Raw genomic sequence first — 286,269 nt, forward strand, 5'->3', positions numbered from 1 at the left:
CGAGGACTCCATCCTGTCGGACATCGATCTGGCCACGGCCTCCCCCGCGGAGGTCCTGGATCTGGTGGCTACCGTGCTGCGGAAGTGCGTCCCTGGGGTGCACAAGGTGCAGGCGGTGAGCTCGGCGCGGTGCCCCGTCGTCAAGTTCACCCATCGAGACCTGGGGCTGCAGGGAGACATCTCCATCAACAACAGGTCAGCTGGAGGGCTTGGACTCACCCTGAGGTGGGCCCAGGATAACAGCATCGTGGGAGACGGCGCTATGTTAAACGTTGCAATATTAATACATTGTCTTTGAGTGATCATTGGGATGTGCTGTCTTTGCTCAGAAGTGCCACTGTCCTGAAGTTTAATAGGTGACTTAAATCCCTCATAGGTAAAAGATCTGGAGGAAAGCCTGTTCATTGGTGACCTAATTGACCAATTAAGTCTATTATTGATTAAATTAAGTTGTTAGGAGATCAGGCTGTGCCAGTGCCAGAAGACCTGATGGCTCTGCATTAACAACAGAGAAGACCCAGCTGTTCAACGTTGGTACCTGACTATCATTGACGATGGTCCAGTCCGTGGCAGCAGTACTCTTTATTTTTTCTTCTGAAGCACTCATCTCAGTTTCATTCTTGGCACCGTCCAGAATTTCTCCAGAAGGGCCAAGAAACCTACATCACCATCATGTCTGCCAGGAACAGCATTTTATTCAAGGCCTGCACCTCTTAATCCTTAAACGTAAAAGGATCTTTCAGAAACGTGCAGTCCTTGAACAAGTGACTTATCTGTCATCTCTTGTTGTGATATTGTGAGCAACTTTCCATACAAGTCATGGAATGCATCTGGTCCTCAAACTGCATAAACATACCATCGTTAGAGTGATGCTCTTAACAGTATCTTGGTTGATTCAAATGAATCACTTTCCACTTTTCCTATGCATTTCTTCTCTTAATGTGCATGCCTAAAGCCTTCCAGACATGCTCAGCAGTAGCAGCTGTATTTCTGGGTCTTCTGCCTGTGTCCTGGCTTGTTTAATGGGCATGTGTTTAATTGGTCCTAATAGCTCTGGGCATTTCTGGCTGCTTCAAGAAGACACAGTACATTATGAGGTTTTGTAGCTCTGCAGTAAGAGCTAAAAATAGCAGACTGGACAAAACCTGGGGCTGTGTGACATCTCCTCTTCGCTGTTCTCTCCCTCAGGCTGGCTGTCAGAAACACCCGATTCCTCCAGCTGTGCTGCTCACTGGACAAGAGGCTCAGGCCCCTGGTGTACACCATCAGGTACTGGGCAAAGCAGAAGCAGCTGGCAGGTAAGGCGCTGGCTGGTGCTTTTGTTTTTAGGCATGACAGTGACATCATCATGATGTTTCCTGCAAAAGGAAATAAATAACCTAAAAAAAGCCTGGTGGGATTTTGCAGAGGTAGTGCGAAGAGCAGTAGGTGAAATCATTCTAAGTGTTTTAAGTGCTGACAACATAAATAATGCATGGACCTTTTTTTGCAGTTTGTAAACAAGATCATAAATGTTCTTTGCAGTTGCTCGAGAGGTTGCTTTGTGGATTATGCTGTTTCCTTTAAAATAGTGGAATTTTTTAACTTTTCAGTTTTCATTGAAAGTTAGATGGAGCCACATGTATAGGAGTGTTTGGTCAGTGTGCCCTGCTTTCATCCAGAAGTACTGTACCTGTCTGCAGCAGGACAACTGTGATCTCCTGTAAGCTTCCAGTCTGTTAGTCAAATCGACCAGCAGGGGGAGACAGATCATTTTGATTCCCTTCGCTTTGTGGTTTATAAAACCTGCCCAGGAGTTGGTGAGCACGCTTTTTTGCTTCTATATATTATTTTTTTGGACACACTACCTGATAAAATTAGCTTCATTACCATCTTATCTCACCAATGCCCAGTCAGGCTCTTTGGTTCCATTTGGCAGAATCGTGCAGAGAATAGAGCAAATCTTAAATCATCAGCTGCTTATTGGCGTAATGGAACCAGCTGAACAGCTTCTCCCAGCTCTTCAGAAGCTGACTTGAAGGGCCAGGAAGCCTGCAGAGATACCAGCCCTCCAGGACCTGGGCTGCCCTATATGAATGTTTTTCAAATATCCATGGGATGCCGTGGTATTTTAGTTTTTGTGAATGTTGTTGCAGTTTGATTAGCAGTTATTGATGACCTCAAACTTTTTTTTTTGCTCATTACTCCTTATTTAATCATTTCTGAACTCCAGAAGTCTGAAGAATTTGACTAGGAGGTTTGCGACTTTCCAGAGAACCCAGAGCAGGCGTGGACGTCCAGTGAGGTGAATAATGAAGTGGGTCAGGGCTGAGGTTTTCCCAGGTCCATCAACTGCTGCTTCTCACTCCAACCCGGCTCCGTTACTTCACTGAAGACTTGCAGTCAAGAGCAAGTGGCCTGATTGGAATACGTGCCACTATCTGGCATAGGTTTAAGATTTGAACTTACTCGTGCAATACAGCAGTTAAACGGCTCCCTCCCAACACGCGAGAGAGCCGAAAGCGGTCCGACTGTTCAAACGAATCAATTATTAAACCGACGAAGGGGTTCGCCTTTCTAAGCGAGAGCTCGGCTGGAGCTCAGAGCAGCCGGTGTGTGGTCCGGCAGGCCCAGGACGGCGATCCCCCTGGATCAGAGAGTTGCAACCGGATCCATTTCCTGTGTCATCCCCGGATTTCTTGTTGTGTCCTTCTGCAGGAAACCCTTTCGGTGGAGGGCCCCTGCTCAATAACTACGCCCTGACCCTGCTGGTGATGTTCTTCCTTCAGAACCGGGATCCTCCCGTTCTCCCGGCTGTCCGTCTCCTGAGCGCAGCCGCCGGTACGTCCAGGCTGACCCCCGGCCATTCTTCTTACCTGCTCCGGACAGGGGCTCTGTGAGACGCTGGTGCCATTAATACCAGCTCTGGTAAAGACCCAGGCTGACCCTGGCACCTGTGGTATGACTGGCGGTCTGTGTGGGTCCTAATGCCCAAGTATAGTGATGGGGACACTATACTGTGAAAGGGCGCCGTCCTTCAGATGAGACAAAACCGAGGTCCTGACTCTGGTCATTAAAAATCCCAGGGCGTTTCTCGAAAAGAGTAGAGGTGTTACCCTGGCATCCTGGCCAAATTTCCCATTGGCCCTTACCACTCACGGCCTCCTAATAATCCCCATCTCTGAACTGGCTTCATCACTCTGCTCTCCTCCCCACTGATAGTTCAGAAGTGAAAGGAGTGTAAGTGTAAGGGAATATTATTGTGGATGGATGTCCTGTATTTTTCCTTTGAATGAACTGTTTAAGGTCTTACAGGTATTTCCGTTGTGTTACCGTGCTCATGTGGGCTCCCCTCGATGTGCTGTTTGAAAGCTTGTGGTCTCTGCTCGACTCGTTTCCTTTCAGTCCCTTGATTGTCGCTGGTGTAGTGGCTGATGTGAATGCTAGTCTGCTGATCCCTCTTCATCGTTTCTAACTTTCCTAGGCGAGGCTGACAAATGCATCACCGAAGGCTGGGATTGTACTTTTCCTAATGACCCCTCCATGCTGCCTCCTAGCGAAAACACAGAGGATCTCTGTAAGTGGAAGATTTTGCAGTTTGGCTTCCGCTAAATATCAGGTCTATCCTAGACCTGATTTATTGGCCTTAAGCATTATAACCAGTGATGGACAGCTATACGTGTGTCTTAATCTGATCATTTGAGCTTTCCAATGCTTATGATCTCATTTGAGCAAAATGAACTCTCCATTGCAGGTTCCCTGTTGGCTTGCTTCTTCAACTTCTACAGCCAGTTTGACTTTGCTGGTTCCGTCATCTCCCTGCGTGAAGGCCGGGCTCTCCCAATCACGGGCTTCCTCAGTGCGGAGGAGGAAGCAGAGGGCTCTGCTGCCAGGGCTGGCCCCAGACTGGGGCCCATGACCGTGCTGGACCCCTTTGAGCTTTCCCACAACGTCGCGGGCAACCTGAACGAGCGCACCGAGAGGAGCTTCCGCCAGGAGTGCCAGGAGGCGGCCAAGTACTGCCGCAGCCTGCAGTACCAGCGCAAGTCCGCCAAGGGCAAGGTGTGGGGCGTGGTCCGGCTCTTCACGCCCCGCGGAGCTTCCGAAGGGGCCCCGGCGGGCGGCGGGGGCGCCGGGAAGGACCTCGTCATCAGCATCCCCTTCCGACCGGCCTCGCTGCCCGAGGCTCTCCGCAACCAGCTGCAGGACGCCGGCGACCGCTTCCGCCATCTGTGGTTCGGCAAAGTGTGCCAGGCTGTTGGGCGCGTGTTTGAGGGCGTGCTCGCGTGCGGCGTGCTCCGTTCCGGCGCGGAGGGAGCCAGGGGGGAAGAGGGGCCTACCGGGGTGGGGGGCAGAAACGAAATGGGTGAGCAGGTTAGTGACCCCGAGGTGGTAAAGCAGGACGCCCCCGCTGTCTGCAAAGAGGAAGAGGAGGGGGGGGAGGCGAGGGAGGGGGCCGCGAATGGAACGGAGATGAACAACAACAACAACGGCTGCGGAGAGACTTGTGTTTCTCCCCCCGGTAGCGACAGCAGCCCCCACGCCAAATGCCAACAGGGCACCAAACGGCCACTCCTTTCCCAGGAGGGCTCGCCGCCCCCGGGCACTGCCAAGAGGCCGCGCTGGGACCCTGCGGACGCGTTGGCGGTGCTGAACTGGCGCTGCCAGGTGTGGCACAAGGTCTGGGCCAGGCGCAGGAAAGTGCGGCGAGAGCTGCTGAAGAGCGCGCCGGCGGACGGGCAGCCAGAGGGGGGCGGCGTGGAGCTGGAGACCCAGGTGACGGAGCGCATCGCGCAGGAGGAGGGGGGCGGGGCGCGGGGGGCGGCGGCGGCAGCGCTGCTGGAGTTCGGGGTGGAGGTGGGGCTGCTGGGGGGCACGGAAGATACGAGGGCTGTCCTCCGGTTCACCCCCGAGGAGGACGCCAGTGGCCTGTTCCAGGACTTGTTCCACTTCCTAGAGTCCTTCCTGCCCAGGATGACGGAGAAGCTCCTGGAAAGGGCTGAGTAGAGGAAGGGAGGAGAGTGGAGATGCGGCTAAGGTACGCCCCCTGGTGGAGAGGCATGGGGGTGGGCATTTTTGGCTGCAGGGGAACCAGATGTCCCTGTACCAAAGATTTCACTGTTTGTAGGAGAAATGGCATTTTCTTCTGACTCTCCTTTTCCATCCGTGAAAGAGATACGATTAGAGTCCATCTTTGTTCTCAATAATATTTCTAAAAACTGGAGTGGGAAAAACTGAGCAGCTCTTGCTGATACATTGGAGGGTGTGGTTTAGAACTTGTCTAGCTGAGCCTTTTCACCTTGCAGTCATGGTTTTTGTAATTCCTTGTTTTTAGTGTTTTTAGAGGTGGTGTTTTTGTATGCTTTAGTCCCAAAGCATGCATTTTTATCCCAATTCATTTTTCGTAAATAGGAATATTTGGCAATTTCGTGCTGGTCTAGGGTTTTGCTGTCTATTGATCCAAAGACCGCTTAAACACTTCTGTTGATCTCTACAAATCGATCTCCAGCATGTGCCAAGGTAGTTTGTGAAGAGGTTACTTCTTTCTCTGTCCCCAACACCTGTACCTGCCTTTATCCCAGATGTTACCTCTAGCACTGTTATGCTCTCTGTGCAGAGCCTCAGCAAGGATCTAGGATTGTTAAGGTTTTTTTTCCTTCTGATCTTTAGGATTCTTCTTTAACTCTGCCATCTTGCATAAAACATTTTTGTAACTTGATTGAAATCTATTTTTACATGAAGCTGTCAATAAATGGCACCAGTGTGTCTCGGGTTCTAAAAAAAAGGGTGTAATTGTCTCCTTTCTTGCATGAAAATTGTTGATTAATTTGTGCCTGAGTGATCTATATTTGCAGGTATCTCAGAATTGATAAGAATAAGGGTCGTGTGAGTTTACAGTTTGGAGGTATAACAACCTATTCAACAGAATCCTGAATCTCAGAGTCCTGGAAATCTGGGGTTCATTACCCCGGCCTTTTCCTTTTTGATCAAATGGAAAGCGTTACACGGTGTCTTGTTAATTGCCTCACTTCAGATTTCGAATGTCTGTGTGTAAGGAAGGAAAATAGCAGAAAAGGCGTTCTGCGCGAATGAATTGGAAAAATGACCATCTGCATCTGCAGTCTGATTTGATTGGCAAGCTCCCTTTTCCTGCAGACCATACCAGCATGCATATACAGTACAACATTACTCTCCATACAGGAAACCGACTGGGTCTGCAAGTCGTCTCTTTTCCAGCTCTGCTCAGAAAAGAGGAAATCCATTGTAAGGGAAAACGTAAGAAGACTACAAGTATTGCAACTCTGCGTAGCTGTGAAATCGTGACTTAAGGAGCCGCAACATAGGAGTAGGTGATCTTTATTGTAGATCCTATGAGCCGGTTCAGTGAGACGCTGACATTTATTACCTCTCGGCACACTAGCAGCCTTTTTCAGATTTCACATAGGTCTGGTCTCAGGGGGCCAGTCTTCAAAAACCAGGGCTTTGCCCATTTCTGCACTCTTCTCTGTGACGTGGAGCTTGAGGACTGATGGCCATTGAGCACCTCTGAGGGACGGCACTACCACAGTTATGCTAGTGCACATATGTAATTGCACAATGCCCACAGGCCCCATTATTTGTTGACTTAAACTGAGGTTTGCCATTTGTGCTATATGACAAGGTACTTAATGGCTCATTATTTTCCTCTAGATTATCTCACAGGTGCTGGTGCTGGAGGAAAGGGAGATGGGTCGTTCAGGTTTTGCGTACTTAAGTGCATTAGCATGGGCTCAAATAGACTGCTGTCTTACCCGCCCCGCTAATTTGCAAGATAGTGGCAGTGGAACATTTGTCAAATGCACTCAAAGAGCATCCTACACACAAACACTTGACGGCCGGCTTTATTTGAACCTCTGCTGGTGGCGAGAATATAAAAAAGGCAATAAATGTGGAGCCCACGGTAGGCAACGGCCAGGCTGAAACATGAGTTGCACATCAGTTATCAACTGAATTATAAATAAGGTAAAACACAAAGGTTACGCAAGTCTGGAGAAATGAGCCCCTATTCATTTTGTTGTCCAATTACTAAATCTTGTGGGTTTAATTAAGAAATCGAACAGGCTCAGTAAGTTTAGAGGGAATGGGAAAAAGAAAACGATTCTAGCCCTTTTTTTCTATGGTGTAAGGGATTTGATTAAAGCGTTTTCATCACAATGCCATATAGATGCATTGAGGTTGCTTGCAAGCGTGAGGGGCTCCCGTTGATGTGTTGATCGGCAGTGCATCAGAAGGGATTGTGTCTTGTCCCATCAGCTTTCCCTCCTTTCCTGCTTTCTCCTGGTGTCGTTTGGGCTGTATAGCCAACACAAGAAATGGAACTGGCTCAGCAGAGAGAGGGGAGCAGAGCTCGAAAAGGAACAGAAAACTCTCGAGTGCGTTGTCAGAGCCCGGGCCGATTCTGGCGCCCGTCACCTACAAGATGGATACTTCACTGTGACAATTCATAATTGCCTGGAATCACTGCAGGTGACAGGAGGCGAGCCGAGTGTGAAATGTACCGGAGCTCCAGCAGTTTCCCCGGATCGCCGGGGGCCTCCAGCTCGCGCCTGGGTTTGTGTGCGTTTCATCCGTCTAATCTGGTTTGAATTATGCGGTCTGTCAGCGAGAAATCATTCCTCATCGCAGGCTCAGGACGGGCTAAATTGCTGCGGTAATGACGCCCCGCACCCCGCTGTACTGGCAGCGAGGTCAGGGCTGCAGCAGATCCATGCTTTCGAGTTCTGTCCTGCTTTTGAGGTAGTGTGGCCGTTCTCGGACGTCTCTGTGCAACACAGTTTCCAGTGGGTTCCGATACTAGAACCTGGCTAGTCCTGATGTTCCTTGAAGACAATCTTCTCTGGGCTGATCACAGACCTCTGACTCGGAGACAAACTTACTGGAGAAGCAGTAATCCTTTACACTTAATAATCAGTTTATTTTACACTTTACACTCTCTTTCTAGGTCCTAGGATATGGATGTCCAGTCTGGGGCACCCCTGGCCAGTTCAGCAACATGGTATTTCACCCAGATTGTGCCCAGTTAGTTAAAACCCCACTGATCGCAGTAATAAGGAGGTAACTTTTTTCCCCAGCTTTTCCAGCTGTTCCTTGCAACAGACTTAAAACTCATAAAAGCCCCATTAAACTTCATGCATACTTTCACGATGTGACAGAAGGCAAAACCCGATTGATCCAAACCCAGACTCATAATCGCTTGCCAGTTACTCATTTAGCTCCTGCGCGTTTGTATGCCTTTCACTCGGGGGGGAAATAAAAAAGAAACATAAATCAGAATAAATAAACCAAGGATCGCGCTACCATCTCACGGGCTGTCTGTGGGTACCGTTGATGATTTTTTTTATCTTTGTTTCCAGTCGAGAGCAAATAGGTGTCACTAGGGGAGAGCTACCAGATGTGGGGCCATTAAGGAGCAAAACCCAATTAGTGAACTGGAGCGATAAAAATGAGCCTGTAATAGAGACGGCTTCCATCAGCCATGAGCTGTACAATGGGAAGCAGGGGGTTCTGATTGAATTTGTTCTGCCTACTGGGAGCAGGAGCCGAAGAGCACACAGTGGGCGGCTCAGGAGCGTGAAAGCCCACTACCCTCCTTTCCCTGGGGCTGTTTGCTGCTTGAGGGCACGAGGGGCACAGAGCAAGGCTGGTGGTTCTCTCCCTGCCTTCCTGTTGCTGTGCTCATCCACATGGATCAGCGATGTACAGTCCCAGTGGTTCCACAAGGTCACAGCCTAGCATCTCCAAACAGGGTAGCTCATTACATTTGCATCTATCTGGTAATCAAAGAACAGCGAGCAGAAGCTGGAAGGCTCAGTGACTATGAGGTATTGGGCCCTTCCCCACACACAGTTAGCTGGCAGCTGTACAGCAGGTGGGTCCTAGCAGCCAGGTGGGTGTTTTAATCAACATTAAAGGGTGCTTGTGTTGCCCTAAAACAACCCTGGTGAAGAAATTGTATCATGTATTTATATAGGGGAGTTCATCATGCCAACCTAATAGATTGGGACTATAAAGGGAGATGCAGAATGTCGGAACACACATGCATTGGTATGTAAGCTGGAGAAACTGTGTGGACACAGAGGAATCGAGGATAATGGACGAGGAGAGAAAGCCTCTCTTCTGCGTCTCCACTTTGTACTGGCATAGGCTATCCTTTACTTCACAGGCATCGTGAGCTGCAAATTGATCAGCTTCCACAGGCAGATAGGCGGCAGGACTACCACTCAGCCCAGCGCGGTGCCAGTCAGTGCCAAAAGTGAGCAGTGGCGTGGAAAAGCAGTCAGGGTCCTGAATTTGTAGCTGGAAGGCTGTGGCTTCAAATGCTGTTGCACCCTTGAGCAGGGCACCTCAGCTGAAGAGCTCCACAACATTCCCAGGTTTGGTAATGTAAGTTGTTTCAGATAAAAGTATCAGCTAAAAGATTAACTGTGTTAGTTCAGAAATTCACCCGGAAAACATACGTTTTAGTGGTTTTACAGCTACAGATAATAAATTTATAATGCGGATACACCTGTCCTTTATTCATTATATTTTCATTATGCCCAACCCTACACAAAACACCTCATCCCTTAACACTAACCCTGGCTTTAACATGTTCCCAGGATGCCCAGTCCTAACTCATGCTGCAGTCTAACCTAAAAGACTGTAGACCCGGCCCAGTCTCTCTCTACAGTGTCTTCAGGCCCACAGCCTCACTGCAACAGGTGCCTCCTGAGAAGCTGGAGTTGTTTCCTGTCAGATCTCACATGCTTTACTCCCACACGACACCTCGCACATCGACACGGAGGGGCTTGAGCCGAGCAATGAGCTTCCCCTACAGCTCCCAGCCGCTCCAGTGAAGCAGTGTCACGACTGTGGGTGTGTGGTCTAGAAGATCCATTGTTACCTTTTACAGATAGAGTGAATAATAGCAAAGGGAATAAAGAATGTTGGACTATACAGTTCTTTCATGGTGAAGAAAGACTGCACATTTTCTGTTTCTTATTATTAAATAACATTGTTCTAGGAAACAATGTTCTTCTGTCCACTGAAAGCTAGAGTGCAGATATTCTTTCTTGCTCCTTGTACAGTATTATCCAACACACATAAGACTCGCTCACAGACCTACCAGGAGAGCAACATCTTTCCTTCCTAAATGAATCCCTAAAGGGTCTTGTGTCTGTTGTGACTGAGTGAGAGTGTTGTCCCAAGTCTTTTCTTTTTGAGACTGAGATTCTTCTAACACACGTGATGGGTAATTGGGGTGTTATGTGGCTTGGACCAAGTCATGGGAGGGACAGCATCGTCAAACTTCCATCTTCCTCTGTCTGTCTGCTGTGTGGGTGTCATGGTGACTAGAGCTTGAGGTTCTGCCTCACAGCTCTGGGGGCTTGGGTGGGATTCCAGCTCGGTGTGCCTGTCTGGGTGGAGTTTGCATGTCCCTACTTCACATTGGCTTTTGTCAGGTGCTCTAGTTTCCCACCACTACCCAGAGGCATGTGGGATAGGGGGGCGGGGCCAGGGGTGTTTCATACTTGGGAAGAGGAGGGGTATATTCTCAGTACAAATATTGCTGGCTGTGGAGCAGTAGAGAAACAGAATAAAACAGAGTGTGATGGGCTCTTGTTTCAGATAGATTTTCTTTCTGCTGTGTTGCTCAGGTAGGTAGCCTGCCTGTCTGCCCTGACTGTTGCCCTTTAGAGGTGAGACACAGGTGTTAAATACAAGGGCTGGATCGAAGACCAAAATGAGCTTTATTGATCTACAACTTCTCCTATTATTGACTGAACAAGAAAGATGATAAAAGTGGAGTGCTTGGCAACAGAGAGTGCACCACTGGGCTTTGACAGCTGAACATGGGAGCTGTCAGCTTTAAACAGGGGAGAAGCATGAAACCTTTATCTACCCCCTTTTTACCAGTTCTACCGCAAACAGTGCTGAATTGTGGGCAATGAGTCATGAAACACAGAGCACATGAAATGAATCAAGACGTGAAAAGAGTGAAGAACTTTCAAGAGGGTCAGTGAGGATTAGTAAAAACGGGGATGTTTAGAAAAAATAAACGAAAAGGCTCTCTTTTAGGACTTAATTGGATTAGTGTAAATATATCCTTACTGATTTTCACTTGTGATTTCTCTAAGCCTGTAAAATGAGAAGGCAAGTGGGTCTCAGAAACTTGCTAAGGCTGATGTGAACTCTTTCCAACTGTTCTCAACAGGTGTTTCAGTCTGCCTGGGTTGAACAGTTTTGCTGGTTTGTCAGTATCAGTTTACTTGAAGAAGGTGTGTGTACACAATTGTCATGTTCCAAAGGAAGTCTCACTCAAACACCTGCTGAAACCCAGTGTCTCCAGTATCAGTTATTTTATGGGTCAGTGGCTTAAATGACCAGAGCTAATCATGGCATTACAGTCATGTTAATGTCTGATTAATACCTGAAGGCCAAGTGATCTCCTATCCCTGGGTACCCACACACCTGCTCACGTGTTCCACCTGAGCACTCAATTAAATCAAACCCTTCATAATCCTAATAAAAGTTTTAATTGGAACAATTTATTTTCAGTCCCTAAATGTGGGGAAAGTTGTCTTTCAATTATTCTTTTTCTTAGGTAATTTGCAAGCCTTGCAAGCAAGAAATTTGTCAGCCCAATTAAGCATTCATTTCAGTAAAGTGCTCAGCTGCAAAGATAACTAGCAGCTGTGTGGGAATCTCTGTTCTAAACAAAGCTTGAAGACCTCTGATGCCGATGAGCAGTAAGCACATGAACCATTTTCTAATTGAAATAATGTTTATGTGTTCATTGGATTTAGAATTGTAATATTTAACACGAGATACATGCTTTTTCAAAGCCTGTAAGTCAGAATGATTTTGTTGTACAAAAAACTGCTTCTATTTTTGTCAGCTGGGGAATTTATTTTGCATTCCTGTGTTGCTAGAGAGGAAAATTACACCATTTAACCTGAAGTGTTCGTGATTTTGGCCCAACAAAGGCCCTGGAGATAAAAAGGGTTAATTATTAATCAAGGAAACGCTTTGTTACCCAATGTGAAGTAAAAAAAACACACACAAAGTTGCTTTTTTCATAGATTCTCTTTGTTCCTTTCAATGAAGTTTAATCTGTCTTTCCTGTGGAATCCCATAGGGATCAATGGAACCTAATTTATTCAGTCTTCTGAAACAGGCAGGCTCAATTGAGTGAAGGAAATAGCCCATTGATTCAGTTCAGTTTTTCAATATATAATTAACGTGGTGGAGCCAGGCGGGACACAGGTGGATGAGATGGGCTCATTAAGGGTTGAGCTCTGAAGAGGTGTCAAACAGCGCTCACTCTGTTAAAAGAAATTAAGAGGTGCTCACAAATGTCGGGGTCTGCCCACTGTTCCAAATGGGGAGCTGCTATTGTTTAGTCACGCACAGCAGCGGTATGAGCACATGCACAGCTAAGGTGACAGTCAGCATGCTGTATAATTGGTCCACCCAGTCTATAATTGCAGGGTGGTTTGAGATTTTTTTAACTTTGTTAACGGAGGGGAATTTTCTTATCCAGCGCTCACTGTTGAGGACTGGGTTGATTTACACGCTGGAGGCTCCCCCAGTGTTTGTGCCAAAGGCTGGAGGAGTGATGCAGCTTTCCCTGACCACACTGCCCGGAGAGTTGCTGGTCTGGCTGTTGGGAACTAGCATAAGGTGTCCCCGACTGACTCAAGTCCATCCATCCCTGTCTACCAGCCTTCTGAGAAACCAGGTACTAATCAGACAGGTGTTGAAAGCTGCCTTTGAACCAGAAGACATCATACCCATTGCATAGAGTCGGCAGTCTTTATCACATCTGATATGGGTGTGAGAAATAAATGTGGACAACCCAATAATTTAGTCAGCCTGGTGCAGAGTTTCAAAAATGAGAATGAGTTGTTCATTCTTTATGGTTATTGCGCTTATCCGTATCTGAAACCACGATTTGTCTCCTGTCTGTCATGAGACATTCTAGTTTGATTACTGTCAGCTGCTCCTAATTTTGTACTGGGTCTCGAAGACAGTCCACGAACCACCAGAAACACATTTTCTGGGGAATTTTCAGCCTAGTTCTAGCAGAGTGTAAAATCATTACTCACTCTATCACTAATTAAGCTGGATATATTGAGCAGAAATATATCTTTCAATATTTGATGGTTATTAGTGTAGCGAACACACCTTTGCGCATAACAGGGAGGTTGGCCAGTCGGGCTGAGGAAGGTCTTCTTTAGCTCAGCCGGTAAGACCCCCCGTTGAGCGACGCTGGAGACCTGGGTTCGAGCCCATTTGGTGAGGGACGGACTGGAGCGGGAGAGGCGAGGACACAAGCCCAAGAACCCGAATCTGTTACAATAGTAATGACAATGAGATAATTGCATTAGGTAAAACTCTGTGACCCAATGCATCCATCCACAAGTAGCAGGTGTTGAGATATAACTTGAAGAAGGTTATGTCTATCCCTATCCCAGCAAGCAAGGGGCACACCCTGGGGTACACCCTGAATGGGACACCTGTCCATTGCAGTGCACACACAGACACACTATCACACCAAGGTCAATATCCCCAGAAGGCAATTAACCTACCAGTATGTCTGTGGGTCATGGGAGGAAACCCATGCAAACAAGGGGACCATGCAGACTCCACACACATAGTACCCCATGTCTAGAATGAGCCCAGGGGCTCAGGCAGCCATACTAACCACTGTGCCACGGCGCCACCCTCCTCCTTGCATCCCGATGATGCGAGCAATTGTTTTCGTTTTCTAGCTCTGGTTTCTTCACTTCTTTGCTTGAATGCTTAATGGTTTTGGCCGTTTTAAGCACGGCGGGCCTGTGGATGAGTGATGCAAGAGGATGTGAACTTTACTTTTAACAAATTCCACTCCTCCACATCAGGCACTGTGGCAGGTGTCTGCGGAGCAGAATCCCTTCCTTTCGGGCGATTATTATTAAAGATTCTCGCCTTGATAAAGTAAATGAGGGTGCCTAGGGATCTTGAAGCCAGAAATTGATCTTTGTTTTTTAATTCAGAGTGTGGTTACCAACTTCACCACCTGAATTATTTAAATGAAGTTAAATGACTTTCCTGGGGCTGTTGGAGCTGTGACGACGAGATCTGAATAAGATTTTGTGACTGGTCCTGGGCAGTATCTGGTACTTGCAGGGTTCCTGCCTTTTGCCGCAGGCTGCTCCAGGGGGAAACACCTCTCTAATTCATCACTGCTGTCTCAAAAGTCAACCCAGCAGATTTCTTCTGGATAAAAAGTAAAGAAAAACCCCAAAACAACCAAACAAAATGAGAAAAGGAGGCACGTCTTAACCCAAAGGGTTGTAGGAGTGTGGAACAAGCTACCCTGCCATGTTGTTAAAGCTGATCCTCTGCTTTCTTTCACGAAACAACTGGATGAGACTCTAGAATCAATTAGCTACTAATGGCCAAATGGGTTAGATGCCATTAGATTAGAATGGCTCCTCTCCTTTGTAACCCTTGTCATGTACTACAGTGATTTCTCCATGGGGAAAGGAAGGAGTCAAGTCTTTTGCAGGAAGATAATTGTGCAGCTATAGGTTTTTCTATAATGACCCTCCACCCATCACCTACAGATCCCCAGTTCCAAACCTAGATCTTAAACATTTATTATTGTCCTTCCAAGACGATGACCTGCCTTTTGTTTGCACAGATCAGTTGGATGTATGTCGTTCCAGCCGATCGTATTCTGCAGTTCACAGAACCTCAAGGAATTTCATTCAAGGACAAGGAACATCCCACTCTTTGCCTGTAAGTAGAAGAGTGGTACAGGACAGGGGCTGTTTGACGTACCCAGCTTTTTAATTTCCTCTGAGTTTAGTTCTCCTAGTCACTGACCCATGTGACCTCAATACATTCGTGTGAATCAGTGTCCACAAGCTGTGGAAGTGTTCCTGGACATGTGGAGAAGAGTGAGTTCTCAGTTCCTTGCCCGTCAGCCTGCTCTGGGAGCTTGAACTTGTCAGTCATGCCTCCTCTTCGTTCCAGGAAGATATACTCTTATATCTGAACACCTCACTGTGCTTCTTAAGAGCATTTTTTCTACAAGCTCCCTAAACTTAGACTGACTCTGTTTTTTGTATCACCCATTGGATGAAGATTTGTCTGGAAGAGCTGTGCTGCATGGGGAACAGGAGAGGACCTATGGTACATATTTGCCCATCCACTGAGGGGCATTCAGCTTCTGATATACGTGGTGCCCACTGGCATGTCTCTCATTGATGTCACTGAGTGCCTGCAATTGCCTGGCAAGGCACAGGAACGTCTGCTTTTACGCAGGCTGGAAAACAAAAATGCCCACCCTTCCCAAGGTGTTTGGCTCTGCTGGTGATGTAACCCAGGCAGGAGTCGGTGATGCTTGTACTCTGAGTGTTAACGCCAGATTACTGCTGCCACCTCTGTGCCAGTGCAGGTGACTGTACACAGTGTACGATGTGGCTATCTGCCATAGTTTTTAGTGCTTTATTTGTTTGCATTGGGTTTTTTGAGTGACAGATGACACTATCTCTCATCCCTTTTAGGTAGGCAAACATGGGAAGCTAAGCAAATGGGTCCTGTGGAAAGCAATCTGGCCGCATTAGTGGAAGGTCTGGGATGGAGATAGCAGTGATAACCTTGAACCACTTCCCTCCTGCAGTGCTCAATACCCCCCTAATCAGTAGGAAGCCCAGAGCCCTGAGCGGCCATAAAAATCACAGAGGTGTGCTTCCCCTTTCAGGACGGCAGATGCCACATGGCAGGAGCGGACACATGACTTGGAAGTTAACAACCAATGCATGATGAAGAAAGAGCAAATGGCCATGTCATTGCTGTTGACCAGGGCAGAAGTAAGCTAATTGCAAATGTCCAATCCTCAAGATTGCAAACTGGGGTGGCACGGTGGTGATCACTGCAGCTTCACAGCACTCGGGTCCCGTGTTCAATCCTAGCCCTGGGATGCTATCTGCACAGAGTTTGTATGTTCTGCACATGTGTGACTGGGGTTTTCTCACACAGTCCCAGAACATCCAAGTAGGTTAATTGGCTCCTGGGAGGATTGGCTCTGTGTGACGGTGTCCGTCTGCCTTGCAATGGATTGGCGTCCCATCCGAGGTGTAACCTGCCTTGTGCCTGCTGCTTTCCGCCCCTCCCCTGCGACTCTGAGTTGGGAGAATGAGATGAAAATGGATGGATGGACTTTTGCAAACTTCTCCTGATTTTCTGAGGTTGTCTCTTTCCTTTGCATTTAAGAGAGATGAACACCACGTTAATGCTGTCTCCCAGGCTTTAAAGGGACAGCGGCTTTGACAGATATGTTTATAGAAACTGAGCTGCAAAATGTATTGCATTTATAAAATGTATAATAAATTTGTTCATTATCAAGTAGAAGGGTGATTTGATTGGTGTTTATTGGGGAAAAAATAAGTTTCTCATTTTAAGCTTGAACGTCTTAATGATGATGCCAAATATTGTTTTGCCATTAGTGCTGTTTTTTTCAACTTGTCAAGAGTTGTTACACATTGTTGTGTGAGATGGGTGTTCTGGCAGAAAGTGCACCTTTGTCTTGTAAGGTAGAAACTCCCAGCTGTGCAATTTAAATGCACCATCTACCTCCGATTTCACTTCTGCTTTCAGAAAAAATGCTTTCTTGCTGACCAGTACAAAATCCGTTCATTTGCTGGCTATCCCCTATGCCCAAGCATGATTGTCTTCCTTGGCCCCGCAGGGAGCTGATCAGTTGCACTCAGACATATGGAAGAATATGGACCACCTGGAAAAAACACAATTATCGTTTTGGCAGATAACGATGACAGGAGAATGAGCCATTCCATTGTGTTTCCCTCCATGGTGTTGGATGAAGTTGCGTTCTGTTCACTACGCTGTGTGAAATGAATACGGATTCATAACTGTTCTATCCAGAAAGCAGCTGCAGGGCAGCTGATGTCTATATTTCAGGCTTTACTGCGGTTGAAGAGTGATACTGCAATGAGGAACGACCATCAATAGCTGCTGGTAATTAACCAGTGTTTTAATTAACAGCTTCTCTCTTCCAAATAGGTCATTTCCATTTCCAGAGAAATTAATTGAGTAATGAACTAGAGTTTTTTCCTGAAAACAAAAAAGCAAGTGAAGTTTCAGAGAGGGGAGAAGAAACTTTTTTTTAAAGGAATAGCCTTTTGAATTGTTCCTAAACAGCACGATATAGTTCTGTGTGATTTAAACGAATGGTTTTGTAGTTGCCTTTTTGTCATTTTGAAATCCAATGTAAGAAAAACTCTTCATACAATGTTATAAATACTACAACACTAGTGTCAATGTGTTTGTTAAAAAGCTGGCAGTTTCAGTGAACCCAGGACTTCAAGATCCTTTTCTTATTCTAGTGATGTGATATTTGAAGTCTGATCTTGATTAAAGTATCTCAGGTCCTGAATACAGTGGACAGTGCTGCTCTATAGCTAGTATGGACTCGGAGAGAATGCCCTCTCCAGCAGGACAGCCCACCTCTCATATATAATACATGGTAAAGAAAACACTCCAAGGCTCTCCAGCTAATGGCCACTTAACCATCTCACAAAGAGAAAAGGTTGAATGACGACACTGGTCTCTGAAGATGTGACCTAAACGTTTCACAACGGAAATGATCAAGAGGAAAAAGAACTGCATTTTTCATTTAATTTTTTAACTCCTCGCACTTGGGTCTTTCTGTGTTGGAGAGCATACTGTTTTCTGTAAAGGCATAAAAAAAATTAGCCAGACAGACAGGAGTGGGGGCTGTGCTGTCTGCACTAGAGCTGGGAGCAGGGGGTGCGTGGTATCTCTTTTGAGAAGCTTACAGTGGTAAGAGCACGGTGAGATCATGCTAAAATCCTGGTTAGCAAGGAGAGAGGTGGTAAAGCGTCATAAGAAGTAAAGTCAGAGCCTGGAATTAATGTTAAAGTCCCAGGAGCACTGAGAAAATGCCTGGCACATTCGCTGTGGTTACCCTTTACAGGGGCTCCACATCTCATGTGATGTTATAGGGTCCCTGTTTCTGCAGAGGTGGCAGTCTGGCAGTGATGATAACTGCTCTGCAAAAACCACCTGTGAAAGGTGTCACAGCTCCTCTGTTCTGAGACCTCTGGGTAATGAACCTCCCATTCTGGTCTTCCTTGGTGCTTCACTGAACAGTGCAGCTCTGTTACCCATCTGGTTCCTTTCCTCTCCCTCTACCCAGTTTCATAACACTGATATTGCTTTGTTTAGCAAGTGCAAAAGGAGACCCAGGTGACACAGTGGTGAGGGCAATGGATTTCTTCCAAGCCCCTTCCTGGTCCAAGCCCAGGATGTGCTACTGACTTGAATAACTAACTGAACCTCCTGGAGCACCGTCCTGTATTGGAAACTGAGGTCCTGCAGTAAGAGCACTCAAAACGGTTCACTCAGCAAGTTGTAATAAAAGCTAAGGGATTTATAATTATCTTTCATTCAAATAAACTAGCTCCTTCAGCAGTGATGGAGGAAAAAGGTCACTATCAGCCAAGCTTATTGGCATGTGTCTTTTTAACTTTCGACTAAGGGGTATCGACTGTATGTTGTTTTTTTGGTCCAGAGCAGCACAGGAAATAAATCAACCCAAGACAGTGATGGAAATTGGCTCTGTTCAGTGCAGTGCTGCCACCTGTCTTGTGGAGGTTAGAACTGCAGGCTTTGGACATGTTGTTTCAGCAGTTTCTGTCCTTCTGTTTCCTGATAAAGCCGGAGGGGAGACAGCGCGGAAAAGGCGCAGGCTCCGATCTGTCTGGCTTGTCTTTACACAGACCCAAGCCTGGTTTCCGACAGCGGATCTCCCCCGCTGGTCGTTTTGTTGTCCTAACCTCCTCCTCCTCCCCAAACGCCATTCTGAAGGACGCCAGCCCCCCCACCTCAAGTCTGTGGCCGAACGGGCGAACCTCCCTGTGCCATTAGGGTCCTTTTCAGCTGGAGCGTGGGAGGCAGGAGGGACGCGGGCCCTTGTGTTTGCTCTGCTGTCAGCCCCGAGCCGAGTTCTGGAGAAAAAATCAATACCTCAGCCCTTTCAAATGACAGCATCATGTTTCGGTTTTCTCCATTTACCAGTTATTTTTTTTACTTCTGCCCCCTCCCCTCTTCTCCTCACCCCAAATCAGTTTTATATGCGCTGCAAAAAAATGTCTTTGCACCCATATGGAGTTTTCATAATTTCCCTTAATAGTTTTTCATTTGGATTACCCAGGGAGTCTAAATGCAATAATGAGAAATTCCGAGCATCAGTTTGCCACTGGCGTTATTTATTACTCCTGTACATCACTTCCTAGCACAGGCCTGAAAGCGTTTTCACAGCCAGACTGATTGATCTTTCATTTCACTTTATCTCGTGTGTCTTCGTGTGGATGAAGACTGAAAGGCTATGTGGCGAGATGCTGAGAGATGCATCAGCTCTCTTCGAAAAGCAGGTCTGGTGTCCCCCTCTGCCAATAACATCTCGGTGTGTCTCTCCTCTGTGGAAGGCATGACAACTTTTCACCTGTTTTTTTTTAGTTAACTGCAGATTCATGATAACTTGCAATTGCATCCAGGGATGACAAATTCTAGTTTTCTAATTTATATTGCAATGTTTGCATGCACATAACAGAACAGAGACCTTTGGACAATTGCAGAATGCTCAACTGATCAGCTCATCTGTCCTCCGTACAGTAGCAGAGACGGAAGTATCTACTTGCAGAGAAAATCATTCCTAATCATGTTATTCTCCAGATAACCCCACATGATTTGCAGAGGTTTTTTGGTTGTAATACCAATGAGGCCCAGATCTCCTCTTTTCTGGGGTGGCAGGTTAGTTAGGGTGGGAAGGAGACGGTCACCCAGTCTTCCCAAGCTATTTTGGCATCAGGTGGTGAGGGTGCCCTCAGGCTCACGGGAGGCATCAGGGCCTGTCAGCTCTCATCAGGGAACTGTGCCAAAGCCTGGGCAGGTCAGGCTAGCAGGCAGCAGCTGGTAAGATGAGCCAGGCTGAGTGAGACTCTGATATGAATAAGCTTCTCTGTCATCAAGGCAAGAGCAGGTGGCTGTGATGTCTGCATTGCATGTGCAAAAATCATTCCTCTTTCCTTGTAGCGAGTTATTGTATTATATTTTATATATATATACAGTGTCACCTTTATCAGCAGATGAAAAATTGCCTTCTTTGACACAAGGGAACAGATTCAAGTGCAGTTCTCTGGATGTCTTTTGCCCACTGCAGTTATTCTGAATAGACTTTGTCACTTTCTGTTCCACCTTCACCTTGTCACTGAACTGTTATTGTATTGTTACATTTTATTTTTGTTTTTGAAGGACTGGATAGGCTTTACCCATCAATGCATGTTATATACTGTACCATCAGTTAAACCGATCTATAGTCACAGATACACTTCATTATTTTCCAGCATCATTGTGCTTTATATAGCTATCATTTCAGGTGCACTGGATAATTTTCTGTATAAAAATGATAACAATGGTATCAAATCATATGAATAACAAAAGATCAGTAGGAACAGTACTTTCACTCCAGCGGGTATGTTCAGACATAGACAGTTAATTGAACTGGTAATAATGTTGCTGTAGACATGTCCGATATTCTTTGTTTGCAGACGCAATGCAGTCTCACAGATGCTGCATTTGGTTGGAAATGGTGGTTCTCTCCAGCACGTGGACAGACAGGATGAGGGGATTGCTAGACGTACATAAATTAGAAGAAAGGTCCAAGCTACAGGAGACCACGTCCCCCAAGTGATTTGAAGATATTATCTAGTCAGTCCTTGAAGTATCACAGGTTCTCAGCTTTGACAGCACGCTTGGGTGGCTTGTTCCAGACCTCCACAACTCTTTGTGTAAAGCACTGCCTCCTGTTCTCTGTTTTAAAAGCACTTCCGTTTGTCCTCTGCTTTGTGTTTCACTGTTCATCGGGAAAAAGCCCATTGGGTTGACTTTGTCCAAATTTTGAGAACTTGAAGCATGGATGTCCATCTGGATCTACTTTCACCGGAGATCTCGGTTCTTTAAGGCCTCCTGCTTCTTGATAAACCAGAGGTAATGACATAAGGGCTGTGCAGTTTATTGGAGTCGGCTTTGTGTATTATTTTGGGTGTGTCGGGAGATGTGATCCTCAACCTCTTATAAACAGGTAGTTTTCATTGCCCGTGAGTAAATGAAGATCTTCAATCTTCATATCTAGGTATGCTTCACTTCTGATTCTTAAATGCAAGCTCATTTCATCTGGAGGCTCACCTTCCATAAAACATTCTTTAGCCCCTTAAAGAGGAAAGCAGTCAAAGTAGATGTTGCTATTTCAAGTCAATTTCTTGTTATAGCTTAGCAGGGGGGCACGGTGGTTAGCACTTCATCACTGGAGCCCTGGGTTCAATTCTGGACCTACTGTAGGATGCTTGTGGAGTTTGTATGTTCTCCCCGTGTTTGCATGAGTTTCCTCTGGGCGCTCTGGTTTCCTCTCACAGTCCAATAATGGTCTGTTAATTGACTTCCAGGGGAATTGGACTCGGTGTGAGTGTCTGTGTGTGCAAGATGGACTAGCGTCCCATCCAGGGTGTATCCTGCCTTGCACCCATTGCTTGCTGGGATAGACTCCGGCTCCCCTGCAGCCCTGAATTGGATAAAGTGGTTAGAAAATCAATGGACAGATGAATGCCTGGCTGAAGGGACTGATTCTGAAATGCAGACTGTAGCACCATGCTTACAGCTATTTACTTCCATGCTTAAAGAAAGAAAAAAAAAGCGAAGCTGCAAGTGAACAGTGCTCCATACATATGTCAAACTTTTATTTCAGGTGATCCTTGCAGGAGGTTGAACAATGTTTCTATTTAAATACGCGTAGTTTCCTAGTTTTCTTTCCATAGAATTGGGTGGTAGAAAGACGATTTATCAGCTATGTCCATAGACCATAATGGAGTGTAACGAGTGGGACTGTGTTGTGCGTGTGTGGGGGGGGTCTAATCCATTTGACATCTGGAGATCAGGCTTTGGAATTGATGAAGTGCTGAGTGTGTCAGCAATCATTAAGTAGGATTTGTTTTTCATCCTTGACAAACCCCACTGGTGCCCTGAAACATTTACACAGCGCGTGACCCTCGCCTGCGACTGGCAGCTCCTCACCCACCACGTCCTAATTGCGCTCTGGAAGCGCATTATCACGGGCGGCTTTATTTGTCCGGACGGCCCGGGCCCGAAACCTTATCTCGACCGCTTTTCGCTGATCTGGCTGCAGGTTTTCCTTTTTATGATCATTTATTTGTATTTCTTCTGTCGAAGTAGCACCGTTATCTTAGAAAAGGTTGTTTTCTTCTTCTCATTGACTTTTATTGTCTTGAGCCTGGTGGTGAGGAGCGATTAGGGCGCCTCTGTGACACAGAGATAAGATCCAGTGGAGAGCCTTCCTAGTTCCCCCACCAGTACCTGTGAAGCTGGGAGGGAAATGAGAGGCAATCACGAACCAGCGTCACTGATTGCTCATGTACGGTGCCAGGGGAACAGACGTCAGGGCCCTGCAAATGCCAGCCCTGCCATGCAAATCCAGGTGCTGCTGGTGGCACAGGCGTCAGTGCCGTCAGACTGACGGCATGCAGTGAGACAGCGACCGCAGTGGAGGTGGCAGGGAGGACACACTGTAGATGTCAGCATACGGTGACTAAAAAAAATTCCTAATCCTGCCAGCAGTGTGAGGTGCTTCTCAGCAGACCGGTTTATTGGATGGGCATCAACTTGCAGGGAAACGACAGTGCAGGAACTAGAAAAACTATTGTCCCTGTTAGGGCAGATCTCCCAGAATTGACCACTCTGGATGGAGTGCAAATTGCATGCAGGCAATAGCAGGCCCAATATTTTTGCCACTGTTTTAGAAAATTGGCCTAAAGGTTAAATTGCTTTCCAGCGCTCACTCCTGCATGGGTATTCTGATCAAGGGGTTGCTGTTTTAGGTGCATCTCCGCTGAAGTGTCATGCTCTCGTCCTTCAGAGTCATGAACAGCCCACAACTTTGTTCACTAATAACTGCCCAGGCAGGTAGAGTGTCCCAAGATCAAAACCCATCGATCCCTCTGCCCACACGTAGTTAGCTGCTAATGACAGGTGAGGATGTAGCGCTCTCCTAATGATTTCAGTGGGACGCTGTTTTTTTTCCTCATCTATTCTCTCCCGGGGGAAGGGAGCCGGACAGGCAGGGTCCTGTGGCGAGAGCCCTGTCTTCACAAAGCAATAAAGACTAAAAGGGCAGTCTTGCCGAGTGCCAGGAGGAGCTGTCAGTCACTGCTCTGTGTCCTTTCTCCTGTCTGCTGCCGGCTCCTCTGTGCTTTCCTCTTCTTTAGCACCAACCCCCTCCAAGCTGCAATATGGGGATACGTCTCAAGCCATCAGAGGCAGCAGTCAATGAAAGCAGCTGATTACATGTAAAACCCTGAGAGTGGCTCTTTTCTCTGGCTCTTTGCTCTGTTAGATCTACAGAAGGTGGAAAAAGGGGAAGACATTCTCACCCAACCATTCTTCTCTGACTGCTCTCAGGATCACAGGGGAGCCAGAGCCTATCCCAGCATGCACTGGGCACAACGCACGTTCCACCCTGGACTCCCAGTGCAGGGCAGACAGACACAAACACAGGCAGGCCCAGACTCATTCCACTTCTCGTCCATCTTCTAAAAGCTTTATCCTAGTGCCTATCCAGGCAAGCAACGGGCACAAGGCGGGGTACACCCTGGACAGGACGCCAGTCCATTGCAGGGCACACACACACTCCTGCTTCTTCATATGGTGGCTATAAAAAATGCCTGTGTGTGGGTGATTTTTTTTGGCAGTAATTTCTGGGTGCGTTTATCATGTACGTTTTGGATGTTGAAATCATTGCAAGTATTGTGTAACAACAGCCAAGTGTAGCACAAAGACCAAGAGCTTGAATGCTACGGCACCCATTGTTTTCTAAATAGGCACAATACTTCAAATAAAATGAAACAATAAGCTTATACTGTAGTTGCAAGTAATTTCAAAGAAGAGTGCAGTACAGAAAAAAGCAGGAACAGTGCAGGTTTGCTCATGCAAAGTGATGAGGTCTATTTTTCAGTGTACTTCTTAGGACAGGTATTTCTCCTGTCCTCTGTTGCTCTTTCAGGTTTTTTCCCCACTGACAAACACAGCTGGGTTCCCCTATTCGCTTTGCGGTAAACTCCTGCCAGGTCTTCTGAGACAGGACAGGACACATGCGGCGCCTTGTCATCTGCCTGTCCGATCGGCAGCGGGTCTCCGATGACCTGGCCTGGTGACGCACGGTCTTTCACACACCCCTGTGTCCACTCCGGCTGACGGGACAAATCCCAAGGCCAAATGTCAGAGAGACAGCGAAGCTGGAAAACCAGCTATCCTGACGACACAGACCAGGAAGGGGGGTGGAGAGCTCTCTGCACAATAGATGAAGGCAGTTATCTGCAAGTAATACCCTTTTTGGCTTTCTCGACACACTCCCACAGCAACTCCTGTAACTGCATCACTGAGTCCCTATGCATGGATTTAGTTCACTGGAGGATGAGGAGCAAATTCATTTATTATTTTTGTCCTTGGGCCAAGTACGTGCAATTTAAGAAAACTGAATGTATCATGTGAACTGTTAATAATATTTTATACAGGCTCCATTGGGTACGATGGTCGTACAGTGTATGGGAATATATGCCCCTCTTAATGTCAAGTGTCAAATATGTAGAGGACTCTTTCGAATAATCTTCAGCGCACAGAAAAAATAAATTGTTCTGGTCACTTCGCGAAAGGAGTTTTATCGGTTCTTCCAACAGATGATAGGTGTTTTTTTTTCTTCAGCCTTCGTGGAGTTTTAAACAAATCTCGTCCAGTTCTGCCTCCTGAGTTATAAATATCGCGTTTCTTGTTGATGTGTGTGTGTGAAGCTAGCTTTTTGCTTAACTTCAGTCGACCCCAAACGAGCCGGGGAGAGGGTGGGGAGTTCTCAGCCCCGGGGCTAAACGAAATTACCCCAATAAGACTCACGGTTGAAATCCACCCACTGCTCCGCTTTGAACGGGGTTTAGCCGAACTACTGAGACATGGGACAGGCATGACTTGCAAATTTGACATTGCACTCGTGTTTCTGCCAGTTTTACATCTTTGGGCGTGTGAGAGATTTTTTTTTCCCGCAGCGCTTTCCGTGCGCGTTTTGGTTGTCGAAAGCGTTGCAGGTATCGTGTGACAACGGCAAAATGTGGCACAAAGACCCGAAATACCGCTGGGTTGAATACAGCGAAATTGTTCCACAATAAAGATCCTTACTTGAACTTCCCCCCTTTGTTTTGGAGAATGTGTGGTAATTAGTGAACTTGATGCCTGTCGCTCAATGTGTGCTTTGCTTCTAGGTCTTGAACATTCGTATAAATCGCACATGTGCTCTAAAACACATGCTCTACTACTCAGAGGTGTTACTACTCAGATGGCCGTAATCCAACGCGCGATTAAGCCTGCCCAACTCTGGGGGACATGAAGGACGCAGTGAAAAATGCCCCCACTCCGGTGCTGTGGATGCCTTCACTCAATTTCCGTGGGCGCAGCGCTGCATTGTTTAATAAAGCTCCTGGAAACAGATTGCGATGCGTGCGCTGAATTTTCCCGCCGCCGACTCTAATAACCATTTAATTTATTTATCGATCGCGTGTGAATGATCGTTTAAGCCTCATTTTCTGTTATGGCTGGAAGCAGAGAGCGGCTTTCAGCATAGCGCAGTCGAGACTGTGATAACATTACCCTTCGTGGGCAGGCCCCAGTGCCGACAGCGCCATTACCGCCCATGATCATTTCATATCGCTACAGCGATGATGTATGGCGCTATCACCCGTGCGCTGGCATCAATCCGCGAGCAATCGATGGGTGATGCTGGGGGAGATTTGATTTTATTTGAGGGGTACTAAAGGGATCAGTGACTGCCAGATTGAATTGTGGATTTATTTTAAATGGTTTTTCAATAAATCTACCTCAATCTGGAAACAAACGTTTAAAGGGGTTATTTGTCACATTTCTTATTGGCTCCTAATAAAGGACGAGCTTTCCAGATCGATTTATGAGGACCCTAAAGGGAGAGCGATATAACGCACACACTGCTGTTCAGACATCTTACACACAATTTGGAGTTACTATATACTGTACATTATATATAAATGTTATGAGCAATCAACAATTACGCGAAGCCTCCTTTAGTTTCTTTTACTATTATTATAATAACCAGACAGCTTAGTTTGGGTGCAAAGAAACCAAGATCGCTGTTTAGAAAACTTTAAAACTTTAATTCCTATTAATCCTAACCTTGATAAAGTTTAGCAAGGCAACTGCAGGTAAACTATACACGAGCAGGCAATATGAATTGCTGTCAAATCTAATCCACACCATTTGTCAGTCACATCCAATGGACTAAGTGTCAGGTGTTTCTTGTCATTAACACCACGTGTTCCTCTCTACAACGTCGTAAAGCTACTGTAAAAGCTTGCTTTCTGTGCTGCAAATACAGATCAAGAATCACTGTTACCTTAAAATGGCTACACTTTCAGATGGCTGATTTGCGTATAATTGCATATAGAATTGCAATTATATTTTGTGCATAAAAAGAAATGAAACCACCACCAGTGTGCAGCCCCACCTGGATGATGCACCAGTACACTAACCACACACACCTGCTCTCAGTGGGGAGGAGAGCAGAGTGATGAAGCCAGTTCAGAGATGGGGAAAGATACATGTCCTTTAATCCAATAGAATTATTGCTCAAGACGGTTTTGCAGAAAAACACTACTTACTTGTGAACTCTGGCTGCAGATCATGTTGGAACATTTCTGCTGTGAAACGTCTGCTGCACAACCTGTACTAATTCACTCGTACATCACACGACATGAGTCATTACAGTGACTAGTGAGCAGGAAGGGCCGCATCACGTAACAGTTGACGGGAACTCTCGCTCTCTCCCGAGGTGCGACCAGGGGCTTGCGACAAAATGGGCACCATACAGTACTTTCACAAAATTCACCCTTTTGTGTTTAATTCAGTTTGTCGAATTTTGCGATGCTGTCAAGTATTTTATTTTGTTACCGATATTTAATAACAGGTCTGAGAAATCAGGACTGCCGTTCCCCTTTAATGCTGCAGATACTAGGATGAGCTCTGCCACAGAGGTGTGGGCTTTTATGCTCTCTCTATGCAGTTTTTATTTGTGCCCACATACTGCTGATATGAAACAAGGGAAAACCCTGAGTTTGTGGTGACCTGGATCTTGAGTGGTGAATACAAACTCACAATGTAACCCTTATGTTCAAGCGGCTTGCACGAACATGATCAGCACAGTCAACGTGGATAATTTTTGCTCTTGTATATCATGACATTAGCACAGTGCATGACAATGCAACCTATTGAAAAACTGCAAATACCAAAGTCCTTTGCCATAGTAAACTTTCAGAAGAGGCACTTTAAGAATGAATTGAGACAGAGCTTTAAATTGTGCCCAATGAAAGATGAGTAAGATAAATATAATATACTGGGTAGAGAGCACCATCATAACTCAGGCTGTTTTATTTAGCTTTCCTGTGAAATAAAGGAATCCTTTAACAACTTCTTAAGGCCTACAGCCAGCAGTTCAGTTGTCTTGTATCGACAGCAATCAATGAGCCATGTCTAGAGGCTCTGGCCTCTTGTGATAAATGCGTTTTGGCTGCTGCTCAGAGGACAGGGGGTGCAGGGGTGCTTTCTGCCTGATCGAAGGAGTTGGGGCGCGTGCGGTAAGACGCTGCCCTCCTGATTAACGTGGGACATGACATGACCCTCAGCGTGCGTCACACTTTGATTTTGGATTTAGAGGGATGTGTAAGAGATTGCCTCTGCACATTGAAGGACCACAGCTACAGAGCTCTGAGGAGATGAACTTGCCCGTTGATAAATAAATTCCTGCTGTTGGCAGGGAGCTGTGGAACGATGGTGTACAAGCTAAAGATGGCTGTTGCCTCTGCAGAAGCGGGGAATGTCTGTAGCTTATGACCTCTATAGATGTGCATAAGATACAATGCAAACTGTGGTACACATTGATAATGCAATGAAAACATACGGTACATGCATGTTAATATTGTGGTAATACTTGGATGGGTAGACACTTTGCATTCAACATACTCAAAGAGTGCAAGCCTAGCAATGTTGTGCACACAACAAAACTGGGGAAAAAAGGGCAAAGAAAAATGCCAACAGCTCAACAGAGGTAGGACAGCTGACTGCAGTGTGTTACGGTTGACATCTCTCCCCTAGAGGGCGCTCCATTTACTCCTGTCAATAGCCCCCTGTGATTGCTGTTCCAGGTGCGCCTTGTTGTGTCTCCCCCTATTTAAGCCCAGCGCCTCCAGTGCTCAGGGCTCAGCATTAGGGTATGGATGTCGTGAGGTCCACCAAGCGCCAGGATACCCTACATCCGTCTCCTGAGGGCATAGGCCTCGCCCCCGAGACCTCTCGTCTTCTGAGCCCGTGGTCTGGAGGACCTCGCCCCGTCATCCCAGGACCTCCATGTTTTTCGTGTGTTCGTGTTTTCCCCCTTCTCTGGGATTTTAACCTTGTTGCGTCCCAGGATGGATCTACTGTTGATGGACTCAGGGACTGTGCCCTTACCTGCCTTTGGACCTGCTCGGATGTGGAAGCCTCTCTTTGTCTCCCCGTTCACCGTCTCACCAACTATCACTGTTACTTTACTGCGCCATTAAACCCCTGTGTGTCTTCCCACACTCCGCCTCCTGTCTCCTTCAGCTCTTACCGCTTCTCACGGGGTCTAACATAACACCCGACACGGACTACAGAGCCTTTCGTAACACAGTGCAAATGGAGAGAACCCTTCATTCCTGGGCTTGAAAGATTCCCTGCACTTAACAACTCCAGACACACAGCAGCTGCACAGACAGCCTCTGTCCTAGTCTTCCTCAACACTGAAAAAACTCTTAGCAGGAGAATATTGACTAATGGGATTGCTCCCGCTTGCCTGAAAGAGGGGAACATTGAGAAGGACATGACTTCAGAAGGTGAAAGTTCACCAAGACATGGTGGCAATAATTTGCCCTATGAACTTACTTTAAAGAAAAACATCTGACAATATTCTTGTTTAGTTTTTGTCTTGGAATAGTTATTCAGCTGGCCTAAACGACTTAAAATGTCACACTTTGTGCCTAATCATGATGTAGATCAGATGGGCAACCATGAAATGAAAAGCAGGTAACTGGATGATGAAAAACGCAGTTCCCTTTAGACTTTCCAAAGGGCATTTATTGTCAGGTGACTTGGGATGTAGGGACATGTTTGAAAAGGAATAATGAATGGTGTTTTAGGGGGAATGTCACTTGTCTGGAATTGGAGTTGAAGGGGGGGGGAGTTTTTGTTCAGTTGGGGATTTTCTCCAGAGGCCTGTGATGATTGAGGTTTCAATTTGCTGTTGTGTGTGTTGGCTTTGTGGTTCTCTCCTGGCTGTTTAGACAAGGGAAATACATCAACGCATCTGACTGTGTCTCAGGCTGCTGTTGAGAGGTTCAGTCTACTGGGGATCAAAGCTGAGTTGCAGGGCCCTCCAGGCCCATGTTCAATTCACTATGAGAGGAGAGAAACGCGTACAGAATTGATCTCCATTGCTTTCGTCATCTCCTAAACCTGGCTACTCCGACCCCCGATGTTATTGAAGGTGGCAACAATTAGACACATCTTTTGGGGTTTTTTTTATTGGATGACGTGTTGAACTGTTGATGTAGCTGCAAGTCCGAGAGCCTTGCTCTGGAAGCTGCTTTCGTTTCAAATTTCTTTTGAGCGCACTCTCTGCTCTTCAAAAACCTACAAGCTCTGGTAGCTTTTTGTCTTCTTGTCCCGTCCTCACTTTGTCTGTCGGTGTTGCAGCACTGCTGAATGTTATTCATGGCTAAACAAAAGACGAAACTATGAAGACGATGGCCTGTGCCAAAATCAGCTGTCCAAAGGAGGCGCGGGACAGATCTTTTTTTGCCTTCCTTTTGCTATAAAACGTTTAGAAAAAGAGGGTCTACCAAACAGGTTCAGTTTCTGCCATAGATTATATTTGATTTTTCCAATTAATTAGTGCTTCACAGAACAGGAGCGGAATTCAATGTTTTAAATCTGATTAGTCATGAGCAACCACAATTAGAATGCTATTAAGAAAACCTTTAATTAACATTAACCCCTGTCCCCCTGTGAGATGTGTCTCTAATTGCTTTCCCTTGTACCCTTCTACAGCACCTAAGACAGAGCTCTTCCTTTCCTGACAAGGTCTGCCCATGCTCACGGTACAGAGTGTCGTGCGATTAATTCCTCTTTTGTCGTCTCTCGGAGCTGGCGAACCATCACGACGCAGGAGAGGGACACAAAACAGACCGTGCCAAAGGCACCAGAAGAGCATTTTGCATCGAAATTGAGACAGTTCTCTGCACAACATGATTGCTTATCAAATAGCTTTAATCTCGCAGTAACAGTCTGGCCTGCACTCATAGCTTCAAGGTTGCCGCACAGAGCAGCAGCAGAGCTCTCGAAGCGAGAGAAGACAGGATGTTTTGTACAAACAGAGGAGATGGTCTTGAGAGCCCCGTCATCCTGCTCAAAGGAAAGAAGCATTTTCCATTCAGCCAATGATCCATACATCTGCCACTTTTTTCCATCTCAGTTTCTGTCATTTACTTAACCGGTCAGCCTTCTAGAGAGCTGGGAATAGACCTGCACACTTCAAATCAAAACTGAAAAGGTCAGATGATTTGACTTTACCGGTGTGTCAGCCCCATCCCCTCTGTGTGAATACAGGAATATGAATCAGCTCTGATTCTGGGTTAATTTATTTTTCCTTGTGAAGAGTGGAAAGTGTGATAAACGTGCTGGATTGGGTCATGGCTAATCCTCAGACAGCCCGGGGGCTCTGGGAAGGTTCTGATGGGGGGTAAGAAGACTCTTCAGGAACCAGAGGCATCCACCACTATTTGCGTCCATGTGTTTTTCTTCAGAGTGTCTATGGGTGCAGTTTGCTCCTTGTGATGCCAATAATTACAAGCAACATTATAACAGTGTGAAAGGAGAAGCTCAAAATTAGCAATTCACCTCAGGCGGCGCAGTAGTTAGCATAGCTTCCTTGCAATGCTGGGGCCCTGGGTTCAAATCCAGACCTGGAGTACTGTCTGTGTGGAGTTTGCGTGTTGTCCCTTGGTTTGTGTGGGTTTCCTTTAGGTGCTATAGTTTCCCCCCATGGTCCAAAGACATGCTGGTAATTGGCTTCTAGGAAAATGAACCTAGCAGTTAGAATAGGGGAAATCTGTGTGAGTGTGTGTTCGTGTCTCTGTGTCAGTCCTGCGATGGAATGGCATCAGTCAGGGGTGTATCCTGGCAGTTGGAAAAATGGCCGGATGGATTCACTTCACAAAATTCCTTATGAGTCGTTAAGAGAGAAAGAATGGGTACAACAGACAATTCATACTTTACCTTTTTTTCCTTACTCCTCAAGACCTTGATTTCTCCCTTTCCTGCCCCACTGAGAGCCCCTGAGTCCTGTCACCTGCTGTCGCTCACTGGGGGAGAAGCTCAGCCCTGGGGATGAGGGATCAGGCTGTCAAGGAGGAGGGTGGAAGAGACCAGACAGGCAAGGGCAGAGAGGAAGTGGGCAACAATGGGATCAATGGGGAGAGAAAAGATCGCTCTCTGGGAACACAGGGGTAAGAACTGGATCGAACAGTTGCCCTGTCAGCTTGATCTTGTATAGTGAGTTCTGGCTTAGAGATTTTCTCTCCGGCATAAAAAATAGTCTGGGATACATCACCCAGGCAGAGCACTAGCCTGAGAAGAGGGACGGCCGATAACATGTCTTGATGAAATACAAGGACTGCGCCTGTTGAATATCGGTGGGCTTTGTTTTGAGAACCAGTTCATTTTGACGCAATATGAATACAGACACATTTTTCTACTTCAAGGTTACAATACTGAAAAGAAAACCACCTTACTACATATTGCATCATCGCTAAGGGCATGAGAAACCACATTATGGCTGGGTCATAACTGGGGTAAATGGGATGTTTTTCTTCAATCGATTTATCTTGTTAAATGAAGGCTCATCATCATTGTTATTAAAAGCAGTCTTTTGGGAAAAAAAGTGCTCTAGATTTGAAATAATGACTGTTGTGATGTGATTAATTACCCATCTGAAAGGTTATGCATAGCTTCTTCTCACCTCCCCCCAAAAAACTCAATGACAGTTATGCGCCCAGTCTGATGACTGTAGCTGTTCATTTCAGTAGGCGCTGAAGTTCTTGCAAGGCTAATGTGGCTCGCGTCGCCATCTAGTGGCTCTGCCTGCTAATTGCAGCATATCTGAACCGTCGTTGAGGGTTGTTCTGAGTAATTTGCTCAATAGTTTGTAAAAATGGCTGTATCGGTTACACTGCCTGCAATATAGCCATGTGCATATACTGCTACTATAACTACTCGTATTGTTGCATATTGTAGCCTGATATTGTAATTATAATAACAGTACAGTTTAAAATTCAAATAATTGTAATACTTTCAGTACGATTAAAAATGCCCTTGAAGCCTTATTCTATTCGACACTATAGTAGCATTAATGATGATATTAATAATAGCATTTTATAGTGGGGTTTTTTCATTCCATAAAATGTTTTACCGTCTCTTCTGAAGGTTGACGCCGTGTCAGCAGCCACTATACTGGGCTGTTTGTTTAGAAATTTTGGCCCAGCCGGAAGGGCGCCACCTGCTGGTCGACTATCAGCAATTACAGTAGAAGCTGATGAGGCTGCTGGCGAATCCACAGCTGTTGATACAAAATCACGGGGCAGAACAGAATTCTACAGCATACGGATTAGTAATTTAGCTGATGATTGCTTGCAACTTGTGATCGGTGTTTTGATAGTGCCTTGGCATCAAAGCGCGATGCCAGACTGACAAATACGAAACAATCACTGAGTGATCGCAGACTTGTAATAAATAGCCTCTATCTTCCGCTGCAATACTTTGTTGTGACGCGCAGTTGAAATGTTATTTTGTGATGTGTTGGAAAGCTTCAGATTGTCATACAGTAGGTGTGTGTCAAACGCCACTGTTGACATTTCACGAGGCTGGGACTGGTGGTGAATACAGAACTTGAAAGCTATTCTAATGAGCAGATCTGATTGCTCGGTAATAATGGTAACTAAAGAAGTAATTTTACAGTTACATCAAACGTTCCCTTAAGGAAGTCATGATGAGTTTGCAGATAGCGTCCTAATGTGGGAATGATATTTATTTTGCTCGAATGCGAAAGTGTCAAGTGTCTACACGTCATTCATGAACACTTTCTGCCCCTTCCTTTCATGAAAGCGAAAATAGCTCAAGTGTCCGAGATGTCTGAATTAAGGAGCCACAGGAAAGTCTGTGATACAAAAGATCAATACAATTGATTGAATTATTATCTTCCGGTGAAGAAGCGATTGCACATTTGCGCGGGAACACGACTGAGCTGTATTACGTAATAAAGATTCTGACTCGGTAGCGTCTAGCACTGGCAGATCCAAGTAGACGAAACCAGTACAAGCGCCAGACGTGTGTGTTGCTGCAGTACTGGTACAGTATGTAAGATTTTGCTCGGATGCGAGGATACTTACCAGTATGTAAGATGATAACAATAATGGAAAAAACACCACAACTATAGGCGCCACAGCGTCATCAAGCCTTCCTGCTACCCTGCATGGTCCGTTGTGTTTTGTGAATATCGTTCCAGAAATATTATCATTGTAAAAGCAAGACTTCTGTATGGACCAGAATTTCTAGACTAGATAAGATCACTTTATTGGCCATATACAATATCTTGTATTAGGAATTTGTCTTTTCACATACCCCACTTGCTCTCCATGAGACACACAGACAGGGAGAGAAGCTTGGGGTCAGAGTGCAGGGTCAGCCATTGTACAGCACCCCTGGAGCAGCTGGGGTTAAGGGCCTTGTTCAGGGGCCCAACAGAGTAGGATTCCTCTGCCGGCTGCGGGATACGAACCAGCAACCTCCCAGCCACAGGTGCAGATCCTTAGCCACAGAGCCACCACACCCCCACTATGGTGACTGGAGACACTGTCCTGTAGGAGGTGCTGTCCTCCTGATAAGATTTTAAACTGTGCGTCTCCCCAGATGGGGCCACTGGTGCAGAATAAACACTGTGAGTCTCCCAGGTGGGGCCGCTGGTGCAGAATGAACACTGTGTGTCTCCCAGGAGGGGCCGCTGGTGCAGAATGAACACTGTGTGTCTCCCAGGAGGGGCCGCTGGTGCAGAATGAACACTGTGTGTCTCCCAGGAGGGGCCGCTGGTGCAGAATGAACACTGTGTGTCTCCCAAGTGGGGCCGCTGGTGCAGAATGAACACTGTGTGTCTCCCAGGAGGGGCCGCTGGTGCAGAATGAACACTGTGTGTCTCCCAGGAGGGGCCGGGCCGCTGGTGCAGAATGAACACTGTGTGTCTCCCAGGAGGGCCGCGCTGGTGCAGAATGAACACTGTGTGTCTCCCAGGTGGGGCCGCTGGTGCAGAATGAACACTGTGTGTCTCCCAGGTGGGGCCGCTGGTGCAGAATGAACACTGTGTGTCTCCCAGGTGGGGCCGCTGGTGCAGAATGAACACTGTGTGTCTCCCAGGTGGGGCCGCTGGTGCAGAATGAACACTGTGTGTCTCCAGGAGGGGCCGCTGGTGCAGAATGAACACTGTGTGTCTCCCAGGTGGGGCCGCTGGTGCAGAATGAACACTGTGTGTCTCCCAGGAGGGGCCGCTGGTGCAGAATGAACACTGTGTGTCTCCCAGGAGGGGCCGCTGGTGCAGAATGAACACTGTGTGTCTCCCAGGAGGGGCCGCTGGTGCAGAATGAACACTGTGTGTCTCCCAGGTGGGGCCGCTGGTGCAGAATGAACACTGTGTGTCTCCCAGGTGGGGCCGCTGGTGCAGAATGAACACTGTGTGTCTCCCAGGTGGGGCCGCTGGTGCAGAATGAACACTGTGTGTCTCCCAGGAGGGGCCGCTGGTGCAGAATGAACACTGTGTGTCTCCCAGGAGGGGCCGCTGGTGCAGAATGAACACTGTGTGTCTCCCAGGTGGGGCCGCTGGTGCAGAATGAACACTGTGTGTCTCCCAGGAGGGGCCGCTGGTGCAGAATGAACACTGTGTGTCTCCCAGGTGGGGCCGCTGGTGCAGAATGAACACTGTGTGTCTCCCAGGGGGGCCGCTGGTGCAGAATGAACACTGTGTGTCTCCCAGGAGGGGCCGCTGGTGCAGAATGAACACTGTGTGTCTCCCAGGTGGGGCCGCTGGTGCAGAATGAACACTGTGTGTCTCCCAGGAGGGGCCGCTGGTGCAGAATGAACACTGTGTGTCTCCCAGGTGGGGCCGCTGGTGCAGAATGAACACTGTGTGTCTCCCAGGTGGGGCCGCTGGTGCAGAATGAACACTGTGTGTCTCCCAGGAGGGGCCGCTGGTGCAGAATGAACACTGTGTGTCTCCCAGGAGGGGCCGCTGGTGCAGAATGAACACTGTGTGTCTCCCAGGTGGGGCCGCTGGTGCAGAATGAACACTGTGTGTCTCCCAGGAGGGGCCGCTGGTGCAGAATGAACACTGTGTGTCTCCCAGGTGGGGCCGCTGGTGCAGAATGAACACTGTGTGTCTCCCAGGATGGGGCCGCTGGGTGCAGAATGAACACTGTGTGTCTCCCAGGTGGGGCCTCTGGTGCAGAATGAACACTGTGTGTCTCCCAGGTGGGGCCGCTGGTGCAGAATGAACACTGTGTGTCTCCCAGGAGGGGCCGCTGGTGCAGAATGAACACTGTGTGTCTCCCAGGAGGGCCGCTGGTGCAGAATGAACACTGTGTGTCTCCCAGGTGGGGCCGCTGGTGCAGAATGAACACTGTGTGTCTCCCAGGAGGGGCCGCTGGTGCAGAATGAACACTGTGTGTCTCCCAGGTGGGGCCGCTGGTGCAGAATGAACACTGTGTGTCTCCCAGGTGGGGCCGCTGGTGCAGAATGAACACTGTGTGTCTCCCAGGAGGGGCCGCTGGTGCAGAATGAACACTGTGTGTCTCCCAGGAGGGGCCGCTGGTGCAGAATGAACACTGTGTGTCTCCCAGGTGGGGCCGCTGGTGCAGAATGAACACTGTGTGTCTCCCAGGAGGGGCCGCTGGTGCAGAATGAACACTGTGTGTCTCCCAGGTGGGGCCGCTGGTGCAGAATGAACACTGTGTGTCTCCCAGGAGGGGCCGCTGGTGCAGAATGAACACTGTGTGTCTCCCAGGTGGGGCCGCTGGTGCAGAATGAACACTGTGTGTCTCCCAGGTGGGGCCGCTGGTGCAGAATGAACACTGTGTGTCTCCCAGGAGGGCCGCTGGTGCAGAATGAACACTGTGTGTCTCCCAGGTGGGGCCTCTGTGCAGAATGAACACTGTGTCTCCCAGGAGGGCCGCTGGTGCAGAATGACACTGTGTGTCTCCAGGAGGGGCCGCTGGTTGCAGAAGTGAACACTGTGTGTCTTCCCAGGTGGGGCGCTGGTGCAAGAATGAACACTGTGTGTCTCCCAGAGGGGGCCGCTGCGCTTAGCAGAGAAGGCCCACTCACGTGGGGATTGCACTTCAATGAAATGATGAAGTGGGTTTGTAATTCTCTAACTGACCCGGATGAGAGCACTCTCCACATGCCTTTGGTTCGCCATTAGTGGTCCAACTGCTGCTGAAGTGGAAAGTCCGTGTTTACTGATTTGTAAGCCCCTGCCTCATTCTGTTTCAAACCTGGCAGATGAGCTCATCTGTCGCGAATACGCGGCTGTCATGCGACATCTCAGCCCGTACACCTCGACACGGGCGCAGGCGTCCTGCCTCTGTTCTGCTCGAGTCCGTTTCATCTGTCTCACACACACCTGCTGGGAGAGGCTGAGGAAAACATAACGTTCACTGCACCTCTCTGGAGTTTTGCGACCCGCCAGTATAGTCCAGTCGAACCCATTTTCAGAGCGCTGTTGAAGACGCGCCTGGACTATGAAAGGTATCTCGGCATGCCCAGAATAATGGGCCTATTCCCCCCTGGTGAAATCGTCATTCTAGAATCTCAACATCGTGACCTTATGACCCCCCAAAACACAGGACAGTTAAATATTCCTTGGCCATAGTTTCACAGAATGATGAATTGAGGGGGTTTTGGAGCTTTCTTTGTATTGTAATATCCCAAGAAACACGGGTGGCGAACGTTAACACCTCTGTCCTGACTGGAGTGTTGGGCAGGATAAAGACAAGTCACATCGTGGAAACAATGTACTTATATGCATATTTTAGGGAAAGATTTTTTCCTTTTTATTCAAATTTTTATCTCAGGCTTTTTAAACATCAAACTATACCCCTCACCCATTAGGTCCGACCACGATTTCGGGCGATGCATTTCGGGTTTACAGGAACGGAACCGTGCATCCAAGACCCGCCATCCTCTCCCGAACTTTGTGGAAAACGATCCTTTAAAAGGAAAACAACCGCCGCGCACGGCACCGTGCAGATACAGATCAGAGGGGGGCACTGACATCTCATGCTCGCCCTGCGTCAGCACAGCCTCGGAGGAGCAATAGAAAGGAGATTTATGACGGCCTGTACTGACGAGGCCAAAAGATGAACTCGCAAACAAGACGAAAAATAATAAAAACCGCGACAACAACTTAGTCATTAAAAATAGACGACATCAATATTGTGGAAATGATATATGTGCGATTGTTTCTTTTCTTGGGAGGGAGGGGGGGAGGCGGTGTGAGTCTTCAATGGCTCTGCGGAGGGAGTCTCTGGTTTATGGTCCTACTATAGTGCGCAGTGGTAATGTGGTAACCAGCGGGCGATGAGTTATTCTAATAATTTCCCTGGAGGAGGGGGCCGACCCCCCCTCCTCTGCACTCCTTGTGTGTCTTGCACACAGCGGCAGGTATATAAATCACCCGGTCTGCAGGAGAGTAGCAGGAGATCGGCGCTTGCAGAAAGCACAATAAACAGGTGCAAAGACGAATTCAGCTGCTTCGCGTATTCGAAGAGAAGGCTTCGACTTCGGCACAGACATCCTTACCAGCCACCTGTAGCGCCCAGCCTTTTCTCACAGTAAGTACACCCGCCGACTCTCACTGCGGTTTATTTAGTTTGAGGTTTTTCACTTTTCAATGCATTTTTTTTTGGCTGAAATAAGCTTGTAACGACGCCCCAAGGGTGAAAGAAAGCCTGTTCTGACCGATTGTTCCGCGAAGTGTGGTCCAAGTTGTTTTAGCGAAAATACAAAAAAGATGATAAAAATAATTGGAGGTAAGGTCACGCTTCGTTCGATTTTCTTCCGTGTGTCTTTAAAACCTTGTCTACCGTGAATTGGTGGGCAGTTTTCATAAGGAAACTGCACGGAGGAAAACTTCACCAACTTCATTAGAACGGTCAATTCATTAGTAATTAATAGGGAGGACTACTGGTTGAATCTCGGCTTGAAAACAACCTTGTTGCGGTGAAGATTCTCGTCTTCATCGCGATAAATCGGGGCGCGATGGCTTTCAGGACCACGGACAGCTCTCGGGCTCTCCAAAGTATGTCGTCAACTGGGCTGTTAAAACAGCCTCTTCTGAGTCTGTATTTCGTTGCTCATACCGCGATTATCTGCAGCAGACAAGTAGTGCAGTATGCAAACACTGGACACGTCTCGGGAAACTCAAGAGATGTCGCATTCACAATCTCCTGGGCTTCTCTCAGTGCCATATATCGATCCTATCGTTCTCCAACAACGAGCCCGTGTCTTTCTCTTAATCTTCTTTTAACTTGGTTTTTTATTTTGGATTCGGGTTATAGCCCCCACGTGGACACACACGGGGACGTGATTTAGGTGTTAAAAGGCGGTGAACTTGTAGCAAAAACAATATTAAAGATGAGTGCACTAACAAAACTCATCTAATCTGTGCTAATTAATTCAGAAAATAGGTAAATAGATTACACTGCAAATCACCGTTGTTATAGATCAATTGAGGCATTCTGTATTACTGTGCCAGTAATATTAATGCGAGTGTAACTGTGTTCTGTAGATACTTACTGATGACAAATATATAACATGAAAAATTACCTAGTGAAATTTTCCCGTTAGGAAATTCGATACCTTTCGACAACAAACAATAAATTAATAGAAACCTCTGCAATAAATACGGCGGTCAGTTCATACATCGCTTAAGGTATCACTCCTCTCGCCCGAATCACTGAATTCGGTTGGAAAAGTTGAACAAGATCCTATGCTAAATACAAAATAAAACGCTATAACGTTTTCCATGAATTTCAACGTTTTTTTAAACAGGAAAAAATGTATATATTTAGACGCTTATTTTGTTGAATGAAATACCATGTGGGCGGGCATTTAATCCATTTTCAATTCACTTGTCCTGAATTGAATAAGAGTTGCGCCGTACAAATTTTTTACCCCGGCTTTTTCTGAGTTCCGTAATACATTGTTTTCTTAGACAGCGCCCGTGAAGTCTTTGGATCCCAGATCATTTTGCAAAAAATAAAGGCAAAGTCCCCAGACCAATTAGTTACAGCTGGTTGTAAAAAGAAAACAAACTAAAGAGATCAATCTTCCGATTGCGGCTGAAACAGGCTAATCTCCTAGTTTCTTATATGAATTGTGTGTGAGCTGTAAAAACAGCAGATGAGAGCCGTGCGTCCAATCGTCCTCGGAAAATGAATATCAAAACTCTAACCCGTCGTCGACCTGCTTGGTGCGCCTATTTCTCTGCACAGTAGAAAGTTGCTTTCGCACCGCCGGCACGGAGCTTTCCAGAGCCCGCAGCGATTACTGACGGGGAGAGCTCGGTCCGACTCTCAGGGCTGTGTCTGGGTTCTGAAACGCAGATGGTCGCCGTCCTGAAGCCCTGGAGCGCTATGATCGCGCTGGTCCTCTGCGTGCTGGTGTGCCTCGGCGCCTTCGTGGACGCCTACCCGCCCAAACCCGAGAACCCGGGGGAGGACGCGCCCCCCGAGGAGCTGGCCAAATACTACTCCGCGCTCAGACACTACATCAACCTGATTACAAGACAGAGGTGAGTACGCCTTCCTTATAGCCTGGTTCTTGGTTCCAGGTTGCTATTCGGCGTCGGTGCGCCCTATTAAACACTAATTTCTTCTGCACTGCGAGCGCTGTCGCCTGCACAAACGTTGCTTGTTATTAGCATGTAGCGGACCTCGTCTGAGACTTGTCTTGTCGTCACCAAGTCGTGGCTTTCACTCCTGAACTGCAGATTGTTGCTTTATTTTTCTTTATAACCTTCTTAACCTTAACATGCCCGTTTACTGCCACGGAGTCCAGACCCTCGGGTTCGGTCAACGTCGGTAACTTTGGGAAACGATGTTGTGAAACGGAATGGGACGACACATAACTACAGTCCCCCGGTACTTCAGTTTTGGACTGCCTATGAACTTGAGAGGCGGAAGTCGGACGGTCTCCGCTTCTCTCCGTTGTGGACGAGAGTTTGTCAGCGACAAAATACCACATGGGTTCGTTTGTGCAGCTACTGTACGTCGACGGTAACGAGGTTTTGAATCGTTAAGAAAAAATAGTTGTAAAACCAACAGAAAACACAAACTTCTGTTACTACAGTCCTAGTTATATAACGATTTTATGTATGAGGATAAACTACTGTCAGGAATAGGTCCACCTGAGCAAACAAGATCGTTGTAACGCTGACACTCAGTAACGCAGACACTGTGTAACAGGTGCCGCTCCCGGACGGATGGCCCTCTTGCACATCAAACAGTCCGATGTAGTAACTGTGAATTCGAGGTTTGTGTATTTGTAGTTCTGACCATTGAGTACAACTATTCTTTAGGGCGCAAGTTAAGTAAGCGAAAGTGTTAAAAAAAAAGTTTTGTCCAAAACTGAGGGTGCGGGACAGTTCAGTGAAGTGGCGCTGGGTCTGGTAATATATATTTACAGCTGTGATGCGGAGGCTTTAGTAACCCGATTGTAACAGATAACAGTAGGTTAATGCAACAGTGTTGGCTCTCTTTACAAGACTCGCACTGATGCAAGCTGGAAGGTATGCGCGAAACTGCATACCGTTTGAGAGCGGTTGTGCTAGCTGTGCTTCTCCTGATTTAAGACTTTGCAGTGTGACATGACCGCGGGTTAAGTTCACTCTCGTGGCGGACACGGATTAGTCCCCTGCCTGCTGTCCAGCTGCTTGTCGGCGCTCAAGAGGGCTGCAGCGCTCGGATCTCCCCGATCTTGCGCCGGATGACTAAAACCGGGCTGCTTTTTAAAGCAGCGTCCCCAGCCCTGTGAAAGATGCAGCAGGACGAAAATGAAAGGAGATGCAAATAGCTGTGAAAACGGGTTGACTCGCGTTACTGACACGTGCGAAATATAGTTTTTTAAACGTCCCTGAGAAATCTGTGGCTCTGTGCGGAGCAAGCTGTTCGCTCACAGCAAACAGAAAAAAAGGTGTATTTTATTTTATTTCCTCTTTTAGAGATTTTTTTTTAATTAACGGAAGGTAATAACTTACCCTTTTAAATGAAAGCTTCCAGCTCTATAATTTACTCCATTAAATGCATCAAATATACTATGTAAACTAGACGTGCTTCTGATAGGACATACAACCTAGATGCTTTTAATATTTAGGATTTTCGTAAATATTTCCTGGATATTCCCTCAGGACCCATTTTTATTGGCCATTCTGTTTTTAATCTTTCTTGCAGAAGAGCAATAATGTGATATAACCAAATGCACTCACTGGAACCAGAAAGCAATTTATGGAACTTATTTGCTTAGGAATGGATGCAGGGAGAGACACACATTCTTCTTATTCATACTGTTTTGTTTGGTGATTTTGAAAGTGTGGGTGGCCCAGTGGCACAGTGGTTAGCATTGCTGCCCTGTAGCACTGGGTCCCTGGGTTCACATACAGTCCTGGGGTGCTATCTGTGTGGAGTTTGTGTATTCTGCCTATGCTTGTGTGGGTTTCCTCCCACAGTCTGAAGACATGCTGGTAGGTAAACTGGCTTCTGGGGAAACTGGCCCTGGTGTGAGTGTGTGTGTTTATGTCTGAGTGTGCCCTGCAATGGGTTGGCATCCCATCCAGTTTGTGCCCTTCTTTCTACCTGCTGCTTGCCAGGATGGGCTCTGGCACCCCCTGTGATCCTGAAATGAAAGATGGATGGATTTTAAAGTGCCTCGTTCAGGTTACAAGGGTGGCCTGGGATTACTGCACAGCAAAACGTGGGAAAAACGTGTTTGCGTCAACAAGAACCTACCCATGGCTAGGCCCACTGATTACATTCCAGATTAGATTCCTCTGGTGCTGGTGCAGCACAGCAACATGTTTTTCTATTGATATTTTATAATACTGCACAAGAGCATGAAACGGCAGTGTGCCATTGTTGTACTCTGACATATACAGTAGCTGGTAGGGTGTAGCTTGAGGACTTGCTGCTTCACACAGACAAAACATCTGGGCTTGCAAATGAAAGATCCGGTGTAGGGGATGCCACAGGAAGAAGGTTGGTGAGCTTCTGGTTGGCTCTAAATCACGGGACGGGTTTGCACCCGAGTTTGAAGTCTTTAATCCAGGCAATGCCTGTCCAGACCTGGGATTCCTTAATCACAATCCTTGCCTAAAATTCCAAACTCTGCCACTCATCTGGCTGAGCCTCTCAGGGGCTGGAGGGAGTTGAACCAGCCTGGGTTCCCCTGCTTTTCCAAGGTCCAGAGACCCCCTGTGATACTCAGGGTGCTAATGATTCAGGCACTAAGGCCCTGCAGGTCCTTCGGTGTGGGGAAAAATGAGAGATGGCAGCAATTGTGCTTGGATCCTTCCTGGAAAATGCAGTTGAATTAAGAACTGGGCAGTGCCAACGTGGTGGGTAGGAACACAGAAAGATCTTTCTATGTGACAAAAAATGGAATGAGGAGGCACGCCGAATCAGAAACGCCCATTGAAAATGTCTAAAGAGTGTTATCCAAAAGGCTCAGAATGACTTACTTACTGTAAATGTCAGCATCAGAATTCATTTTTTGATGTTTCTTGTCATAAACTTGAAACCACTTTGAAATTGTAGCCAGCTACTCATCTTATAGGTTACAGCTGATAGACATTGAGACTACCAAGGTGCTTTATTACAAGTGGGAGAGCCTGTTTCAGATCATCAAGCCCTATTAAACAGGCAATCACAAGTCTGCCTCACAGCCCAGGAAGGGAAAACAAGGTTGGCAAGTCAGAGAAGGTGACATTTCGCTCAGTAGTCATTAAAACTAATTGCCCCAACAAAGAGCTCTGTTGTCTGAAATTACTTCCCAGCTTGACGGGAGCAGGTCAGCCCCGATCGGAGACTTCACTGCCGACAGCAGCACTTGAGGGAATTGAGATCAGTAATGGAGACCAGTAACTCCACAGATGAGTCACAGAATCATTCTCCTGGCGTGACAGTGGACGGGCGTTTCAGACGGACCAGTGACATTCGAGTTTATCTTCCTTTACATTTTCTGACGCTGAGTGCTATCTATTTCCGATACCGGAGAAAGAAGGGGGTTTCATGCTCAGAACCACTGCGGTCTTTTGAAACACTTTGTGAGCTGGCCTGTTGTTTCTGCTGGCATGTGGGCTGGGATGGAGCAGTGAGTGAACAGCCTGGGGCAAACCTGAGCAGAGATCCCCCTTATAAATAGAATTTTAGCCTGTTGAAATTGTCGAAGTACTTGAGACTTGTAATTGACAAAAACCTAAAATGGGACAAATGTTGTGACACGATCTATAAAGAAGGCCAACAGAGACTCTTCTTTCCTAGAAAACTCAGCTACTTTAAGGTAGATAAAAACAATCCTTACACTTTTCCACAAATCATTCATTGAAAGTGTCTTCACATACTGCTTCACTTGTTGGTTTGGCAACAGAAGTACCGGTAACTGTAACAGGCTGGTAAATTAGGGAATATAAGTGGCAAAATAATCAGGAATAATCAAGTCATTTACAAACAGAGGGTGACTAAGAAAGCCAAAAGCATCAAGGAGTGTGTGTCTCACCCCCTCCATTGTGAAGTCACACTTCTCCCATCTGGGAGACGCCTCTGTGCCCCCAGGTGTAAAACCAACAGACTCAGGAAATCTTTCATCCCCACTGCAATCACACTCTTGAACAACACAGAGTCACTACCTTGTCTCTTGTTTCTTCTCTCCTGTAACACTACTGTATTCTCTTCCCTTTTGATGATGTCTATTTGTCATTGTGTTGTGTTTAACTGTGCTGTAAGACAAATTTCCCCTAGAGAATAATAAAGCTTGAATTGAATTGAATAGAAACCGCCTCCTGCACGCTGGCCAGCTTTCATCAGTAATAACAACAAGAGCAGGTCCGACATGTTTACATGGCCCAGTTGTCCATCTCTCTTAATATCCCTCGTTATGTGAAGCGTTGAGCCAAGATTTGCCTTGGCTATTATCTGGCATTTATCAAAGAGCAATTCACCAACAGCCTCACAGTACCTCACTGGAAACAAGTGAATTAAACGCCATTCAGGCAGGCCCTGGCAGTGAAATGTTTGTCACACTGAGGAGATAAAAGCACAGTGAGGCTCCATTAGGAGCAGGACAGGGGGAAAAAGATACCCAGAGATGTTTAATGTCATTATATCCAGGCCAGGGCTTTTTTTTCCCACTGGGACTCCATTGCTGGGTTTCTAATTACTCTTGTCTGGCAGTTTTAGTCTCCTCTTTGGAGAAGTGACAGGGTGCTGTGCGCTGGCAATGGGAGTGGAGGCAGGAAGACGGCCATTAGACACTCCGTCTGCGCGGAGAGGTTCATTAGGGGGCTGTTTCTGTCAGACTGGCTGGATGTGAGTCAGGGTCTGCGTGTGTATGGGTAGGGTGGGTGTGGGGGTGTCACGCTACTGAGATTGTGTTTCGGTGGGTCTGAGTTAGTCAGCTTTTGTGGAGCAAGGTACAAGAAATCTATACCTTTCCCTGCCTCCTGATATTTTTACTGTACATAACCATCTAAAAATCAGTTACTCATTATATGTACAAAATGCACATTGGCTGAGCGGCCTGTTCTAACATCAGTGAATCCTTCTGTATCTGCCACACAGCTTGTTTGTCTTGCCAGTACTTCTCAAAGCTTGTACAGTATGATGGATTAACACATCTGTCCATGCTTTTCCACTCTCCCTCTATGCTGTGCTGTGTTGTACTGCACTCTTACCACAGTAAAGCCTTATGTGGTTAGGTAGATAGGGGTGAAGTGACATGATGCTTCTTCTGGGGAATTCAAAAAGAGTGTTTGGCTTCTGGCCAGTGATGTGTTGTTTCTCAAGGCAGAGAGTATTTCTAAATGCAAGCGACAGTGAAAAGGAATATCCCTGTCAGTTTTGACAACGTGCATAAGAAGCAAAACCTTATGTGCAGAACTGCTGTCTGATTTCACCAAGATGTAGGAGTTGTTTGACATTCTGATGGAATTCTAATATCAGAGCGTGTTGTGTTGACATTCTGCTCTGTTAATTAACTCGAGAACTGCACTCTCTACTGTGTAAGACTCCGCTGTTACTCAAGACTGAGTGGTCCAGATCGACTTCCCTCATTTCATTTGCTTCCAATTCCCCTCCATGTCTGATTTTAGGAGCATTATTCCCTCATTTTTCACTAAACATTTCTTCCCCGCTTTTGCAAAACATCATTCCCAGGCCTGATGCATTCCTGCCTGAATATGGACGGGGGTTTGTAGGTTATAATCTCTTGAAGAATCCCAGATGGTCTGCTTCATTTGTGAGGCTGGGCTGCATGTTCCAGACACCCACAACTCTTGGTGTAAAGTAACGCGTCTTTTTTCTTTCATTGCAAACCCTGTAACTTTCCTCCTGTGCTCTAGATACGGCAAGCGGTCCACCCCCGAGGCGCTGGTGTCAGAGCTGCTGTTTGGTGACAACTCAGAGCACAACCAGCGATCAAGGTGAGGCACAGCACGCTGTCTCTATGCCAAGCCAGCTGTAGGCTATACTGAGGGAAGCAATTCACTGCATCTTGACAATACGTCTCCATAACATTCAGAAAGCAAAGGACGCTGGGGTAGATCAGGCAGTATCTGCAGACTCGCGACTGCAGAACAATGATTTTTCCAGCCACTTGTTTTTGTAAACTAAGAAGCCGCAGTGCAGCTGCTTTTGTGCTGCACAATCCGAAGGAAGAAAAGAGAACCAGCATAAAAATAGCCAGAAGCCTGTATTTCCACACTAGATCTTCTGTGCCTGAAGATAGCCTCAGATCTTTGAATCACACCTGCTGCCCCAGGGGACAGAAATATATATATGTGATTCAGGCCTTAGAAAGAGGGGCAGTGCACTTTCATTTCAGTATGATTCTGGTGAGATCAAATGATGAAATATTTTTATTGTCAGACTGTTGAAACAAAATTAAAACAAGGATGGAATATGATTAATCTGATATCAAACATTCGTATTACTCCTTTCACTTTAAATGGTACATTCCATTTAGTTTCACTATAGGATGCACATGCTACACATAGGCCCAAAGCACTGTCGTGGACGGCTCTTTATTTGATGTGTTTTATATATTTTGGGCACTCATGAATCAGGATTTTCAATTCCCAATCTGTTTTTGTACTCATCCCTCAAAGGGCCGCAGATATGATGCTGTAATAGCTGTCAGTGTGAGGACGCATTCGTTTTTAACACCTGGGACTGATCTGTGATGGCTGTGATTTACAGCATTAGAAAAGGAGTCTGTTCTCCTGAATCATTTTCAAGCGCAGTGAGATGACATCCTCTCAGCTGCGTACTGTATGAAGTACCCCCGCTGTGTAAAATCAGCCTCCTGCGGCTGTGAGGAAATGGTGAAATGTTTGGTCTCTCTATGAACATAATAATAATAATTAATAATCATTCCTTACACTTGTATAGTACACTGGACACTCCACTCAAAGGCCTGTACAGGCCTCCACCAGCACCAGTGTGCAGCCCCACCTGGATGATGCTCCAGTACACTCCACACATCTGCTCTCAGTGGGGAGGAGAGCAGAGTGATGAAGCCAGTTCAGAGATTATTAGGAGGCCATGATTGCTAAAGGCCAGGGGGAGATTTGGCCATGAGACTACTCTTGTCTAAAAGCAGGTGTCTTTTTACAGTATTGTGTCCCCGTCACTATACAGGGCCTTTAAGACCACACAGTCCGCAGGGTGAGCGCCCCCTACTGGCCCCACTAACACCACTTCCAGCAGCAACCTTAGTTTTTCCCAGGAGGTCTCCCATGCAGGTACTGACCAGGCTTCCGTGGGGCTGCCAGCTGTGACTCTTCAATTTGGTCAACGAAGTGTTTGGTTGAGTAACTCAGAGCTGAGAGAACCTGGACACTTGAAGTTCATGAGGACCCAACTCAGGCCAATTTCGGCAGGAAGGGCCTGGACTCACTTCCTGTCCTTTGTCTTCCAGGCTCGACGACTCCTACATGTGGTGATTCCTGCCTCTTCCTCCTCCTCCTCTTCCTCCTGTGCCCCTCTCCTTGTGTCCACCACGCTGAGGGAACCCAACCCCGCCACAGAGGCCCGCCCTGTGACGGACGAGTGAACGCCACCAAACTCCAGCCCAGCTGTCTCCGCATGTTCCTCTCTCTTCCTCCCCTCTCCTCTTCCTCCCTTCCTCCTGGCTCTCTCCCTCTCCCACCTGGCTTCTTACTACACAAAGACAATTGTACATAATTTATTAATGAATAACAATAGAAAATTTAAAAAAAAATCTTCAGCCATTTGGCGCTATATCTTTAAAGAGAATATTCTTTTTGTTTGTATTGTATAAATGCTTATGTGCAATTAAAAGTTTAATGAATGATTCAGATAAGACGTCATGTGCTTGATTATTTCACAGCAGCTGAACGGTGCTGTTTCTTCTGCTGGGGTGCTGGAATCATGTCTCTTATTGACTAAAACAGTGTTATGCCCAGATGGAAGCAAATTTACTGCCAGTTTTTGAACGGCAGACGCCTTGGTATTTTGGAAGGGAACAGCTTGGAACCCAGCCTATGGAATGGTTCATAACACGAGGTGTCCTGACATCAAGACCCCCCATCTATGTGGGCTTTCAGGGTTGGGGGGGGGGAGATGTTGAATATCCATTGTTCCACATACAAGCTGGGATTCAGGAATGTGCACATGCCTTTAGGATTCTCCCAGAGACCTGTTATATCTGTGTGAGGTACAGTACATATTCAACCTGCAAATAAGGAAAACTAAACCAGAATTTCTCTCTTGATTGGCTGCCAAAGATTCGCTCTGTGCGAGAACAGCAAACAGTATTCTTAGCCGACAATGACGGGCGAGAGCCTCTATTTGTACCTACTGCTGAGCCAGCTTGACTATGTAAATCAGCAGTATTCCATGGGCGTGGGGCGATATTTACTGTACAGCCACAGCAGGTCGGCATCGATCCAGCATTGTTAGCTTATCAAGGCCAGTTCTTCGAGAAGGTGAGTTTTCCACAGGAGCAGAGCGGAAAGACGAACTTGCATCGTCTTAACGAGATAAACGGCGGGTCTCACTGGAAACGAAACTCGCTAAGAGTAACTGCCTTCAACAAGCTGCGCGTCGGGATCGAAGAGCTTTCTCTTGAGCCGAAGCACTTAAATTCGCATTTGAAGCGAAAAAAACCCCCACAAAACAACTTTTAACTTATTGATTTACAAAGCCCGACTTGAACTGTTAGCTCGTTATCGCTTTGCTCTGACTCTTGGACTGGGAGAAACAATTCCGAAAGGGTGCATTTAAGAACCTGACGAGATGTAATTAATTCAGGGGGGGGAGCTGCGTCAGCATGCGTGGGCTGCAAAGGAACAAGTAATAGGTTTATTCCACGCTGAAAAGAGAAGAAAGAAAACACACCTGAAGAAGGCTCCACGGCCGAAACGCTGTTTTCTTTCTTTTTTTTCAGCGTGGAATAAACCTATGAGATGTAATTAATGGCGAGCCGAGACCTGACGATGAGATCTGCTAGTGTTCGAGGTTAGGGTTTTAAACGGTAAGGAGAAGATCATGAATACTTTATCTGGTCTCAGTTCATACTATGCAAACTGTTCGATTAACAGCTGCGTGAAAACAAAAATTTGAATTAAAGATCGGCGCCTGAACGCGTATTCGCCCAATTGTACTGCACCGGACTCGCATTTAGTAAAGGGTCTCGGTTTTTTATTAGCGTAAAGATGCAAATATAAATGAAAAGAGGGTTATTTCACTCCTCTGTTATATATATATATCATAACTTCGAGTGTATATGAATCTATGAAAAAATAATAGTTATAAAATGGTAATGGCGCTGTAATCTGCAGTAAATATTTGTTTTATACCTTCTTGTTTTATTCTGTAATAATAAAGTTTTATCGCTTAGTGTTCCAAATGGCAGCTTTTATCTTTGGCAATTTTACAATGACCACTTTTGCGTGTTACTATCCGTTCATAATAATGATAATAACCATTATAATGACTATTTTTGTTTGACTAAGGGTCATGAATGCTCAGATCGACCCAGGCCATTACAATAAAGACAGAACAGGGGGATCAATATCTGCCGCTTAATGAGGAAATGAAATGTATTTTCGATTTATTTCGCCGGGTATCGTCTTGGAAAATGACTTCCCAGATTTTCTGCCGTAGCTTGAGAATGAAGCTACAAGCTTGATGACAAACTTGCAGCAAAGGGAAGTTATAGCAGAATTCGCGAGGAAAATCTACAAAACTACTAAGGCAAAATCTGATTATAATATTGTTTCTAGATATGGAACTGCTAACTAATATTTCCTAGAAAATAGTTCTTCTACCCCATGGAAAAGAAGAACTGGGGCACCTTTAATCTTATTAATATTTGATTTACATGCCGTCGCATATGGTGGAGGGGAGTCCCCATTACCTGTAAAGCACTTTGAGTGGAGTGTCCAGAAAATGCTCTATATAACTGTAAGCAAGTATTAATTATTATTATTATTATTATTCCTTACTCTGAAAAAACATTGATCAAAATAACAGGTGACGGCTATGTGCGCCCTCGTGTGGTTGGTTACAGTGCTGCAGTAAGAATAAAAATCGCGCTGCTTTAACTTGAGAGCTATGCGCTCGACACAGCTTTTTGCGTTAACAACCGACAAGAGCTGTCGATGTTTTTGTTCTGTGTCTATTCATGGAATTTAGATAAAGCCATGTAAAAGACTATGGTCCCGTGTTTTATACTTCTACTTTTTCAGAATACTAGGGAGAGCTGTGTCATCTGAAGAGCTGCTTTGCAAACACTTCAATTAGTATTAACGAGCTTTATTAATCTTTGCATCACGGCCAGCAAAACTAGCAGCACAAATGTCTTCTCCTGCCTGTCCTGATGTCTGTATTGTAGAAGTGGTTTAGCAGCAGGCTGATCTCCTCCAGCCCCACCCAACACCCACACTGTCCCCGGGCTCAGCCTGGCAGCCTGGGCAAAGCAACTGCAATCCAGCCCAGAGACACAGGTGAAGCATTGAGCAGTGACCGTCACTCCTGCTCCTGGAGGGCTATTCCGCTCCAGGTTATTAAGATGACTTATAATCCTCATGAACTTGAACTTTGAACTTTATTGCCATATGAAACCGGTACATGTACTGGTAAAATGGAGTTCTTCCTTACAGAAAGTCTCTCGATTGTTACGATATGCAAACAAACAGTAGACAATGTACAAGTAAACAAGTAAACAGTTCAAATGTAAACAATGCAGACATGTAAACAATGCAGTAAAGAGCTAGAAACAGTGGTTATAAAAACTAAGTAAGTGAACAGTTGATTGATGTAAAGTCATTGCTAGTCCTGGGGGAATGAGTATTTCTTGACTGGGACTGAAGATCAGTGATATAGAGATTGAGGCTGAGTGTGTGGTGACAGAGAGGATACAACAGGTCCCAATCCTACTGGGAGAGGGAGGAGGGAACTGGCAGCCCAGTATGTGATCTCCTGTCCCAGCCTGAGGAACAGTGAGTCTGTCTCCCAATAATGCTCCATCTGTCTACACTATATGTAAATATTTTATGATATGTCTTTGTTATAAATGTCTGTATTATGTCTGTAGATTTTATTTTACTTTAATTTTCTGTTTTGTTTCATGTGAATTTTTCTTTGCTTTGGCAACACTGATTGTACCCGTCGGTCATGCTAATAAAACACCATGAATTGAATTGAATTGGATAGATCCTGAAGAGCTCCACCCAGGCGTATTGAAAGTTGGCTGTACAAGTCAGACAACTGCATCGCGAAACCTGCGTAGAAATGAAATTCTGGAGAGGAAAGGAAACGTTTCTGCGGGAAAAAGGATGTATGCTGAAGAGCACGCCGGCACCTCTGTTGTCCACCAGAGGGCGCATCGAGACAAGTAAACTTATAAGCGTCTGTACCTGAAGAGTCTTGTAGGTACATTACTTTTCTATTTCTTACATTAACGCCTGTGCCAACTTGGGAGAGAGAAGTGGATTTTGGAGAACTTGCTGCCTTCCTCATTCCTGACTGGATTTTAATGCTTAGACTTTTTGCACCAATAGATTCCTCTGTATGACTGGTAATATCATGCACTGTGGTAGAATTATCTGCTGTAAGAAGGATGATTGTAATTCTTAAAAAAAAAAGCCACCCCATCTTCTTAAGATATTTAGGAAATGAAAAATGCTGCATAATAGGGTATGATTGCTTAAATTGTTTACAGATGTGTATGCCTGTTTGATCTTCATGCCATATTTAGGGTCTGTAGACTAAATCATGCTGACATTCTAGCAGTGTGCTGCGGAGGCAGTATCACCAGGCTGTATGAAGAATATTTAACATTCACTTTCCTGCTGAAGGGACCAGAGCTCTGTCAAGCACAGCTAATTAGCCATTAACTGAGTTTTGAGTCTTCAGCCCGGAGATAATTGAAAGAGTTTGATTGCTGTGTGCCTTTCAGTAAAACTCATTGTCTAAGCCTGGATGTACGTCTTTTTCATGTCCATAAGCTATGCATCTCCCTGGTGAATATGGTTTTATTGTTTTTATTTTGTTATGTTTTGGCACTTTCTTCCATTGGCTCGGTTATCAATGACATCTGTCGGGTGTATTTTGAAATGAAGGCTATGCACAAATTCACTACGTCTTAATCCAAGTTAATTAAATACTCAGATACCACTGTAGTTACATCATGTAACATTATGTGTCACACAGTAGGGGTACCTCAGCAAATCGTATTGCTTTTACACCATTCAAATGAATTGCTCCTGCCCCTAATCTGTAACTTCGACTTCAGGCTTGAGAAATAAAGCCTTTTGAAAGAGATTGTGATTTCTGTTTTGACTCCGGTTTACCACAATCACAGACAATTCCAGCATAGCCAGATGCTGAAAAGAGTTCTAAAGGGTGAATATGAGAGCCCCCTGTTCTGCAGGCTTCAGTGCGACAGTGTTTATTCCGTGACCTCGGAGACACCATCAGGAATCTGGAAAAGTGTTGATGAACTGGACCGGAGCCTGCAAGCTTGGACTTGTTCTCTGCGAGATCTCTGATTTCTTTCAGTCGGAGACCTTACAACAAATCCTACACTGAACTACAGAATAAAAAACACAATGTTCCTGGATTTCACAGCCAAACCTCCAGCAAAAGGTTAACGTTTTCTTTGAGGTTGCTGTTGAATCTTACAGGGTCAGTCAAGAAGCCCCAGTCCAGTTGTGTTATTAAGGTCACCCCAAAGCACCTGTTGCCTTAAGACTAACAACACTTGGAAGTTATCGATCAATTAAGGCAGGGGTTTACTCAATTAAGTGAACTGTGGTCCTCAAGAGCCTGAGAATCTTCTGCTTTTCTGTGTTGAATAATTGATAAATTGCTTTTTTTGAAAAAGTAAAATCACCCATTTAATTGATCACAGTTGAATTGTTCCAGGTCTTTAGAAATTGATGACTAAATGCCTACCTATAAAATCTGCTTCACAGGGAATCACTATTAGCGGGTAACCATACATAACCACTGGGCTATCTATTACCATACATTACCACACATAACCACTGGGCTATCTATTGCTATACAGTACATAACCACACATAACCACTGGGCTATCTATTACCATACTTATTAAACGGCGGCTGGTTGTGGCTGTCCGAGACTGGGTGAGACGGAGACTGTCCTCGGCCATGCTGAGCGCTACCGGCTGTGGCATAGCTGCTCGGGTACCAGCGCCAGGAGACGAGATAAGAACTAATGGAAGAAGCGCAGAAGAGCAGGCTAATCGTCTGCAATGGGTGCCTAGGCTACATGTCTATTCCAGCGCAAACGTTAAATTGCACGACGGCAGCAGCGATCTTGTCCAGTACGAAAACTGCTCTTCTGACACTTCATACTCCGAGCTACTCCCCTCTCTGGAGCTCAGACCCCCGAATATACAGTACGTGTGGAATTAATGTGAAAAAAAATTCACAAAACAATTATGAAATTAAGATCGCTTACAAAGCTCATTTGCATGTGCGTTACATTATAAAGACAAACCAAACAAACTTTTGTTTTTTTACAAAAACGTAACTATTAGTTAGTCCGAGTCATATTAAACAGCTGAGCTAGATGATAGTATTGGTGTAATTTGAGGAGCTCAGGTTGCTGTGAATTCGTACCGGCAGCTAACGCGAGGGCTTTTAATCTCTTGCAGCACGTAAACTGTGATGCGTTTTTGGTTATATACGTAGGGAAAGGGGGGACTCTCGTGTATTTTAAATTAAATTGTCTTCTACAGGATTCCGGTTAAGGCCTGTGTTGGTTAAGGATGTGATACCTTACCGGGAACGCCTTGGGCTTAATTTGTCAAAAGAAACAAAAGACCTAAGCATACCGTTTCATTTAAAAGGTCAGCCAACAGATGGTGTTTCAAGATCTGAGGTTTATTTCTTTTTTTGAACAAACATTTCCACGAGATGCATTCTACACAATAGGTCCGTATGATGCTCAGGCTCTCACTGTTGCTGTGCGAGATGGCACCTTAATGACACTGTTTCCTTAAAGAGGAACCAACGTTGAGTTTAGGGTTATGGTCCACGTCCCAGTCACTGTCGCTGCAGCGTGAATACTTTCATACTGAAAACCAGCTGGGGTCGGGTTGGGAAAATAAAACCAACGCGTCTCCTTCAAGAAAACGTGCTTGTTTATCGCCAAGGTGACACCGCTTGAAGCGCAACCCGCGCAGGCACTGCTCGCACACGCGTGCTCGGTGGGGTCCGCGCAGAGCTGTGTGCAGCGTTGCCCCTTTAAGATCCGCAGTGACTGGACCGTGATTTGACATTTCGACAGCGATACAGACCCCGGGTTTTTCCACCGAAACACCTCCGACAGGGACGCGGGCTACAGCAGGTTAGTGGTCGTGCAACTGATGCGCCCTTTAAGGTGCCGGCGCGGCGGAAGACCGCTCCGCTAGCCTGTGTGCGATTTCGGTTGCGTCGGTTTGCTCGTCGTGATCACTGGCGGCTCTGGCGCTGAAGGCTGTTTTACTACTCCTGTCCTGATTGGGTCTCGGCAGGATTCTCTGATGCGGGTCGTTATGGGACGGAGAAACAATGCATTTGCCCCTTGGTAATTTCCTATTGTCTTTTCGCCAGACGTTGCGTTCATTTGAGTGTGAAGCTCAGTTGTGTGTATTATCGGTCAGCAGCTCGCTGCGCGATATGAACAGAAAGCTTGTTGATCGTCCGTGGTGCGGTCTTGACGCTCGGACAGCGTTGATAGTTGCTCCATTAAACCCTCTTGTTTTAAGGCAACGGCTTTTAGCATGCCTCTCGACTTTTTAGTGCCAACACAGCCGTAACATTAAGGGAAAATAGAGTTACTATGCCTAGACGATAGAATAATGTATTGAGCTAACGTGAATACAGGTTTTTTTTCAAAAGTCTCAGCAAGCGTTCGTGATGGAACAAATCCAGAGGCTACACGGTAGGCTTGAAGCTCGCCAGTCGTGCGACAGCCGCAGTACATCACCGGTTGACACCGTCTGAGGGCTTTTGGAGCTTTTATTTGCGGTCGGGGGGCGGGGGGGGGGAGAGGTTGATCTGGTAACTGGTTGTTGTGATTTCATTCCTCATGCTGTATCCCGCGACCCTCGTACCCCACAGCCCTTAGCAGAGGGTAGGGCCTGTGAGCGGGTCAGCAGGGCTGGAAGATCTGTCCGTAAGGAGCATCACCCCGATGAGCGTCTTCCCCACCTCATTTTCTCTCCTTTTTATCCATCCATCCACTGTCCAGAAAAGGGTGCTGTCTGTGTGGAGTCTGTATGTTCTCCCTGTGCTCGTGTGACCTACACAGACACACTGGGAGGTTAATTGGCTTCTGGGAAAACTGGCCCTAGCCTGTGTGACTGTCTGCCCTGCGATGGACTGGTGTCCCATCCAGGGTTTCCCTGACCTTGCGCCCGGTGCTTGCTGGGATAGGCACCTGCTCCCCTGTGACCCTGCGCTGGAGGAACTGTAGCACCTAGAGTTGGAACAGAACATGCAAGCTCCACACAGAAGGAGCTATAATTTGGCTTAGACTCCAGGACCCTAGAGCTGTGTCACATCAGCCCTAAACCGGTAGTCACCATGATGTCCTGCTCCTGTTTGAATTCTCCTTAAAGTATGGAAATCATTTCCCCAGCAGTATTCTCATCGCATTTGACCCTTAACTCTGCGTCTTTGACACTATATTGCAGTCATGACCTCTATCTTTTATACTACATGAGCATTTTGCAAATGTGTCCAGAATAATAACAGACAGCTGTGAATGTTTTGTACTTCATTTCTGTGTGCTGTGAGCCCTCATCTGCCCCACCCCCAACCACAAATCCAGAGTGATCATTCTGCCTTGCTCCTGCAGACCTGTGCATGAGTATGCAGAGCACCACCTACAGTATATGACAGGGAGACCTCTCATCCAAATGTGCAGGATGTTTTGTTCTCTCCAGAGCAACCATCTTTCATAGGTAATACAAAAAGTCATTCAGAAGGGCAGGTCTGTGTTGCAGGAATGTATTGTTTACAGTTTCTGAGTACATACAAACTGGCACCACTTTTTTGATGATGGAAATTCTCTGGGCATCACAATAAGCTAGGCTCAGTTCCGATGCGTTCTGGGTTTGATTGCAATGGATGGGAGGGGGGCGAGTTGGCCTTGCGGCTGTAAGTTGTTCAGAACCAAGCAGAGAGCAGGTGATGTGCTTAGGAGTGTGATGTCACCAGGCAGGTGACAGGCTACGGGGTGTGATGTCATGAGGCAGGTGACAGGCTACGGGGTGTGATGTCATGAGGCAGGTGATGTGCTTAGGGCTGTGATGTCATGAGTCATGTCACTGAGTTGAAAGCTCAGGTGTGTATCAGGTGTGAAGGTGTGGAAGTGGCAATTAGTTAAAATGGTTATGTTAGTGCTCGGAGATTGCTGATTTTCTTTTCAGTAATATTTTAGTGTAAGACTTGTTTCCCACATGCATTCTCAAGATCTGCAAGGAGCAGTGCCTGATTTTTCAACCGATCACAGGTACATTCAAGAGTGCTGCAAGAGGACTTGTTGGAGCTGGAAGGGTTGCTAAAAGGAATCAAGCGAGCCATTCCATTCTGCAGGAGCAGCGATTTTTTTTCTTTTTGACTGTGGTTTTTTTTCTACAGCAGGAGCTCCGGCACTTAGACAGTTTTGTGATGTCAAAGGATCAGAGAGGAGTAACAGTGAGCTCAGGCTTGTGGAACCGCTGTGAAAGCATTTAAACTTTTAGCTCTTCCACAATGATAAAGCCCCCTCCCCCCCCCCCACCCCACCTTTATACCTTACAGGAGAAAAACATCTTTAATTGATTTTGAGAGCTGTAAAATCTGTTTTTTTATGCAGACTGTATGTATCTTGAAGGAGTTTTCAAGCATCTTAAGATTTCTTCCGTTAAAACCCCACAGAGGCACAGAAGGAAACCTGCCTTGTTCTTCTAATTGGTCCTGAGAAAGCAGGCAGCGAGCGTTTGTGTACTGACATGCCACTCAGTCAGGACTCCTGTCATATGCAAAGATAAAATGATTTCAGGTCTGTGATCGGTATAGTACTCCTTCTCCAGCCTTTCACGCAGAGCCTAAATGATGCGTGGGTGAATGACTACAACAGCTACAAACGAAAGGGGACCGCTCAGCTCACCTAGCTAGTTTGGTTGTTACTACCTAATTGGCCCAAAGATCTCATCCACCTGGTTCATTTAAGAAACCACGGTATCAGCTTCAACAAATGTGGCCGTGTAACTTGTTCTCTACCCCCACAACTCTTTGTGTGAAGTGATAATTCTGGGATTTAAATGCACTTTTGTCCTGGTGTGTTTCACTTTTATTCTGACGTCCACTGGGTTTTCTTAATTGAATACATATCTGATGGTTTCAGCAATTTACAGGTAATGCTGGTGCTAATTTTTAGAAACCAGATTATAAAGCCAGCTGGATTTGGGTCCAGGTCTGGACACTCCTACTCTTCACTCTTACACTCAGTTGCTGATAATATTGTAAGCCTGTTTCTCAGCTTACCCTTCCATACCATTGTCACCATGATTTAACTGGGCTGGGTGGTTCTTCCAGCACAGGTGCACAAGCCAAGCTCTTAATCAGAAGGAAATTGATTTCTAGCTGTTTTAAAACTCTTTTGGATCTTAAAAAGGGTTTTGTGATGCTTAGGGGTGGATGTGGCACTGTCCACTCAGGTGATTCTGATTTAAGCAGAATAAAATGTTCATTGTGGGAGTGAGCAAAATGTTTTTACCTCCCTTTCTGTGTCTGTTCATCATGGATCGATCTCCTGTTAAGGGCTGTTTAGTTTGAAATAATGGAGCAAATTCTTAATCAGCAATTTCAGGAGAGACTGTATAAAAATCCTACAGGCTAAGGTTGATGGAAATAATATACATTAACTGGGGTGTTTTTAAAACCAAATGTATGAATTACACAAATCCATCACAGGCACCAGTCAGCACAGGTGTTTAATGGCCCAGCTGGAATGAAAATCATTATACCTAGGGATTCACCCAGGACCATGGTCTGAGAACTGCTGCTATAAGTCAGTGTTGCTATTCAACAGCCTTTGGAGTAGTTTAGTGAGTCTTGGCAGTTTCCTGTACAGGCCTCTGTGACTGCATTGCTTGATCCAAAGTGACACGCCACTCCTGGTGCTGCTTTTCAGCTACACTGTGGGGTAATTTGATCAAATTTGATCAAATGTTTATCACCAGAAGGAAAGGCAAAATATGAGTCAGCCAAAAGCCAAAACTAAACAAAATAAAATGCAGGAATGTAGACCTCAGTTGTGTGTTCACTAAAGAGTGAATGCTCAGTGTGTAGGAGCTAGCTGTACAGTCACATGAGTAGACCTTCATTCATAACCTTCTGTGCAATTAAGGAGCATGCAGCACCTAGTTTTGTTCAGATCGCTGATCGGCTGTTTAATGTAACTGCATATACTGTAGCTTTACACGTGCTTGTGGGGTTATTTTAAAATGTGAGGGCTGAGCCATGAAATGTCAATTTGATTCTTGACGAGCCCCTTGTTGCTGACTTGTGAATGAACTCCTGAGGTTGCAGACTTTGTCACACATGGGAGGCACGTTTGCCACAAATGCTCCTTGTTAGAAACCCAGCTTTCCTACAGGAGCTTCTCTATAGCCATCAGAATACTATACTTTAAAGGTGTGGGTAATCCCTAAAAGTGGTCATTTATTCTGGGATTTTTTGTAAAACAATAACCAAAAATATTAAATATTTGAACAGACAAAATACTGGGTCTTCATTTGATTGTTTATGCCTGTTGGTCTCAAATCTATTGAGAACTGCTATTTTCAGAACAGGCTCATTAAGGCAACATTATTACTGAATACACAAGCAGAGGTTCTGTGCATGGAACGTTACATTTTTTTAAATCTCTGCTACATTAATATTTATAAACAGGGACCAAAAGCAGTAATTCATGCCTATTGTACACTGTGAGCTGTAGCACTTTTGTTGAGCTATTCTCCAGCTTGCCTGTTAATTCACAGACGTCACGCTGAGAGACGAGCAGCTGGAAGAGATTGGAGAGTGTCTGGCTCTTCTCCTTTCCCAGTCCCTGCTGTATAAGTGTGTGCCCGATTTCCCATTTGTTTTACACTTGCATTTCCTACTCAGTTGCTGTTTCACATCAGACATTATGGAAAGGATTATGGATCAAACGTGTCCAGCGGTGATCTTGGATAATGGATGTCCAGGTGCTGTTTTTCTACTTAAGCAGGTATCTCCACATTCCAGAAAGAGCTGTGGGACTCTTAATCCTCTGCCTATAAACGTTATATCACTGTGCAACTCACAACTGGCAGCCGGGCCAGTACCCGGATGGGAGACCTCCTGGGAAAGCTTAGGTTGCTACTGGAAGAGGTGTCAGTGGGACCAGTAGGGGGTGCTTTCCTTGTGGTCTGTATGGTCCTAATACTCCAGTATGGTGACGGGGACACTATACTGTAAAAAGGCGCCATCCTTCAGATGAGAAGTAAAACTGAGGTCCTGACTCTCTGTGGTCTTTAAAAATCCCGGGGCGTTTCTCAAAAAGAGTAGGGGTGTAACCCCGGCATCCTGGCCAAATTACTCATTGGCCTTTAATAATTATGGCCTCCAAATAATATTGAATTTGGCTTCATCACTCTGTTCTCCTCCCCACTGAGAGCTGGTGTGTGGGGAGTGTACTGGCGCACTATGGCTGCCGTTGCATCATCCAGGTGGGGCTGCCCACTGGTGGTTGTGGTGGGGATCCCCATTACCTGTACAGCGCTTTGAGTGGAGTGTCCAGAAAAACGCTATATGAATGTAAGGAATTATTATAAAAGCTTGAAAGAATCATGAATTTTTGTTACATTCAGCAGGAAAGTCAGGAGTGGAGAATTCTGCAGGGAAACTTGTTTCCATCCCATTACGTCTCTAAATTCTTAACCAAATAACCAGTTCAAGAATTCCAATAATTAGGCCTATTATTCCACACCATAGATACTAATAATTCCTTAAACATTTTCAGTGATCTTTTCTACGAAACAGAACATACTGTAGGCTAGCATGAATGTGTGCAAGGGGTTGCACAAGTTTAGTTTGTGCACGACAACAAAATATTATTACCTTACTCGAAGAAAGATTGCTAATTGAGGATAAAGGCAAACATTTGTGATTTGAGTTACTTAGGGGAAATGTGTAAAAAGCTGCAGGAGGTGTGAAATGAATTAGTTCACACCTTGTTAAAGACGGGACCTGCTCATGAACTGGACAAACGAGTAAGCCATTCACAATCGCTAATTACCTCAGTGCTAAAAAAATCAGGGGAAATCAGATATGAGGAACTAAGGCATTTGAAATGATTGCTTTAACTTCTTCTTATGGCTGTGGTTTATTATCAATAAAATGAAAAGAAACGAGAAATACAAACTACTATTCTGTATCTACACACATACTGCCACCGTGTTCATACAGGAGGTGTGTTTGTGCTGGTCTGTGCCTGATCTGAAGGTCGTTGGCTGAGGTTGCAGATGAGTGTGCAGTGAGGTGCAGACTGACTTGTCTTTACAGCAGAGGCCCTTTCTGACATTCAAACCGTGGTGAACGTTTTCTTATCTTTAAGAGGCAAGCAATGGTTCACCAAACGAATAACATCCCTCCATATTCTATCTGCTTCATCCAATTCGCAGTTGCAGATGAGCAATAGGCGCAAGGCAGGGTACACCCTGGATGGGACGCCAGTCCATCACAGGGCACACACACATTCACACCTGGGTCAATTTTCTTGGAAGCCAGTCAGCCTACTAGTAAGGTTTTGTGAGGATACTGGAGCACCTGGAGGAAACCCACATGAACGTGGGAAGAGCTTACAAAGTCCACACTGATAGCACGCTAGGAACTGAACCCAGGACCCCAGCAATGAGAGGCAGCAAAGGTAACCATCGTTTCGCCCAGATGAACAACATGAACTTCAAATCTAGGAAGGTAATAAAATGTAAAATAGAAAGGTGTTACTTTGCTCTGCAGTATTAATATCTATATATGTGTACTTCTAAAGTGTTTGTTGAAGACAAATTATTTCAGCATACTGACAAGATTCTGAAGCGATACATTATTAGAGATCAAAGGTTTTCATAGAATTACTTGTATTTACGTGTGCACATATATATATATACATTAAGGGTACCCACAACCGTTCAGGAGTTGAAGTGAGCACTTAGAAGAAGTGTGTTATAATGATGCAGCATTTGCGAAACAAAACAGTTTAACCTCCATTTATTTTTTTAAGCTTATAGTGCGGGTTGTCATGGAAACACTGTTTAAAAGTAAAATGGAGCTGGTAGTTGTCGTGGATACGAAAGCTTCCCCCCCCCCCCCCCCCCCGAGTGGTAATGAGCCGTGCTGAACAGGCATGCTCGGCTGGGGGTTATTTTTAGTCGGAGCGGACGTCACACATGTAGAGGCTGGGGATTAATAGCCGAGTGTTTGTTATGAGTCGTGGGGCGGCAGCTCTTTGTCGCCGCTGGGAGGTGGAAATTTCTCAGAGGGGCTCGGCACAGCATCGGGAAGGCAGGCTCGCTTTCCCCGAAGCCCCGCAGTCCGTACTTTTTAAACTCGTCCGTGCGCTATTGTCAAGCGATATAATGTAGCCGGGGCGGAAGACAGCCTTTTGATTACTAATGCTCGGCTTCGATCTTCTGTCAAAGGTTATTTTTATTGACGCACAGCGCACAGCGGGGTCTGGAATGTGCTCGTTAGGCCCCTTTCCTTAAAAATAAGTTGCACTACCAAATTGCACTTACAGTAGGTGCTAAACTTCAGGTTATCAGCCGCGGCTGTATTGGACACAGTTCTGGTTCCCCATGTGGTCTGACCCATGTCCTATTTAGGCTACTCGTCTGTGGCCAGCTTCTGGGGGCTTGTACTCTACTCTCCTACTACAGAGTCCTGTTCTGTTCTTGAAGGTGTAATGTGAGGCAAGCTTATGCAGCAAGCCAGGATGAAAGCTGAGTGTAGTGAAGAAATCGTGCCCGAAAGAGTGGGAGAGGACAGATGAAGTGGTGTGGCTTACCGCAAAGCTAACTGGAAGGAAACTTATCATGCCCTGAGCTAAAGTTTTCTGAAACTGAACTAGAGGTTTCTAAAAGGTCTGCGTGACTCGCCACTGTTGTCCAAGAAGGAGCAGCTCGGCTTCACTGAGATCTGGATCTGCAGTCTTTCCCCAGGAAGCCTGCTCTTGCTGAATGTTTTGTAATGCACCGGAGTGACTGGGCTCTCGGTTCTTATAATTTCCTTTGCTGAAGATAAGCGAGATTCAATTCCTTTAACCTGTCGGAGCATGACATGTATTTCACAAAGTAAGTGCACTGAACTATGGTGTGTGCGTGCATGAGCAAGTGTGTGGTGGGGGTGTTTAAGTCTACCTCTTGGAACAAGAAAACTTTAAAAAGCATGCAATTGGGATTCCTTTGTTCTGTGATTACTGCTATACACAGGGCACTGGGCTTTAGTATTTCCTGGCAAACACTCATTGTTTCTGCCACAATTCCAATCCCCAGGGATCTTGATAAGCTAAAGCTTGTTTTTAATTTTAAATATGAATGCATTTAAAAGCACAGGATGCACAGGAATGAATTCCCATAGTTATCTCGGTGGCTCTTTCTTTATTTGATGGGGAATGACTAAATGAGCAAAGGGTTAGTGAATAACAGCACACAGTAGAGACGCACAGTTTTGACAGATGACAGGACTGCAGGCCAGCAAGGGTACTACAAATACTTTTCCAGGTCTCTGTCTCAAACAGAGACCCATGCTGTTGCATGCATTTCATCCACAGGACCAAACCCACAAGGCAACGTAATCACAGATTTTAAACCATTTGAAGTGGTTGCTTGATCTTAACATCATATACAAACACATCAAAAGTCTGTTGGTCAATACAGTACAACAGTAATTTGCTATCTTTTACCACAGAGCTCTGAAGATCAAAACTCCTGCATGTTCTTTAGCTCTATGTCTGTCAGAACTTCACCAGACTGTAGCAGACTGCACTGTGTTAGTGTACTAACAGTAAGTGGTCATTTAGAGAGGATGTTTGCTTTCACAGAAAGGACTGGAGGCATGCTGAGGTATATGGACATGATATAATTCAAGGGTTCATCATCCAGGTGGGGCTGCACATTGGTGTTGGTGGAGGGGAGTCCCCATTACCTGTAAAGCGCTTTGAGTGGAGTGTCCAGAAAAGCGCTATATAAGTGTAAGCAATTATTATAATTATTATTATTATTAAGGGTCAATTGTCCCTTTGAAACCAGAATACTTATTTCAGTAGTTATTCCCCTAAATTGAGCATTATCAGTTTAAACCTTCTCTCTCCTTCATTGTCTTTTCCCAGTCTGGTTGTCTTTTCTGTAGGCATGAGTTCATGACCCATTTCCTCAAGTTGGCATCATCCTTGTGCAAACAGTCTGTGTGCTGAAGCACTAAGGTAAGCCAGGGGACCATCGCTCAGTATGAAAAACAGATCCCGGCAAGGCAGAGTTCTGTTAAAAAAAACCCCAGCCGCAAATATCATTAAGAGCTTTACAGCTACTACATGAATTACATTTTCATAATTAAAAAATGTCCACTGCAAGTTTTTTTTTTTCCAGTAATCCCTTTGGCTGACCGTGCAAACATGCAGGGGAGCTGTTCTCTCTTTTTTTTTTGTGTGTGTGTGCATGGATCTTTTGCAAATTGGAAGGCAAGGCCTGTGTCCGCATTAGAGTGCAGCTAGGTTTCTGGCTGTCATTCCGTATCGCTGTAGATCACTTTGATTTGTGCTGGCAATTGCACAGCGCCGAGGTCCACCACACTACTGGCACTCTCTCGGAGATCTGTCTCCCGAAACCTGACCAGCAGCGCCAACCTCTGAGCCCCAGGCAGGGAGTGCGGATGAAACAACTTTCTTTGCCGACCCTCGAATGAACGAGAGTTAATGGCTACATGGACACACAGTTTTCACTGTATTCAACATAACTGCACTGCTTGTATATATTGCACACGCCATGGACACAGAGCAGCTCTACTCATATTGAGTTTTATTCAATTTCTATTATGTAACCTTATTTTCATAACCTCAGTTTTGTGATTTTTGTGATTCTTGTGATTTTTGTGAGCTCGCAGAAAAGACATTTCATTGTCAGCAACTACTGCTGCACTGTATTGTTGTGCATTTGATAAATAAACTTTGATTTGATTTGTTAATGTTATCTCTGCAGTGCCAGTTTGAGATTTAAGCTTTAATTTTTGGGTCCTGTGTACCTCTCTATTGTGCCCAATGTTGCATTATGGAAGCTGCTGGGCAGGGACTGGGGAGGTAGCCACAGGCATGCATTACTAAAAGCAGAAGTGCTGAAGGTGTGACTGGGTTAGTCAATGTTTCTGGTTCTCACGCAATGACAGCCTGCTGCTCTCAGTTCTCAGTATGGGATCTGGATCCAAATTATCTAGACTATCAATGCACTGGCTACCACATAGTGCCTGCAGCTGGGAATCTCACCATGCTGGAACCATCTTGACTGGAAACAACAAGGCTGTTGAGGTTTCTAGACGATTGCTTAGAAGAACTGCACTATCTGCTTACTACTGCTATAGGAAAAGAGCTGTAGCAACTGTTTAGGGTTGTAGGTGCAGTCTTTAGTCATCGCGTAATGATGGACTGTAGAAAGAAAATGTTAAAACCCAGGATCTCTTACAAAGTTATCAGTACATACATTTGTGAAGTCAGGGTTTGGCAAAACTTGAAATGCTTTTTTTTTCTCCATTCTGTGGGGGACTGTAGATTGCCCAGTGCTGTCGTGATCTCTTTAAATCCCAGCTCTCTGTGGTTCAGTCTCTTGAAAAACAGCCCGTTCATGTGAGAAGGCAGAATTGAGCCTGTTTGCTTGGCAGATTTCTGCTTCCAATTACCAAAAGGACAAAGTAATCCCATCAAAGGAAACTGTTCCCAACTAACTGATCTGGATCTGTTTTACCCAGCTTTGACTCCTCTTGTCTGTAGCGGAGAGCCTTTAGAGATTTATGAGTCAGTGTACTTCATTTGGACGTGTAGGTGAAAGAAGCGTTTTATGTTGATGTGCAAAATGTACGTCTCGTGCTCACTCGAAATGTGGAAAAAGAACTTACTGTCATTGCCCACGGTCTTCTGTTGTGCAAAGTAGGTCAATCTACAGTGACAGCTGCTTCTTTTTAATGTTAGAATATTAGCAATGCTCAGTAAAAGACAGAAAAAGTACGCTAATTAGTCATAATAATCCAGTATTTGGTGATGAGAGGGTTGTGCAGTTTATAAAGACCTCTCACTGCATGACCTTTGACCTTTCCCCAAGCAGAGCTCAATGAAAACAAACCCATCAAGCAGTAAACAGTGTTGTGCTACCTGCATGGAGTTTTTGTATGTTCTCCCTGTGTTTGCGTGGGTTTCTTTCCACAGTCCAAAAAAACAAAAGGTTGATTAATTGACTTCTGAGGAAAATTGGCCCTGGTGTGAGTTGGTGCCCAGCAAGCATTGGCATCCCAAGCCCACTGCTTGCTGGGATAGGCTCTGGCTCCGCTATGACCCTAAATTAGATAAAGTGGTTAAAACATGGCTGGACGGATGCTGTCAATCTGTCTTTGGGTGTGCGCAGAGTGCAGATATCTTGCTGTTGTTGCTGTGGGCACTGTTCTTATTCACTGAAGTGGCATCACCTCGCTGTGGGACTGTGTTCCGTCTTCCCTGGAGGTTGTTAGGATGGCTCTTCCACCCTGATTTCTTTTCTTTACCTTTTAAGTGTTGCCGTGGCAACCAGGAATTAGGCATCCCTGATGAGATCACTTTATTGGCCATATACAATTTCTTGCATGAGGAATTTGTCTTTTCGCAGACCCCAGCTTGCTCTCCATGAGACACACAGACAGGGAGAGAAGCTGGGGGTCAGAGCGCAGGGTCAGCCATTTATACGGCGCCCCTGGAGCAGCTGGGGTTAAGGGCCTCGCTCAGGGGCCCAACAGAGTAGGATTCCTCTGCTGGCGGGATTTGAACTGGCAACCTTCCAGCCACAGGCGCAGATCCTGAGCTACAGAGCCACCGCTCCGCCCATGATGCCTCTATCTTTCTCCTGCCTCCCTCTCCCATTCCCTCTGCTATCCTTATCTTGTCTGGCAGTCTTTCTGTTCCCATAAAATCAAACTCAGTGCGAGTTACATTGAGGAGTTAGCAGAAGTCATATGTTCATTGCGGAAAACCACAATTGACTCAGACCACAATTGACAAGGTGTTGGATTCTGTAATCTTGTTTTGTTCAGACTGGTTTCAGGATTGTAGGTTCAGGAAGTAGAAGAATGTCGGTCAGAATGAAATACATGACCCGAGACTACAGGGATACATGCAGGGTACATTGCCTATGTACCGTAACAATGATGAGTTAACAAGTGGAATTTTCCATGCCTGTAATTTCAGTCCGGCTTTGAAATCTCTCAGTGGGTGTCACAGTGACCAGTGGGCTCCTAATTGTGACAGAAGGAAGGTATTTTAATTATAGTGTATTAAATGTTGGTTTACTGCAGTTACACTCCAATTAAACTGGGACTGCGTAGCTGCTGTTGAAGCTGGCTGTTTTAGATCTCATTAACGGGTGGCACTTGAGGGTGCTTTAGTATTAGCCTTTTGCACACACAAAAGCAATTCTAATCATGTTTATTCTCCATGAATAGTTCAGGGGATAGACATTTTCACTGATTATTTCTTGAGCAGCAGGTGAAACGGTGGAGCAGTGGTGAGCATTGCTGGGTTCAATTCCTGGGGTGCTATCTGTGGTCGCCTGGGTTTCCTCAACCAGCACAAAATAAAACTACTGGTTGGTTTGTCGGTGAGTTGACGAAAACCGGCCCTGGTGTGTGTATCCATGTTTGTGTGCCCTGCGACGGACTGGCATCCCATCCAGGGTGTATCCTGCCCCTTGCCCCCGTTGCTTGCTGGGATAGGCTCTGACTCCCCGGCAGCCCTGAACTGGAAGAAACAGTTAGGAAATGGATGGGTGGATTTCCTCCTGTATTTCTTACTATAAGGACCACAGCTGAATCGGATGTCTGTTCATTCACAGAGTTGTTCCTGGTAGAGTCCTCAAACGTCCTGCAGTAGTCCAAGGGTTGCAGCTGTAAGTCAATTTAGTCAGTATTGGCATTCCCAAGTGTTTTAAGAAAGAAAGAAGCTGTTTGTCATGAGCTTTGTTCTTTATTCCCCAGATGATCCTGTGTATTTTCTTTCTGTGCCTTATGGGAAACATGCTGAACGTCTTTTTAGGTGTGTTATTTGCACTTGTGTTTTCATTTTATACTCACCTTATGGATGTAAGGTGTTTCCCAGTGTCTCATAGCATAAGTGCTCCTCTGACCCCACCCACTCATCGGTTACTTCCCTGCTGATGGGCTGTGAGCTCCACCATGCCTGACTTACCCCACTGACATCACTGCTAGCCCGCAGGTACCTGAGAAGTCTCTGGAGCATGTTATGCTTTTCTGAAGGCCTCTGTGTTTAATAGCCCAATATAGCACCAGGATCCTTGAATTCTAGCTGTGCAGCTGCTGAATATGTCTACAAAATTCATTCAGTGCTCTATAAAATGGGAGAATATCTGCAGTGCATCTGTCTGGAAGCGAGACCTTGGATAAACTTTTTACTGAACTACGGTTTGCAGAGACTATTGCTGAACCCACAGAAGCTGCACACAAGAAAGCTTTCAGATGGGGGCTGCGTCATTATGATTGTCTGTGAAAACCTTGAATCACTGGAGGGTTAAGATAGGTGACCATGCTAACACAGTAGAAATCCTTCCACAATGACTGAGATTGTGGCCTTGAACACAAGAACAGAAGAAAGGCGACCAACATGCATGTGCATCTAACTTATTTGGTTACTGGCAGCTCACTGATCAGATTATCTCATCTAGCTATTTCTTAAAATATCAGGAGAAGCAACATGGCAAGGATGCCTGTCCCAGACACCTACCACCCTTTGTGTAAAGCTGTGCTTCCTATACTCAGTCCAAACACACTACTGTTGAATTTTGCCGATTATACTATAGTAGCCCATTGGATTAAGTGTGGTCGGTACCTTTTTGGGATTTAAGAATACTTCTGTCAAGTCTCCTAACATCTCCAGTTCAAGATTTAATAAATCAAGTTCTTTAAACCTGTCCATGTCTATTACATATTTTATAAAATATATTTATAGGAATTCTAGGGATTGTTCTCTAAACTACCCAAAGGGCCAAGCACTTGAAGACTTCCGCCCAACTTTCTTTGCTGTCTAATTTGCGCGGTGGGGGTGAGGCTGCTGAGGGCACAGCCGTCCGCGCCGAGCTGCTGATCCGTTCAGGCAGAAACATCCCCCGCTGGCACCCCGAGGTGAGCCGAGGCTGGGGCGGCCGGGATGAATGAGCTCCGGGAGCAGGAAGCCGGCAGTCTTCATTCCCGGCTCCTCCACCGCAGGGGTGCTCCGGGCATTGGGGGGGGGGGGGGGTGACGTCAACGCGCGAGGCACTTGGGAGGGGGGTTCCGGGGAGACGGCAGGTCGAGAAATACACGAAAGCCAGGGTGAAGGCATTTGCAGCTGGAGGAGAATTCAAAAAAAAAAAGACAAATTGTGTTAGCAGAGCTCCAGGCCCTGTCTCCCCCTCTTGTCACGTCCATCGTGCTCCCTGTCGTTCCCATCCCGTTTGACACATTCCTGTCTCCCGTGCTCCTGCTTTTCTCCTTGATGCTCGGTGATGGAGCTCTAGTATTCTGCGGGGTTTCCACGGTAGCACGTTACGAGATGATACTGTATATTGACTTCAAAAAAATAAAATTCTCATTCAGCTCCCTTTCACTGCACTCTGCTGTGGTTTTAGCTGCCGGGACCCTACACGGTGCAACCGTAGAATTGATGCATCGCGTTACTCTCTTTGTACAGTATGTAACCCTGCTGTCTCTCCCCACGCAGCTGCCTGGCGCTGTGAGTGCGGTGTGGAAGGTTTTGCACAGGACACAAGATTGAGATCATGCCCGTGGCATCGCCCAGCTCTGATTCTGGTAAGTGCAGGAGCTCGTTTCTGAGATGGTGTGCTGCAGAGGGGTGAGACATGAGCGGCTTTGATGTCAACTCGATTCCTCACTGATCCCAACCGAGGGCTGGGACCATTGCTGTCTTGAAGGTCCGATTAATCAACCCACCATTCAATTTATCGCGTAAAAAAGTGCACAACTGAAATTAAAATCTCACCACCTCCCTAAGAAAACAATATCATTTAACATTCCTATATAAGTACGTGTTTGAAAAATGTCCAAATATGAAAAAGAACAACAACTTGTAAAATACAAGTTATTACAATAATATTTCTACTAATATGCGTGAGAAAATCTGCGATCTCCCTTCGCTATGACAGTCCCTGGGTCGATGGAGTCCTACTTGATGGTGTGGACTGTGCATTGTATTTTCAGTCGTGTTTGGAGGGATGGTGCCTAACTGAGATACTCCTGTAAATTCGAGGTTTCCACTACAGCTCAATACGTTTTCGTAAAAGGTGCGTTCAGCCTCAGGGTTTGTGCCCAGTTTCCAAACTGCCAACCTATGGCATTGCTTTTTACGTTGAAGTTTCGGTTGGAAAATTTCTCTTCTAGGCGACGGGTAAAATCACGGCGAGGAAACACAGCGCGCATGTGCGAGGGGGCGTGTCTTAGTCCGCGCATGTGCGAGGGGGCGTGTCTTAGTCCGCGCATTCTTTGCAGGAAGCGCTGCAATGGCGGTTAATTTACGGTAGGTGGTGAATCTCGATGACGATTTTTCCTTCTAGCTCTCTGATGTGTTATTATGATTAGTTTAAATGTTCATACGCTTTTTATGTGACTCAGATAATCGATGGATCAATATATTGCCTGCTTTCTCGAGGTAACAACGGCGTGCTTGATTCTGTTTGTACTGACCAAGTTCTTCGCCATTAAAGATCGTGTGCTTTTATTAACTAACTGGAATGGACGAGCTCGTGGAAAAACACAGAAAAAGTGGATCGAGTTTCCCTTAGAGTTCAAGGTATCTAATCCTTTCCCTACTAAAGTCATAACAACAGACTTGAACACCGGGCAATACTGTGTTTGTCACTGTAATTTCCTCCTATTCATCGTTTTTGTCCGCATGTGCATGAGTAGATTCGAGTGCAGGTAGGAACATGTGGGTGACTTAAAATAACTTGGTACGCTTATGTTTATTTTTAGCAATAGACATGTCTTGAAAGTGCCAAAATAAATCTGTTACAAAATGGCTCAAAAATAAAGTTCTCAAAACAACAGCCAGAACCGTATAAAGGACCGTGATGATCAGCATTTGGTGTGGATAACGGGTTGAGAAAATGGCAGGAATGAGGCAGACAGAAGTGGCTGGCTGGGCCAGATTCTGGTGTTCATAGGCCCTCAGCACTTTCACTTCGAAATGTGCAAAAAGAGGGGTAAACGCCATTTGAGTGACGTCGATTGACGAGATGCACTTGAAACCCTTCTCATGCTTAACCACGTGATTGATGGAGCGGGCCGAGCGACCCTCACTTCGACACTTTCAGTCTCTAGAATAGCCGCTAGAGGGCGCATGACTATTGATTTGGAGCACCTCGCAAGCATGGTGTTTCAGCTCGTTTTTCGTCAGTCACAGTATTTCCCTCCTTCGTAGGCCCTAGTAGGGCTGCCGCGACTAATCGACACAAACCCAATAATCTGGACGTATTGGGGGTGGAGCGGCGGCTCTGTGGCCAAGGATCTGCGCCTGTGGCTGGAAGGTTGCTGGTTCAAATCCCGCGGCCGGCAGAGGAATCCTACTCCGTTGGGCCCCTGAGCAATGCCCTTAACCCCAGCTGCTCCAGGGGTGCTGTCCAATGGCTGACCCTGTGCTCTGACCCCAAGTTTCTCTCCCTGTCTGTGCCTCTCATGGAGAGCAAGCTGGGGTCTGTGAAAAAGACGAATTCCTAATGCAAGAAATTGTATATGGCCAATAAAGTGATCTGTCTCTTCTTAATCGACTAATCGCCCCCTCCTGCCCCATGTTGCACGCCTTTAATAGGATGCTCTGTACAGGTTTTGAGTAGGTTAATCATGGCGGCAGCTGCACCTCATTCTGCCGAGGAAGGTCCCTCCAAATATCGATAGAGAGGCTACATGGGATGACAGCAAAAACAAACAGGGGTAATTAAAAAAAAGATTGCTCTTTGTGCAGAGATTGCCTTCAGAACAGAGCGGTGCCAAAATTGACTGTTACAGAAGTATTTAACTTTTCATATATATATAATTATTTCAAACATCAAGGCTCCAAAGGTATAGTATGTTTGTTCCACTTCAGTCTCCTCTTCAAGAGATATGAGCTGCTGTCCCCCTGCTTCCCTGTGCTTCCAATTGGTATTATTTTATGCTTTACAAACAGAATGTAGCCTCTTTATGCCTGTTTAACAAGATATGTAGCCAAGCCATCCCCCTTGGATCCAGAAACATAATCTAGCAGCTGTATTCACGACGTCTATGAATAAGCGTGTATGTAACTCGCAGTTTAAGATAGAAAACATTCATATGCCTACTTGCATTCTTTGGACGAAATTAGTTGTTAGATTAAGCGATAAAAATAGTCGATAGATTTATCGTTTATAAAATAATCGTTAGGACCTCGACGCTGTGCCTACAGTGCCTAATGGGAAATCCAGCACTGGTGGTTGGGGATTTGTCAGCAGCTGAATTGCATATTATGGTCTCCAGCAGACTGTAGGAGCAGCAGTGGTCAACTTGTAACTAGAAGGCTGTACGCTTCTCCCGGACTGATGGAGTAACATACTCAGCTGTATAAATGGGTGCATTTGTAAAGCAGTCCATCCATTTTGTAGCGACTTCATCCAATAGCGGGTTGTGGGGGAGCTGGAGCCTTGCTCGGCAAACGACAGGCGCAAGGCAGGATACACTCTGCACTGGACACAGGTTACACTTACACCAGGGCCAGTTTTCCCCCAAACTGATTAACCTGCCAGTGTGTCTTTGGACTGTGGGTGGAAACTGCAGCACCTGGAGAACAGAGAAACTCCACACAGACAGCACCCCAGGCCCAGAATTGAGCCCAGGGCCCCAGTGCTGCAAGACAGCAATGCTAACCGCTGCACTGCCTTGCTGCACTCACAGCATCCACCTGATGAATTGTAAGTCACTAAAAAATAAATGCATCAGCCAAATAAAGATACTTAATAGAAGGCCTATCTGATTACCCTTAGGTTACCAGGCCTGGGGGCCAATTAATCAACGCCTGTATCAGGACGCAGTGCGTCTCCAACCCACTCCGAAGCAACAGGCAAACTTGCAATTGCAGATACAGACGCAGCAGCCCAGAGCTTAATAAATCAACAGAACGGTTTTGGAATGACAAAGCACGGCGCCGAGTCGAAATCACTGGGGGACTTTTGACATTATTTAAGAAAGAATTGCTATCCACTCCCCATCTATTTGAAAGTTTTCTGCTCTGAAATGGCCTGGGAAGAATGCCAGGCATAGGAAATTGAAAGAGTCGACACAGAGGGAGAAATAATGGGCTACAAATGTGAGGGCTTGCTGTGTGTTTACAGATAATTTGTGCTTGGTTATTCTAAGACGATCTGTAATATTTGGCTGTAGATGTTTTTTATTTTAGTATGCTGTCTTGTTAAGATGTGCCAGGCTCCGCGGTGTTTGTTTTAGCTGGGCAAGACCTTGCTGGTCAAGATGGATCTAAATAAAGCTGTTGGGAACTATAGAGTGAACAAAGGCTCTTAGCTGCAGCTGATATATGCCTGTTCGTTAAATTATTTTGTTGATTTGTCTGCCCAATGCGAAACTGCCGATTGCTTCTTTGTGTCTGGGCTCACAGTGACGACCCCTGTACCTGCACAGGGAGGATGAGGAAATGTGCTACAAGGCTCACCACGATGTACAGGAGGGTCAATGCTGATTGGAGGAGAGGTGTGTCCCGCGATGATGTCATCGCATGCCTCGAGATGCCCAGGAAGTTGCAGGGTGTTGCCGTTTTGTTGGCAGTTAAGCCGACTTCTTTGCATCACTGAGCCATTTGGCTGCCACTGTTTGGGCAGTCCCAGTTTTTGGCCGGCCAGTGTCATCTCTCTGGCTCAATCTCTTGACATCTGGATAACAGAACTCAGCTAAGTCTGGGTTGAATGCCTTTTGCTGGCTGAGCCTCTTAGAATCCCCGATACCCCCTTTTAAATTGTGTGACCTTAGCCCTGAGGAAGAGCATGATAAAGATTGGCATTGTGTCAGCTTGTTGCTGTGAGACAGGAACTGATGAGAGCAAGGTGACAGTGTTCATAATTTTTAATTTGTGCAAGAATGGGATGAGATGAAGACCTTTTCCTCCCAATATCCTTGCTTGAAGACGAGCGAGACTGATGCTGAAGAAATAAATAGTTTTGTCTCGCTCCATTTCTTCAGAAATGAACAATATGTGATTGTTTTGGAAAAAAAAGCCCAAAATGCCAGAGGCTGATTGGATTACTCATGAGATGGCTTATTACTGTTCAGTTGACCTTTATCATGTGTTTCATCCTGGTACATATTTCTGTAGTCTCCTCATCACTTAGTGGGAGCTGAAATGAAAGTACGTCTTTGCATAATTGCATAAGCAGCATTACAAATGAGAGGGTGGCATTCAGCCAGGCTTGATCACATGGTTACATGGTGCTTATTGATCAGAAAACTCCTCAGGAGAGGCCCCCTCAGGGGTTGTGGGGAATTGGTATTCATGGCATTGGGTAGTGTCATTGAAGAATATCCTATGCAGCAGGATATTCTTCAGTTACTGAAGCTGCAGTCAGCCTGCAAATACTGAATGTACTTTGTGCGTATATCCAAACAGCATTTTCACACTTCTGAAAATCAATTCTGTACAGAAGGTTGTGCAACACAGAAGATTGGAAATGTGTGTGATGTCCTGGAAACACCTGCACCTTCTGAGAGTCATGGAAACTAGAAAGAACTGTTAGTTCCCAGGTGTTTCATATAGCTACTTTTGCAGTGCAAACATTAAGTACGTGCATATGCTAATACAGTACCTAGATGTGCAGCTAGAAAAGCAAGAAATCCAATTGGTATTAACCAGACTGCAGCCAGCCGTTAGGAAATTCCTGTAGTGGGCTATACATGTTGTGGTACAAATTGCAAAGTTAACCGGAGGTCCTGACAGCAGTCCTGACTGGTGGTTAAAGATATTGGGGTGCTTTTCGAAAGAGCAAGGGCACAACCGACTGTGTTCCATTTTCACACCTGGAAAAAGGCAGTAAATCCTCAGATCCTCTCCTTTCCCCGTGATTTGCTTGTGTGGAGCATAGCTTGTGCAGAGGGAGTTGTGCTTCAGCTGTGTTTATCCTCTCATCTGTAAAACCCTGAAATCCAGCGGGTGAAAACGGCTGTCTATGTGCACAGTGCTGATACTATTCTTCATACGACGGATCAACCCACATTCACACTGGACAGGTCAGACAGCTGAAAATGCTATGTTTTATACAATCCTTTACTGTGAACTATATATATATTCTAGGTGACAAATAATGATAGCTCTGTGCTTTTAAAAACATCTTCCTTCCAGCAACTGGTATTCCACTGCCAGAGGAAAAATGCTTCTTGTTGTAGTCCCTGTCTGATCTCATTTAGTGTAATCCCTCTGCTGAGTTTCTGATTTTAGTGAGGAACTAGAAGCTGCTAAAATCATAAATACAGGAATATATTTTTATAATCGTTCTGGATAATCAGAGCCTTAAAGAATAATTAGGATAAAGGGAACATACAGCAATTTAGTTTAATGAAAATATAATGACCCAAAAGCTACAAATGAAACCATCTCAAAGAATGCAATGTTAGGCACCAGCAATATTCTCTTCAGGGTAGGATATGCAATATTGGAATGTGTGACACGTTCAGCTGAAAAACCCCCGATAGTGATCTGTTCCCTCACTTGCCTGTCGGGCACCTCCCTGTCCAGAAACACTGTTACATCTGTTTACGTGCATATTTTACAGCACTATCACGAGCGATGTAGAGATTCACTATACGAGCGAAGGATAACAGGGCTGTCAGGTCCCTGTTCTGTGCTCTGAATGCCAGATGGATGAGGGGAGCAAACAGGAGGTCAGAGATGTTCAGGTGGGGTTGAATTTAGCCAAACAAAGAGTTTAGGCCTCTTTATAACTCAGACAGGACCATTCCTCCTAGACTGGGTCTCCCAAACCAGGGTCTGTCCCTCCAGTGCCTTCTGAGTTTCAGTCCAGCATGCTCAGAGCTGAGCTCAGTAATCAGAGAGCAAACCCAACCAAGTATTAGTTGGATTAAATCATCAAGTGTGTAATACAGAGGTCATTTGGAACAAAAATCAGAAGATGGTCATGTATACTTCTCTGAATTAAAGGGCTCCTCATTCAAACCTAAATAGATCCGGAGGACCTGAATTTCTGTAGAGGTGCAAAAGTAGTCATTACTATGTCAGTGCAAGGTTTCGTTCCCCTTTTTCTTTGCCCTGTGGGTGCTGTGCAGAGCAGCGCTTAATAAGATCTCGGCTGAGACACTTGTTACGTAGAAAAAGGATTTTATTGATTAAAGGCAGAAGCGTGTTTGTCAGGGTGCAAGAAGCAGCAGAGCCTTTTCCAACGCAAAAGAAGCACGTAGCCCCCAGTTACATTTTAGGAGATGAAAACAACAAAGCATCCCGCCTCTTAATTGTTTTTCTGCCAGATCTGATCGGATATTGCGGTGTTTAGTGCCAAGGAACTGGGTGTACAGTATAGCTGCCACTTGTTATCAGTGTGGAGAAACAGGGGGGTGGGGCTGGAAACGGTGTGACGAGGTGATTGGACAGTGTGGGCAAATGAGGTCACTGTGGGTGGGGAGTAGAGGGAGGGGCCTTGTTTACTACACTTACTATTATTAACCATGCCTGCCAAGACGCAGCCAGTGCTTAGTTAACTCCTCCTCAGCCTCCCCACCCCTCCCTTTCCCTAAGACATTGTGGAAGATGTCAGTGTGAGTGCTCAGCCCCTTCCCTGCAGAAAGCTGGTAGAGAGAGGGTGCCCAGGCTCGTAAGGAAAACTCAGCCGAGCAGACAGGCTTGAGCTAAAGCCGAGCTCCAGCAAGAGATCGCTTGTTCTCCCTGTGTTTCCGCCCCCCCCGTCCCCGTCGAGCCGTGACATGGCCAGCAGCCTCTTGAGGAGATTATCCCTGGGGGAGATGGGCTCTTTAAACTCCTCGGAGGGCTCGGAGCTGAAGCTGAGCAGAGAAGGTAAAGTGTGGTGGGGAGGAGGAGGAGGAAGAGAGCTCTGGTGGAGGCAGCTTTTTTCCACTGGGTTGGAGGATTGAAAAAAGCACCGTGTTCCTGGAGTGCCAGTGTCTCGGGGCTGACTGGGGCTCAGAGCGAGGGATCAGAGCAGAAATTGCAGGATTAGCTCGAGCTCAGTTAGGGAAGTAGTTTCTTTCAAGTGTCAGGTCAGCGGGTTGAAAGTGTAGCGGCCCAGGTGAGCTCGCACAGAAGTAGTGAATTGAGGCAAGGAGATTCTCGGTTTAGACAGAATACCCCGGCCTCTGTCAGCTTGTTTTGTGCCTGAAATGGATTTCTGATGCATTAAGGCTCGTCAATTTCAAGATCTTATTTTTGTATTGATTTGTATTTCCCATGTGTGATTTGATGTGCCCCTGGCACTGTGGCATACCTGTTTTGTCAGGAGTGCTTGTGAGCTCTGATGTTTGTTTCGTATTGTGTGCTATGTTTAGCCTGGCGTCACACCACAGGGTCTCAGCTGCCGTGCAAGATCGGGAGGAGGTTTTCCCGGTAGTGGTTGTATGAGTGTGATCTGGCTCTGAACAGGCTTGATATTGTGAATGAAATCGCTTTGGTCCAGAGACTTGGTAAAAACGCACTTGCTAAGCTGCTGGCAAGTACATCAGGTTGTGATCTCTGTCTGTTGTGTGGAGGAGACATGGTGAAGTGTCTCAGGGAAGCCGAGACCGTTTGTATTTCTTTAAAATACGGCAGTGATGATTGTAAAATTCTGGGTGCATCTGGCACCTCCTGAAGCCAGATCTTCACTGGTTCTCAACCTTTTCTCTTGTTTTTCTGTTTTTTTGGAATGTTGTATTTGTAATATACGATTATAGAGCTAGGCAATTTTATGTTTCTTCCTGGCTAAACATCAGACTCTCAGGGCGTGATGAGCTCTTGTATAGTTGTAGCAAATGTGTCTCTCACAGTAGGTTCGGTATCCTTCCCAGGACTGTTTTGCAGGCCCATTCTGCCCTGAGCCCTGAGCCCTGAGCCCTGGTGCAGAGCTCAGAGGCTGTGTGTTTTCTCCTGAGCTCTGTACCACCTCTGACGTGGTTTAAACAGCGGTGTCTTCTGAACTTTTCACACTCTCACTGGAGCCTTCCTTGCTTCTGGCACTTTTCCATAATCCGTGGGAGGTTATAATCATTGACTGTATTGCACCTGTAGTATGTGCACTTCAGTACTGTTTAACCCTGGCAGCTTAATAGTGCAGACATCTTTCCTGAAAGCTCAGCGGTCTTTGGTTTGCAAGTGAAGTCAGAATTCCAAGCACTGAAAGATTGCTGGAAACATAAGAAGCCCCCTGTGGTGCCTGCTTGGAGATAGGCGACATTCCACTCTCCAAGTAACTAAGGGGCATCCTGGAGCCTGTACCCCTATAATTACAAGATAGATCTCTCCACAAGACTGTAATTCAGACCAGTCTGTGGATCATGCAGAAGAGAACACTGCTAATGCGTTAGGTTATGATGTATAAATAAATGGTTCCTAGATATTCTATTAATTTACTTAATATTAAGTTCTATAGAGGGCTTATAAAGCTGCTGTAGATACAGAGTGGTGTTCATCCTAATTGTAAAACAAATACCTAACCTTGATCTTACCTAAAGACTACTAAAATATCTGTGGATGTTTTAATAATCTACACAACTTCAATTCCTAGTAAACTGCAGTTAAATAGAAGGCCTAGTAAACCACAATTATAGAACTAATAACCGGTCTTATTATTTATAACTCTTCTAGACAGCCTCTGAGGTGTTTTATGAGTAACATTTTTTTACTAAAATGAAAGTTTTTAGTAATCCACTGTTAAAGACCCTATGAAGAGTCCTGCATATTTCATAAGGAAATAATTAGGATCATTGATTGAGTGCACGGGTTGGAACAATAAGCAGAAGAGGCGAGACCCTCCAGAAATTGAGGTTGAAAGAAAGGCTGACCAGTATACCTGGTGCTGCCTTTGAGCAGTACTGCTGTTAATAAGCAGCTACAGTACCTGCCATAATTGTAAATGTCCAATTCCAGCCCGTTGTGGTTTTGCAAGACACAGATACCCTAAAGGTGTCTTAAAAACATTAGAAAAGCATTGTAGAGTAGAGGACTTTATTGCCATATGTACATGTATATTGGGATTCTTACTGTTCTCTCAGGACATACGCAGTACAGCAGACAACACCACACAGTGTAGCCACTACATTACAAAACGGTTCATAATAAATAGTAACAACCACAATAATAAATGCGTTGTAAGAACAATCAATGTAGGGAAAAGTACAGTTCTGAGGAGTTGCACAGTTAGCTGTTAAGCATGTGTACTGACAGTAGGGTTTTGACATCTAGCAGCAAAGACAGACATAAAAAACACCAGTTCCACTTCTGCAAACTGCAGAGATGTGTGGCTGTGCAAGCAGGGGATGTCCAGTCTTTCAGAAGGCTGTGGACCGCAGAGACACACGCTGTGCGAAACGAAAGCAGATGGCAGAGCCTTGGGTATCCACAGGCCCACTGCAGATGCTCACTGCCGCTGGACTGTGAGCCTTGGCCAAAGAGGTTTGCTGTTTACTCTCCTGCGGAACGTCTTGCAAAACCTCACGCCTCGTCAATAGTTTGCTTCCCAGATGAGGGACTGCCCTTCTATACTGCTCAGACTGAGTCACGAGCAGCCCACGGACCTGTCAGAGAGAGCCCCTGCAGCCAAACCTTGAGGTGCGTAGAGGGATTTGCTAGCAGAACATGTGGAAGATGATCTCTTTAAGAGGCGGGCGGGGTTTGATGCTAGGTGCTGGTTTACAGAAGGAGCGAGCTGGCAGCCAGGTTCCCTACACAAAGATCCTGGTTTGAGTCTGCCTGTTCCTTCTTCTACGGCCTGAAATCAGTTCAAAAGCAATCGTCACAGACATCCGGTGCAGGTGTATACTAATGAGCCTTTGATGTTGATAACTCATGCAAAACTAAAGGTAAAAAAAAAGAAGCACATGCACTGTACAAAAAGAGAACAAGCAAAATACGCAAATGCTCCTATCTTTGCATGAGGGTTTTTAAGCAGAGATTTTGTGTAAATGTTCTGTATTGCTGCGTTTATCCTTAAATTATGAGGATTTGAATTTCACCTTCATTGGCCTTGGTTCACCTAGTCTGTAAAGGAAAGTGAACGTATTTGTCTTTGACGCTGTTAACGGGATGGGAGAGCTTGTCAGACATTTCACAGGCATCAGCGACGCTTAGCATGACTTGTGTTTGAAAATCGTGACCTTAGGCGTGAAGATTAGATTTTCCCAGCATGCGTTGCTCACTATTCCTGCTCTCTCGTTTCGAATTACCGTCACCATAGCAATACCACAGTAGAACACAGATCAGCTAAGCCTAAACTATACATTATCTTCTAAAACACAGGGATATCCTACAGCACTTAGTTAGATTTTATGCTTTTACTTCTCTATTCAAATTTGAAACACCAGTTGTGGGCACTTTGCTGGAAGGGCAGGGGGAAAGGCACACATTCAGAAAGAAGACAAGCTGGTTTACGGATGGTTTCAATGATCCTGAGGTTTTAATCACAGCATACAGGCTCTGGGTCTTCCTGGTAATCTGGGGGTGGAGTGGTGGCTCTGTGGCTAAGGATCTGTGCCTGTGACCGGAAGGTTGCCGGTTCAAATCCCAGCCGACAGAGGAATCCTACTCCGTTGGGCCCCTGAGCAAGGCCCTTAACCCCCACTGCTCCATGGGCGCTGTACAATGGCTGACCCTGCGCTCTGACCCCAAGCTTCTCTCCCTGTCTGTGTGTCTCATGGAGAGCAAGCAGGGGTATGCAAAAAGACGAATTCCTAATACAAGAAATTGTATAGGGCTAATAAAGTGATGTTATGTTATGGTCTTCTGTTAGCTCAGTCATGGCAATACGAAGAACTGAACTGACAAGGCATGTCCCAACAAATTGCAAGCAAAGTCTCGCTACTTGTTATGATAAAATGGATTCTCCCAAGTGGATACATGAAAATCTCATGTATTTTTCTTCTAAGTGTGCTTCCCATGCTGGCTAGTGCACAATGGGGCTTTGAGCAATTCTAAGCAAGGTGAAAAACCTCCTTCACCAATATAAAAACATCTGTTACTGTCTCCTTTATAGTGCTGCAGGTACATCTCTACAGGAGATGGCTAGTTCATGGCAAGTTGACCTACACGTAGGTTTTAAAGTCATGACGGCAGTAGCTTTTGTAGCTCCTACAAGTGATCATTTGGAAAAAAAACTTAATATTTTAGGAAAAACCCCTCGGCAATGACATAATTAACAGTCACATTAATATGAGATGGTGCTACATTAAAGGTGCTATATAAAATGAACCCTTTAAAGTATTCATTTCTGATAACATTACTCTTCAGCTGCTGTGCATTCACACAGTCTATTGAGTAAGCTCTTTGCTGAGAGAAACAGTCATTAAGCGTGTCCTATCACAGAACCCCAACAGGCTGTTATTGCCTGAACACTCCTCCTCGCATTGCAAGCTGCTAGCTCAAGCAGCTACCTGCACCTGGGATGTCATCTGATGCAGGTCCTGTCAGATTTTTCCAGCAGATTCTTAGCATTGGCTCTGATAATGCAAATAATGATTTAAGCCCTGTGAAGTTAGGAAAAGCCACATCTGCCTAGAATAACAAATAAGATCAGCTTCACTGGCAGTGCTGCTCCCACTGGAATCTAAAAGCTTGAGAGTGAAAGAAATGAAGTCATTTTAATTGTACACAAAAACAGAGCTGTCTCACGAGCAAATAACATATTTTCTAAGGTATGCTTGAGAGCAGATGTTCTGTATCTCTTTAGTGAAGGATGCTTGATTTTTGTGGTCATGCATCTAAAGGGGAACTTCGGTCTCAGTTACTCAGACTGGTTATTACTGTAAATGTCGGTAACAAAATATTATTTACATATCCTGAATTAAGCACAAAAATTGTGAAAGCACTGGACAGTTACCATGTTGTCGCTACCCCCTGGTCTCTCCATAGGCAAGAGATCGCATGAATTGCGACGTAATGTGGCCCTTCCTGCTCACTAGTCACTGTAATAACTGATGTAATGCAATGTAGAGGTTGTGCAGCAGACCATTCACAGCAGAAATGTTCCAACGTGATCTGCATGCAGAGTTAACAAGTAAGCTGTCTTTGTCTCGAAGTCAAGAGCAATATCTCTATTAGATTAAAAGAGATGTATTCACAAGCCTGCTTGTTTACAGTTTAATAGGGCTGCTTCATCTCACCGGAGGTTTTGCTGCCTGGTTTTGAATCGCAGAATATGGAGTTGCAGGTCTTGCATGTTACTGTGTATATTTTACTTTCATTGTGGTTTGAAATGCAGTCATCAATGCCAGTTTTTTCTATCCCCGAAATATAAAAATAGTGTTGCAGGTCCCCTTTAAAAGCCACACTTTAAGATGCATTTTACATGAAAGCACAGCATTGAGCTCTTTCTGAGTGGTCAAGGTCTCATTATCAATGATGGTCTTATGCACAGTGTGCTAAAACCAAATAGTCAATAATATTAAACCTCAAGTACTCCTGACTGGAAACTGGGAACAGTTTCATCTGTGTATTTGTAGATGCCTGGACTATTCCAGTTCACTTCATTGCTCTGTGGGACTTTGTTAGAGCAAGCAGATCAGTCCTGTAGGCATCAGTAAAACAATCAGAGGAGCTGGCCTGGAGCCCTGACCGGGGTTGATTACCTGTGGAGCAAGCTCTGAAAGGCAGGGCTTGAGGAAATGGAGCAGTGTCAGCTCAAAGCCTAACTGAATGATCCGATCTTTCCATAGCTGTCTTTCGGTATATATATAAAGGCAATTTCATTTACCAGCAGTATAACTTTGTAGGGAAGCTTTGGGTGTTCTGTAGACAAAAGCCAATAGATGTGGATCCTTATCATTCTAAATAAGAATCGCAGTCACTCACAGCATTGTCTTTCAAAATAGTAAGGACAGCAACTTCAGAAAATTCTCTTAGAAACTGGTCGTCAACAGCCAATTAGTATTTTGTGGTGCTGCTTATATTCCTGGTTTAATGATTAAATGTGTCGGTCATATTGGCTGGAATTGGAGGATGAGATCCATGCATGATTTTCTCCATTCTCCAGTTTTTCTCGCCGTGAGTCTCATAGACAGACAGCATTGATTAGGAGAGCTTTCTGGTTCTATGTCCCTGTATAACCAGTGTAATCCACTGCAATATGACACTGTCTTTTATCTATAGTTAGGCTGGGACAAGTACATGATAAATAGGGAAGTTTAAAATTAGTTTTAAATCATCAGTCATTCATTTGATTCTAATCAGAAAATTGGAACATCAGAAGGGCTACAGATTACAGGAGCCAGAACGATTTATACTGGGACAATCCCGCCCCTCACTCAGTAAAAGATGCTTTGTCTTAGGCTGCCTGTGTAAAAGCTAGCAATCCCAATCACTAGACCACTGTGCTTGTGTACAATAATGGCATTCAGATGGCAACTGCATTGCATTTGTAAGGGGATACAGAAATGGTTATTGCATGACCCCCTGTGTAGGTCATGCTTATTGGGTATACCTCATGCTCAAGCATGATTGTGTTCCTTGAACCCAAAGGGAACTGATCAGGCCAGTATGGGATCTGCACACTTGAGCAGGTGTTGTCTCTGGAGATACCAGGTCATGTGCTGCCCAGTCCAGTCATGGTGATCTCTTTTAGACACTCTTTATTTCCTCTTTCTGACATCCTTTGGTTTCAAAGCCCTGGGCTCTTTCCAGGATGATCTTCCTTCTTCTGGGTTCAGTTTAAGTGCCAGTCTCCCGGGGGTTCATATTGATCAATTTCTTCAAGTTTTCCTTCTGCCATGTCTTCGAAATAAATGACTTGTCTGGCTTCCCCTGGTGTGGTTGCCTTGCATGAGCTGAGAGATGTGAACTGTGAAGTGTTTAAAGTAATTGATTCATTCATTATCCCTCACAGTCAAGGATGACAGTCCTCTACGAAGCTGAAGGTGATTGATAAGGCCGGTGTCAGATCTGCAGACTGTCTGGCAGCTTGCGGAGGTGTCGTCTCAGAAGTCGTGGTCATGTACTGTGCAATCCACTCATGGCAGCTGGCTTTAGAGCTCTGCTTTCTCCTGGGTTCTCACTCTGACATCATTAAGTCTCAAAGTGCGTGTTTCCTTTCCAGATATTCTTGCTCCATCTGATGCGATCAAGACCCAGGGGCTGATATTTATGTTTCCTTTGACCGCCTCTTTGAAATGCTTCTTTTGGTATGGTTGCTTTGTTTAAGCTGGAAGAAGAGAACCTCCTTTGGGAGCCTGGATTTTGACATCTGGATGACCCAACCGACAGAAGTGCTGGATAACGATCGTATCTTCAATGTTTGTTGAAGCTATGCCCTCTTGGGACAGAATGTTGGTCTGCCTATTCTTAAAATGTTAACATGTTCTGCAAATAATGCTGGTGCCACAGCTCTAGTCCTTTTTACAGTCTCTTGTGTGTTGTCTGTGTTTTCTGCCTCAGTTACTGTAGTGCAGGAGTAATGATTACTGCATTTACCCAGTAGTTCTGTACTGAAGATTGAGTTAGACCATTAGTTTGGTGGCAGTTGTGTTTCAGTAGCCAGCCACAGGGGGGCACTGCTTCTGCAAGAGTCTGGGGCATCCTGACTGACAGTCCCACCCAAACTCTGTGATGCTCATCCACTTGCATGACACTGCTTTGGCTATCCTGGTCCCAGCGGGCTTAGGACATGGCCTGGACTAATTAACTAATTATCTGAGATCTGAGCTGTAGGGCTTAACTTGTACCGGGAACAAACTGAGATGCTCAAGAGTCCCATCCATCCGCAGTCTTTAAGAATTTTGCAGTGAAGAAGACTGAGTGTTTAACCAAAGGATGTATTAGTACAATTGACCCAGCTGTCAAGACTCCTTTTTAACTGAGCTGTACATTGGGACAGGTGACATTTTGTTTTTTCTTGAAAAGAAAAATCAAGTGGTTGCTTGTTTGGGCTGTGTGCCGTCAATCTTCCGTCGGCTTTGAATACCCCGTGAAAGAAGCTATACATTTCCTCAGTGCTCCAGCGATAGGAACGGCAGAAATAGGTTCTCCATGCTGTCAGCCCCCCCTGCGGCCCAGTTTCGGTGTTCCTTCTCTCAGCTGCTATTGTGTGTTGACAATGAAATGAAGCGTTTGGCCTAAGTGTGCATTGTTTTTGATTATTTTCACAGGATGGTGTAGAAATACAATAGTCAGGCAGTATTTTCTTTCCTTACGGTACCGGTAGGAATTCATTTGATTAATACAGGTGGAAGCCACACACAGCTTTGCCTTATTCAGGATTTCTGGCTATGGTAGAATTGCCCAGTTTTCCTATAACCCTGTTCACCTGTACAGATATCAGCCTTCTGTTTGTGCATCCACATGAGGCACTCCATAATGCAAAGAGCCACAATACTGTGATACTGTGCTTGTGCATTGTGTGCTTGGTGTTGTGATGTGCGTAGATCTGTTTCAAGGCAGCTCCCAATAATTAAGGAGGAGGGAAAAAAAATCCAGGATCCCTTGTTTCTGGAATGTTTCTTAATTAAGTGCTTATTGATCCTAAGATGTGATGTTCTGAGTTGAACTCCATCTTCCATCTTTTTGTATCTCAGTGGGGAATAAAGCTTATGCTGCCAAAGTTACTGACATTCTTTTCTTAGAGCTTTATTCCAAAGAAATCTGGTCTGCATCTTCCTCCACTCCACATTAATAAATATATAGTATAATATAGGATAGGATTAAAACTGTTAAGTACTATGTTAATAAAGATGATGATTTTTAAAATGGCTTATTTTGGTCAGTGATGCCCCCTCTGTGAGCTGTTCCTGCTGTCTAACATTGATCCATATGACCAGGACAACCCCAGCAGTGCCCCCCAAAAGGCAGGATGTCAGTGCAGTTAGTTTAAATGGAGAGCAATTCTGAAGTACACCAATGTCTGTAATCCTAGTGGAAAGCAGTTTAGAATTGTGTCACAACATCCTCCACACTGATCAAACACTAGGGCGAGCTCTTCAATGCGTTGGGCTGTTCTTCTGTGAATACCATTTCTCATATTTTTGATGCTTAAGTTGCACCCTGGCCACATCCTTAAAAAGCTGTTAGCATTTGAAGAAATTAGATCTTACGACCCACCTTTACTCATTCCAGGTAGGTTTTTGAAAATTGAGCATTATCTTTACAAACTCTTGCCAGGGGCAATGAAGTCTTTCTGTTCACAAAGCCGCTAACAGCTTGATTCAACTTACATTAACAATTCTGCTTTCACTAATGCACGTAGAAAGCCGCCTTTTTCTGTAATGAAGTGATTTTAACAATCTGAAAGAGTGTCAGTCATTTTCGTAGCACTGCCAAATGGAAAAAGAAGAGTCCTAATTTATTTTCTAATTCAGGTGTGTATAGAACTCTGCATGTACATCAGCAACTGTTTTTTTTCAGCTGCGGTAATGGCAGTGTTGTATAGTTTTTGTGAATCAAATTCTCTCTTGATTCTGTGTTGTGTTTTTACTCGGCTGGGCAGTTTTCATCAAACACTAAGTGTTATAACAAATACAAAGCGCGACAGCATCTTGTACACTTGTACTTGCAGAACATTTTGATTGCTCCCTTATTCCACCTACGTATTAGTGTGCTCATGCACAGTTGTGAGAAAACGTTTGTGAACCCTTAGATATTATCAGGATTTCTGCAGGAATGGCTCCTAAAATGTGATCTGATCTGTTCTTCATCTAAGTCATAATAATAAATAAAGACAGTCTTAATTACCAAACAACACACACAACATTTTACATTGCCATGTCTTTATTGAACAAATGGTGAACAAAACTCACCAAAAGGACCCGCCTTTTCACAAGTCTTTAATGTGTAACTAAGCATTTGTCTTGGTTTCGCTAGATCAATGTGCTGTACTTATTTTTTCACTCTTTTGTGTCGTACATGCGCTAGTTTACAGGGAAATGTGCGCCTAAAGCTGTAGATTCACGGTGCATGTTGCCATCTGCATGCCCACACAGCTTGCCCGCCAGTAGGTGGGAAAGTGAAAAGGATTAGAAAGAGCATTAAAATCTGTAAGTAATAGTCGAAGTTTAACTGTATCTCATTGGCACTAACGTGATTTCCTCTTCTGCATGGATCATTGCCTGTTAAGTGGCTTTTATGAAATCTGATTGCACGTCACAAGAGATGTGAGCTGAGTTTTATCCAGGATGTTTTTCCACGGGTTTTAGTGACGAATCAATAAATTAAGATACAAGTGACGGTGCTTCAGTTTTGATTGCCCTTTAATTTGTAAAGCACCTTTAGACCAGATAGCCATCCTATCGTGAGTAATTGGTGTTAAGGATGGGGTCCATAGCATGACATGTTGTCATTTTCCAAATAGATTTTAGGTCATGGCAAGTAGTTGGCATGTGTGATTTATAACTGCACTTAATGTTACTGTGTATCTCTATTCAGTTGCAAATCAGATCTCCCTGAAGGAGTTACTAGCCAGCCAGCCTTCAACAGCATCTTATAGGACCCATTCAGGGGAGCTGCTGGATAAAACTTCAAAGGAAGACTAATGGATCTGACAGGACTTTCCTTTGTACTTCACAGACATCTGAGCAGAGGCAGTTAATTTTCTGCAGTGAAAGGTTGTCCCCCCCCCCCTTCTTAAATTTAAGTCAGCCTAAAAAGATATGCTGCCTGCTTCTGCCCAGCGGTTAGGAGAAATATTAATTAACATCCTCGGTTAGGGCAAATGCTAGCCCAGCACAGCAGGAGGTACTGTACTGTGTTACTCTCCCAGGATACCCTGCCAGAGCACAGAAACCTTTTTATTAGCACACGGAAGCAGAAAAACATCCTTAGGGGGCTCTTTTAATTGGGGTCGTGTAGAGAATTAGGGTTGACTCCAGCACAACCAAGGTTTGCAGATTTGAAAAAGTCTTTACAGTGGAACGCAGGGTCTTCGCTTAAAACGGTGTGTGATTATTTCTAAAAAAGAGGTCCCCTGTACCCTGCAGGGGCTGTACAGCCAGGAAATAGCCGAAAATAGTCGTGTTTTTGTCATCCAGTGGCCCCTCAACAGTGGCTGCAGGTTTCGTGTTTGGTGCTCAGTGTGGCTCACTGTGTCAAAGCCTGTATGAAGGACCTGCTTGTGGAGCTGAGGAGTGCAGCAGGCCGTCTCAGCTCTCAGCCTTGCAGTCAGTCTGGTCTGGCCTGTTGGGCCTGGTGCTGGAGTTCTGTCCCCTCGTCGGATAGGCTGGTTCTGGTTTCTCCTGTCGGGCCTGGTACTCTGTTCTGTTCCCTCGTCAGACAGGGTGCTGGTTCTGGTCTCTCCTCTTGGGCCCGGTACTGGAGTTCTGTTCCTTCGTCAGACAGGGTGCTGGTTCTGGTCTCTCCTGGCGGGCCCGGTACTGGAGTTCTGTTCCCTCGTCAGACAGGGTGCTGGTTCTGGTCTCTCCTCTTGGGCCCGGTACTGGAGTTCTGTTCCCTTGTCAGGCAGGGTGCTGGTTCTGGTCTCTCCTGTCGAGCCCAGTGCTGGAGTTCTGTCCCCTCGTCAGACAGGGTGCTGGCTTCCTCCTGATGTTCCAGGTGGGGGGAAGAAGCAGAAGTTGCTTTGCTTGAAGGCTTTGATGTGTGGCTCCAGTCCACCTGCCTTCCCCTGGTCTTGCCAACACTAATCCCCTGATATTCAGTAATTAAGTCCCAGGAATTTTATATCCTTTACCTCCTTTTGTCCTTTTAATTTTTTGTTCTGGCTGGGTGAGTTGAAAACTTCATTTTAATTGTTCTGCCTTTTAGTAATGAAGTGCAGTCATGCTGTAAACATAGTCATGAGTGTTAGCAACACTCTTCTGACTTTGCCCCTGTTCATCGTATGACATCTGCATGTGGCCAGGTTTGCTGTAGTAAAAGTGAATTTTTGCCATCCAGCCTCTGTGTGATAGAGAAACACCACTGCTAAGTGCTGCACACATCTTCAATTTGACAAAACTCTTGCGAGAAGACAGTCCAACCTTAATTGCAGTTTGAGTTTAATAAAGTTTGTTTTTCCTACATCTCTCACTGTCTACATGAACACTCCTTTTTTAAGAGGGCAGTCTAGCTTGGAACAGAAGAGCTATTTCTGTTTTTTTCCAATGTTCCTGTTTAGTTTTTTGACAAAAAGAACAGCTGTCGGGTAGTGGAGATGACACTGGAGACTGAACACGCTGGATGAGATGCAAGAGAGATGGAGATAGCGAGGTGGAGAAGTTTTATTTAGTAGCAGTAATTACTGAGGGGATATGCACTTTCTGAAGATGCTGTAATTCTGTTCTGGCAGTTTCAGGGCGCGGTGGAGATGAAGAAAGCACTCCGAGCCTGTTCGTTTGTCATTAAAACGGGCTTTCTCTCCCTTTCTTTCAAGTAAAAAAACAACACTCCGTTTCGATTTAATCTGTCAGCGGGCAAACAGGATTTCACAGAAGAGAAAAGTCACTTTATGTTGAGAGCTCAATGGCCCAAATTCTACAGCAAGTAAACCTAAGACTTGTGATTCCATGACTTCAGTCTTAGGTTCTCTGCACCGGCTTCCAGTGGAGCTGAGAAATCTGAGGTCCTTCTCTTGACTTAAGGCAGGGGTTAACATCTGCTTACATCCGAGAACTTCTTTAGTCAGTCTCTTCCCATGCTCGGCATTCCACCTCTTCGCTCCAGACGAGTCCCGGGATCTATAGCTAAGTGACTTTCCTTTAGCCACTGAGTCTCCTCCTCTTGACCAGATTTTAAACCTGAATTGAATCTGTACTTTACCCTTGTCTTTTATGGCCTAGCAGTTCCTGTCTGTGCGTTAACACACTGCCCTGCCAGTTGATCCCCTTCTGCACATTCCAGCTTTTTATTTAATCATTCACATACCAGGAATAACCGTTGTCACATTGCCACTTCAGAACAATGGCAGGGCCGATGCAGTGCGGCCTCTAGTGGTTGTCTTAGGAATTGCAGTTTTACTGGGACACTATCGGTACTGAACCTCTTGCTCTATCTCTCAAGACACTCCTTGGTCCCCCAGCAGTGTGCCTGCTGGCACACAGCAACCATCAACCAGCTTGCTTGATGTTTCGCCTACTTTCTTTGCACTTAGCAATTTCTTTGCAATTGTGCTGCGAGTTGAGGAAGTGGAGAATGTGCAGGGTGGGAGGTCTGGGTTGATGCCAGTGCTGTAACTCGGAGGTCTTGCTGCGTGTTGAGATTTGCCGCAGCGCTGTTTAAGTACAGGGTGGGTCAGTGCGAGAAGGTTCACGCCTCTGTGATGCCAGTCATCCTGTGGGCAAAGCGCTGAGCCCGGGTGTGCTCACCGGCCAGCAGTCTTTGCGGAGCTGTAAGAAGGCTGGACGCGATGGGGGGGGTGCAGGGAGAAAGGTGAAAAAAGCTGCCCCCCAGATAATGGGACTTTTGGGCTACACAAAACAGGAGCTGAATTAGGGCCTTGGTAATTGGGGCTATCCAAACAGAGTCCTCCCCCCCCCCCCCCCCCACGTGAGGACTCGAGCCTTCAATTTGATTTGGTTGCGTCAGTGAAGGTGCCGCAGGGCTGCTTGTGGGGCCTCAGCTCATTAGAGCTCTTTAGGTAGATGCTGAGTCTTTCCTCCTCTTGCAGAATAGACGCTGGCCTGTGAGTGTTCCAGCGAAAATAAGACACATCCACCCTCATGCCTTCGACTTCTCTGAAGGATCCAGCTTAAGGTCTGTTAATGAGGTCTCGTCTCATTCAGAAGCCTTTCAAGTGAATGCCCCCTTTTCATATTTTTAACAAACAGTTGGCTATCAGCTTCACATAATGACCCTTCAGAGCTTTGACACCCCTCTCTCCACCGATTGCCGAAGGGTTGGGTAAGGATTCAGAAAGTGCAGAAAGAACTCCAAGCCCAAGAGATGCCAGACTCTCTTTTCTGCAGTGGCTCTTTCGCAGTGTGAGAATATGAAGATCCGGACGTTTCAGATGTGCCCGGTCGCGGTTGGCTGTTTGATTCTTGCTCTTGTTTCGAAACGGGCGCCATGTAGCCCCAGCTGCGCTTCGGAAAAGCCCCCTGAAAACCCTGACAAGCGCTTAGGAGCCAGGTGTCCTTCAAATCGTTTTAACCCCAGTTCCCAATCTGTAGCACTTTTTGTCTGTATCCCAAAATAGCCACCCAGTTTTCCAAAGCTGTGCTGAACAGAAAAGGAAAAGCTCACTTTTTTATAGATTTGTCGATCGGGACCCCCTGGAAGGATTAGGCTCCGGATTTACAAATTGTGTGTAAATATATAAAGGCACTTAATAGTGAGAGATGGGTAAGTGGCAGTGCCCACATTTCAGCTGCCGGGTCTGAGATTCTCCTCCTAGCAGAGTGTGGAACGCTCATGAATAACATAAAATCCATGCTGAAAATACAGTGTTTTTCACCCATGGCTTTCCCTTAATCAGCACTGTTATTTCCATCTGTGTAAAAAGAGTTGCTGTGCTTGGTTAGGAGTTGCTGAACTGATTGGCAAGCTACTGCAGTCGCTTTCTCGTTTGCAGGCATTTTCTCTTGCAGAGGTGCCTTTTAACTCCCTGCTCACAGATGTGCTCAGAATGCTTTTTAATATACAGCCACCTTCCCTCCCTGTTATCTGTGCCTTTTCCACTGGCAGCTGCTCTTTGTATTAAACTTGGCACGGTGCTGCCCTCATTGTCACCCTTTGCAGCTTCCCGTTCTGAGTAAACGTCTCCTGATGCTTTCTCAAAGGGCATGGCCTCAGCCTGGAGGTCTCAGCAGCTGTGCTGTGGGGAATCTGCTTAGAAGAACTGGTTCTTCCCAGACTGGCAGAGGGTGTGCTCGGGAGGCAAGCTCTAGAAGAAAGAAGAGGAAACAAAGGAACGCAGCTGAAAAGATTTTCCTCCTAAGCAGCCGTGTGCTGAAACTTGAACTTCCTGCATGGCGTGTCCTGAGTCCTGCACTGCCCTCTGAAACTGGCACTTGCAGTCAAAATTAAGACAACATCAGCCAGCAGCCATATCCCCCTGCTACTCACAGCTGGCAGCCCCACTGGAGCTCAGCAGGTGGGAGCCTGGTCTGTACCTCGATGGGAGACCTCCTGGGAAAAACTAAGGTTGCTGCTGGAAGTATTAGAGTGGCCAGTAGGGGGCGCTCACCCTGCGGTTTGTGTGGGTCCTAATGTCCCAGTATAGTGATGGGGACACTATTCCGTAAAAAAGGCACTATCCTTCGGATGAGTTGTAAAACCGAGGTCCTGACTCTTTGTGGTCATTAAAAATCCCTTTCTCGAAAAGAGTAGGGGTGTTACCCCGGCATCCTGTCCAGATTGGCCATTACCAGTCATGGCCTCCTAATAACCCCCATCTCTGAACTGGCTTCATCATCACTGAGAGCTGGTGTGTGGTAAGCCGACTGGTGCACTATGGCTGCCGTTGCATCATCCAGGTGGGGCTGCACACTGGTGATGGTGGAGAAGAGTCCCCATTACCTGTAAAGCGCTTTGAGTGGAGTGTCCAGAAAAATGCTATATAAGTGTAAGGAATTAGTGTGATTGTAACTGTAGGGTTTGTGTGATGATTTATTACAGAACAGCTGCACTTGCTGTACAAGTCCGCGTTCTCTCCCGCTCACTTCCTGATCTCCCAGATCTGTTCCCAGTCTCAGCACCAGTGCCTTCAATGCAAATAGACAGGTGGATAAATATCTTACAAGAAAATCTCTTCGGTTTGTGGTGTGTGTTCTGTCGCTATGAGTTATCTGCAGACTTTGACTTTATAAAGATGAAAGGAGGAATTAGATGGCTCTTTACATGGCTCTGCTACCTTCAGCATTGTGAACTCACAAGCGAATTGTCATTCATTCTCAAACTTCAGACTGGTTCCCTGCTCTTAACACTCACTGCGACACGGTATTCCCTCTGTACACCCGTGTGTATTCCTACATGCATACAGCTGTTTTACTGATCGCAGTTCTCTGTGTCATGCTGATGAATACTAATAAAGGTAAAGCAGCTGTTTGTGGTGTCTACATTCGACTTTGTATACAGAATTAGAAGTCTTTTTAGAGCTCTTACTCCCTTTAAATTCTGGGAACAGGATTAGTAGCTCCTTAGCATTGTGAAACTGCACAGGTTAATTAATACTCGTTTCCTAATTAGACAACTGAGGAAGTTTTTGTATTGTGAACAAGGTTAAATTGCTTAGAAAATCCTTTGTTTTTGGCTCAGAGTTTAATTAACTAGAAAGAGATGCGACCATCACCTTTTCTCACCAGCTGAGGAAGGACTAAAATGGCTTTTTTAAATTCATTTAACCCTTCTCCAAAGCATCAAAACTTCCGCAGTTCAGTCTAGTCTGGATAAATAGATAAAAGACAAAAATAACCTTTCTTTTTTCCCTTTTCAGCTATGCATCAAGGACTGGACACCCTCAGCGACTCTCCCAGCTCCACCACAGCCAACGACCTGGACCTTATATTCCTTAAGGGGATAATGGAGAGCCCAATAGTAAGACATTCATTTTTGTACAGCTACTGCAGTCTGTTTCCATCTAACCCCAGTCTGGGCTGGGTTAGGCACCATTCTTGTGCGGTCTGATCTTCCACCAGTTGGCCAGTTGACTGAGGACGGTCAATCCCCACAGCTTTCTGGGAAATTTGGTTCAGACAAGAACCAGCATCTTGTCTCTACCTACTGCCCTTCTACAAGGGCTTAAATTCCTAATTGATTTTGTGATTTGTTTCTGCTGAAGTTCCATATTGTAGGCTAGAAGTACATGTATCCTGGTTTACCCCATTGAGTAAGCCTAAGAGAAGTACTGCTATTTCAAATTCGGACATCACCGGTAAAGCTGAACTGAAAGACACAAAGTCTTTATGGAAATGTCTGCAAATTCTTTCAGGAATTTCACTGTCGTTAAATAATGGAGAGTGCAGCTGGTGACCAGGGGTCATGAGAGCTGTGAGACCTGAAATGAGTGAATTTGAAACGGGGACGCATAGTTGCCTACAGACCATTAGGAGAGCTGATATGAGGGGGACCCACCGTGTATATTTTTATTTATGGATGCATTGATTTATTGAAATATTATTGATTTTAAGGGGGTAAAACACAAGGTATCGGTATACACATGTAACACAACGCAGAAAAGTAACAGGATTTGCCTTTAAGATGCAAGCAATCATAAGCTCAAGTCCAAAGAGTCATTCATTTTTTAAAAAAATGCACATTTTTAATAACTGTCAAGTTTTTGTTGTGACGCAAAAGTTTGACACATTTAAAGATGACAAAATCAAGTGAGCCTGAAACTGGGATGGTTTTTTCAGCAGCTGATAGTACTGTGTGTTTTGAAAGCGATGATATGAAAATTGAGCTGTAATCTTGGTGTCATGGGGGGGGGGGGTGTGTGTGTGTGTGGCAGTGGTGAAGGGGGGGGTTAGATTTGATGCTGCTTGTGTCTGAGATCTGTTTTGAATCCACAGGGCTAAAGTCAAGCAGGCAGCAGTCTGAACTTCAGTGTGAGGTTACTAAAAGCGTCGTCACTTGAAAACCATGTCTGATAGGCTGCGCCTGTTATTCCTGGCTTTGTCTGCTTCCTGCAAGACAGAGACTAAGCTGTGGAATGCAGTGGCATGTGGACTTTACGTCCCGAGAGAACGAGAAAGTGGCTTTTCCAGGGAGAAGCGAGCTCTCTGGGGAGGAATCTATCAGAAAGCATTAACGTCAGAGCTGCTGGGATGGCAAAACCTCTTCTCTTTGTGCTTCTGTTTTTGCGTAGAACCTGACGATTGATTTGTCCGTCCCCTTTGTCCGAGGAACTCAGTGACAGGAGCTGCTGATCAAAGAAAGAGGAGGAAAGGACAGCAGTGCCCTTAGTTAACATCCCTGTGACTTTATTGCTGCTCTCCCTGTGATCCAAACAGAAGCAGAGACACAGGAATGCCCTCTGAACATTGAGATATGGGCAGACTGTTTAGGGCCCCTAATGCTAATGCTAATTTGCTCATTTTTAGTTCTAATTAATTATTTATAGTTAAATGAAAATGTTTTCATGCATGCTATTTAATATGGAGCTGAATTTGATTTGCCATGCCATTTGGACTGAGCAATTCATTCACGGACACCCGTAGCCCAGCTTATTGACTTGCGTGCTAAGATGGCAACACACGTTCCAGGTCATTTGTCAACACGGTGAGCTACAGTGAAAAACACACAGAGTATTTGCTCGCTGTGGGCCGCATCTAAAGCAATGACTCTTTCGGGAGCAGTGAAGCGCGCGGTTGAAAAAAGAAAAAAATCGTGCGACCCGCTGGTTGGATTAATCGAGAAGCCTTCATTATCGAAAAGCTCTCTGCCATCTGTGACTGTGCCTAATGACTGAACTGCAACGAAGAATCAGAGTAACAGAATGGGTTTTTGGAAACAATTTGCATGGCCGTAGATCTAGCTGTAGGACATTTAAAAAAGCACTTCGGTGTTCCCAGATGCAAGAACCACGTACAAGCCAGGCCAGGACACATGGGAATGTGAGAATATGAGGGATGTGACAAGCTAGAGGAGCCATTCAGTCCATTCTGGTCCATCCGTCCATTAGTGGTTAATTAATTCCAGGATCTCATCCTACTGTTTCTTGAAAAATCCAGAGTATCGGATTCAACAACATGGCTGCGTGGCTTGTTCCACACTCCCGCTACCCTTTGGGTAAAGAAGTGTCTCCTGTTTTGGGTTTTAAATGCACTTCAAAATTCAGCTTGTGCCTTCTGGTGGGTGTTCTGCGCTTCATCCTGATTTTGTTGACTTTGTCGAGGCCTTGGGGGTTTTTGTGTACTTGTATCAACTCCACTCGTAGCCTTTTCGTGTTCAAAACTAGAACATGTGTCGACACCTGCCTTTGAATGTTCACGGGCGGAGAGCTGTAGTTTTGTTGAAACCTGTGAAAATTGCCTCTGAACGACAGCAAAGGAGGGAAGCGAAACGCATTGGCTTCATTAGTGTCTGAGAAGTGCTTTACAGCGTCCTTGGATTTTGATGAAAATGAATTGACTTGAAAGAACTCTCTAGGAGAAAAGAAAGGTGCTTTCAAAGTGAGGGCACTCAATAATTCGATTTTTGTTTTGCATTTAATGCACAATTGAAGGTATTAGCTGTGTTTCCTCATTAATGCCTCTGCGAATTCAGTTCCACTCACAGTGACGGCGGGCTACACTATTGCTTGAGTGCTAAACTGGAAAAGGTACAAAAACTGTACTGCAGTCATATTCCATCAGCAATGGGAAATGAAAAATAATTTGAAAAATGTGGTGTTATTAGCTGATGAAGTTAACAGACTGGTGCTTACACATTTGTGAGGATTTAAAAAAATATTAGTGCTGCAGGGTGGGTGGCCAGCAAGTTTAATGTGGCCCGGCTTGTGAATTTCATTTATCACTATTGAGTACATGAAACCTTGTAGGGCAGAATGGTGGTGTAGGGGTGGAACAGTAGTTAGCTTTGCTGCCTCGAAGTGCTTGGGCCCTGGGTTAAATTCCGGCCCTGGTGGTGCTGTCTGTGTGGAGTTTGCATGTCCTCCCCGGGGTCACATGCGTTTCCTGGGGGCTTTGTCTGTGTGCCTGCCCTGCGATGGACGGGCGTCCTGTCCAGGTTGTACCCCTGCCTTGCGCCCTTTGCTTGCCCGGATAGACTCCGACTCCCCCGCATGCCCTACATGGGACGAAGCAGTTAGCAAAGGGTGGTGGTTGGGGCTGCAGACACGGCGCTTCATGGCCTTGAATTCCAGCGTGGGAGACGTTACAGCACTCTGGCATCTCGGATCGCGCAAGCATTAGCTCAGTGCCGTCTGATTTGAAAGAATATCCCCTAGGCGATTGTAGGGGTTGCTGTGTGACAGCACAGGGAATCCTAATGGCAGGCGTGGTATTAAGGCACTGTTGCTCTGAGGCTGGGAGGCTATCTGAGTGTTTGATTTACCTTGACTGGGTATTTAGCTGCAGGGTCTGCTGCAGTTATTGAGTGCTGCAGACATAGAATTTATTACGAACTGTGTTGTAAAAGACAGGCCCAGCAATCTTTTGCTTCCCCAGCCAGACTCTTTTCTCTTATTAACCTGTACCAGCCTTAGGATCACAGACACCGCGGGCAATGATATAGATCTGTCTGCTGTGCTTCAGACCGATAGAAACGACTCCGGAGTTTCCCGACGGGGTGGTAAACTGCCTCTGACGCTTCTCCTCAGCCTGTCTCAGTAGGAGGCGCTGCTTCGTCTGCTCTGTTGAGCCAGCTGTCAGTTGTAGGGTTGGCTTGTTAAAGAGGCCATCCCCGTGTAACAAATCATGAAAAAAAGGCAACATCCTCACATTTACTGGTTTTTAGTGCCCGCTCCATTCAAATTCCAGAATTGAACCATGACCCTGGGGGACCAGTGTTGCTGTTCCAATAGTGGTTAACAGCCCTATAGGATTAGTATTGGGATTCCTGACGTGTGCACAGAAAAATGTGCCTTAATGTCCTTGCGGATGGATTTTGGCATCTTTCTGTGCTATTGATTTGCTGTCAGCGGGCTCCACCGCCTGTGTGATTTTGAACACTTGTGTCCTAAACACAAGCTCCTGGTTAAGAGCTCTTCAGTCTCCTGGGAGGAGGGGGGCTGTTTTATAAGCGGTGGCTCTATTTTCTCCTGCCCCTGTCCCTCTGGCTGGCGCGGCGTGAGGCGGTGAGGGCCGGCGAGTACCCCCCCCCAGCAGCTGGACAGTGCCACAGGTCTGTCGCTGGCTGCCCACTGGCTGCCCACTGGCTCTCAGCCCTGCTGTTCCTGTTGGGACGCGCAGCTGTCGTCATGCTAGTGTTCCAGCTTGGCTACTTTCGGCCTTGTTTGTAGCCCCTGGCTGGACAAAGCGGGGGGGTGGGGGGGGGATTACAGGAAATTATATTCACCAAGGGGATCGCAGTTCTGTGCTGGCTTATGGACATCTGCTTAGAAATCTGTCGGTGTGTTTGGACAAATATTTTAACTTATTATACGCTGTCAGTGTCTCTGCACTAAAACGCCTTCATCCGGACCGGCCTTTTCTTGCCCAGACCTGGCCAGTGTGTGATAAATGGTTACGGATTAGAGAGTGCGTGTCCTACTATTTTATCACTCTTGACTGATTCTTGCTGGGCAGCATCTTATTAATTTCTATCTTTTTTGGAAATGTCATTTACCGACATTCTTGCTAATATTGGCTTCTGCTCCACAGACACTGCATCTAAAATGGACAGCATGCCATTTAACAGGGGTTGCCACAGCCATGCAGTGCAGTATTGTTCTAATCCGAATGAGCCAGTAGTCTGACCTTCTCCAGCACACTGAGGAGGCTGCAGACCTCCTGGCCAATGAGAGGTTGAAGCCTTTCCTCTAGGCAATAGGTCTGAAGAGTTACTAGCATCTGCGTTCACCATCGACCCTCAAAGGCATCAAGACAGCAGGCTTCTTCATAAGAAACAGTGAGATACGCTCCAAAAGACATACTGTAAGTGGAAAGGACAGGAAGTGCATTTAAAACCAAGAATGGGAGGTGCTTCTTTACATGAAGGCTTGTGGGAGCGTGGAACAAGCCACCCAGCCATGTTGCTGAAACCAATTCCTTAGCCTTATTTTCCTTATTTCCTTATTAACAGTTGTGGGAAATCTTTGAATCAGTTCGCTACTTAACTGGCTGACGGGGCCAGATGAGCTAAGTGGCTTTCTCTCATTTGTAACCATTCTTATTTTTTTTCTAAACTCCTCTGCTCCGAGATGAAATGAATAAGTTATGCAGCTAATAGGCACTTTCTCTCAGACAGTTTGTTTTAACAACAGTCTGTCCTGAGTGTCTGTGGAGTGGGCTCTTTTCTCAGCACACTCATAATTGAGCACTTGAAGAGCTGCCTCGCTTTAGGGTTTTGATGGAGGCAAGCTTAGAACAGATTTCTCTGTGACAGGCAGAGTATTTGGTGTCAACTGATGATTCCTTTGCGCATTCACTAATTCTCAAATGTACAGACTTGGCTGGAATTGTAATCTGAAATGATTTGATTCCCAGAGTGCAGTAGCTATTTTCTTTAAATCAACAAACGGCAAAATGCTGCCAGAGTTGAGGAGGCTAATAGCCTGGCTGAGCCTGTGAGGTTCTTTTGAATAAAGCTCTTCTCAATATCATGTCGACAGCAGAATAGTCCAGAATAGTCCAAATCTGAATGCAGAAAACTGTCAGCTGCCCCAGTAGATTCACAGTTCTGCACTCATGTGGAGTTTTTCTGCATTCTGAGATTTTGGATTATTTATAAAAATGAAAAATGCATTTTTCCCTAAAGAGGAGGAATTAATGATTTCCAGAAATTCCTTTTTTTGTGAATACAAAAAGTGAAATTTACTTTGATCTCCTTGTTCTGTTGGAACATTATGAAATCACCGAAACACCTTTAGAACTCTGAAAGAAAAACATTCCACTTTCATCGCTAGAGCTCTGACAGCTGTTCACATAAAATATTACATAAAATCTTATTTTTAGCTTTTTAAGTATCTGAAAATTTGTACAGCAGGATATCTTCTTACTGAATTTGTGCAAACAACCAATTACCAAACTAATATTTGTTATTAAATTATTGATATCTAGCAATTTACAGTTTCAGGTTTCTCAGTTTTGCTTTAAGATGTGGTCAGCAGCCATATTGCCCCGCAACTTGCAACTGGCAGCCCACTGAAGCTCAGCAGGTGTGAGCCTGGTCTGTACCTGGATGGGAGACCTCCTGGGATAGCTAAGGTTGCTGCTGGCAGAGGTGTTAGTGGGACCAGCAGGGGGCGCTCACCTTGTGGTCTGTGTGGGTCCTAATGCCCCAGTATAGTGTCGGGGACAGTAAAATGGAGCTCCTGACTCTCTGTGATCATTAAAAATTCCAGGGCGTTTCTCAAAAATAGTAGGGGTGTTATCCTGGAGTCCTGGCAAAATTTCCCCCTGGCCTTTACCAATCAAGTCCACCTAATAATCCCCATCTCTCTGAACTGGCTTCATCACTCTGCTCTCCTCCCCACTGAGAGCTGGTGTGTGGGGAGCGGACTGGTGCATCATCCAGGTGGGGTTACACACTGGTGGTGGTGGAGGGGAACCCCATTACCTGTAAAGCGCTTTGAGTGGAGTGTCCAGAAAAGCTCTATATAAGTGTAAGGACTTTTTCTTATTAAGTGGACAGGAAGGCTCTGGATGAGTGGTGGTCATTTAACCAGGCATGTTTCTTTGTCCAAGGATTCCATCCAGCTGTTTCTTGAAGGATTCCAGGCAGTTGGCTTCATCCTGTAGGTCTGGGGCTCTTCAGCTCCAGCGACGAGGGTCAGGTGCTTCAGGGTTCGCGCCAGCGGAGGGAGAACTGAGCTGGAGTGGTGGTGCATTTCCGGTGGCGTTGCTGATCATCTCCGCACTTCCCTTCTCCAGGCCCACGAGAAGCTGGAGGAGACCAAGCTGGAAGCAGTGCGGGACAATAACCTGGAGCTGGTCCAGGAGATCCTGCGGGACCTCTCTCCACTGGTGGACCAGAACTCCTCTGCTGCCGAGCTGGCCCGCATCCTTAAGGAGCCACACTTTCAGGTAGCCGTGCAAGGAAGCAATGAGCATTTGCGGTGGGCTTAATTGGGGATGAATAAGGCCGTTTCCAGAGATCTCTGGGGAAGACACACACAGGATTCATCCCTGACAGTGTCCTGATTTCTAGCAGTGTTAGAAATGCGTTATTACCATGCATGGGTGTTTTTGAGTGACCATTACCAAACGTATTGGAATCGTATAAAATATTTCCACCAGCGGCTGTTCCTGTTGATGTTCTTCCTGAGGCAGCAGGTGTCTGTTTTAAGATGCACTCAAACCAGGGCAGGAGTATCGACCCCAGGCCAGAGTCAGATTCCTATAGGCGTATATGGAAAGCCTCTGAAAATTAGGACATTTCCTGTCCGTGCTGGGATTTGATATCTCTGCATGCTGCTCTAAAGTTTTGTACACTTTAATCCTGGCTAGCAGGGATATCGGCTAGAACACGCAGTGTAAAGCAAAAAGCGGTATTGAAGAATTCGTATTTCTGCAAAGCAAAGCGCTGGCCTTCCCTTTTCCTTCCCTCCGCTCCCAAATATGTCAAAGCCGTTGAAATCGAGTGTCCCGTCTGCCGCTTGGCTTGGAGCCCACTTCCTGTTCTGACGCGGTGTCCCCGCCCTGTGCGCCCTGTGATTGGTTGACAGTCCCTCCTGGAGACGCACGATTCGGTGGCCTCCAAGAGCTTCGAGACGCCCCCTCCCAGCCCCTGTGCCTTCATGGACGCCGCCCTGAATAACCAGCCTGTGCCGCCCGATGCCGTGCGGATGGTGGGAATCCGGAAGGTTGCTGGCGAACATCTGGTAAGCAATTGGAGCGCCAAGGGAGATTGGGATTTTTTTGAAAGGATATACAGTATGTTGGATAAAGCCCACCCCCAATGCGCCTAGTTTCTCTGAATATTTAGAATAAATAATATTACAATGTTTAATATTAGAATAATATAATATACAAGGCAGTGATCTCCTACTTTATTACCCTTGATGGGTAAGATAACTCTTGGTGAGCGAACCTTTCCATAACGAGGCTGTAGATGACAAAAAACGTCCCAATGAAAATAAATAAAGCAGTGTCGTTCTCCTTTCTCCTGAAAAAATGCGCTCAGAAGATGGTGAAACGGCTGCACGTCTCTGTGAATTATGGCTTAATTGTGAATATGCTGTGAGCTAGAGATCTTTGATTGCATGCCTGGGATAATTGAAGTCACTACTTTAATTATTTTTTATGCGCTTAACGAATCTCTCTCTCTCCATCTTCTCCAGAGCGGTTGTTAATACTAGCAAAACTCTCTTGAGAAAAACTGCCCACAGAGATGCATGTACAGTATAATAAAAGCCGTTCAATATAGGAAATTTGATGGAATGACGCAAGAATTGCACAATGTCACGCCTGACTGTACAGTGCCCTGCTGTTAACGCGCTTGCTTTTGGGATGTTTTTTTCTGAAAAGAGCTGTGGTTAATATATCTTCACCTTACAGCTTAGCCCTTAAAGCTGACATATCAGAATATCAAAATAAATGAAGCAAAAGATCCCGGAAGTATTAACACAGCCGCACAGGTGTATCCCTCAAATTAGATTGTCCTGTCACCAGCACAGGGTTTGCTCCTTTTTCAATTTACTAAAATAATTTATTACTACTGATCGATAGCCTTTGGCCAAAAATAGCAGCACTTTTTCCTCGTCCTGCCCTCAATGCTATATGCTCTGCTATTGCCCTACAAGACTTGTAGGGGAGGGCACCATCTGTCTCTGAGCAGAGCTGGCAGAGGGAGTAAGGAAGCACTGGTAACTTGGCATTAAGGTCAGGACTCGGACCAGGGGGTAGGCCTGGCACTCTAGAGAGTAAGTGCTGAATGAAGTGGAAGCATGCCATAATTCTGCTTGTCATTCTGCACAGTGGTACGACATGGCTGAAGGAATCTGCACTTACAGATCCACAGCCCCTGCTACATATAACCTGGCCTATCGTTTCATATTCCTTTGTCTTCAGCAGTGGGGGTCCTCTGTGTTGATTCCTTTCACTTCATTTTCTTTACAAAATGTGATGGTTCAAATTTAAGATGTTATTTAGGGAAAAAAACACCCTTTGATAATCTAGCCTTGTTGGTTTGGAAATTCACTTGGTATAAAGAAAGAGTGAGTGTTGTCATAGGACTTCATGGGAAATGCATATCAATTCCTGCAGCTCTAGGGTGAAAGGGTTTCCTCCTTTCCTCCATCGCCTTTCCTCCAGTTTGTGCGGAGGATCTTCCTCTTCGTCGCAGCAGGGGTTGTAGACAGTCGAACGGTGATTGGCTCAGTGAGGGGGCAGGCCAGAGGAGCGTATCTGCACTTCCTCTTTCTTCACACAGGGGTGCCAGGGTCTTCACTGCGAGTCGAGATATGAAGCCCCAATTAGAGATTCCATGTTGGGTTGGTATATAATCTAAACATAGTTGTCATTTCTGATGTTTCAAAGGAAAAGGCTGTGTTAGTCTCAATGTGACCATTGGGTTTTGAGAAATACACTGTGGTGTTCCCATGGTCTAGTATCGTAAAACACAGTGAAGGCAGGCTAAGATCACAGTGAACCACAGCAAGGCCCTGTAAAAACCACAGCGGAAGTGAAAGACCAAATTTCCCCCTGGCCTTTACCACTCATGGCCTCCTAATAATCCCCATCTCTGAACTTGCTCCATCACTCTGTTCTCCTCCCCACTGAGAGCTGGTGTGTGGGGGGGGGAGTACTGGTGCATCATCCAGGTGGGGCTGCACACTGGTGGTGGTGGAGGGGATCCCCATTACCTGTAAAGCGCTTTGAGTGGAGTGTCCAGAAAAGTGCTATTTATGTGTAAGGAATTATTATTATTATTATTATTATTATTATTATTAAGTATATGTTTTGAGGTTGAGTCTTTCAGCAGGCACAGTTCATTGTTTTCTTGGAGTGTGATAAATATTGATTGTTGAAGTAGGTGCTCTGTCAAAGATGCCTCTCCTTCAGAGTCGATTGAATACTCATTAGCTCTAGAAAGATGATGTAACGACACAAGTGGTGCGTGGCAGGAAGTGATGCGTGTGCTTGGTCATCAGTGCCCCGGTGGTGGGGGGGGGTTTTGCTGCCGCGATGTGAGCGTGTGGTTTCCCCGTGGCAGGGCGTGACGTTCCGCGTGGAGAGCGGCGAGCTGGTGATCGCGCGGATTCTGCACGGAGGCATGATCGACCAGCAGGGCCTGCTGCACGTGGGCGACATCATCAAGGAGGTGAACGGCAAGGAGGTGGGCAACGACCCCAAGGTGCTGCAGGAGATGCTGAAGGAGGCCAGCGGCAGCGTGGTGCTCAAGATCCTGCCCAGCTACCAGGAGCCCCACCCGCCGCGCCAGGTCAGCCCGCAGTCTCAGGGGGGCGCCCCTCCGTGTGTACACACCCATACCGCCGTGCCCGCTGCTGGCACACACACACACACACACCGCCGTGCCCGCTGCCAGCACTCACACACACACCACCGTGCCCGCTGCTGGCACGCACGCATGCACGCGTGCGTGTGCGCGCACACGCACACACACACACACCGCCGTGCCCGCTGCTGGCACACACACACACACACACACACACACACCGCCGAGCCTGCTGATGGCACGCACGCATGCACGTACACACACACACGTACACACTGTCTGTTGTCTAAAAGGCTTTTTTAAATCGAACTATTGACTGAAGCCAGGGACAGTATAGGTGTGGAAAAAGACATAAAAGGAGTAGATTTGTGATTCAGAATTGGTGATGATTTTGTATTTAAATACAAGGCAAAGATTAAATCAAAACTCCTGCTCTCCCACAAATGACAAGCCTCTTTTATTTGGAATAACCCATTTCTTTTTGGCATCTGCCCACTGACCTAGCGGCAGCAGCTGTTCAAGACTTGGTCTGGACAAATCCCTTTTTCCAAAATGGGTGCTGTTGAGTCGAAATCGTCCAGGCTATTTCTCTCTAAAAGGAGAAGCCCAAGTCGCATCCCATGTTAATGATTTGAAATAAAATCCGCCGGACTGCCCTGTGATTGTGTGAAGGACATTGCGTGAAAATGGAACAGTTTGAAAACGGCCATCAGTGGCCTGTCAGATGCAGGTTTATAAAGTTGCTCTATTGGACCTTTAGCACTGAACTCCAGAAAGGATCAGTGCGTGTTTCATGTATTCTTATTTCTTAGTTCTGGCCTTTCAGCTGTCTGTCAGTTTAAAAGCTGTTGTGTGCCTTTCTTTTCACAAACACCACAGCTCTGCCTGAACAACTGGAAGAATCGAATGACGCTCACCAGTCTGTAATTGCAGGGTAGCTGATATCAGCCAATTTCTTCAGATCTCACTGTGCCGAGTGCTGTCATGCCATTTTAACCCTCCTTGCTACTACACATGGCAAGATGAGATTTATTTCACATGGGAGCTGATATTCTGGTACCTACGTCCCATCAGCTTAGGCCACTGGTAAACTAGAACGAGTCCAGATTTGGCAACTCTGGCAACAATTGTACCAGACACGACTGCAGAGGCTTCAATGAGATCTGAATTAGCAGCTGAAAAAATACAAACCTTATGAGTTTGAATCTAATCATCCGTGTTTGAAATGGACAGGAGACTAGACCTCTTTGATTATGAGGCTGTGATTGCAGGAAATGCCATTTGCCTAGAGACATCTGTGGCAGTCTTCAAAGCAGGTGCTCTTCACTGGCTAGGTTCTGCACATCATTCTGCTAGAGACGAAATTCGAAATTAATTTCAGAGTGCCAGGACCTGCATTATAGTTCTCTTAACCTGGAAAAAAAAAGACTGTTTTTTGAGAATAGCCCTGTAGACTTGTGTTTCAGGTTGTGCCTGAATCAGATATTGATTTCTTTCTTAAAAAAGATTTTCTGTGCTGTAGGTGCATCGCCCGGTTCCAATTTAAAGCACAAATTAAAGCTAAAAGGATCCTCAAATGTTTACTCTAATAAACCACTGTGTAACTGATCTTTTAGCTATATTATACTTGCACAATTGTTCCTTGTATTTCAACTTAGTGATTATTTTTTTAATATTGTAGGGCATCCTGGTTGAGATTATCTACTAAGAAAGCAAATGAAAAGTACAATAAGCACAGTGTAATCCTTGTAAAAGCATGACAAAGTTAAGTAAATGCAGGATTTAGGTATAGGAATACTACAAAAATAGAGGCAAAGCTTGCTATGCAAAATCTTCAAGAGAGTAGTCGGGTCTGTAAAGATAAAGCTATCTGGTGGACTGTGTGAGCCAGTGTTTTAAAGTTACAGCACACGTTTTCCCAACAGCTGTACAAAATTCCCCTTTAGAGACGCCCCAGTGAAAAGGGGCTTGGGGTAGATTTGTTAGCAGAGCCCTTCAGCTCCTGCTCTGCAGCTGAGGCAGGGGGATAGCTGTCAAGCTAATTACGCCCTCCACCGCACTCGGGCCTTGCCACAGGGCTCGTTAATTGGAACTGAGTTGCCTGTGACATTTACATTAGCTCCCAAACCTGCCATATCTGCCTGGGAAATGAATTGAAATGACTTGGAGCTGTAACTAGTAACTAGTTCTTGTCTTAAAACTGTGGCATTGATGCCTGCCAACAAGGGGTGGCTGCTGACCAGCAGGACTTCCACGACAGATGACTGGAGAGAGGAATCAATCCACCTCCTATCATCCCTTTAAGGCTGTTTAGACTTGAATGAAAGGATGACAGGGCCATAGAATAATTGAGAATGAGCCCATCATAGATTTTTCATTATACAGCCATTTCCCATTAGTGCTGTCATTCCTAGAAATATTATAAGGAGGGACCGGGGCTACAAGATGCTCATGATGTAATCGTGGCAGTTGTGGGAATTTCAAGGAAAAGACACGTTACCTTTTCAGCACGAGCACGCAGGCCGCTGTCTCCGAGCGATTGCTTTGGGGGGGGGATGCATGGAAACTGCCTGTTTAGTTCAGCCCACAGCTGTAGATCTTTCAGGGTGACAGCTGGGTGGTACAGTTCATGCCTTCACACACAGCCCCCTGCTCCTGGGTGTCACTTATTCTACTGCACAGAAATATGCAGGCTGCTTTTTTTTTTTTGCTGGAGCAATTAAATGCCTGGGGGAAATAATTTATTTGGTAATATCAAATAGACACATGCATGGAATTGCTAATGAGAGAAAAGAAATCAGAAAACAATATTAGGAAAGGTCCACACATTCAGAGCTAGAAGAATTGCCATGCGTGATCAATCTGTTTCTGTCCATATGGATTGTGAAAAACTCCTTCTTGTACCCCAGTGTCAGAGTACAGAAAGGGCACAGCATGTTAGCTTTGCCCTGGTGCAGTGGATCACATCTGCGCGTGTTAAGCTGCAGGAACGAGCTGTCAGCCGTGCCAGCTCAGCCGGTGTGGACAGGCTCAGTTGCCCGCTGCCTGGCAGAAGGCAAGGGGCCAGTGTGTGCGAGGTGCTCAGCTGTCATGCCAGCGCAAGGCTGCTCTTCTTCTGACTCGAGCACGGTGCCCTTCAGAGTGCAGCACGTTTCCTCTCCTTCAGAGTGTGATGCACAGCGCTGTCGTTGTCATGGATACCTTCCCCCAAGCTCGTTACTTCACGCTATTTTGCCCTTTGTTTTGTCAAATAAACATTGCCCAGATTCCTGCATGCCTGGGAGCACAAGGGCATCACATCCTAGGTTCTTAGCAAAGAGTCAGAGGTCAAGCTCCGAAAGAGGTCATATAATAATAAATAACATCACTTAATTAACCCTTTACAATTTCTTGCATCAGGAATTATCTTTTCACATACCCCAGCTTGCTCTCCATGAGACACACAGATAGGGAGAGAGCCTGGGGTCAGAGCGCAGGGTCTGCCATTGTACTGCCCCTGGAGCATTTGGGGTTAAGGGCCTTGCTCAGGGGCCCAACGGAGTAGGATTCCTCTGCCGGCTGCGGGATTTGAACCGGCAACCTTCCAGCCACAGGCACAGATCCTGAGCCACAGAGCCACCACTCCACCCCATTCATGGAGTTGAAGCCAGTGGCTGAGTGTGGATTGATGTCACCATCAAGCTGTCTGGAGCATAATAAGTGTGGAAATCCAGGACCTGGGAACTTTGGGATGCCTTTTAACAGGGTCCTCAAAAAATCTTAAGCCTGGTGTATTGAGTATTTCAATGTGAATGGAGAGGATAGCTAAACGCAAGGGGTCTTCTGTACAAAGCACAGAGCTTCAGTTCGACATGCATGAATATGCATGGGCTTTTATACCCTGTCCTGTCTCCTGGTAAAACATCCAGATGATCAGAGTAGGATTTTACGTTAGCCTTTTAGAGGGCATGAGGCTGTAAGAGGTGGCTTTGAGAGAAAAGAGGATTAAGAGAGAAGTGGGTTAAAATGAGAGTCACCTGTCTTAATTGGGTAATTGGCACCAAGAGAGAGTGAGATCCCACATGAGGGAGAGGAACGATTAGGATCAGCCCTTAAGTGTAATCGGCCTCTCGCCTGGGCCACTGGGTAGGCTTTTAAAAGGCTTCCAGTCTCTCTCAAAGCCCAGTCTTACTACCTCGTCATGGGCAGGGGATAGTGTAGAATTTGAAACCTAGCGCAAAGAACTGGAGAACTTTGACACGACTCCTGCAGGGCTCTAGCGACGAGGCCGTGGTCCCAGGAGTCTCCCAGTTGCAGTATTTGTTCTCCCAAAAGGAGACTTGCGTGCTTTATGCCAAACAAGTTATTTCGAATTCCTCACGTCTTTCATATTCTTGTGAAGTATTCAGACGCTGGCAGCCGGGTTTATAATTATTCAGTTTCAAGCCCCGTAGCGCTCAAGTGGAGTTAAAATATTAAACATGCATATAAATGTTACACCTAGCCGGGTTCTTTTTTTTTTCCGTGACAAATGCTGCCACACTCTTTGTTCAGCTTTCCACTTCAATTTGACGCTGTCATTCAAAGCCAGAAAGCATTTAAGTGCAATAAGGGCCTTAAGTTGGCGAGTTACGAGTCTGACTGCCGGTTGTTCGAAGTGAAAGTGAAGACTGTTGTTTCAGCTGATTTGTCATTTCCGTACTGGAAAGTAGTTCTGCAGGCCTGCTTTTTGTCTCTGGCAATTTTGGGCTGAATCCTGTTCCCAGACAGGCCGCCTCTGGTACACAGCATGGCCTTGGGGAAGAAACGGGTGACATTACCTTACCACTTCACCCGAAGGTCTCATAGTGATTCTATGTTGCAGCTCAGCTAAGTGTGACAACGTAAAGGCCTGCACTTCTGAGGTGTAATGGGCAACACCCAGTGAATACGAATTGAATATATTGGGACACCAGACACTAAATTCTTTGTTAAATGAGGAAGAATTTAAGGGATTAAAAAATGCAACAAGGCCTTTTCTTTCCATAATTTCAGTAAGGCCTGGTTTCACGTGGCACTCTGGAGACGGTTGCCTTGGTGACCCAGACCTGTGTTCCGCCTCCCTAGGTGTTTGTGAAATGTCACTTTGACTATGACCCCGCCCACGACAACCTGATTCCCTGCAAGGAGGCGGGGCTGAAGTTCGGCAGCGGCGACATCCTGCAGATCGTAAATCAGGAGGACCCCAACTGGTGGCAGGTAGGAACTGCAGCAGGAGCAGGGCACTCTTGTAAGAATAACCCATTCTCTCGCAAACCTCTGTGCAAAATATTCACAAACTAAATATCTAAATAAAAAGGAACACTTTTGTTTTAATAATAATAATATCCTAAAACTTATATAGTGCTTTACTGGTAATGGGGACTCTCCTCCACCACCACCAGTGTGCAGCCCTACCTGGATGATGCACCAGTGCGCTCACCACACACCAGCTATCAGTGGGGAGGAGAGCAGAGTGATGAAGCCAGTTCATAGATGGGGATCATTAGGAGGCCATGATTGGTAAGGGCCAATGGGGAAATTTGGCCAGGACGCCGGGGTAATACCCCTACTCTTTTTGGGAAACGACCTGGGATTTTTAATGACTATGGAGAGCCAGGACCTCAGTTTCAGGTCTCATCTGAAGAATGGTGCCTTTTTATTATCTAGTGTCCCTGTCACTATAGTGGGCCATTAGGACCCACACAGTCCACAGGTTGAGCGCCCCCTACTGGCCCCACTAACACCTCTTTCAGCAGCAACCTTTGTTTTTCCCAGGAGGTCTCCCATCCAGGTACTGAGCAGGCTCACACCACTGCTGAGGTTCAGTGGGTTGTCAACTATGATTTGCAGGGTGATGTGGCTGATGACATATTTTATAGATTTGTCCCGGCCATGAGAATTCCTGTGCTTTCTCTCCCCGGCCAGGCGTGCCATGTGGAAGGGGGAAGTGCAGGCCTCATTCCCAGCCAGCTCCTAGAGGAGAAGAGAAAGGCCTTCGTCAAGAGGGACCTGGAGCTGGCTGCAGCAGGTACGAGCCCTTGCCTGTTCCTCTGCTACCCCACCCTTGCATTTATACTGTGTTTGCATTAAAGCGGCCAAGCATCAGATATATCAATGTACTTATTGCAAGAAGTGGGCAAAACAATGAACATTTTGGCTTTCTAAGTGTAGCATCCATGTGGAAGAAGTACAATTCCAACTGCTTTTTGTGAGAATCAGGCTTTCTGCTGTTGTTAGGGTTTTGGTAATGGTTTTCCTAGGCTTACAGATGTACTGTAGCTTCTGAAATCCTAATCACTTCCCAGAACACTAATGTGCAGAGCTGTACGCTGTGTGATTGAAGGTGCACTGGTGAACTCTTGCAGGGTTATGTTTTTATCCCTGTCGGTAACCTTGCTGCCACCAGGACAAAGAAATCTCTTAAAATAATTAGACGGCAACACTCACTGCAGCTTTCTGTGATTGGGCATCTGGCAGTCCAAGCTACTTTATCCAAAAGGGGCTGTTCGTGTGTGCAGCAGAAGTCAAATCAACTCCAGAAATTCAGGAAACGTGTCGATCATTGCAGCTGTGTTCACTGAAATTCGGCGCCTCAGGTATTTTATTAACCTTATTTCTGTCCGCTTCAGGCACCTCTCACTGGAGTTCCCAACCAGTAGCTGATGCTTGCTGGAGGTCTTATTATTACCAGGTCTCAAAAATAAAGTGTTGCCCAAAATACTGGAGAAGCAGCCACGGCGTTCAAGTCAGGAGTCTGTTAGCCGGGGGCGGTTTCCGGTGTGCCATTGGTAACCAAATTCTGCACGAGCCGTCTTGTGTCTCCCACTGCATGACAGGAATGGAAGGTGCCTTGCCCATCTCGGAAACTGTCCACTTTGAATCAGCGTGGAGATTCCTTGTATGACCCAGAGCTTTCCGATCGGTCTTCCCTGTTCCCATTCACGCCGATTGAATGGATGGAAAGAAAGATTAGGGCACGTGTTTAAGTGAATATGGGGTCACGAATAAATCCTTGACCTTCGCTGCCTAACATTAGGGTTCATTAGGTGCCAATCAAAAGGGTAAATGACGTTCGGACCGCTATGTTGAAATATGTATTTTATATAGGAAATTAAAGCCTGCTGCTGTAGCTCCTACTTGTCTACCTGTTTGTTTTCACCCACCATTAAGTCTCCTTTCATGCTGATTGTTTTGAGACTTCAAACGGGTTTCTTCAAAGCCTTATCTTGTCTCGCACATTGGCGCAGCAGCTGGGCCTGTGGTGTGATGGGAATTTTCGGTTCCTTGTCTCTTCGTTGGCTGAAGCCCCAGAAAGATACTGCCATCTAGTGGCTGCCTTGACAAACTGAAAATTTTAATGGAGGAACCTGTCAACTACAACCCAAGAAGCAGCGTAAAGATCAAGATTCAAAGAAGAAGAATAAGAATATGTAAAACTTTTCAAATGTCAGATTTGTAATAGTATTTACTGGACAAGGAATGATTCAGCAGATGTTCTGGCCCAGTATGGCCTAGATGCTGATTTGCATCCGATTCCTGTCCTGTAAAACAAAAAGCACAGGCAAATTAAGATTAAGATCACTTTTTTGACCATATACAATTTCTTGTATTAGGAATTTGTCTTTTCACAGACCCCAGCTTGCTCTCCATGAGACACACAGACAGGGAGAGAAGCTTGGGGTCAGAGCGCAGGGGCGGCCATTTATACTGCACCCCTGGAGCAGTTGGGTTTAAGGGCCTTGCTCAGGGGCCCAGTGGAGTAGGATTCTTCTGTCGGCTGCGGGATACGAACCAGCAACCTTCCAGCCACAGGCACAGATCCTTAGCCTCAGAGCTAGTATGCAGGAGGAGGAATTAAGCTCTTAAGAGGATGAACGAGTCAGAGTACTGAGGCTGTAAGATGATGGAAGTACAGTGCTCATCAATCACTGGGTGTCTGGAAGTGGGTCAATTGAGAGCAGGGCCGGCCCCTGGCATACTGTAGGCGAACTAGGCACCTGCCTAGGGCCCCGAGACCACCAGGGGGCCCCCCTCAATGTGGAGCTTGGCATTTTTAATCTGCACCTTCAAACAACTGAGTGAAGAATTCACTGTAGCAGCTCTCTCTGTTGCTGCTGTGGATTATCCTAATGGAAGCCAGATCAAAACCTGACCATTCGTGATCGTGTACGTAATATTCTGAAGCGCAGGAAAGAAGAGCAGGGTAAGCAATGTCGCAGTGGAGGAAAGCCACTGAGAGTCACTGCAATAACGTTTGTATTCCATTTGGTAGATATTCGGTCGATAGGCCACATTTTCAGGCTGGACACGTAGCCTGCTGGAGGCGTTTTACTAGAAGTTATCACGTTTCCCGCAATTGTACCCATGCTGTGTGGGTCACCTGGCTGAAAACCTGGTTAATGCGTTTCCTAGTTCTATAGTTCATTGATTTAATTGTTCTAAATAAAATAAAATAAGGTTGTGCTGAGAACTGATAATAGTAGTGTATGAGCAAATCATGATCTGGAGGAACCCCTTCCCAAGATCTTGCCTAGTCCTCAGGAAACCAGGGCTGGCACCGATCGAAAGTGAGTTGAGAGCTGTGATCTGTGATCCGTCGTTCACCTGATACGTCCTCTGCGCAGCGCTGCCCGCTGGTGAGCTGTTGTCCAGGACTGTCCCAGTGCCAGCTTGTCTGTTTTGTCTCTTATTGAAGAGAGCGGGTTTGGGATGGGAGGGGGGTCTGTGCCTGCTGGTCTTTAACGTCTGACGTTGGCGTTTCTCTCGCGGTTTCTGCCCGAACAGGGGCGCTGTGCGGAGGGATCAGCGGGAAGAGGAAGAAGAAGATGATGTACCTGACGACGAAGAACGCAGGTAGAGTCGCGCTGTGCCTGCCGACACAGGCAGCAGTGCTGGAGGGGCACAGAGCGATCCCTTCTGTTCTTTTCTGTTCAGGACATGTCTATTAAAATAAGAAAAAACTACCATGGCAGATTAGATGATAACGGCAGTAAAATAAATTTTAACATAGTTTTCACTTTGCTGCATTTCACAGTTTCTAGCGATAAGGTTCTTTCACACAACGGAAAGCAGAAATATTTTATCAGACATCTTTTCATTCAGTATTGCAGCAACCCCACTGCAGCTGTTGCAAGCTTTGCAGGGTTATTCATTCCTGATGAAGGCTGTAGTGAATTTGTAAGCATTCAGGATGGTCTGTATCATGAAGTGCATGGCTTCTTTTTGTCTGTGAATGGAATTTCCCAGGTGTCTTGTCTTGACCTCTGACCCCTGGCCTCTGCAGAGTTCGATCGCCACGAGCTGCTCATCTACGAGGAGGTGGCCAAGGTGCCTCCCTTCCGCAGGAAGACGCTGGTTCTGATCGGGGCGCAGGGCGTGGGCCGCCGCAGTCTGAAGAACAAGCTGATGCTCTCGGACCCGGCACGCTACGGCACCACTATCCCCTGTGAGTACGGCGCAGTCGGGACCCAGGCTGTTCGGAGAGGCTGGGAGCAGCTGGAAAGCACTCTCTGAACAAGGGGATCGTCTCCTGTGTTCAGCCCTCACAGAGTGGGAGTGAAAGAAATACACTACCACAGTCGAGCATTTCCACATTAACAATACAATATCAGTGGACCCCTGTGATTTGTTTTTAAAGATCTGCAATTTTTTTAAAGATTAATCGTTTTAAGATTTTGCAAGGCAAACTATGAAGATCCGTACTGCATGAACCAGAGCAATGTGCAAGAGATATATGGTTTTCAGTTGTTCTATATTCCTAATTCCTGTAGGTTTTACCCATTAAAAAAGAGGGTTTAACACAGAGCACTAGTGCAACAACCCCTCTGCTTGTCAACAGTTTGCCTTGTGAATGGTATCAGACATGTGGTGTCTGCTGCTTACCACATTTCCTTGACGCAGTGCCCGAATTGGTACAGATGTGCACATCCAACCACAAATCAGTTCCAGCATGCGGGGCTGTGTGCCGATTCAGTCCGAACGAGATCTTAAGCTGCGCGGTTGTTTGTCCTGTGCAGTTTCAACACAGCAGGGGCTTCGAAGGGAGCGAAGTCAGTGTGTAATCGGCGCTGTACAATGTCCTTGAGCCATTGCTGTGTCCATCTGCAGCACAGATCCTTTAAGGAAGTCAGTTTGCATGGCGTGCACTTGACCTCAGTGAGCGAAGAGAGCTCTGTTACTGTGTGGCCAATATGGAGCTTTGCTGATAAGGGGAAAGCTGGGATAGCACGGCTGTTTGAGTAGAAACGGGAAGCGTGTCTTCGCTCAGAGTCATGGGTGTCCGGATCAGCATGGCCGGGGTCCCGGAGCGCCAGCGTCCCTTCGGCCTGGCGGTGACCTTGTCCCCCCCCACCCCCCCCCAGACACGTGCAGGAAGCCCAAGGAGGACGAGAAGGACGGCCAGATGTACTCATTTGTGGGGCGCGCGGAGATGGAGCAGGACATCAAGAGCGGGCGCTACCTGGAGCACGGCGAGTACGACGGCAACCTGTACGGCACCAAGATCAGCTCCATCCACGAGGTGATCGAGGCCGGCAAGGTCTGCGCCTTGGACGTCAACCCCCAGGTCTGCACCCACCCCCGCCCTCCGCCCTCCGCCTCCACACCCATCACCTCCCACCTTTCCGCTGACTGAGCTGGCAGGGCTGGCCAGGCCAGATGAACCCAAGGACGCATGGCGCTGTCTGTTAGGGCAGGGGCTCCCGGTCCTGCTGCTGCTGCTGCTGGGTTTTGTTCGAGCGGAGCTCTTGGTTGCACGATTGAAGATTTTATTCGTTCATTTAACAACAGGCCGAATTTGAATGGTTTAACAGCTCTTGAACACGCTAGGGGGCTTTCTGCCATTGCATTTTGCAAGTAAAATTAAAACTGAATTGAATTGAAAAAAAATCAAGCCACTTGTTAGTTCACATAAGGGTTTAATTTAGTAATGGTGCTGGGGTGGGATGCAAAACAGGAGGCATGTGGACCAGCAGGCCTGGGCCAGACCTCTCCAATTGTTCTCCCACAGATCCAATCCTGGCCTCCCAGCTGGCTTTGTTTGTTTTTTGTTTTACGAATGCAGCCCCACCAGAACCTACCCTCCCTTCACTGTGCCTGGCTTCTCCCGGTTTTATTCTGGGCTTTTCAGGAAGAAAGCATCATCCCCGCTGAAAGTGGCTTTCCCAGGTTTGGAAAGCATCGTTGAGCTGTTCTTGTGCGCCCTCTGCAGGCTCTGAAGGTGCTCAGGACGTCCGAGTTCCTGCCCTACGTGGTGTTCATCGAGGCGCCAGACTTTGAGGTCCTGCGAGCCATGAACAAGTCGGCCATTGAGGCCGGGGTGGCAACCAAACAGTTAACGGTAGGTCTTGGCGTCCCTCAGTCACAGCACTCTCTCTCTCTCTCCAGTACGAGCCTCATAGACAGTTTGGTTGGGCTTTTAGCAGCGCATACTAATTATTAATTAATCTATTCTCACAAACACTGAATTACATTACTCCAAGATGCGATAGCAGTGTAGTATTGGGGTAAGCTAACATTAATAATATCCTTACACTCATATAGCGCTTTACTGGACACTCCACTCAAAGCCCTGTACAGGTCATGGGGATCCCCTCCACCAACACCAGTGTGCAGCCCCACCTGGGTGATGCGCCAGTGCGCTCCCCACACACCAGCTCTCAGTGGGGAGGAGAACAGAGTGATGAAGCCAGTTCAGAGATGGGGATTATTAGGAGGCCATGACTGGTAAAGCCAAGGGCGAAATTTGGCCAGGACACCAGCCTTCCTAAACCCCCTCCCCCCTCCTTTTAAAAAACAATCCTATTTTAGTTACATGTGACTTGAGTAAGGGATTCGTTTTTAATTTAATGATCTTTGGAAAAACATTTTGAAGGGTCATTGGCAACAGTGTGTTTATATACAGTTGGTACTACAAACGATAATACATTACCTGTTCAAAGCAGTTACTCCCAACTAATTGTTGATTTCTAAAAGTAGTCCCGTCCACAGGTAACTGTAATGAATTACTTTTGAAGAGTAACTTTCCCATCACTATGAATAATATTTATTCTTAATACTGTTGACTTTTACAGCGGCTGTCAGATGACATGATGATTAAAACTGGTGCCTTACAGCTCTTGGGTTCTTTCACAAGGAGTTGGGCACCTTCTGTGTGGAGTTTGGAATTTTCCTGAATGCCCTGGTTTCCTCTTGCCTTCCAAACAGTCCTAGCCTGCTCAGTCCGTTTCTGGGATAGGCTTTGGAATGACACAGCCCTGTCTGGGATAAGTGATCTCCTGATGATGGATGGGCTTTTAAAACTGCACAGTTTTGCTCAATATCGCCATACACAGTAGCTAAAAAGGGCATAGTTGTTCATTAACTTCAACCCTTCAATGAGCATTAACCCATCAAGAACTGCCTGCAATTCTGAAACAAACAAAACAATTGTTTAATTAACTTAAATGTGATGCATGACTGGAAATTTGTAATAAAGTGGGCTAGATTTGATATTGGCTTTTATAGACTATTCTTATTGCAAGGAATACGGTAGGGTGGTTGCTTTAACTGCTACAGTCTTTGCCTTATTACTTATTATTACACCAAACTATGTTTCACTTTATGACGCCGTTAATGCCTTCATCCCAGGATGCTGCAGTTATTGCCAGGATGAATTATTATCCTGTTAATGCCTGATTTGTTAGCCATTACAGTTTTTTCACCCTTCATGGATGTCAGACTGCAGCGCTCTCCGGGATAACAAAAACCCTCTTTGTAACAACATGAGCATTCATGTCATATGCTCAATTATTTTGATTATCATTGCATGATTTTACTTATCTGCTCTGGATGAGTGTGACTTTGACATCATACACAAAAAAAAATCAAGCTAATATTAACCCTGGGCCCTTCTACCTAAGTGAGTCTTACAAGGAAGGTTATAAATGAGAGCAGGCTATGTGAAGCTATCAGTGCTTTGAAGTGCACGATAATTGTCTCGCAACACGTTCAGGTTATTACTAGCCTATTATCAGTGCTAGTGATGACAAAGTTACAAAAACAAGGTTAGTAAAAAGGGAATTTGGACAAAAGTGCTAGAAGCTCAGGCACAAGTAGATTTGACCTCCAGCCATTGGGGGGCAGTAGTCATTCTTGAGGTGTGTCCCAATGCCATAGTGAAATGGTACAGAAGTGTTGCTTTGCTGCTTTCCTGATTCTGTCTCTGCCCTCTGCTTCTAGGACGCTGAACTGAAGAGGACGGTTGATGAGAGTGGGAGGATTCAGCGGGCCTATGGGCACTACTTTGACCTCACCATTGTCAACGACAACCTGGAGGGCGCCTTCCGCAGCCTGCGGGCAGCGCTGGAGAGACTGAACACCGAGCGCCAGTGGGTCCCGGTCAGCTGGGTCTTCTAGGACAGCCGAGGGGTCTGCAAGAGTCGGGGAGGAAGGGGGGCAGAGTGGGGGCGAGGTGGGGCCAGTCCTGAAACAGGTTCTAAGCATGAAGTGGGGCGAAAAAAATAAAAAAGGACAAAAAATTATTCTTCCTTCGAAAGGGTGACCGGGGACAATGAACTTATAAGACAAGTGAACACTGGCCGAGAAGCTCCGTAAAATTCCTTCTTCAAGAGTTGCCAATTCTTCTGTCAGCGCGGTTCAGAAGTAAGCTGGGAACATTTAAGTTTTTTTTCTTTGTTTTCCCGGCCTCACACACCCTCAAGAATAACTACTGCCCCCCCTACTGGCCGGAGGTCAAATCTACTGGTCTCTGAGCTGCCTCCTCTTGACTTTTGTACACTTTTCCTTTTTAAGACCTCATTTCTATTGTATTTTTAACTTTTTCAACAGAACACAGAGTTCTCTATATCTGTATCTTTGTGGGAGATGTAACCAAAAGTAAGATGAGAAGAAGCGCGTGTATGTGCCCGCGTGTGTGTGTGCTCTGTCAATTATTTCCTCATTAGATTTCTGTGCTGGATATCTCCAAGTTAGCCCAACCCTGTCTTAGCCAAGACTCTTCTTTATAGTGGGAACGCCCTCTCTGTTTTTCTGTTTAACCTCCTTGCTCTAAATGTTTACTGTGCTCTGCAGTGGAACAAAAAAGTGCAATAAAATAGAGCAAAATCATGGTAAATAATTCATACTCTCGATACAGCATGATGCGAGGTGGAACCATGCAAAGCAGAAGCATGCTAAAGCCCCATGAAAATACCATACAAATCTTCCGCAATGAAAGGTGTATACTATTTGTAAGGACTTTGTTGCAATCCTTCATTTTACGAAGTAGTTAGAATGAATGAATTCAGATGAGACTGTGGCAATACCTAAGAATAGTTTGAGCTGTTGTTGTTCTCGGTGGTCACACCTACCTCAGAGACTGCTTTCTTTAGTGCCCGTGCTGTTGTTTAATGGCGGGTACGCCCAACGTTTTCCAGTCAAAGGATGTGTATCTGATCTGTGCAGTTTTACCATACGATTCCTATTGCTTGTACTGTGACAGGGCTGGAAAAAGCTGTAAATTTCGTTTACTGCTGTTCGTCATCTGTCGGTTTCACTAACAGAAGCTGAAATGCCTTTTCATTGCGGAATGTTTCCTTCACACATGCAAAACACGTCCTGCTGTTTCTATCTTTTTCTGGTTTGCCACTGTGACCTTTTCTGCTGGGAAAACAACTGACGTTTCCCGTGTTTTGATGACATAATTAGGAAGATGTCTTGCTGTAGAAACCTGAATGGCAGGGTGAGTGTTAGTTTGAAGATTGTGGGAGAGGCAGTGTGTGCTTATGTGTGTGTGTAGTAATAGCAACTCTTTACCTTCCATGCAGAGTTCAAGACCTGTGTAGTGAACAAATACTGACTCCTGTCACTGTTAGGTAGGTGCTCAAGTTGAAGATTTTTCTTAAGCCTCTGTAATTTCTTTCCAACAATCGTTTCCTGTCCGCCTATCCCACCTCCCATCTGGAATCGTCCATTCTTTATCGAGTCCCCTCTCTGCTGTGCGTGCCACCAGAGAGCGAACAGTCATGTTGTCACACTTTTCACACTGTGAGCCCTAAAGTGGACACAAGACTCCAGTGTGGCTCTCAGAGAGCACTGCCAGCTCAGAGGTCAAGAGGTCAAGCCCGCTGACATGCTGCCTCTCAAGCTAGCCGGGCCCCAGAGACACACAAATGGTCAGCTGAACCCATGTCGTGGTCAGCTAGGGACATAGACTAGAGTCGCGCCGGCAGTCTCTGAACTGCAGAGCTCTGGAAAAAGGCCTTTATTGGCCAAGTTGCTTGGAAGCCTAAGACATGAGATGTTCATAAGAAGCAGAGCTTTTGATGGAAGAACATAGGTGTATTCATTGTCTCCACATTTAAATTCAAGTGGTTTACTGAGGGAGTAATAGGTTTGGAGTGTGTTAAAGGACCTCCCCACTTTTAGCAGCTCTCTTTGTTAGATCTCTGTGTTTCTGAGGTTACAATACAAGTTCTCTGGTTTTCAAAAGGTCTCCTGGTCCTGTAGGTTAACAGATAAGCAGTTGGCTTGGTTTAATTCCCTGGTGTTCTTATCATCCAAGAAAAGGTCCTATTAGTGGATAATTAACAGTTAAGTATTATTGACACCGGTTCAACGCCAGTTGGTAAGTTAGATGGTCTATTGTGTGGAATGTGATTGTAGGGATTTTTGAAAACGGGGAAGCTGTGAGATAACTGCAGAAGCTAGAGTGGGCTTATTTCTCCTGTGTCAGCATTACAGTAATATATAATAGAATAAACATTAAAAGATAACCTCTCCATGGCTACATGGGCAGTGTTTATGATACCCATGGATTGGGTATAAGTGCTAACACACCTTAGCTTCATCAAATAATGAATAATGAACATGTATTGGTGGTGGTGGAGGGGAGTCCCCATTACCTGTAAAGCGCTTTGAGTGGAGTGTCCAGAAAAGCGCTATATAAGTGTAAGCAATTATTATTATTATTATTATGTAACTAGTGAATAAGATTGCTCAAGCAGTGAGCTTCAGCTCATAATATGGTATGCCTATCCAGTATTGCCATAACAGATCTGTTTATTTTAGTTGTGTTTATTGTATTAATCATACTAGTTCATTGTAATTTGAGTTCCAGGTGCCCCCTTTATAGCAACCAAAAGATCTCTATAACAACAGTCTTTAGTATGTGCACAAACTGCAGTAATTCAACACCTGGCCTTGTGATCTATATGGTTTCTTTTAAATTGCTCATTTAAACCTGGTAAATGAGTAGCTCATGTCAGTGGTTGATAATTCACAGTCTGTTTTTACCCTGCTAAAAACCAATACAGAAGCAGGCTCATGGTGCATCGTTCCTGTTTGAGTAAATACTTATTTGCAACCATGTCAGTTTTAGGGTTAAGAGAGCTAAGTGTGTGTAAAAAGCAGTTATCAAAATGAGACGAAACCACTGAATTTTAAAATGTTGAGGTTGTGGAAATCTGTGCAGGTGCAAAGATACAAGTCAAAACGGAGCCTGACTGGAAGATTAAGATACTTTTTAAAAGGTTTTTTTCCTCTCCAGATGATTCTTCTTCATCCTAGTTGTATGAACATATCTGTTGACCAGGGATTACTGAAACATGCTCTACATGATCTACAGCTGCAAATACTGCACATTTCCTGTAATCACTTACTCCTGTTACTTAACTTGTGTTACTTCACAATTTTGATTTTTTATTTCATTTTTTGTATTATTAGATTTTGTATGTTTTTAATGTAAAAAGAGTGTAGAATTAGAAGCAAGTATTGTTGTGGTGTTCTGATTGCAATAGCTCTGTGGTTCTAGGAAAGCAAAAACACTATGTACATTTTCTGATGTCGAAGAAAAGTATATTAAAAATGTAAAATTACCGATGATGCTTGCGGGCCTTTTCATTTTGCGTCTGTCTTGGTGAGAGTTTGGTGAGGCGCACTGGGTTATGGACCAAATCAAGGTGGGATGGTTGTTTACACCAAAGTTGCCCCAGCCTCTGGTTTCAGATCTTTATAGGTTTTACAGTTATACAGGTTACAGGTTACAGGAATCCAGTAGGGCGTAAGGCCCATACTACCTGGGGGTTTACGTGCATAGTTCCACCAACACCACATTAGGAGGTTTAGGGGGTCCTACCGTAGTCTGATTATGGGCAGCACAGGTGTTCCGTCTTCAGGCATGCCAAACAGGCTGGATCGGCTGAATGACCTCTCATTTTGTTCCCTTGCGTCTGTTCCCAAGTGCATGTCTGTTGTACTTGGATGACCAAATAAGACATTTTTCTGAACAATCAACATTATGAAAGATAAAACTATTTTTGCAGTTTGAGCAGAAACAGATTATATAAAGAGGCTTGGGCATTTAATTACCGATGTCCAGACTCTCTGTGAAGCTTGACCTGTAGCTGTTATAATACTATATTAAGGCTTAAGTCTTAGTCTTAATCAGGAGTCTTAGTCTCCTGATAATTGCTCACTGGAGCTGCTGGCGAGGTTGCTAGTAGCATATAGTCGCACAACAATTAGTCGTGGCTGTTTTTACTGGCAAAGGGAATTGATTGAGAAACTACACAGAACTATTTTAAAGACATTTCCATGGCTTATTTGTCAGCCCCTGCTGAACACTTATCTTATTTAAAGTGCAGATAGAGGAGCTGTGTTCTGACTTGTACACGTGCCCCAAGGTCTGCCCCTGGGAAAAAAACACTGGAGTTTTTGCATCTGGATGTGCTCATTTCCAATGATTAAGTCCGGGTTTTCCTCTCTTTGAAACTGTAAATTCCCTAATAGAGTGTGAAACCTCTGCTTACATGTGCTGGTAACTGCAGGGTGGAAAATATTTATGGAAGATGTGATCTGTCCTTAAAAAACTGTGCACAATGATTTTCTGTCTTGCCTGCTACCACAGAAAATAACATGATGCTGTTTATAGATTAAATCCTTCTTTTTCAAAAGGCTAAGTGGAGTTATTGTCAAAAAGTAAAGTTTTCCTAACGTGGTTATGTGGCCATTGGCAGATACTTTTTTGACTCACTAAAGTATTATTCACTGAATACATTTGCTTGTTTACTCTGTTTACTTAGCAGTATCTGGGCCCTGGTGTTATTCTACCTACTTTGAAGGTACTTCTGTAGGGATCTTCAGCCAGACCCCCTAAGAAGTATATATCCATTTAGTAACATAGTCAGGTAAACCTGCTTGTACAGCACTGAGCCACAGTTTGGGTTTGGGCTATGTATAGTGCTAGCATTCATGGCACTTCAGCTTGGCTTTTATTTTATTTTTTTGTGACAAGGTGTACCCCCAGACAGCACAGGTTGAGCATTCCTGGTATAGAGTATTTCTTAAGTTGGTATTCCTGGTGTAATCCAGACCAGGAAGGGTCTAATTCCAGTTCTGGAGGTCCTGGAGTGTCTGTAGGCTTTAAGATAGATAAGATAATTTTATTAGCCATATACAATTTCTTGCGTTAGGGATTTATCTTTATGCTTTGGGGACAGAGCACAGAGTCAGCCATTTATACAGCACCCCTGGAGCAGATGGGGTTAAGGAGGGGCCCAACGGAGTTGGATTCCTCTGCTGGCAGCGGGATTTGAACCGGCAACCTTCCAGCCACAGGCGCAGATCCAGAGCCACTGTTCCGCCCTAAACCAGTGTCGCAGAGCAGCTAGTAAACATGTCCAGCTAAGCCAGTTCCAGCCTGAAGCAGGGCATTAGTGATTTACTTGGACTGAACATCTGGATCCCTTCAAGCTTGGAGATGGGCCATCCTAGTCTGGACTGCAGCAGAATTGCTTATCGAGGAAGCATTTTGTGATGCTGTTTTATATATCTGCTTTTTTTTTCCACCTGTGATCAGAGAAGATGTTTGTCCTTTGACTCCATGCAACATCCTGCACTTGAGCGGTCAGTAAGTATCTATCGGTACCTGTTTTACACCTGAAAAGCTGTAAAAGCTCAAGACTGATGTATTTGGTGGTTTCTGCACTGGGGCTGTTTTAGTTTTAGTTTCTTACATTCTGATTTAAATATTCCATGTTCAAAAGTGTCAGAAGATAAGATAGGAGCAGGAGGAGCATTTTAAAGCACATCAACACCCAAAATATACTGCTGAACTACTAGATCACAAGTGCACTACTGAAACTGTGACAGTATAGTAAGACGATACTGCAATGTGTTTGGTGCTTTTTGGGTTGAATTCTTCAACCTTTGCTTTGAACTTCTTAAGAATTAATGGGGAACAGCTAGGTCTTGTTTAAAATTTTAAAGATTTTATCTGGAGAGCTGCACTCATGGAGAGGTTGCACCTCTCCGACAGTTGTGAGCCATTCTGAGTGACAGCGCGTTGAAATTTTAATGGAGAATAAAAGGTTAAAAGTTCATCAGAAATTCCCGGGCTTCCCAACCCCCCAGGCTAAGACTTCAATAAAGAGCTCAGGCACTCAGCCTCGGATATCATTCTGCCCTCCCCTTTCTCTCCGACTCCGCAGACCGCCGTGGGGATAGGTTGCTGTCTGAAGATGTGGCTCCTGCTGTTTGCTGCCGGGTGCCTGATCCTCGGATTCGCCCTTTATTCCCGCCTGTTCGCCAACAGCGCCAGCCCGTTCTCCCGGGACGCTGTGAGGCCGCCGGCCCCGCTGGTGACCGACCAGAAGCAGAGAGACAAGGTCCTCAAGCAAGGTGAGTTAACAGCTTCCCTGGCTCTGAAAGCAGATGTTTCCACAGGAACGTTTTCTCCCTGTGCTGCCTGACAGCTGTCTGGGTCCTCTTTCCTGACAGCCATCCAGCTGGCATTGACAGTCTAGTATGAAGGTTTTCTTAGCTGTTTCAACTGCAGGTTACTGTGACAGACTATTTACTGCTGTCTAGGACAAGCTGAGGAGATTGCTTCAGTACTGCTATAGACAGAAGTGCATTCCAGTCTTATTATAACGTGTGACCAGTAAAGGGCTTGTAGGATTGTTGAGGTTATTCCCTGTCTTTAATACACACTGCCACCAATCTGCTCACTCACAGTCAGTCCTTGAACAGCAAGGAGCAACATAGCGTCGAAAACAGACTCGGGATTCATCTTTTATTCTGCAGTGGAGGGTTTCGGCATAAAACGTCTAGTAAGAACGGTTACAACCGAGAAGAGCCACTCAGCACATCCAGACCGTTGGGTAGTTAATCGCTAATTGATACGAGAATCTCATCTAGCTGTTATCTGAAAGAAGCCAGGGTATTGGCTTCAACAGTGTGGCCTGGGCAGCTTGTTGCACACTCCCACAACCCTTTGGGTAAAGAAATGGCTCCTGTTCTTGGCTTCAAATGCGATTTGCACATGTGTCGTCTGGTTCAGGTGTTGGTTGTGAAGAAGTCCTCCGAGTTAACTTTGTGAATTTTGAACCCTTGGATCTGGTTTGGATAATATCAGGGTTTGACATTGTGAAAGAATGGGACAGGTGGCTCTGTTCAGGAAACAAACTTGGCTCATGCTCCACCATGAGCCTAGCGCTGTATTCCCGAAAATGTATTCAGCTGTTTAAAGAAATATGACAATATTAGAGAAAGTATTGATCTCCTGTAATCACTTTAGCCTGGTATAGAATAATCCCTTCTGGTGTTGGTGTCTGTGCCTGCTTCAGCACTGTGACTATCAAGACTGCTCTCAAAATGTCTGTTTGAGCCTTGATGCACACAGCATCACTCTGTGAGATTGTGATGTGCTGTATCTCTTTCTATCTCAATTGCCATTTATCCACATCAATTCTTTTTTTTTTAACTCACAAGGACAGGCAGGGCTGCTGCAGGGGCAGCATACTGTGAAATGAAGCAAAGCTTTGAAATTGTCAATTCTGTTTATGAAACTGGAGGTCCTTCAATCTGATCCTGCCTGCCTAAAATTTAAGATGTATTCATTGATATTTCTGAAAAAGTATGCGTTTGAGAAAAAGAAAGGTAAGTTGTTTTTAAGGAATTTAAACAGCCATGATGATTAATAATCTTTCTTAGATGGAGATCGCTGCTCTGTGTGAACTCTCTCCAGGGTTCAGCGCCGATCGGGTGCCGGCGGAGCTCGATGCCGTAGTGATCGGCAGCGGTATCGGAGGGCTGACGGCAGCGGCTGTCCTGGCGAAGGCGGGCAAACGGGTTCTGGTCCTGGAGCAGCACGACCAGGCTGGGGGCTGCTGCCACAGCTTTGTGGACAAAGGCTTTGAGTTTGACGTCGGTAAGCTTGATCGCTTCTGAAACGCTTTCCCGAAATTGGCGTGTTTCTGTGTTTTTTTCGTGGGCTCCATGAAGGTTCCTGTCCTTGTTGAGAAAGGGACTGGCTGACCTCTCGCTCTGTGTGTCCCTGCAGGGATCCACTACCTGGGTCAGCTTCACGAGAACAGCCTGCTGCGCGTCGCCGTGGACCAGATCACCGAGGGGCAGCTGCAGTTCGCCCAGCTGGAGCAGCACTTCGACACCGTCATCATCGGGGAGAAGGAGGCTCGCCGGCACTACCACATTCACAGCGGCAAGACCGAGATGGCAGAGTCTCTCCGAAGACAGTTTCCCCACGACACGGAGGCCGTGGACGAGTTCATGAAGCTCATGAAGGTACAGGAGCACTGATGCCAACACAGAGGCAGTACAGTAAGTGGTGTGAAACTGGAGAACACATACTTCAGTCAGAACAACCTACACAGCCATGAGGCCGAAGCCCATACACTGGCTTCTTTCCTTGGGTCAATTAGCTACAGTAATGACTACCAAACAGGCTAAATGGGCCATACGGCCTCTCATTTGTGACCTGTCCTATATAAGGGGAGGTAGTGCCCAAAAATGTGCTTCAAGCTGGTTCATATAATGAAGGAAATGTTCTTCCTTCCCTGCCCTCCTGTCACAGCTCTCTGCCCGCTGGATCCCCTTGCTGGCCTGCCTGAAGTTGATGCCACTGGGGCTGGTCCAGCTGCTGCTCAAGACCCGACTCCTCCACCTCATCTCTCCCGTCTACCGGCTGGCTGGCACCCGCCACACAGATCTGCTCAACCAGCTGACTCGGAACAAGGACCTGCAGACCCTCACCGCCTACCTCTTCTACGGTAGGGAGTGGCAGAGGGTTTGTGTGCCAGTGTTTGTCCCCCGTGGAGTAATAACCGCAGTAATAACTCAAAGCAGATTGGAGGGGGTGTACTAGAATTTCTGAAGTGCTGATGCCCTCGACTGTAGATGTGGTGAGATCAATAGTGGGCTACACAAGCAAATGCATAAGCTGAATGAGCTGAGGTCTCACTAGAATAAAAAAACATTTTTGTATGTATTTTAACTGAGCTCTTGAGATCTTCACGTAGGCTTCCCTAATAAAAGCCACTCACTACACTCCTCCCATTCAGAATCACAGACCGCTGAAAATGTGCTGTGGTATTGCTGAACTGATCGTGTTCTGCCCTGTTCTTGCAGGTGTGCCTCCTAAAGACTCCAGTTTCCTGATGAACACTTTGCTGCTTCACCACTACAAGCGAGGAGCTTACTACCCCAGAGGAGGGGCCAGCGAGATCGCCTTCCACATCATCCCAGTCATCCAGAAGGCAGGGGGCGCTGTGCTGGTCAGAGCTCCTGTCCAGCGCATTCTGGTAGACCAGAAGGGCAGTGCGTGCGGTGAGTTGCAGAAATCAGCATTCAAAGGCCAAAGCTCTGCACGCTGCTGGTACTCAGGTATGGGCAGAGAGGTACAAAAAAGGAACACGCAGTTCTTTCCTTTCTCCAAAACCACGTTGTGTATAAGGCATCTGTGGCAGGTCTAAGACCCAGTGTGTGTTCATAAAGTCTAATTAAAGTGAAGTTTACCTTGTGTTATTCAGAGAGAAGGTAAACATTAATTCCTTCCAATTCTATAGCCCTTTCAATAAAATTTCAAATGTGCTTTTCAAACTAGAGGGGACACACTTCATCAGCCAGTGAGATGAGGCACACGTACTGTACCATCATCGAACAGCCATGGGCTCTTTAATGAACATGTAGTCAGGACCTTGGTTTAATGTCTTATCCAAAGTACAGCATTTTCTATAGCATTGTATCTCCCGCAACTTTGGATAAATTCTGTTATATGTCACTAGGACATGTTCGATCACTTCTTGGCTCGGCAAGGAACACAGAACTGTAGAATTCACACCATCTTCTACTTCTAATGGTTTTTAAGGAGCATCATCCATTTTGGTTCTCAAGAAGGAAGTGAAATCTCTCACCTCCTACCTTCTGTGAGCTTCTAAACACAAAAATAACCACAGCATCTTTCCAGCATCGTAGCAGATGAGTCTTGCCTTGGAAACCCGCATCATGACCTCTCACCTTGTGCCTTCCCTTGGCCAGGAGTGGCTGTGAAGAAAGGTCAGGAAGAGGTCAACGTCCTGGCACCGGTGGTCATCTCTGATGCTGGGATGTTTAACACCTTCGAGAAGCTCCTGCCCCCGGAGATACAGGATAAACCCGGTAAGTGCAGCTTCGGGGGCGTCCTGGCCAAGGCTGACAACCTGAAAACCAGGGCTGCAACTACACCAGTTACAAATGTCTGATGCAATAAGAAACTCTTGATCTCAACCGATTCCTTGATGCTCTGTTTTTTCAGAAATACAGTCCCGTCTCAGCATGGTTCAGCACGGAATGGGTTCCTTCCTGGTCTTTGTGGGGTTAGATGGAACGAAAGAAGACCTAGGGATAGTATCCACTAACTTCTGGATGTACAAACACAATGACCTGGATGAACTGTATGTCCTATGTGTGCATGCATGTATAAGGCATTTGCTCACCAACACACACACCTATTTGCCTGGGGCCAGCAGGGGGCGCTCACCCTGCGGTCCATGTGGGTCCTAATGCCCCAGTATAGCAACAGGGACACTATACTGTAAACAGGCGCCATCCTTCAGATGAGACATAAAACTGAGGTCCTGACTCTCTGTGGTCATTAAAAATCCCAGTGCGTTTCTCGAAAAGAGTAGGGGTGTAACCCCAGCGTCCTGGCCAAATTTCTCATTGGCCCTTACCAGTCATGGCCTCCTAATAATCCCCATCACGCTGTTCTCCTCCCCACTGATAGCTGATGTGTGGTGAGTGTACTGGCGCATCATCCAGGTGGGGCTGCACACTGGTGGTGGTGGAGGGGAGTCCCCATTACTTGTAAAGCTCTTTGAGTGGAGTGTCCAGAAAAGGGCTATATAAGTGTAAGGAATTATTATTATTATTATTATTATGAATACTGACTGCACACCTTACAGCAAAGGGGTGTAGCTGTAGGTCATCACCAGCAGATGGCATGAATGAGCCAGGATTGCTATTGGTGTCGAATAATAATTCCAGTGTCTATTTTCTTGGTGGACTTTCACATTTATGTATTTATGGTTTTTTTTTAATCTGAGCTCTGATGTGCATGTGTTTCCAGGATGGGTCGCTATGCCTCTCTGAGCAGGGAGGAGGTGGCTGACAACATCCCCATGATGTTCATCACTTTTCCCTCAGCTAAAGACCCGACGGCCAAGATCAGACACCCAGGTACCACTGTGCACCCATAACTCTCTCTCATTGGCATATGCTGGTATAAAAAGGTGTGTAGTCAGCAATGCCTCAGGAAATGGGCACCTTTAATGCATTGCAAACATTTTTTAACAAAGAGTAGATCGGGGGCTATGTGTTAGTTGAATCCCCTGCATTGTACTTTCTGAGTGGCTGGATGTCATGCTTCCATGGCAGTTCTCTGGCAGGAAGACCCTGCTTTACTGCAGTGTGAGCAGCTATGCTACTGGTTGACCTGTGTGCAATGTCGCTGTTCCCAAGGGAAGTCCTGCATGACCCTGCTGACCATGGCGAAGTACGAGTGGTTCGAGGAGTGGAAGGACAGCACCTTGAAGAAGAGGGGACCAGACTACGAGAGTCTCAAGATGGGCATCGCTAATGCACTCCTGGGCTGGGCCCTCGAAATTTTCCCTCAGCTCAGGGACAAGGTACAGCAAGAGAGGCTTGCGTGGGGAGGGGACAAGGCTGATAATGAAGTACGAAAGGCCAGGGGACCGACATGGCTACTATGGAGCTTCATGACTGCGAGATCAGCACATCTGAAGGGCTCCAGAAAGGCAGGGAACAGGAGAAGGCAGCAGTGAATCTGGAGTGTTAGAACGCCTGTACTGCAGGATGGAGTGGAATGTCAGTATGAAAGCAACAGTCTGTGGAAGGATGTCTGATGGGATAGGGGATCTCCCACTCTCAGCCCCCTGCCTGTGTCTGTGCAGGTGGTGTTCATGGAGGCAGCCACCCCCCTCTCCAACATGCACTACCTGGGTGCCCCGCGTGGGGAGATGTACGGCGCCGAGCACGATCTGGCCAGGTTCACCCCAGAGGTGGTGGCGCGGACCCGGGCGGCGACGCCGGTGAAGAAGCTCTACCTCACTGGTACGTAGGCAGCAGGGTGGTCCCCCCTCTGGGACGGATGTCCACCTGGACTTCCTTTATTCTTCCTTTATTTTGATCAGTGCTGAAAGTCAGATTTTGTCCAGTAAGGTCACAGCTTGTCACAGACGCTCCCTGCAGCAGTAGATGGCTGGTCATCAAACCAAATCTGTGACTCGGTAGCTGTGAAGCGCTTGCATGTGTGAGGGAGGGGGGCTTTATTTTATTCATTGGAAATGTTTTTTTTTTGGCGGGGGGGGGAAGATGGTGGAATGTGTCCATTTGACAGCGGTGCAGGAAGGTGATCTGTACTCAGGTTGCAATAGCTCCATTCCAAAGCTGGGCACAGGAGCAACATTCCCCTCCAATTTACAACCATCTGCCAGCATGAGCACAAGGCTGCTGCAACCACGCTTGATCACCTTTTCATGCTTTCGAAAACCTCTTCCTATCAGACGGCACCTGTGGTGCCTGCGGCCTCACTGTCATCAGCCCTGCTCTGCATCATATCTGCAACAGCAAGGAATCTTGGTCTTACTGTGGATTCCTGTAGTGTGGCTGAATATTGTGTCCGAATAGAGTGATCTCTGCTATTACCCGAGTTTCCAAAAACGCGGGTCGTCTCACACGCGATTGGTAAATAGGGGAAAGATGTCTGTATAACGAGAAACTCACACTGGCTCATCCCCGACATGTTTACGTTTTGCGTCGCGGAGTAACACGACTAAAGACGGGGGTCCGCAGAGGGATAAACGTGATGCTCAGTTGTCCCACGTGCTTTGTTTTGGAAGTGCTAATTTTCCTGCTGTTTTCACTAAATCTTTTTCATTGCCATAAATATGAGTGGACAAGGTGACAGGAATGTGTCTACCAAGCGTGCTGGTAATAAAATTTCAGGTGGTGAACTTCACTTTTTTTCAAGGTAAAGTCCTAAATTTACTGTGGTATTTCTTAATTATGAAATTGAACATGTATTTAAACTGTGCTAATGTTTTTTATAAGGATAATTATTACATTTGGTAAAGCTTTGGTTAGGCATGTGGTTAGGTTTTGTGTGGTCTGCCCCAACCCTATTTTTCCCATAAGCCCCGTTATTTTTATTTCGCGATTTTGCATAACGAGAGGTTTTATAGCAACGCATCTATCGCGTTATCGCAGAGATGCCTGCATATGTGTCTGAATAGCTTTTATTTTCTTGTTTCTGTGGTTATATGATCTTGCTTTTCATTGGTTGCCTAACTTACTGCGTCCATCATCTCTTAAATGTCACTTGGTTAAACCTCAGTAGCCTATGTGCTGGGGTCTGGCTGATCTAAAACTGTGTTGCAGGTCAGATTTTGTCATCTGGTGCTCAGAGTTTCCAGTTTGAAAGGATGGCGCGTGTATTTTGAAGCACTGTATCTTTCTGGAGGGCGCTAGCTTGCTCTGAAGCCCTGTGTCTGTGCTGTGTGTTTGCAGGCCAGGACGTGTTTTGTAACGGCCTGGCGGGGGCGCTACACGGGGGTCTCCTGTGCGCCTCGGCAGTCCTGGATCACATCGTCTACATCGACCTCCTTGCGCTGAAGAAGCGCCTGAAGTGGGAGAAAGCCAGGAAGCAGGCCTGAGCTGGGGGCCACAGGCCATAGACACTGAGATGGCAGCACCCTTCCTCCCTGTCGATCTCTTCTCTCCTCTCCTCTCTCCTCTCTCCTTCTTGCAGTGTGCTCGAGCACAGCCATCCTGCGTGACCACAGCCTTCACACAGAAGTACCTCATGTGAAAGACTGGACCTCTCAGTCCATCAGAGCTTTTGAACCTCCTCCTCAGCTTGAAATTAATCTGTGCCGGGCAGACTCAGTTTTCCACTGCTGAGTTGTAAGCAGTCATGATGAGCATCAGAGCACTAGAAGAACTCCTTTTCTGCCCTGACAGTTCTGGTCTGTGTTTCACAAAGTGAATGCAAAAGGGCCCACTAAACAGGTGGTCTGGAAGCTGCTGTTGCTCACACAAATACAGACAAGCCCCTGCCTTTGCTTTCCTTGACCTTGAGTGGTCTATGATCTCAGGACCAAAGAATTGTTTTCAAATCCCATAGGTGGAACACTGTTGTTGCACCCTTGAGAGAAGTGAGGTACTTCATTCAGAATAGTTCCAGTAAATATTTTCCTGCATAAATGAGTAGTCCTCAGGTCACCGGTATAAATGTTGTCCATACAATTTGTTTTCCATCCCTGGTTAAATAAACAAGAATGAGTTTTTTTGCTGCACACTGGTTTCTTCTTTTTTGCAGTATGTTTCATGTATCTGTTACCGTACATATCTGCACTTCTTGGTATCCTGATTTTGCCCAATGAATAAGTGTATTCCATTTCTATACATGTACTTGAAGCTGCTTATAAGCCTTTCTGCGAGGGCAGCATGTGGGGCAAAGGCCCCAGATTTCCACTGTTCTTTTGTCCACAGACCTGTATGTGGAGATTACAGTTCATTTCATGTCAAAAGAAACAGACAAGGCTTTGCACAAGTGGCAAAGTACTAGTTATTTAGAAAGTGACGGCTGAGATGGACCGAGCAAGAACTGGGGTGTGCTGTGCTTGTATTTTGTTGTTTTTATACTAATTGCATCTTTTCCTCAGTGAAAGAAGAATTAAAACCACTTATTGGTACCCAGCATTCTGGCAGATTTAGACTGGAGACTGGTGTTCTCCCCCTTCAAACCTTCCCATTGGCTGTCACATAGATACTGAGCACCAAAAGAAGCCTATAACTTAGAATTGTAACACATCCACAAAATCATGGTCAGGAAATTAACAATCTTGTTAGAGGTACACTATTATTTTGTTGAACAGACATGACACATAGATACATTCATTATGCTGCTTAATATTTGTCGTTAAAGTGAGGGCTACTGTGAAAGTCACAGGCATAGTACCCTTTGTGACCACCCACCATCGAGAGCAGTATTCAATGAACATCGCGGACGCCAGGCAGTAGATGCTGTCTTTCCCATTCCTCTCACAGAGCCCGAACAAGCATGTGCCTGCTCACTGGTGTCTGAGCCCAATGCAGACCTGTTCTGACAATCTGCTCTGGGTCTTATTCCATTATCCCTGCATTAGAGGCAGGAAGACTACCCTGGACAACATTTGTCAGGGACCTGGTTCCAATACCTGGTTCTGATATAATGCATCATAAGATTAAATAATTACTACCTATGTCTTTTAAAGATTGTCATAAAGAGCTGACGATCTGTGCATCATAAGTGATTGTCAAAGCCAATAGCACTACAGGATGTTAGTCATTGAACTCCAAAATAGTTTAAAATGAGGACTCTAAAAAAGCATCTGGAAATCAACAATACATTATCCTAATAGTGTAATTTCTTGCAAAATACGTCAGAGTAGCCATTATCTCTGATTGCTGGGAGTGTGAGTTCAAAGTTTCATAGTTGCAGTTAACCTTTGACAGCTTTATTATACCTATCCAGGAAAGGTACTGGCACAAGGATTTAATTTAGGTTTAAAAGGAAGCAGTGAGAGAAAAGAAAGGAGAGGAGATGTGTAGTGTGTTTAGAGTAAGAAAAGATACTTAATACTCTGTGTTAATATTAGATTAAGGACCTTTTTTACAATGAAAAATTGAAGACAGTTATGTGCAGTAAATTGATTATTATTGGCTTTGGGTGTTGTAGGTACTGAGAAACTAGTGACACAACTTATAAAACGGTGACTTCAGGGAACCCAGTCAGTTTTTAAGCAGCAGTCAGCCACAAGATGACAATAATATAATCTCCCATTTGTTGTATGCCCCTTGCTTGAGAGAATATCCTTTGTTAATAAATCCTGCCTGGATCCACACCTGTCTTCATTACTTTTGGTTAAGAGACACATAAACAGACCATCCCCTTGTCCAATGTACTATTTTGGTCCTTCTTTTGGAGACTGTGCTTTCAGAAGAGCAGAAAGTACTGTCTATCCAGACCAGAACTTTGCTTTGCATTGCCAGGTATCCAGAACACAAACCGTGGTGAGTTTTAAACTACACAGTTTTTATAATCATCATATTTTTTTACATCTTCACCTCCTTCTAAAATAAATATTTTTTGAATGACGGTGAACAGATTAGTCTCCTGAGCCTCGGATAATTCTTGCATAAAGTGTTGTTCATTGTAAACCAGAAGCTTGATTGTTTGAAAAAAATGAATTTATGATGTGGAATTTAAATTGGGACAGCAATTTCCAAAGTCATTCCGCAGTAAAAGATTACACCGTTGAAAAACAGATACAATTCAGGTTTATTTTCATGTTTATTATTGATTGGCTGCCTTTCAGCAGTAATACTATAAGACAGATCTGTAAAATATAAAACAATATGTACAATTTCTTTGTTTCATTGCTCTGGGACACTACTTTTATTGCAACTTTATGTACTTTTAAAATTGCTTTTGGAATATTCCATTCTAAGAGAAAGCAGCAGGTTTAACAAATCCATTTTGTTCTACCTCTGCAGCTAGTCTGCGGGGGACTTTCTAAGAACAATAAATTACTGTCACTTCACGTTTTGCAGCTTACTCAACCACAGAAAATGTCTTCAGAGATTGATTTCAGGGTGCGTCCGTGCTTCAGACCCATCAGAAAGGCATACTCTGTAGTCCAGTCTGGGTTCCTTGCAGTGGCTATACTGTGGCAATGGTTCTGGTTATTTAGGTGAGAACTGGACTGATCTATATAGCCACCATTCCCTCCTTTTTGTCAGAACAAGCTGTTTGTAGCAAAGTGCAGCCTCCTCTTTGTGAGCTTCAGGACACTAGCAGCATGTTTCCACTGGGTTTGCAAAAGTAGTCTCCCTAAGTGCCTGAGCAGTACTGGAGCCCTTATATCACGAATGCAAAGGAATGTGAGGTCATGTGATATGGCAGGATAGATCCGGGCATTGATAACAGCAGCTGCTGGCATTCCATCACCTCCTGCTCCTCTGATGGCTGGGACACCATTAAGTATTATTTTCCAAGCCATATATATGTCATAGCATTGATGGAGCTGTGATCGGGCTACTTGATGCAATTATAAGTAAGAGAGAGATCTTATGGATGTATTTAATACTTGGAATGGTTTGACAACAAAGCAGAAAAGCAGTCCTCAGTGCTGTGTGGAAATTTCTTACTTCCTGTTGTGGTGCAGTGTTATTTTCCATAATAGAGTGGACAAGAGAGGCCGCATTTCTCCGTGCAGTCAGTCCGGACCCACCATGCTTTGGGGTTGGCCAGGGCCCAGTGGAAACGCAGCGCTTTGGCCCCTGGGGCCTCTCAGAGGTTGGATGTGCGCGTGAGCTGCAATACTGGGGACTGAGGGGGTTCGTCCTCAGAGTAGGGTGGCGGAGGACCTTCAGGGAAAGGAAACATGTAGGGCTTCATAGCAACCTGAAATGACAGACGCCAGAAACGTGGGTTAATAAGGAGATATAATAAAGAATAGATGAGATTCTGATCATGGCTTTGTATTATTGTTGTTGTAGGTGTTGGTAATATTAGAAATGAGTCCCTACAACTTTAGAACCACACCCACTGAGAGACACTCCCACTGAGAACCACACCCCCAAGAACTACACCCCCCCCCCAAAAAAAAGCCACACCAACCGAGACCCACACCCACTGCATGTGCAGTTTGTCATGACTGTCTTTGGTGTTGTAAAGGGGTCTGTATAATCTGAATTCTTCTGGAATAACATTCAATGCTGTGCAGAGGACTTCTGAGTCCCTGTCTTTATCCTTCTCCAAAAACATGCTTTTAGTTACTGTTGTCTCCCAAATCATGACTGGCTGATTTTCATCATCAATCTTAGACATTTTTCAGGGTTGGAGGTTTACCTAGTAAACCGGTGTCTGGTGATATGATCATAAGAATGGATACAGTCGATGAATTTGAGGCTGTGCCATCGGGGGCGTTCTTAACAGAGAGAAAATAAAAAATGTACCCCACAATTAAAAGTTTTAAAAGCAGGTACCTCGTCATATGGTGGAGGGCTGGAGAAGTCATACGTAGGCAAGGGTGTGTTGAGGGGTGAGTCGTCTTGTTGGAGGGGAATGACGTAAACTGCCGCATTCTCTAGGGAGCTTGTCTGAGCTGCTTCCTTCTTACAGCACCCTCTGCACAGTATAGAGCAGCAGAACAGCAACAGGACACAGGCAATGATAGGGATATATATCCTTAAAACAAGAAAAAGTATGCAAAATTGTTATAATTGTTATTGTTATCCAAAATTGCACTTCCAGTCTACTATATATAAATACTCACTGGCTGCAAAAACCATTTCTACACCTTTCCCTCCATCCCAACTTCACTCTTGCAGCTGCCTCCCTGGCTCATTCCTGATAAGTAAAGGAGGTTGTGACAGCGCTGACCTTCAGCCAGCACTATCATGTCCTCAGCCAGGTGAGTTAACACTAAAGAAATAAGTATGCTGTCTCTATCTTTGTGGGCTCGTTTCGTCGTCGTCAGAATTTGACCAAAATACTGAAAAACATCTTGTAAATACCGTGCACAACTCAGCAGTTCTCACATTGTGTGATTTTTGTCAAGATTACAAGCATCTAGTAACTACTGAGTAAATTAAAACTTGGAAAGGAATAAATGCTGAATAACATCAGAGGAAAAAAATCAAATCCAATGATAAAAACAGACAATAAAAATGGGTGACATAAGATTGCCACTTACTGTTCAAAAGGAAATGAAATCCACTCGTCCTCAGTCATTCTAAGAACTGTGGACAAGACTCCTTACAATCCTGCGTGGAACAGAAGAAAATCTATGATATGGAATGTGAGCCTCATACATTTCTCAATGTTTTGAATTGTCCCTCAGTCTACTATAACTTAAAAGAATGTTAAAGGGAAACTAAAATGAAATTACTGAAGTCTCTTGATCCTTTGGCAACTTGTACATCTTTTAATTGCAAGGAGGAATAAATTCCTCTGGAGTATGGGTATTCAAGCATTCATCTACACAGAACATGATCCATTTATTTGTCATTGGAAGTTTGCTTATTCCTTATAAGGCAACCTGGATTGTGTTCCTGAATCCTGAGTCACGAAGCTGAGCTGCTCTCTGGGGGAATGGGAATGTGAACTGCAGTCACACAAGCACACAGAAACAATTTGGAGACTGCAGTGAAATTAAACAGTACGAGCTAGTTATGAGCCAAACACCTAGAGAAGACCTATATGAAAACAAAGAGACCATGAAACTCCACACAGGAGGCAACCTTATTCGAATCACTTATGGAATGATATTAAGCCTGAGCTTTGAATTTTTTTGCCCTAGATTTTGCCCAGTCTATTGAGGGAATCAGTGCAATGGTGCTCACTGATTTGCCACAGTGAGTGAATCCATCTCAACATCACGACCTAAGCTTCAAAGACCCACTCATTGTAATAATGCGTTGCATATGAAATTTCAGTATTGGAGTGAATTGGATTTTAGACAGTTCCCCAGCTACACTGAACTTGAAATAAGGGATCTACTTCTTTGATCCTGTTTACAATTTTGGTGATATTCATCTGATGTCTTCTGCTGAGTTTGTTTTCATAACCCATCCTTACACTTTGGAGTCTTGTTGCTATTCTCTGGATCTTATCCAATGCATTCTGAACCCTTCTTTAAAGTGGCCAGGGCTGTATGGATGTGGTTCAACAGATGCATTGCCCTGTTACAGTATAACCTCTCTTGACTTGTATTTAACACTAGTGTTGCTCTGATCACATGATGTATAAAAGGAAGAGCCTAAAGTTCTCCTTTTCCTGTCAAAGTTGCTACACGTAAGAGGTCAGAACATTCATAGCAAAATAGAAAAGAAAAAAGCTGTTAGTTTTATATTGCACTCCTGTAGGAACACTATAGAATGGCATACTTAGACTTTGAGATGCACAGTTTTTTGCAGCAGAAGGTTTTGGAGCATTGTGAAGGTAGTAGCTTTTTTCCCCCCACACTTAGAAATTACATGACTGGAAATCACAGGTTTGACACAATGGCCAAGCTGTCAGTAAAAAAATAGATATAACTCCTCAATATGCATCTTTCAACAACAGATTGTTTGGTAGTGTATACTGTATGTCCAGCATCACTTGTCACTTATTTTCTGTAACATGACACAGTGGTTCTACTTATTAAGCCAGTTTTAATAGTGTCAGTGCCACACGACGAATGCAACACGATTCTGAATTCTTTTAATATCAGAATGAGCCACTTCCTGTGGATTTGAACCCACATTCACCATAGAGTAGCTTTACCAGAATTTCTTCAAAGTGAAAAGTTTCTGAAAAAATTCTGGCAAAGCTACTCTGACCAAGTGACTTTGGTCAGAACTCATTCTTAAACTCGGTTATTGAGGTTACTTTTAAAGCCTGACTATCTGCCATTTTCACCCAATGAAAAACTTTATTGTGATGCTGTGACACAAACAGATTTTTTGAAGGATATAGGCTGTTTCTTACCTTGACAATCTGAAAGAGTTTTTGAATGTGTTGCGTAAAAGGTTCAGCAAAAAAAAGTCCTGGCAGAACCGTTTCTTAATCCAAAGGCCCAAAATTGAACCTGGCACTGCTAGTGTTTTCGCCCTGCTAACCTGCTTCTGTGTGGGGCAGTACAGTGCATCTTATCTTTTCTAAGATGAACTCTGGTGGACATGATGCAGAGTCAGGGGACAAAGGACAGCTTTATAACTACATCAGCCAGTTTAAAGACACAGCACCTTCTGTGTCCTGTAGAGTACGATAGGGTTATCAGATTAACGATATTTTTTCTATTAAAGATCTGCAGGCTGTTTGCCAAGGTGTCACAATATCTTTCAGCACTTGTGGATATTATAAGCAAGGGTGTTTGTGGGTTCGTTGGTTGGTTTATTCATTTAGGGTTAAATTTAGAATTTAACTAAAACTTAGTCCTGTTTTAGAGGTTTTGTTTCACATTTTCTCTCTTCTCTGAGTAACATTGCCATAACAGCTGAAATAAGGTTGAGAAGCTTTACTTATCCAAAGTTTGGAGATTTTAAAAAAAGCTGTTAAAGTATTTTTATGATAATGTTTTAATTATAGTAAAATTACTTTTAAATTATAGATCTCTTGAATAATTAATTCAGCTTTTGCACTTGCAGTGCATAAAGCATCACTCTATTTTTCTTCTTGTTTTCTCTTAATTTTATTGAAATAGTGTGTGGCTGCAGGAATCATTGACCATGAATTCACATTCTGTTTTATTAGCAAACTAAAATGTTTCTACCAATTTGAACTGGTGATGTTTCAGGGGTGAGGTTAATTTAGCCTTGTATTTTTCCACTTGTGTTCTCCAGTTTGTGTTTCACTGCTGGGTCGCAAGTCTGGTGGGTTAACTTTGTCAAGTGATCTTGACCCTATCTTTTTTGGGTCATGGTGACCACAAATCTACACAATATTCCAAATTAAATCGTACTGGCACCTTGTACCATTTTAAAATACATATCACTTCCCTTGATTTAAATTCCTTGCTTTTAACTATCCAAATATTATAGCAGATTGTCTATAATAGCCTGTTTGCTTTTCTGTTTTTTCTCCACATTGGGTAGAGGATGAAAATGATGCAGCGATATAACCTCAGTTGTTCTTGTAGGCAGCTTCTTCAAGCTCAGCGTTTCTCATTTGTATATTTATATTTTAAGTTTTTTCTACCTGCACTTAACAAAATGCACTTTTCTACAGTTAATGTCATCTGCCAGATGCTTCCCCAGTCTTGAATTTTATCTAAAACTTACATTTTCTTTTCTGGTTTTTTATAATTTTTTATCATCTGTGAATTTGAGTAGTTACCCAACTACACCAGAATTTAGATCACTGATATGCTTTTGGAAGAGCAGTGCCGCTAACAGATCCCTGTGGTACTCCACTAATTACATCACCCTAATTTGAGCATTCACCCCTAATTTGTGCTCTCTTTTATCTTCTCAGTCCTGATGCATGTACTTCCTCAAATGCTAATCACTTGCAGTTTGATTGGTTAATCTTTAACGGAAAACTTCTTCAAAAGAAAACCTGATGCTCCAAATGCAATGCATATAAAGTTCTGTTTTAAGAATGTAGTAGTGATTATTTCAACAGTGTCACATGGTAACTACTTCATAGTGTAAAAATTAACCTGGAAAGGCAAACATGAACGTTTTTTGTCCATAAACAGTCCAAAGTCATGATCACGTCCTATACGTTTGAACTCTTCGATTCAGCAAGACTGTTAAAAAGAGCTCAAGTTAAAACAATTCTTTGATCCTGAGGGAAGTTTGTCATTTCAAGCCAAATGACCGAAAGAAAGCAGCAACAGAGTATTTATCGCCTGGTTTATACATGGAATGCCAGGACTATTAAAAATAGAAGACGACCAATAAAATCAAAACTGTGCATTAAAATTTAATTTTTATTGTATTGGTATTGAACTGCAATCGCAATCCTCAGACAATTATTGCTTGAAATGTAAAGGTTACGCATACAAAATAGAGTCAGCGGCAGGGAACAAAGTGTTCAGGGTTTACAGTACATGTGCAAGATGGGTTGGTGTTCTCAAAGGGCTAGTAGCACTGTTGTAACGATAATGAGTCAATGCAGAACAATAAAATGTGAAAAACCATTTTCTTTTTTTATTTCTTAGAAACTATGCATACAAATCGCAATTTCAAAATACGTAGCGCATTCACATTCAGTATATTACTCTGTCAAAATTATTTTAAAACAACATTTAATTCTAGGGACATAAAATTTTAATAACCAATATAACGAGCTACCACCACCCTAAGCAGCTGAGATTAGAACTAAAACCTTAATGCTAGTAGGTTAAGGCTGATATTAGCCCTGAATGCAAACAGTCACAGGTGCCATAGGCTGCAAGCGGCCTTTTCCAGGTACGATACATTTCCAGTACACCTCCTGTCCTAGCGCTTGACATGGTCACGACTAGGAGGTTTTCAGAATAATACTACCGAGGCCATAAGGGCAGCTGGGTAGGCATGGCATCTCTGTGCCCCGATTGGCCTTTCCAAAAGTCTTTTAATTCTGACGTTGAGTATGACGCACCAGCTTTGTGGAACAGGTGGACAACCGTCTGCCTGTTGCAATCGTCAAATTAAAAAGAGCCTGCAGGTGAAGGGCACCTTTCTGACTGTGGCGTCTTAGAGAGACTCTGTCTCAGTCGCTGTCCCCTATTCCACACTCCTCTCCAGATTTAAAATAAAAACCATCCCCTTTGGAGACTTCACAATTCACAGTATAGAATTCAAAGCAGATGAAATGTGCTTTGAGAGAACCCAGGTGTACAGAGGGAGTTACAGACTGGGACTGTCCGGTCCTGGTCTGTTAACTAGCTGGGCCCACGTAGTTCCCTGGGAAGTAGCCTTCCACTCCATTGAAAAAGCCTCTGTACCAGCCATCTGCGTGCTTCTGGATGATGTAGATGATGTCCCCTTCCTGAAACGTCAGCTCGTCCTCCTTACCGGAGCTGTAGCTGTACAGTGCCACGGCTGAGGGATCGAGAAGCAAAGCAAAAAAAAAAACAATTAGAAAATTAAGGCAGCCTTCTATCTCAAAACCCTATTTCTAGAGACTCTCTCAAGTTGGCTTGAGCATCTGTTTGCTGTGAGAAGCACTAAATGCTTTCAGGGCTGCCTTACAACGGTTCACTGCACTGTGCAGCATACCATGGAAGGGCAGAGTAACAAATTCAAACAGTGAAATCGGCAGTGCAAACACAGAGAGGTGTGATCAACCTCTGGGAAAACTGTAAAAATTCAGTGTCGATTTCCTTGGCAAGCTTTGATAAGGGCCTGAAGCCTTGATCTGCTATTGATATTTATGCCAGAAGCCATATCACCCTGCAATTCACAGCTAGCAGCCCCACTGAAGCTCAGCAGGTGTGAGCCTGGTCAGTACCTGGATGGGAGACCTCCTGGGAAAAACTACGGTTGCTGCTGGAAGATGTGTTAGTGAGACCAGGAGGGGCACTCACCCTGCGGTCTGTGTGGGTCCTAATGCCCCAGTATAGTGATGGGGACACTATACTGTAAAAAGCTGCCGTCCTTTGGACATAAGACAGAGGTCTTGACTCTCTGTGGTCATTAAAAATCCCAGGGTGTTTCTTGAAAAGAGTAGGGGTGTTACCCTGGTGTCCTGGCCAAATTCACCCCTGGCCTTTACCAATCATGGCCTCCCCATCCCCATCTTTGAACTGGCTTCATCACTCTGCTTTCCCCACGGATAGTGAGTGTAGTGGCGCACTATGGCTGCCGTTGCATCATCCAGGTGGGGCTGCACATTCGTGGTGGTGGAGGGGAGTCTGCATTACCTGTAAAGTGCTTTATAAGTGTAAGGAATTATTATTATTAAAGAGTGTTTAGTTCTTATCTGGGGAGCTGGAGCTGCTGTTCTTTTATCCCTGGTTAAACTGGACTTATGCACAACATCTGGTGTTCTCCAGATGTCCTTAGCCGGGATCACCAGAATCTTAGCCTAGATAAGATTCCTTGGCTTTGTAGGTTTCAAAATGCAGGCTTGACTCAAGCATTTCAGGCCTGAGAACATGTCTCAGCACGTAGAGTGCAAGCAACCAAACTCAGCAGAAATAAATGAATCACGAGCGTCACTGAGGGGGGGGGGGGTTCTGTGAGCCTGGGGCACAAGCTGGATCTGGTACTCTTACCTTTCTCCTCGTAGCTGGGGGGGGCGTCGAGATCGTAGTCCACAGGGGGAGGCAGTGGAGGAACACTGTCTTCATAGGCCCCGAACATGTCCAGGGGAGGTGGGGGAGGCTGGAAGTCCATTTCTATTAAGAGCAGAGAAGGGTTGGAATTGCACGTCCTCACTGTATTTAACCGAAAATGCTTCATCCAAAAGATGGCGTGTATTGAGTAGGTACAGGCTATGCCTTTGCCAATTCAGAAATCTGATGAATATTTAATGCACGGCCATATGCTTCTTATCTTATTCATATCGTCAGCGCTGTGTTGCTTTGGCTGCACAGCCTCAGTTGAAGTAGATGCCGGTCTATCGTTTCTGTGTTACCGGTTTGAAGGGGCACTGCAGTCCCAATTTCTCTGAGAGGTTAACTAAATAAATGAAGCAACGGTATCACAAAATGAATCATGCACAAAATCCCGAACTTTGTGAAAATACTAGTCACCATGTTGTTGCAAACTGCTGGTCTCGCCTGAGTTTACGCAAATTGTGACATGATGCCGCCCTTCCTGCTCACTAGTCACTGTGACGACTAATGTAAGGTGATGTATGAGCGAATGAGTACAGGGGGCGCAGCAGCCATTTCACTGCAGAAATGTTCCAGCGTGATCTGCATGCCGAGTTAACAAGTAAGTAGTTTTGGTCGGCAAAACCGTCTCAAACTGGAGGGCAATATTTCTATTGAGATATATTCACAAGCCATGTAAATAGGGCCGCTTCACCTCACTAGAAGTTTTGTTGCATCATTCTGAATCACAAACCTGGAAATTTAGTCTATGTTGTGATGTAAATTACAAGTTACTGTGTACAGTTGACTTTTATTGTGGTTTGAAATGACCCATCAATGCTGATTCTTTCTAACCCCGAAACAGGGAGTTAAGGATACAGGCGGGATGAGCCCACTCGTTTCAGGACACTTGCAGCAGCCAGGCACACGCCTCTGTGTAGACGTTTATTCTTTTTCTACTGACCCGAAGCCCCAGAACCCAGCTCTGCGGAACCCAGGATCGCAGCGCGGGAAAGCGTGGCAGGGAGAAGGCCACTCACCGAGGTGCAGGAAGCGCTTGGCGAGGCCCGGAGGGGGGGTCAGCAGGGCCAGCGGGGCTAGAGGGGGGGGGTATGGTGGCGGGGGGGGGATGATGACTGACAGAGATGGTGAGGACAGGAGAGGAAGCAGAACAGATTGCTGTCTTGGCTTGGAAGCATGCTGACACAACCCGGCGCGTGCATTTCCCGCGTGTCGAACCGCAGTCCTAGTGCTGGAGCTCTCAAGAACTGCAGACTCTGAGTACAGGGCTCTCGGAAATGTAGCTGTCCCCTTCAAGCAAAAGTCACATCAAGACTGCACCAGTAACTGTGGAGCAGTAGCATCTGGTAACTGCTGAAACGCACCTGTGAGGGCTGCGTTCTTGAGAGGAAGGACAGTTCTCCTCAGAGCGTCCTGCACTAGCTCAGCCTGTCCACACTTTGTGTCTACATTGTCTTGCAGGTGCAGAAGGGTGGGCACACACCTGGAGGGGGCTGCAAAATGGATTTACTGCCATTGTTCATGGGAATATGATCTCTTGACTCATTACTCTGTGTGCTGAATTGCTTCTCTATATTCCCAAAGCAGTTCTTCGAATGGCTCGGCTCAATTTATTTCAATCATTAGTGTCCTCAGTAGCGATAAGAAAACTGATCAACGATATGAATCGTGTCAGTGTCTGTCTGTATTCGCACCGTAGACCTGGAGAACAATATCTCGCTCCTCTGTATACTTGTATATGGCTGGACTGACAAAATAAACCTGAACTTGAACTTGAATACCTGTTTGTATGAAAATAAGAAGACCCCAGGGCTCTTCAAGAAGAGCACTGGACAATCTTGCATTATAAAGCTTAGAACCCAGACTGTTCTGTTGCAGCCTGATATGTATGGATAAGACGGTAGACTTCCTTAACCATAAAAAAATCTGGCTTCTATTCTTTTACAGACATATAAAGATATATAAAGTTATATAGATGGTAAATTATAGATGGTAATTATGCATATGTGAAGTTTATCACATATGCATAACTCGAGGCTCTCTCTACTGGGAAATAATAAACATGATAAATCTCGCGGCTATAATGGTCAAGTGTTGAAAAACAGATTAAAATACACTGTTCATTTTCAGTTTATGTATTAAATGGCTTCAGTGCAGTTTATTAAAGAAGGAGCCCACGTGTTTTGTAAACCCAATTTGTGAGTCGTGTGTAATCTAGAGTGATTAGAGTGTATTATTATACAGTAATCTGTTGACATTCTGAACAGCTAGTGCACGTTTTCAGAGGAAAAAATGAGTCAGCTGGAGGAGTGGTTGTGACTTATGCAACAAGCAAGATAAAAATAAACACTCCTTTTAGGTGACGTCTATATCCATCAGAGCGTGCCTGGTGTGATATTGATGAACCACTCCCTAAATTTTCATCTTCTTTTCCGCACTACTTCACCCTGAACTTCAGAGAGCGCAGGTTTCTCCCGCTGGGCAGACAGGAGTGGCCTGTGCGCGGGTGGGCGTGGGGTTGAGTGGGCAGTAGACCAGAAAGCAGAGCCCTTACGTGCTTGCGAGGAGGAGGAGGAGAGGGAGAAAGAGCGCGCAGACAGCCCCAGTCGAACCCTGGACCCCGGGCGGCTACTGGCAGGGTGGCGCCGCCCCCGGGCGCGCTTGGAACGCAGAGCTGAACAGGGCAGGGGTGGGCGGGCGACACCGGGGGACGCAGAGAGAAAGAGGGACAAAGGAAGCCACAGAGACGTAGAAAAAAGTCAAAGCAGTGCCAAGACATTCAGGAGACAGACAGCTGCAGCGCTGGAGAGGACACAAGGGCAACATAAAGATCCAGCAGCTTTGCCATGAGATTTTAGCTCCTGTTCGTTGGCAGTGAATGATGTATCAGATCCCCACCACAGAAAGAAAGCAGCATAACCCTTAACCTTGATTGCGTGTAGTGCTGAGTAATGAGAGTCTGTCTATTGCATAATACTGACTAGGCTATTTCCCTGGCTCTTAACCATGCCCTGGCTCATTTGGATGATAAAGACACATACGTCAGAATGCTATTAATTGATTACAGCTCCGCATTTAACACAATAGTTCCTTCCAGACTAGTCAAGAAGCTTAACAACCTGGGCATCAACACCTCTCTTTGCAAGTGCATTCTGGATTTCCTGACTGGCAGACCACAGACTGTGAGGGTGGATGAAAAGCTTTCTTCCACGCTGACCGTCAATACAGATGCCCCTCAGGGCTGTGTGCTGAGCCCCCTGCTGTTTTCCTTGTTAACCCATGATCTTGTGGCCAGACACAGCTCCAGCTCCATCTACCAATATGCTGATGACACCACCATCACTGGCCGAATCCCTGCTAATACAGGGATGAGGTCAGGACCCTGGTGGAGTGGTGCACTGACAATAACCTCTCCCTCAATGTCAGCAAAACCAAGCATCGTTTTTAGAAAGCAGGATGGGGACCACACCCCTATTTACACCAATGGGGTGGCTGTAGAGGTGGGTAGCAGCTTCAAGTTCCTGGGTACCTTCATCACTAATGATTTAACGTGGTCCCAGCATGTAACTGGAGCTACAAAGAAGGCACAACAGCGCCTTTACTTCCTCAGACAGTTGAAAAAATGTGGTCTGTCTTCATCTGTCCTTACTACATTTCACAGGTGGGCTACTGAGAGTGTGCTCACGTGTGGTCTTACAGTGCGGTTTGCCAGCAGCTCGTTGTCTGACCGGAAGGCATTACAGGGGATGATCAGGTCAGCTCAGTCCATCACTGGAGTACAGCTCCCCTCTACTGTGGACATTTTTACAACCTGCTGTCTCAGGAAGGCTGGAAGGATCGCTAAGGACAAGAATCATCCCCATTTCTCCCTTCTCTCTCCCCTGCCCTCTGGTGAGCGTATAGGAGCCATAAAGTCACGAACTTCCAGATTCAGAGACAGTTTCTTCCCACAAGCTGTCAGATTACTGAACTCCACCCCTTCCACTGGCTCACACTGATGTGTTTTTTCAAGTTGTATGTATTTATGTTCCACTGTTCTGTGTTTATGTTTTTGGTGTTTCCTTAATGTCTTTGTATTGGAACAAACATGCAAATAAGCATTTCGTTGCAGTTGTGCGTATGACAATAAACTGAACTGAACTAAGGCATGCGCAGAGCTGCGTGGCCCATGCTGCTGTCTGGAACACTGCACCTGAGCTGAGCCCGTTGCCGGGGAGAGGGGGCGGGGCAGGCAGGTCAAAGGCGTCCGTCACAGGCGGAGGTGGGGGAGCGTTGGACATCAATGGGGGAGGGAAGCCATTTTCCTCTGCCACTGCAAAAACATCCGAGAGAGGTCTTAGTGCTCTGTTATGCAGTGCGCTCTGTAGCTCTGCAAGGATTTCAAAAAGCGCAAAATCAAGCCATATTAAAACAGTGTTTCTTTCTGCTTGAAGTGTCCAAAGCAAGCAAGCACATTGCTTTGTGTGAGAGGACACTCAACATTCTTCAAACACAATACTGCAGCACTTGTTCCTTTTTAACACTCCCATAAGAAGCTCATAGCAGAGGCAAATGGAACTTAATCAAGCAAGCATTTTTAAATCATAGAGATTTCTTCTGTTTTTACACTAATTACGGCCTTTTCCTTTTATTTCTTTTCAGGAAGGCAGCAGTATTTCAATATTTCACCTCAAAGGCGCCACCTGCTGGACACCTTGTTCAGGTCACATTAAATATTGTATATTAAATATTAAGTACTCAACAAGACACTTGCTGGGCAAGAAAAGACAAGGATGCAGTTTTGGAATTAAAAGTAATTGTACTTATAGAGTAGAATACTCTAGTACTAGACAAGTGTTGTGAAAAGAATCAGCCAGTAGCTACAGTATAAGTGGGGGACTGGAAATCCTAAAGTGGGTAATAGCATAGAAAAATACATAAAACAAATTAAATGTGATCAGGCGTGTAGTGTGATGTTAATATTCATATTAATGCACAGGATGCACGCATACTCTTCTAACACAGGCTTAGGTGACAGGCTTGTATGAAAAAGAACACATTACTTGCTGTGTAAGCACGATGCATATTTACCTGCCTCATGTATGCATGAGTAAGCCTGCTGTACTAAAATCGGTGCATCGTGCTACAATGGCATTTCTGCAGATTTTGAGGTTTCTAATGGACAACACTTGATTAGTGATTATGGTCAGTCTCCCATCTATCTTTCAAATGGTATGTGCGCCACATCTGGTTATAAAACTCAAGGCTTAAAAAGGAAAAGTAATGCTTTATTTTAGGTGTGTGTTATAACGAACTGATATTCACTCCTGGTTTTCAATGGCTGGTTTTATTCCACCTGGGGCACTTAATGGCCTGATGTGAATCAGTTGTTCGTCTAATTGGTTTATATCACAGGTTGCCTGGTCTTTACTCAAGCAAAATTAGATGTGATTTATAAAACCTACTGAACTACAACCCTCTAGCACCCAGAGTGAATATCACTGTATAAATCATGTATTTATGACTAATACTACCATACTGTGACTGCCAGAACTCCAACACTCCATGGATATGAGCTGAATGGCTCTGTCTCACTGTGTACTCCCATTACCAGAAATGCTCACAGGGGAGACACAGGAGTCAGAGCCATTCAGCTCATATTCAAGTAATAAGCTGGAGAGTCCAGCTGCCTTCTTCATGGGGATAAACCCAAGGGGACAGTTGAGACCAGCCAATCAATCCTCACCTGCATGACTCTGGAACCAGAGAGGAAACTGGAGCAACAGGCACAAACACAGGGAGAACATGCAAACTCCACACAGACAGACATGGGCCAGAACTGAATGGCTCTACTCAGACCCAGAAGCTGTGAGGCAGCAGGGCTTAAAGATACTTTGCTATGCTGCTCATTTTGTTAATATTTATCACTTTTTGCTAGTAACATATGTTCTTTATAAGGGATATATTAGGCTAGCATTATTTGTAATAAAGAACTTGTACACTCCTTTAAACAATCACACAGAATAAAGTAACAAATTAAAGCTGAACTTCAAACCTCAAATGTTAAAAATGTCTGATTACAGCTGAAAAAGACACATGGAAATGTTATCTGACGTTTTCTCTAACTGGTCTGCGATATGAAAATGAATGAACACTGACCCATTTCCAGAGGCGGTGCAGGTGGGGGAGGAGGGACTGACATCGGAGCGAGGGGTGCTGGGATGCCGGCAGGGGGAGGGGGTGGGGGCGCAGGGATGTCTAGGGGTGCGGGGGGTGGGGGGTTCTCCTCCATGAGGGGTGGTGGAACATCAGGAACAGTCCAGGTGGGTATAACAGGCGGGGGCACGGCTATGCCAAAGCTGGAACTGTGTGTGCCAGAAAACAGAAAATCAGTGAGCGTCTGCCTTTTTCTTCTTTTGATGAGAGCCACTGGTTTTACATTAGACTAGGGCCGCCCAGTCCTGGTCCCAAGGGGCTGGTACTGTATGTCTGCTGGTCTTTCAGGTCTCTTCAAAACAGCAGCACCTGAAGAGCTGGGACAAGCTGCTCAGTGCAGGCACACTGGCCCCCCAGGACCAGGACTGGGGACTCTGGCACTAGATGCAATAAATCCGAAAGTTGTACTGTGTCTCGTCATTGTGACAGCTGTGCTTCAGCAGCCCCATAACCCGGACACATTTTGGCAGTGAGGGTAGTTGTGCCAGCTTTCACCCAGGTAACATAAAATGCTTCAATGTTGCTTCTGCACTTTTCTGCTTTCATTTCATGATAGATAGGCCTCTTATTCAGATGGGATTTGTTGCATTTTGATTGAGGTTTCATATTCTAAACATTGGAAAACAGGTCCATTAGTTCTGACGGTTAATACCCTGTCGCTTGACCAGTCCGTATATAAAGTCATCTGACATCCACCTTCAGATATGACCAAGCCTGAATAATCTCAGCCCTTTGGGCAGAGTACAGATATTTTTTAAAGTTCCACCCGTCATAATTTGGGTCATACTTTGACTCAGGACTGTGTAACAGAAGGAATTTGCTGCACATTAATCTATTTCACTTTTCCACTAGGGGGCGATCTGGCCCACCCAGTCCTTCTGGCTGTGAGGAGCTAATTGAACCGTGGATCTCCTCCAGCTGACTTGAAGGAGACCAGGGTATCGGCTACAGCAACATGACTGGGTAGCTGGTTCCAGACTCCCACAACCCTTTGTGTAAAGACGTGTCTCCTATTCTCAGTTCTAAGTGCACTTCCACATTGTTTCCACTTGTTCCCCTTTGTTCGAGTTTAACCGCTTTGCGTGCACTCCACCCCCCCGCTCGGCTTGTTCCTTACCCAGAGGGCCGCTCGTTGAGGGAGGAGAGAGACGGGCCGCGCGTCAGGGATGGGGCCACTGGACACTGGACTGGTTCGGGCGCCTTGGTGCTCCTCCTGAAGAGGGCGTGTATCACAGGACACGAGAGAGTTACACACTCGGCCACTCCACGCTTCCTTGCCCGCACACAAACTGGCTGTGCACCAACCAACACACCCATCGCCAGGCTGTGAGCCTCGGGCCTACCGAACTCGCTTGGGCTGAACTTGGAGTGTCTCCGTCTTAAATCTGTATTTCCCAGGAGCCAAATCACGACACCGTAGTTAATCAGAACATTAATCCGCATTTGCCAGGAATCCAATCTCAATACTGTATTTAATACACGTATGTGTATTAAGTCTCCCCGTAGACACTGAAGCACATGATTAAATACTAGGAACAAAATGAGTGTTTGACACTTGCTGAAGTTGCCCTGCCGTCTGCGTTACATGGTAACTGCAGGTTCAGGTGGTGAAACGGACACTCCGGTTTCCATCTGCAGGCAGATACAACCTAACGATCGCACAGTGATATATGAACAATTTGAAAAGCGCTCCGTATGGCTTTAGAGAGGTTTTCTGCGCTGCGAAGCCACATGATTTGTATTGCAGTATTTTTCATCCTGCGGGAACAGACCAATGATCTTTTTATTTTTTACTTTGAGTGTGATCGTGTCTGTCCGTGTAGCTGGGACAGTCTCGTACAAAACCGCTGTGTATTCCCGGATGGCCGTGCGATGTTTGTCGAGCGAAGTGAGCCGTGGGTCTGTAAAATTAGCTCCGGGCTGTGGTGGTGGGTTCTGTGCACATACCCCAGAGTACCTCCGGGCTCCCTCGACGGCTGTTTACGGTTCATGGTCCCTGTTCTTCCCAGCTGCTTGCTCGAGTCCTGCGGGTGAGAAGTGGTTTATATATATATATATTTCATTTAATATTTTTTGTATTTTAACGGCACAAACAGCACAGGACACAAAGATTTGAGTGCTCTGTCCTACCCATCCCTCTGTATGTCTTCGTAGGTTTGTAACCGAGAGAGTTTGTTTGTTCCAGGGTTTTTTTTAGTTGCTACACTGAAAGCACAACAATAAACGTTCTTGATACTTTTTTTGATACTTGTAATGTTAACAAAACTCATTCTAAAAGGAAGGTGCGTTCCGTTGCAAATTCTACTTTATTTTCTCTAGGTTTGTGGTATGATTTGTAAACCTTCCGTCTTTGACCTTTGTATCGCCGTGCATGAGCAGAGGAAGAGGTGCATTTCTTCTGCACCGAGCAAGGTTTTAATTCGGCACATTTTCAAACTGACGTTCTTCAGCTGGGCTGCAGTTTTTGAGCTCGTCTTTTGCGTGTGGTTTGAAATTGAGGTCACTGGAACTTTGACAGACTGCTTCGTTTCACACGGAAGGATGTGACTCGGTTTCATTGTGCAAAAACCACAGTTTGTACACTGTGCTAGTTTAGCCGCCGGCAGTTTTGTCTGGGGAGTTAGCAGCTACGATATGTGCAAATGCAGTGAAAGCATCGATTGAGCTGAAGTTTTTTTTAATGTCATTGTTAGCGGATGTCGCCTAGATGAAGATCCGAATCTTTGTGTTGCGCGGGGGGGAGGTGCAAACATTCTCCTCCCACACGATTATCTCCACGTGCTGTTAATTATTTGACGTGTTGGGGAGCCACACGGTGCTTTACAGTCACTACGAGCCCTTGCAGGAGACACCACTGTGCGGAAGGCAGTAACCCTGAGTAACTCAAGGCCACCCAGCCCTAGGCGTGCTCGGTCAGTTATGCGTCCCCTGTTGGAGAACACTGGTCACTGTTAGTGCCATATGTACTGTACTGCAAGTGACGAATGGCCATTGAACATAAAATAGGTTTTGTGAGGAAGTTCCCCGCTTGTCCTGAGATGGGTGTACCTTCATCCCATGACCCACGCTGTCCAGGGTTGCGTACGCGATAGGGGTGCGGGAGTATTTAGTCTTCTGCTCGGGGGTGGCAGGCGGGGGGATGATTTTCTGGTTGCGCGGCATCCTCTTCACCGTGGTGAAAACGCCGATCTCTCGCCGCGAAACCTTTTCCCGGTGCATGTCCACTGTCTGGGAGGACACCAGCAAGTGGAGGTTAAAAAAAAAACAGGCAGCAAGATCGCATAGATCCAAGCCAAGGGGAAACATACAAACAAGGCCCAACTATATTCAGATGAAAAATAAATCTCTCTCTCTTGAATCTCTGTAAATCTCTGATAAATCTCTTAAATTCTCATTCATACCTGTAGCCATACCCCTACTTAACACTTGATTTTCTATGCAAATATGTAGTGTATGCTTATAGTTATTGTTTTGGTGTGTACACCAGCACTGCTGCTGTAAAACACATTGCCCCCTGGGGGATAATAAAGACTCTCTCTCCCTCCTTCAGTTACATGTCACTCATTGCAATCTTTCAGACCCCTGGGACTGTGACAGCCGGAGTGAACACTCCCGTGAGCACGTCTCGGGCCCTGCCGTAGCGAAAGCCGAAACTAGGTTTCAGAGGTCGGCTTGCTACCTCGGAACCGGAGGTGGCCGCGTTTGGGATGCCAAGCACGGAGGAGGCGGGGGTGCCAGTGAAATCGCTGGGAGAGAAGCTAGTTTGAGAGCGATGAAGCCTGGAACACATTGCATTGACTGGGGAGCTATTCAGTCTCACAGCTCTAAGCAGCCAGTCAACAAAAGGCCCCTGGAAACTGTCCCAGGCAGGACTGCGCTCTCACAGTTTAATACACCGATCACAGGCACAGCTAGCTGAGGGGGGAGGGGTGGGTCAACAGTGGCTCTCCCACCAGACGGACAGCACAGAGCAGAAACACTGCAGGCTCCTGTCTGTCCCTTCTGGGGACTGGAACAACGAAAGTAACAGATATTAACATGCCCCCTGGTATCCTGAAAGACAGGAAACCTTGGATTTTGCATCCCAGCCGATAATCTTGTCAAATTTATATATGAAGGTGCCTGATAAATCACCCCAGTGGTCATCTACAGTATGTAGTACAAAATGAGAGATGGTTAAATTTGTAGGCAATTGGGCTCAATTTTAATTCGTGCTATCGTGCTAAACAGTGAAATGTAGTCTAAGCTGTAATTGCAGTGATAGATGAATGAGATTCCCGGATATTTCAAGTAACTCCAGTATCTTTGCAGTGCTCATCGCTCTTCCATTCCCCTCGAATCGGGGAGTTTCAATCCATTATGTTGCTTGGGAAACTCTCGACAATGTGGGAGAGGGCTGTACGGGACTGCGTGAGAGCAGGTCTAGCTGGCTGGAACTGTCCGGGCCGGTACGCGGTTCCCTGACCTGAGAGATGAGGTTGACGGAGGACTCCAGGTTGCGCAGCTGGGCGTTCTGAGCGTCCAGCAGTTTCAGGACATTGCTGGCCATGGTGCTGATTTGGTAGGCCACGCTGGCCAGGGACTGTGTTGTGAAGGCCTTGGTCTCTTCCAGAGCCTTCTTTGTATCTTCCACCTGGGGGAAAGAGTGAAACAGATCTCGTTAGCTCACACTGAGAACACGAGCGTGCTGCTGGCCATTCCTCTCCAGGCTGAATCTTTGTTCTACGATCCATCTGGAATACTTCCTACGGATGAGCAGATCATCGTTTGTCTACAAAATTGCAGGCATTTTTTCCTATTGCAGTTGTTTGGTTTTTTTTCCAGAGATACTGATTTCACCAGCAGCTCCCTTTTTCATCTCGGTCACGTTGCTTTCAGTGCGTAGTGCCTTTGACATGAACGCTGAATTTGAAAATGAACGCCGAAGTTGTTCTGTGGGTGTGAATTGAAAGCAAATTTCAAACTGGCTCAATAAATGATTTTCTCTGACCCTAGCAGGAAGAAGGTCCAGCACTGATATTTTTAAAATTGCATTCTGCACTGAAAGAAACTGCTAGGAAGAAGAGACCTGTCAGAATGATTTTTTTTTGGTGGTAGGTGACAGTGATCGTTTCTTGTTGCCCAGGGCAATGCGAATTGATCCGGAGAGCGCGTATTCCACTCGGAAACCTGGGTTAGAAAAAGCCGTGACGCCTATCAGTTTGATCGCTGCAGGCAACGTCCCGCAGAGTTTATACCTGCGTCTGAAAGCGATCACAGAGCTCAGAAGGTTCAGAACCAGTCAGAAGTGAAACTCTCAAGAGAAGAAGGAACTGGGAAGTATGCACTAAAACAAAACTCGGAGCCTTCCCGTACTGAATTGTCTGCAGACAGCTTTTATTCCACATCCCTCTTTTCACATGCAGTAGTAATGATCAGCTTGAAGCACAGATGTCTTTAGGAAATTGGCCCCTGTCGTGCTACAACGCCCTGGTTTTTTGCCACACACGCAGGATGGTTCAAGTGCAGTTTGGCTATGATGAGGAAAGAAAGCGTCGGATGGTTTTGCCACATCTCCCCGAAAATGTGCTGAGCTTCCATCCATCTTAGTTCTTCTTTCAGAATGAATCCGCTTTCACACAGCCGCTGTATGAATCCGAAAAGGCACCCTGAAAGCATGACCTCTGATAACCCTTCGCAGCTCAGTGTTTTCACATCCTTTCCCAGGCACTGTGTCTGGTGCAGCCTAGGTGAGGAGCTACTGGGGTTGTGCACTATTCATATTTTAAATAAAGAGGCGAATGATATACTGTAACGCTAGAACACATGCTGTTCCTTAGAGTCCGAGTTAAACATCAGTTTCATCAGCACTTTGAACTTGCTGCAAGAGAAACAATAGGTTTGGTGACACTTTGCCTTTTCAAATGTTAAAGTAATTGTGAGTACTGCCGTAGACTGTTCTACCACTTTTGCTCATTGTGTCTTCCAACAGGCCACATTTGTTTAGCCTTTTCAGCAAGAGCTGAAACTTGCATCACGTTTTAATGAAGTGTTGCAAAACTTGAGGGTGTTAACAGAAAGCAGCCGTGCCTGTCTATGGTAAAGCCTTAAGGTGAGTTCCATGTTTCTTCAATGACGAGCAGGTAGTCAAATTTGAGCTGGTTTCAGTGTCCTCCGGGATTCAGGCAGAGCAGAGCTTAGCGTGGCTGCTTCTTCACACCGTTTCTGACAAAGTCTCAGAGCATGCTTGTGTTTTTAGCCCCAGACGAAACCGCGAGATTCTGTCACCCACATTTACAGGACATGTGACGACATTTCTCATCCCCTGATCCGAAAACCCCTTTCCTTCCTCTTTCTAAATCTCCTCGGCGCCAGGACTGTTCTGCCTTGATCACTTGCCTTCCAGGGTGCGATTTCATCAGCACTTGAGAATCTTTGCGACAGCCGGAGGTGAACTAGTCAGGAACCCGTAAAGTAAAGAGAGAGACAGGGGGCACAGAGAGCCAGCCCAGAGCAGACGTGCCTGCAGTGGTTACAGCAAAGTGGAAATTAGAAAGGGTTACGAGACAACGTCACTTAGCCCATCACAACCTTGGATTTGAACGTGTTTCTGCCTCCTGCACTCCACTTATAAACTTTCTCCTTTGTATATATTTCTCTCCGATTGATCTCTGAGCAAACCAAAAAGAATTTTCAGAATCGCATCATATCAGGAACACTTGTTTTTTTCAAATAAATATGGCTGCTGCTCTAGATGTACAGAATTTATGTCGTAAGGTCTAAACAGCTGTTTTCTGTTCCCTGCTTTCCTTTAAATCCTGTCCTTTTTTATTTTTTTGCTGCCAAGTCTGAAATAGTCTCCTGTGTCCACCTTCTCTGTACTGTTAGAATTCTATATACTGTACTTTGGTTGAATATCAATGTCTATTGTCTGGATTTTTCAGAATTTTTATTAGTTTTGTAAGTATAAAATCTATGGGTACAGTTTATCTCCCTAGTGATAACTGAAATGCTTGGATAAAGATCCAGGTGGGGCTGCACATTAGTGGTGGTGGAGTCCCCATTACCTGTAAAGCACTTTGAGTGGAGCGTCCAGAAAAGCACTATATAAGTGTAAGAAATTATTATTATTATTATTATTATTATTATTATTATTATTATTATTATTATCTATTGTCATGTCATTTATCAAAGCGCTTTATACCGTACAGTGTTGCGGGAAGCCGGAGCCTCGAGCGCAAGGCAGGGTACAGCCTGGACAGGGATACAGTCCATCGCAGGGCCAGTCCAAGCTCATCATACATGGGGGACAATCTGGAGGCCACGGTAAAGGTCAAGGGGGGAAATTTGGTCCGGACACCGGGATAACTCCCTACTCTTCTCGAGAAATGCCCGGACATCTTTAATGACCACTGAGAGTCAGGACCTCGGTTTAATGTCTTACCCGAAAGACAGTGCCCACTACAGTATACTGTCCCCACCACTATACCAGGACATTAGGACCCACACAGACCACAGGGTCCCACTAACACCTCTTCCAGCAGCAACCATAGCTTCCCAGGAGGTCTCCCATCCAGGTACTGACCAGGCTCAACCCTGCCTAGCTTCAGTGGGTTAAAGGTCTATTAATAATGTTAAATACTTCTTTAAGTTTGAAAATAGTGTTAACTTGCTCATTAGCATAAGTCACAATTACTAGTAACTAATTATGCTAAAGCACCTTCCTTTTCTACAGCTTAGGGGCACCTGCATGAAATATTCATTTAACATTTACTTTTTTTCATCTAGTCTTATTATGAATCCAGTCTTATCTTGCAGATTATTTACTTCACCTGTTACAGTTTGTGTGCTTGGATATTATGAAAACATTTGATGTTATTTTTGACCTTCACTGCAGGTATGAATCTCTCCTTGTGATTCTAGTTTTTTGTTTTTCAGTTGCGCTTGCAGCTCGATGTATTTCCTTTCTATTTTGGAATCTTCTGGCTCGGGCGTCCTTCTGCATGTCACTGTGTAACCCAGTCCTGTCTGTCCGTAGAGCTGTCCTGTTTCTGTGGGATTGTGTTACTCTCACTTTGTGCTGCTCTTGCCTGTGGTCTGATTTGTCTCCGTCTCTCGTTTCGGAGTGCTCTGTGTTTGTCCCCTGGTCAGGACCCTTTCACTTTTTCTGTATAATCTCTCATACTGTCTGTGTTCTTTCCTGCCCTCATCTCCTGTCACACCTCAGGGCCTGACTGAGCTCACATTTCCTCATTTCACTGCAGCTTCAGAGAGCTTTCAGTCTTCAAAAGCTACAGAACTCTGTGAAAGAATAGCTCATCTCTCAGGGCAGCAGAATACCTATAGTCAGGACTGGGCAAGGCAGGAAGGAAACCTCCAACGTCTGCTTTTAGAGCACCAGACAAGGAGAGCTCAGAGGTTTATTCACACCCCGAGTCTTTGTGCATCCCTCTCACAACCAGGAAACTGCTCTAAGACTTGTGTGCCCGCATGGGAGAGCGAAAATTGTCTCAACAGTTATGTAAAACCAAGGGGTCGCTCAACCACAGGCCTGAAAGTGACAAAGCAAAGCAGTGAATTTGTCTTTTTAAATGGCAAGTGGTCATGTTTATTGTCTGCACAGTTCCGGAGTATTTGAAGTGCAGAGATTGCACTGCACTTACTTGCTGTGTTTCTTGTCAGTTTTAGGGGGTAATATCCATCCATCCATTTTCTAACTGCCCGATCCAATTCAGGGTCACGGGGGAGCTAGAGTCTATCCCAGCAAGCAACAGGCGCAAGGTAGGATACACCCTGGACGGGACACTAGTCCATCACAGGGCAAACACAGACGCACACTCACACCAGGGCCAGTTTTCGCAGAACCTGATTAACCTACCAGCATGTCTTTGGACTGTGAGAGGAAACTGGAGCACCTGGAGGAAACCTTTGCAAACACAGGGAGAACATACATACTCTACGCACATAGCACCTCAGGAATTGAACCGAAGGTCTGAGCACTGTGCGGAAGCAATGCTAACCACTACACCAGCGTACTGTGTGAGGGTGTAGCATGTCAGATACAAATTAATTTGTGTCTGTATGTACTGCTGATGTGGACAGAAGGGGTGGTTATGGGCAACTGTATGACCAGCTGTGTGAAGTTTTTTTTAGTCTTTAGTTGATTCACACTAACATCTTCAGTATGCCTTATAAATATACCTTTGAGTCAACCTGGTCTCAAAAAAGACACTGGTAACAGAAACTGGTTATGGTTGGTGGCATAAAAAAGCACTGACACTTGTCAAGCAATGCAACATTTTTGTATGAGAATATTCTGTTTTATTATATAACAGTACAGTGTAAGTGGTACTCCTTGTTCTTGCTTATTTTGTAACATCTGAATTAGAACTCTAAAGTGTCCTAATGTATGCATTTAAGGAAACAATATGAACCATTTGATACATATATGCGATTGGTTCTCATTTTATGTGTCTTTAATGCCCATCAGTATAGTTCTATAATACAGTATCACAAGTAATAAGCTGCATAATACTACAAGATAACGCAGAATAGGGACAAACCCGAGTAACGAATTGGACAGTAGTGGATATGAAGAGCTCCTAAAGTTTCATAAACTGCGAAGCCGTGGCCTTGCACCAGCCTCTTAAGCTCACAAGATTCCAGTGTGCAGAAAAAAACAGATTGAGTTTAACCGTCAGCTGTCCCCTGTCCAGGCCTCCTTTCAAGGTCCGTGCAGAGGAAGACGAGGAGGAGGAAGGTGTTTTCGGCGGGGCAGCGGGTGCCTGCTGGCGAAGCCGACGGGTTGCACCAACCTGTAAGTAGTTGCTCTCGCAGTAGTCGGCCACCTTGTGCAGGTTGGCGTAGTTGTCCAGCAGTGCCTGCCTGGCACTGGGGGCCTCCTGTAAGATTGTCTGGATCTCCTCTCCATTCTGATCTTTCATCGTTGCCCTTTGACGGCTGTGCCCTGCTCCGCGTTCGGGTTTGGAGTATCAAGCAGAAGCAAGAAGGGGGGAAAAAAAGGCAGAAAGAAGGGAAAATAAACCCCAGTAAGTTGAGGAGCAGAGCAGCGCAGCGCCCTGAGCCTGTCTTTATCCCTCCTCTGAGTGAAGAAAAGAGAAGCAGTTAACCGCTTCTTATTCAGAGCGAAAGAAAAAAAAGCCTTTTAAACCGAAAGGGGCTTTTTTTTTTGTCTCCGCCTCAAGACGGCAAGCTCTTTTTTTTTCTCAAAGGCAAACTGACTTAAGCGTCTTGTCGCTTGAGGTTTCACATCTCTCTTAGATGTACGCATAAATTAAAAAACACTAGTGGACCACTGCTTTTTGTCGCTGTTTGAATCTTCTGTGTTCAATCTTCAATGTTTTAACATTTCCATGCTACCCCCTGGACTCGCTTGAGTGCCAGAAATTCCAAACGGCTTTTCTCTCCTCTGCTTGACCGTAGTTTTCATTTGGAAGCTCAGACCTGAACTGCCTCTCGCTGTAAATCCTGGGTGGCTAATGGGTGCACAAGAGACGGCTTCTTGCCAGTTTATTTTAAGGAAGTAAGCGCTGTTTTTGAAATAAACTCTGCTAACTTCCTGCTGAGTGGCAAATGATATCCCACAAACCTGAAAAAGGGTAATGCTGAGAGATAGATAAAAAGCTTTCAAAAGGGAAGAGTTTTTTGCAAATGGTCAGAAAACAGCTTTGTAAGATGAGAAGAAACCTATGATGCATCAGACTGAATTCCCCATGGGAACCCAAGCTGGGTTGCTTTTATACTGTTACTATATAGTCTGTTCTCAATGACATTGATAACACGTATAGCTTAAACTAGTTTCACTAGGGGTCAGAGTGTCAGGAGCTTTTTTTATGCTGCTTATGTTTTGCAAAACAGCTGTCCAGCCAACAGCATTTAAGTCATAGGATTTGATTCAATAGTTGTCTCCTGATGTATGGTGTTTGTCATGATAATATTTAATCATATGGATAGGTTATGTCTATAATATGTACAAATGAGGCAAGTCCTCTCCCCAAAGCTATCTAAAACTTTAAATCACATTGCCATCGCACTGGACATCCGAGTGACCTAGTGTAGGACAGTTAGCACTAGTGTTTGGAGCAGGGGGAGAGCTGGAACCAGGGCTTGAGCAAGAGTTGGTCTCAGGGTATGGCCAGGGTTTGTGTAAAGGTAGGTTCATGGTAAGTATCAGGTTTTAAGGTTGAAGAGAGATTTGGGGCTAGGGTTCTAATCAATACATCTTGTTCAGAACTGTTGTTGAGTTTTGTATTGACAGGGGTGAATACTCCAAGTGGGTAATTCATGGAGTACTGGAGAGATCTGGACGAGGAGCTGCGTAATTTATTTAAACAATTTAGATTGTGGTATAGTCTGGTATACAGCATCTGGTATAAACTAGCCTTTGTGATAATTTGCAGAAGATACCAAATTAGCAAATACTGTACTGTAGAAGCAGCAAAAGAAATTCAAAAGAGATTTACAGTAGATAAATTTCAAGACTGGGCAAACACCCAGAAAGTAAAACACTGTACTTTTCAATTTACTGTTGGCAAATTTAGGGTTTTAATTGCAGGAAGCAAAAACATTAGAAATCTAAAGTATGAAACTGGGGTAGGTTTGAAAAAGACTTTTCACAAAAGGTTTTTGTGTGAGGTCATAATTTACATATCCTCTACAATGTGGGGAAGCAAAAGGTAGACCTGTGTAGAATTTATACTGATGGATGATATGGTACATTAGTAAGGCCACATTTTGAGGCCTTATTTATATCATAATGTACAATGTATGATGAGGCCTCATTTAGAATACTGTGCACAATTTTGTTTAAAAAAAGATATTGTTTGGGAATCAGGCCAGGGAAGAGCCACCAGATACATTCTGGGGTTTAAAGGAAGGTCTTCATTGTCAGGCTGAAGGCCCTGAACCTTTGTAGTCTTGAACAGAGAAGACTAGGAGGGAACCTTCTAACAGGAAGTCAAAAATCCTTAAAGGTGGTGATGCAGGGAACCCAGTGGATTTATGCAAAATGAACAGTGAAACATGAGCGGTAGAAAAAGAGGAAATACTCTAAGACCAAAAATAAGAGGCTTCACATGAAGGGTTGTAGGAGACTGGATCAACCTACCCCTATATATTGAATAGGATACCCTGGAGACTATTAGATCTTTGAATCGATTAGCTGCTAGGACCAAATGGAGCCAAGTGGTTTGAACAGCCCCTGCTTGTTTTTAACCTCATGTTGTTAATACTCTGGTGCCATCTGGTGGTTGCCTTGAGTACTGCTTTACCATTTTCCAGTGCATTTGATACATGTAGAATTCTAAGTGTATTGCAGTGGTGGTTATTGGCCATTACCCGCTAAATGCAGCTTCACTTAACCCATGTGGCTTTGCTGTTTGTAAGCTGTATCCCTGTTTTGTACAGTGCATCCCTGCCTTTTTTTTCCTACTGTCTGCTCTGCTTTAACTATCATATTAAACAAATGTTTAAGAGATCATATACAGGGGTGACATCCTGTAATGTATCACGTTGCAGCTACAGTAAGTGGTCATATTACACCTCTGGGGAGAAAATATTTTTACAACCTGAATCTCTGTAAGATCAGTCTTGAGTGCTGGCAACAAGCTCTCTGTATTACAGATGGATTTATCCTTTGTCTTGCTGGTGTGCATTCTTAGAATAGTAATATAGCTCTTTAAACTTTTCATTACAGTAAACAAAGTTTGAGAAACATCCAGTCATAAGTAAGCCAAAGAATGTCAAAGAAGGAGTTTGTCCAAATTAAATTATTTAATTAAAAGAAAAAAACTGTATATTCCAAGTCAATCTGGGGTAAATCCACTCTTCTTTATACACAGGTGAAATCAAGACACTTTGATAATTCCATAAATTTAATGCTAACTGAAATATACTGTACAGCTACCCTACCTTTCTTAATATAGATGTATTTCAAAGTACTGACCAATATTTTACAGGGACAAAGTTATACAAATCTAAAAAATATTGCATCTGCCAAATACAAAAGTAACTATATAATCTTATTCGCCTTTATATTTTTGTACAATTCGTAATAGAAACATTTGTCTCAAAACAATGACAGTAGCTTTTTTTTGTTTGCAATTCTCTTGTCGGAACAGAGCAGCTGGGCTTTATAACACAGGAGCCTTTTAAAGGCGTCATCATCACATAGCATGGGCTGTGCCTAGAGGTTCTGAGCAATTCTTGCACACAACTAGGGCCATGCTGTTGAGGAAGCCTGCATTGCTCATCACAATGCCTTGTGGCTCAATGTTGCCCAGAACTGATCAAGCTCAGTGATGACTCTTTGGGGGAAAAAGCTTCAGAAGGCACACACAGATTGTCAATGAGAGGTGATGTATGCTGAAAGACATGAAAACGATGGACAGTGCCCACGGCTTTCAGCTTGTTCAAGGGCATCATGGACGAACAGAATTTTCTATTCTATATTTATCAAAAATAGAATTTTCACTGTGCAGCAACACGTGGCATAAAAAAGATGACTACAAAACTGCAACTTGCAAATTTTCAGATGTAAATTCTCGTGCAACAGTTCTTTGGCCACATCTAAGCACATGCCAAAAAACCCAAAAACAAAGTCATCCACATCCAACAGCCTCTCATTCCATCGTGCCTGGAACTTAAAGAAAATGGAGTTTTGGATCTTCGAATGGAGGTGTCCACATAGTTTGCTGATGACTTGTCCCAGTGATGTCTGTCTCTAGGGACACCCCCCAGTTCAGTTTCAGACTTCAAAGCTCCTTGTTTGAACGCTCTGCTAATCCTGCCCCGTGATGATCATCTCCTTCATGGCACGGAGGGAAAGGAGATGCAGGAAACATGAGAGAAACCCCCAGGAAGTCTGGCGTACCCGCGCCTACAGCATCCTAAGACGATTTGTGGTCTCCAGCAGCCTGTGCAGGAGGCTCTCAGCTGGGGTAGAAGATCCTGTCGTACTCGTTGAGGATGTACTCCACAATCTGGTTCTGGAAGACCATGTGCATGGTGATGTTGCCCGACTCGGTCTCCGGTCTGAGGAGCGTGGGGCCGAAGACTATCGCCACGCTCTGCACAGACATCCGGTTGTCCTCTCTTCTCTCTATCACCCTGGGGAGGGCAAGCGAAACAAAAAGTTTAAAATAAAGCCTAACTACTTTATTACCTAGGAACAAGTAATAGGTTTATTCCCTGCTGAAAAGAAGAAGAAAGAGAAGAAAGAAAAGAACAAGGCTCCACTGCCGAAACGTTGTGTTGTCTCTCTTCTCTTTTCAGCCTGGAATAAACCTATTACTTGTTCCTTTGCAGCCTACGCATGCTGACGCAGCTCCCCACCTGAACTACTTTATTACCTAGCTGTTTATGTTGCCAAGGTCTGGTTATCAAACACAGCATGGAAATAGGATGCAATGCAAAACGGGAACCTTTTAGTAGATGTTTCTGATCGGTTGCTCTTAAGAAGGATAGGGCTCAGCTCAGGCGACCTCCGCCTTGTTTGATTAGCCCTCCTGCCCTTGTACCCACCCGCGTGGAAGCTGTGCTGCATAAGGTTTAAAACAAGGCAGTGTATCCTAATACGCATTTCTATTGCGGGGGGGGGGGGTGGAAACCCAAGACTCCACAATCTGGAGCCAGAGATCCAGAGAAGAGAAGCCGAGGCCCCACAGGGACTCACCTGCGCAGGTGGCGGAAGAGCTCCTGCATGGTGTCTTGATTGGGCTGCGGGAGAGACCTCACCAGGTCCCTCATGTAAGTCACCTTCTGGCTGTAATCGCCAATATCTGCGCAGGACAAAGAGCATCAATGTATGACGGAGTGGGCACACAAAGGTGCAATAATATTTCAAAGGAGTCGGGACCTCTGCACTATGCCAGAGATCAAACAAAAGCAGTGCCAATTAACTACTGAAATCTGTAAAGATATAGAGGAGCTAATGAAATCATTTGACTCACAGCTGAGGGAATAAATAAGAAAAGTGTTCATGCTATGAAGGCTGGGGTGACTGTTACTGCATCCACTAATACGGATGAGAATTAGAACACTGATTTAGATGCAGATGAATCTCTTCCAGTACTGTAAGCACACTGGAAACATGCGTGGTTTTAATATTTCCATGGAGACAGGCATCCAGTTCCTGGGAAACAAAACGGTAACCATCTCGGTCCTGCGTTCCAGGGGAACAGAGACCCTTCGGAAAGAGATGTGTGTGGGAAGAGAGGACGGCCCGCTCACTGATGGCAGCGATGAAGTTGTTGAAGTGGCTGAAAGGGAAGAGGGGCTCGGGCAGTTCCCGGAAGAAGAGCTTCAGGGCCCCGGTGATGACGTGGATGTCCTCCCACTGCCCGTCCTCCAGGTCCAGGCTCTCCTCTGAAAGCAAGGGGACGGGGTCAGGGGGGGGTCAGTGTACACTGTGTTTCGGGTTGGTCTACTGTCAGAAGTGTTAAAAACTTGAATTAGTTGATTAAACTATGAATTGGCTTCATCACTCTGTTCTCCCCACTGAGAGCTGGTGTGTGGGGGAGCGTACTGGTGCATCATCCAGGTGGGGCTGCACACTGGTGGTGGTGGAGGGGAGTCCCCATTACCTTTAAAGCGCTTTGAGTGGAGTGTCCAGAAAGCCAATATATAAGCCTTAGGAATTATTTTTATCATTATTATTATTAAAAACCTTTTCTGTGAAACATTGCGGAGTTTAATTCACACTTCAAGCGCTCACAACGAAAGCGAGGGGGAAACATTCGGACGGGCGCCGCGCTCTCTCCCACTGCTTTCCTCGGGTGAATGGAGGTTTGATTCTCAACAATGCAGAGGACATTTCACGCTGAAGCTGGGACGGATCTCTATTCTCTATTCCAGTGCGGGGCGCCTTTGGAGCGTCAAACTACTAAGGGGGAGCAGGTGTGCGCAGAGACGAGCAGGCGGCAGGGCGTAAACAGAGACACAGTCTGGGACCTCTGTGAAGGTATTTCAGAAGCCAAGAAAACAGCCGGTTTCACTATAATACTCGCACACGAGTGAGCAGGCCTTACCGTGATCCACTTTGAAGCGCAGTTTCTGGATGACAGCCAGGTTGCCACTCACTCGGTAAATTCCATCAATATCCAGACCTTTTTTTCCCCCGGAGAAAACACAGCGGAGACAGACCTTTAACAACCCGTTCAGTGCTTTAAAAAAAACCCCGTATATAATACGACATCCATAATCCTTCCCCTGGCGATGGCTATCTTAGAAATCGAAGGAATTTTCAACACGCGCAGAAAAATCAATTGATCTTTAAAATGCTTGCGGGCGCAGTCGGGGCGGTGCAGGTTGATCCCCCAGCCCAGAAGAGAAAGACCAAGAGGGCACCTCGTTTTTCCACGGCCTGGATGCACTTCTTCACGAAGGTGGGGATCGTCACATCCTCCCTCTCGCACAGCGCGTCCAGCCGACAGCCAAACACTTGATCTACAAGACAACCAGAGGGGGGCGCTCTTGAAGCGTGTCAAAACAAGCCATTTAACCCGTCCTTCATGTGACACAACACGCCCAGGTTCACCAGACTATACAAAAAAAAGTCACGGGTGGCTCTATCTCTAGAATGCCATTCAATAGGCGGAATACAGCACAGCCAGACACAAAAAGCGCTTTTTATTATTTGCCTATGAAGACGGGATTCACACAAGCTAGATTACGTTCAAACGTCTTATGTGCAGGTAGCAATTCTGCTGTAACTGGAGGAGAAAGATGATAACATTTGATTTTTTTTTTTTTACAGTCGTCCACACCATAAAAGAAAGAAAGATGACGGAGAAAGAGGTTTGGTAAGAAAATAATAGAGGTTGAATAGTCTACCAAAGGGGAAAAAAGGCACAGACTAACAGGTCGTCTACAATTCCCCGGTGCTTTCCTGGCTGAAGAGATCCAGGCCAGATTTCCAGTGTTAGAGGAACCTCACCTCGGATGTAGCCCCTCTCCTTCACGGACTGCAGCGTCGGCCTCCTCTGCAGGAACTTCTTCAGCTTGGTGCGCACTTTCTTCTGCTCCGCGTCGCCGGCGGAGCTGGGAGCGGCCGGCTTCGTGGCTACAGAAACAAGCAGAGGTGTCGCCCGACCATAGAGAGGCAAATTCAAACTCTGCTCGCCAAGGACAGACGCCCAAGAGTAACGATCCGAAGTGTGATTTTGCGAAGCCGATGGGAAAGGCGACGATACACTGGTGCAAAGCTCTGATTGAATTCAGCGCAGGTCCCAACGCACGTTGATAAACGAGTTTTGTTTCATACAATGTAATGATGTAAAATGCATTTAGATGTGGTAAGGTAAAAAAAAATGGATCACCGTACCGGTTCAGAACTTCAAACCATCCCTGGAACAACCAGAAAGGTCTTGCTTTAACTAATATCAGCCTGTATTGTGTAATTGTAATGCTTTGATTTCGACAATGTACGCTGTGAGGCATTAGCTATTCATTACTCACATGATTCAGAACATCACATTTGAATTCGTACTTTATTCCTTACTTTTATTCCTTATTCCTTCCTTAGTTAATGCATTATACTAACTCTTCACCACTGAGATCTAATCTAACTCTAATTACACATTTGCAGCTAACAACCTAAGATACATAAGAAAGATTACAAACAAGAGAAGGATATTCAGCTCATTTAGCTTGTTTGCAAGCTAAATGCCTTTAGAGCTGATGATCTCATGCAGTCATCGCTTGAAAGAGAACCGTCTTTGATAAGATGACTGGGTAGCTTGTTCCAGACTCCCACACCCCTTTGTGTAAAGAAGCACCTTCTGCTTGGTGCTTAAAGTGCACTTTTCCGGTCATAAAGAATTAATACATGCCTCATAATGTACACATAAAAACAAAGCACTTTCTGGTTTACATGCTGATATCATTTCGCCTTCCCCGGTGTTAGACCCTTGTGCTTAATATCATCCCTATGAAAGTGTATTAGAACAGTAAATGGAAGGGGAGAGGGTCACGTACTTTTTTTAAGGAAACTTGTAAGGTGCTGAGAAGGCTGTCAAGGGTGCACGAGAGCACAGCGCTATTTCAGGCCTGCTGGGCCTGGAATACATACCGGCTCTCTTCTTGTCCTTCTCGTCCCTGTCCATAGGTCCGGGCGACTTCTCGCTGCCCCCAAAGTCACCCTCCTCCTCCTCCGAGTGGTGTCCGTGGTCCTGAGGAGTGCCAGCCAGCCAAATTGAGTACATTTCTTTTACCCCTGTTGGGCAGCCTTGTCATGCCCCTGACACAGCACAAACAAGCATGGAGGACCCAAACACACACACACACACACACACACACACACACACACACCTCGGCCACTTTTCCCAGAAGCTAATTCACATACCAGCGTGTGTTTGGACTGTGGGAGGGAAACGCAAGCTTTCAGAGGAAACCAACAGAAAACTTGGGGAGAACATGCAAACTCCACACGGACAGAACTCCAGGAATTGAACCCAGGACCCCAAGGGCTGTGCCACCATTCCATCGACAGCAATAAATATTAAAGGAGTTGAGGCTCACCAGCTGCCGAATGGTGTCCGTGATCACTTTGTGCCAGTCTTGGATGATGCTCTCTGTGTCGTACTGTATGAGATACTCGGACCCATGCCGCGTTTTCAACTAAAAAAAAGTAAAGAAAACATGTCAGGAAATGTCAGGGTTTGTTTTTGTCTTTCACAAATGGACTGGAGGGACTGAATGTCTTTAGTTTTTGAGGAAACAGCTTAAAACGTGTCATGATACACCTATTCAAAATCAGCCCAACCTGACCCAGTGGACTCAACAATCCCAACAAACTCGACACACGAGCGAGCACATAAATGGAAATGAGGACACGTATTTAAGACTAATACTAGGACACACATCTTTAAAAGGGTTGTTGGTGTGTGAAAAAGTCAGTTCAAGTAGTTAAAGCTTTATGATACTCTGGGGGAAATTTGTTTTACGGCTCAGTCCAATACACCAATAAAACAAGCACGGCAAACGCCAACAGAGAAGACAGCACAATGATGTTACAGGAGATCAAGTCTTTTCATCGATGGCGACATACTGCAACGCTAACTCCTTTACTACCCACATACCTCCAGCACATTCTTCTTGCTAGATTTATCTTTTCCTGCCCAGGATAGCGTTGCTCCTCGCAGCTCTACAGTGTACTCGGGAACAATCTGATTCGTCTTGCTCTAAGAGGCAAAAGAAAGCAGCCTTTACAGAGCTGACACTACAACAGGATGCCTAGTTCCACCTGGCCGTGATGTTGCATAGTTATCAGAGCCACTGATGAAAGAATTTAAGCCACCTTTTATTGGTCAGGATTATAAACTGTAAAAGAAAGGCAAAACTAAAACATATTTTACTACGTTTGAGTGATATGTGTAATGCTGTTACACTCACTGAGACTTTTATTCAAAGCAGCATACATTTGTACAGCTAGGTAAAATTAATCTGAACGATGTACCTCGTTCGGGGTACAATAGCTGTGCTCCACCTGGGATTTGAACCTGCAACCTTTGAGTTATGAAAGCAAACCACTCCTCCACACTGCTGCCTTGTTCCCTTTACAGGTTGCACCGTATCAGCTACATTGTTATTAGGAGACTTCATTTTCCATCTCTGGGTTTGCGTTGCTAGCAGAATAGGAGCAGAGCTCGCTGTCACACTAACACGCGTTTGGCAGTGCAATTGCGTCTCTCACTCACAGCTGTTCCACTCTGCTGAGATTTGGGGTCCTTGTAAAAAGTGAGGATCCCTCCATGGAGAACTGTCCACGACTGGGCCCAGTTTTTCCTGTGAAGTGGAAAGATTACGCAATTATCACACAACCCCACAACTTCACCGGAAGGATGTAGCCTAAAAACACAGTGGACAGGACTTGCAGACAAGACAATAATCTCCTTCAGGATCAACCCAGAAGTGAAAATAAGGTAAAGTGAATAAGTGAAGAGGACACCTGCGTGCATAAGGGATTGTGGGAGCTGGGGGATTGTGGGAGCTGGGAAACAGCTACTCAGCTATGCTGTTGATACCAAGATCACGGCTTAGTTCAAAAATGTCTAGATAAAGTCCTTGGATCAATTAGAAACCAGCAAATAAATGAATGAGAAGGTGCCGAGTCTCAGCTCCTGGCTTTATTTGAGCTTCCCGACGTTTGAACAACCAGATATACCTCAGCTTCTTCCCATTCTCGGCGACCTTTGTTTTGTTGAGAATTCCGGCCTTTTCCAAAGTCTGTAAGGGAGGGAATCGGGTAAAGCAATATTTAGTCTCAAAAAATAAAAACCTGCAGAGCTGTGTTCCTTTCATGATTCTGCATGTCCATGCAGGACAGGAAGTCATTAGTTTTCAAAGCTGAATTTAAGACAGATTTCCCTTTACATCCCAGGCATTTGCTCCCACTGTTAATATAGTACATAGTTTTCTTTCCACAAGAAATATTTAAGGAAACACATCACCCTTCAAAAGAGAAAAACAGTAGCTAATAAATTCACTACATAACTTTAAAATAATTTAAACCAATTTGCACTAGTTCCCAAATGTATTTGCAATCTGTCCTTTCCAAAGATACATTCACCCTGTTCCACAAGTTAAATTGATCACAGAGCAGAAACACACTAATAGTTTTGAAATTTAAGGGCTATTGTCTTCTAAACCTTTTTAGCTTCCCCTTGTCTGACAAAATATATCACAAAGCATTATAACAGAATTCCATTACTAATCCTTGATTTATGAAAACCCCGTTTCGCAAATTTTAGAATAAAGAAAGCGTGTTTTTTTCCGTTTTTCACAACTATGCACAGGGTTTCACAACAGGGTGATTGCTACAGTATGTACAAGCGTCAGTGGTGTTTTATATTGACGAGTTGCTGCTCTGTTTGGGTAAAAATAAGTAATGCTGAGTGAGTTTCTAGACCTCAGGTATGATAACATGTAAGGTGATGGGAATTTATTTTTTTTGCTTATTTTCACCTTCTGAACAGATATTGTGGAATGCATTACGTCCGTAAATGAAGGATAGCCAGACTGCATCAGATTAAGTGTGGCCTACGTGCCCTCATTCAGTCTGAGCAGGGGGCTAGTGGCATCCTCACAGGGACAGTGAGGAGCTTCTGTCTGTCATTCGCAGCTAGGGGCTATGTTGAATGAGTTTAAAATGTAAGATTTTTGCGTTTTTATCTTTTTTCAAATCATGCAGAAAAGAGGATGGGATTGTGATCCAATCAAGAGCTTTTCCCCAGAATTAAGGACATTTTTCTTGACTGTATTTTTGTCACACCAACTTTGAATTAGGCCTTATGCAGCCTGCACAATGTCTTTGTGATACCAATGTACCAATAAGAGAATACATAATGTGTTCTAACAACATTTGTGACGCTTTATGGCTGTGGTTTCAAAAGACAAAACAATTACACAAGTGTTCATGACTTTTGTCAAGGTGTACATTATAGTGTGAGAGTTCAGGGAGATGGTCAGCACTATGATTAAGGTTAGGATTTGGATTAGAATGGAACCTACTGCATCTCTTGGGCTGTGGTGGAAGGATATCAAAATGGATTATGAAAGCTGTTACAACATGTTATGAAGCCTCTAAGTAGCTATTATGAAGGATACATGGGAAGCTATTTTTTTTTCTAACGATAATACAATGTGAGCATGAGAAACTCACTAGTTTCAACATCCAAAACAGTCGGGCCTTCAGTATCTCATGCTGGTGTTGACCTCACACAAACTCTGAAATGTACTTGGTACTTACTGTACTAATCTGCAGTTTGTAATGACAAGCCTGCCTCCTGTCAGTGGAAGACAGGTATGAATGAAACAGGAGTGCTTTAAGTACAGTAGTAGTTAAGTACTTTAACTAAAGCAGTGAGTTAATGCCATGGCCATTCCTTGAACTGGGCAGCCTTGGTGGAGGCAGAACAATGATAAAAAAACAGGCATGTTAGAGTAACCCATGGTGCACCACATGTGATCAGGATTTTGTTAGTATTCATGCCCAGCAGGGAATATCACAAGCCCGAGTCCCAAGCTCTGTGAAATTGAAAGAAAGACATGCATCTGGGGAATTAAAATGCGAAGCATGAAGGCTACTGACGTGAGGATGGAGAAAGTCTCCGCTTAGATTGGACCCGGTTCTCCTGTGTCGGAACCTGTCAGCCTTGGGGAGAGATGAAACACTGTTGGACAGCGGCGAGAGGGAGAGCTCGGATCGGGTCAGGTCGGGTGAGCACAGATGGGAGCACTGTTGTGACCATAGCACCCATAGGTGTGGGTCCAGTATGTGAATCTACACAACAATTACCTGTGCTTCCAAGAATGAAACGGGAACACAGTAAGTCAGTCTCACAGCACTCGCTGGGTAGCTGTCTACTGCCTTCTGCCTCAAAGGGAAGTGTGATGGACCAGTCAAGAATTTCCCTGTTTTCAGCAGACTACCTTGGGGACATTTTTTATAGGTCTGCAGGCATTTAACTCAATAACCTGTCTGGGAAATTAAAGAGAGTTCTCGAGGTGCTTTATAAAGTTTCTCCCTGGTTATACTGTGCTCTAAACATGCATTTACTCTCCTCTGCCATGACACTGCACTGCTGGAGCCCACTCTACCATAGTTTTACTGTGGTATCACAGTGCTTTACCTGCACACTCTGTTTTTACCATGGTATAGCACAGCAGGCTATTATAAATAACAGAAGGGTTGAGGAAATTTGTAACAAGTCTTAAAGGAGGGTTTCTAAGACCTGGACTCCGGACCTGAAGAAAGCATCAGTGGGAGACTCTTGCTTTGCGAAACAGAAGCATGTCTTTTGACGACCAGAAAGAAGCCGTGAAAATGAAATGCTCACATGGTGCAGCAGCTCCGGCGAGTTTCCAGAGCTTGAAACGTCGCTTCCGTAGTCCGAAACATTCCTCCTGTGGGAAGGGAAGAATTTCTGCGGAGAACAAGAGGAAAAATGAGAGCGGGGTCGGCACCTGCCATGGGAAAAAAAAAAAAGGATTTGGAGACTTTTCTAAAATTTTTCTTTTCATTCTTAAAAAACTGAATAATAATTCTAACTGGTCTGAACCCTGAGCAAACCAGAGAGTGTTAGATGCAATTAACCGATTGGACTTTAGCAAAAGGAAAAAGCAGTCGCAGTGTCTGATACAGTGACGTTTCTACCTGCATCGCTTCATCACCCAGTGAATTATTAAGACCTGTTTAGTCCAAATTAAAGGTGCAAACTCTTAATTAGCAAATTGAGGATTGACTGCACTTGATCAGAACGTGTTCAAATGGAACTGAACTTGTGGAAATAGTACACTTAAACTGTTTGTGAATCCAAAGACTAAGTGCAGACAAAAAAGCTAAACCAGTAAGCAGATCAGTTTCCTGTACCAATAAGCACTGGTGATTAAGGGTGATTTTGCACACTGGAGCAAAATCTATAAGAGGAGTCACCCTGGTCTGTGATTGACAACTACTGATCTAGACCGGGGTCTCCCCCAACATCCACTGGTATTAGAATTGAAATATAATTGAACCCTTATCAAACTAAGAAGAGGTTAAGTTTAAACTTTTGAATTGTTTTCAGTTCCTAAACATGGAGGAAGTTGACTGCTTTTCACTACTGGGTTTCATAAGTAACTTACAATGTCCAAACCTCGGGTTCAAAATCAAAGCTTGCAAAGGCTTCAAACGATTTGTTGGGTCAAATAAGGATTCATATAAGTGAAGAGCTCATGTACAAAACAGCAGCCCCAAGAGGACCAACCCCCCGATCCAGAGCACCTGAACAGCCCAGTACACAGAACACAGAGAGCATCATGAGTTACAGGATCGTATAGTTCAGCTCTTACTACTCGTTCGGCTTAGACATGCCATCACTTAAAGACACTGTCTCAGCACTTGTAAACCACAGGCGATTTGTATTTGTGATATTTTTACAGAAAAACAAGGATGTTCCTCCTTTAGACATTTAGCCTATCATGCTCTCTTCTTCCGCTTTGAGAGGTTAGGGGATTGTGTTGCTGATCAAAGCTAATTCTGTTACTGAGCTACCTCAAGAGAGTTCAACGCCATTAACGTAGAAGAATATATAACTTAAGTAAAAAGCCACAGAGTCCCTCAAGTAGCGGGTCACGCCAATTTAAAAGTTAAAGAATAAAGTGACTCATGTTTCTACACTACAGTGTCTAAAACACAAGGACTTGATCACTTCATAGGCTTTGGGTTACAAAGGGTTGGGCAGCTCTGAGTTTTGAGTCTTAATTCCCCAAGCTGGGCTCCTAGTTACCACTTGGTGCTAATTGGGGGATTAATTGGGCCCATTTAACTCTCCCCAGATGTTCGGCAGGGGATCATGAGTGAGTTGTCCATCCACAGATGAGGATAGCGGCTCGTCTCCTCCAGACCAGCACTGCTTCCACCTGAGCTCTCACCGTGTCCTCGTTTCCGCTGAAGTGAGCGGGCCCCATCGTGTTTCTCCAGTTCTTTATCACCGTCCCCTCCTGGTCCAAGCCATTTCCAAACCTGGGCAGGCCAGCTGTTACAGGTAACTAAACAGACCAGAGCAAATGCATCAGGACTCAATGAACAATATCTACAGCAGACATCCGTACTGTGTATTTCAAAACCCATTCATTTCATGATGATAATCCTTACAATTATAAGGATAGCACTTTTCTGGACTCTTCACTTAAAGCGCTTTACAGGTAATGAGGAAACCCCACCACCACCACCAGTGTGTCGTCCCCACCTGGATGAAGCAACAGCAGCCATAGTGCGCCAGTACGCTCAGCACACATCAGCTATCAGTGGGGAGGAGAGAAGAGTGATGAAGCCAGGTCAGACATGGGGATTACTGGGAGGACTTGACTGGTAAAGGTGAGGGGGAAATTTGACCAGGACATTGAGGTAACAACCTATACACCCCTACCCCATTTCTATAGGCAAAAGCTTATTTCATCCCTACTAGCACATTAGATTTAAAAGGGAACTGCAGTCCCAATTTAATTAAAGAAATTAATCGATGGTATTGCAAACCTTTACAAATTTCATATTAACTGGATGGTCGCACGTTGTCGCAGGCAGACGAGAAACTGCTGGTCTCACCTCAGGCGGGAGTCAGAGTTTAAGCAAATTGTTACATAAAATGGCCCTTCCTGCTCAGTAATCCCTGGAAGCAAATGAGAAACATGGTCTCCTAACAACGTTAATCCTTTTCTGTCTTTTTGAACTCGTGTATATATTTTAAATGGTCCCGCTCCGTCAAGCACTTGGCTGTCCAGAACATAGGGATATTCAACCAGCCGAGAGATGGGTCACAAACACGGGCACTGATGTGATGCTGGTCTCATCGACACGTTTCTCGACGAGATTCTGTATGATGCACGATCGAATAAGTACCAGTTGTGCAGCAGATATTTCACCCCAGAAATGTTCGAACATGAGCTGCAGCTGAGTAGTATTTGATGGCAAAACCGTCTCGAAGTCGATATGTTGGATTCAATTCAACATCAGCTGCTCAGGTGAGGGCACTGGCTATGGTGCAGCAGGCTGTCCAAAAATACATGTCCTGCTAGAATTTTGCCTTCAGGTGTGATTTGTCATAAAATAACCGCCACTTTTGCAAAACTTGATGATGCATATGAGTGTATATAATTTTGTGATACTTGGATAAAAGTATCTAAAAAACAGGCTTCCCTGTATGTGTTTGTAATAGTAATATTTACTATTAATATAGTAGCAAAATTTGCTTGCTCTAAAGCATGTTTACAATGTCCTCACTGGAAGTTTTGCTGCCTCGCTCTGAATCACAGATGATGATGGCAATATGGCACTATGCACATTGAACGTTTGTCAATTTTGTTATGTAAATTGGAGGTTGTACAATTACCTTTTACTCGGTACCATTTACTCGGTAGTTTCACTGTGGTTTGAAATGCACTCATCAATACCGATTGATTATAACCCCGAAACATAAGAAATAACATTAAACTACTTTTAACAGCCCACACCAAAATGTACAAATCCTTTCGCATTTAATTTCTTTGCTAAATTCAGAGGATTTGGACACTGTATACAAGGTTCCATACAAAGCTGGAAAGAGGGAGAATTTCCTGAGATTCGTGTTGCAGTTGGGAGGCGTGAAGTTATCAAGCCTTAAAGTAACCAACTCATCTTCCTATCTGGATAACAATCAGGGTGGACCATCTGAGAAAACTGTCCAGGGTTCGACACGCAGCAGTGCATGTCTTTTCATCGTTTAAACTGGTGCAAAAAAAAAAGACCCACAGGACACTTTAGAGGTAAGAAGGACTGGTGAAAGAAACTATTCAGCCTCCTTACTATTCAGCTATTACTCAGCGCTTCTCAAAAACTGAGAGTCAAGACTGGCTGAATTCTTCAGTGGCTTACCTCAGGCAAGTTCCACTGGGACTTGGTCCCATCTGTTGTGTAGAAGTAGGTCTGCCCAAGGTCGTCTACTGACCTGATCCACTGCCATTGAAAACAGAAGGTTTTCCGCATTAGTGATGGACATGCATCAGAAACACTTAGCAAGTTCAGTGCTATAGCCAGCAAATACAGCCCTTCATACAGTTTCACTGAGGTTCAGATTCAAAGCTTGGCAAGGAGAGTTCAACCTTGGGAAAGCAGACAATACATTCATTGCAAAATTGCACCTGGTGTCCAGCCCTCTGACTCACACAATTGACAGAAGCAGGAGGGAGCGGACTATATCAGATATACCAATTGCCTGCAAGGGCCAGAGCTGGACACAAGAGTGTACTGCTGCAGCAGAGATGCACATATATTCGAAGACACAGGTGCACAACTCTGGTCAGGAGGTTTTCTAGGTTCTTTAAATCATCAACAGCCAAAAAGCCATTGCACAGTGTTACACTGGTTCACACTGGCTCATGATCACTCAATCAGGGCATTAACAGTAGAGCTGAAATGGAAGCCCACAGCCTACTGCCACCCTCCAGCTGCTCTGCACCACTTATTTAAGAAATCCAGAATCTAGCTTCAGAACGTGAAATACAAGAATAACACAGGATCTCCATTCTGCCAGTGCCTTAGTAATGAGTTGAACCTTTTTAGAAGTAAATCCATTAGACCTTTAAAAGAGTACAGAGGCTATACCTCCATTGCAGAAAGGCGTAGGTCTCACTGGTCACAAGGCTTTTTAAAGCTCTACAGAGCTTCAGAGTGGTTGCATTGCGTTAGGAAATGTACAGAAACAACTTTCACGGGTGTGGGCAGTCAGGAAACAAAAGCATTCATCCTCCCCAGCCATGTCAACCACAGATACCCACAACACAGGACTGCCAAACAGCTTTTACTGCTGTGTTCTCAAAGAAAAACAGCTTTGCGGACGTAACAGAGACCAAGCTTGATTAAAGTGTACTAAAATTAGTGCTCATGTAGCTGTACAGTGTGTTATTTGACAATACAAAGCCCTGGAAAGATAGCGGAAACAACACCAGTGCTCCATAATGAAAACATGAAACCAGTCAGAGCCACTTGCTCTCACCTGCTCCTGAGTGAGGTCGCTGGTGTATAACATCTTCCCTTCAGGGTCCCTGCAGACTGACCAGCCTGCTGGTGCTGGGGGCTCCGAGTCAATGCTCACCCTGGGTATTATGGCCCTTTTGAGAGGGCTATAGCTGTAGTCCGTTGGGAACACCAGGCTTGTGGTGTCATCGTCGTTGTAGTCTTCCACAGGGAGTGGGGGCTGCGGACGGCAGGAAGACAAAGACCTGATGAGGCGGGGTGGGATGTGTGTGTGCCTGGGGGGGGGGCAGCGAAACCATTTCTCAAGCTCCACAACCCCCCCCCCCCCCCCAGCCCTGCCCGTGTAGAGCTGTTTTCAGAGCCTCTGCACACAAAAAGCCCCTCGCGATCTGGAACCGCAGTCTTGAACAGGGAAGATTACAAGAGGAGGAGGCTCAAAATCCTCAAACCCACTGACAAAAATCAACTCAGTGGATTTCTTCGCAATCAATAGTGAAACACAAACCAGAGGCCACAGGTGGAAATCACATGGAAATATATCCAAAAACCAAGATAAGGAGGCACCTTCTTTATTCAAAAAGTTGTGGGAGTGTGGCACAAGCAACCCAGCCAGGGTGGTGAAGAAACAGCTGGATGAGATCATTGGATCAGTTAACTACTAACAAGTAGGCCAGATGGGCTGCATTATGTCATTGCATAACATTCTTAAGAATGACTCTGAGAGATGCTGGCTGAGGATGAGGAAGGGAATGGAAACTCTTCCTCTCCCAGAGTTTGAAACTTGGCACGATGTTTTCGCCCAGCCTGCTCGGAGCTCAGTCTCTGTGCTGTGTATGCCCTGGAGAGACCCTCCTGAACAGGCTGAGTGTGAGCTGTGCTGAGGTGTCTCAGAAGTCAGATAATCAGAGATTGCCTTGTGACATTGCTTTTCGGAAAGCAGCACACCTCTTTTAAAAGGCGGTCTCTCTGTTAATGCTACTAAGTAAAACCATCAGCAAAGAATCAGAGCAGCAGGCAAGGCCAGTCCAGCGACAGGCCAGGAAGCGTGCGCACTGACCCGCCCATCGTCGTGGCTATCCGGCTCCATGTCATGCACAGAGGGGCAGATGTCCTCTGGGGGCTCCCAGGACGTCTCCCCGGACACGGGGTTGTAGAAGTAGTACCGGCCGCTGTCGTCGTCCAGCAGCTTCTTCCACTCCGAGCCTCGGCCCCCGCTGGCCGGAGGGGTGGGCGACGGCGACGCAGAGGGGGACAGGGAGGGCGAGGGCTGCTCCTCCAGGGGCGCCTCGTGGTCCAGGAAGGGGCTGTCCCAGGTGGTCTGCCCCGTCGCCGGGTTGTAATAGAACTCCTGCCCGCTCTCCGCGTCAGTGTGCACCTCCCATTCGAGGGACTCACTGGACAGGTGCCGGTCGGCCGCAGGGCTGGTCGGGGAGCTCAGCGAGGCCGATTTCCGCAACTCGGCGACGTTCACGTACACCGCTGTGTCGGGATTCTCGCTCTGGGACTGAGGGAGAGAAAAGGGCTTTCATCAGACCTGCTTCCAGAGCGAGAGCACCTGTCCTGGTTTGAAAAGAAAACCGGACACTCTGGGCTCAATGGGGAGAATGTCATCTTTCACGGAGAGGGCCTTTTTTCATGGAAGAGCACCAAGACACAGGCACGCACACGCACACGCACACGCACACGCACGTTCCTATTCCTGCTACACACACGCACACACATCATATACACAAGGATGTGAAAAAGAAAGTACACCCTCTTAAGACCCTATGGTTTTACATATTTTGATTTGATTTATTATTAATGATTCTATACAGACATCTGAGCACGTTCCGGATGATCAACTAATCACATGGCACTTGTTCAACGGCACCTGAGTCTTATGACCTTCTTAACTGACAGGGAAGCAGGAAGGGTACACTTACGTTTTCCACACAGGGCTTCTGAATGCTGGCTGATCTTTTTTGTTCAATATATAATGACAAAGTAAAATTTGCATGTGTGACTTGTCACAGGAGTGTACATTTATCCAGTGTTCGGGGTCGGTGAGGACTACATGCAATTCACATATGTGTAAAATCATCAAATCATAATGGGGTGCACTTTTTTTTCCACATCACTGTATATACAGGGGTTCACCCGTCGTACAAACCCTGCTTGACCATCTTCCCTCTCTATCTTCCATAATGAAGACAGTAGAGAAGGACAAATCTGGTGCAAGACAATGTTAGATTTAAGATTTCAATCATCAAGGCAAAAAAAACGCACAACGGAAACTTCCCTTTCAACTGAATATGAATAGGTAATGAAGTGTAACCCACTGTTTCTTTTCAGTCGCCGAGGGTCAGCTGATCACGCACTCAGTGAAAGGAGGAAGAAACACGCCCAGAAGACTAACTGGAGTTTCTCTTTCTCAAAGCCTCTGTTGTGCAAAACGCTAAAGGTTAATCTTTTCCAAGTCACACATGGAAAGGGAAACTCACAGGAGAGGCGGGGCTTACAGATGCAGTTGTTCCTTTTTTTTTACAAAACAATTTTTTTTGCTTTGATCGATGTTGACCTCCCCCCTCCTCTCCCCATCCCCACCACCAGTTTTCCCGTTTCCACTGGAAATCCAGGAACACTAACAGTGGCGATGGCTCCCTGGAAGAACAGACAGTTTTTCGTTCTGTTCCCAGTTTCCAGTTTGCCTCTTACTGTGGTTACTCACCCCAAGCAGTGTACCAGACTCCCAGTGCAGTCAGTGCACTCATTTTCCATTCATTTTTTGATCACTTTATCCATTACAGTGCTGCAGGGAAACCAGAGTCTATCCCAGCAAGCAACAGGCACAAGGCAGGATACACTCAGTCCATTGCAGAGCAGAGACACACACTTACACCAGGGCCAGTTTTCCCAGAAGACAAATAACCTACCAGTATATTGTTGGGACTGTGGGAAGAAACCAGAGCACCTGGAGGAAACCCACATATACATGAGTAGAACATACAAACTCCACAAAGACAGCACCCCTGGTCTGTGTACCACCACAAGCCCTGCTGACCTCATTTACCAAACCATTAGGAAGAATTACCTGGGCTACAGCGCACAGTACAAAACTGACAGCCCACTTGCTAAACCATACATTGTCACCTACTTCAACGTAGTGATCTGTTTCACGAGCAATTCAGCAAGCCAGTGTGACAAAGTCAGAACTGTTCTTTCAGCATGTCCACCAGAGAGCCCTGGCCTTCCTCTGGCACAGTGAATGTCATTGGTGCGCCATTTCACAAATGCACCATGCATGCAAAATTACAACAATGTAGGACTTTGTTGGCAGAACCTGCCAGGGGTGTTATGCAGCATATGCCTATAAAACAATACTTACATGGCACACAGCTACAAATCCTGAATGTATGCTGTAATAGAAGGGCTCAGTGTAAATTCAGTATACCGAAGTGGTATTAAGCCCCTTCCTGGACAACACAGAATTTTCCTGTGGCAGGACACCCTGTGTTTTGGACTACAGGCCTCTCCACTGTGCATGCTCCGAACTCACCAGTGATCGTAACTGACTCCTGGCAAGAGAGCTACACAGCAAGAAACACAAAACTAGAATCTCCCAGCCCATATCTGCGCAAACGAAACACAGGAAAGTCTGCAAAACAATAGGAGCCCACCTATCTCATTCGGCTTATAATCGCTGGGGAGTCTTGCCCCAGTTACACACTGAACCTTCCTACCACCACTGTATCTGATGACTTCAAAAAATAAAAAAGAGCACCATCACCTAGTTTGAAATCTGCTGTTAATTCTAAATTTGTGTCGCATTCTTTTAACACACCCCAGTGTCAGGATTTCAAACCAAAACGCCTATGAAACCATACGACGCCAAACCTGGGTAGGGTTTTTCAATGTCTTACGACATGATGAACAGCACATTGTTTAGGATGGGAAATGCTCAAGCCAAAATGAACTAGAAGACCACGTGCACAACAACAACAAAAAAAAAGAACTAAACTCTTGAAGCTTTTGGTTTGGCAGCTACCCCCGCCACTAGAAACGCCACCGCGAATGCCTTTAAAATAACCCCACTGCACATCGACGCACGCCCCAGCAACAGCAGAGAAAGGTTTTTATTAGTGCACAGCTCTCTTTTCTTTTCTATTTTTAATCCCGCAGAAATGAAAGATGAAATACCGTAACTCTGATATCATGAAAGTTAAGCCATATGCAACACAAAAGGCCCTCCCTGTTATCGCTTACACAGTCGCCTGTGAAGACACAACTCAAAGAGACAGGAAAGGGGCAGACTCTGCTGAGCTGAACATTGTCCAGGATAATGAGCCCTGTGGCCAGTGTCTCGCCTGCCCAGCTGAATGCCTGGGGTCTACTACAGAGACTGTTGTCTCTCAATGAGCCCAGTAAGATGATGGCTGAATGTCTTACAGCTAGAGATTTTGAAACAAACGATGGAATGCCAATTACATTTTAATATTAAGCATCCATCCTCATGTTTGTTTTTCCTGTCTGTTCTCACTACACATCTGACACATTAACATTTTGCTTTGCTTTAGGGGGAAAAAAAGCAATACAAATGGCAAAATGCTGTCAGAGAACACAAGTCTTTACAATATGGATTTTTGATTAGGAAGCCCAAACCGAATTTCTGCTTGCATTCTTCTAAGGTTAGAGAGTTCAGCATTGTGAGTTACTGTAACAGATATTTTCCCCGTGGTAATGAAATTAGTTTTACATTTCTTTTCCATTCAACAGAAAAAAAGACTCTAATATTGACCTAATATTTGTAACACAGCTTAGGCACTGATGGTGCCTGTTCAAGTTCATGTTTATTTGTCATCCCAGCCATATAGAAGTATACAGTGGAACGAAATATCGTTCCTCCTGGTCCAGTGTGCACATAGAGACAGGACAGACCGGACACTGACATAGCCATTGTAGACATGATACACAGTGCAAAGTTCAGAAATTACAAGGCTTACAACACAGAGGGCGGCGGGGGGGGGGGGGGGGGGATTTAAAAGCTGTTTCTGGAATTGGAACACAATTGTGCACCCAATTATGTTTAAACCTTTGTAAAGGATAGTCTGTGCCCCTGACCTGCCCTACCTTAAAGGTAACATTCTGTATCTAAACAATTTTGAAATAAAAAAAAGCCACCCTTTCTGGTAGACAAAGCTAACAACGTGTTCACATCGGTGTGTTTCCAAATTTATCAAGTGATTTGCCTGCAGGTTATTTTTGATTTATGCAAGACGGTTTGGTGCTCTGAATAGGCTGTCAGAACTTGCCTTCCGGCAGAGCACAGAGTGAGGAAATGCAAGACTACAGCAGCTACAAACCACACCAGCACATCAACAGATCAGGCCCTGAGACTAAAAGGGACTGAAGCGCTCGGTCTACTGTTATACCGACGAGAACTGTCCGGTTCTCCTTACACAAAACTGTAAGCAAGCAAATGGTGAATATAAGAGCATCGACACCTTGCAGCTTGCATGATTTAATAAGACCATGAATCCTCACACAGGAGGTTTCCAAATGTTTTGAATTATTTGTCCATTTTACCAACCGTTTGTGCTGATTCACAGAGCAGGCTGAGAGATATTCCTTGCTCAAGGGCACAGCTGCTGTCCCCCCAACCCAGGATTTGAACCTGCAACCTTTTATAGATATGAGTACAGTGCCCTGGCCTCTAATCCACACCGCTGCCTACAGAACAGCTCACCGTTACATCTTTGACAGCATTTATGGCCTAGCCATTGCTGTTTAAATTGTGTTGCTGGGGACAGGCTGAATCTGTGAGGTTGTACGTGGGGTTGCAAATGCAGCCAACCAGCCACACAGACACAGTTCGTTTTCTTTACTAGCACTTTCTAGGATGGGAAGATTAACTTATGAAGAGATAGGCACTGTTCAACATACGGTAAGTGTTACATTTGCATAACTGAAAATATGGGGTGTCAACAAAAAACAACTCACCACCACATTTTGTGCAGTAGCATCAATACATACCGATAAGAGGAGGCTCAGGTTAATTGTGCTGAACAAACACCAACAAAGAAGACAACAAGAGAACAAAGCAGTTCTCTTTGTTGCAATACCCAGAACTGTTACTTCATACAAGACTCTCTATCCTGTTGCTTTTTTTTTTTACAAACCTCCTCTGTACCTGTGTTTATCACAGTGGGCATTGTGGGAGTTTTCACAGCTGTGGCTGCTTGATGAAAGGCTCACAACAAGTGTGGAAATGAGTGAGTTAGAGACAGGGGGTTTGCTGCTGCTGACACTGAAGAGGTAAACACCCTGAGACTCATCAGCAAAGAGTAAACAGAACAGAACTCTCTGTGCAAACAAGCAGAATTGAAGCTACTGGTTTTGCATCTTAAAACAGAATAACCTTCAATGGGGACACAACAGGATACAGGCCACCAGTCTGCTTCACACAGGACATTTTGGAGACACTGATTAACCTAGACGACATGTCTTCGGAGCTTGGGTGGAAACAAAAGAGCTTTGCGAAAAACCCATGTGGCCACGAGGAGACCATGCAAACTCCACACAGAAGACCTCTTAAGGCAGAATCGAACCCAAGACTCAGAAGCTGCAAAGCAGCCCCTCTAACTGCAACACCAACACTGCGCTACCCACCCCTGGCTCATTTTCAGCTATTCTGTCAAAAAAGAAATAGTTTTAATTTCGTAAGTAATTTCTAACGGTGAATAGCCTTCCTTCTTGGAATGCATTCATTTTCTGAATACGAGACTGGGCCAGAGATTTAAAAATATTTATTGTTTTAATTTTGTGTAATCGTCTTTGACTGCATGGCTGTTAAGCGGCTAAATGCATTGTTCTTCTGGAAAACTGAGAAACGCGATTTCAAAAGTTTTCGTTTGCTTTTCGCTGTAAGAGCCGAGAATAAAGTTGAAGAACAGACTGAATACTAAATATTTATGCTCATTCAGACGCAATTCAAACTAGGCTTTTACTAATGTCACACCTCATGAAGGCTCATTCAATTCTAAGTAACTGCCAGGAAGAACATTCCCATTATGATTCAAGGAATTAAAAAGCTTTTCCTGTATGATATCTGATGCTAGAATTGTGTATTCCTCCTTTTTTGCTTTATGGGAACAGGGTCTAATAAAATTCAAGGGGGACAGAGTCGTCTTAAACGTCAAACACTCAAGAATAAGCTCTACATAAAACACACAATAATACCACTTGAATATGAAAGAGAAGTAAAAAGATCCTTCATGTTGGTAACGTTCACACACCAAGTTGGTCGAGTAACGGCTCGACAACTTGAAAACTGAAACCGCGAGACAACTTTAGTCGAAACATTCGATGAGAAAAGAACAGTGCCGAAGTTTTTCTCTCTAACTACCTAACAAACTTTGGGATGGAATCATTGTTCTGAGCATTAGCATTCGGTTAACCTTCCCAAGTAGTCTTAAGACAAAGCTGTACTGTTGAAGTCAGTTCCTGGGTAGTGTGAGAATCAACCTACCTCAGTGGAAAATGGCAGAGTCATGGATCTGTGCCTGAATCTGAAGACCCTGTGAGCCATTGTTATCATATCAACCATGTTAATCCAACAGGACAGAAAAATATTTCACGAGGGCAGCATCGCTGTGCAGGACTCAACTCCACAACACCCTTGACCACACTACTGCTCAGCGAGACACGGTGGAGGAACAGCCCACACCAATGAGAGGCACCACCGCTGATAAACAAAAAAAAAGAGAACTGCCTAAATACAGAAAGAGAGAGAGAAACCAAGAGAGTGAAAGAGAGAGAGAGAGGATGGGTCATGGCACTTCAACCACTTCCTGTCAGCTAGCAAAAAGGAAGTGTAGGCATGGAAACCAACATAATGATGCAAAGCCATTTGCCCAGATTGCAAAGTATTTCGCACAGGGACTGGGTCAGAAAGCAACTTTCCCTTCTGCCATTAAAAATGAACAAAACTCAATAAGGATCAAATCTTTCAAGTGACATAAAACAGGTGTGTAAAATAATGAAACAGCTGTGTTTTACTCAATACCATCGTCTTCTAAGGGTGAGTAGCTGTTCTGGGATTCTCTCTCTCTCTCTGTCTGTCTCTCAAACACAGGAGGGGAACAGCAGCTCTTACGCCTTTATTTAGGGGTTTAAAAGGAAGGAATATTGTCAACTGATCTAAAACTAAGCTACAGAAAGCAGCACTACCACTTTGCATCCTGATCCCATCAAATCTAAGATGCTAAGCAAGGTTGGGCCTGGACAATACTGGGGTTTGAGACCTCTTAGGAAGCTGCTGTAAGTGGTTCTGGTAGACCAGTAGGTGGTGCTCTTCTATATAGACAAGATTTTCTAAACTAATACAGTGATAGGCAACATTGTACACTGGATAATGTAGACTGTGCTGTACATTAGATACTTTGTGGCAAAAGTGAGAATTTAAGTGATCTGTTGTACAGAGGAGCTGCTGGTATATTAAGCTGGGTTCTGCATTTCAGCGATAGGAGATGATCAGGGTGAGGTTGTGAGAGGCTGCATTAAACAATAAAAATATAATCTTTTCTCTCCTGCTGAATCCCCCATCAAACTACGGGCGTTTATTTATTTTTCAGCCTTTTCACCACAAAGAATAAAGCAATGGAGGAGGAATAAGACAGTCATGGAGAACCGAGCAGCAGGGAAGAGGTCAGAAAGGGGACGAGACGGATGATTTAAACCCTGCCCTTTACACAGGATCTTCAAAGAGGGCCACGACGCCCAGCCTGTCTGCTCCTCTCTCTCTCTCTACACCCCTTTTTTCGGTGTGACTGCCTCCTTCACCACAGCGCGCAGAGGAAGTGCTCTGTATTGTCACTTCTCTTCCTCTTTCGGGAGGCTAGAAACCAGCCCTGTTCCTTTTCTGTGCAAAATGAAAACCGAAAAGGCGCAAAAACCCAGCGGTTGAAGCCCACCCCCCACCTCCCCAGAGCTCCTGGCCACAGTCAGTGAAAGAGGAGGTGCTGGGGTTGAGGGCTGTGGCGCATTTTTGAAACAGATGTGAAAACCAAACTCCCACCAAGCAGACCCTTCATTAATTCAATAATTGACTTGGGTGCCAGCCTGTGAGATTATGAACTGAGGACAATGTTAAAAAAAGATTACTGCAAACCTTACAGCATGGGAAAAGCTAACAGCACCCTGAATCGTGGTTTTAGTACATAAAAAGCCTGACTGTTCAATGTTGAGTGTATAAAAACATTACACATGTTGGGAGGACATTAAGCCCATTTTGTCTGGTTGCCTTCTGGTAGTTTAATGATTTAACAATCCCATGAATGTTTCTTCGAAGCAAAATGCAAATCAGAGCCACACTGAGGCTGTGAATTTTACCCTCAGTGATGAAGTACAAAGGTTGACACAGTGGTTAGCATTGCTGCCTCACAGCACTGGGGCCCCGAGCTTAATTCCTGGGGTGCTATCTGTGTGGAGTTTGCATGTTCTCCTCATTTTCACCTGGGTTTTTTCCCCACAGTTCAAAGACATGGTGGTAGGTTAATTGGCTTCTAAGAAAACTGGCCCTGAGGAGAGTATGTGTGCGTGTCTGTGTCTATGTATGTCCTGTGATGGACTGGTGTCCTGTCCGGGGTGTATCCTGCCTCACACCCATTGCTTGCTGGGATAGGCTCCAGCTCCCTGCAACCCTGTACAGGATAGTGGTTTAGAACATGATTGTATGGATGAGAATGAACACTGATTTGTGGTACTCCTCTGTTTCTAGTCGGACTCAGTGAGAACACCTTTTAAGATAAAACCAGTTTGTCATGGAAAAGTGCAAATTCTTTGCCTTAATTAAAAACAAAAAAACACTAAAAAGAATTGTAATAATCTCTTTAAATTTGCCCATAATCCAGCAATCAGCAAGAATCAAGCATTTCTGCTAGGTCAGCTTGAGCAGGACTCTCTGTGACAATATGAACTAAGGGCGTTGCACTGTGACATGACGTTAGTGCTTTGAATATCCCCTCAGCTTCAAGCCCAGTGCACACTGGCTTGTTCACTGCAGACAAGAGAGGGCATGTCAAGGAGCTGGAAAACTGGTTCTGTTTTGCAACACCTCCCAGCTAGCAGCTTTGTTATTCAAATATTCCTCGTGACAGACTTAAAAAAAGAAAAAACTTGTTTGTATGATCAGCAGGGAGATACAAATGACCAACATGAATGAAACGGTATCAGTGCCATGCAGAAAAATATCTGCTGCTGAATAAAGATTCAATTCTCCCCCCCAATGACACCCAGCAACCAGCCACCCCTAAAAAACACACAGCAGATCAATGAAGCAATGAGAGATGTTCAACAAAGAGCTGGGAAACCAGCACAAGCAAAGAAAAAAATGAAGAATCCAGTCCCTTAGCCCTTACTCCCTTGTGCTACTGTATAACTGGATTTCAGCCGAGTGGAACTCAGTTAAGGATCCAAGTAAAAAGCTCAGCTGAAAAACTGAGCAGGGTTGCAGGCCAACAAGCAAACCCATAACGATCTGGGCTTAACACTAGTGACGTGCCATTGAAAGCCTTATCCTTAATTACTAAAGTAATTGTCAGCACTTGGATCAAGTAAGTCCACACAACGACACGACGGAAATATTGGTTGGACTTCAGTCCTTCCCCAGCCTGGATTAGAAGAGACTTAGTGAACTACACCTGCTCTGGCTGTAGCTTTATAAATAACCTCCATCCACAAAACAACAAACTAAAAAAGGGAAGGAGATTTGGTTTCAGATTCAATGACTTTCAGCCCTGCAAAGATTGGGGGTTAAACTGTTCTGGTTTAAGTTCGTCATCCACAGCCATGTGTGCGAAAAGACTGCAAATTCCCTGCTACTTTTTTCATTGAACCAGCATCCCTCAATAGGATGGCCGTCTGCCGTTTTCATCACACTGGATGGAGAGACAGGCAGGAAAGTCTAGGAAGAATCTGCAATGTTTTTAAATATCCTGGATTAATTTATCAAGCTTTATCAGTCTTGTGTCATATGCTTTGTGTGCAGTCTGATGTTTTAACACTGTATTACATCACAGGTCTTATCCCTGGTCCTGGAGAGCTCCAGTACAGCAGGTTTTACAGAGAGCCTTTAAATCTTCACTTTCTGAAGGCCTAGAACAATGTAGCAATGATCAATTAAACATTGAAACGCTGACTAATGGATCAGCTACTTAAACGGGTGTCCCTAATGGTTGGATAACTGGCGATTTACCTGTCATTTCCTAGAATCACAAGTGGATTTGGGCTTTCAGGTACTGGAGGCCCATACTTTAGATCATAAAAAAATAGCTGATGTTGGTCTCAGAGTGGCTCTCCCAGTAAAGACATTCACTCAGTGCACCAGCTGGAATTATTAGTTCATTATAATGGAGATTAGCTGGCTAGAGCTTCTCTCTGCTTTGTAGCAAACAGTGTCTCCCGTCACTCTTGGTGGGGTTTATGGTGATTATGATAGAGGCGGAATCAAAGGTAAAATCTCTCTTCCACAAGTAGGAGAACCCTGAGTCTCTTTCCTGTGCATTCAATTGTCTCCTCTCTTGCTCTGAAACTTGCCCTGCCAAGGCAGTCCCCCGTGATGCAAGGCTCTTCCTAGTTGCACATTAAAGGAAAGCAGGTTTTGCTTAGATTGGCATGCCTGTGAGCGACCAGTGTGGGAGTGTGTGGAGTTTCTAGCTCTCGAACAGCAAACACAGACCTCTTTTCAAATGACTGTGACAGAAGTCACAGTCCCAGCTTCTTCCTTTTTTTCTGTGTCACCTTAGCAAAATCGAGAGTATGCATTTGAATGTCATCAGTGAATTTATCGGATTAAAGACTTCTTTTTTTTAAGAGAAGTGCTTTGTCCAGCCTGACCCTTTAAACATCCAAGGATTTGCAGAAATATCAAGGGCAGTGGCACATCAATATTGCTGATGGCCTTTACTAAGCAATTCTGTGTGATCTGGCGTTGCCGCACTGTTGGCGCTGTTAAAGTGACACCTGCAATCCCATGTGTCCGCTTGGGAAAAGGTGAAATAAATGAATCCGATGCTGAAGACGGTCTCACTCAGAAAGCGTCTAACTCAGGAAACGGAGTTGCTGCAGAACTGGAGTGAAAAAATCACCTTTCACTCCCCACCAGAGCTAATTGTGTGACGCATTAATAACCTGCAACTGCAGATCAAAATGGAAACAAGACTGAAAAACACTTTGAAGGTCATTTCTGATGCTAAACAACATGACTTCTCTCATGCACCGGACACATGTTTTTCTCCTGCAATTTGGAATCGTTCCCCCTTGGGTTTTTTTTTTCCCCTCACGGCTTCCCGGAAATCCTGGAATTGCCCCCTGTGAACCAACTCCGCTCCAAAGCCATGATCTCTGCAGCCGCCCGAGCTCCATGCTGACTTCAGTATGTGCACACTGCAAGAGGCACATAAGCCACAGAAGGGCTATTATTGAACACTGAAGTAACACGACTCTTATTGACAGCTTCATCAGCTTAGAGGTGCTGGGCAACTCACGAGAGAGCAGTGTGGTCAATGGAAACTCACATAGCGCTTTTCTGGATACTCCTCTCAGAAAGCACTTCACAGGTAATGAGTACCCCCCTCCACCACCACCGGTGTGTAGCTCCGCCTGGATGATGTGATGGCAGCCAGAGTGCCCCAGTACACTCACCACACACCAGCTCTCAGGGCGGTGGAGAACAGAGTGATGAAGCCAGTTTAAAGATGGGGATTATTAGGAAGACTTGATTGGTAAGGGCCAAAGGAGAAATGTGGCCAGGACACTGGGGTTACACCCCTACTCTTTCTGAGAAGGACGGCACCATTTTTATAGCAAGGTCCCATCACTATATTGGGGCCCACACAGACTGCAGGGTGAGCACCCCCTACTGGTTCCACTAACACCTCTTCCAGCAGCAACCTTAGCTTTCCCAGGAGGTCTCCCATCCAGGTACCGGCCAGGCTCACAGCTGCTTAGCTTCTGTGGGCAGCCAGCTGGGAGTTGCAGGGTGATAGAGCTGCTAGCATATAAGACTTATACAGCCTGGTTTGCATGCCCATCTGTGGTAGTTGAGTTGCTTCAGAATACTTTTTACCTTGTCTGAATACTCTTACCATAATACAGTATAAAGTGTAATGCCGTTATGCCTCTCATCTCTCCTAATATAGTTCAGAGAAAGCAGAAATGTACCAGCGTGTGAAAAACAGAGCTCCATAATTACTTTTTTGCTGATGTGACATATTAAGAGCTTCAACTTTCCAAATTTACTTATTGACAGAGCTTAACATCACAAACCTAGGTGGAGTCAGACAGATTTTTTGTTCTCTTCAGAATGACACCTCCAATCAACACAATCCTATAGGTGTACAGCAAAATGTCATAAAGAAAAATAACAGCAACGTGCAGGAGGAAAGTTTTACCACATTATGCAACACTGTTTAAATTAGGGAACATCAAGTATGACTTCCTTAAATTTTCATGTGCGTGAATTTGTAGATTTGAGATACATTCATCAAAAACCACAATACTTGTTAATAAATTCTTTTAAAAAACCACCAGGACAGGAACAAGGAACTGAACTTTGAAGCAAAACATGAATTACACTGGGCAGAAAACGGTGTTGCACAGTCTAACTAACATCGCCTTGAGGGTCAAAGGGGTTCTGCTGTTTTCCTACCATCTGAGCTATAAAGACCTTATTCACATTAATTGATCAAACTGATTATTTTTCCAGGACTTTTGAAGTGAAACATCAAAAGATCTTTAAAATACACATACAAAGCTTCATCTTAACAGAGCTACAGGTTCCCAGTCATGAACTGGAATTAAGAAGCAAAACCATCCTGAGACAATGGACAATTTTGTTTTCTTGTCATAAAACAAGTTATGCTGGTAGTGAAAGCATGCTGACCACAGGCTGACCTGTCGGCCACAGTAACGCTTTTCACAGGCTGGCGAAGCTGGACTTGGAAAAATACATTTTACTTCTCAGGGTTCGAGAAAGATGCAGACAATGTCTTTCCCTCCCAGAAACAGATGGTTTCCTTATACTTTCCTAAACTTTAGGATGTCTGGAACATTGCCGTTCCCTCTTGTCTAAGGAGGGATGTCGGGACAGTCCTCTCCTGATCAAACCATGATTTTGCCTTCTGCAGACATAATCCTGACAGGAGAGGATGGCAGAGAAGAGAGACGAAATTCTTAGAGGACCAAATCAACATTTCACAAGCTTTCTGCAGCTTGCTTCCAAAACTACCACAAGTCACAGTCTTTACTCCTGTTTAAGAAGAGTCACACCTAAGGATGATTAATGTTCTAGATGGAATAATATACTTTCTGCAAAGACATACCCCCTACGGTAAGGGTTGGCAGTAGGCTTCAGGCTGGAGAATGGAGAATTAGAGTACATCTAATTTACAGCAGATGTTGACTATTATCACTTTGACGACTATTATTATTATTACACACTTTGACTATTATCACTATTAATATATTATGTTCATAAAATGCTTGTAAATTACATATGCATTAATCACTAAAATAATTATGCCAGGAAATGTCAAAATGTCTAGTAACATGTTTATTTATTTAATGCAATACAGGGTATTAAAAAAAAAAGTAAAACTCTGTTCTCATAAAAGCAGCACTGTTCAAGAGATCCCAAACTGGAGTTTTCCTAAAATTCAGCACCAGGGAAAATGCATCAAGAAAATGGTGAAATAACATCAGTGCAAAACTATAATCTGATGGTTCAGTCAGCTGGCAGTTAAGATATTTGTGATCACTGTCTTGTAATAAACAGATGTGTGAGCCTGTCAACTTCTCTAATGCCCACAACTGTCCCAACACTATAATATTATCCAATGTTTTGTCAATATGATACCACTGTGCTTTGACAACCTCATGTCCCTGAAATCCTTTCAAACAAAGGGTTTTCCCAAGCAATACGAAACAAAGACCCTGATACCTCCTTTATGCACTTGTCCTTCTTTCCAAACAGAGCTTATCACAGCCTATTTTACTGCTCCACTACATAATACACACATCATGAAAGACAGGCAGTGCATCGTTTCAGAACAGCTGAGCATAAATTCATTCAAAACAAGGCATGATGAATGCAGCTTCCCCCAAAGCAGTAATTAGATTAAAATATTGGTAATCAAGCAAGATGTAGCAAAACGGTTTTAAAACAAACTGGGCCTTTTCAAGGAATAGACAAAAACACAACAGGAGGTGTCTGCTCACCTTTCACTTTCCCACAGGTTCATTATTTTCCCCCACACAGCTCAGACTAACAAGGGGTATCGAGTGGCTTCTACAGGACACATGTACACAATACTCACAAAGGAGAGTAAGGTACCTCCCAGTCAGAATAAGGGAGAACTCTGTCTCTGGTTCTCTGCTCAAAGTCCGTTTGAAAATAAAAGAAGACACATCAATTCTACCCTAACCAACATAGCCTGGCAATACAGTATAGTGTTTCTGTTGAACAAAAATGTATGTTTCAAAACATAACCCAAACTCCTAAAGTATCCCTTTAAGGCTTGTGGACAACAAGACCCCTAATGATCAAGAGACCCCTGAAGTCTGATGTCTTTTCAGTGCAATATTTGTCAAACATTATATCATACTAATATGAAGGAATGAGTCAGATATCAATCTGAGCAAGATCCATACATTGGTATTGGTGACATTGGTATAGATAATCTAGCAACTAAAAAACAGGAATAGTTCAAGTAGGGAGCTGCGTCAGCATGCGTAGGCTGCAAAGGAACAAGTAAAGGTTTATTCCAGGCTGAAAAGAGAAGAAAAGAAACACAATGTTTCGGCCGTGGAGCCTTCTCCGGGTGTGAAGAAGGCTCCATAAATCCAGAAATGGCTGTGCCATACAGAAAACTTGGAAGGAGAGAGAGAAGGCTGGGAAAAGAATGACTATGTTGTGTGTCACTGCACATGAAATGCTTGCGCTATGTCAAACTTGAAACTGAAAGTCATCCAATAAAAATACCTCTGTGACAGCAAAACACAATATTCAGTTCCTTATGAGGCAAAACACTGAGATGTCATTGATTGTTAGAAATTGTAAGAAGCTTTATCAACATTCATTGGGTCTCATCGAGGGACACCAAGGAGTATCCAATTATGAGACCTGGAAGTTATTTAAACAAATTACAACCCCCCCCGCCAGCAGCCATATCACCCTGTAGCTCTCAACTGGCAGCCCACTGAAGCCAAGCAGGTCAGTACCTGGATGGGAGACCTCCTGGGAAGCTATAGTTGCTGCTGGAAGAGGTGCTAGTGGGACCAGCGGGGGGCGCTCACCCTGCGGTCTGTGTGGGTCCTAATGCCCCAGTATAGTGGTGGGGACACTATACTGTAGTGGGTGCTATCTTTCGGATGAGACCTTAAACCGAGGTCCTGACTCTCTGTGGTCATTAAAGATCCCTGGGCATTTCTGAAGAAGAGTAGGGAGTTATCCTGGTGTCCGGGCCAAATTTCCCCCTTTGACCTTTACCGTGGCCTCCAAATTGTCCCCCATGTATGATGAGCTTGGACTGGCCCTGCGATGGACTGGCTCCCTGTCCAGGCTGTACCCTGCCTTGTGATCGAGGCTCCGGCTTCCCGCAACACCGTATGGTAAAAAGCGGTTTGGCAAATGACATGACAGTGCAAAAGCCACCCAAGACAAGATGCCAATGCCTGTTGCTCTGATGTCTGGGCACTGGAGTCTCTAAGTGCCAACAGCAAAAGAACCTCAAAAGGTCTCATGACCGCCTACGGCTACTGCAAAGCATTTTGTGCAAACTCCAGATTTCACTCTCAGAGCAGTGTTTCCAGTCTCCGCAATGAGGCAGATACCTCTCCTCCAGCAAGTGTCCCTAAAGCCATTAACCTGCCATTCTTCTTCCAAAGCCTTTCAATATCTGCTACTCAGGTGGGAACCGCTGCCTTCTGCAAAGCCACCCAGATAATTCATCTGAGCACAGCAGCCAAGCTTGACCAACTGCCTGTGCGAGAAGAAGGCTTCGAATGGCCCTGACTGAACTGCGTGTAGACTGTTTCTCCCAAAACCACACCATTCAACCACGCAAGGAAAGCTCAGCCTACAATTGTATGTCTTTTACATCCTGAAGGTCTGGATTCCACTGTGCAGTGTAAACTTCTACAATTCTGTCAGCTATTTAGCAGGTGGCTTTCGGTACTTTGAAATAAAAATAAAAAAAAACAGCCGCGATATGAAAACCTGATGCCCAAATTCAGTCCAAGCATCTGTTCACACGCCTCTAATAAGTAATAATTAACTTACGTGCTGTGAGGTGAAAGCTATCCACTTATTAAACGGGCAGAACTTCTACTTCCTTTATTTATTATATACATCGTTTATTTTACTCCTTGCATGCCCTCCAGAGTGAAGACATTTCTCAGGCGCAATTGATAAGCACGGTTCCATTGTTTTTATTTTTAGCGTTATCCGACAGATTTCTGCAACCGAATACGCCTCTCAGATCTGGCACAGAAATGACTACCCTGATTCATTTTCAGTTTTGTTCTGCGGGTGTAATATCACAGTTCACTTCCTTGACCTAGGAACATAATTTACCAGTCAAATTATTATTATTATTATTATTATTTTCTGGTAGAGAGCGCAGAAAGCAAATCACACGAATCGGGAAATGGGAAAAAAAAGCTTTGCAAGTTGACTTTAAACCCGCCCCCCTTCCACCCTAAAAAAAAACATCATCAACTGGGGGGTGAGTTTAAGTAATGGGTATTTCTCATAACACCAGGTTAATGGGAAAGTTAAAAAAAATGTTTTCTTCATGCAAAAGCAGAATACGACATAAAACATAAATAATGAACTATAAACTTGCGTTTTTTAAACGCATTGCTTTCTGAGATGCCCTAAGGCAACACCAGGGCTACTAAATCTACCGTCTACTACACCCTGCTCTCGAATCTGTCGTGCTGGGATCTATCCAGGGAGTATCCAGTTAGCTTACCCTGCCTTTTCCAAACTGGTTCGCGACTGTCTTTTTGTTTTCTCAAAGCTGTCAAATGGTACTCGACGCAGCAGTCTCTGTGGCCTGGCCGGCTCCGAGGTTGAAATCCCCGGTTTCCCCGTCGGCTGTGAGGAGCGCCACCTATCCCGAGTCCTGTCGCTTCCCTGGTGCGGTGATCCAGGCCACGCCTTTCCCCCAGGTGGAAACCAGGCAGCTTGTGAACCAGGTATCGACCTCCGGGAGTGGCTAATGGAGTTCAGGTACTTGTTAACTCTTTTGCTGCCGCTGTCGATAGAAGATTTAACGGCACACGCAAAAAAACAAAACAAACCTTAACACGCGTTTCAAGTCGCGACACAGCGATTCGTGCTGCTTCAGCCCCGCACAATTCCACTGCACAGCATTTTTTACAAAGCGCTCATACCTGTAGCGAGTGTGGTCGCCATAGTGCAAAAGTTAAACGAAACAGATGATCGAATAAAACAGAACTACGCTCAAGCTCCAGTGAAAATCGCAATTAAAGAGAAATGCAATAGAATATTATTCTGGATTTTATAGGAAGTATAATCCCTTTTTAATAATCCTGCTAGATAAATTATATAACGTGCAATTTGAGATTCCGTAGAGTGAAATATGTAATGAGAATAACTGGCGTAGCTAAAACAAAGAGTGTGTTTTCCAAGTGGCTTTATAAAATCTATAAAAAGAGAACAAATCTTCAGTTACAGCAGTTAGATCGCAGTGCCTGTGGTTCTAGCGCGGGAGAAGGAGTAAAACATTAAAACAATGCTCAGTGGAAACAGAGCTATCCTATAAAACCACAAAACATTCTAGTCTGCAACCTCTGACCCAAACAAGAGAGATGCTGACCTTTTACTGAAACCGATTTGTCTTAAAAAGAGATGGCTATTAAAAAAACGGTACTATTGTCATTTTTAGCAACATTACAGCTCTGAACAACAATCATTTTAAATGAAGACCTCTGTGTACGAAGGCTGCTTTTAGGAAATAAATAATCAGACACATTTATATTTCCTTAGTAAAAGTGCAAAGTCATTAAAGGGATTTCTCTGCATCATACTCACTGTTGTCCCCCTGTTAGATACCAGTCAGCAGCTCATAGGTGCTCAACCCCAAGCCATCCATTTCACTATCAATCAATAGGGTACACTGCACTCCTGAACAAAGAGCAGAGTTTATCATGCTTTATCAATTCATTAGACATGCAGAATGGGTTCATAATGAAAACACACCATTTTACTCATTGTTCCCTGGCCTTTTCTAATACAGTATATAATTGAATTCCGCTGTCGCCACAGCTGGGGGGGGATCGAAGTCGGCCGTTCGAGATCAAACGGGAAGGGCGATGTTTGTGCCTCCCAGGAAGCTGCTCCGCCTCTCCTTTGTAAACATGGGAGGCGCTGGGAAGTGGCACGCACAGCCTCCGTCCGGAGAGGAAGGGAGCGAAGGCGGAGGAAGATTACATCCTGCTGTCCCATCATGCATCTGCTGTGGCCTGTGGGGCCTGTTTTACCCCAGCCTTGCACCCCTGTCACCATTCCACATGGCTCTGTCCCCAGCACAGGTTCTTGGTGTATAAGATACCACCCATCTGCTTTCTAACAGCTTTATCCAGTACAGAGTCATTATAGGAGTCAGAATAACAAGGCAGGGTGCACCCTGGGTGGGACACCAGTCCATCACTGGGCACAAACACCGGCACCCTCACTCCATGACCAGTTTTCCCAGAACCCAGTTCATCCACTAGCATATCTTTGGCCAAGGCTTCTCGGCCTTTTGGCTAAGATCAAGTGTAGTATCTTTGGCCAAGGTGGTGTGGGGCAGAATGGACAACACCATGCAACTCCTGGGGACGGGTGCGGTGCTCAGTTACCAGTACATTCTGCTGGGGCTGGCACCTACCGGATTGGACAAGGGGACGCAGTTCCTGATGTGGCTGCTGCTGTCCCTCACAAAGAAAGGCCTGTGGGACGCGAGGAACAATCTCATCCGGCACAACATCGAGTGGGGAGCGAGAGAGCTGGAGGAGAGGATCCTGGCGGACCTCAGGAGGAGGATGAAGCGCGACGTAGCCAAATGGGGTTTCCCCACGGCAAGGGAGCGCTGGAAAGGACTATGGACCCTGTACAGGGATTAATGGTTAACAGCAAGTGGTAGGGTTTGGAGGGACTCTCATAATAGCGCAAATCCGCCCACACTTGCAATGATTGATAACGGACAATCACTGCCATTCCGCCGTTGTTTTTACTACATGAAGTGTTAATGAGTGAGATGTTTACTTTTGAGATGTTTTTTTTCTGATTAAAGTATATTTTATAAGAAAAAAAAATCTTTGGACTCTTTGTGCAAATCCAGCCCCATCATCCACTTACAATGATTGATAATGGACAAGTTTTTATTGCATGCTAGTTTCATACCTTGCTAGAATGTTTACTGAATGTGAGAAGGTTTTCTATTGTGAGATGCTGTTTTGGAAATAAAGTTTATTTTGATAGAAAAAAAAATATCTTTGGACCGTGGGAGGAAACTGGAGCACCTGGAGGAAACCCATACAAAGAAGAGGGGAACATGCAAACTCCACGCAGACAGCACTTCAGGTCCAGAATTGAACCCAGGGGCCTCAGCGCTGTGAGTCAGCAATACTAACCACTGCACCACCCGTGCTGCCCATATAAAATATACCACTACCGAAAACATTACAATACCCTTAGATTTTCTATTTTCTACTCAAAACCACAAAACTGTTTTGCTTTCTCAGGTTTGAAATGAAGAGAGTTCACACCTCTCTCTAAAAGTCAGACTTCCTAGTTGGGATAGCCAGCTCACTCACTTAAAACTATGAACTGAACGCAAAAGAACGCGCTGCTTTTTTTTTTCTGTTTCAAAGCTGGTTTTGTCACTTGAAACAGCATGCCTGAGGATAAAATTAGACTCGGTCTTAAGCAGACAGACAAGAGCCAGGAAGGGCATAAGAGGTTTTTGCATCTCCAATTCTCTGCACTGCAGTCTCCACTACGTGTAGCTTTACATACTGTAGAGCTAAATGTAGTGTAGGAAGTATTTTGAGGAAAGTATTTGAATAGACATTACAGGAGGAGGTCAGATAGGCTGTTTATAGTGCCATAAAAATATCCAGATACTGTGCAAGTATGTGTGCTTTCTTTATTTTAACTTTGTGCTATTCTGAAACAAGAAAGTGTAACTTTAATAAAAAAAAAAGACTGTGTAAGGGAATTCAGCTTTCACTTTGTGTGAAGGCAGCACTTCCCTTTATTTTCTGGTATTTTATTATACTCAAGAGCGGGCCAATGAATAAAGTGGTTTTGTGAAATCAGCCATCTCGTTTGCTTAACTGGTAGAGGATCGCCCCACTCTGATCAAACTGGGCTGAGCTAGGTGGAGCCCGTGGTCATCACAGAGTGACCACCCCCGTGAGGTCAGAGGGCCGAAATCTGACATGGCAAGATTCGGGCTGTCAGGTGCGTAGAGCAACAGTGCAAAATCAAGCCCATTGAGTAGGGGGGTTTAGGAGTTCAGAGGGTTAACTGACAGGTTCACTATACATAATATCTGTCTCATCCAACAAGCCCAAGTTTACATGCCTGCGCGTCTATTTTGAACGCCTTCTCCCAGACCCGAGTTCTGAAAGCCCCCTTCACGGACCTCTCGAACACCTTTGACGAAAAATGGTCTTCACCAGGGTTTTACAGAGGGACAGCGGGACAAACTCAGGACAGCTGACTGTCAAGGGAGTCGCGATCCCCTTAAATTCTGTAAAACCGCGATAGTTTCACATGCACCTCGCCCGAGAACATGGATGTTCATTTGGCCCCGGCACACTTTCACTACAGCAATTTCGGGGTGTATAAAATGCCGCCAGTCTGTTTTCTAACTGCTTTATCCAGTCGTTATGGGAGGCAGAGTAATAGATGCACAGTAATGGCGTGCTAAATAAAGCCGGAGTCTGGTAACCTTAAGAAAGATTACTTTACTGTCCTGTAAGGCTCTGCATGGCTCGGCACCTCAGTACTCATCTGACTTATCTGTCTTCTCCCCACGTTGCAACCTTTGCTTGTCTTACTCTAGTCTTCTATGTGTCCCCCAAGCTCCTTCACACTCTGTGGGTGACAGGGCCCTCTCCTGCTGCGCCCCAAAGCTCCGGAATTCTATCCCTAAGAATATCAGCCTCTCCTACTCTGAGTGCATATAAATCTAGACTTCAAAAGGGCTGTTATTTAATTAATGTCTGTGTCAGAATCTTTTTCGGAATGACCATATAACTTCTGTTGCACGTCTTACCGCCTGTTGCTTCTATGTGCTAATTGTGTCGTTTGCGATCCCTGTCACTGCTTTCATATTTTTTACACCTATCGTTGAGCGCTTTGAGATGCTACTTTTAAAGGCACTAATATACAAGAAAGTTTGATTATTAAGCTGAGTTTAATATACAGGCTTAAAGAAGTTAAATCATATTTTTTAAACTAAATCGAATTGTGTATGTAACTTTTTTTTATCATTGCAACCTCTCAGTCAGACAGGTGACAGCTCGCGTAGTTTTCTGCGTCCAACACGTGCTCCCAGCTCAGCTCAAGAATATTTGCTTCTTTTTTTTCCCTGTGAAGACAGCTTATTTGCGAGATCCTTCCAGTCCAGTTAAAGAATCTCGGGGGGGGAAAGCAAGTACTATCGGTCATAAATTTCGTTTTCATATGGATGTTAAAATTCCGGGAGTGGAATCTTTATCGCGCCGTGTAGCTGAGATGTCGTGCATCTTTGCCGCTCCCCTCTCCGGGTTGGAAACTAATCGTGTTAATAAAAATCATTCTATTAAGAGGCAGCTTCATGATGACCGATTCTGAAGAGCGTGTCCCTCCTCATTAGGTCAGAGAGAGAAAGGCGGTTTGCTGACTTTCTGTAAAGTCATTCGACAGGTTTGTATCATCCGGAACTAAGCGGCTTCCCACACAAAGAGGGGAGGATCCCAGAGAGAGAACACTGCCGTCCTGCTGCCTCATGCACAATGCAAATGTTTATTTTGTTGGTTTGCATTTTCCTGACTTAATTACGTTGCGCTGTGTTTTTTTTTTCTTACAATAACCTGAACCCTCTCTCTTCAAATATTAGCTTACTATTTCCAACTGGGTGGGAACACAAACTACAACCGGCCGGCCTGCTGCCGTTTTAGTTAGTCTTGAACTCTTGTCTAATCTTGAACTCTTCTCCGTTCTTGTATTTAATCGGTATTGCGCAAATCAGCCTTTTTAGCGCGCGTCCTCTGATAATTACATCAGTAATGGTCACACAACAGCAGCGAGACCCATGCACAAGAGCGTTGACTTCTTCGAAACCCGCGGGACTGAATCATGAATCCACGTGTTGCGGGGTTTCTGAGTAATACTACGTTGCTACAAGCGAGCGTGAGTCAGGGTGTTTTGGAAACCAATGGATTCTGTAGCCTAAACAGACGCCGCGTTGCCAGCTTCCTTTTGTCCCACTTTCCCATTTAGGTAACAGAGCAGCCGGGTGAGACACCTGCAGCCGCAAGCAGCGACAGTAACCTTTGCGCGTTCCGTGACGTCACGATCACGGACTCTTAGGGTTAATTGCAACCAATTTAGTACGAACAGGTGCAGTGCACAGCTCTTAAACTGCACCAGAGCTAGCTAAAAAAAAGAGCTATTTTTTAAGCTAATAAATTGATGGGTTTAACTGGGAGATGCGTAATAAGTTGCTTGCTAGCTAGTCCAGTACTATCTCGGGTCAACCCCAGTTAGTACCTTGCTTTCAGTCCAAATGGCAGGTACTGAATAACTGAATTCAAGCGACACTCCATGTTTTCCTGACTTCAGATAACATAGTATGCAGTCTGAATGCGCTATACGTTACGAACACCAGCGACGCATAACCCTTATTATCAAATTTCACAAATCACAATACCAGGTTGATCTTCTAGGGTTGAGTCCCTGTCCACTTTCAATCGTGATTAATGATTATTGTCATTTGGCCTTACCAGCGTCCGTACACCCAGTAACAACTCACGCGCTATTTCTTATTTCACACATTTTACCCCGTTTTGTCTAGAGTTTACCACCAACCATATTTAAAAGGGACGAAATACAACCAGAGTGTTCGTGCTCCTGTGATATTCCAAGCACTAAACAAATTCAGTAAAAAACGACACCAACAGACCCGTGTGATGTTTCCTTAGTTTGCTCACCGGGCAGTTTCGCTGTGACTCAATGCTTCCATGTAATCAACTACCGCCACCCTGCGGCACACAGACGCATATGGCCCCTGCAGAGATGTGATTCTCTAAAATAAATATTTGAACAGGAAACGGCAGTACATCAAGACAGAAACAACAACACAACTGCACGCTTTTGCGACTAACTGCACCAAACCTGCAGCGCACAAACAGCTTGAATTGTTACTTTTTCTTGGGAGAGGACACATACAAATTCGCTACCGACACGCAGATGAGGAAAACAAACTGAACAAACTCCAGTCTGTCCGAAATTCTGCAGTCAACATCCCAACCAGGTCTAGTGCAAGTCATCACAGTACTCCTATCCTGGAGTCCTTGCACTGGCTTCCTGTCAGGTTTCCTGTCCACTTCAATATCCTCCTACTCACCCATAAGGCTCTGCATGGCTTGGCACCTCAGTACCTGTCTGAGTTACTATCATCCTACTCCCCACCTCACAACCTTCACTCTTCTAATTCTGGTCTCCCATCTGTCCCCCAAGCCCGTCTACACTCTATGGGTGACAGAGCCTTCTCCTGTTATGCCCCAAAGCTCTGGAACGTTATCCCTAAGGATATCGGAGAGTCACCTTCCCTAAACTCCTTCAAAGCCAGACTCAGAACCTTTTTCTTTCAAAAAGCCTTTACTGAACTGGTTCTGTTATTTACCCTTTTGCTCCTGCTGTATTCAGTACCCCCATCTACTGTCTCCTCTCATTGTGTATTTTCATTGTGCATATCTGGAGTATGTCTTATTGTTGTCATTCTGCACAACGCTTTGAGAAGCCACCTTTAAAGGCACTATATAAAATCAAGTTTATTATTATATTATTGCTATTGTCTTATGGTAAAATCTGAGGTGAAACTAAAGCTTGCTTTGCTGTTAAAACGCTACAGATGAATCCCAATTCCTCCTACGAGAGCCATGACTCTCACAGTGGTCTCACTGCAAAGGCGCGTTTCCAGCGGATCAGAGGCTGGTCTCACAGCCTGGTCCGTGTGATTTAGACGGGTGTTCGGCTTACCTGTGGCGGCAGACGGAGTGTTATTTCCTGCGGGGTTGATTCCTGGGGGTTCGTGAAGTCCGGGATGGACTCGTAAATGTTATCTGAATCCTGTGATTTCTCAGAGCAGGCCTCTGGGCTGTGCAGGGCAGAGGGTTCGGGTTCCTTGTGCGTGCCGGTGGCCCGACCGAGGTCTTTCCCTTCCGGGGAGTCCGACTCGGGTTGTGCCGGTTTGGAAGGGACTGGATCCGCCGGGCTGAAGCTCGGGACCCGGGGCTTGGCGTGAAGCTTTTGCGGGTCCTCCGTGGTCCCTATCAGCGCGGCGGGTCCCAGGCTGTGCCTCTTCGTGCCGCCGTCGAGGCTCAGCGGATCTCTGACGCACGGCACAAGCAAGTTCCCGTCGCCGGACAGCGGCTTCAGCGTGATCACCGACTCCGCGAACCCTGAGCGCTTGTAAGGCAGGTCGTGGAGGTCTTGAGGAATGCCGAACGTCGACATGCGGTTTTCCGTTTTCCTGTAGGTGCCCGGAGAGCGCAGGTGGATCGTCACTTCGCCCGGCTTCTCGCCGAAGAGATCCGGGGGCTGCTTCTCGCCGGGCGGCTCTGCGGGCGGCGGCCCGTTGGGCTCGATGAAGTCCAGGGGGGACGGCCAAGCCGAGGGGAGCTCCTTCACGTACTTCGCCGGGATGTAAAAGGGCTTGGTGTGCTCGTCCTTGCGGACGTGCCACCAGTGGTCGTTGGTCTTCGCCAGCAGGACGTACCTCTCGTTGGGCTTGATGGACACGAGACCCCCATCCCGGCCGGTGTACTGGTACTCGAACTCCACCAGCACCAGCTCCTGCTTCGCCGAGCCGGACATCGCGCTGGCCAGCAGCAAGCGTCCCCGGAGAAGATCAGGGTAGCTGGGGGCTCCGCCACGAGCTGAAAAAAACCCCCCGAAAACAAACGACATTGTTATTATCATTATCCACTCGTTTTCTATCCAATTCAGGATCGCAGGGCAGCCGGAGCCTATCCCGGCGAGCAACAGATGGGACGCACCCTGGACGGGACGCCAGTCACACACAAACACATTCACACCAGGGCCAGTTTTCCCGGAAGTCAATTAACCTTCCGGAGGCAACTCACCAAATGCAGGGAGAACATGCAAACTCCACGCAGTTAGCGCCACAGGTCCAGAATTGAACCCGGGGCCCCAGCCCTACAAAGCAGGAAGGCTAATAATAAGAATAACTATCATTTGTATTTGAATAATTTAGTTTATTTTGTAATTTATGATCTTCACCAAGGCTATTAAACAAGAAATAAAACTGGAGAATTACAGCTGTTTTCTGGGCTGTAACCCTATTTTCTCCTCATCTTTCTGCAATCTAGCCTTACTGTTCTAGATATGTTGGAAACACAACTAAAACGTCAACAACAGAACACCAGGAACTGGAAATACAGCGTGCACTGATCTAAGCTAAACAGTATATGGTACCTTGTTCTGCTCACCACTGACTTCCAGCAGATGTCTCTACTGCTGCATATCTGACCTTGCACAGTGTGGTAATTTGTCAACAAGCAAAGAATGAATCCACAATATTATGCTAAGAAGCTGTGCACACACTGACCACATAGCTATATTGAAAAGGCTATGATTTAATGCACTATGCTTTAAATGGTGGCTGACACCACATCAGAAACTCCAATCAAGCCTACCACAAAGGATAAATGCAGATTTGCTCTCCACGTCAGTCGCAGAGAACAGTCTGTCTCCGGGCTGAAGAAGGGTGTTTTCTCTCTGTTCTGAAATCTCTGGATATCTAGATGATGTCAGGTAATTGTTATCATGACATGTCGTGCAGCAGCTACCACACTGAGCCAGTTGGAAAACAGAAGCTCTCCACTGCCTTGAAATGAAATGGTGAAAGAATGAGGAGAAACAAAAATGAATCCAGGCAACGTCTGCAAGCCTTAACAGGAGAATACAGATGCTTATTTGGCATTCCAAAAGAATAAGCGCAATGCAGTGGCAGAGAAAGAGAGCAATGCATCCAATGAATTATCTTATTCTTTTCACAGCCTCTTGTTCTGAGTTGGTCACACAGTACCTGTTGTGGCTGTATGGTTGCTGCTTTCTGCTGTTCTCTGCTTTGTATACAACTGATTGAGCTCTGCAGGAAATGATCAGACCTCTGCAATCTCACACCTAAACCAAAACCCAAAACTCAGAAAATTGCATTACAGATACACATAGAACAGGAAGTCTCTCTTCCCCAAAACCTCACCTACATCATCTTCAAACACCCCTGAATTTGCCATATATGGCGCTGTGGGTCTGCTTATACTCTGGAGACTTTTGACTGTAATTGCACAGACTAAACACAGCAATATTCCACGCTGACTTCAAGACATTGTCTCTGCAAAGCCACCGTGTGGGTGACCCAACAAAGCTAACCTTTTTTTTTCTTTGGTGGGGGGTGGGGGTTAAAAGATCAGGACTAAAACCTAAATTAGGTCACTCAAGTGAAGGAAGTCTGTAAGTATTGCCCGTAGTTATAGGTAGTGGCCTGAATCTCAGACTTCACATGTCGGAGCTAAGCCTTTCAGAAGAGGTGATTATCTGTTACAGTACAGTACACAGCAGTTAGTCTCACTCATGTTCTGGAAAGCTCCAGCATTTCAGTTGTAATATTAACAAACTCTTCTGTGATGAAAGATTTGGGAACAATTACAATTAAGATCAGTTACTGAGATGCAATAAAAATCAGAAGTTCCTTAGCTGCCCAGAGTCAGAAGTGAGATGTGAAGGCTGACAATAAAGTATTTATAAAATATAGCATTATGGAATCTGGTGACTTTTTTCAGTGAAGAACCAGCAATGGTGAAAGAAAGTTCAACATTGATACATTTCATATGGAAACATTTTAGATTTCATAGAATATTTTTTTCCAGAACTCTTTTTTTTCTGCACTTGTGCTGCTACCAGATGACAAAGGTGCCGGGTTCTTTAGGCTTCTCTGGCAAATCATGAGATCAAAACCCATGAGTGACGGATACCAGGGAAAAGTGTCTCTGTCTCTTCTTGCACTGCAGCATTTTCCATTCCTGGAAAAGCTGGGAAAGCGTGATTCTGGATGTGTGTGACAAAAAACAAAAACTGAACAGTTTTCTGTGTAGAAACAAAAATGTGCCTCTAACTTAGAAGCACTGGGAGTTAGAGTGACTGCTGTGTGACATTTAAGTCGGGCAATTCAGAAATGCAGTCAGGAGGGCACACCAATCAAATGCACTAGTACTGGTAGTTCTAGTATAACCAGAAATTACCAGCCGATGCATTTGCATTTGGTGTGGCTCTGGAGGACTGAAGATATAAAAATAAAGAAGGGAATAAACAAGCATCCTAAGGAAGAATGAAAGCTGTCAATCAGGGCTTGTAAAGCAGTAGCCTCACAGTACTTTTTAAAAGGCAAACTCGCCTCTTCGTAAACAAGCTTCTCTTCAATTTGAACACCACCTTCTTCTCTATGAGATCTGAAAAACTGAAACCTTACCACAAACATTCATTAATCCGGCAGTTGTGGATCCACACTAGTGTGGAGGGCAGCTCTGTGGCGTTGAAGTGCATGAATATGCAGTGTTTTATGATAATTTAATGATAATGTAAAGTATTTTCAGGTACCTTCGCAGGTATTACTTTTCTGGTGCTGCCAAGGGAAGTAATGACTTTGGCCAGACATCGGAGGATTCACATCAGTTCATCTGACTGAAGAGCCAAAATTGCTCTGTGGGCTAAACCATCGTCTTGCAAGCCAAGTGCTTCCAGGAGCACAGGTTAAAACCCCAAAGGGTAGCATGCTGGCAAAGTGGTTATCATTGTTGCCCCTCAGTGAATTGGCCCTGGGTTCAATTCCGGACTTGGGGTACTGTCTGTGTGGAGTCTGTATGTTGTCCCCAAGTTTGTGTGGGTTTCCTCCCACAGTCCGAAGACATGCAGATAGGTTAACTGGCTTCTGGAAAATCCGGCCCTGGTGTGAGTGCGTGTGTGTCTGTGTGTGATGGACTGGTGTCCCGTCCAGGGTGTATCCTGCCTTGTACCTGTTGCTTGGCAGGATAGGCTCCGGTGACCCTGTGATGCTGAATTGAATGAAGTGGTTAGAAAATGGATGGGTGGCTGATCTGACTGGACAGAATTTGTACCGGCTCAGTCTGCAGAAGCACTGGAACTGAACGGCTTGACTAGCGATCTGGCCACTCAAGAGTCTCTGATCACAGCAACACATAGATATATCAGAGGATCCCAGCCTGCTTTGGGTTTGATGGAGTTCTAAGCACTTTGGTATGCTCACTGTCCCATGGTTTGGAAAAGAATACATGTTTTGGAACAGAAAGATGGGCCTAAATTTAGAATCTCTGATTTGATATTAATTCCTTCCTGGAAAACCTGAGAACTATTATTCCATTTTTGTTTTACAGCTTAATGTATCTTGTTTTTTGATTGCTTTGTTGCCAGTCTGGGCAACACCCTGATAAGACCAATCCTAGTAAACAAACCTTCTTCCCTAATTGATTTGGATTCATTCTCAGGCGTTTCATACTGCAATACTGAGAGAAGAGGTTTCATGCTAAAATAACACCAGATCTACCTTGTCTTGAGGCATTATCAAAATTCTAAATTGACTCGAGACCTGTCTGTGCAAGAAGACGCCAGAAAAGAGAGGCTCCTTTGAGAAACCCTCAAAAACGCCAGAAAAGGAGTCTCCTTTGAGAAACCCTCCCACAGACACTTCAAAACTAAGTTAAAGAACAATTGAGGGAGGTTGATCCTATTCATGGGCTGCATAAATACGGAAAAACCTTTTTCCTCTGGATCCTTTTAAACTAAATATCTGCCATCCTGTCAGGATATCCATTAAAAGAAAGGGGCTGTGCTGTTAACTACAGATTGCACAGTTCTGAACCAATACACTGGCTGTATTACTGTCTGGTCACATCCAGGCTGCTTATAGCTTCAGAAGCCGTTTTATACATGGGGTTTGATCATTCAAAAAAGAAAAACTGTTCCCCCCACCCCCCACTTCCCCCAGGAAGAAAGCAAAGCTTGATTTGCAATGGATTGGGATTCAGAAAAGTTACCAGATATGGTCAACTCGAGCTCTGGAGACTGAATGCAGATCTGAGTCCCGGGGGAAATAGAAGCCGTTCACAAAAAGGAACTTTGCTCTTTCATTCGTATTATTGAAAATAAAAGTAAGCATACATACAGGAAACAAAGCCTGGCAAACACACACACTGTGTTTTTTTTTCTCTCCCTCTTGACGAGCTGCACAAATCCAGCAGATGAAAGAATGCTACTTTCAAACTTTTCGTTTTTTTTTAAAGCATACCAGAAGCTTGTTGGAATGTACATATTGGGCATTATCAGGCCACAGGCAGAATCCACTCCCTAAAACTCAAAAGCTCTTTTTTTTCTGCACTGCAAAAGCAAGTATGCTATTTAAAAGATGTTTCTGGTTTAATTACAAGACGAAAAGGACACCACAGTACAGGTGACTGAAGTTCTGGGCAATGTGTAAAACCCATGACACTGGTCTTTCACACATTAGTGCGCATAAAGTTCAGATGTCTAAACACCACAGACCTCTGGGCTACTGACATCCAATTATATCTAATGTTACACACCCAGGAAGGAATATTTTATTGTATTCCATTTTCCCAGAGCCTTGCTAATATGCTGCAGTTCTTTGATAGAAGTGTTTGCGGTTATAATTTAAGACACAAAGACAACATTCTGGTTTATCTAGAGATCTCACAAATGTGGCATTTTGATGCTGTCCAAACGACGGGCCGAGTAAGATATCTTAAAAACACACCTTCCGAAACACTGTGTTCAGGGGAAAATTAGACACAAGCAAAGTAAGTTGAGCCGAAATTAAAGATACTGTCAATGTAGGTTAAAAAATAGAATATAGCCTCACCGTTTTTACAAAGACATATTTGGAAAATATACTTTCTTTGTTTCAGAATTAAAACTGCCTTTAGCCTTCAAAACGCTTATAAAAACATTCTGTGGTGCAGTTTTTTTAAGAATACACCTACATGAAAAGTAACCACGAAGAATGTGAAGTATGATACTAATTACCTTATCTGAGATGGCAGCTGGCTCATCCTAGCTTCTGTTCCAGTCGCTTTGTCTGCTTAAACAATTCCCAGCTTTTAGCAATAAGTTGTTGGTGTCTGTTTTCTTCCCTGTTAGGGTCCTTTCTTCAAGAGCTTCTCCTCCTTAATTCCTCAAGAGATTTTTTTTTCCCCGACTAAAAATGTCAAACGCTTTCACGGCAGGATCTGGGAGTAGCTGGTGTGTGTTGTGCGAGTCTCGTGTACGACTCTCACCGGTCTTAACTTGCCTGCCTCTGTCTCTCTCTCATTTCCTGTTCTACAATACAGAGAACAAGTTCACAGAAGTGAGAGTCAGGCTTGCCTCTCTGTGCACAAGATGACAGGCAAGGTACAAAGGGCAGAGCTGGAGCTGGTGTGTTGCAAGACTTGAATGTGCATAAAGCTCTCTGATGCCACAAGCACGCATGCTTGCAGTTTGGAACGCTGAAAAGGCATCAATCGCAATTAGGGTTTTCTTGTGAAGCACTGTGCTCACCAAGGAGACCAATCTGAGATCATCATGTATTCTCTGGAATAATACCATGCAAAACCTGCCAAAGGGATTTTGAATATCTCATCCCAGCCCCCTGACTGAAGTATTGACAGATGAATGAGCTCTAGGTTGTCAGTAACAGAGCGTACAACCCAAGCCTTGTTAGAAAACAAAGCACCTGGATCCTCCTACCTTCAAAGTACATAGAAACATTTGAAGAGGACCGCAAAAGACTGAAGGGAAAAGGTTTATTTTCGGCTAGCTTCTTCTGGGGCAGCCCAGGTACCGCAGGGCAGACAAGATTATTAATCGGAGCTTCAGCCCTTTTCTGCACATCATTAGGAAGGGCGTGAGCCGTTTCATGAAGAACAGGAGAAACACCGACAGGCACGTAGAAGAAAGAGCCCCGTGCAAACTGCACACAGTCATCACAGCCTTGTAGGCGGCTTACCCATGCGCTGCTGGGCGGATATTTTAAGAAAAAACCATTTGGCATCCATCTACTGACCAAAATATTACCAGTTTCCAGGGTTACAAGCCCAGTTCTATTTATAACCCCTGTGAGTGATTTGTGTCTGATTCACACCCCTATGACTTCTCCCAGCTTCACAATGCAGCTCCACTGCGCTTCCTCCGTTTCCTCTTGCCCGGCCAGATAACGGCGGCTCTGCACTGGGGCAGGAAGGGAACTGGGGGAATCCTTCTGCAGGAGCCCTTCAGTGTTACGGCCCCATGGGGAATTGTTGTGGCAGGACTCCCATGAAAAAGGAAACAAGGTTGCTATGGCGGTGTGGTGGCTCTGTGGCTCAGGATCTGCACCTGTGGCTGGAAGGTTGCCAGTTTGAATCCTGTGGCCGGCAGAGGAATCCTACTCTGCTGGGCCCCTGAGCAAGGCCCTTAACCCCAACTGCTCCAGGGGTGCTGTATAAATGGCTGACCCTGCGCTCTGACCCCAAGCTTCTCTCCCTGTCTGTGTCTCATGGAGAGCAAGCTGGGGTCTGTGAAAAGACAAATTCCCAATACAAGATATTGTATATGGCCAATAAAGTGATCTTATCTTATTTGTGTTGGTACAGTGCTTTTCATCCCTAAGGATTCCAAAGGGCTTCACACACAGGAGAGAACCCACTTCATCCTCCACCACTGAAGAGCAGATCCCAGCTGGGGGGGGGGGGGGGGGTGGCACAAAGTTGGCATTCGGCACAGGAGGTTAACGGCAGGAATGAGGAACTGCTTCAGCAATTAAAGGAAAGTGAAAATGAAGGCAGGCCAGATCTGTGGGAGCCAGGAGTGGAATTTAGCCAGGACACCAGGGCTTAGCCTATATACTGTACCAATGCCTTAGCTGACATGCTTCAAAACTCACAGGAAGTAATTCCTAGGTACATTCTAAATGAATATGAAATACTTGAAAATGAACCTGCCTTTTGAGATGTATCAAATTGAATTCGAGTTATTAAAAAAAAGAACAACCAGGGCAACATTGGAAAATGCGTTGGAATTAATGTGAGTTATCTTTAAATGACAGTAACATCTATTTTAAGATCTCATTGGCTCACTTTCATATAAACTCAACTCTGGACTTGTTTTAGAGAGCAAAGGAAGTATCTCCACTGGACTTCGTAGGAATCTCTGTTTCCTGTACACTTCTGGCTTCAATCACACTTAATTGTCCTATATCTCTGTTAGAGCTCTCTTTTACATCTTTTTTACATGTTCACCCCAGTCAGATTAGCTGGTTAAATACTGGTATCTGTGTATTACAAAATGCTGGCATTATTATATAAAGGTCATATCCCTTTTGAGAACTTTGTTTTTGTTTTCTGAAGGCTGACACGTCATGAGAAAATGACTCATGTATTGACCGATCCTGAAGATCTGGGCGGGACAAGCAGCTGTAATTGTCCTAGTGTCCACAAGGTGGAAAACCGGTCCTCTTCAAACCTGTTCATCAAGAACACCACCTCCTCAGGATTTCATTCCAAAGGAATACTGCAGTGCTGGGCTCTGCCCTTTTCTGATCTGGGAACCTGTTGCACTGGGCCTGCTTTCAGGTGTTAGTTTTTTCATCTCCTGAATAAGTGACAGATTTCAAGTGACCTCTATAGCATGTTGGGGGTAAGCTTGAAATCATAACCCGTCTGCTGAGCTAAAACACTTAAAGAAAATACAATGAAAGCAAGTTGGTTTTTTCCTTAAATTAAGGGTTCACCTCACTCAGCTGAAAACCTACCAAAAGTTTCCTTGTATTAATTTGTGGATTTGATGTCACCTGAGGCAAAAACAAGGTAAATGCGCTATAATCCATTCATCCATTTTCTAATGACTTTATCCAGTACAGGGCTGCAGGGGAGCTGGGGCCTATCCCAGCAAGCAACAGGTAGCTAACTAACAATGAGGCGCCTCAAATGACTCAGGACAGAACTGCATAGCAGGAAAGCAGTCTGCCTTATGTGGCATTAGGCACAAGAAATAATAAAGTGCACTTATCATGTTCCCCATCTTAATGTAAACATCTCCAACAGGCAAAGACGTATAAACAGGCAACAAAGTGTGTTCAACAATGGCATGTTAGGTATGTTAAGGTGATTGCCAGAGCAGATCCTGACTTGCCAAACTCAGCTCTCTCTCTGAAACCTCAGAACACCCCAGCTTCACAAGACAGAGGAGAGCAGGAATGGAGCTCTTGCAGGCATGGTTTGCAGGTTGAGTCTGGGTGCCTGGGTGGTGATTAACTTTGTCAGCTTTCGCTAATTACCCGTTGTTTACTGATTAATCCAGGTTCTGTCTACCATTTCATCATGTCAACAGCAAACACTGAGCACTGAGGCAGGTACGTGAATATTAAATTCACAGTAGGCAAAAAAAGTTACATTAAAGCTCAGTATGTCTATTTGCACTTGTTGATGAGGGTACATAAAGTTGAAGACCTAGCTAATGCCTTCTTGCGTCTTAAAATATTTCCTTAATCTGAGCAGCCGCTAGGTAGGAGGAGTGAACTTTCAACGACCTTTGAAGAGGTGTCATTACCAAAAGCAGCCGAACAAACATCTGTCATGCCTAAATAACTATATAACCCATGCAGTTTTGTTTTTTGGGGACCAAACAATACCGTAATGTGACGTAGAGGACACTGAGCAAATAGGGCAGTGAATTAGGATATGCTTTGTTGCAGGCAAGGAACTGAAAAGGGAAGCTGAATGGATTCTTTTGGGGGGTGTTAAGACATTTGTGGACAAATTAATTTGGGGGTCTGGGAGCTTTTTTTGATCATGGATCCAGAAGTCACCTCCAGTTTCAATATTGTTAAGCCAGGAGAGTACAAACCTTAGATTGCTGAGCTAGTCTAATCACAGAACAGGCCTCCTTTACACAACCAGGGTGGCTGAAGAAAAAGGGAAGTAACTTCAGCTCAGGGATACAACAGAACCCTCTTACCCTCTGAACTCCTGCTCCGCACTGCCACCTAGTTTATGCAATAGAGTCAGACCATTGAGCTGTGACAGCCCCCACCATGCTGTGCTAGACTGCTAGTGTTTTGGACAGATCACAGATTTCCACCCTATAACCCAGAAGACATCACTTTGCTGATGCTAGAGCATGCTACATCCTAGGTCTGTAATCAATAAACTGTACAACTACTCTGCAATCATGTCAGTGAGTTATTCTGGTTCATCTGTTCTGTAATGAACCTGAGGGAAATCCTGGCTCCACTTCGGAAACAGTGACAGTCCACAAAAGCCAAGGCCGCACTTATTCGGAGGAAATTCATTTTCCTCCTAAAAAACAGGCCAGCTGCTCTGCTTTCCTGCGCTGTAGTTATCTCATTTCCTGCTTGATGGCACAGTAGGCCATTAGGGTGCAACCAAGTAGTACAAAGCTGTTCTGGAACATTAAGGCAGAGTTAGGAGAGCAGGGATTTCAGAATGGGCTTTTCCAACACTAATGAAAATTGTGCTTACTCCACATTATGTAGACCAAAGGCTGGGTACAGGCTGTAAAATTACAAATCATAAGACAAGGAAAAAAAAAGTCTCAACTTCTGTTTTTCCACACAGCACAACAGATTTCAGTTTTAGATGTCTCCTAGCTTTTTGTTCCTCATTTTTCAAGTTTTCCTCCTAAATATACGGTTTCTGATTAGCAGAGAGCAGGAAAAAAAAAAAGTTACCCTGTATCCTAGAACTTGACAGCTAAAATTAAAAGACGTCTTGTGCAGCTGCAGGAAGTGTGCAGGGCTGTTTGATGTTTTGGTGCACCCTGACCACAAATCATGCACAGCGACGCACGATCATCATAACGGTGCTCTCCGTCTCACTGTCCTCTCCAATCAGGAACCATGTACCTGGGGCTTTGACCCGGTTTACAAACATATTTTGTGCTTGTTTCCAAGTTACTTTTCCGTTTTAATCAATTACAGAGGTTTACAGAGGTTTAACACCACAATCTCATTTCACATGTGCACTAGAAGGCACTGGGGCATTTCCAACATCGGCGTGGGCGCACCGAACATTGCCCTTGTCAAAGTGAAAATGCAAAACGAAACAGACCCTTGACGGTGGAAAAAGAGCTGAACGCAAGACAGCTGATACATTAATTAAGAGGAGAGGGATGATACTCATTTTCCATAATGACAAACATGAAAATCCATGCAGTGTCTGGACGTCTAATAGTCTGTCCCACATAGGCAAAAGGACACAATAAAACTGGAACAAAAAGACCACATTAGAAGACAACTAAGCCTGTCGTGTCTGGCACTACATTTAACAAAAGCACCAGTTTAAAAGCAAAATACTTAACAGGTTCCATGTGAAAGACTTCTGCTTAAAAACAGTATCTGAAATGTTACTCCTTTTCAAAAGTTATTTCTCCAACTTAATACAATTTATGCACCCTAAAACTGGAAAACAATATTGTAATTTCTAATGCCTGAAAAATACTGTGAAAACTTTAAGATGCCCTATTTTGCTCATCACATCACTGTAGAGCTTAATCCCACTCCTTGAGGCATATAAACATACCTGTTCAAAAAATGCAGTAGAGTAGCCATTGTTGGTAATATGTACGAAGCGTAAAAATATAATTTGCAAGCTAAAATAAGTGCACACACCAGATAAACATTTTAAAGTTTATTTATATTTTGAATCTCTTTACAAAATTTGAACTATAATAAAAAAGGCAGATGACATTCACAGAACGGTGCAGAGTAGTTCATTACGGGTGAGGGCCGTTTCTCAAACCATTAACGCACTTCCCTCTGTGCTACATGTTCCAGTGAGATGGAACAGAGTTGATCAGAAGCCCCCTGCAAAATGCATTTAACCAGGTTTGAAAATTATTCAAATGCAAAGGAGAGATTAGTTCATTAACTGAAATCAGGAGTCGTGCTGGTCCAGGCAGTCTTATTCTACAGTAAAACAAATTATATGTTAGGAGTGCATGAAACAATTGTATTTTAAACAGTGAAATAAAAAATCTAAAGGGTTTATAATTTAAATTGCTTGCATCTGTATAGTGCTTTCTATCCAAAAGAATCCCAAACCGCTTCACTCAGGGCACTGAACTTAACCCTTAAAGTCTCATTCAAAGGATGAGTACAGTGCACCTGGTCACAATCACAGGGAAGGGTTTAGAAACTGGAAAGATCATCACCTACAGGTGAACCATCACCAACCCGTTTTCCTTTGAGATTTCCATCACAGTACTAACCAGGCCCAGCCTCAGATAGCTTCTGTGATGATTTTTCTTTGCATTGGTCAGTTATTCCAGTTTTGGATTGACTTGATTTTTCATGAAAAAAAGTTACTAGTATTTGATTAGAGCCAATAAATAATGCCTAAAAAATGTTTTGTTTTTTTTACTCTTCAGGTAACTATTCCCAAAGAAAGACTGATTGGTCAGTACAATTCCCTAAAGCAGTCCTTGAGTCAATCACTTTATTTATAGTTGGTCCCTTCGAAACAAAAAGGCGTCAATTAACAGCATCACTGTTTCATGCAGTCCTTGACCAGAATGCATACAGGTAAATTAGAACAACCGATACTGTAAGGATTAGGACTTGACATCTGAAAGAGCAAGGGTTGGTCTGAGAAACAGCCCTACATTGTGTGCATAGACTGGAGGAATGCGGGACTAATATTACAGACAGAATGCTGCCATCTGCTGTGCTAAAAGTGCAGTTTCTCAGGAAAATAAAACCAAAAAGAAAACTCTATATGTGGATTTGGACTGGGAATATCCACTGCATTAAGTTAGAAAACAACTTAATAGTTAGAAATGCGATTCTTGAACAAACCATAAAGGGCATGTTTGAATACAGGTTACACACAGAGAGATACTCCTACATTGCACATCTACGTCTCAATTTTTCATCTTAAACTTCAGCAACTGATAAAGTGCCTCCAACCGAAAAACCCCGAATTCATGTTAGACAGGCAAAAATAAATTAAGGCAATGAATCTGTGAAATCCTTCCTTAAAAACAAAATCTCACTTCACACAGTAGATGATTTATTGTATTTAGAGCACTCGGCTTCAGAGCGAGAGAGCACCTGAAAAGGGCTGTTACATGATCGCACTGCTGTGCTATGCAGATCAGAATCATATTTTGCATAAGGACTCAGAGGAACCAAAATCTTTGGCCTTGGCCTGTCACTTAATGTTACACACCATGACCTCAGAAAGTTCCTATTCAGTGGTAGTAACTCGGGACACCAGCAGATGATGTCAGTAAGCCAATTGAGCCCCATGCTGGACAGAAATGAAAAGAAGACCTTTGTCTAGAGTCCGAGTCCAATCTAAATACAATCCTAGAGCCTCACAATCTGCTCTCCCCACACCAGAGACATTTAACAGTATTTACGAGGGCCTGGATTTTGCGATACTATTCTGACTTGGGACAGCAGAACAGAAGGTCTCAAACTCCAGTCCGTACTGTTCTTCAGACTGGAGTTCCTCTGGTGCTCTTGGACACCGAGTTTTAAGCCCTAACAGTTTCTTTTTACAGGCTGGCCATCACTGATGAATTAACTCTATACGCTGCACTCAAAATGATCTGCTTGCACTAATGTGCCTGGTCTGGCCTGTAATCTGTAGAAAATGTTCAGCTTTTGTCGCTGGCAATTTAACCTTCATTTTCACAAGACCAGTACAGCAACTGGCACAAGCTGAGGGGGGCGGGTAATAGTTAAAAACATATCAAGTTTTTCTTAGCTGTTATACAGAATAGTAAAAAAGAGCCAATGCTCTTATACTTCAAGTAATACCCAATTACATGACTTAATATCCTGGTCATTAGGAGGTCTTACTTTGATGTAACCCAACACCATGTTTCCAACATTTGTCTCACAGATACTGCAACGGGAAATAGCTGTCATGCTTAGTACAGCTGGAGGGTCTCCCAGGGCTGCCCACCCTCCATGCGAGGATGAAGGTTAACAGCAAATGGTCAGCTCAGGGCTAGAGCATGTCAACACCTCTCAAGGACACAGTGGTGGCTAGTTTATAATAAAACATAAAAAAACACTCACAGTACAGAATTTACAATCTTTCAAAGTCATGCAAAATAATAAAGTCTTGAGTAACGGCCCATCTATATCACCTAGAGGATGGGTTCATGTCCTGGATGGTGGTGGCAGTATTATTTGCATTGATCTCCCTTCACATTCCATTTCTCCTGCTGTAAGAAATACCAATATTGCAAACCCAGAAATTACTGCAATGTCTATATTTTCAGTATGAACAACTCCTTTTAGCAACAACAAGGCTGAAAAACGACCAAATGCAGGAACTGCTTGCTTTTGCTGCATTACAAGAGCTTGTTTAACATTTAACACCCAATATATTTACAAAAGATGAACAATTGACCCAAAGGCCCCCAAATTATAGATACAATTCCCATTTAGTTTTTTGGCACACTAGACATGAAAATTCAAAACCCAATTCTGAATTAAACTTAACATCCACCCAATCAATATAGTGTAGAAAAAGCACCATAATTTAAACAGAAGTAAAAGATGAAGGCACAATTTATTGATAGTAATTTAATTTAAGAACATGAATAGCTTAGGATTTTTTTGACATGCTGATTTAATGTTTTACCACATAAATCATTGAATATTATCGAAGTATATTCCCTTCATATATAACCACAAATGTAAACCTAGGAAAATCCCATAATTATTCTAATTTTATCACCATTACTATTTTTCTAGATTATCTCTGTTAGGTAACAAAAATGTACTTGGATCGTTAAGTCCCTATTTTAATCTTTATAATAAAATGAACTATGTGCATGGGAATTAGATCCTTTCTTTTCATAGACCTGGAACAGGCTTATAACAACATTTCCTTAGGATTTTCAATATAGCTACAATATGCGAATGGAAGACCATTACCAAAGCACCAGTTCAGAAGAAAAACACATTTTCACCAAAGCATAAACATATCAGTAAATTACTCTGAAGCACAAAGTAAACTTTACTTCTGTAAAATTATGTATGATCAAACATCTGCATAAATAATTTCACTCTGTATTTTATATATATTGCAATAAAATCTATTTTCTTTCTCCAAACATATGAAGCTTGCAAGAGTATGACGCAGACTTGACATCATGATTCCAAAAACAGTGATCACATCACTTCATTTATTTTCCCAACCGTGATCATACTTCATTTAATTTGGGATTATACTGCAACAAAAGTAACTGATGTCTTAGCATTAACCATGCCTTTAAGAAAAGAAGGAAGTGAAATATATAAAGTGCAGAAAGAGTCTTTATGCTGTAAACATGTAGGGAGAAAAAATAAGCAGGCATTTAAAAATAAACCTTCTAAATGGAAAAAATGCATAGGTGCTGTTTGACAGAGGTATAATTTTGATGAAAAAATAAATTGCACATCACAAAAAACTGTAGAATGGGCAATTAATGTTGGCACTTGGCACCTCTGTGGGAAGCCCATCAACTCACTTAATGCCATCTACAAACCGGGATGATGTCCCAGACGGACACAGGGATAATGTAAGATGGGAAAGAGCTATTCCGGTCCTCATTCTTGAGGATCCCAATGGAAAGAAAGAGCCCAAACTGCCTGGATTTCTTTACCGTCCAAAAAAAGAGCTCCACCCCCCCCCCCACCCTCTGCTCCTGATGCATTTTTGGGAAAAGGGATCAGGTAAATTAGTGACGAACACCTTGACATGCTGTTTTCCAGCTCATGGCTTCCTGTGAGCTTTTCCAGGGAGAAAACATTCTTGGGATCTGCAGCTAACAGCTGCCAAACTCAACCTGTTAGTGTTAACAATTCGGAGGGTTTCGCAAAAACCTCCCTCCTCTACACACTCAATCTGAAGCTTCAGAAACCACCTGCCGGCGTGTGAAAGGACTGCAGCAGCGAGCATGGGCCGTGCACTTGAGCGACGCGTGATTTACAAGGCCACGGAGATCTGAAGAGTTCATTAATGCGTTTGTCTCTCTCGCGGCTTTTTCCACTCGATTCCCCAAATCAATGCTTTTCAAAGCCACCTTGTTTGGCACCTGTGGAGTTTCTTCAAAACATCACCTTCACCTGACCCCCCCCCTTGCGCTCTTCTGGAACAGAGCGCCATCAGGTGAATGCAAGGAAGTGATCTAAATCAACCTGTTCACCATAAAGGTTAATCTTACACCACTGCATGTTCTTCATGTGCACTGTCGCAGTCTGAAGCTGCTCCTCCAAAGGCCTCTCCCATAGGAGTGAAGCCTTTTAGTCCTGCAGCTCCCTCTCCAGGTACTTCTGCAAACGCTGGCAACGAGGGCAGGCAGGGTTCTGTTTTTTGCAGGAGGAGTGAAACACAGTCTTGCATTTTTGACATCTGTTGGGAGAAACCCAATAAGATTAACCTCTTGCGAGCTGCAGCCTCCTCCAAGAACATACCGCTTGGCTTCTAAAGTGTACCAGCGGCTCATGCATCACAAGGAGTAGATTGATTTTAAAAAAAGAGAGAGACCACAGGTTTAATACAAAGGTTTCTTTTAAATGAGACTGCACTAAAGCAAGAATAACTACGTATGTGATCTTATCTTTCAGTAATATAATCTCTGTGCATTTCTCAGTTCTAGATGCCATTAAGAGATTACACTAAACAGGCTAGTCTGTGCTCAAATACTGTAAAGAAAAGTTTTAAATACACAGCCTACTCACAAGCCAAGCTAAAAAAGGGGGTTTCACTTCCACCCAGAGAACTACATCTTGAAAGGAAACAGTTGTTGCACACAACTGTACCATATTTGCAGCACCCCTGGTCAAACTATATGAATCAACTGGAAGGGTGCCCGAACTTTTGGACATGCCACATTCACTTTATTTTTTACAGAAATAAATAGAACTTATGCATTGAAATTTGCAGAAAGATGTTTACCACGCAAAGGTTCTGTAAACTTCTTTTCACTTAATCAATTTGACCACCCTTTTTATTCGGCCTACCCTTTTGCACACAACTGTAAATGCCAATCTTCTGACCAAGCCTCACCATACTGAGCCGCCTTCACTCTCCAGCCACATTTAAAAACAAGGACACCCACCTAGTTGTTGACTCAAACTCAAAGGGGAATATGATGTCGCTGTGGTTGCAGATCTGGCAGATGAAGCCTCTTTGGGTGCAAAGGTCACAGTGGTACACATGGTTGGAAGCAAACTGGATGATAGACTGCAGGAAAGCTTCATACTGTCCTTCCACCATCTACAACAAGGCAGGGAAACAGAAGCCATGGTCAAAGAGAAGGACTGCAAAAAAGAGAAACAAGCCCGCACAGAAACATTCAAAACGACAAGGCAGGGATGATCAAATACCAGGGATCCAAGGTTTGTAATCCTCTGCATTTTACAACTACCTTCCAGGACATGTCCAATATTCCTGCAGCAAATTTTCACAGGCAAGAATTGAACAATATTCAAATGGCTTTAGAGGCCCCTTCTTACATGGTTTTAAATATTTTTCCTCTGTCGAAACAGTAGTCTCCAAATACTAGCAGATAAGCTTTGGGCTTCCCTCTAATTTTCAATACTAATGAATACCTTTAAAAAAACCTGTTGTAGTATCTCTACATTGTGGATACTGACATACGTTCGGTCAAGAGAAACCTCAAGCAAATAACTATGTTCACAAGCCAAATAAGGATGAACTGCTTGTTGGTTATCCCTTTTCACTACACACCGCTGATCCACACTACAATAACTGAAGGTATCACAGCCTCCTCTCTGATGCTGGGAGGTATGTAACTGAAAACACTGATAAAAAAGAATTCAATTTTGGGGAGAAAACAAAATTGCATGGTATTGAAGTGAGAGGATTCCATCACTTTGAAAGGGTAAATGTCTGAAAAGACAGTTTAAGACAGTTCTACCGACATGTCCTCCTTACCTGTTGTAAATCTGCAACGCTGTAGAGGTGCGCAGACTCCAGAATGTAATTTCTTTGATCGAGTCTGAAAAGATTAAGAAAGAGCTTGTTCGTATGTCTAAGCCAGACATAAAAAGGAATGCGAGACATCATTGTCATTATACTGATTACATAGGGGCAACCTGAGAACTTCTATACAGAAATACACAATATTTTCTAAAGCGTGTGTTTTTATTCAAAGCCTATATTGACTAAAAAGCTGCAGAGAAGCCCTGGCACTTACTGAGCTTGCATCTTCTTCATTCCTCCACTGCGACACGTGATCAGGTACTCTCCCAGCAGCCTCAGCTTCTGCCGGCTGCTGAGCGTCTGTTTCAGCTGCTCCACGTGGTCATACAGACTGGGATTCAGCGACTCCACGTTTATCAGGGGCTCGTGGGCAATCTGACCGAGAAACCTCAGCGCCTTTCGGGAGACCTGTTCAAACAGAGGTTTTGGGACAAATAACCTTCACGTCAACCTCATTTGCAGACCGAACGCAAATACAAAATGTGGTGTAATTTCAGATAATTAAGGATATTTAAGACGGCTCTGAGCAACAGAGGAGGGATGAAAAAGAAAATCAAGCTCACTTCTCTTAATGACAGATCCCAGTTGTGAATGACTCGGGAAGGGATGACCGAGACATCTCCCCGGTGGCATCCATCACAGTAATACATTCCAGAGTATTCACACAGCCTCGGTCTTCCGAAGGAGAAGCCGATCTGTCTGGAGCACCCTTAATAAACAACCATGAAAACAAAAAACTTAAAGCACATGCACTGCAACTTCAAATAATGCTACGAGCAAAGTGACTGCTTTATACTGCGTAAGCACAGCACAGCCAACTAAACTGTACTTATTCTTTACATGGACCTAAGAAGCAGCCCTAATCAAACATGCTACACAAAAAAACCCCAAAGAAGTATTATCTTATAGTTATCTTTTCTGAAATGCATGATTAATTTAAAGCGTTACAATGTTCACCACTAGGTGGTGCTACAGGACGCTTAAAAAGTAACTACGGAAATAGACAAGCGGTTAATGGCTCATCTAGCGAACAGCGAGACAGAAGTCAAAAGACTGGCCCCTCACTGTAGCTCTTTCACAGATTGCCCCAGCACATGTGACACGATGTCACGATGGGTCCAACTAACCTGCACATCTGAAGTTCTGCACGTCCAGTCCCTTCTCCGTAGGGACAGTGCAGAGATAAGGCAGTAAAACACCGTTCCCTTTGAGGCTGTGCTGGACCAGTCTATGGATGGTACTCCCCGCGCTGTCCCCTGCAGCCGCGACCTCGGAGGTCTCCAGGTAACAGTTCAAGGCCCCCCGGATGAGCTCCCGCCACGACCGGGCCTCCTCCTCGTTCTCGGCCCGAAGCTTGAGGGTGGCCTTCGTCGTCAGGACTTTGAAGAAGGCCGGGCTCCCCAGGGTGGCGTCTGGCACCACGTCCCGGATAGACTCGATCTGCTGCGTGCTGTGCAGGGTCTTCTTCTGATCTTGAACCCGGAAGCACTTGAGGGCCTCCAGGGAGAGCGAAAAGACGTAAGGCGCCCAGGTCTTGTCTGCGAGGAGGTACAGGACGGTCTCCTTAACGGCATCCTGCTCGGGTTCGGTGTGCCGGGTCCAGCTCAAAACGGGCGGAGGACTTCCCCCCTGGCCGGGCTGCTCCGCCAGAGGGGAAGAGGCAGAGGAAGGAGGCCCCGACCCCACTTCCCCCCTGCCGACGGGATCGGGCAGGATCTCCCACTGGTCGTCCGGCTGGGCCGGCCGGCACTTGTTCACCGCCTCCCACACCATGTCCACCCAGTCCTCGGCCTCGCCCTGGGACGGGGCCCGCAAGTACAGCCTCTTGCCGGTGAAGTGCAGCTCGAAGCGGCCGTCGCTGGAGGGCGCCCGGACCGACTCGCAGCGCAGCAGGGAGCAGTTCTCGCAGCACGAGCGGTCCTCCTCGTCGGGGTAGAGGCGGAACTCGTACGGGGACAGCTCGCAGTAGTACTCCCGCCACATCCCCACGGGCCCTCGCCGCCTCTCCAGGTTCCCCAGCTTCAGGAGCCCGCGGAACAGGTTCGTCAAGCCTGGGGGAGGGGAGTTCGGGGAGAACGAGGCAAATGTCAGAAAGATACACCCTTGTGGAAGTACCACTTATCTTAACTCCGTTGATGTCTGCTTTCCTGAAACTTACTTTGCAGCAGAAAGGTTTATCACCAGTCACTTTATCACACCACGAAGTGAGTTTTGTCTCGGAGACGGTATCTTGTAATACCCTTACAGCATATGCTGAACCATAAGTGCATATCATGGCCTCCCAATAATCACATCTACGAACTAACTACGAATAATCCATCTACGAACGGGCTTCATCGCTCTGCTCTCCTCCCCACTGAGAGTGTACTGGCACACTTTGGCTGCCATTGCATCATCCAGGTGGGGGAGGGGAGTCCCCCATTACCTGTAAATCTCTTTGAGTCCAAAGAAGCGTGAAATAAGTTTAATTATCTGTCCATTACAAGGATAGATATAGCAATATACACACACAGAAATAAGAATAAAGTCAGGTGGCTGTGTCAATATACTACTCTTAATTAAGCCTCAGTAACCAGTGAACTGTTTTGCCGTTTCATTGACTCAGGACTGCCGCAAGCCATAAAGGGGAACCGATAACCCAGGGAAGTCCTAGACGAGAGTTTCAGCACACGGTGGACCGCAGCAAGAAATAAGAAGACTTTGCAAAGAAACTCGCTTAGCAGGGTGGAAAAACAGATCAAATCATATCAAACCAAAACTGGGAAGGGTGAGGAGGCTCCCTGCCCTGCTCTGGGTGAAACTGTTCCTCTGGCCGACAGAGGCTGAGGGCTGTACCCCCCCCCACACCGGCGGGCTCACAGCTGCAACCAGTGCCACTATACGTACAGGACACACTGAGCCCCGGCGGCCAGTTTTAAGCTGGGTCTTGTGACGAAAGAATGTGGTATTTAGGAGGAAAACACTCTCCGAATAAGGCTGTCGGGGAGAACAAAAATACCAGATGGAAGTGAAAACAAGATGACGACCAGCAGGACCACAGAGCTGCTCCTCAGTGACGGCGCAGTGGTGCAAACATCACATGCCCTCACTGCTTGGTGAAACAGAAGGCTCACTTGACCAGATCTCAGTTTTGGTAACTGGGCAGCGGAGTTACCATTTAAAAAAAAAAACACATTCAAAAGGTCCAGTTTCTCTGAACGGAGCGTAACGGAGCCAGCCAAAGAAATCTTAGTTCCTCACCTCAGCCTGCTAACTTCCCTTGAGTCAGGATGAGGCAGTGGAACTTCACACACATGGATACCAATAAGCATATTAAAATAATCAACACAAGAAAAAACAGAATAGACTGCCACCACTGTACATTCTTAGAAATGACCGTTCTGGCATGGTACACAAACTAGAGTTGGAGCAGCGTGTGGGATCTGAAAGCATTAGAATGACTCCAGTCTCTGAGGACCACCTCCCTGGTCTGTACATCCTCAACAACTCCAGATGACAGCAACAGTTTTCTCTAGTTTCCCCTGAAAACTACTTCCACAGGGTATTAAAACCTGAGGGAGCAGAGTAATCCTTACAAACACGCTCACGGTTGGTAAAAATCAGCATCCCAAATTGTGAATGCCAATCTCCGATGTGAATATGTGTGGTTTCGCCAAGCAAAGCAAACCCACACTCTTTATTAAACTGTTCGGCGAACACAGCTCACCTGTGCCTTTTCGGTGAACCACGCTGGGGGGCGCCCATTCCGGCTCTGCGCTGACCGAGCCCCCCCCGTTCTCATGGCCGTCAATGAAACCGAGGACGTCCTTTGTCTCGGGGGCCTCCTCTGGGCACGGTTTGTAAAAATCGTCCTCAGAGATCCAGCTAGGGTATTTCTGAAATGAAGGAAGTCGTCTTAAGCATGCTCGAGCAAAAAAAAAAAAATTCAAAGAGATAAACAAGCACGTGCAGGGGAGGCCCACTGGAAAAGCAGTCAGCCCTGGAGTGATATTCAGTAATAAAAGCACAGTATTTTAAATATCCCAACCGCACCAAAGGAGGGTCACAAGGGAAAGAACAAAAACGTGTCACCTGTTGTGCAAAGGACACATCTAAGGTGACCTTAACCTAAGTACATGAACGATCAGATTTCTACATAGCCAGATATATTGCTCGTCTTTTAATACGGCAGCGTTGTTCTTTCAAAGCCCTGCCTTTCTCGTTGCTTAACTTGCAAATCACATGACCTTGCAAAGACCTGCACGTTCAGAAGTGACAAAATCAGAAGGAAACTGAAAGGGCGCAGGTATGCACTTTCAGTTTTTTTTTTTAATGAGGCAGGATTCTAGTAATAGCGATTTTGATTCAAGTTTAGGGCACAAGTACTGCCGGCTTAAAAATGGGAATTCGTTCCGACCTGGTAATTCCTGGTGGAATGAGAAGTGGCCTTTAAAAACCTTCGACTTTTTTTATTTTCATTTAAATTCCAATACAGAACAGAAAGGCCTTAACCTTTAATGGAATTCATTCCACGGTGGCTTTTAAGCCTTAGAAATAACGTGGCTTTAAGCTATAAATTTGGATGAGCTTCACATAGATCAAATAATTTAAATGCAGGCCGTTAGGTTAAACAAAATGATGACACTGCTATAAAGATCAGAATAAAAGAACGTCAACCCTGAAGAACAACTCACTGGAAGCCCTGTGGTGGGAGAGTACAGGCAATCTACAGACTCTTTCCTGCTGGGGCTGCTCTCTGGGGTTCGTGGTGTGGCCTCTGGTCTTCGCTCTTCACTCACACAGGCATGGGGTTTGGGAAGAGGGGTTTTTAGTTTCAGCCCCCTTTTCTTCTCCTCCTTCAGGACAGGAAACTCCGGAGCGCGGGCAGAGGCAGGCGGCTGCGTCTGGCCGGGCGCTCCTCTGCCCGCGTTTTCAGGGCACGGCTCCGGAGGCGGGCCCACAGGCGGCTCCGCCTCCACAGGCGGGGCTGCTGGAGAGACTGGAGAGACCGCCTCGCTGTCCGTTCCGCTAGATTCCGCCGTCTCCGAGAGGGAATGATCCGGCGGCTGACTCGAAGCATAGGAGTCTTCCCTCGTGGGGTCCGGTGTGGAACTGGCACCTTCGCTGAAATCCACAATTATCCTTGAAGGAGACATTAAAGAAGCGACGTGAATGCACTAGCTGGTGAGAAATGCTATCATAGGTCATATGAAGAAAGGTAAAGAACAAACACGTGCTTCACGCTCGCTTTATGTTAGTCTTTCAGACAATGCCAATATAACAGGACTCAGCGACACTGAACATGTTACAGAGGTGACCTCACCCTTCGCGAAATCAACGCGGTGTACAATTCTCCCTCTTGGTGGAGCAGAGCTACAATGCTTTACCAAGATGACTTTACAGGTTACCATTTAATGTTCTAAGAAGTCAACAAACTTTGTTCTCGATGATGTTTATAAGATACTGATATTAAGTTTGCAATTAAAAAAGCACAATGAATGTAGCTGTTAATGACACAGGGTTAATATTTTTGTGTCACACGTTTGGAGCATCTTGCAAAACCTTAGACAAAAATTGAGTGAAAATTGCAGTTTTCTCATTCCAAAATTAAAAGAGAACCCTGGGTGGTGTCTCACAAGAGGTGGAAGAGAGAATCCTTCAGATGACAACACTCCTGACTCCAGACGTCTTATGCCCTACTCACTCTTTTACAGGTTTCCCAGGATCCTCATCGGAGATGACATCAAAGGCATGTGACCACTGCTCCTCGAGAGCAGTATCTGGACTCTTGTGCCCATTAACCTGGGGGAGGCTGTCCGAGCTCTGGCTGGAAGACAGCTGGGAGGAGCCGGTGGTGTCCAGGCTCAAGTTGGAAGAGGTGAGCTTGGTCTTCCCAGAGTTCCTACCCTGAGACAAGCCTTGCCCCGAGTTGTGATGGACTTCGATGATATCGGAACCAGAAGACTGCGACACAGAATCCCAGGACTCCTTACACTTAGCGTCGCCATTGGAAGAAGTGAGGAGGTCGAAGGAATCGGAACTGGGCACAAGCCCGGCCATCACTAGAGGAGTGACAGTCCACTCGTTCAGCATGGCAGACTTGTAGGAGAGCTGGAAGGACAGCGAGGTCAGGCCCTGCAGGTACGTCAGCAGAACCTCGCGGTCCTCCGTGTCAAGCAGCAGAGCCGCAGGCTGGTAGTACTCGCAGAGCTTGGACCTCTCGCGGAGCAGGGATACGAGGTAGCACTCCATCAGGCCATCATTGAGCGCCAGTCGAACCCAGGCCCGACAGCGGCCGACATCCGTGTTGATGAAGTTCAGATGTTCCAATTCTGTGGTCACATCTCTGAGGAACAGTGGAACAAAAAAGAACAATGTGATATGCACATGACTAACATAATGGATATTTTAGCTATGACATTCATGACGGAAAATAAGTAACCTTTTCCGATGGAAACCTACCAGTCCACTGATTTAAGCTACCGCTGTAGTTATTCATCACAGGAGTGGCCTGCGCCGCAGCTGGGTTTTAGGACCAAAATAAATCATGATGCATTCATCCGCTTTAAAGTACATTTCTGCTGGATCTGTTCTTCCCAGCCCCTGTGCGCAAACGCCCGACACGAATCAGTTTATCAGAGAGGACAAAGACATGCGTGGCAATTAGCAGCCTAATCTCAAACTGAAAACCTGCCGTGGCCAAGGACGACTGCCGCGTAACTTTATAAGGGAAGCTAGGCTACTCCAACCCAGAGTGTAATGCACGTTCTGGCTGGCAAAAACCACTGATCATCAGAAAATCAGGGAGGGGTTTAAATCCACTCATCCCTCATGCCTGATTCCAGTAAGAAACTGGAGGGGATGAGCTACGCACCGGTGCGTGATGGTCTTCAGCAGAGTCCAGAACACGGGCTGTGGCAGAGGAGCCCGCGAGCCTGCTTTCTTCCCCCTGCCCCCGGCTTCGGTCCTGATGTGCCGGGTCTTGATGCCGTGGATGAATATGGCCTCCAGCGCGCTGCACAGGGCGTTGGCGTCCCCGTCGTCGCTGGTGACGGCGCCGTCGGAGTTCACGTAGCGCTTCTGCAGCTCCTTGAGCGACAAGGCCAGCGCGGTCTTGAGCCCCTGCAGCCCAGAAGAAGAAGGCTGGGTTGTGAAACACACCGCTGCCGGGAACGAGTTATTCAAGATCGCCCTGGGTGCGCTGTTCCTCTCCGGGTGAATACCTCCTGTGCTATGGGGGCGGATTTCTCACTGGGCCAAAAGAATCACTATTTTTACTTCACACTAATCTAAAAAAAAATGTACTGCAGGAAGATGCCAGGCAGCAGTCAGTACAACAGCCTGCACATGTTGCAAAGCTCTACATTTCACACATGACATTGATGTCATAAAACCTGTGGGACTCCATTCCTTAAGGTATTTTAGCCATGCGCCACTGAGGTACCACACAGCCATAACAACGGTCACTGTGGAACTTCATCACAACAAATTAGCTGGTAACAAATACCACAGCTTCATTCTGCTTTAGAGTACAAGTTATGTTCCACCAGACCCAGGTGCTAACCAAGAGAGATTTAATTCTGCCACCTCTGATGCATCTTGCCAGTTCTCTACTGATGGGACCAAAAGCTACACCTCAGCTCCTTTTATACAGATGTTACTTCATCTTGTAACAGATTAGAAACAACCAGTGACAATAATGTCCCCCAAAAAGCCAAATAAAAACATCTTAAATGAAGATGTTTGTATCCTTGGACAGATATTCTAGCTTGTCTAGCTTGATATTTGTTTTTTACTCTACAGTGGCAGCATTTGCATTATTTTCGAATGTAGGTTATGGCTACAAATCTGATGATAGTACCTTTAAAAGTGTTAATTATGTGTTGTGGAATCCTCTTCTTAGTAAATCTTTATTTTAGTTTGTAAAAGAAGGATATTTTACAAATCAACAAGAATACAACTGTTCTCAGTTCCCAAAGCAAGTAGGAAGTGAACACATGACAGTGTGCCTGCTGCTCACTGAAACTTTCCTACGTGTACAGACGTCCCTACACAAACCCATATATAGAACTTCTCTAAAATCTGAAATGGCATTCAGTCCTTGCTCCTGCAACCCTGAAACTAAATCACCTGATTGTCTAAAATGTACAGGTAATATTCAGCAGATCAAAAAGAAACCAGTCTCTTTTGTGCTCTTACACCTTAGAATAGCAAAGACTTTTGAACCCCAGAGTAAATACTGAAAGCACTCTTGAAACCAGGATTGTAATAAACTGGTTTTTCATTTTCTGAACTTGTGGTATGCTCACCTGTTAAATTCAAGTGCCCGGTTTCTCTGCTCCTGTACTTAATATATTTTGGTGACAAAACCACTTTTGCACAGCACTTAAAGGTCTCCAGACATGTCTCTTCCTGGTCTGGGATACATAGCTAAATGTTACTAACTTGTTACAAGTTCTAGTGTCTAACAGATACAACAGATTCTTTTTTTTGAAGTGAAGAATGATTGAGCAAAAGAAGGAAAAAAACTGCGGCATATTTTTTCTCCTGTATTTCCTCCTTAGTACAGTTTTTACAGCCGTGTCTCAAACCCGTTTGCTCATGGTTATTAAATTCTTTCGACAGTAGCGCACAAGGATTACCGGTATCAAAGCTTACCTGTTTGACTTCTTTAGGCTCAGGGCCACTTTCCGGTGTGTGAGTAGAAATCATCGCTCCTCCCCAAGTTCTCTTCACTCACATGTCACTATAAAAGAAAGCCCAGAATTATGGGTTATCTAAAACTCAGTCCCACCTCAAGCCTTGATTAAAATCATAACTTCCAATTAAAAGCCCATTTCCAGTTGCAAGTCCAATACTAGCTAACAGGTTTCTATTGAAAGAAACTCTTATTAAACACCCACCATTAAACACTGGGTTTACACTTTGTGACTGGCAAGCAGACTGAACCATTAAATTAAAATGAACTTTAAATCAGCACGATTCCTTCCAGGATTTCCCTCCAGCAAGTACAAAACAGAAGATTCCCCTACGCCACAAACCACTGAGCAGAAATAAAGATCATACAGCTGTCAAAGAGGCTTTCAGTAGTGTTATCAATGCATCAGGTAGTTTAGTCGGGTGAGAATTCTGCAGTCTTGTGCACTTCCTCATTTTGTACAGTTCACTTTCGGCTCGTGTATAAAAATGAAAATGAAGAGGGTCAAAATGTGCTGCACGAGCATGATTAAGGCACCATTTCCCAAGCTTCCGATTCCTGCAGGCTGTTGAGATGGAGGCTGGAAGTGGAAGACCAGACTTTGAGCAGCTGGCTGTCGTCGGCTGCAAGCTACCAGATATAGTAGCAAGTTAATCGGCCTCAGTCAGGACGTGGGCATGTTTGTCCTGCGACAGACTGGCGTCTTACCCAGGGTGTATCCTGCTTTGCGCCCGCTGCTTGCTATGATAGGCTCCAGCCCCTCTGCACCCCTTTAGCAATTAGAACTTAGAACATGGAAGGATGTAGATGGATAGCATCCATTTTGTTCTTATTCTGGAGCAAGGCATAACCAGCTGCACTTTCAGCAACAGCCTGGAGCTTTTCTGGACATGGAGCTGAAGAATTCATGGAACTAACCGCATTTGCATATTTTCAGTATGCTCCCCCTCTGCAAACAAATGAAGGTCTCACCAAAGCAGGAGTGCCCAGTGCTCACTCTTGTTAATGAAGTATGCTTCAACTTGTTGCTCACATTGTATCATACTGTATATAACCAGCATCTGGCCTGTACTACAGATAGATTCGTATTCAAAGCAACATGTTGACTTGTATTTGTTCCACAAAAGTCATACAGATTATAGATCTGAAGAATCATGCTTCCTTTTCTCAGTCTTTGCCACAGTGAATTTATCTGCTTCTGCCATCTTTACCACTTGCTTGCAGGCACATCTGAAGGGGGGGAGGAGGGGAGTGTGAAAATCTACATGCAATGTCCTCAGAACTTGTCAGCAAACAAGTGAACATCAACGACTGTAAAAGGCTGATCAGCCTCTTGATGTTGTTACAGCCCCTGAGGTTTGAGCTCAGACAACAACAAAAAACAGTTAACTGCAGAAGAGAGCTTGAGTGGCAAAGGATGTTTGCTCTCCAACCGTATCTATGCAACGCTCTTTCACAACATTTCATTGCAGGCAAAAGCATGTGGAGCACACTGTTGAATTCTAAAATTTGCTGTGAAGGGATCCAAAATTGCACAGCACATTATACTGTACATATTATACGTAGTACCAAATAAGAGTTCTCCCTGCAGAACATGGCCTGTGACCTACCAGGGTCCCTACAGGCTAGTGGTGTCGTCAGCGTATGAAGCACCTCCTACCCCAGGGCTACATAGCTTGAAATGTACGAAGACTCAAGGCCCAAAGGTGGGTGGCAGGCTGAGTGGGGATTCCATCAGTATTTCCTCATTTGGAGTGTGTTTGGAGGATTGCAGCTGAGATGACTCCAAATTGCTAAAGGGGTGGGCTAAAAATAAAAATGACTGTCAAACATTAAAAAGATCCACACACTGCAAAATCCTAACCTCTTATGCCATGGCACATTTTCACCGACACGCGCTGTACCACTTGTTAGCTGTAGGAAAGCCCTCCCTCTTGAATAACACACATCAGTTTGCAGTCATGACCTTTAGCCTTGAATAATTACAAAGCATTTGCTGACCTACCATCATGGGTTTTATTTATCTAAACCAAAGTGTACTGGAGCTAGCTGTAGAAGTAAACACCATGCAGTGTGCAAATCACATGCATGGAAATGCAACCTGTTTCCTACAACTAGGATGCTAAAGGTTAATTCTGAAGCTTGCTTTTCTTTAGGCAAACATGCTGACTTATGAAGCCACATTGGTCAAATTCATACAGCTTCGAGATAAAAGGGAAGCTTATGTAAAGCGTCTGCCTTCACACCGTGTCAGCAAAACAAAACCTCAAATTTGAGAATGAACCTTGAAGAATCTGGTTGAGGAGGGGTGAAGATAACACATTTTTACATATTTGCGGTACCGTGTTGAGCAAGTTTGCCTCTGACTTCATGGGAAGGTTCCATTCCACTTTTCCTCCCTGCACAACTTTTCAAAAAATATTGTTCTTCCTAAACAAAGCATCCTCCAAAATGTGACTTTTGAGCACAAAAAAGCTCCGATTCTAAGAACACAGAAGAGTTCTTATTCATCTTTGTTTGACGGAAGTCGCATGTCACAGCAGCAGAGTAACTTAGAACTCCATGATATACAGAAGCACTGCTTCTGTGCCCAATCTTATAGACCCACCCATCTTCTAACCTCTTTATCTGAGAGAGGGCTGTGGGGGAACTGGAGCCTACTCCGGCAAGCAATGGGCACAAGTTGGAGCACACCCTGGATGAGATGTCAGTCAAATCGCAAGGTAGGCACACAGACACAGACGCAAACTCAGACCAGGCCCAATTTTCCCCACAAGTCAACAGACCTGCCAGTACATCTTCAGCCCGTGGGAAAGAAACGGGAACTCCTGCAGGAAACCCATGCAAACACAAGGAGAACATACAAACTCCAGGTCCGGAATTGAACCAGGGCAGCAATGCTAACCACTGCGCCACCAAGCCAATCTTATGGATCTTAGCATAAACTGCCTGTCAAGAGTTGACAATTTAGCCTTCAGGAACTGTTTTACTGCTTTGTGCATTCCCAGTTGGCCTACGTTTCTTCAAGGCTTGAGTGGAGGAGTAACTCATGTATCCTAGGAACAAGTAACAGGTTCATTCCAGGCTGAAAAGAGAAGAAAGAAAACAATGTTTCGGCTGTGGAGCCTTGTTCGGGTGTAAGCCTTGCCACTGACACAGCTTGATTTACCACAGTCATGTGGTTGACTGAGAAAAGAGTCTAACGACTATTACTGGAACCATTACTGTACGTGCTGGATGCTTCAAAATGTTTGAACTGCAGCTCACTGGTCTGTATTCCATCTGTAGGCAAGGGCCCAGTTCAGCCTACAGCTCCAAGAGCGTTATGAAGGGAGAGTGGGAGATTCCCAGGGAAGAATGTGAAACCCAGAAAATTCACCAACATAACGCACGATGAAAGACATGCCTAACCCAGCAGCAGGAGTGAGGACAATGCACTCTTTCACAGACTGAAAGCAAGCATTTCCTGCTAACACTTTCTAAAACTCCAAACGTACAGTGGATAACTGTTTAATTGAAAATAATAAAGAAACCAATATATGGACAACATTTCCCCAGATACCACAGTTACATACAGTTCAGACGGAATAATAGAGCCTGAATCAGGGACTGATCGTGCCCTTAGTACTTGTTTGTTAGAAATGTTAAATTCTTCAGTGTGTCCACAGTTTCAGTTTAAAATGCTTAAAGTTTTCATTTCTTAGCATTGCAGTAAGAAGTCAGACCACACAATACTCTGAACTAATGCCTTTTAAAGTCGGTTTACTATTGCAGCCTGCGCTTCTGTCTGAAACACAGTCTTGTGTCATAAAGGAAGCTAAGTGCACAAGTGTTTTGTTGTTTGATAAGACTGTCGCTGAAAGAGATGAGGAAAGTGATAGCAACTCCCATCTTAAACTCTACTCTTTTCAAAGTTTTTCAAGCTAAAAAGGTTCCTTGGGATAAAAAGCCACAACCACATCTATCCAACAACTGAAATAGCACACTTGCACGTTGTTTTACGGATAAGGAAGAGGCTGAAAGTACTTCAGCCATGATTATATCCGAGTATAATCCGAATTTGAGGAGAAATCCGCCGTCAATAATTAAACAAACAAGACGAATTCGCAACCTTAGCACGGAACGGTACCGGGGGTTGGACCTGTTTAATCGAACCGAAAGTACGAGCTACTTAAACGAGTCCGTCCACTGCATTCACACCGCAATACCTGCAGACAGACCAGGGAGTCGCGTTTTTCGTGCATTTCTGGGAATCACTCGACACCGACAGTAATCGCTAAGTGAGCGGAAAACTGCCCACAGCAAGATTTCACTGTTGTCAAAGGGCACGAAAAAACGGAGATGTAGTTTTTTCGCCTCAGACAGCACACGCTTACAACACAAATGCAGCCAAGCAAACCGGGAGGACCGAACTTAAGTTAGGGTAAGAAACACAACGCGACTCGTTTGTGTCCTGTAACACAGAGGCAGCGCGGCGCACACATCGGCCTGTATCGCAGACATAACCACCCTGTTTCTTACCGTGATCAGAAGCCGTTTTAAGCCTTCAAACCCAACAGGTAGCGGCTCCCTCGCAGAGGCCGAAGATCGTTCCCCGGGGTCGCCCGAATCTGCAGGCGGACAGGCTCTTCCGAAAGCGGGCAGGCGCCTGCAGTCTTTCCCGGGGGGCGGCCAAGGTGGTCGGCGCTTTCCGAAGGCGTTCCCAAACGAAAAGGCTCGAGTGTCGAAGTCAACGAGCACACGCTGACTTATGAAACACGCCGATTGTCACACAACCTCTCTTTCTTAATCCTCCGTGTGTTCTTGCAGCCGACCGCTTCCGTCAACTTCTGCACAAACTCATCAGGCTGCTTAGCGTGGTGCATCACGGGACGATGACGGACTGGGAGGGGAAAAGCAGTTCCCTGTTTTTTCCCCCCCTAAATTAACTCCTGACGAACCCAACCAGACACACGCATTCGCCTCTCTAGTAAATAAAAAAAGTATAAAAAAATCTCTTGCGTTGAATCTGATTCCGTAATAATCAGATAATAATCAGATAATAATCAATAATAAGGGCAGGGACCCTTAGGAAAAACCAGCTTGCTGCTGTAATCACAAACCAGAAAAAAATGTTGATCAAATGTAATGTCTTTCAAAATAAATTTTGATCAAATGTAATGTCGTAATGTAATGTGAGTTGAAATCATCCCTGCATAACTTCTCTAATGCCCGACATGTATTGTAGAATTAATAATGAAACATTCCTTAAATTAAAACATATTTTCTCCCATGGTGAGACTGTCGGTGTGTACATTATAGAAGAACACGTCTTTCACATTTGGATGCTTAAATGTAGATAGATAGATGATAGATAGATACTTTATTGATCCAGTGAGGGAAATTGCAGTGCAACAGCAGCTTAACACACACAACACAGCCACAGTGTAACGAATTATATAATAATAGTACAATACATACAATACAATACAAGAGTTACTCACAGTCCGGACACACAAGAACAAACTAGAACAGAACAGTACACAGAAAAATCGTATCACACATATGAATATAAATATAGATGAAAATATAGATATAAATATAAATGTATTGCACAGGTCCCTGGAATATATTGCACAAAAAATGGTTGTAAACGGGAAAAAGAAAAAGAAAGAGAACAGATGTAGCAGTAGATGTGTAGATGCGTTTAGTCCAGAAACAGGTCACTGTCGATGTTGCCTCTGCCAAGACGCAAGGTGGATGCGTTGTACAGTCCTATGGCAGACGGCAAGAATGACCTCCTGTAGCGCTCCCTGTCGCACCGTGGATGAATCAGTCTATTGCTGAACGTGCTCTTCATTCCTGCAAGCCTGTCATAGAGGGGATGGGAGAAGTTGTCCATGATGGCCTCTAGTTTGGACATCATTCTCCTCTCAGCCACTACCTCCAAGGGGTCCAGGTCAGACCTAATGACAGAGCTTGCTCTCCTGATGAGCTTGTTCAGCAAAATGTGACTGTAACGCTAGAATTATATACAATAAACCTATGATCTCCCAGCCATACTCCCCGTGTTCCACAGACCCACGGCATATTGTTTTCCGCTGTTATGCCAGTTTAATGTATATCACGCTGGTTTTTTAATTGTTCTATATTGGATCACATTTTAATAGCCGTATCGTGCCTTAACAGTTTTACCTGCTTAATGTCTACGCGAAAGGGACGCATCTCAATCGTTAATGTTGTTTTACATACATTTAAATGACCGAGTGTGAGCTTCGAGGGGGAGGCGCGTCAGCCTGTGTTCATATGTAAATAGCTCATGATGTGTCTGTATTGTAAATGTCTGTAGATGTGTATGTTAATTGTATTTGTTTTGCTTTGGCAACACTGATTTTACTCATTGGCCATGCCACGACGGCATCTCGAATTGAACTGAATGTATCGACTGCAAACGAGCAAGTTAACATGAACTCCACACTGAAAACCCACAGCAACACAAAGAGACGCAACATTCTTTGGCTGTTGACTTTTCTTCAGGTGTGAGGCTGGGGGGGGGAATCAGCAGGTATGTGTGAGGACTTCAGTGATTTACTTATTCAAACCATTAATCAAGATAATGTAATCAGAGGGCAGATAAATGCTTTTTTTACAATAACAACCAGAGTCCACTTGTCCATATAGTAGCGGTGGCTTTGTGGCTAAGTATCTGTGCCTGTGGCTGGGAGGTTGCCAGTTCAAATCCCACAGCCAGCAGAGGAATCCTACTCCGTTGGGCCCCTGAGCAAGTCCCTTAACCCCAACTGCTCCAGGGGTGCTGTATAATGGCTGACCCTGTGCTCTGACCCCAGGCTTCTCTCCCTGTCTGTGTCTCATGGAGAGCAAGCTGGGGTCTGTGAAAGGATGAATTCCTAATGCAGGAAATTGTATAGGGCTAATAAAGTGATGGTATGATGTTACAGCTTGGCCTGGGACAGAACAACAAAACTCCAGCCAGTGTTGGGAAGTAGATGACTGTCCCCACCACTATTTCCAAATCCCAAGGGTGCTTCGTAATTGGAAACACAGATTTGTTTTATGGAAGCAATATAACATTAACCAAATTAAAATACCAACTATTTGAATACAAAGACTCAGCAGTTTTAACATTATCGCAGATATCGGTCAGGTTGTGCGATCAGCATTCTTAGGAGACAGGGTGAGAAGCTCTTTTGTCTTAAATCACGTGCATACATACTACAGCCAATTCAGGCCTCAGACGTAGACCCACATCAGAGATGCCCAAAAGCCCGTCTTCGAGTATTTAAAAGTGTGTGGTTTTTGTTGCAGGCTCAGTTCTTCATGACTCCACTAATTATTTAATAATAAAAATAATTCCTTACACTTACATAGCACTTTTCTGGACACTCCACTCAAAGCGCTTTACAGGTAATGGGGATCCCCTCACCCCCCACCAGTGTGCAGCCCCACCTGGGTGATGCACCAGTCCGCTCCCCACACACCAGCTCTCAGTGGGGAGGAGAGCAGAGTGATGAGGCCAGTTCAGAGATGGGGATTATTAGGAGACCATGATTGGTAAAGACTAAAGGGAAATTTGGCCAGGACACCAGGGTAATACCCCTACTCTTTTTGAGAAACACCCTGGGATTTTTAATCTGAAGGACGGCGCTTTTTTTCCCACAGTCTAGTGTCACTGTCACTATACTGGGGCATTAGGACCCACATAGACTGCAGGGTGAGCGCTCCCTGCTGGCCCCACTAATAACTCTTCCAGCAGCAACCTGAGTTGGTACTGACCAGGCTCACACCTGCTGAGCTTCAGTGGGCTACAAGTTATGAGTTGCAGGGTGAAATGGCTGCTGGCTTTTTCTTAAACTTAATTGGTCATATAGGCCATTTTAACTTATTTCCCTTTAGCTGGAGATGGATAGTATAGACCTGCAAATACTTCAGGAGACGGGCCCCCAGGCCCAGACTCTCCTTCCCTATAGACGTCTCCCCTGCCGGTTTGAGCCGCTGTACGTGGCTGTCCGTACTTGGTGACACCGTTTCAGTATCATAGTCCTTCAGAGTCAGTGTTAGACATGCAAAATTTGTTTCCCGTTTTTAAATCAATGCTCTTACCGTGTGGGGAAAGATGCTGAAGAATCACCTTTGGCGGTAAGGGCATTTAAGCTTTTTTTGTACCCTCTCTGTGTTGCAGTGATATTGAAAGGTCGCCAGGGGGCAGGGTCACATTTAAGAAGCATGCCACGTCACATTGGTAGGAACTGACGGCACCCGGAGTTCATATATTTCATCGGCGGATATATATCCCACGTGTATGCTAAGCGCTTTGTAATCACTTCTTGTTTTAACTCAAGGAATCATTGATTATGAAATCATACCATAGCTACAGCTGTTGTTAGACTGTACTAACAAAAATATCATCCACCGTATTAAAACAAAATAATTTAATATGTAGAAAAATCAATAAATAGTAAAAAACGTATAAATCACAGACTCATGTCTAAATTACTTTGATACTGCAAAAATAATCTTAAAAGCATCGCTATCCATTATACTTGTGTTATATTATGTCCTGTGCTGTGTCTTTGTCTTACAGAGCGGAACACCGTGTGTACATATAATTCTTACAGCTGGAGTTTGAGTTGCTGAACGTATTGTAGAAGTAGCTTCATCTCCATTCTAATCTTTTCCCAGGCGCAACGACTATATTTCAGACAAGAAAATGAAGAAGAGGATGGGAGACGCACGAGAGCATTGTGATTGTTTAAATAGACCATAATACTAATAATTAATTATAATTGCTTACACTTATATAGCGCTTTTCTGGTTTTACACCATGCAATCGTGTAAAACGCTGAATTAATAGTTTACAGTTTCAGAAAAAAATGTTTTTTCAAATGTAATATTAGCGGCCTTCGTAGTTACATTGTGGGCTTTACACTGAGTTTTTTTTCACCCGAAACAAACATTTTGATCGGTAGAAAAAGTTTCAGTTGGTGATACTCGAGGAAAAGCCTGTTTAATTTTTTCCTGTGCTTTACGGAGCAGCCTGACCTCGTACAGTATATTAATGACTTTAAACCAGAATACTGTTGTTATTGAGATATTCTCATCTATCACTGGCATATCCCTCATTCCGCCTCTTCTTGTTCACAGTAAGTCCCGAATGGAGAAGACCATGAAGGGACCCGATACTTGTATTCAAAATCCAGCGGATTTCATTAGAATGATCAGTGAGACACGAACCAGAGAACACATGTTGGAACTACTTGTAAGTGCATTTAAATCAGAGAGCAGGACGCCGGCCTTTACCCAAAGGGTTGTGGGAGCATGGAACAAGCCACGATGTTGAAGCCGGCCTTCTCTCAGAAATCGGCTGGATGATATCAATTAGCTACTAACTACCTAATTGGCTGCTGGTGCGAAAGGCCTCTTCTGTTTGTAGCCTTACCTATGTTCATATGAGCTTTCGGGATGCGTGCCTGGTTTTTGGAGAACTTCACTCCACCTTAGCGAAACCAGCACTTCAGTTTCATATCTGTAAACTCAATTTAAGAAACGGGAGAGATTGACTGTAGGCGGCGCATAGATTTGTTCCTTGTGTGGGAAGTGTAGTAGTTTATAAATAAAAAAAAATTGAAACGTCTGTAAAAGTACGAAAAGTATCGTACCTCGTCTCTTAAATAGGTTTTCATTTTTTCCCCAATTTGCATTTTTAACCTTCTGTAGATTTGTCGTTTTTTTTTTAAAAAAATGAATTTGGTGTTTTCTTCTCATTCCGCTTGTAGTGAGAGACCAGGCAGTTGGAAAAATAACTGTACAGAACAATACAGATTTACAAATCAATCGTCTTCAATTCACCTCTCATCAGAATATAGGCTAGACGGTGGATCATAATGTTCCTATCTGATTGCGTAGCTTATTATCGATAATGTTGTTACTATAATGCAATCGATAATAACAATAATAAAACGAAACGAAAATATACAATGATTGTACACGAAACACTGGGCTTGATGTCTGCAAAGCCTGTACAAGTTCTTCTTGGGTTATCTTCACAACTACTTTCCCCCACACATTTGTGTGGATGTGTGTACAGTGTTATCTGGCCAGAAAGCCAGTTCTTTCCATGGAGACAAAGAGACCAAACTTTCAAGTTTGCCTCTTCGCTTTCCTGACATAAACGAAGCAGAAAGTGAAAATATATTCATTGTGTACACATCGATGACGACATTAGCTATTGTACTGTAACGAAATGGATTCTGAGCTCATTTGGCAGCCGTATTTATTTTAGACAAAGCGTAACCTTTGCTATATATTAAGGAACCATCGATTGATTTGACAGTTAAATTAAAAAAAGAAATCAGTGCTGACTAAGACTTTATCAAGTTTTATTTACCCATTTATAAATAAGAAAATAATCTGATCTTTGAGTGCGTTTAAATGAACGATTTACTGTATTACTGGGATCTTCAGTTTTTATTTGTTTTAAAAATCGCCATAAAAGTTGTAAAATACCTGTAATCCCTAAGCATGGGAAGCCATAGCCTATAATAATAGCTGTATTTTAATTATATCAATACAATTTAAATTACTTTCAACAGATATTGTGAATTGTTAGTGCGATGACGTCTTAGAACCGTTCATGTTAATTAAGGTACCTTTACAGATGGTTGGTTATGATTATGTTTAGAATTATCTAGCAGCTCCAATGAAAGTCAAAGATGGGTTATGAACTGGAATTAAATTAAATAGGTGAATATTTTTCCCTTACAGTATAAAAGCGTATATTATAATGTAAATGTCAGTAGACGTTCTTACGCTTACTTCCTGTGCTTTTAATAACATGACACGTAGGATCTGATCGGCTGGACTTAAGATTCGAATATGAGGTGTATTTTTGTGTCACGTTCAGCTTGTACAAAGACAGCTGTCAAGAAAGGCTTCAGAACATTTGTGAAAATGTTTTCTGTTACAGATTCTAGAAAAGTATATATATTAATGCAGTTCTTAATCTTTAAATACTTCCATTTCTGTGCGTAGGGGTTTTTTTTTCATTTCATAAGAACTGAGCAAAAATAATTCACTGCCTTTCCTTACTTTTGTATTCTATAGATTTTCGAATAAATCTTAAGTAAATACGTTATTAATTAAATCATAATAAAACATGACTCTTCTTATTTTTTGCATTTTGCTTTATATTAGAAGATCTTTTACATTGATATTCGTTTTTAACGATGCATTAATGAAGCCAAATAATGATTATTCTGATAAAAATAACGTTTCGCGAAGCTGACAGTAACACTTTCGATGTTGTGTTTTGAAGGTTTTGTGACTCGATACGCTTAATGCCGAAAATTAGTGGTTAAATATCTAAATATTTTCGCCCAGGAATGCAAAGACTGGGTGTTTATTTAACATGTACATTAAAACAACCAGCACCAGTGAGCAACTACTGAGAGCGAGTTTTGGAAAAACATACATGCGTGATTTGCTTTTCGGGAAAAACAGTATTTTGTAACAGAGTAATGCACAAGGTAAGATGATTCTTCCACCAGAGTTTAAGTAGGATATAGGCAACAAGCTTGGGTTTCATAAATGCAAATGAATTTAAATTGGGGGTCCTTATTACTCGAAACTGAGTCCCACTAGCCAGAAACACTGAAAACACATTTGTTTATAATGTGTATGTAAAGCACCCTAAGGAGTATGTCAGCACCCTATATATCGCATACAAAACCAGGTATATCATATATATATCGTATAGGAGGGGGAATGATAAGCGACTTTAAAAACTTGGGGCTGAATAATTGTTGAGTCATCGTGCCAATATGCTTAGAAATGTTTTCCCAGGGCGCTGAAGAGTCTTTTCGGTTTTTAAAAGCTGAAAGTATAGGGGAAAGCGCCAGTCAAGTACGCGCCTAGAATAACTTCCCCTTAGGGATTACGTACAGCAAGAGAAACTGTTTGGCTGAGACACTGCCGTAAACACTGGAAATCCCTGAACAAATTAAATTAGCCTCTGTGTACCAGCTAATGTTTGATACGGATTGTTGCAGACCGGTGACCCAAGTCACTACAGAAGATGAGAAAAGGTCAACAGAATTCTGCTTAATTTCCTTCTAACACATGGTAGAGTTTTACAAATTCGCGGTAGACCCAACCCTACGCATCATCCTAAATCTGAAAACAGGGAAGATAAATGAAACCGTGCGCGCCGCCATCTTGTCTAGTTCACTCGGGTGGAGAATCCATATAGGAGGGAGGGAAATAATGAAGTTTGTTGACCTATACCGGATTTAGGTCAAACGGGAGGGGAAAAAGGGGAGAGCGGGTACCCTCTAGAGCTGTTGCAGCAGCGTGGTCTGCCTTGGTCATTATACCCTGATCCATCGGGCTCTGCTGTACCCTTGGCCTGTTTCAGATGGACAGTGGTGTGGCAGAGGTGGGACAGTTAGGAATTATTGTGTATTCATTTCTAAATTTTTGTACATTTGAATTGCTTTTCCAATGAAATACGCTCTACTGTTTTCTATAAATGCGGGGCGGTATGTTTTGATTAAGATACTGTGCCAATGCTTATAGAGTCTTACAAGCGTCAAGTTGTCATATTTGGAGAGTCTATCTTGTTTGTTCTTTAGGCAACGCTCATATAACATTAACTTAAAATAAATATCTTTCACAAAATAAACTAATAATAAGCTCAATGGAAACTCCTCCTTTTACAATTGCCCGTGCCTTATCCTGTATCCGACGAAAGGAGATATACATGTTCAACCAAGGCTGCACATATTGGCCACGCTAATATTAAATCGAGAGCTTTTCAAGAATGAATTAAAAAGGCTGGTGCTTTTTTTTATCGGTGTTATTATATTCTGCTTGATTTGCATGAAGTAAAATCGAAAATTTTCTCGTTCTATGACTGCTTAATTCAGCAGAAAAACATATACACTGGGGAATCCAGCACCGACCACAGACTCTCGGTGTTCTCAAGGCACGGGCAACACACAGCTGGAATTGATTGTAAGGTCGCAATTCGCTCAAATATTATATTTTACCACGTATACCTGCACGGTCGCTTGAGGTTCCACACCTACTAACCCAGTTCAGAGGAGTGTGACGTATTAAAAAGGACGTATGGGCTTCTGACACGCAGGTGCAGCGTGTCATAATAAAAGCATAAGACGATTGTAGCTGCTCCGATCTGTCCCTTGGTTATGCGATAGTACTTCTTTACAAAAGAACGGAAAGGACGAGGCTCAGATCTATAGTATTTAACCTGCTTCACCCGATGCGAGATTCCAGAATGGACCACTTTTTTAAAATCATGATTCTGCTTTTCCGACTTAATTTTTTCGAATAATTCCCGTTCCCGCCCGCTGTTATTTCCTTAGGTCATAAGCGGCCAGTTACTAGCCTGCATTGCGGTATTCGCCCGGAGGAAGTTCATATTTAATAAACACATTATTTACATACAAGCCTCTTTTACATTTCCCACCCCGGCGTTCAACATTGCAGAACTCCCAGCGGTGGAATTGTGAAACACAGGGACCAAAAACTTCAAGGGATTTTTTCTGCGCTCTTTCAGTTTCCATACATGAACTTTCCAAATCCCGTCAATAAAAACACCTGCAAATGGATGATATTTCTGACACAAAACAAGTCTCCTGGCCGACCAAGTGCAGTTCAGTCTTACTCCTGAATAACAGGGTTGAATAGAACACACAGCAGATAGAAATTCAACGGGAGTGGTTCTGATTTGCGCTCCACGATGACATTGAAAGGTCTATTTACCCGCATGTGTATATTACTCTTGGCGGTTTCCACCTTGACTCTTGGATGCATTAACCACCGGATCCAGGTTAACTACATTGAAAAGAGCCTCTCTCTATTAGAGACCATGGTAAGTACTACATAAGAAAGAAAGGAATTGTATGTTTGCTGATGACTGATTAGACAGCTTGATCGAAAGGCGCGTTGACACGAGACAGCCGTGCGATAAAATCATTATCATGGATCTGCATACTAAGACTTTGAAAACCACATCATTGCAATAAGAGACGCACGGTTTTCCCAATCACCCTAACTCAAAATAGTTAATATTTTCTCTTTGTACCCGAAATCCTACGGCTTTGACGAAGGACCGATTGAAAGATATCTAGATATCCTCAATGAAAATTCTCAATTGGAAAAATGGAGTCAAAAGTCAAAAGGGTTTTTGCTGTGCATCTTATTGTGAAAGGATTGTGTATTCTAGAGAATGTGTATAAGTGTTTCTGGTTCTATTTTTGTGTATTTTATAGGGAAGCAAATTTCCGGAGCAGTGCTTAGAAGAATCGTCTGAGATGCACATGAACCCAAATCGTGTTATCTCTAAAAGATGGAAGGTAAGTGAGCTGTATATTTTTACTAAAAGCCGTCGCGCCTGGCCCATGGCTCAGATCAAGCGTAGTTTCTGTATTTTCAGGTACTAACAAATCAGATGTTGGGGTTATTAACATACTTCACGTCGCCTGTGCGGTGTGATGGACTGGTGTCCAGCCTTGCGCCACTTGCTTGTTGGGAAAGGGTCCAGCTCCTTAAAGATGACTTGATCTTTAACTTTATACAAAGCAAATGAAAATTAAGCAATTCGAGACTCGACACCACGGAGTTGAGATGATCGGTGACCTTGATGTTGCTGTAACCCGTGTCGGGGCCTTAATGGTTTAACGCGTGTTAAAACATTTACGATTATGTCTTTCAAACGATACCACCAGAAAGTGGAGACTGCGCAGAACGTGAAAGAAGTGTTCGAGCTCGCCAGCGAGCTGTTCAAGGTATCGCCGGGCTCGGTATCGTGGGACACAGCGAAACTGAAGGAATTCCAGGAGCTCTTGCACACCCAGGCAGCTGAGTTCGCTATATGCGTAAGTTAATATTGTAACGCAACGGGGGCTCAGGCGGGCGCCCTTGCCGCAGCAGGTCGGCCCCACACTGTCCGGGGCTCGAACCCGGGACTTCCGCGTCTCTCTGCAGCGACCCAGCCCCGTGAGCTAAAGAGAGATCTCTCTACAGCCCAGTAGCTGTAGTCCTGCTATCACAGGGAAGGGCGATGACGTCACCTGCTCTGGTACGCCGGCTCTTACACAGTACCTGTCGGCCGTAAGCGTTACAATATTATTATTATTATTAATAATAATAATTCCTCACACTACATCTATATATGTCTATATCGCTTTCTGGACGCTCCACTCAAAGCGCTTTACAGGTAATGGGAATCCCCCCCACCACCAGTGTGCAGCCCCACCTGGATGATGCACCAGTACGCTCCCCACACACCAGCTCTCAGTGGGGAGGAGAGCAGAGTGATGAAGCCAGTTCAGAGATGGGGATTATTAGGAGGCCATGACTGGTAAAGGCCAGTGGAAAACTTGGCCAGGACGCCGGGGTTACACCCCTACTCTCTGTCAGAGAGACAGACACACAGAGCTACAGCCACCGACGCTGTCAAGACAGATATCCGGCGCCATGTTCTTAGAATTTACTTCCCAACAAACGTGTCGAGATGAAAAGCATTGCTCAGTGTCAGCTGACAAAGCGATTGATTTCCTTTCTATGCTAAACTATAGAGGCTGTGAATATTTGTGGCCAGACTAAGCCCATCATTAGCAGACTGTTATACGTGGAAGTGTTTTCTGCAGGCGTGCGTGAAATTAAAAACCAAACTTGAAATCGGGGCACCGCCATGATCGGCAAGTCTGAGGAGCACTGTATACTTTATGGCTGACCCCACTTTGATGTTTCACTGCAGGCCATCTGCGATGTTTCATCCGATTTTACAACAAATCTCATTTTTTCAGGCCCCCAGACTCAAGATGAACAACGCAGCCTGGCGAACAAAAACGAGGGTGTACTTCGAGAAGCTGAAGAAGGCCGTGGGAAGTGAGGTAAGACAGGACATTTCCACCCCCTCCGTTTTTGTATAAGGAGTAGGGGTGGCATTTCCTATGTAAATTCTAAATTTGGTTACATTGTCAGTGCCCCTCTTACTTTTTTTGTGCTCTGGAATACACTGTCCGAAAAAGGGGAATTTTTTTTGCAATGCAAGCGAGAGGCGAAGTAAAAAAAAAAAATCCAGAGATGCTGTATTTTTTCGGGGGTATTTCGCAGCGCTTTTAGCGCATCGCGAGATCTCCTTATGTAAAACTGCTGTCCGAGTATGACTGTGAGAGCGGTGCTCTGCCCTGTGGTCGTTTTCAGAACAACCTGTGTGCGTGGGAGGTGGCAAGGAGTCAGATGAGAACGATTCTCCTGCGGGTTTTTCATCTGAAGCTCCGCCGCTGAAAGCGAGACTGCACTTCCCGAATAAGCTATCGCCCCCGAGAAGCCAGTCAACTATAGCTAATTGAGCTATTTATATACTGTATACCTCTGTAACCTCTGTAAACACCGTTTACACTCTGTAAAACCTCTGTAAACACCGTTTGTACCGTTAGACGAAGAAGAAAGGTGTTATTTATGTCTTTATTTATTTTAAATCTATTTATATATTTATGTTTCCCGTTTAAGAATATATATATATAATTTTTTTTAAAACAAAACTTCCTAGGTTTTTTGGGATTTATGGGATTTTTACAAATACTGGAGGAATGCGTGTTTTGTAATCGGAAAATATCGAAGACGATGCTCTGTGAAACTCAATAAATGATGTTTGAAAACGAAAAAGAAATGGTTTCTCTGAGAGGCACCCCTTCTGTGTTAACACGGTTTTTCTTTGCATAAGTACCAAATGGCACAACAGTGACTTCTTGCTACATATTCTTCATTTTTTCGGTCCTACGTACCCTTTTTCCCCCCCAAAGTGGGACAAAAATATAAAGACTACAACATGATATAGACTGTACATTAACCACACATTAACAGATATAATTAAAAGGTCTACACGGGTGAGGCATTTATATCGAGTCCTCCAGTAATTTCTCCAGTACTTTGCTCCAAATATGAACAGCCATTTATCCCTTAACAGGATAATGAAAGCACTAAAGTACAATAATATTATTGTAGTCATAAGTGTCACTGTTGTAAATATATACATCATCCACTTTCCAACCGACATACCCAGTACAGGGTCACAGGGGATGCTGGTGCCTAACCCAGCAAGCACAGGGTATAACCCTGGACAGGACCCCAGTCCATGACAGAGCACACAGGGCCACAGACAAACACACTCACACCAGGGCCAGTTTTCCCAGAAACCCATGAACCGATCAGTGTGTCTTTAGACTGTGGGATGACATTGGAGCACCTGGAGGAAATCTGTATGAACACAAGAAGAACATACAAGCTCCACACAGACAGCAGCCGAGCACTTGAACCCAGGTCCCAGGGCTCTGCAGCAGTAATGCTAGCCAGTAGGCCAGTAGTGTACCACCCTAAGAAGAGCCAGATCTCCCATAACAGGTCCACAGGTGCACTGAAGTACAATAATTTTACTACCCAAAGAAGGCTCCACAGCTGAAACGTTGCATTTCTTTTCTTCTTTCAGCATGGAATATTAACTTTAACTTGTTCCATAATTTTAAGAGTAAGTGAAAGGGGTCTTATCAAATAAGAATATCCTTTATTTTTATTAAATTTAAACTAGTTTAGGTTAATTTAATAGGAAAACCTATCAGAATAAATGAGAAATATCCCTACACGTACACGAACAATAAAGCTGTAAACCGGTAGTATGTTAGGTCTTCAAAATATTCAACCTATCGAATAACACATTAAAAAATAAGTTTTCAATTGGCCTCGTTCATTTACGTGTGTATAGATAAAGCCTTACGTATAAAGCTGAATGTGTACATATTGAAAGTATGACGGCGCTGTGAATCCCGCCACTTCAGGTGCTAAACTTCCGATCCTCGCTTTCACTTTCCAAGCGTCTACCTGGCTGAGGTATAAACCTCCCACAGGAGAGAGCACCATGGCAGGTAAGAGCAACCGGAGGACTTCAAGAAGAGCGGATAAGACACGGATCTGTCCGAGCCCTGCTCTGTACCCTTGGCTTCAGGTCCGATTAACAGAACTATCGCCTCCACACAGAGACTCCGCAGACAACAGCGAAGGAGACGCGGACAGAATGGAGCTCAGGAGCCTGTGGAAGTGCTGCTTCCTCCTTCTCTGCAGCCAGAATCTGTGCCGGGGCTGCAGGTGGATTCAGCACAGTTTCAGCACCGTGAACACGGACGCGCTGTCGCTGCTCAGAGGGATGGTGAGTGTCTCCGGGGAGATGCCCTCCTGCAGCCTGCAAATTGTCACAATCATCTCAGGGCGATCAATTCAGCAGGAAAATGGTTTGGTGAACACCATTGAGGCGCTGCACTGAGTCCTGAACGAATTATACTTTTTCCTAAGAATGCTTTAGAATATTTGACACGGAACTATTTGAAACATTGATAAACGGCAAGCATGAGAGTAGATTTATTGAAAATGACTTATGTGACTCTAAATTGCAATTCTGTTGAATTATGAGTCTCCTCCTTGTCCCGTAATACTAATTACGTGATATTGTGAATAATGTCGTTAAGTCTACGTTTACATCAAGCGCATGTTGCCTGTTCCAGGGCGGGGAATTCGTGCACTCCAGTGTCACCGTGCCCTTCCCGAGCGAGTCTTACAGGCACGCCAAGGACTTTAAGGTAAGGAGAACATTGTTATTTATTATTACCTTATGATTTCTTTCCTTAATTGTCATGAATAGAAGTCAATGCGCGATAAAATTCACCTTCACATGCTTGAGAGAGAGCGGGTGGCACCTTATCATCACCTACAAATCCTTCAGAACCATAAACGTTCTTAACTTCCGTTCATACATCAGCCTCTTGTCTACAAACATGTTTAGTGTAAAAACGTTCAATTGCAATTCAAGTTAATGCTAAAACGGAAAATATTAAGAATGCATAACGGTTTTACCAGGCCGAGGAGAAGCTGGTGTTCATCCTCGAAGCCATCAAGCACATCCGAGAGCTGTACAGCAGAAACGCGGGCTCCGGCAGCTGGGATGAGAAAATGCTGGAGTTCTTCCAGCTCGACCTGCACCGCCAGACCTCCGAGCTGGAGAGATGCGTGAGTGTCTCGGTCTCACCGCCCCCCTCCGCCTTGGAGTCCGAACTCCCAGCAAGAGCAAATCACCCAGGCTTGTGAGAGCTCCTGCTGTCATCCATGCTGTCTCGCTTGTCTTAAACAGACCCAGGAGATGAAACGCGCCTCCCGACACACTAAGGAGAGTAAGAAACTGAAGCGGCACTTCAAGGACGTGGAAGACCTCCTGAGAAGTAAGGTACGGCACCGCCTTCGCTCTGCAGCGAGAGCGCTCGGACTGGTTCCGACAGCTCACTGGCTGTGTGCAGCAGCCTTCGCCCAGACTTCCACACAGTCCGGGGCTGGTGAGCTCTCTAGTGCGGTTAGAAAATACATTCAAGTTTGTTTTATTACCAAGACGGACTGAGACGCGTCCTGACCTGAGGGACACGCGTGTCTCGCCCTCAGCGCTCACACTGACGCCGGGAGCTTCTCCTTGCAGGACAGGACCGCGGCGTGGGAGGCGGTCAGAGCGCAGGTGTCCCGACACCTGCAGAGACTGGAGCTCCTCGCCGGCTCCATCAGGGCAATGAAGGAAGAGGAATAAACTCAACACAACGGGCATTTTAAGAACAACATCGAAAGTCGGGGAGAGAGAGGAAGAGGAGAGATGAGAAACAACGGAAGGATGCGGATCTATTTCCAACTGGAGGACTAAGCGTGTTATTTTAGAGGGGCGTTTCTGATTTTGTTTACACCGAATCCTATTTTGGTCTTATCTGTTAAGAAATACTCCTCTGTAAGAATGTATTTTTATTGTTTCACGGGGTAGACAGCAGGAGACAATCTCTTAAGAAGGCTTAATGATGAATAGTGTCGGTACGTTATTGCAGATTGTGTAAGGAATGCACTTTCACCTCTTTTCAATGTTTTCCCACCACTTCTGTATTTATTTTTGGAAAAAATAATTTATATATTTATTTTTGAACATTTATTTATAATTGTATTTCGAAGGAAGTTATTTTATTATTGTCTCTGTATAATCTGAACTAAAATGTTGGACTAGAATGTGTATGTTCTGGATAAGGACATGTTTCTAAAAATGTTACTTGATAATTTCTCAGGAGCTTGAATTTAAAATCAATGTGAAACTTAAATTGTATTTTTAAAATAATGAATGTTTTATTGTGTCCAAAAGGTTGTATTCAATTTTTATAATAAAACTATTTAACTTTTACACAAAGACAGAGTCTGCTTTGGTCTTTCATAACATCTTGAAGCAGAATTGATACTAATCAGAATGGTCAGAGGACATGGCAGTCCAGAGCTTCCAAGAAATGCAACACAACAATGACTTTTCTCTTTGCAAACTGAATAACAATCTTTCAGATGAAGAGCACAATGGGACCTGATATATATGTTCAAACCCTTCTCACTGACAGACATTGACAAAGTCAACACAGCAGGTTTCTTCAGAATCAGTGAAACAGGACCAGAGAGCACAAGTGGACACCAGTCCATCACAGGACACACACAACAGGTCACAGTTGAGTTGAGACGATGGACAACAATTAATACTCAATCCCTCAGCTCCACACTTCAATTTGACACTTCTAATGAGTCATTGGCTCAGGGACAGATCGTGCTCTAATGAACTAATGTGATCTACAGACTACAATGATTGAAATGCCTACCATGTGGACATGTAGCCTTTGCTCTTTTGAAACATGGGTGTCAGTGCTGGTGGCTCTTTATTGCCTCAGCAGCCATGCGGTTGGAGACCACAGTACAGTACCTAAAATATGAACATATTTAAAACAGATGAAATATTAATCATTACTTGTTATATTAATTATTAATTCATTACCTGCAACGATGTTGAGGTTGTTAGAATGCTGGGTACTGTTTTATCAAAGGCATGTTGAGGTTACACTCTCACGCTGAGAGTGTGTGGACAGCAGCATGCCTAAATGTCGGGCGGCCTAGGACTGTGGTCTCCTATGGTAGTGGATGTCAAAGAATATTTATTACTGCAGGGCTTCATCTTGTGAAAAGCAAAACGGGTCACTTAAGTGAAAAGTGAAAGATAATGATGTCATTACTTTTCACCTCAAGGAGCTCATTAGATTCCATTCAGGATAGAACATCATCACTAGTGACATCTGGAAACAGGAAGGAGGGTGATGCAGAACTTCCCAGTCCTGGACCTGGTGACCCACTGTCTGCCCACTATCAATCCAGCCCCACTTCTTGTTGTTCAGCTGAGACCCTTATTAATTAGACCTTAGTGACTGGTCTTGGACCTGAACAGCTTTTAATCTACTGGTTAACTTGTTGTGCTTACAGTCTCTGATGGTCCCAGGACCCAGAATAATTCAAAAGTGCCAGATGAGCAAAATCTTAAACTTGGGGTCAGGACCTCAGCTGGACACAAATCATCAGACACCAGGGTCAAGAGACCCTGCACTGGGAAACCCTGCTTCATCTCTTAGGACTGGGGGAACTGGAACCCAGCTCAGTCTTTTTAAACCAAGGGCTACAGACTCATTACCTGGAAAGCCTGGTGTCTTCTGATTTCTGTTCTAAATTGAAAGGCCAATGAAAAGATGATTACAGGCTCATTTACCTGTGGACTACCATGGAGCCTGACTTGAGGTGCGACACATATCTAGCTAATTAAATAGTCCCAGTGATAGCTCAGATGGTTGTACTAGGCCATGGTAGTCCCAGTGCAGGAGGGGGCACTGTGGGTCTGGAGGTTTCCTTGATCTCTTCTGAAGAGCTGGCAGAAGCTGTCAAGCTGGTCTCATGAACTCAGTCATGAGCTGGTTGAGGTGTTTAATAGAGGACTTGGAAAGACATCCTGAAGAGACACTGGTCCTCCGGGCTCAGGACTGCTCATGCCTGTACCAGGCCCTCGCGGGATTTAGTTGGAGAATCAGGTTTCAAAACCTGCAGACAAATGAAATTCCTATTTTTCGGGCTGAAATTTCTGCTGCAGTTCCAGGTGTGTAGATTTGTCTGAGACCAAACCAATAAGGTTAAATGAAGATGTTGGCCAACAGACACATCTTGTTGGATGTTGTCCCACATTATTTGAAATACAAAACAGGCCTCTGGATAGATTTTTGATCTCAAGGTCTCAATACCCTGGTGGAAATGTTAAAGCAATGAACCTGTATTCCAAGTTCTAGTCTTATGTGAATCTTTGACCCATTTAGAAATTTATTCACACCAACATACTGGTGAAAAACCGAAACTGGCTTCATTTAATGGCAAAACACAGAATAAATGAGATGCATGTAAGAGATCAGAGCGGGGAGCTGGACGAGCTGTGTTATACAGGTTGAAATTCCCGCGCTCTGGGCAGGACAGGGGCGAGGTCGAGTCCGGGAAATATCCCTACATGTACAGTACAGCGAGACAACGCGCGTATTACCCGTTTGCTGAACGGCTCCTCATAATATCCGAGCGATACGTAACTTACCTGTGGGGTTGAAAATGAAAGTATGACGGCGCTGTGAATCCCGCCACTTCAGGTGCTAAACTTCCGACCCTCGCTTTCACTTTCCAAGCGTCTACCTGGCTGAGGTATAAACCTCCCACAGGAGAGAGCACCATGGCAGGTAAGAGCAACCGGAGGACTTCAAGAAGAGCGGATAAGACACGGATCTGTCCGAGCCCTGCTCTGTACCCTTGGCTTCAGGTCCGATTAACAGAACTATCGCCTCCACACAGAGACTCCGCAGACAACAGCGAAGGAGACGCGGACAGAATGGAGCTCAGGAGCCTGTGGAAGTGCTGCTTCCTCCTTCTCTGCAGCCAGAATCTGTGCCGGGGCTGCAGGTGGATTCAGCACAGTTTCAGCACCGTGAACACGGACGCGCTGTCGCTGCTCAGAGGGATGGTGAGTGTCTCCGGGGAGATGCCCTCCTGCAGCCTGCAAATTGTCACAATCATCTCAGGGCGATCAATTCAGCAGGAAAATGGTTTGGTGAACACCATTGAGGCGCTGCACTGAGTCCTGAACGAATTATACTTTTTCCTAAGAATGCTTTAGAATATTTGACACGGAACTATTTGAAACACTGATAAGCGGCAAGCATGAGAGTAGATTTATTGAAAATGACTTATGTGACTCTAAATTCCAATTCTGTTGAATTATGAGTCTCCTCCTTGTCCCGTAATACTAATTACGTGATATTGTGAATAATGTCGTTAAGTCTACGTTTACATCAAGCGCATGTTGCCTGTTCCAGGGCGGGGAATTCGTGCACTCCAGTGTCACCGTGCCCTTCCCGAGCGAGTCTTACAGGCACGCCAAGGACTTTAAGGTAAGGAGGACATTGTTATTTATTATTACCTTGTGATTTCTTTCCTTAATTGTCATGAATAGAAGTCAATGCGCGATAAAATTCACCTTCACATGCTTGAGAGAGAGCGGGTGGCACCTTTTCATCACCTACAAATCCTTCAGAACCATTAACGTTCTTAACTTCCGTTTATACATCAGCCTCTTGTCTACAAACATGTTTAGTGTAAAAACGTTCAATTGCAATTCAAGTTAATGCTAAAACGGAAAATATTAAGAATGCATAACGGTTTTACCAGGCCGAGGAGAAGCTGGTGTTCATCCTCGAAGCCATCAAGCACATCCGAGAGCTGTACAGCAGAAACGCGGGCTCCGGCAGCTGGGATGAGAAAATGCTGGAGTTCTTCCAGCTCGACCTGCACCGCCAGACCTCCGAGCTGGAGAGATGCGTGAGTGTCTCGGTCTCACCGCCCCCCTCCGCCTTGGAGTCCGAACTCCCAGCAAGAGCAAATCACCCAGGCTTGTGAGAGCTCCTGCTGTCATCCATGCTGTCTCGCTTGTCTTAAACAGACCCAGGAGATGAAACGCGCCTCCCGACACACTAAGGAGAGTAAGAAACTGAAGCGGCACTTCAAGGACGTGGAAGACCTCCTGAGAAGTAAGGTACGGCACCGCCTTCGCTCTGCAGCGAGAGCGCTCGGACTGGTTCCGACAGCTCACTGGCTGTGTGCAGCAGCCTTCGCCCAGACTTCCACACAGTCCGGGGCTGGTGAGCTCTCTAGTGCGGTTAGAAAAGACATTCAAGTTTGTTTAATAACCAAGACGGACTGAGACGCGTCCTGACCTGAGGGACACGCGTGTCTCGCCCTCAGCGCTCACACTGACGCCGGGAGCTTCTCCTTGCAGGACAGGACCGCGGCGTGGGAGGCGGTCAGAGCGCAGGTGTCCCGACACCTGCAGAGACTGGAGCTCCTCGCCGGCTCCATCAGGGCAATGAAGGAAGAGGAATAAACTCAACACAACGGGCATTTTAAGAACAACATCGAAAGTCGGGGAGAGAGAGGAAGAGGAGAGATGAGAAACAACGGAAGGATGCGGATATATTTCCAACTGGAGGACTAAGCGTGTTATTTTAGAGGGGCGTTTCTGATTTTGTTTACACCGAATCCTATTTTGGTCTTATCTGTTAAGAAATACTCCTCTGTAAGAATGTATGTTTATTGTTTCACGGGGTAGACAGCAGGAGACAATCTCTTAAGAAGGCTTAATGATGAATAGTGTCGGTACGTTATTGCAGATTGTGTAAGGAATGCACTTTCACCTCTTTTCAATGTTTTCCCACCACTTCTGTATTTATTTTTGGAAGGAAAAAATAATTTATATATTTATTTTTGAACATTTATTTATAATTGTATTTCGAAGGAAGTTATTTTATTATTGTCTCTGTATAATCTGAACTAAAATGTTGGACTAGAATGTGTGTATTCTGGATAAGGACATGTTCCTAAAAATGTTACTTGATAATTTCTCAGGAGCTTGAATTTAAAATCAATGTGAAACTTAAATTGTATTTTTAAAATAATGAATGTTTTATTGTGTCCAAAAGGTTGTATTCAATTTTTATAATAAAACTATTTAACTTTTACACAAAGACAGAGTCTGCTTTGGTCTTTCATGACATCTTGAAGCAGAATTGATACTAATCAGAATGGTCTGAGGACATGGCAGTCCAGAGCTTCCAACAAATGCAACACAACAATGACTTTTCTCTTTGCAAACTGAATAACAATCTTTCAGATGAAGAGCACAATGGGACCTGATATATATGTTCAAACCCTTCTCACTGACAGACATTGACAAAGTCAACACAGCAGGTTTCTTCAGAATCAGTGAAACAGGACCAGAGAGCATAAGTGAACACCACTCCATCACAGGACACACACAACAGGTCACGGTCGAGTTGAGACGATGGACAACAATTAATACTCAATCCCTCAGCTCCACACTTCAATTTGACACTTCTAATGAGTCATTGGCTCAGGGACAGAGTGTGCTCTAATGAACTAATGTGATCTACAGACTACAATGATTGAAATGCCTACCATGTGGACATGTAGCCTTTGCTCTTTTGAAACATGGGTGTCAGTGCTGGTGGCTCTTTACTGGCTCAGCAGCCATATGATTGTAGACCACAGTACAGTACCTAAAATATGAACATATTTAAAACACATAAAATATTAATCATTAATTGTTATATTAATCATTAATTCATTACCTGCAATGATGTTGAGGTTGTTAGAATGCTGGGTACTGTTTTATCAAAGGCATGTTGAGGTTACACTCTCACGCTGAGAGTGTGTGGACAGCAGCATGCCTGAATGTCAGGCGGCCTAGGACTGTGGTCTCCTATGGTAGTGGATGTCAAAGAATATTTATTACTGCAGGGCTTCATCTTGTGAAAAGCAAAACGGGTCACTTAAGTGAAAAGTGAAAGATAATGATGTCATTACTTTTCACCTCAAGGAGCTCATTAGATTCCATTCAGGATAGAACATCATCACTAGTGACATCTGGGAACAGGAGGGAGGGTGATGCAGAACTTCCCAGTCCTGGACCTGGTGACCCACTGTCTGCCCACTATCAATCCAGCCCCACTTCTTGTTGTTCAGATGAGACTAATTAGACCTTAGTGACTGGTCTTGGACCTGAACAGGTTTTAATCTACTGGTTAAGTTGTTGTGCTTACAGTCTCTGACTTATACTTGGGGTCAGGACCTCAGCTGGACACAAATCATCAGACACCAGAGTCAAGAGACCCTGCACTGGGAAGCCCTGGTTCATCTCTTTGGACTGGGGAAACTGGAACCCAGCTCAGTCTTTTTAAACCAAGGGCTACAGACTCATTACCTGGAAAGCCTGGTGTCTTCTGATGTCTGTTCTAAATTGAAAGGCCAATGGTAAGATGATCAAAGGTTCATTTACCTGTGGACTACCATGGAGCCTGACTTGAGGTGTGACAATTATCTAGCTACTTAAATAAATAGTCCCAGTGATAGCTCAGATGGTTGTACTAGGCCATGGTAGTCCCAGTGCAGGAGGAGGCGCTGTGTGGCTGGAGGTTTCCTTGATCTCTTCTGAAGAGAAAACTGCCCAACACGTCATCATCGGCAATGCCTTACCATCCATCCAGGAAATCTACAACACCAGGTGTCTGAAAAGAGCCACAAAAATTATGAGGGACCCCACCCACCCCAGTCACAACTTGTTTGTCCCCGTCTGGTAGAAGGTTCTGGACATTCCAGTCGTACACAGAAAGACTCCGAAATAGCTTTTTCCCCAGAGCAGCCACGCCAAAGTACGATCTCTCCTCACTTCTTCCTATACCCACAACAACCGTACTCCTACACCACTACATACACCATACCTCCGACAATTGAATGTAAGGCAAACTAACTTAAAACTGTACTTGATTGTAGTTGTACCATTTGATAATTGCCATATAAATTTTGCACCGTTTTGCTCCGTTTGTGTACTTTTGCACAGTTTTTAATAGATATGGGTACTGTTCCACTGGTACCATACTCGTTGTTTATACTTTTATTGTGTTTTCTGTCTATTGTCTTGTCTGCTGTTCTGTATATACTGCACCTGAGAGACTAATGAGAAACCCTTTTCATTATACTATGCACCTGTGGAAGTATAATGACAAAAAGGTGAACTGAATGTCTCCTGTGTCCCTCCTCCACCCCATCTCCCCCTCATCTGCGTCTTGGACCCTCCTCAGTCTGCAGGGGTCCCAGCCCCCTCGTGCTCTGCCCAAAGGGACGCCCCTCCACCGAGCCAGATCTGCAGTGACTACAACACTTTAAGAAACTTTAAATCCGCCTAAATCAGTCGTGGGTGTTGTTATTCCTGATGAATTCCGTGTAGGAGAAAGAGACTAGCCTAACTGGAAATTGCTAGCGTAGACTGGGCTATTGTCGGAAAGTCAGAGACTGAAATGAAGTAAGAACTGCTGTAGATAATGCAGACGTTACATTCTTTCCTGGTTTAACGGCACAAAATTAAACACGAGGATTTTCCCCAAACAGTGTTCTTTACGGCAATTTCTTTTTAAATCACTGCAGGGGCCACCAGGGGGAGATGAGACCGCTCACCCCGCCGCCCAGACTGAGGGACGGGCACGAAGAAACTCGAGGACCGCGGAAGGTCCCAGTGAGATCCAGGCCAGCTGGTGATAGCCTTCCTACTGTGATCCACACTTCTACAGAATTTCACAAAGAGACAAAAGTGAAAGGTGACGCAACAGCGCCGCGTACACGTTCCATTCGTCCCAGGTCGCAGGCTGGCACTGAAAGCGAAACCCCTTGACGTCATGGATTTGAAAACCCTGCCGGAGAAAGCGAGCAGCTCCGGGCTTCCCAGCGGCCGCAAACCGAGCGGATTTAGCGCCGTTTTTTCACTTTTCGTCTCTCTTTCCCTCGAGCGACCTCTATGGCTGCAGCGCATTAACTTCGGAAAGTTGCCTTCAAAGATGAAAGGAGAATTAAATTCTCTTTATGGAACCCAAAACGGGGATGAGATTTTCTTTCTTCAGTTGCACAGCTACCCGAGAACGCCAGACGAAGACCTCCAGCGATGTCTGCGGGACAGTTGTGCAGACGCACTGCGAAATGAAATAAGGCATCAGCGATATAATACAGATACGCAGATATTTTTAATTGTGAAGATCCTTACAAAGCGTTAAGCGTGGGCAGCACAACTAGCGCTCTGACCCCAGGCTCTCTCCCTGTCTGCGTGTCTCATGGAGAGCAAGCTGGGGTCTGCGAAAAGATCATTCCTAATGCAAGAAATTGTAAAGGGTTAATAAAGTAATGTTATAATTATTATAGAACAGACCTTTTGGGATGTTCGGGTCTTGATATCTGCCTCCCGTGAAACGCTCAAATAAAATGACAGTAAAACAAACAATTAACAGACGTTTAAGTATTTAATCAGTAAGAGCGCGAGTCCGATACAGAGCACGCTTTCTGAGTGCTCCTTCCGACGGAAACTGAAAGAGAAAGCAGAGAGCCGCCGGTGAAAACTTCCCGTTTTCACTTTTCACACCTAGCGCAGAATCGCCTTTATTAGCGGGACAGGCGGGCGAGCAAGATGGATCACAACAGCACACCGAGCATCTGTCCGAGAACAAGCAGACCCTCTCCTCGCTCCTGCTGCGCTCTCTTAATTAAACCGCTTCGAGCTCAATTCCTACTCACGACCGTACAATCCCGACGATGGAGACGACAAGCCTGTGGAAATGCCTGTTTCTCGTGCTCTGCAGCCAGACCTGCGCTCTGGGATGCAGGTGGATTGCGAACGGATATAATATCGTCAGCAAAGACGCCTTATCGCTCATCAAGAAGATGGTAAGTTACACTTCAGAGCGCATGTCGGGGCTTGTCAATATTCTCTCAAAACGACGAAAATAGTAATGCATGACGCTCAGAAGTTAAAGCATCTCCTATTGTGCGAATAAATTAAGAATTCGCAATATAATTTCGCGAACGTATGCAGAAAAGGTTATCACTTGTCTTATTTCTTGACTATAAAAAATGTCGTTTACATAGATGTGAACCAGTACAAAACAGATTTAAAATAAGCTTGTGTGGATTTATCCAAGGTTGTGTAAAACATCGAATTAATAAGATGGAATGTAATCATGCTTACCGTGTATTTACAGAGAAGCCGATTCCTGCATCAGCGAGCGTTGCAAAAAAACAAAACAAAACACACGAATGTTATTTGACTTGTGAAGACGAACTTGAGTCAAGATGCTTTGTTCTTTGCTTGCAGGGCGGAGAGACGGTCATGGACACGGGAGATGTCGGCTTCCCCCAGCCGCTGTACAATCGCGTCAGAAAGATGAGCGTAAGTTCTCCCCCACAGGATTATCATGAAATTGTATATTTATACTGCTAATAATGCAGGTACTCACCGTCTTTTATTCGACGTAACAGACGGAACATAAGACTGCGTTCATGGATGAGACCCTCCATCACCTTCTACGCCTGTACGCCGAGAATCTGGACTCTGTGACCTGGGACAGGAGTCTTCTGAACAAATGGATAGCTGTCATCCACCGCCAGGCTCGCGAACTTCGGAGCTGTGTGAGTACCAGGGGGGCGTGGAAGCCCGATGTAATCGTTTTCAGTCGACAGCCGGACGAATGAATAATGACTGATCTCGTCATTACAGGAAGCGTCCCAGAAAAGAGACGAGAACCTGCAGCTGTACTTTAAGAAGCTGAACGAAAACATTCTGAAAAAGGCGGTAAGGACACCCCTTTGCTCCCCAATTTATTGGACATATCGCGTTCTCTTTTCTCCTCCCCCCCAGCACGACTTTGAGAAGAAAAATAGAGCGATCGTCATTCATAACAAGGGCTTTGTTTTTGTTTTTCAGAAATACAGCGCCAGTGCTTGGGAAATCGTCAGAACACACACGTTTCAACATTTGCAAGAACTGGAGAGGCTCGCCGGTGGGATGAGGAAAGAAATGCAGACTGTCTGAGACTTAACCTCTCAATCACGTTGGACAAGGTTTACTGCAGCTGGAACTGCAGTCGCTGTAAAAACCAAGAGTGAAAGAGACCAACCAAAATATTTATTTAAAAAGATATTATTTAAAATTTTGAACTATTTATTTTATTTATCTTAAGTAATATTTATGGCTATGTATTTGATAAGTGTTTAGAGCAGAATTTAACTTATTTTATATATTTTTTTATACCTCGGAATGCATTTCAAACTACTTTTTGATACAGTTTTTGTACTATTTTTCTTTGCCAGTGACAACATGAAAGGAAAGCCGGTTTCCGATTGATGTGTATGTTATTTAATACTGAATATTTATTAATCAGTGTGTAATAAGTATTACTGTAAAAAATAAACCAAGCCTCTCTTTTAACTTGCTATTGACAGTATTTTATTTCTGTATATAGTATTGTACGTGTGAATTGTAATAAGAAACCAGAATCATTTTTAATCGAAACATTGGAATAATGACCAATGCATCTGACAAAGGATTAAAAACACTTGTATATCCTTACAGATACAGACATACATCACTGTTGGTATATTGCGCACCCAAATCTGAAAGTAAATGTTCACGACCATGGTTTTCTTGAATTGTGTTAAAAGGTTAGTTTTTGAGAAAGGTTTTCAATATGTATTTTTTTTTTGGCCAAAGACATCGAGAAAACGAGGTAAATAAGGATTTTAGGCCCAGTTGTTCCACTATCACAAACCTCGGTGTCATGTCCATTTGAAACGTATTCTACCTCCCTGTATGTATTTTTATTTTTTGGGGGTTACTTGAATTTACAAGGAAAAAAATAATCCAGATCACAATGAATTACTTGCAATGGGTATAGCATGTTTGATGGCGGCATCTTAAAAATAAAATTCAGTCAAAATATTTGAAAAGCTCAGTATTATTGCCGTTTTTTTCTGATCTTATTACTTTTAATCATATTAAAAAATAATAATTCATATATTATAATGCATTTATTACGACTTGTGTGTCTGACGGAGAGGATTAACATACACGCTTACAAATACAAGAAGTGTTTCACTGTAGGGGTTGTACGCGGACATTTGAAAGTAACGTACAGTATACTACAAGGTTTCCATTTGAAAAGCAACCAACTTCCCTGTGTGCATTTTTCACTGTTGCTCGTTTGCGTTTTACTTTATACGAATAAAAAGTCATCCAGATTACAATTACTTGCACTGGGTACAACATTTGTTTTATGGTGCCATTTGAAAAATAAAATTGGAAAAGCTCAGTATTATTGCGGTTTTGCTGAACCTATTAACCAGTCAACATTTCTCAATGTGCCCTTTTTTAAATGGTGTCTGCAAGAAAAACAGAAACAGATCTTGACTAGTTAATGCATCACCATTCCCCTTGCGATTTTAATTTTGCACAATAAATCTTTGAATTTTACAAACCTTGTGCGGTATTTTAATTGTTGCCCTGCATGACGGGATATAATGCGCAGGAGCGGACGACCGCAGCTTGTCCTGTCACAGGGCCGGTCATGGCAGACTGATCTGTCCGTATCGGAGGTTACAGAGCGCAATGCAAGTCAGACTCGAACCCGAGCTGAACCAGGGGGAGATGAGGCAGAGCAGCGCTCAGAGCCCGTTCTGGACTCAGCTACACGGTCTTAGACATCCTTTTTGAATACAAATCCGGATCATGTTCCCCCCCACACAATAGAAGCCACGAGGGAGTATTGGAATTAGTCAGAAACGTGCGATACAGATAAATTCTGTTGTTTAAATTCTGTACTCGATCACGATTGGTCTTTTTTTTAACTGGGTGGGTCTGTGGGTCAGGATCTGCGCCTGTGGCTGGAGGGTTGCCGGTTCGTATCCCGCAGCCGGAAGAGGAAGCCCTTAGCTGCTCCAGGGGCGCCGTATAAATGGCTGACTCTGTGCTCTGACCCCCAGCTTCTCTCCCTGTCTGTGTGTCTCATGGAGAGCAAGCTGGGGTCTGCGACAAGACAAATTCCTAAAGCAAGAAATTGTATACGACCAATAAAGTGATCTTATTGGGATGCTCCACAGCAGCAACAGAAAGAGCCGTAATAATGAACATTTTCACCCCCATTTCAACGTGCCGATTAAAAGTGTGGTGTGCTGCACATTGAGGGGCCCTGGGGGGGGGGAGTGAATTGGATACGACACGGGCCGGGGACAAGCTGAGAGACTAAGGAAGTGTGACGTTACGCTACACAGCTTCCCACAGCGGGAGCAGATATCCTCGCATCTCTTCTCACTTTGCTCAGTTACCTCCCGGACGGAGCTCCAAAGCGGTTGGTTTTTTTTCGACCCGGTGCTCCTGCCCGTTATAAGGCTACCTCCACCATTATCGCTTCCTTGGTCGTACAAATCCTTTAGGAACCTTGCCGGGCCTTATTAAAATCACCCTACACATTCCCAGAAGGGAAATGCCACGCAAAATGAAAAGGTGACGCAACAGAGCCCGGCTGTGACGTTCACTTGGCACACAAGCGCCGCGACGTCATCGATTCGAAAGGGCCGAAGAGAAAGGGAAAGCACGGGCGATCCCAGGCTGCACCGCGGCGGCCAGGCGCTGGGATTCCACGCTTTTCGCTTTCCTTCTGCTCGAGCCGTGTTTCACTCCGCTCCGCCGGAGAGATTCAGCGAGGGACGAAATCCAATTTCGATGCAAGACGGGGATCGATAAAGCAAAGAATATCATGCAAGTTCCTACATTTTGTTTGAATTATTCGTAGATTTCGTGAAGACGGGCAGTAGGATTTTTAATTATTATGCTTAAAGTCAAATTTTAGCCTGTTTTCTGAGAGGACTAAGACGACTAGTTTTCTTAGACTCTTAAAGGAGATCAGTCGCTGTACTGCGTGACTAGTGAAGAAATAGACGTTTCTTCACTCGATCAAAACTTGCGTGCATTAATACGAGCATTGCTTCACTATCACTGTGAACGGAAAATGCTTCTGCAAAGACTTGTTTCTTTCCAAAAATTACGGTTCGTATCTAAAAGCAAACGATCTTTTTCGGGTTTTTAACCTGGTTTGTTACACTGAAGTGAGAGAAGGAAAACATGTTCTTTTCTACATTGCGTCTAGTTAAAGTCCGGCTTAGTTTCTTAGAAGATCTCGAATAAATCTACAGTAAACCTTATTTACAATAGTATTAATAGCGGTTAGTGTTGGACATATGGTTCTGATGTTTAAAGCGATTGTGTAATGGTGTTGAAATTAGACAAAATGTCCGCGCGTTTCAAGGTATACGCTCAGTATAAATTCTCAGATAAAACTACAAATTATGAATATTGTATACATTTTAAAACACGCCTATATATACTTGGATTCAAAGTCGCAAATGTAAATTGAGATCACAAAGTTGATCTTCGAACACAGACCGTGGTAAGAGCGTCTTCCATACAGGAGCTGTCGGATTTGGAAACCGAAAGTAAAGACCTGAAAAAGATTCCGAGCGGCAGCTCTCCGGTTTTCACTTTTCACACCTAGCGCAGAATCGCCTTTATTAGCGGGACAGGCGGGCGAGCAAGATGGATCACAACAGCACACCGAGCATCTGTCCGAGAACAAGCAGACCCTCTCCTCGCTCCAGCTGCGCTCTCTTAATTAAACCGCTTCGAGCCCAATTCCTACTCACGACCGTACAATCCCGACGATGGAGACGACAAGCCTGTGGAAATGCCTGTTTCTCGTGCTCTGCAGCCAGACCTGCGCTCTGGGATGCAGGTGGATTGCGAACGGATATAATATCGTCAGCAAAGACGCCTTATCGCTCATCAAGAAGATGGTAAGTTACACTTCAGAGCGCATGTCGGGGCTTGTCAATATTCTCTCAAAACGGCGGAAATAGTAATGCAAGACGCTCAGAAGTTAAAGCATTTCCTATTGTGCGATTAAATTAAGAATTCGCAATATAATTTCGCGAATGTATGCAGAAAAGGTTATCACTTGTCTTATTTCTTGACTATAAAAAATGTCGTTTACATAGATGTGAACCAGTACAAAACAGATTTAAAATAAGCTTGTGTGGATTTATCCAAGGTTGTGTAAAACATCGAATTAATAAGATGGAATGTAATCATGCTTACCGTGTATTTACAGAGAAGCCGATACCTGCATCAGCGAGCGTTGCAAAAAAACAAAACAAAACACACGAATGTTATTTGACTTGTGAAGACGAACTTGAGTCAAGATGCTTTGTTCTTTGCTTGCAGGGCGGAGAGACGGTCATGGACACGGGAGATGTCGGCTTCCCCCAGCCGCTGTACAATCGCGTCAGAAAGATGAGCGTAAGTTCTCCCCCACAGGATTATCATGAAATTGTATATTTATACTGCTAATAATGCAGGTACTCACCGTCTTTTATTCGACGTAACAGACGGAACATAAGACTGCGTTCATGGATGAGACCCTCCATCACCTTCTACGCCTGTACGCCGAGAATCTGGACTCTGTGACCTGGGACAGGAGTCTTCTGAACAAATGGATAGCTGTCATCCACCGCCAGGCTCGCGAACTTCGGAGCTGTGTGAGTACCAGGGGGGCGTGGAAGCCCGATGTAATCGTTTTCAGTCGACAGCCGGACGAATGAATAATGACTGATCTCGTCATTACAGGAAGCGTCCCAGAAAAGAGACGAGAACCTGCAGCTGTACTTTAAGAAGCTGAACGAAAACATTCTGAAAAAGGCGGTAAGGACACCCCTTTGCTCCCCAATTTATTGGACATATCGCGTTCTCTTTTCTCCTCCCCCCCAGCACGACTTTGAGAAGAAAAATAGAGCGATCGTCATTCATAACAAGGGCTTTGTTTTTGTTTTTCAGAAATACAGCGCCAGTGCTTGGGAAATCGTCAGAACACACACGTTTCAACATTTGCAAGAACTGGAGAGGCTCGCCGGTGGGATGAGGAAAGAAATGCAGACTGTCTGAGACTTAACCTCTCAATCACGTTGGACAAGGTTTACTGCAGCTGGAACTGCAGTCGCTGTAAAAACCAAGAGTGAAAGAGACCAACCAAAATATTTATTTTCAAAGATATTATTTAAAATTTTGAACTATTTATTTTATTTATCTTAAGTAATATTTATGGCTATGTATTTGATAAGTGTTTAGAGCAGAATTTAACTTATTTTTTATATTTTTTTATACCTCGGAATGCATTTCAAACTACTTTTTGATACAGTTTTTGTACTATTTTTCTTTGCCAGTGACAACATGAAAGGAAAGCCGGTTTCCGATTGATGTGTATGTTATTTAATACTGAATATTTATTAATCAGTGTGTAATAAGTATTACTGTAAAAAATAAACCAAGCCTCTCTTTTAACTTGCTATTGACAGTATTTTATTTCTGTATATAGTATTGTACGTGTGAATTGTAATAAGAAACCAGAATCATTTTTAATCGAAACATTGGAATAATGACCAATGCATCTGACAAAGGATTAAAAACACTTGTATATCCTTACAGATACAGACATACATCACTGTTGGTATATTGCGCACCCAAATCTGAAAGTAAATGTTCACGACCATGGTTTTCTTGAATTGTGTTAAAAGGTTAGTTTTTGAGAAAGGTTTTCAATATGTATTTTTTTTTTGGCCAAAGACATCGAGAAAACGAGGTAAATAAGGATTTTAGGCCCAGTTGTTCCACTATCACAAACCTCGGTGTCATGTCCATTTGAAACGTATTCTACCTCCCTGTATGTGTTTTTATTTTTTGGGGGTTACTTGAATTTACAAGGAAAAAAATAATCCAGATCACAATGAATTACTTGCAATGGGTATAGCATGTTTGATGGCGGCATCTTAAAAATAAAATTCAGTCAAAATATTTGAAAAGCTCAGTATTATTGCCGTTTTTTTCTGATCTTATTACTTTTAATCATATTAAAAAATAATAATTCATATATTATAATGCATTTATTACGACTTGTGTGTCTGACGGAGAGGATTAACATACACGCTTACAAATACAAGAAGTGTTTCACTGTAGGGGTTGTACGCGGACATTTGAAAGTAACGTACAGTATACTACAAGGTTTCCATTTGAAAAGCAACCAACTTCCCTGTGTGCATTTTTCACTGTTGCTCGTTTGCGTTTTACTTTATACGAATAAAAAGTCATCCAGATTACAATTACTTGCACTGGGTACAACATTTGTTTTATGGTGCCATTTGAAAAATAAAATTGGAAAAGCTCAGTATTATTGCGGTTTTGCTGAACCTATTAACCAGTCAACATTTCTCAATGTGCCCTTTTTTAAATGGTGTCTGCAAGAAAAACAGAAACAGATCTTGACTAGTTAATGCATCACCATTCCCCTTGCGATTTTAATTTTGCACAATAAATCTTTGAATTTTACAAACCTTGTGCGGTATTTTAATTGTTGCCCTGCATGACGGGATATAATGCGCAGGAGCGGACGACCGCAGCTTGTCCTGTCACAGGGCCGGTCATGGCAGACTGATCTGTCCGTATCGGAGGTTACAGAGCGCAATGCAAGTCAGACTCGAACCCGAGCTGAACCAGGGGGAGATGAGGCAGAGCAGCGCTCAGAGCCCGTTCTGGACTCAGCTACACGGTCTTAGACATCCTTGTTGAATACAAATCCGGATCATGTTCCCCCCCACACAATAGAAGCCACGAGGGAGTATTGGAATTAGTCAGAAACGTGCGATACAGATAAATTCTGTTGTTTAAATTCTGTACTCGATCACGATTGGTCTTTTTTTTAACTGGGTGGCTCTGTGGGTCAGGATCTGCGCCTGTGGCTGGAGGGTTGCCGGTTCGTATCCCGCAGCCGGAAGAGGAAGCCCTTAGCTGCTCCAGGGGCGCCGTATAAATGGCTGACTCTGTGCTCTGACCCCCAGCTTCTCTCCCTGTCTGTGTGTCTCATGGAGAGCAAGCTGGGGTCTGCGACAAGACAAATTCCTAAAGCAAGAAATTGTATACGACCAATAAAGTGATCTTATTGGGATGCTCCACAGCAGCAACAGAAAGAGCCGTAATAATGAACATTTTCACCCCCATTTCAACGTGCCGATTAAAAGTGTGGTGTGCTGCACATTGAGGGGCCCTGGGGGGGGGGAGTGAATTGGATACGACACGGGCCGGGGACAAGCTGAGAGACTAAGGAAGTGTGACGTTACGCTACACAGCTTCCCACAGCGGGAGCAGATATCCTCGCATCTCTTCTCACTTTGCTCAGTTACCTCCCGGACGGAGCTCCAAAGCGGTTGGTTTTTTTTCGACCCGGTGCTCCTGCCCGTTATAAGGCTACCTCCACCATTATCGCTTCCTTGGTCGTACAAATCCTTTAGGAACCTTGCCGGGCCTTATTAAAATCACCCTACACATTCCCAGAAGGGAAATGCCACGCAAAATGAAAAGGTGACGCAACAGAGCCCGGCTGTGACGTTCACTTGGCACACAAGCGCCGCGACGTCATCGATTCGAAAGGGCCGAAGAGAAAGGGAAAGCACGGGCGATCCCAGGCTGCACCGCGGCGGCCAGGCGCTGGGATTCCACGCTTTTCGCTTTCCTTCTGCTCGAGCCGTGTTTCACTCCGCTCCGCCGGAGAGATTCAGCGAGGGACGAAATCCAATTTCGATGCAAGACGGGGATCGATAAAGCAAAGAATATCATGCAAGTTCCTACATTTTGTTTGAATTATTCGTAGATTTCGTGAAGACGGGCAGTAGGATTTTTAATTTTTAATTAGTATGCTTAAAGTCAAATTTTAGCCTGTTTTCTGAGAGGACTAAGACGACTAGTTTTCTTAGACTCTTAAAGGGAATCAGTCGCTGTACTGCGTGACTTGTGAAGAAATAGACGTTTCTTCACTCGATCAAAACTTGCGTGCATTAATACGAGCATTGCTTCACTATCACTGTGAACGGAAAATGCTTCTGCAAAGACTTGTTTCTTTCCAAAAATTACGGTTCGTATCTAAAAGCAAACGATCTTTTTCGGGTTTTCAACCTGGTTTGTTACACTGAAGAGAGAGAAGGAAAACGTGTTCTTTTCTACATTGCGTCTAGTTAAAGTCCGGCTTAGTTTCTTAGAAGATCTCGAATAAATCTACAGTAAACCTTATTTACAATAATATTAATAGCGGTTAGTGTTGGACATATGGTTGTGATGTTTAAAGCGATTGTGTAATGGTGTTGAAATTAGACAAAATGTCCGCGCGTTTCAAGGTATACGCTCAGTATAAATTCTCAGATAAAACTACAAATTATGAATATTGTATACATTTTAAAACACGCCTATATATACTTGGAATCAAAGTCGCAAATGTAAATTGAGATCACAAAGTTGATCTTCGAACACAGACCGCGGTAAAAGCGTCTTCCATACAGAAGCTGTCGGATTTGGAAACCGAAAGTAAAGACCTGAAAAAAATTCCGAGCGGCAGCTCTCCCGTTTTCACTTTTCACACCTAGCGCAGAATCGCCTTTATTAGCGGGACAGGCGGGAGAGCAAGATGGATCACAACAGCACACCGAGCATCTGTCCGAGAACAAGCAGACCCTCTCCTCGCTCCAGCTGCGCTCTCTTAATTAAACCGCTTCGAGCTCAATTCCTACTCACGACCGTACAATCCCGACGATGGAGACGACAAGCCTGTGGAAATGCCTGTTTCTCGTGCTCTGCAGCCAGACCTGCGCTCTGGGATGCAGGTGGATTGCGAACGGATATAATATCGTCAGCAAAGACGCCTTATCGCTCATCAATAAGATGGTAAGTTTGTCAATAAGAGTGAAAACGTCAGCTGCTGAGTGTCTAATTCCTTTCTCGCTTGTCTTACTTCTTAAATGTAGAAACAGTTTGGTTTAGTAAAAAAAAATCTAACTCAAGTTGTTTTTTTCAAACACGTTGTGTGGCTGGCTCTACTTAGGATGACAGACGTATAAAACATGCGTGTTTATTTCGATCACGACTGATCACGATTTCGCCATATATATAGCTACGCTATTCGTTGTCAGAGACATCCTTTATCCTTTGCAAATCTGTGTCCAGCTAGTCTGCAATAACGATAAGTTAAACGCGTGAAGAACGAACTTTTAACGGTCTTCCCTTGCAGGGCGGAGAGATTGTGGTGGACACCGGAGATGTTCGCTTTCCACAGCCGCTGTACAGACGCGTCAGGAAGATGAGTGTAAGTTCTCCCACAAGTCTTCCAGCAGGATTATCGTCATTTATGTATTTTGAATATGTAAACTGCTAATAACCGAGGTACTAACTGCTGCTTATTTGCTATTACAGACGGAACATAAAATTGCGTTCGTGAATGAGGACTTCCATCACCTTCTGCACCTCTACGCCGAGAATCTGGACTCGGTGACCTGGGACAGGAGTCTTCTGAACGAGTTCACAGAAGTCCTCCACCGTCAGGCTCGCGAGATGCGGAGCTGTGCTGGAACAAAGGTAAACCGCGTGTTGACAAAAAAAAATATGATTATGACTGTATTATGATAAAAAAAAATGTGGCGGGGCACGCATGATTCGTCGTTTAAATGTAAGTGTCTGTATATAGGATTATGTTTTTCTTTTAAAAAATGGGAAAAGCGAGGACATCTGGTGATAGTTCTGCAAAATTACAGCTCAAACGTGTGGTTTTTCCCCCAATATCAAACCAGATCTCGCTTGTAGACGCCGTCTCCTTTAAATGTGGAGCCCACTAAATACCACGACGGCGCTTAACAGATAATGCGGTGAAAACTGGTATAATTGGCTACAGCTTATTAATATTTACTCTTATTTTTACAGCAAGCGCCGAAGAAACAACATAAGAAACTACGGGCGTACTTTAAGAAGCTGGAAGAAAGCATTTTGAAAAAGACGGTAAGGAGTCCTCAGTCAGGCGTATTTCTCGCCAGTATATCGGTGCGCACAAACAAGCACTTGAATAAGACAACGATAAAGAGCGAGGTGGCCTTTTCCTTCTGTTCAAGTCTGTAGGTTAGAGTTGGGAGGCATTTTAATACGTTACTAGTTGCTCTAAAATAGAGGCAGTCGCCGTCATTACTGGTGTCGTTACCGTTAATAGTAAAGGATCTGTTTTTTTTTTTAAATTGTTTTACAGAAATACAGCGCTGATGCTTGGGAGATTGTCAGGAATCACGTCATCAGACATTTGCAAGAACTGAACCGACTCGCCGACCTGATGAGGAAAGAAATGCAGAAACTGTAAAATCTTCCACGGCTTCACATCTCCGTCATATGCAGAAGCGTTTTATTAGGGCTGCCGTTGTAGCCGGCCTTACATTTAACAATGAAAGACCAAACATATCAGATTTATTTATTTATTTAATATTTATTTTTTAATGTATTTATGTATGTATTTATTTATAATGTATTTGCTGTCTTTATATTGATGTGTTTAAGAATATAATTACTGTGTAAAAGAAAGGACTTCAAAAAGTATCACTTTTATAGTTTTTTTTACAGTTCAGCATTGATAGTGAATAATATGAACAAACGTCGACTTCAGATTGTATTTAGTGATCTGTATTTGTAAATAAACTAAAAACATTTTATACATTACTTATTTGTCTTTGAGCACAATCTCGTCGGGTTTGGAGGTTTTTCTTAGCTTTAGTACTTTATATATTCCTGCATGTGCGCGTGGGTGAATTGTATTGGGTACAAAACCCACGTTTTTTTATATCGTTCCTATATGCAGCTATGTACTTAAGGGGATGGGGGGGGGGATTATAAAACAGATATGTATACTTACAGATAGTAATTATTTCACTTCGGGTGTGTTGCATACTCACAGGGTGATTTAACATCAAATGCGAAAATGTTCTCTACCGTGGTTTTTCTTGAATCGTGTCAAAAGGAAATGCAAGAAAAAAAGGTTTAAGACGTTTTTGTAACCAACAAAAATGAGAAAGGTATAGAAAAGTATTTAAAGTCCAGTTTCCACACAATAGGGTTCAGCGCAATATCCAATTGGAAAGTATTCCCTTACCCCTTCTCACTTCAAAAGCTAATCGATACAGATTGTAATCAGTGGCTTGCACCCGACCTGACATTTTCCGATGCCGTTTTTTTTTGTCCAAACAAAATCCCTTCCATCTATTTTCTAATCATTTTATCCAACAAAGGGTTTTGGGAGGAGCTAGAGCCTGTCCTCGCAAGCAATGAGGGCAAGGCAGGACACATCCTGGATGGGACGCCAGTCCATCCCAGGACAGAAACCAATTCGCACCACGGCCAGGAACCAAAGAGGTCTTTGGACCGTGGATGTAAGTGGAGAATGAAAATGGGGAGAACTCCACACAACACCCCAGGACTTGAACCCTGGGCCCTAGAGCTATGAGGCAGTGATGGTCCCCACTGTACTACCTGCTATGAATATCCATCACCACACCAGCACCAGTTGAAGTCTATCAGGGCTGCATTTCTTAACCTACTATCCTGTAAACAGTGCTTAAATGTATGGTGTCCGATTTAGAGTTTGTTTTTATTTTGATAGTAATGTATTACAACAGAGAAGGCATTTCTATGTTTATATAAAAGCTGTAAAAGTTGTTCTCCTGCGTGACAGGATGTAATGCACAAGAGTGATTCAAACGACCAGAGCTTGTCCACAACGGGGACAATCACCGCAGGCTGTGACCCCAGCAGGGACGCGTCCACACCAGCACTGGGAAACAAAAATACAGACTGGAACCTGAGCTGTCTCACAGGCACTTGAGCCAGGGCAATGCTCAATTCAGTTCAAATCCATATCCACAGAAAAATGATACTTCATTCCAAATATGAAAGAAAGCACAGCTTACCATCTCAAATCTACAGTATTAATAGGACATTACTCCTGCAGGATATGCACTGTTTCCTGCTATGGAGAAACATTAGTAAAAGAAAAAATGATCAAAATTCATTAAAACCTTATGCAATATTTTTAAAATAGTTAAAAATGCAAGTAGGCTTGTCAAACGGGGATAACAGTGAATAACCGTCATTGTTTCCCTCAAGGATAAATTAAAGCTATGTTAATTACAACCACTCCGCCCCAAAGTCTTTAAAAAATGCGCACTCGTGGATATTTAAGAGAGACGATGGCTCTAATACAGCATGATACGCTACGATACAGAGCCATAATGTACACAACTGGAGACCACATTCAGTGCTTCTCCAGCTCTTCAGAGGTGAACATCCGGTGTATTCCATTTCAATTTTAGGTGGCACAACTGACCGCAATTTAGTACAATTTAGTTCATTTACCCGCCGTGCTAACACTTTCTGCTCACTTGTTTTAAATGACGTTTTGAAGAAAGTGTCCTCGGCTAAGTGAAGCGCGCCACCTAGAGGACAAAGTATGGAAGAATTCATGCTTTACGTTTCTCGCAGAGCTCGGGCGCCCTTTTTTAAAAAAACGGGAATATGGCGGGTTAAAGGGAAGGGTTATTGGAGAAATAGTCAATAAAGACTGTCGAACAAGGGCATGCGTTTCAACAGGAACGGCAGTTATGTCGTAGCATAAAAACGCAGTTAAAATTCATTAAGAGTCCAAGCAATTCATCTTCTTATCGGTATATGTTGCAACTGTACATTAGATTTTCAGAAAAAAAACGGTGAAAGATTAAACAAATGAAATCCATTTTCATTCCCACCGGGGAAAAAAATAAGTTTTCCAGCTCTAGGGGAACTTGTATCAGAGCTACACTGCCACTCCACATGGTTTGGCCGCTGTATTGATTAATACGGGGGTTTATTTATAGCGGGGTGGGATTGAAGCGCAGACGTAATCTTCCTCGCATAATAACACTGGAGATCTGCTATGAATGATTCACACCACCGCCTGGTGTGAATACCGTAGCTCTGAAATCCAAACTATGACCGTTTTACAAACTAGGGAAAACCTCCGGGGAAACCTGCCCTTTCCGTTCAGGACAAACCCGTACTTAGCCTTCAGCGTTCTCGTAGGCCGCTAAGGCTACGTGAGGTACCTTCACGCACGAAGCCTGCAAAATCTACCATATTTACAGGAGATGCAGTCTGTTGTTCGCTCGCCACGGCTAGGCAGAGTTTCTGGGCGGTATTTCTTCCATGGCATAAAATAAGCAGAAGGGGTCGCTCAGGTAGTGTCCTTACCAGGATTCAAGAAGTCATCACTGAAATACCGAAAATACTCAAACATTTCGTTAACAAAAGGCTTCATAGATCGACTCAGTTAAATGGGGGTGATGTATAGTCAGTTACCAGATAAGAAAACTGGGTATTATAGTGAAAGCTATCCACGTATGCATGAGTGACTATAAAAGTAAGAAGGGGTTCTCTGCTGTAACTGGACTTAACATAACGCAGTATGATTTCGAACTTTTTTTTTTGTTCAGCAGTGTCATTTTCCATGAAGGTGTTGCATTTTCTTCGTCCAGAAGGACAGTCGCTTGAAAGGGGGGGAAATAAAACTGACTGAGCCGAGTCACCACAGCCGGACACCTCCTCATTGATCAGATTTTGCCTGGGGGGAGTTCTTAAAATACTTTTTTTTTTACCAACATAGCCGCGACCTGGTACTCCGAAGCCTCCAGCTCTGAATTCGGTTGCAGCGGCAGACTGGTACCGAGTCCGTTGACTTGCAAGGCGCGACATCACCCACGTCACGCCTTTTGGGTTTCAAGGATCTCGTGCCAGGAGAAATCCTTCCAGGGTTCACGAGAGCCGTTAGGTTTCTTGCTGCATTTTCTGTGAGCACATAGGTTATGTCAGGGTCAGATTTATAATAATTGTCTACACTAATAGCGCTTTTCTGGACACTCCACACAAAGCGCTGTACACGTAATGAGGACTCCTCTCCACCACCAGTGTGCAGCCCCAGCTGGATGATGTGACAGCAGCCATAGTGCTCCAGTACACTCCCCACACACCAGCTCTCAGTGGGGAGGAGAACAGGAGAAGCCAATTTAAAGATCACTACTGGGATGCAAAACAGAAAACACATTCGCTTTAATTTCACCAAAGCAGTCTGCGCTGACGAGAAAGATGTTATTTTTCTAGCTGTCGCATATTCTCTTATTCTCATTCGTCGTGGGCAAAGAGCTGGTACTTTTCTTTGGGTGTAACTATTGACGCATTCAAACGCATTCCGCTAATACGACGAAAAAGCGTAATTTCTCCATGTGTTAAACAAACGCAGATTTCTCGTGGCAAAATAAATGGAGCTAAATGTGGGATCTGGAATTCTAGACAGGAAAACAGCTGCACTACCTTTCAGCCTGGTTATCACATATTCTGGAATCGATTATCGGTGGAGACGCTTTGGGTGAAGGCGACAGCCGAAGAACTTTTCTTGATCACAGTCTCATTCATTGAAACGATGATCAGTACGAAAACATGTGCTTATTTGCAATAATTTTGACTACCGCAGTGTAAAAAAAAAAATAAAAATCTACGTACAAAAGGAAGTGTCAAGTATGTACATCTTTCACTTTGGTGATCAAGAGGCTTTGTTGTTAATATGGCTTTATTAAGGCCCGCGCCACATCCACAGCCCCGCCACGCGAAAACACGTTACAAAACACGAAAGTCAAAACGGAGCCGGCGAACATCTGAAGTAACAAACACTAGGTGGTGCTTATGTAGCACGTACGTAAAGGAGGGAAAGCGAAAGTTTCCGCAGCTCTTACCTGCAGCTTTGAATAACGAGTTCCGCTACTATCGAGGTACTGATGTTTTTGTCATGATGGATATTCCGTGGGAACATGGGGCAAAATAAAGGGAAAAATATGAAGATGCAACCGAAATAAGCACGGAACTTAATCTCCGCAATAGCTCTTATTTCCTTAAGTAACTCGATTAACTTCAATACTCTTATCTTGCTAAATGCGCACCGCTGAGCTACCGTATTGTGAATGTACCTTCCACCCTGCAGGAACACACAGAGGGAGTTCTTCACATGCTCCCCGCTACAGGTATAAATCCCTCCTCTCCACACCGCTCCCCAATGATCCATTTAAATCAGGAATCCAGCCTTCAATTAATTAACCAGTTTATTAATCAACCAATCAACGAAACAGTGAAGAGGCGGGTGCCCTCGTGTAGTAGTATCACGACGTCAGCAAGGTTCACGTGATACCCACAGTCACTAGCACACAGCAAAGCGACTTCACACGTCCTGTGGAAAAATAAACCTCCTGTACAAAAAAATCTAATATAAATAAAGAAAAGAGAAAGAGATTTTTTTTTCTCTTCACAGAACTGAATGCATCGCCAAACATCAGGAAGGAATGTTTTGAAAACAGAACGAAGTCCAAAAGCTTTTTTCCAGTTTCAATGCCTGTGTTGCGCATGTGCGGCTTTGGGAAAAATCAGGGGACGAAGGTGCGAAATATCCGCTCACCCGTTTTCTAACAGCTCCTTCCAATCCAGTGTCGGCAAGGTACACCCTGGACGGGACGACAGTCCATCGCAGGACACACACAGACACAAACACATATTCACACCAGGGCCACTTTTCCAGGAATCCAATCATCCTAAAACCAGTATGTATTGAAACTGGGGGAGAATACCACAGCCCACGGAGGAACCTCAGGGAAAACATACAAACACCACGAAGGTAACGTCCCAGGTCTGGTGTTGAACTCGGGGCCCTACCCCTGGGCCACCTTGTCACCGGTGTGAAACCTGCTCATTAAAATGAATTCTAATTAAACGGCGAATCATTAACTGGCACACGCGAACACAAACCAGGACGAAGTAGTTTATAACTCTTAAGATAAATGTTAAGAAACATGTTATACTTTATTCTGCTTACATGGGCAGTAACACGTTGATGTATTATATGTGCTGGGTTGTTTGGGTGTCAGTGAAGCTTCTAGGGGGTGTATTACAAGAGAGCTCTGTTCTGTTGCAGTGATTGATTTTCAGTTTCCTGCCGAAATTAAATCGAGAACCCCATAATCAATACATATTTATTCATGGATCACCCAGTTGAGAAACCAGGTGTTTTGTGTCCAGCAGCTTCCGACGAGCTCTTCTTTATTCTTCTGGAGGTGGGGGGTGTATTTGTGAAAGAGCCCCAAAAAAAGCAACTGATACAATCTTCTCTCCTCTGTGTCCGACAACCGTCCGAAGCCCCCGGTGTGGAGCGGTGGCTCTGTGGCTCAGGATCTGCGCCTGTGGCTGGAAAGTTGCCGGTTCGTATCCCGCGGCCGGCAGAGGAATCCTACTCCGTTGGGCCCCTGAGCAAGGCCCTTAACCCCAGCTGCTCCTGGGGCGCCGTATAAATGGCTGACCCTGCGCTCTGACCCCCAGCTTCTCTCCCTGTCTGTGTGTCTCATGGAGAGCAAGCTGGGGTCTGCGACAAGACAAATTCCTAATGCAAGAAATTGGCCAATAAAGTGATTTCTTATCTCTTATCTGCGCATTAAGTCGCACTGAAGCAGGTGTTAGAGAAGAGTTGGATATCAGCTTCAGGAGGCTGGGCAGAGCAGAGTTTTTTCAACGCTGTGTTCTGCACAGTTTATTTTCTGTCAGGGAGAAGCGCAGATTAGTATTCGATTTTTTTTTTAGAAGAAGGACTTTATACACCTGCTTGCCTTTTTCGAAAATGCGTCGGGTGAAAGATGGGTTAAATAAATGCGCATCAAACGCCATATACTTCTTGTTTCGGTAGTGGACATCACTAAACTGACCATCGCTAAAACTCATTTACTAGTTTTCGAAGTGTGGGTCTGACTTTGTGTTCTGGGTGTGATGGAGGCATCGTCAGCGTGCAGGGCGGTTGTGCATTTTGTACAAGTGTGGTGTGATATTACGTTATCCCATGAAATCACGCACCCCTACAACTCGGTTAATTCCGCAGGGCCAGAAGTCTTTTTCGAGGATCAGCCAATCAGTAAATCAAGTCTGATGTCTTCACCGGTTGCTGCCTCTCTGCTAATTCTTCCCTTCAAAAAGTTCCTTTTTAAGTTTTAATTGGGTCGATTTATCCGTTTACGTATTGCCCGAATTGCACTAATACTTAGATGATGTAGGAAGGGGTCTCTGGTACCTTGAAAATGCTTTTCTTTCGTCTACAGTCTCCGAAAATGATTACTTTTCTGTCTGTTCGATGTGGTTTTGTTGGATTGTAGGGAAACGAAACGCAGGGATAATTGACGTCGACGTTATTTCAGACCTCAATTAACGACCCAATTCGTTTGAAGGTGACATCGCTGCAGCCTTGGCACTGCCACATATCGAAAACCGCTGTGGTTCAGAGCGAAAGCGCTCCGGCCTTTCTGTGCTTCTCCGCACCGCAAAACGTCATTAAAAGACATCTGTAGCGGATACCGGGGGAATTCGATATAACGCGTCAAGCACCCCAACCGGTGTCTCCCTCTTAGGAATCTCGGATTCTCGATTATAGGTGCTAGAAAAGGAGAGCACTATTTTAGTCAATTTAACGTTTTCAACAGCTACCACATGGCATCAGATTTTAATAGATCGATCAACTTTGATGATACAATACTCAATTCAGGGCTCTGTCAATATCAGCAGGCTCTTCAGGTCCTTAGGCACCAAAATAGCCCCCAATCACCAAGCTGGACGGTCAGGACGATGGTCTTCCGCTTGGTTTTCACAACAATAAAACATTTTATTACAAAAAGGCCAACTGTTGCCCCGATCTGTCCAGAGAACATCCTTCCAGCCTTTTGGATGCTCCTAAGCAAACCTCAGTTGGATGGCAGAATTCTTGTGAGAGAGAAAGAATATCCTCCCTTCATTACCATTACCCTTCCTATCCAGTCTTTTCCTGGGGATGAGGCAGGAGCACAGACATTAGCCCAAGAGAGAGAGGTCTGCAGATTTTTTAATCAGATTCTGGGGTTCTCTGTGACTCCGCAGGTACAGTCACTGTGATCCTGAATTGATTTTCCCATTTGTAGATTATTTGCCTGATACTATGGTGGCTTGTGGGAGCCCTGTATGTTTGGAAATAGTTTTGTGACCCTCTTCAGACTGATGGATGTCAACTACTCTTTTTCTTAGATCATCAGAAAACTTTTGTTTTATTGTTTTGCCATGTTTCCACTTACCTGTGTGGTGAAGACCAAAGTCACAATGTTTCTGACAATTTAAAAACTCAGTTCTTAACTACTTGATTCTAGTTACTCCTTACTTGTATTAAGTAAACTTAAAGGTTTATTTATCATTTCACCTACAAGGATTCTTGACGATTCACTGTTTCCTACTTTATACGCCATCCATCCATTTTCTAACTACTTCTTCCAATTCAGGGTTGGTGAGGAGCCAGAGTCTGACGGACATAAGGCAGGATACACCCTGGACGGGACACCAGTCCACTGCAAGGCAGACACAGACACAGACATGCACACGAGAGCCAATTAACCCACCTGTATGTTTTTGATTGTGTTAGGGAATCAGAGCACCAGGAGGAAACCCACACAAACAACATGCAGACTCCACACATATCCCAGGCCCCCAGAGCTGCAGGGCAGTAATGCATCAACACTGCATCACTGTGCTTTATACTGTCCCCCTTTGTACATCATCGTGTATCAAATACCATTACACTTGTAAATATAAACCCTTTCGGTTATGTAAGAAAAGACTGATTTCTAGTAATCAAGGGTATTACTGAACTTGTAAATCCCATGATTATATTGGGGGTTAACAAACATTTTCTCTTCACCACGGGCATATGAGCTAAAAATGGAAAGTAATTTCTGCAAAAAAAAAAAAACAAAGTAAATGCAGCGACTAGGTTTTTTTAAAAAAAAAACCTCTGTAGTTATATATTATAAAGATGAATGCACTCCGTTCAACACTAACCTGAGGTTAAATCACTTAATCAGCATTTTCCTTATTGAAGAATGTTTCTCTATTTACTGTACAAGTAAATTATAAATTCGGGGCATAATGATTCCGCAAAGAATGTTTTAAAACCACCTTGTGTTTAGGTATTTGATCCGGGACTGCAAGCGGTTCAGATTTAAATTTGGAATACTTGATAGAGCATTCGTGTTCTGAAATAAATGATACGCTGTCCTGGTCATCGGTTGTATTGCTACCCTAGCTGATTCAACGCCGATTTTGTACTGCATATTCTTCAATTTTATTTCTCCGGGGCTGGCCTTTTTCCAAAGAAATGTTTAAAGAATAACACAGGTGGATATTTTGTCAATTGTTATCCAAAAGTTAACGCAGTATAAGATCATTCAATGAAGAACGAGCTATTCATGTCAAATTGGTTCAACAAGCGATTCAATGATCAATTATTTATTGGCTAGCCCTAACACATTTGCGTGATGTCTATAAGATATAGAAAACATTTTACCAGTTTGCATTTCCCGCAACTGTAGATATTGAAACAGACACTTGATACTAGACAAATAAAAAGATACAATTTCTAAAAACCTGCCAGGTGTCCGAAACATGTCAGTCTTCAATAACGACATTTCTCCTGGGTCAAAATTACTTTGGAATTACTTTTTTTAATTTTTCCAATTAATTCGTTGGAAAATGGTCTCATCGACTCAACAGCTGTAGAATAAATAATGCAACGTCACCATAACGTTACCATATCCCCAATTAATTTTTAAACTTTTGTGTTAATGAAATGTATTACTGTGGATAATTTCCATGAATCCGTTCGGGACTGTGCAATCTGAGTGTTTTGTACAGTACAGGAACTGAAATTAGAAAGATACATGATATACAATTAGGAAAAGGAACCATATTGCAGATCTCCTCTCTGTATTTTCTAACTTTCCAACCACTCGCAGAGGTTTAATTTGTTTAATTAGAAATCTAATTAGTGTTTTTGTTAAGATTTGAATGGATTTATTTTGAATTTATTCTAGACTGTGAATGTATTTTAGATTTTTAAAAAGACAGACAGCAGTTTGAAACTGCATAAGTGAAAATGCAGAAGAACTGAAACACAAATTGGACATTTCCCCCAACACGGGGAAATCATCCGCAAATAGTATGAAAAAAATATATAGTTTTGAAACGTATGGAAAGGAGTATGGCTTTATAAACCCGGCTGGTGCACTCTAGAAAATCATAAATCGGAGTTCTACTTCTTTGGCAGCAGGATTAACATTAATTCATCAAATCTGTATTTCAGATCAGAGTAGATTATATCCTTCTATATATTTATTTGCTTTGATCAATATCCGACTCTTGCTAAATGGCTCTGCAGAAATTAGTGACGCTCAGCCTGGTTCTGTTTCTCTCTGTGGAAACGCAGTCTCTGAAATGCACTTGGTTGGAGCATCAACTGGGAAACATAAACGACAAAAGTATCCAGGCTTTGGAGAAAATGGTAATACATCTTAACTAAGAAGCTCCACTCCGAATATGATTTTTTATATTCTGCAGTTTATTTTTCCGTTGTACTTAATTTCGTTTTATTTTCCTCTAGGGTGGAGATTTCCCGGTGGAGTGCGTTTCACAAATTATCACCACATTCCCAATGGATGCTTTCAAGACAGCTGAAAATGTCAAGGTTAACATTTTTTTAAACTTCAGTTCGATGAAATCAGAACACATTTCGGCTTCAAGTGCTGGTGGATTATAAATACTCTACAAGCACATACAGATATTCCTGCGTGCATTAGTAATAATTGTTGGGGTTTTTTTCTTCCAGAACGAAGATATTGTTCTCACTGGACTAGAGACCATGAGGTGCGTGCACAACATCTTCAACAAAACTGAGCACCCTGCGACCTGGGAAATCTCTGAACTGGAACGTTTCCAAGGCCTCCTTTATCGCCAGATCAGACAGCTGACACTTTGCGTAAGTATCTCTTACTGCGTTCGCTCCTCTGTCATTTTAAGTGTTAAGTGTATACATTATCACACGGAACTATCGCACGATAGAACATGTTCAGATTTTTGTGGGTTTAGTTAACTCCAGAATGAAATCTGCTCCCCATTTTCTGAAACTGTAATGGAAGGCTCCACTAAAAGCGAGCAAGCGGGGCCGTTGGAAACGGGAGAAACCGGTAGATGGAGAGAATGCAGTGTTTTTATGTAACCTGTGATTCTTGAACCTTAGCTGTCCAGACACTGAACAGACTGTGACACGGAGACGTGAGATTTTTGCTCCTTGTCCTTTGCAGGCAGGGAGCGAAATGAAACTCTCCGGAGAACCGGGTCGCCTCGGCGTCAACGTGGTTCTGAAGACAAGCTTCGCCAAGCTGGAGAAGGTCCTGAGAGATAAGGTACCCAATCCGCGAATCATCCGGAACAGGTTTTATTCTCATGGTGTAACTTTAAGAATCATAGTTAGTGTCGAGGTGTAATTGCTTTGTAGTGCAACAAGCACTTCTCATCAATGTCAGTGATAGTGCGAGATGCAGCTTCTCTCTCTGCCGGGCTCCAGCAGTGCAGCACAGCTGTGCTGGAAACGGACGTGATCACCCACGTGACTTCTAAAGCCTCGTGTTCTCACCCCCCAGGACTACAGCTACTGCGCGTGGGAGAGCGTGAGGACGGACCTCCGTCGCGCACTGGAGCAATTTCAGGAATTCCTAGAGAGCAACAAGAAGTAAAGATGAAACTCCATGAAGAATGAATTCCTAACCCACGGCCCATGTCAAAGGAACCTATGATTATTTATTTTATTTATTCGCCTATTTATATATATATTAATTTATTTTGATATTTATTTTCGATGTTTCTCGATGTATATTTGTGATGACTTTTTTAACAGTTGCAATCTGAAGTTTAAATAAAAAAATGTTACATGCACTTTCTATGACATGGTGTGTTCATTGTGTCTGTGCTCCATATAGCCTCGTAGTCCATGACGTGCTTTCGGGGCAGGTCGCTGCGTTTTGGGTCGCTCTCAGCTGCGTGCTTTGAATGTCTTTGTCAGAACTGTGTAACAGTTTTCAACACAAACAGTATCTGAAGGCCAATTCTTTGAGTTATGGTGGTGGAGACTAAAACTCTCCAGCTGTCATGAGTTCGCCCGGCTCCTGGCCTACAACCTTCAGAAGGGCTGAGCACTGCGGCTGCGTGACGCGCCGATCGCACAGGAGGTTGTTTGGGGCGTCCTTCCGTCGCACCTTCATGACGTACCACAGTCCGATTCTCCATTGCTCTGCACAGTCTGAAGATGAAGATAAAAACTGCAACAATAACCATACAAGGAATCTACATAAACCCTGCTTCTTAGTTTGGACAACACTTGATAGATACTGCCTTCACAAACAAGGCTAAAGAAATAACATTTAACGTGGTGCAAAGGTTTTAGCCGGTTAAACTACCACTTTCTAGATTTACACAGGAACAAAATGATTCATGTGTATTGTGTACGGGTGGAACAGAAACTCTCACACATTTATTACCTGCACGTATATAATATAATATAATATAAAATAAGGTTGTTTTGGATAGGCTTGCAAAACTTTATCTTTAAGCATTTAAATGTGAGATTTAAGGAGTCTGACAGTTGGTTATACTTTGCAAATGATACAATTACAGTAATATGGCACATATTATAGTAAAATACTGTATGTATAGTAAAATGGTAATATAGTAATGTGGAATAAATTAGTAATCATATGATAATATGGAGAAAAAACATTTATAATGTGTTATACATAATGGGCAAATATCACATGCACAAAACAATGCTCTATTGCTACTGCCTCCTTTAATGCTTATGAGGTGGAAATGGAGTACAACTCAAACTGCATTAAAATTTGAAAATTAAACAAAAAACAACTGATTTAATAATAATAATAATAATAATAATAATAATAATAATAATAATAATAATAACACTTATATTGCACTTTTCTGGACTCTCCAATCAAAGCTCTTTACAGGTAATGGGGACTCCTCTCCACCACCACCAGTGTGCAGCCCCACCTGGATGATGCGACGGCAGCCATAGTGCACGACAAATACCTTATTATACAAACCTCCTCTCTCCATCGCATTCATTAGTAGTTCGGGTGGGGAGCTGCGTCAGCAGGCTTAGACTGCAAGGGAACAAGTAAAGGTTTCTTCCAGGCAGAAAAGAAATTCACCCGAAGAAGGCTCCACAGCCGAAACGTTGTGTTTCTTTTCTGCTCTGGTCAGTGTGGAATAAACCGTTACGTGTTCCTTGATTAGGATCTAACCGAGAGAAGCGAGTTGAGTCTGAGACTGAGACCTACTACTGGGGCAGTAGATTATTCAATATCTATTGCGCTATTATGTAACCTTATTTTGTAACTTTAATTTTGTTACCCCCCCCCCGTGAGCTCGTAGAAAATACATTTCATTGTAAATGCACGCTGTATTGTTGTGCGTTTGATCAATTGGTTAGATAAGAGTGCAGGAGAAGAAGCAATAAACAGCAAGTCTGCATCCTTGCTGTAGTCTAAGGTGGCCCTGATATACTTGATATCTTTTCATATTTTTTACTTTAAAACCAAATTAGTTGTAGTGCACTATACAATACCCCCAAATCACTTATCCTAATATTATGGAATCTTAGGATATTAAAATAAGGCTGCAATCTACAATAGCAAGAGTGAGTAGAGTACTTAAGGAGCAATAATCGTATTGGTCAAACGTTTTATTGTCAATTACTCGCTGACACATATCCAAAGGGACTTACATTTGTACTCATTTTTACACATTTAGCAAACCGAAGAGATCAGATTCAAGCTGCTAGCTCAGGGTTCGAATGGTCTGAACACGTAACCCTCCAGTTATGCGCTCAGAGCCTCTAACAGTACTTTATAATGCAACCTATTTGCAACCTGGTGAAAATGCACATCTGTCGGTTTTTGCTTAAGCCGAGACACGGTTATGCAAGGAATCCCCAATGAAGAGACAGGTGGACCCTGTGCAGACGCAGGAGTAGGTAGGTGTCGAGGCAGGCGAACAATCCGGAACGTCAGGCGAGACCGTGGTCGAGAAGGAGAAAGGCGGTTCAAAATCCAGGAAGTACTAATAGAGGCGAACAGTCCGACTCGAAAGGCGAGGTCCAAAATAAGCGCTAGGTAGAGCTCTCTATGAGTAGACTCAATACCGAGCAGCAGGAAGCGGGTGTGAATGGCTTAAATACCCCTGCCCGCCGCACGGTAGGGCTTGTGGTGTTGAGTTAGCAAGTGCGGCGGCGCTTGTAATTATCGCCCCGCTGCAGGCGCTGGTTAGCTCTCCTGTGGGCTGGTCTGGGCAGGCTGGCGGTCGTGACAGGTTATACAGTCAAACCCTTTATTGGTTTAATACATAATAAGATTCGTAATAAGTTTCGTTCGAACTGTTCGAACTGATCCCACCTCTTAAACATGGAGCTTTAACCACTGCGTTTTGTAAGTGAAATAGAATGTGACTAGACGCAAAATGCAAATATCTCAATGGAGCAACAGAGATCAACTAAGATTTAAATGTATCTGATGAGCTGCAGGTGTGGGGGTCACCACCACTGGAAACCACTGTGCTAGAGGCACCGAACGTCACAGCTGACTGTGATACTCCATCCGGCTGAGTTAGGGGTTTACAGAGACCATACTTCAACCAAACCTGTTACCAAACCCTTCCATCTCAGACAGCTTACCGATGATGCAATGCACCAACCAAGTATATCCTAAAAACCCCTTCGTAAATCAGAAAACTGACTCATTCCTGAAAAGAAAGCGTTTTAACGTTACCCAATTCACTAGCAGCAGCGAGGCAGAGTTAGGAGCGGGGGAGGTGGGGATTCCGAGATGTCAGTTTAGAGGTTAGACTGCAGAAATAGAAAGCTAAAACCAATGTCTTAGACATTAAACCTTTTAATCGGGGCTGTGGAGAAATGATTACATCATACAACAGAAACGGAACCCATCTGTATTGCCCGTGTGTTTCTGCAGCACCGACAGATTTTAAACACAGGCGGCGTCTGTTATGCTTTCTTCAAAGTCTTTATAATTTTAGCGTATATTATCAGAGTGGGCATACAGTTCTGTGACACGTTGATGGTTTTGCTTTGCAGGCCACGTTCCGATTGATCTGTTTTTCAAAGGTCGTAACTGGATTGTCCACGCTGATCAACCAAGATAGAAAAGTTTGCTCTTCTGCGTGAACGGAGTGAAATAATTAGTCGCTTGCGTGATCCACTGAAAATCGGTCTTCACGGGCTCTGTGTTCTGTGTTCACAACCTGATCCCGGCATTTAACCTCGCCGATGTTTGCTTTAAAATTAAATAACGCATGAAGACTTATTTCAGTTTTGACTAATTTCCCTGCCCAGTTAGCAGACGGCGGAGACGAAAGTGATTCACTTTCACCGAAGGGAAAAGTGCGCGTTGAGCGGCCAGGTGAGAAACGGGAACCGAGAGATAGTGGTGAAAGCGCGGTTCGCTCGAATTCAGAAAATGAAGCTGATCTTCGTGAGTCAGGCCTGGCAGCCAGGAGTTCCTGGCCATTACTGCAGGAGGGAAACAAGTAAAATGTGGATTAAAAAAAATCATAATACACAAGGCAGAGGTGCACTGTGTAGTTCACGCAAAAGAGTGTGGCATAACGGTTGAAATGTGAAACCCAGAAAAAAACACTGTCATTTTTTGCAAACTATTGCTGTCGCAAAAATATCTCTATACTCTCTATTCTATTGTCAAGATTTATAACGCCTAGCACGCCTGAGAGAAATTGCATTTGTTGAACAAATCTGATCAACTGATATGAGGTTTGCCACACATAGCAGTACTCATATAACAACAACAACAACAATAATAATAATGATGATAATGATGATAATAATAATAATAATAATAATAATAATAGAAATAATAATAATAATAATAATAATATCATTATTATTAATAATAGATGGTAGTAGATTAGAATAGTAGTTATTGTATAAATTATAATAGTAGTTATTATTAGTAGTAGTGGATTAGAATAATAACATCATTATTAGTAGTATGGGCTATGCTCGTTTTTGTAAGTGGTCAAGATTATTTGAGAGTATTTTTTCCTGTACTTAATGTTTACATGTATCTCTACATTGTAATTGATATAAATCTAGATTGATCGCGTCCTTGGCTTCTTGAAAGTAAGCACTTTATGGACATCACACAGCTGCCGTAGAACCGAAGCACGCCTTGGACAAAGCAGAAACATTTTGAAACCACTTTTAATACCCAATTAGAAGAAAATCGATGTGCATTTTGGAAGACGCCGCCTGAAAAATCCAAACCATGTATTTAGACATTTGCTTATTTGTCTATTTGAAATTTCCACTGCAACTCAACACCAACCACAACCGCAGCGCGTAGATCACTCCAGCAGCTAGGTGATGTGATACGAAACTATTAAGCCTGATCCTTACCTCTCTTCCCACTGTAGTCATCAAAATGTCGGCTTCAGAAACAGTTATTATGAGTAGATTAAGCGCGGTTTAATAATTAGTTCTGATTCATCTAAACGGGTTTAGCTTTATCGACAGGAAAACCCACATTTTTTGGTAAAACTCGAAAATTCGCGAAAACGGTTGGTCTTCTTATTTGCGTAGCATTTAATACGACAAGTCGGAAAACGCGGGTGATTCACGACACGGTTTTGGACTAATCAAGACCAAAACGCATCTAGAATACAACTTGTCCCTGGACACTAAAACACAAATTGTCCGTTTTTCTACACGACCGAGGGAGCGGTAAAAAAATAATGAAGAATTGGTCTGAGAGGAACATACAAGATGTTTGCCAAAGTTCCCAGTTACACAATTCAGTGGTCTCATTTTAAAATTATATATATATTAATCAAGTAAATATAAATATATTCAAAATTATTTTATCACCTTCCCCTTGTCGCTAAATAAAATACCATAGGGTGGTTTAATGCTTTGAAATATTCATAATATTTATTCGTTTAAAACAAATGCATTTAAACGACTAAATTATAAAAAAAGATGCAAGCTATAATACGCTAATCAATTAAATCAATGTAGCATTATATCAAAATAAACTGAGGAGTTGATAAATCTATCCGACGCCCTTCGAAAAGCAATCAAATCGATATAGCAAAACATTACATTATTGATAAACATCTCGTGGGCCGTACTTTTGCTATGGCTCATAAAGTACCTCTGAGTCTGATTGTTATCATTCAATTAAAATGTGACTACATGTAAGATTCACTTTGATCGAATAGTTGGAGTGTTTTAGTTTCTTGCGTGCAGTGAATTGATATTTGCTGTAAAATGAACGCCGATTAATCTCATGAGAACGGGAAAGATAATCAGATAAAATGAGATTTGATCGTCCCCTGAGAGATATTTTTTTATGGACACCCAGCACTCCTGTACATTTCAATAGAATTCAAAGAACAACATTGCACATTATTCTCTTACCAAAAAAAAAATAAGACAAACATTGCAATGTCACTTCAGCATGCAAGTCTTCACTCCAGGCCGTGACCTTTGCTGTTTGAACAGCGCAAAACAAAATTTCGGGTAAGTGTAAACGTTTTACGTTTCGTGTGTTGGTTGTGAACTTTTTGTGGTTATGTATTAAGCATGAATGGAGGTATAGTGTATGCGACAAATATCGGCATATCAATCATTTCCTACCGGACAGTGGAAAATCTCCAGGTCTCCGTAGGATGAGATCACGGTACTTCTCACGCTGGCAATGGAATGAGTGACTTCGCTATAGGCTATTTAAGAGAACCGAACCATTATGCAGCACATTAATTTGCAGATTATTAATCCATACGGTAGTCGCAAAATGACACTGAAAGGCTCTCTGTGGCTGTGTGTTGTCTTCTGCCTCTCGCAGGCTTCGGCGATGCCTACGAGGTGCGCATTCAGAGAGCATCTGATTGAAGTCAGCCTGAATCTTCTCAAAGACATGGTGAGTCCGAAATCGACTATTTCTAACCTGGAGATGAATACGCTACTTCTTAAAATTCGATCGCTTGAACGCTTCTGTATTGTTTTCTCTTTTACATTAAAGGGAGGACATTTCCCGAGAGAGTGCATCAAAGACAACGTGTTGATTACTTTCCCAGCGGAGGTGCTTGCCGATGGCTCGCAGGTGAAGGCTGATTCTCTCACCCAAAATACCCGCCGAGCACAGGGATGGCCGTTCACACGTGTGTAGCGTCAGAGGCGAATGGCAGATGTCAGTCAGCTCACACGCTGGCAGCGATTGGAACATGATTCTGTATTTTTCTGGCTAACGTTTTGTTTTCTTTGTTCGCCCAAACTCAGAATGAAAACATCCAGCCGGTGGTTTACGAAACGCTAAGGAGCGTTAACACCCTCTTTCAAAGCGAAGGCAGGCCGTCAACATGGAACCAAAGAAAGCTGGAGGATTTCCAGGGTGTTGTTTTTCGTCAGGTTTACGACTTCAAGAAATGTGTAAGTTGCACTGAGGCGTGCGTCGAGTTACATTAGCCCCTTTCCCACACACGTTCCGAGATGACTCGACAAGTATGCTTTAGAGCGGTGGGGACTGACAAACAAGGTAAAATTAGTCATAACGTTTTTTAAAAATACAGAAAACAGGCTTTGCAGGATTTTTTAAAGCGAACGCTACTTTCAGCAGTAACTTGGAGAATTTTGTGTGGAAGTTGGATTCACCATGAGTGTGTAATCGCACATGGTGGCCTTGCACCGGATATACAGTACAGGAGGCCATATTTTATTAATTACGTGCGTTTTACGCTCTGCTTACTTTGAAAGCAAACGTCCGTTTGAGGAATCCTGAGGTAAGGTGTAAAACCACTAACCAGTCTTCTTATGATATGCACTATCTTCCATAGTTTTTCTAATCTTTGACAGCGAACGGATAACGTCGAAGCATTCCCTCAAGTTCCAGAACATCTGCTTGGGCCTTTAAAAAGACCTTCTTTTTTTTTTAACTGGGCCTTGTTCGGGAAAGTAATTTGTGCAAGGTGTGGTGCGCTTCCAGTTCATAAAGATCTCAAAAACGTCTTTTCAGGCTCTGAGGAATCGGACGCGGAGAGAAACATCTTCTGCCAATAACTCGACGGTGCAGCTGAAGACCTACTTTAAGAAAATGGAACGTTTTCTGGAAGAAAAGGTACCGGCATGC

General features: G+C 44.6%; 11 protein-coding genes across 16 annotated transcripts in view; 8 read left to right on the plus strand and 3 right to left on the minus strand.

The window, feature by feature from the left end:
• tut1 (terminal uridylyl transferase 1, U6 snRNA-specific) overlaps nucleotides 1-5,766 on the plus strand; it is an 11,265-nt gene extending 5,499 nt beyond the window's left edge. Inside the window, exons 6-10 of the mRNA XM_088906466.1 lie at nucleotides 1-195; nucleotides 1,189-1,298; nucleotides 2,698-2,820; nucleotides 3,464-3,556; nucleotides 3,734-5,766. The exon at nucleotides 1-195 is cut by the window's left edge and continues 32 nt beyond it. Of these exons, the coding sequence (XP_088762592.1) occupies nucleotides 1-195; nucleotides 1,189-1,298; nucleotides 2,698-2,820; nucleotides 3,464-3,556; nucleotides 3,734-4,986 (1,774 nt within the window). The 3' untranslated portion in view covers nucleotides 4,987-5,766. The remainder of the gene's footprint in view (nucleotides 196-1,188; nucleotides 1,299-2,697; nucleotides 2,821-3,463; nucleotides 3,557-3,733) is intronic.
• Nucleotides 5,767-38,022: 32,256 nt separating this feature from the next.
• On the plus strand, nucleotides 38,023-47,926 carry LOC148814760 (peptide YY). Its single transcript, XM_088906190.1, has 4 exons — nucleotides 38,023-38,171; nucleotides 39,945-40,132; nucleotides 45,950-46,030; nucleotides 47,527-47,926. The coding sequence occupies exons 2-4, from the start codon at nucleotides 39,945-39,947 to the stop codon at nucleotides 47,549-47,551; spliced, it is 294 nt and encodes a 97-aa protein (XP_088762316.1). The 5' UTR covers nucleotides 38,023-38,171; the 3' UTR covers nucleotides 47,552-47,926.
• A 21,143-nt stretch (nucleotides 47,927-69,069) lies between these two features.
• Nucleotides 69,070-120,324, plus strand: mpp2b (MAGUK p55 scaffold protein 2b). Of its 3 annotated transcripts, none has more exons than XM_088906459.1 (12): nucleotides 69,070-69,187; nucleotides 92,905-93,005; nucleotides 99,944-100,096; nucleotides 100,738-100,893; nucleotides 103,227-103,454; nucleotides 108,555-108,686; nucleotides 109,395-109,497; nucleotides 112,254-112,322; nucleotides 112,753-112,914; nucleotides 113,831-114,033; nucleotides 114,679-114,807; nucleotides 116,688-120,324. In XM_088906459.1, exons 1-12 carry the CDS (start codon nucleotides 69,157-69,159, stop codon nucleotides 116,862-116,864), a joined length of 1,644 nt encoding a protein of 547 aa, XP_088762585.1. In that variant the 5' UTR covers nucleotides 69,070-69,156; the 3' UTR covers nucleotides 116,865-120,324. The 3 variants fall into 3 exon arrangements, with proteins under 3 accessions (XP_088762585.1, XP_088762584.1, XP_088762586.1); XM_088906458.1 differs by lacking the exon at nucleotides 69,070-69,187 and adding an exon at nucleotides 76,032-76,430; XM_088906460.1 differs by lacking the exon at nucleotides 69,070-69,187 and adding an exon at nucleotides 79,097-79,175.
• A 2,624-nt stretch (nucleotides 120,325-122,948) lies between these two features.
• Nucleotides 122,949-130,456, plus strand: LOC148814762 (all-trans-retinol 13,14-reductase-like). The gene is made up of 11 exons (XM_088906384.1): nucleotides 122,949-123,125; nucleotides 124,474-124,656; nucleotides 124,789-125,030; nucleotides 125,320-125,515; nucleotides 125,874-126,071; nucleotides 126,783-126,902; nucleotides 127,039-127,177; nucleotides 127,852-127,961; nucleotides 128,244-128,410; nucleotides 128,696-128,855; nucleotides 130,311-130,456. The coding sequence occupies exons 1-11, from the start codon at nucleotides 122,966-122,968 to the stop codon at nucleotides 130,454-130,456; spliced, it is 1,821 nt and encodes a 606-aa protein (XP_088762510.1). The 5' UTR covers nucleotides 122,949-122,965.
• Nucleotides 130,457-139,245: 8,789 nt separating this feature from the next.
• Nucleotides 139,246-158,243, minus strand: abi3a (ABI family, member 3a). 2 transcript variants are annotated; one of them, XM_088906126.1, is made up of 11 exons: nucleotides 157,588-158,243; nucleotides 152,259-152,426; nucleotides 150,842-151,021; nucleotides 149,741-149,817; nucleotides 148,911-149,006; nucleotides 147,737-147,942; nucleotides 145,791-145,910; nucleotides 144,153-144,272; nucleotides 142,618-142,713; nucleotides 141,536-141,658; nucleotides 139,464-140,360 (listed from the first exon to the last, which is right to left on the minus strand). In XM_088906126.1, exons 1-11 carry the CDS (start codon nucleotides 157,714-157,716, stop codon nucleotides 140,197-140,199), a joined length of 1,479 nt encoding a protein of 492 aa, XP_088762252.1. In that variant the 5' UTR covers nucleotides 157,717-158,243; the 3' UTR covers nucleotides 139,464-140,196. The 2 variants fall into 2 exon arrangements, with proteins under 2 accessions (XP_088762250.1, XP_088762252.1); XM_088906124.1 differs by lacking the exons at nucleotides 142,618-142,713; nucleotides 144,153-144,272 and having other exon boundaries at nucleotides 139,246-140,360.
• A 2,302-nt stretch (nucleotides 158,244-160,545) lies between these two features.
• LOC148814764 (rho GTPase-activating protein 27-like) lies at nucleotides 160,546-206,980 on the minus strand. Of its 3 annotated transcripts, none has more exons than XM_088906140.1 (19): nucleotides 206,686-206,980; nucleotides 200,584-201,482; nucleotides 176,341-176,787; nucleotides 175,303-175,503; nucleotides 174,183-174,263; nucleotides 172,205-172,321; nucleotides 170,629-170,715; nucleotides 169,881-169,943; nucleotides 167,955-168,016; nucleotides 167,488-167,575; nucleotides 166,870-166,971; nucleotides 166,310-166,408; nucleotides 165,861-165,960; nucleotides 164,727-164,852; nucleotides 164,138-164,236; nucleotides 163,819-163,896; nucleotides 163,022-163,156; nucleotides 162,465-162,570; nucleotides 160,546-161,899 (listed from the first exon to the last, which is right to left on the minus strand). In XM_088906140.1, the coding sequence occupies exons 2-19, from the start codon at nucleotides 201,418-201,420 to the stop codon at nucleotides 161,722-161,724; spliced, it is 3,006 nt and encodes a 1,001-aa protein (XP_088762266.1). In that variant the 5' UTR covers nucleotides 201,421-201,482; nucleotides 206,686-206,980; the 3' UTR covers nucleotides 160,546-161,721. The 3 variants fall into 3 exon arrangements, with proteins under 3 accessions (XP_088762266.1, XP_088762268.1, XP_088762267.1); XM_088906142.1 differs by lacking the exon at nucleotides 206,686-206,980 and adding an exon at nucleotides 202,263-202,297; XM_088906141.1 differs by lacking the exon at nucleotides 169,881-169,943.
• A 5,333-nt stretch (nucleotides 206,981-212,313) lies between these two features.
• plekhm1 (pleckstrin homology and RUN domain containing M1) lies at nucleotides 212,314-232,157 on the minus strand. The gene is made up of 12 exons (XM_088906413.1): nucleotides 231,844-232,157; nucleotides 227,283-227,370; nucleotides 225,499-225,746; nucleotides 224,329-224,970; nucleotides 223,319-223,766; nucleotides 222,352-222,520; nucleotides 219,773-220,696; nucleotides 219,209-219,354; nucleotides 218,860-219,053; nucleotides 218,598-218,661; nucleotides 217,759-217,916; nucleotides 212,314-217,049 (listed from the first exon to the last, which is right to left on the minus strand). Exons 2-12 carry the CDS (start codon nucleotides 227,334-227,336, stop codon nucleotides 216,941-216,943), a joined length of 3,156 nt encoding a protein of 1,051 aa, XP_088762539.1. The 5' UTR covers nucleotides 227,337-227,370; nucleotides 231,844-232,157; the 3' UTR covers nucleotides 212,314-216,940.
• A 23,791-nt stretch (nucleotides 232,158-255,948) lies between these two features.
• Nucleotides 255,949-257,224, plus strand: LOC148814766 (interferon a3-like). Its single transcript, XM_088906457.1, has 5 exons — nucleotides 255,949-256,080; nucleotides 256,508-256,582; nucleotides 256,672-256,821; nucleotides 256,910-256,984; nucleotides 257,117-257,224. Exons 1-5 carry the CDS (start codon nucleotides 255,949-255,951, stop codon nucleotides 257,222-257,224), a joined length of 540 nt encoding a protein of 179 aa, XP_088762583.1.
• A 2,542-nt stretch (nucleotides 257,225-259,766) lies between these two features.
• Nucleotides 259,767-262,572, plus strand: LOC148814767 (interferon a3-like). The gene is made up of 5 exons (XM_088906365.1): nucleotides 259,767-261,036; nucleotides 261,464-261,538; nucleotides 261,628-261,777; nucleotides 261,866-261,940; nucleotides 262,073-262,572. Exons 1-5 carry the CDS (start codon nucleotides 260,905-260,907, stop codon nucleotides 262,178-262,180), a joined length of 540 nt encoding a protein of 179 aa, XP_088762491.1. The 5' UTR covers nucleotides 259,767-260,904; the 3' UTR covers nucleotides 262,181-262,572.
• A 3,295-nt stretch (nucleotides 262,573-265,867) lies between these two features.
• On the plus strand, nucleotides 265,868-267,482 carry ifnphi1 (interferon phi 1). The gene is made up of 5 exons (XM_088906445.1): nucleotides 265,868-265,999; nucleotides 266,343-266,417; nucleotides 266,525-266,686; nucleotides 267,029-267,103; nucleotides 267,345-267,482. The coding sequence occupies exons 1-5, from the start codon at nucleotides 265,868-265,870 to the stop codon at nucleotides 267,450-267,452; spliced, it is 552 nt and encodes a 183-aa protein (XP_088762571.1). The 3' UTR covers nucleotides 267,453-267,482.
• Nucleotides 267,483-284,937: 17,455 nt separating this feature from the next.
• Nucleotides 284,938-286,269, plus strand: part of LOC148814769 (interferon alpha-21-like) — a 2,064-nt gene continuing 732 nt past the window's right edge. The window contains exons 1-4 of the mRNA XM_088906487.1: nucleotides 284,938-285,063; nucleotides 285,166-285,246; nucleotides 285,423-285,572; nucleotides 286,156-286,257. Coding sequence (XP_088762613.1) covers nucleotides 284,938-285,063; nucleotides 285,166-285,246; nucleotides 285,423-285,572; nucleotides 286,156-286,257 — 459 coding nt within the window. The remainder of the gene's footprint in view (nucleotides 285,064-285,165; nucleotides 285,247-285,422; nucleotides 285,573-286,155; nucleotides 286,258-286,269) is intronic.

This window comes from Atractosteus spatula, chromosome 26 (genome assembly GCF_055471065.1).
Source record: "Atractosteus spatula isolate fAtrSpa1 chromosome 26, fAtrSpa1.hap1, whole genome shotgun sequence".
NCBI classification, from domain to species: Eukaryota; Metazoa; Chordata; class Actinopteri; order Semionotiformes; family Lepisosteidae; genus Atractosteus; species Atractosteus spatula.

What these genes read in the sequence shown, in the direction of transcription:
- mpp2b (XM_088906458.1), top strand. Translation starts at nt 76,340, where the DNA reads ATGGCCAGCAGCCTCTTGAGGAGATTATCCCTGGGGGAGATGGGCTCT. An exon ending in CCTGGAGCTGGCTGCAGCAG is followed by an intron (nt 109,498 to 112,253) that starts GTACGAGCCCTT and finishes CTGCCCGAACAG; the next exon opens with GGGCGCTGTGCGGAGGGATC. An exon ending in CCTTGGACGTCAACCCCCAG is followed by an intron (nt 114,034 to 114,678) that starts GTCTGCACCCAC and finishes CGCCCTCTGCAG; the next exon opens with GCTCTGAAGGTGCTCAGGAC.
- LOC148814766 (XM_088906457.1), top strand. Translation starts at nt 255,949, where the DNA reads ATGGAGACGACAAGCCTGTGGAAATGCCTGTTTCTCGTGCTCTGCAGC. An exon ending in CTCGCGAACTTCGGAGCTGT is followed by an intron (nt 256,822 to 256,909) that starts GTGAGTACCAGG and finishes TCGTCATTACAG; the next exon opens with GAAGCGTCCCAGAAAAGAGA. An exon ending in AAAACATTCTGAAAAAGGCG is followed by an intron (nt 256,985 to 257,116) that starts GTAAGGACACCC and finishes TTTGTTTTTCAG; the next exon opens with AAATACAGCGCCAGTGCTTG.
- LOC148814764 (XM_088906140.1), bottom strand. Translation starts at nt 201,420, where the DNA reads ATGTCCGGCTCGGCGAAGCAGGAGCTGGTGCTGGTGGAGTTCGAGTAC. An exon ending in GCGCTTCAAAGTGGATCACG is followed by an intron (nt 163,157 to 163,818) that starts GTAAGGCCTGCT and finishes CCTTGCTTTCAG; the next exon opens with AGGAGAGCCTGGACCTGGAG. An exon ending in CTCTTCCGCCACCTGCGCAG is followed by an intron (nt 161,900 to 162,464) that starts GTGAGTCCCTGT and finishes TGCCCTCCCCAG; the next exon opens with GGTGATAGAGAGAAGAGAGG.
- abi3a (XM_088906126.1), bottom strand. Translation starts at nt 157,716, where the DNA reads ATGAAAGATCAGAATGGAGAGGAGATCCAGACAATCTTACAGGAGGCC. An exon ending in CCGTCAACCTCATCTCTCAG is followed by an intron (nt 151,022 to 152,258) that starts GTCAGGGAACCG and finishes GTGTCCTCCCAG; the next exon opens with ACAGTGGACATGCACCGGGA. An exon ending in GCGTGGGTCATGGGATGAAG is followed by an intron (nt 149,818 to 150,841) that starts GTACACCCATCT and finishes TCTCACCCGCAG; the next exon opens with GACTCGAGCAAGCAGCTGGG.
- LOC148814767 (XM_088906365.1), top strand. Translation starts at nt 260,905, where the DNA reads ATGGAGACGACAAGCCTGTGGAAATGCCTGTTTCTCGTGCTCTGCAGC. An exon ending in TATCGCTCATCAAGAAGATG is followed by an intron (nt 261,037 to 261,463) that starts GTAAGTTACACT and finishes CTTTGCTTGCAG; the next exon opens with GGCGGAGAGACGGTCATGGA. An exon ending in ATCGCGTCAGAAAGATGAGC is followed by an intron (nt 261,539 to 261,627) that starts GTAAGTTCTCCC and finishes TCGACGTAACAG; the next exon opens with ACGGAACATAAGACTGCGTT.
- LOC148814760 (XM_088906190.1), top strand. Translation starts at nt 39,945, where the DNA reads ATGGTCGCCGTCCTGAAGCCCTGGAGCGCTATGATCGCGCTGGTCCTC. An exon ending in AACCTGATTACAAGACAGAG is followed by an intron (nt 40,133 to 45,949) that starts GTGAGTACGCCT and finishes CCTGTGCTCTAG; the next exon opens with ATACGGCAAGCGGTCCACCC. An exon ending in GAGCACAACCAGCGATCAAG is followed by an intron (nt 46,031 to 47,526) that starts GTGAGGCACAGC and finishes TTTGTCTTCCAG; the next exon opens with GCTCGACGACTCCTACATGT.
- ifnphi1 (XM_088906445.1), top strand. Translation starts at nt 265,868, where the DNA reads ATGGAGACGACAAGCCTGTGGAAATGCCTGTTTCTCGTGCTCTGCAGC. An exon ending in TATCGCTCATCAATAAGATG is followed by an intron (nt 266,000 to 266,342) that starts GTAAGTTTGTCA and finishes CTTCCCTTGCAG; the next exon opens with GGCGGAGAGATTGTGGTGGA. An exon ending in GGAGCTGTGCTGGAACAAAG is followed by an intron (nt 266,687 to 267,028) that starts GTAAACCGCGTG and finishes TTATTTTTACAG; the next exon opens with CAAGCGCCGAAGAAACAACA.
- LOC148814762 (XM_088906384.1), top strand. Translation starts at nt 122,966, where the DNA reads ATGTGGCTCCTGCTGTTTGCTGCCGGGTGCCTGATCCTCGGATTCGCC. An exon ending in CCAGAAGGGCAGTGCGTGCG is followed by an intron (nt 126,072 to 126,782) that starts GTGAGTTGCAGA and finishes TCCCTTGGCCAG; the next exon opens with GAGTGGCTGTGAAGAAAGGT. An exon ending in GGCCAAGATCAGACACCCAG is followed by an intron (nt 127,962 to 128,243) that starts GTACCACTGTGC and finishes GCTGTTCCCAAG; the next exon opens with GGAAGTCCTGCATGACCCTG.
- plekhm1 (XM_088906413.1), bottom strand. Translation starts at nt 227,336, where the DNA reads ATGATTTCTACTCACACACCGGAAAGTGGCCCTGAGCCTAAAGAAGTC. An exon ending in AGCCTAAAGAAGTCAAACAG is followed by an intron (nt 225,747 to 227,282) that starts GTAAGCTTTGAT and finishes TCTGGGCTGCAG; the next exon opens with GGGCTCAAGACCGCGCTGGC. An exon ending in CTCCCACCACAGGGCTTCCA is followed by an intron (nt 222,521 to 223,318) that starts GTGAGTTGTTCT and finishes CCTTCATTTCAG; the next exon opens with AAATACCCTAGCTGGATCTC.